This window comes from Ammospiza caudacuta, chromosome 29 (assembly GCF_027887145.1).
Source record: "Ammospiza caudacuta isolate bAmmCau1 chromosome 29, bAmmCau1.pri, whole genome shotgun sequence".
NCBI classification, from domain to species: Eukaryota; Metazoa; Chordata; class Aves; order Passeriformes; family Passerellidae; genus Ammospiza; species Ammospiza caudacuta.
In genome coordinates, this window is record NC_080621.1 from 1,694,646 (window position 1) to 1,977,488 (window position 282,843).

A 282,843-nucleotide genomic window follows, 5' to 3' on the forward strand; every position below is an offset into this window, starting at 1 on the left:
TTATACTGGTCCGTACTGGTTTATACTGGTCCGTACCGGTCCGTACTGGTTTATACCGGTCTGTACTGGTTTATACTGGTCCGTACTGGTTTATACTGGTCTGCACTGGTTTATACTGGTTTATACTGGTCCATACTGGTTTATACTGGTCCGTACTGGTCCGTACTGGTTTATACTGGTCCGTACTGGTTTATACCAGTCCGTACTGGTTTATACCGGTCCGTACTGGTTTATACTGGTCCGTACTGGTTTATACCGGTCCGTACTGGTTTATACCGGTCCGTACTGGTTTATACTGGTCCGTACTGGTCGTTGCAGTGCAGCAGGATCAGACCCGGCTCCATTTCGGGATCCGGCAGCACCAACTGGAGCAGCAGGATCTGGCAGGTAATGAGAGCACCCCAAAAATTCCCAAAATTCCCTCCAAAAAATCCCCAAAATTCCCCAAAATCCCCCCAAAAATTCCCCCAAAAACTCCTCCAAAATTCCCCAAAAAATCTCCCAAAATTTCCAAGAAATCCCCAAAAAATTCCCCAAAATCCCCCCAAAAATTCCCAAAAAATTCCCCCCAAATCCCCCCAAAAATTCCCAAAAATCCCCCAAAATTCCCAAAAAATCCCAAAAAAATCTCCAAAATCCCCCCAAAAATTCCCAAAAAATTCCCCCTAAATTCCCAAAATCTCCCACCAAAAATTCCCCAAAATTTCCCCCCGAAATTCCCCCCATAAAATTCCCCCAAAATTCCCAAAATCTCCCACCAAAAATTCCCAAAAATTCCCCAAAATCCCCCTCAAAAATTCCCCCAAATCCCCCCCAAAATTCCCAAAAAATTCCCCCCAAATAAAAAAAAAAATGCTCAAAAATTTCCCGATAATTTGCCCCCAAAAATTCCCCCTAAAATCCCCCCAAAAATTTCCCCCAAAATTCCTCAAAAATTCCCAAAAAATTCTCCCAAAATTCCCAAAAAATCCCAAAAAAATCTCCAAAATCCCCCAAAAATTCCCAAAAATTCCCCCTAAATTCCCAAAATCTCCCACCAGAAATTCCCAAAAATTCCCCAAAATTTCCCCCGAAATTCCCCCCATAAAATTCCCCCAAAATTCCCCAAAATCTCCCACCAAAAATTCCCCAAAATCCCCGCCAAAATTCCCAAAAAATTCCCCCCAAATTAAAAAAAAATGCTCAAAATTTGCCCCATAATTTGCCCTCAAAAATTCCCCCCCAAAATTCCAAAAGTTCCCCAAAATTTCCCAACAATCCCCCCTAAAATTTGAAAAGCCCAAAAAAGGGGAAAAAAAATTCCCTCAAAAAATTCCCAGAAAAATTCGAAAAATTCACAAAAAGACATCCCAAAAAATCCCCAATTCAAAAATCACCCAAAATAATAAAAAAAAATTTTTAACCCCCCAAAATAATTTTAAAATCCCAAAAATACCCAATAACAACAACAACAGATTGCCCAAAATAACAAAAAAAAATTTAAAAATCGCACAAAAATAATCTAAAAATCCCCAAAAATCTCCCAAAAATAAATTTTAAAAATCCCCCAAAAATTCTAAAAAATTCCCCAGGATTTTTCCTTGGGGTTTTCCCATTTCCTGGTGATTTCTGGGATCATTTCCCACAAGAAAATTCCCATTTTTAGCTGTTTTCCCCCAGAATTGCTGTGTAATTTCCCGGAATTTTCTGGGATCATTTCCCTGATTTTTCCTGGAGAATTTCCTGACGTTTTTCTGGATAATTTCCTGTACAATTTTCCATATTTCCCATAATAAATTTCCCATTTTTGGCTGCTTTCCCCCAGAATTGCTGTGTAATTTCCCGGAATTTCCTGGGATCATTTCCCTGATTTTTCCTGGAGAATTTCCTGGAGAATTTCCTGGATAATTTCCCAGATATTCCAGGATATTTCCCACAATAAATTTCCCATTTTTGGCTCTTTTTCCCCCAGAATTGCTGTGTAATTTCCCTGGATTTTCTGGGATCATTTCCCTGATTTTTCCTGGAGAATTTCCTGGAGAATTTCCCAGATATTCCCAGATATTTCCCACAATAAATTTCCCCCAGAATTGCTGTGTAATTTCCCGGAATTCTCTGGGATAATTTCCCTGATTTTTCCTGGAGAATTTCCTGACGTTTTTCTGGATAATTTCCTGTACAATTTTCCATATTTCCCATAATAAATTTCCCATTTTTGGCTGCTTTCCCCCAGAATTGCTGTGTAATTTCCCTGGATTTCCTGGGATCATTTCCCTGATTTTTCCTGGAGAATTTCCTGGAGAATTTTCCGGATATTCCCGGATATTTCCCACAATAAATTTCCCATTTTTGGCTGTTTTTCCCCCAGAATTCCTGTGCCCTGCCCTGGGCAGCTCCCCACAGGTTTCCCATTTCCTGGAGAATTTCCTGGATAATTTCCTGATGTTTTTCTGGGTATTTTCCTGGAGAATTTCCTGATGTTTTTCTGGATATTTTCCAGGATATTTTCCTGGATAATTTCCCATTTTTGGCTGTTTTTCCCCCAGAGTTGCTGTGCCCTGCCCTGGGCAGCTCATGGCATTGTTGGGGGTTATAAATTCCTGGATAAATTCCTGTATCAATCCCTGTATAAATTCCTGTATAAATCCCTGTATAAATCCCTGTATAAATCCCTGCATAAATTCCTGTATCAATCCCTGTATTAATCCCTGTATAAATTCCTGTATAAATCCCTGTATAAATCCCTGTATAAATCCCTGTATAAATTCCCAGATTTCCCTGGATAAATCCCTGTATAAATTCCTGTATAAATCCCTGTATTAATTCCTGTGTAAATCCCTGTATAAATTCCTGTATAAATTCCTGTATAAATTCCCAGATTTGCCTGTATAAATCCCTGTATCAATCCCTGTATTAATCCCTGTATAAATTCCTGTATAAATCCCTGTATTAATCCCTGTATAAATCCCTGTATAAATTCCTGTATAAATCCCTGTATAAATTCCTGTATAAACCCCTGGATAAATTCCTGTATAAATTCCTGTATAAGTCCCTGGATAAATCCCTGGATAAATCCCTGTATCAATCCCTGTATAAATCCCTGGATAAATCCCTGTATAAATTCCCAGATTTGCCTGTATAAATCCCTGTATAAATCCCTGTATCAATCCCTGTATAAATCCCTGTATTAATTCCTGTATAAATCCCTGTATAAATCCCTGTATAAATCCCTGTATAAATCCCTGTATAAATTCCTGTATAAATTCCTGTATAAATTCCTGTATAAATTCCCAGATTTGCCTGTATAAATCCCTGTATAAATCCCTGTATAAATCCCTGTATAAATTCCCAGATTTCCCTGGATAAATGCCTGTATAAATCCCTGTATCAATCCCTGTATAAATCCCTGTATTAATTCCTGTATAAATCCCTGTATAAATTCCTGTATAAATCCCTGTATAAATTCCTGTATAAGTCCCTGTATAAATTCCTGTATAAGTCCCTGTATAAATCCCTGTATCAATCCCTGTATAAATCCCTGGATAAATTCCTGTATAAATCCCTGGATAAATCCCTGTATAAATTCCCAGACTTGCCTGTATAAATCCCTGTATAAATCCCTGTATCAATCCCTGTATTAATTCCTGTATAAATCCCTGTATCAATCCCTGTATTAATCCCTGTATAAATCCCTGTATTAATCCCTGTATAAATCCTTGTATAAATCCCTGTATAAATTCCCAGATTTCCCGGATATTTTAGCATATTTCCATGGATAATTTCCCATTTTTGTGTATTTTTTCCCCAGCCCAGCTGTGCCGGGCCCTGGGCACTCCTGGCCCTGCAGCCCGGGCTGGCTCTGCACCGCTCCTGCTCTTCCCTGGATAAATCCCTGCATAAATCCCTGAATAAATCCCTGTATAAATCCCTGTATAAATTCCTGTATAAATCCCTGTATAAATTCCTGAATAAATCCCTGTTTAAATCCCTGTATAAATCCCTGTATAAATCCCTGGATAAATCCCTGTATAAATCCCTGTATAAATTCCTGGATAAATCCCTTTATAAATCCCTGTATAAATCCCTGGATAAATCCCTGTATAAATCCCTGTATAAATCCCTGGATAAATTCCTGTATAAATCCCTGTATAAATTCCCAGATTTCCCTGTATAAATTCCTGTATAAATCCCTGGATAAATCCCTGGATAAATTCCTGTATAAATCCCTGTATAAATCCCTGTATAAATTCCCAGATTTCCCTGGATAAATCCCTGTATAAATCCCTGTATAAATCGATGTATAAATCCCTGTATAAATCCCTGTATAAATCGATGTATAAATCCCTGTATAAATCCCTGTATAAATTCCTGTATAAATCCCTGTATAAATTCCCAGACTTGCCTGTATAAATCCCTGTATAAATTCCTGCATAAATTCCTGTATCAATCCCTGTATTAATCCCTGTATAAATTCCTGGATAAATCCCTGTATAAATCCCTGTATAAATTCCCAGATTTCCCTGGATAAATCCCTGTATAAATTCCTGTATAAATCCCTGTATTAATTCCTGTGTAAATCCCTGTATAAATCCCTGTATCAATCCCTGTATTAATCCCTGTATAAATCCCTGTATTAATCCCTGTATAAATCCCTGTATTAATCCCTGTATAAATTCCCAGATTTCCCGGATATTTTAGCATATTTCCATGGATAATTTCCCATTTTTGGGTATTTTTTCCCCAGCCCAGCTGTGCCGGGCCCTGGGCACTCCTGGCCCTGCAGCCCGGGCTGGCTCTGCACCGCTCCTGCTCTTCCCTGGATAAATCCCTGCATAAATCCCTGTATAAATCCCTGTATAAATTCCCGGATATTTTAGCATATTTCCATGGGTAATTCCCCATTTTTGTGTATTTTTTCCCCAGCCCAGCTGTGCTGGGCCCTGGGCACTCCCGGCCCTGCAGCCCGGGCTGGCTCTGCACCGCTCCCGCTGTTCCCTGGATAATTTCCTGGATAATTTCCTGTATAAATTCCCATATTTCCATGGATAATTTCCCATTTTGGGGTATTTTTTCCCCAGCCCAGCTGTGCCGGGCCCTGGGCAGCTCGCGGCCCTGCAGCCCGGGCTGGCTCTGCACCGCTCCCGCTGTTCCCTGGATAATTTCCTGGATAATTTCCTGTATAAATTCCCATATTTCCATGGATAATTTCCCATTTTGGGGTATTTTTTCCCCAGCCCAGCTGTGCCGGGCCCTGGGCACTCCCGGCCCTGCAGCCCGGGCTGGCTCTGCACCGCTCCCGCTGTTCCCTGGATAATTTCCAGGATAATTTCCTGTATAAATTCCCATATTTCCATGGATAATTTCCCTTTTTGGGTATTTTTTCCCCAGCCCAGCTGTGCCGGGCCCTGGGCAGCTCGCGGCCCTGCAGCCCGGGCTGGCTCCCGCACCGTTCCCGCTGTTTCTCCTTCTCGCGGGACGCTCTGAGCTGGGGCCGTGCCCACAACGCCTGCGCCGACCTGGGCGCGCACCTGGCCGTGGTCAGCGACGAGGACGAGCAGGTCTGGGGGGACGGGGGTCCCACGTCGCAGATCCTGCTCCCAAATAGATCCCAAATCCCGAATCCCAGATGCCCGATCCCAATTCCCAAATCGATCCTGGATCCCGAATCCCTGATCCCAAACCCCAAATCAATCCCCGACCCCAAATCTCCGATCCCAAATTCCAAATCCCGAATCAATCACCAATCCCAAATCCCTGATCCCCAATCCCAAATCCTGAATCTCAAATTGATCCCCAATTCCCAAATCGATCCTGGATCCCAAACCCCGAATCCCGAATCCCTGATCCCAAACCCCAAATCAATCCCCGACCCCAAATCTCCGATCCCAAATTCCAAATCCCGAATCAATCACCAATCCCAAATCCCTGATCCCCAATCCCAAATCCTGAATCTCAAATTGATCCCCAATCCCAAATCCCAGGTCCCCAATCCCAAAAGAATCCCAAATGGCAAATCAATCCCCAGTCCCAAATCCCTGATCAGAAATCACAGATCCCAAATCCCTGATCCCCAATCCCAAATCAATCCCCAATCCCAAAGCCCTGATCCCAAACTGATCCCCAGTCCCAGATCCCTGATCCCCAATCCCAAACTGATCCCCAATCCCAAATCAATCCCCAATCCCAAAGCCCTGATCCCCAATCCAATCCCCAATTCCCAATCCCTGATCCCCAATCCCAGATCCCCGATCCCCAATCCCAAAGCAATCCCCAATCCCCAATCCCTGATCCCCAATCCCAAACCCCTGACCCCAAACTGATCCCCAATCCCAAATCCCCGATCCCCAATCCCAAAGCCCCGATCCCAAACTGATCCCCAGTCCCAGATCCCTGATCCCCAATCCCAAAGCAATCCCCAATCCCAAACCCTGAATCCCAAATTAATCGCAAATCCCAAAATCCAAATCAATCCCCAATCCCAAATCCCAGATCTGAAATCACAAATCCATCCCCAAATCCCACATCAATCCCAAATCCCAGATCTGAAATCACAAATCCTCAATTGATCCCAAATCCTGAATCTCAAATCAATCCCCAATCCCAAACCCCTGATCCCAAATCACAAATCCTCCCCCAATCCCAAATCCCAAAACCCCAATCACAAATCCTGAATCTCAAATCAATCCCAAATCACAAATCCCAGATCCCTGATCCCAAATCCCAAATCAACCCTGGATCCCAAATCCCTGATCCCAAATCAATACCCAGTCCCCAATCCCAAATCCCCAATCCCAAATCCCTGATCCCAAATCGATCCTGAATCCCAAATCCCTGATCCCAAATCAACCCTGGATCCAAATCCCTGATCCCAAATCACAAATCAATCCCAAATCCCAAATCGATCCCCAATCCCATATCCCTGAGCCCAAATCACAAATCCCCGATCCCAAATCCATCCGGAATCCCAAATCCCTGATCCCCCATGCCAAAATCTCGGATCCCAAATCCTGAATCCCAAATCTATCCCAGATCCCCAGTCCCAAATCACAAATTTATCCCAAATCCTGAATCCCAAATCCATCCCAAATTCCTGAATCCCAAATCCATCCCCAATCCCTGATCCCAAATCCTGAATCCCAAATCCCTGATCCCAAATCAATGCCCAGTCCCCAATCCCAAATCCCCAATCCCAAATCCCCAATCCCAAATCCCCAATCCCAAATCCCTGATCCCAAATCGATCCTGAATCCCAAATCCATTCCACAATCCATCTCCAGCTGATCCCCAATCCCAAACCCTGAATCCCAAATCAACCCCAAATCCCAAATTGATCTCAAACCACAAACCCATCCCCAATCCCAAATTCCTGATCCCCAATCCCAAATTCCTGATCCCAAATCCCAGATCCCCAATCCCAAATTTATCCCAAATCCTGACTCCCAAATCAATCCTGGATCCCAAATCCCAAATCGATCCCCAATCCCAAATTCCTGATGCCAAATCCTGAACCCCAAATCAATGCCAAATCCCAAATCCCAAATCCATCTCCAGTTGTTCCCCAATCCCAAATCCTGAACCCCAAATCAATCCCAAATCCCCAATCCCAAATCTCAAATCAATCCCCAATTCCAAACTGATCCCAAATCCCAGCTGCCAAATCAACCCTCGATCGCAAATCCGCAATCCCAAACTGATCCCAAGTCACAAATCCCAAATGAATCCCAAATCCCCAATCTCAAATCCCAAATCCCCAATCCCAAATCCTGAATCCCAGATCCCAACTCCATCCCAAATCCCAAATCCATTCCCAATCCCAAATCCATCCCCAATCCCAGATCCCTGATCCCAAAACCCACATCCCAAATCAATCCCCAATCCCAGATCCCTGAGCCCAAATCACAAATTTATCCCAAACCCTGAATCACACATCCATCCCCAATCCCAAATCCATCCCCAATCCCAGATCCCTGATCCCAAATCCTGAATCCCAAATCCATCCCCAATCCCAAATCCCTGATCCCGAATCACAAATTTATCCCAAACCCTGAATCACGCATCCATCCCCAATCCCAAATCCCAAATCCTGAATCCCATTTCTCAATCCCAAATCCCAAATCCTGAATCCCATTTCTCAATCCCAAATCCCAAATCCTGAATCCCATTTCTCAGTCCCAAATCCCAAATCCTGAATCCCAGATCCCCAATCTCCAATCCCAAATCCCTGATCCCAAATCAATCCCTAATCCCAAACTGACCCCAAATCCCAAATCAATCCCCAATCCCCAATCCTGAATCTCAAATCAACCCCAAGTCCCAAATTGATCCCAAATCCCAAATCCATCCCCGATCCCAAATCCCTGATCCCCAATCCCAAATTGATCCCCAATCCCAAATCAATTCCAAATCCCAAATCGATCCTGAATCCCAAATCCGTCCCAAATCCATCTCCAGTTATTCCCCAATCCCAAATCCTGAATCCTGAACCCCAAATCAATCCCTAATCCCAAATTCCAAATCCCAGATCCCAAATCCATCCCCAATCCCAAATCTCAAATTCCAAATTTGTCCCAAATCCTGAATCTCAAATCAATCCCAAATCCCAAACTGATCCCAAATCCCAAATCCCAAATCCATCCCCAATCCCAAATTGATTCCAAATCCTGAATCCCAATTCTCAATCTCAAAAGAATCCCCGATCCCAAATCCCAAATCCCAACTCCATCCCAAATCCCAAATCCATCCCCGATCCCAAATCCCAAATCCATCCACTCCCCGATCCCAAATCCCAAATCAATCCCAATCCCCGATCCCAAATCCCAAATCAATCCCAAATCCCAAATCCATCCCCAATCCCAAATCCTAAATCCCAGATCCCAACTCCATCCCAAATCCCCAATCCCAAATCCCAAATCCCAACTGCCAAATCCCAAATCAATCCCCAATCCCCAATCCCAAATCCATCCCCGATCTCAAATCCCCAATCCATCCCCAATCCCAAATCCCAAATCCCAAATCCCAACTCCATCCCCAATCCCAACTCCATCCCCGATCCCAAATCCCAAATCCATCCAATCCCCGATCCCAAATCCCAAATCAATCCCAATCCCTGATCCCAAATCCATCCCAATCCCAAATCCCAGATCCATCCCCAATCCCGAATCCCAAATCCCAAATCCATCCCCAATCCCAAATCCTAAATCCCAGATCCCAACTGCCAAATCCCAAATCAATCCCCAATCCCCAATCCCCGATCCCAAACCCAAATCAATCCCAAATCCCCAATCCCCAATCCCCGATCCCAAATCCCAAATCCATCCCAATCCCAAATCCCAAATCCCAAATCCCAACTCCCAAATCCATCCCCAATCCCAAATCCCAAATCCCAACTCCCTCCCAAATCCCAAATCCATCCCCAATCCCAAATCCCAAATCCCAAATCCCAACTCCCTCCCAAATCCCAAATCCATCCCCAATCCCAAATCCCAAATCCCAAATCCATCCCAATCCCAAATCCCAAATCCCAAATCCCAAATCCCAACTCCATCCCAAATCCCAAATCCATCCCAATCCCAAATCCCAAATCCCAAATCCCAAATCCATCCCCGATCCCAAATCCCAAATCCCAAATCCCAACTCCATCCCAAATCCCAAATCCATCCAATCCCCGATCCCAAATCCCAAATCAATCCCAATCCCCGATCCCAAATCAGAAATCAATCCCAAATCCCAAATCCCAAATCCATCCCAATCCCCGATCCCAAATCCCAAATCCCCGATCCCAAATCCCAAATCCCAAATCCATCCCAATCCCAAATCCATCCCAAATCCCAAATCCCAAATCCCCGATCCCAAATCCCAAATCCCAAATCCATCCCAATCCCAAATCCATCCCAAATCCCAAATCCATCCCAAATCCCAAATCCCAAATCCCCAATCCCAAATCCCAAATCCCCGATCCCAAATTGGGGATTTTTGGGGGATTTTCTTTAAATTTTGGGGGATTTTCGGGGAGGAGTTTTGGGAGATTTTCTTTAATTTTTGGGGAATTTTTGGAGCAATTTTCTTTAGCTTTTGGGGAATTTTGGGGGGTTTTTCTTTAATTTTTGGGGATTTTGGGGGGATTTTCTTGAAATTTTGGGGGGATTTTTTGGAGGGGTTTTCTTTAAATTTTGGGGGATTTTTTTCATGGGATTTTTGGGGGATTTTCTTTAAATTTGGGGGATTTTCGGGGAGGATTTTTGGGCAGATTTTCTTAATTTTTTTGGGGACTTTTGTGGGGATTTTCTTTATCTTTTGGGGGATTTTGGGGGGATTTTCTTTAAATTTGGGGGATTTTGGGGGGATTTTCTTTAAATTTTGGGGGATTTTTGGGAGGATTTTTGGGAGAATTTTCTTGGATTTTGGGGGATTTTTGGGCAATTTTCTTTAACTTTTGGGGGATTTTGGGGGGATTTTCTTTAAATTTTGGGGGGATTTTTTGGAGGGGTTTTCTTTAAATTTTGGGGGATTTTTTTCACGGGATTTTTGGGGGATTTTCTTTCAATTTTGGGGGATTTTCGGGGAGGATTTTTGGGAGATTTTCTTTAATTTTTGGGGGATTTTTTGTGGGGATTTTCTTTAAATTTTGGGGGATTTTGGGGGGATTTTCTTTAAATTTGGGGGATTTTGGGGGGATTTTCTTTCAATTTCTGGGGATTTTTTGGAGGGGTTTTCTTTAAATTTTGGGGGATTTTTTTCACGGGATTTTTGGGGGATTTTCTTTAAATTTTGGGGGATTTTCGGGGAGGATTTTTGGGAGATTTTCTTTAATTTTTGGGGGATTTTCTTTAAATTTTCTTTAGCTTTTGGGGAATTTTTGGGGATTTTTCTTTAATTTTTGGGGATTTTGGGGGGATTTTCTTTAAATTTTGGGGGGATTTTTTGGAGGGGTTTTCTTTAAATTTTGGGGGATTTTTTTCATGGGATTTTGGGGGGATTTTCTTTAAATTTGGGGGATTTTCGGGGAGGATTTTTGGAGCAATTTTCTTTATCTTTTGGGGAATTTTGGGGGGATTTTCTTTAATTTTGGGGGGGATTTTCTTTAAATTTGGGGGGATATTTTAGAGGGTTTTTCTTTAAATTTCTGGGGATTTTTGGGGAGTTATTTTGGGGATTTTCTTTCAATTTCTGGGGATTTTTTGAGGGATTTTCTTTAAAATTTGGGGATTTTTTTCATGGGATTTTTGGGGAGGATTTTTGGGAGATTTTCTTTGATTTTTTGGGGATTTTGGGGGATTTTCTTTAAATTTTGGGGGGATTTTTTGGAGGGGTTTTCTTTAAATTTGGGGGATTTTCTGGGGAGTTATTTTGGGGATTTTCTTTCAATTTCTGGGGATTTTTTGGAGGCATTTTCCTTAAATTTTGGGGGATTTTTTTTCACGGGATTTTTGGGGGATTTTCTTTAAATTTTGGGGGATTTTCGGGGAGGATTTTTGGGAGATTTTCTTTGATTTTGGGGGATTTTTGGAGCAATTTTCTTTAGCTTTTGGGGAATTTTTGGGGGTTTTTCTTTAATTTTTTTGGGCTTTGGGGAGGGATTTTCTTGAAATTTTGTGGGATTGTTTGGAGGGGTTTTCTTTAAATTTCTGGGGATTTTTTTCACGGGTTTTTTGGGGGATTTTCTTTAAATTTTGGGGATTTTCGGGGAGGATTTTTGGGAGATTTTCTTTAATTTTTTGGGGATTTTGGGGGGATTTTCTTTAAATTTTGGGGGGATTTTTTGAAGGGATTTTCTTTAAAATTTGGGGATTTTTTTTCCCAGGGATTTTTGGGGGATTTTCTTTAAATTTGGGGGATTTTCGGGGAGGAGTTTTGGGAGATTCTCTTTGATTTTTTGGGGATTTTTTGGGGATTTTTGGGGGGATCTTTGGGGGAATATCTTTAATTTTGGGGGGATTTTCTGAGGGGTTTTCTTTAAGTTTTCAGAATTTTTTTCAGGTATTTTCTTTAAAATCTGGGAATTTTAATTAAATTTTGTGGATTTTTTGGGGGGCATTTTCTTTAAAATTTGCGGATTTTGGCGGTGTTTTCTTTAAATTTTTGGGGATTTTCTTTAAAATTGGAGAATTTTTGGGGGATTTTCTTTAAATTTTGGGGATTTTTGGAGGGCTTTTCTTTCAATTTCTGTGGCTTTTTAAATGGGTTTTCTCTTTACATTTTTGGGATTTTTGGGGGGAATTCTCTTTCAATTTCTGGGGATTTTTTGGAGGCATTTTCTTTAAATTTTTGGGGATTTTTTTCACGGGATTTTGGGGGATTTTCTTTCAATTTTGGGGATTTTCGGGGAGGAGTTTTGGGAGATTTTCTTTGATTTTTTGGGGGATTTTGGGTGATTATTTTGGTGATTTTTTGGGAATTTTTTGGGGTTTTTTGGGGGATTTTTTGGGGGTATTTTCTTGAATTTTGGGGGGATTTTCTGGTGGATTTTCTTGAATTTTTGGTCACTTTTGCAGCTTTTCCTGCTGGAGCACAGCAACCGCAGCAGCTCCTACTGGCTGGGGCTGACGGACACCGAGCAGACGGGGAACTGGCGCTGGGTCACCGGCGAGGAGCCCAAGTTCATGTAAAAATCCAAATTTTGGGGGGAAAAAATCCCAATTTTGGTTCAAAAATCTGAATTTAGGGGAAAAATCTGATTTTTGGGAAAAAACCCCCACCATTTTTGGCCAAAAAACCCAAATTTTGGGCAAAAAAATCTGATTTTTCAGGAAAAAAATCTTGATTTTTCAGAAAAAACATCCTGATTTTTCCTGATTTTTTTTTAGGGGGGGAAAAAAATTCCTGATTTTCGTTTAAAAAATGAAATTTGGAGTAAAAAATCCTGGCTTCTGATAAAAAATCTGAGTTTAGGAAAAAATCCCAATTTTGGGAGGGAAAAATCTGATTTTCTGGGGCAAAAAATTCACAATTTTTACTAAAAAAATTATCAGATTTTTTTTTTTGTAAAAATCCCAACTTCCAGTCAAAATTTCTCATTTTTAGGGTAAAAAATCCCAATTTTGGGGAAAAAAATCCCAATTCTGGTTAAAATTCCAATTATTGGGAAAAATCCCAACAATTTGGCAAAACCCCCCCAATTTTTGGCCAAAAAATCCCAATTTTGGGAGAAAAAAAAATCAGATTTTCGGGCAAAAAAAAATTTTGATTTTTTCAGTAAAAAAATTCTGATTTTTCCTGATTTTTGGGGGGAAAACGATCCTGATTTTCTTAAAAAAAAAATCAGATTTTGAGTAAAAAAATCCTGATTTCCACTAAAAATCCTGATATTTGGAGGAAAAAAATCCCAATTTTGGGGGAAAAAATTAGATTTTTGGGCAAAAAAGTTTGATTTTTTCGGCAAAAAAATTCTGATTTTTCCTGATTTTTGGGGGAAAAAAATCCAGATTTTCTTTAAAAAATCAAATTTTAGAAAAAAGTCCTGATTTCCAGTGAAAATCCAGGTATTTGATTGAAATTCCTGGTTTTTGGGGGAAAAAAATCCCAATTTTGGGGGAAAAAATCTGATTTTAGGGCAAAAAATTTCGATTTTTTCAGTAAAAAAATTCCTGATTTTTTCCGATTTTTGGGGGAAAAAAGATCCAGATTTTCTTAAAAAAAATCAGATTTTGAGTAAAAAAATCCTGATAGTTGATTAAAATTCCTGATTTTTGGGGGGAAAAAAATTCCCAATTTTGGGGGAAAAAATCAGATTTTCTGGGGCTAAAAATTCACAATTTTTACTAAAAAAATCCGATTTTTTTTTTTTTGTAAAAATCCCAATTTCCAGTCCAAATTCCAGTCCAAATTCTGCATTTTTAGGGGAAAAAATCCCAATTTTGGGGGAAAAAATCTGATTTTCGGGCAAAAAAATTCGATTTTTTCAGTAAAAAAAAATCCTGATTTTTTTGCGATTTTTGGGGGAAAAAAAGATCCAGATTTTCGTTTAAAAAAAATCAGATTTTGATTTAAAAAATCCTGATTTTTTTTTTGTAAAAATCCCAATTTCCAGTCCAAATTCCAGTCCAAATTCTGCATTTTTAGGGGAAAAAAATCCCAATTTTGGGGGGAAAAAATCTGATTTTCTGGGGTGAAAAATTCACAATTTTTAGTAAAAAAATCTGATTTTTTTTTTTGTAAAAATCCCAATTTCCAGTCCAAATTCTGCATTTTTAGGGGAAAAAAATCCCAATTTTGGGGGAAAAAATAAAAAAATTTTCTTCCGTTTCCCTCCCCTAAAAGTTCTTTTTTTTTGGGATTTTAATTCTTTATTTTGGTTTTTTCCATTCCCCAAATGCAGGAATTGCAAAGTGGAAGGAATAAACGGAAATCCAGCAAGAAAATCAATTAAAATGAGATCGAAAATCAATTAAATGGGTTGGAAATTAATAAAAAATTAATAAAAATCAATTTCAAATCAATACAAATGGATTGAAAATTAATAAAAATTAATAAAAATCAATTTCAAATCGATACAAATGGATTGAAAATTACCAAAAGCCAAAAGGAAATCAATCAAATTTAATAAAAAATTAATAAAAATCAATTAAAAATCAATACAAATGGAGTGAAAATTAATCAAAAATTAATAAAAACCAATTTCAAATCAATACAAATGGATTGAAAATTACTAAAAGCCAAAAGGAAATCAATCAAATTTAATAAAATATTAATAAAAATCGAATGATAATTACTAAAAGCCAAAAGGAAATCAATCCAAATTAATAAAAAATTAATAAAAATCAATTTCAAATCAATACAAATGGTTTGAAAATTAATAAAAAATTAATGAAAATCAATTTCAAATCGATACAAATGGATTGAAAATTATGAAAAGGCAAAAGAAAATCAATCCAAATTAATAAAAAATTAATAAGAATCAATTGAAAATTATGAAAAGCCAAAAGAAAAGCAATCAAAATTAATAAAATATTAATAAAAATCAATTGAAAATCAACACAAATGGATTGAAAATTACAAAAAGCAAAAGGAAATCAATCCAAATTAATAAAATATTAATAAAAATCAATTGAAAATCAATAAAAATGGATTGAAAATTAATAAAAAATTGATAAAAATCAATTTCAAATCAATAGAAATGGATCAATCCAATTTTTATTCCAATTAAATGTTTAAAAATAATAAAAACCATTACCATGAATAGAAACCACATAAATCCAATTTTTATTCCAATTAAATTCCAAAAATAATAAAAATCATTACAATTAATAGAAACCTCATCAATCCAATTTTTATTCCAATTAAATGACTAAAAATAATAAAAACCATTACAATTAATAAAAACCCCATCAATCCAATTTTTATTCCAATTAAATTCCTAAAATTAATAAAAATCATTACAACTAATAAAAACCCTATAAATCCAATTTTTATTCCAATTAAATGATTAAAAATAATAAAAATCATTACCATTAATAAAACCCCATCAATCCAATTTTTATTCCAATTAAATGATAAAAAATAATAAAAATCATTACAGTTAATAAAAACCCCATCAATCCAATTTTTATTCCAATTAAATGATTAAAAAAAATAAAAATCATTACAATTAATAGAAACCCCATTAATCCAATTTTTATTCCATTCTTACCTGGAAAAAATCCAAAATCCAATTTTTATTCCAATTAAATTCCAAAAATAATAAAAATCATTACAGTTAATAAAAACCCCATCAATCCAATTTTTATTCCAATTAAATGATTAAAAATAATAAAAACCATTACAGTTAATAAAAACCCCATCAATCCAATTTTTATTCCAATTAAATTCCTAAAATTAATAAAAATCATTACAACTAATAAAAACCCTATAAATCCAATTTTTATTCCAATTAAATGATTAAAAATAATAAAAATCATTACAACTTTCATTCCATTTTTACCTAGAAAAAAATCCAAAATCCAAAAATTTCCATTCCATTTTTACCTGAAAAAAACCCAAAATCCAAAAATTTCCATTCCATTTTTACCTGGAAAAAAAACCAAAATCCAAAACTTTTCATTCCATTTTTACCTGGAAAAAATCCAATTTTCATTCCATTTTCCCCTTGGAAAAAATCCAAAAATTTTCATTCCATTTTTACCTGGAAAAAAATCCCAAAATTTTCATTCCATTTTTACCTGAAAACCCCCAAAATCCAAAAATTTTCATTCCATTTTCCCCTTGGAAAAAATCCAAAATCCAATTTTCATTCCATTTTCCCCTCAGAAAAAATACAATTTTCATTCCATTTTTACCTGGAAAAAAAAATCCAAAATCCAATTTTCATTCCATTTTCCCCTTGGAAAAAACCCCAAAATCCAAAAATTTTCATTCCATTTTTACCTGGAAAAAAAAAAATCCAAAATCCAAAAATTTTCATTCCATTTTTACCTGAAAAACCCCAAAATTTTCATTCCATTTTTACCTGGAAAAAATCCAATTTTCATTCCATTTTCCCCTTGGAAAAAATCCAAAAATTTTCATTCCATTTTTACCTGGAAAAAAAAATCCAAAATCCAAAAATTTTCATTCCATTTTTCCTAGAAAAAAATCCCAAATCCAATTTTCATTCCCACTAAATTCCTAAAACCAATAGAAATCATTACAATGAATAAAAACCCCAAAATCCACAAATTTCCATTCCATTTTTATCTGAAAAAAAAAAAACCCAAATCCAAAAATTTTCATCCCACTTTTACCTGAAAAACCCCAAAATCCAAAAATTTTCATTCCATTTTTACCTGAAAAAAAACCACAAAATCCAATTTTCCTTCCATTTTCCCCTTGGAAAAAATCCAAAATCCAAAAATTTTCATTCCATTTTTACCTGGAAAAAAAAACCCCAAAATCCAAAAATTTTCATTCCATTTTTACCTGAAAAAAAATCCGAAATCCATTTTTCATTCCATTTTCCCCTTGGAAAAAATCCAAAATCCAATTTTCCTTCCATTTTCACCTGAAAAAACCCCAAAATTTCCATTCCATTTTTACCTGAAAACCCCAAAATTTCCATTCCATTTTCACCTGAAAAACCCAAATTTCCATTCCATTTTTACCTGAAAACCCCAAAATTTCCATTCCATTTTTACCTGAAAAACCCAAATTTCCATTCCATTTTTACCTGAAAAAACCCCAAAATTTCCATTCCATTTTTACCTGAAAAAACTCCAAAATTTCCATTCCATTTTTACCTGAAAACCCCAAAATTTCCATTCCATTTTTACCTGAAAAACCCCAAAATTTCCATTCCATTTTTACCTGAACAAACCCAAAATTTCCATTCCATTTTTACCTGAAAACCCCAAAATTTCCATTCCATTTTTACCTGAAAAAACTCCAAAATTTCCATTCCATTTTTACCTGAACAACCCCAAAATTTCCATTCCATTTTTACCTGAAAAAACTCCAAATTCCCATTCCATTTTTACCTGAAAAAAACCCCAAAATTTCCATTCCATTTTTACCTGAAAAAACTCCAAAATTTCCATTCCATTTTTACCTGAAAAAACTCCAAAATTTCCATTCCATTTTTACCTGAACACCCCAAAATTTCCATTCCATTTTTACCTGAAAAAAACCCAAAATTTCCTTTCCATTTTTACCTGTAAAAACTCCAAATTCCCATTCCATTTTTACCTGAAAACCCCAAAATTTCCATTCCATTTTTACCTGAAAAACTCCAAAATTTCCATTCCATTTTTACCTGAAAAAACTCCAAAATTTCCATTCCATTTTTACCTGAAAAACCCCAAAATTTCCATTCCATTTTTACCTGAACAACCCCAAAATTCCCATTCCATTTTTACCTGAAAAAACCCAAAATTTCCATTCCATTTTTACCTGAAAAAACTCCAAAATTTCCATTCCATTTTTACCTGAAAACCCCAAAATTTCCATTCCATTTTTACCTGAAAAACCCCAAAATTTCCATTCCATTTTTACCTGAAAAAACCCCAAAATTTCCATTCCATTTTTACCTGATCAACCCCAAAATTTCCATTCCATTTTTACCTGAAAAACCCCAAAATTTCCATTCCATTTTTACCTGAACAAACCCAAAATTTCCATTCCATTTTTACCTGAAAACCCCAAAATTTCCATTCCATTTTTACCTGAAAAACTCCAAAATTTCCATTCCATTTTTACCTGAAAAACCCCAAAATTTCCATTCCATTTTTACCTGAAAACCCCAAAATTTCCATTCCATTTTCACCTGAAAAAACCCAAAATTTCCATTCCATTTTTACCTGAAAAAACCAAAAATTTCCATTCCATTTTTACCTGAACAACCCCAAAATTTCCATTCCATTTTCACCTGAAAACCCCAAAATTTCCATTCCATTTTTACCTGAAAAAACTCCAAAATTCCCATTCCATTTTTACCTGAACAACCCCAAAATTTCCATTCCATTTTTACCTGAACAAACCCAAAATTTCCATTCCATTTTTACCTGAAAACCCCAAAATTTCCATTCCATTTTTACCTGAAAAAAACCCAAAATTTCCATTCCATTTTTACCTGTAAAAACTCCAAATTCCCATTCCATTTTTACCTGAAAACCCCAAAATTTCCATTCCATTTTTACCTGAAAAACCCCAAAATTTCCATTCCATTTTTACCTGAAAAAACTCCAAAATTTCCATTCCATTTTTACCTCAACAACCCCAAAATTTCCATTCCATTTTTACCTGTAAAAACCCCAAAATTTCCATTCCATTTTTACCTGAAAAAACCAAAAATTTCCAATGCATTTTTACCTGAAAAAAACCCAAAATTTCCATTCCATTTTTACCTGAAAAACCCCAAAATTTCCATTCCATTTTTACCTGAACAACCCCAAAATTTCCATTCCATTTTTACCTGAAAACCCCAAAATTTCCATTCCATTTTTACCTGAAAACCCCAAAATTTCCATTCCATTTTTACCTGAAAAACCCCAAAATTTCCATTCCATTTTTACCTGAAAAACCCCAAAATTTTCATTCCATTTTTACCTGAAAAAACTCCAAAATTTCCATTCCATTTTTACCTGAAAACCCCAAAATTTCCATTCCATTTTTACCTGAAAAAACCCCAAAATTTCCATTCCATTTTTACCTGAAAACCCCAAAATTTCCATTCCATTTTTACCTGAACAACCCCAAAATTTCCATTCCATTTTCACCTGAAAACCCCAAAATTTCCATTCCATTTTCACCTGAAAAAACCCAAAATTTCCATTCCATTTTTACCTGAAAAAACTCCAAAATTTCCATTCCATTTTTACCTGAAAACCCCAAAATTTCCATTCCATTTTTACCTGAACAACCCCAAAATTTCCATTCCATTTTTACCTGAAAACCCCAAAATTTCCATTCCATTTTTACCTGAAAACCCCAAAATTTCCATTCCATTTTTACCTGAAAACCCCAAAATTTCCATTCCATTTTCACCTGAAAACCCCAAAATTTCCATTCCATTTTCACCTGAAAACCCCAAAATTTCCATTCCATTTTTACCTGAACAACCCCAAAATTTCCATTCCATTTTTACCTGATCAACCCCAAAATTTCCATTCCATTTTTACCTGAAAAAACCCAAAATTTCCATTCCATTTTTACCTGAAAAACCCCAAAATCCAAAAATTTCCATCCCATTTTTACCTGAAAAACCCCAAATCCGCTTTTCCTTCCATTTTCCCTTTGGACAGATCCCATTTCTGCCTCGTTTTGTTCTTTGGGCCGATTCCCCCGGGCTCTTTCCGTTCCCTGCTTTTCCTTCTGTCCTTTCGGGGCCGTTCGGACGCTGAAATTTGAATTTTTTGGGGTTTTTTTGCAGCTTTTGGGACGCGTGGCTGCGGGAGGGCGCTGAAATTTGAATTTTTTTGGGTTTTTTTGCAGCTTTTGGGACGCGTGGCTGCGGGAGGGCGCTGAAATTTGAATTTTTTGGGGTTTTTTTTTGCAGCTTTTGGGACGCGTGGCTGCGGGAGGGCGCTGAAATTTGAATTTTTTGGGGTTTTTTGCAGCTTTTGGGACGCGTGGCTGCGGGAGGGCGCTGAAATTTGAATTTTTTGGGGTTTTTTTGCAGCTTTTGGGACGCGTGGCTGCGGGAGGGCGCTGAAATTTGAATTTTTTGGGGTTTTTTTTTTGCAGCTTTTGGGACGCGTGGCTGCGGGAGGAGCAGCGGGGCCGCGGCGGCTGCGGCGCTCTGGGCCCTCAGGGGCGCTGGGTGAGCGCGGCGTGCGCGGAGCCGCGGGGCTGGATCTGCCAGAGGGCAAATTGGTGTTAATTACAATTAAATTCCATTTAAATTACATTAAATTCCATTTCAATTCCATTTTACCGCGGGGCTGGATCTGCCAGAGGGCAAATTGGTGTTAATTACAATTAAATTCCATTTAAATTACATTAAATTCCATTTCAATTCCATTTTACCGCGGGGCTGGATCTGCCAGAGGGCAAATTGGTGTTAATTACAATTAAATTCCATTTAAATTACATTAAATTCCATTTCAATTCCATTTTACCGCGGGGCTGGATCTGCCAGAGGGCAAATTGGTGTTAATTACAATTAAATTCCATTTAAATTACATTAAATTCCATTTCAATTCCATTTTACCGCGGGGCTGGATCTGCCAGAGGGCAAATTGGTGTTAATTACAATTAAATTCCATTTAAATTACATTAAATTCCATTTCAATTCCATTTTACCGCGGGGCTGGATCTGCCAGAGGGCAAATTGGTGTTAATTACAATTAAATTCCATTTAAATTACATTAAATTCCATTTCAATTCCATTTTACCGCGGGGCTGGATCTGCCAGAGGGCAAATTGGTGTTAATTACAATTAAATTCCATTTAAATTACATTAAATTCCATTTCAATTCCATTTTACCGCGGGGCTGGATCTGCCAGAGGGCAAATTGGTGTTAATTACAATTAAATTCCATTTAAATTACATTAAATTCCATTTAAATTCCATTTTACCGCGGGGCTGGATCTGCCAGAGGGCAAATTGGTGTTAATTACAATTAAATTCCATTTAAATTACATTAAATTCCATTTCAATTCCATTTTACCGCGGGGCTGGATCTGCCAGAGGGCAAACTGGTGTTAGATTAAATTTAAATTTAATTTAAATTACATTTAATTCCATTTAATTCCATTTATTCCATTTTACCGCGGGGCTGGATCTGCCAGAGGGCAAATTGGTGTTAATTACAATTAAATTCCATTTAAATTACATTAAATTCCATTTCAATTCCATTTTACCGTGGGGCTGGATCTGCCAGAGGGCAAACTGGTGTTAGATTAAATTTAAATTTAATTTAAATTACATTTAATTCCATTTAATTCCATTTATTCCATTTTACCGCGGGGCTGGATCTGCCAGAGGGCAAATTGGTGTTAAATTACATTGAAATTTAATTTAAATTACATTTAATGACATTTAATTCCATTTTACCACGGGCCTGGATCTGCCAGCGGCAAAACTGGTGTTAGATTAAATTTAAATTACATTGAAATTCAATTTAATTCCATTTAATTCCATTTTACTGTGGGCCTGGATCTGCCAGCGGCAAAACCGGTGTTAAATTACATTTAAATTACATTGAAATTCAATTTAATTCCATTTAATTCCATTTTACCACGGGCCTGGATCTGCCAGAGACACAACCGCTGTTAAATTACATTTAAATTCAATTTAAATTACATTTAATTCCATTTAATTCCATTTTACCGCGGGCCTGGATCTGCCAGCGGCAAAACCGGTGTTAAATTCAATTTAGATTCCATTGAAATTCAATTTAAATTCCATTGAAATTCCATTTTACCGCGGGCCTGGATCTGCCAGCGGCAAAACTGGTGTTAAATTACATTTAAATTTAATTTAAATTCCATTTAATTCCATTTTACCGCGGGCCTGGATCTGCCAGAGGCACAACCGCTGTTAAATTCCACTGAAATTCAATTTAAATTCCATTGAAATTCAATTGAAATTCCATTTTACCGCGGGCCTGGATCTGCCAGCGGCAAAACTGGTGTTAAAGTCAATTTAAATTCAATTTAAATTACATTTAATTCCGTTTAATTCCATTTTACTGCGGGCCTGGATCTGCCAGCGGCAAAACTGGTGTTAAATTACATTTAAATTCCATTGAAATTCAATTTAAATTCCATTTTACCGCGGGCCTGGATCTGCCAGAGGCACAACCGCTGTTAAATTCAATTTACATTCAATTTAAATTCCATTTTACTGCAGGCCTGGATCTGCCAGAGGCACAACCACTGTTAAATTCAATTTACATTCCATTGAAATTCAATTTAAATTCAATTTAAATTCCATTTTACCGTGGGCCTGGATCTGCCAGAGGCACAACCGCTGTTAAATTCAATTTAGATTCCCTTGAAATTCCATTGAAATTCATTTTACCGTGGCCGTGGATCTGCCAGAGACACAACCGGTGTTAAATTCAATTTACATTCCATTGAAATTCCATTGAAATTCCATTTAGATTCCATTAAAATTCAATTTAAATTCCATTTTACCGCGGGCCTGGATCTGCCAGAGGCACAACCGGTGTTGAATTCAATTTAAATTCAATTTAAATTCCATTGAAATTCCATTGAAATTCAATTGAAATTCCATTTTACCGCGGGCCTGGATCTGCCAGAGGCACAACCGCTGTTGAATTCCACTGAAATTCAATTTAAATTCAATTTAAATTCCATTGAAATTCCATTTTACCGCGGGCCTGGATCTGCCAGAGACACAACCGCTGTTAAATTCAATTTAGATTCCATTGAAATTCCATTGAAATTCAATTGAAATTCCATTTTACTGCGGCCGTGGATCTGCCAGAGGCACAACCGCTGTTAAATTCCATGAAATTCAAATTTAAATTCCACTGAAATTCAATTTAAATTCAATTTTACCGCGGGCCTGGATCTGCCAGAGGCACAACCGCTGTTAAATTCAATTTACATTCAACTTAAATTTAATTTAAATTCAATTTAAATTCCATTGAAATTCAATTTAAATTCCATTTTACCGCGGGCCTGGATCTGCCAGAGACACAACCGCTGTTAAATTCAATTTACATTCAACTTAAATTTAATTTAAATTCAATTTAAATTCCATTGAAATTCAATTTAAATTCCATTTTACCGCGGGCCTGGATCTGCCAGAGACACAACCGCTGTTAAATTCAATTTAAATTCAATTTAAATTCAATTTTACCGCGGCTCTGGATCTGCCAGAGACACAACCGCTGCTAAAATTCCATTTTTATGGGGGTTCGGGGCGAAAAATCCTGCAAAAATCACAGGTTTGCTAAGGGATTGGTGCCAAAAATCCCCCCAAAAATCCCACAAAAAATCCCCATTTTTTTAAGGTATCTGTGAAGAAAATCGCGCAAAAAATCGCGATTTTTTAAGAGGGGATTTGTGGAAAAAAAAGTGATTTTTTTAATGAGATTTGTCACCAAAATTCTGATTTTTTTTAAAGGGATTTGTGCAAAATATCCAGCAAAAAATCCCCATTTCTTTAATGGATTTGTGCAAAAAAGTCCCAATTTTTTAAGGGATTTGCACCAAAAATTCCACCAAAAAATCCCCTTTTTATAGGGATTTGTGCCTAAAAAAGCCTGCAAAAAAAAATCCCATTTTTTAAAAGGGATTTGTGTCAAAAATTCCAATTTTTTAAAGGGATTTGTGCCAAAAAATCCTGATTTTTTAAGGGATTTGTGAGAGACACCTGCTCACCTGGAAAATGCTCAAAGGTGAATGAAACCTTAACAAAATGACAGCAAAAGGACGAACTCAGGAAATCAGGGGAGGGGATTGTGGGGAGAACTAATGACATGTAAATGACAAGAACATAATTATATATCAATACAATTTGTCTTAATATTCACTTTTTCGTCACTTAATTGCGAGAGTCATTATTTCATTAGCAATCGATAAAAAACGTGAGGGGAAAAGGTGAGAAACGTGAGGGGGAAAGGGCAGGAAACGTGAAGGGGAAAAGGTGGGAAATGTGAGGGGGAAAAGGTGGGAAATGTGAGGGGAAAAAGGGAAATATTAGGAGGGGAAAATTTGGAAAATGTGAGGGGGAAAAGGGGGGGAAACATGAAGCGGAAAAGTTGGGAAAGGTGAGGGGGAAAAAGGGAAAGATGAGGGGGAAAAGGGGGGCAAATGTGAGGTGAAAAAGTTGGGAAAAGGGGGAAAAGGTGAGAAAATTGAGGGGGAAAAGGGTGGGAAATGTGAGGTGAAAAAGTTGGGACATGTGAGGGGAAAAGGGGAAATGTGAGGGGGAAAAGGTGAGAAACATGAGGGGGAAAAGGCAGGAAATGTGAGAGGGAAAAGTTGGGAAAGGTGATGAGAAAAAAGGTGGGAAACATGAGGGGGAAAGGAGTGGAAAACATGAGGGGAAAAGTGTGGGAAATGTGAGGGGAAAATGGTGGGAAAGGCGAGGGGAAAAGAGCGGGAAATGTGAGGGGGAAAGGGCTGGAAACATGAAAAGGGGGGCAAATGTGAGGTGAAAAAGTTGGGAAAAGGGGGAAAAGGTGAGAAAATTGAGGGGAAAAAGGGTGGGAAATGTGAGGGGGAAAAGGGTGGGAAATGTGAGGGGGAAAAGGGTGGGAGACATGAGGGGGAAAGGGTGGAGAAATGTGAGATGAAAAAGTTGGGATATGTGAGGGGAAAAAGGGAAAGATGAGGGGGAAAAGGGGGGCAAATGTGAGGTGAAAAAGTTGGGAAAAGGGGGAAAAGGTGAGAAAATTGAGGGGGAAAAGAGTGGGAAATGTGAGGTGAAAAAGTTGGGATATGTGAGGGGAAAAGGGGAAATGTGAGGTGAAAAAGTTGGGATATGTGAGGGGAAAAGGGGAAATGTGACGGGGAAAAGTGTGGGAAATGTGAGAGGGAAAAGTTGGGAAAGGTGATGAGAAAAAGGGTGGGAAACATGAGGGGCAAAGGAGTGGAAAACATGAGGGGAAAAGTGTGGGAAAGGTGAGGGGAAAATGGTGGGAAAGGCGAGGGGAAAAGAGCGGGAAATATGAGGGGAAAAGGGTGGAAAATGTGAGGGGGAAAGGGCTGGAAAGGTGAGGGGGAAAGGGTGGGAAAGGTGAGGGGGAAAAAGGGAAAGATGAGGGGGAAAAGGGGGGCAAATGTGAGGGGAAAAAGTTGGCAAAAGGGGGAAAAGGTGAGAAAATTGAGGGGGAAAAGGGTGGGAAATGTGAGGGGGAAAAGGGTGGGAGACATGAGGGGGAAAGGGTGGAGAAATGTGAGATGAAAAAGTTGGGATATGTGAGGGGAAAAGGGGAAATGTGAGGGGGAAAAGGCAGGAAATGTGAGAGGGAAAAGTTGGGAAAGGTGATGAGAAAAAGGGTGGGAAACATGAGGGGGAAAGGAGTGGAAAACATGAGGGGAAAAGTGTGGGAAATGTGAGGGGAAAATGGTGGGAAAGGCGAGGGGAAAAGAGCGGGAAATGTGAGGGGGAAAGGGCTGGAGACATGAAAAGGGGGGCAAATGTGAGGGGGAAAAGTTGGCAAAAGGGGGAAAAGGTGAGAAAATTGAGGGGGAAAAGGGTGGGAAATGTGAGGTGAAAAAGGGTGGGAGACATGAGGGGGAAAGGGTGGAGAAATGTGAGGTGAAAAAGTTGGGACATGTGAGGGGAAAAAGGGAAATATGAGGGGGAAAGGGCAGGAAATGTGAGGGGAAAGGGCAGGAAATGTGAGGGAAAATGGTGGGAAACATGAGGGGAAAAAAGACAGAAAATGGGAGGGGGAAAGACAGGGAAACGTGAGGGGGAAAGGGTGGGAAATGTGAGGGGAAATTGTAGGAAACGTGAAGGGGAAATGGTGGGAGACATGCGAGGAAAAAGGGCAGAAAACTTCAGGGGAAATGAGAGGGAAAGCTGAGAGGAAAAGGGTGGGAAAGGTGAGGTGAAAAAGTTGGGAAATATGAAGGGGAAAAGGGCAGGAAATGTGAGGGGGAAAAAGGGAAATATGAAGGGGAAAGGGCAGGAAATGTGAGGGGGAAAAAGGGAAATATGAAGGGGAAAAGGGCAGGAAATGTGAGGGGGAAAGGGTGGGAAATGTGAGGGGGAAAAAGGCAGAAAACGTGAGGGGGGAAAAGGGTTGGAAATGTGAGGTTAAAAAGTTGGGGAAAAGGGGGGAAAGGTGAGAAATGTGAGGGGAAAAAGGAAAATATGAGTGGGAAAAGGGCGGGAAATGTGAGGGGGAAATGGTGGAAATGTGAGGGGAAAGGGCAGGAAATGTGAGGGAAAATGAGTGGGAAAGCTGAGGGGAAAAGGGTGGGAAAGGTGAGGTGAAAAAGTTGGGAAATGTGAGGGGAAAAAGTGAGGGAAATGTAAGGGGAAAATGGTAGGAAATGTGAAGGAAAAGGGTGGGAAATGTGAGGGGGAAAATGTGAGAAACGTGAGGGGGAAAAGGGAAATATGAGAGGGGAAAGTACAGGGAACGTGAGGGGGAAAAGGGAATTTTCCAGTGCCAGGGTAGATTTTAAGCACCAACCCAGAGCCCATGGAGGAGGATTTTGAACTTTTTTTGGGAAAAAAAGGGGGCTGGAGGAGTAAAAAGCTGATTTTGAAGGGTAATTCAACCAAAAAATCCTAAATTTTGAAATTTTTGGGAGTACTTTATCCCAAAAATGAGGCACTTAGGCGACTTCCAGTGGTCATCCTTGTGCTTGACCGGAAAATCCAGTGCACCAGGATGTGGTTTGGCAGGAATTTCTGGAAATTTCTGGAAAGAAAGCAAAATAAAGAAGAATCAGGAGATGAAGGGAATGGAGCCGGGAAAAGAGAATCAGTTGGGAAGAGCTGGGATGTGCCACGTGTGAGACAGAAAAGAGAAGTTTTCCTGTTAAGAACAAGGACAGGTGGTGAAATTCCTGATATTTGGAGGAAAATTCCCATTCTGTGTGAACAGGGATCCCCAAACCCCATTCCTGGGCGTTCCCAGATCCCTGAGGGAATGAGGGATCCCCTCATGCCATTCCTGATCTCTGAGGGAATGAGGGATCCCCTCAGCCCATTCCTGATCTCTGAGGGATTGAGGGATCCCCTCAGCCCATTCCTGATCCCTGAGGGAATGAGGGATCCCCTCAGCGCATTCCTGGTCATTCCCATATCCAGATCCATGAGGGAACGAGGGATCTCCTCACCCCAGATCCCTGAGGGAATGGGGGATCCCCTCACCCCATCCCGGGGCATTCTCATATCCAGATCCCTGAGGGAATGAGGGATCCCCTCACGCCAGATCCCGGAGGGAATGGGGGATCCCCTCACCCCATCCCTGGGCATTCTCATATCCACATCCCTGAGGGAATGAGGGATCCCCTCACGCCAGATCCCGGAGGGAATGAGGGATCCCCTCAACTCATTCCAGATCCCCTGAGGGAAGGAGCGATCCTCACTCCATCCCCGACTGATCCCTATCCCCGCTCTCCCCCATCCCTGAGGTCTCCAATGGCGCCGCTCCCCCTCCACACACAGCTCCTCGACGCCCCATTGGAACAGACGCCTGTCAATCATTGCTATTGGCCAATAGAAGCTTCGACTCTCCCTAGGAGGGCGAGGCCAGCGCCAGGAGCTGGAGGGCGGAACTCCGCCTCGTACCCGCGCTTCCATTGGCTGTCTCAGCAGTTTTTGCCCTACAATTGGCTGAGACTCATGTCAATCACACCCAAGCTTTCAGGTGCAGCGGCGGGGCTTATTGTCCTGTCCTGTCAGCCAGGTGCCACTGCAAGCCAGACGCGGCAGTTGATTGGCTGTTTTACCCATCAATCATCCGCACCTGAGCCTCGGTTCTCACACCGCTTCCCAGCGCTCCGCACCTGAGCCTTCCATTCGCCGCTCCCACACCTCTTCCCACCGCTTCTCACGGGGGTGTGGGCCCCGAGCCCCTCCTTGGCTTTCATTGGATAACCGCCCTGCCCATCAACACAAATGCGTAATTCCATTGGTTAGAGGAGCGGCAGGCGGGGCTTGTCATTGCAGCTCCTTATCGTGATTGGCGAAGACGCTGCAGGTGGGCGGTCCCAGACGCGGAACTCGAGCGCTGATTGGACGCGCTGCTTGCCCCCTGTCAGTGAGTGCCGGCCGGGGCGGCGGCGGCGGCTCCGCGATGGCGGCGGGCGCGGGGCTCCCGGTGAGGGGGGAGCGGCGCGGAGCCCCCCCGGGAGGGCGGCCGGGGGTCGCCATGGCCACGGACCGCAGGTACGAGGAGCCGGGGGGGCCGTGCGGGAGCTGTCATTGAACAATGGAGGGTTCCCCCCTCAGGGATGAGGGCGGTGGGGGGCGGGGCATCGCCCCCCTGAGGGGAAAATGGAGGCGACCCCCCAATGGGGTGAGGGGGTTCCCGCCTTTTTTGTGTGAGGGGGGGAACAGCTCTGAGGGGGGTTTGGGATCGCCCCTCTTTGTGAGGGGTTTGGGATCACCCCCCTTTGTGAGGGGGTTTGGGGTCACCCCCCTTTGAGGGGTTTTGGGGTGACCCCCCTTTGAGGGGTTTTGGTGTCACCCCATTTTTTGGGGGGGGCGTTGGGGTCGCTCCCAGTTTTGGGGTTTTGGGGTCACCCCCCTTTGAGAGGATTTGGATTGACTCCGTTTTAAGGGGGGGTTTGAGGGCACCCCAGTTTTGAGGGTTTGGGGTCACCTCCGTTTTAGGGGGTTTGGGATCACCCCATTCTTGAGGGGTTTTTGAATGATCCCCCCCTTTGTGGGGAGGTTTGGGGTCCCCCCATTTTAGGGGATTTGGGGTGACCCCTCTTTGTGAGGGGCTTTGGGGTCACACCAATTTGGGGGGATTTGAGGTCCCCCCCTTTGTGAGGGGTTTTGGGGTCACCCCCATTTTTGGGGTGTTGGGGTCACCCCATTTTTTAGGGGATTAAAGGTCACCCCGTTTTGTGAGGAGGTTTGGGGTCCCCCCATTTTTAGGGAGGAATTGGGGTCCCCCCATTTTTGAGGGGGCTTGGGGTCACCTCATTTTAGGGGGATTGGAGTCACCCCCATTTTAGGGGTTTTGGGGTCACCCCTCTTTGTGAGGGGGTTTGGGGTCATCCCATTTTTGGGGGGGTCGGAGATCACCCCCATTTTTTGAGATATTTTGGCCTGACCCCCCTATTTTTGGGGTTACCCGATTTTGGAGGGGTTTTTGAATGACCCCCCCCATTTTAGGGGGTTTGGGGTCACTCATTTTAGGAGGTTTGGGGTCACCCCATTTTTAAGGGGTCACCCCCATTTTAGGGGGTTTGGGGTCACCCCATTTTTAAGGGGTCACTCATTTTAGGGGGTTTGGGTCACCCCATTTTTAAGGGGTCACCCCCATTTTAGGGGGTTTGGGTCACCCCATTTTTAGGGGGTCACCCCCATTTTAGGGGGTTTGGGTCACCCCATTTTTAGGGGGTCACCCCCATTTAGGGGGTTTGGGGTCACCCCCATTATAGGGGGTTTGGGCTCACCCCATTTTTAAGGGGTCACCCCCATTTAGGGGGTTTGGGCTCACCCCCATTTTAGGGGGTTTGGGCTCACCCCATTTTTAAGGGGTCACCCCCATTTTAGGGAGTTTGGGGTCACCCCATTTTTAGGGGGTTTGGGTCACCCCATTTTTAAGGGGTCACCCCCCTTTTAGGGGGTTTGGGGTCACCCCATTTTTAAGGGGTCACCCCCCTTTTAGGGGGTTTGGGGTCACCCCCATTTTAGGGGGTTTGGGCTCACCCCATTTTTAAGGGGTCACTCATTTTAGGGGGTTTGGGTCACCCCATTTTTAAGGGGTCACCCCCCTTTTAGGGGGTTTGGGCTCACCCCATTTTTAAGGGGTCACCCCCATTTAGGGGGTTTGGGGTCACCCCCATTTTAGGGGGTTTGGGCTCACCCCATTTTAAGGGGTCACCCCCATTTTAGGGGGTTTGGGGTCACCCCATTTTAAGGGGTCACCCCCATTTTAGGGGGTTTGGGGTCACCCCATTTTTAAGGGGTCACCCCCATTTTAGGAGGTTTGGGGTCACCCCCATTTTGAGGGTTTGGGGTCACCCCATTTTTGAGAGGTCACCCCCATTTTAGGGGGTTTGGGATCACTCATTTGAGGGAATTTGGGGTCACCCCATTTTTGAGAGGTCACCCCCATTTTGAGGGTTTGGGGTCACCCCATTTTTGAGAGGTCACCCCCATTTTATGGGGTTTGGGGTCACCCCATTTTTGGGGTTTTTTGGCCTGACCCCCCTTTGTGGGGTTTTTAGGGTCACTCCATTTTAGGGGTTTTGGGTCACCCCCATTTTAGGGGGTTTGGATTGATCCCCCTCTGTTGGGGGATTTGGGGTCATCCCATTTTGGGGGGGGTCTTGCTCTGACCCCCCATTTTTGGGGTTTTTTGGGGGGTTTTTTTTGGATTTTTTGGGGTCAAACTCCCCTTTATGGTTTTTTTTAAGGGTTTTTTTAGGGGTTTGGGGTTTTTGGGGGTTTTGGGGTTGCAATGGGGGAATTGGAGGCCAAAAAGTCCAATTTGGGGTTGAATTGGGGGATTTTGGGGAAAAAAAAATCAAATTTTGGGGGCAGAAAAATCAAATTTTGGGAATGAAATGGGGGATTTTGGGGCAAAAAAAAATCAAATTTTGGGGGCAAAAAAAAAATCAAATTTTGGGATGAAATGGGGGATTTTGGGGCTGAAATGTGAAATAATGTTGGATTTTCCTGCTGAAATGTGAATTTTTGAGGTGATTTTGGGGCTGAAATGTGAAATAATGTTGGATTTTTGTGCTGAAATTTGAATTTTGAGGTGATTTTGGGCTGAAATGTGAAATAATGTTGGATTTTCCTGCTGAAATGTGAATTTTTGCTGCTGAAATTTGAATTTCTGATACTGAACGTGAATTTTTGCTGCTGAAATTTGAATTTTTGCTTCCGAAATCGGAATTTCTGATACCAAAATGGGAATTTCTGATACTGAATGGGAATTTCTGACACCAAAATGGGAATTTGTGATACCAAAATTGGAATTTCTGATACCAAAATTGGAATTTTCGGTGCCACAGTAGGAAGTTTTGCTCTGAAATGTCAATTTTTGATGCCAAAATGGGAATTTTTGGCACCGAAATGGGAATTTTCTGAAGGCTGCAATGGGAATTTTTGCAGCCAAAATTGGAATTTTTGCTTCCGAAATCTGAATTTCTGATACTGAATGGGAATTTCTGATACCAAAATGGGAATTTTGTACCAAAATGTGAATTTCCAGTGCCACAATGTGAATTTCTGATACCTAAATGTGAAATGCCTAAATGTGAATTTTGGTACCAAAATGTGAATTTCTGTTCCTAAATGTGAATTTTGGTACCAAAATGGGAATTTCTGATACCAAAATGTGAATTTTTGTACCAAAATGTGAATTTTGTTCCTAAATGTGAATTTTGGTACCAAAATGTGAATTTCGGATACCCAATGTGAATTTTGATCCCAAACTGTGCCTTTTGTCCCTGACTGTGCGTTATTCCCTGACTGTGTGTTATTCCCTGACTGTGCCTTTTGTCCCTGACTGTGCGTTATTCCCTGACGGTGCGTTATTCCCTGACTGTGCGTTATTCGCTGACTGTGCATTATTCCCTGACTGTGCGTTATTCGCTGACCGTGTGTTATTCCCTGACTGTGCGTTATTCGCTGACCGTGCGTTATTTGCTGACTGTGCGTTATTCCCTGACTGTGTGTTATTCCCTGACTGTGCCTTTTGTCCCTGACTGTGCGTTATTCCCTGACCGTGCGTCATTCCCTGCCCGTGCGTTACTCTCTGACAGTGCGTTACTCCCTGACGGTGCGTTATTCCCTGCCCGTGCGTCATTCCCTGACCGTGCATTATTCCCTGACCGTGCGTTATTCGCTGACCGTGCGTTATTTGCTGACTGTGCGTTATTCCCTGATGGTGTGTTATTCACTGACTGTGCGTTATTCGCTGACCGTGCGTTATTGCCTGACCGTGCGTTATTCCCTGACCGTGCGTTACTCGCTAACCGTGCGTCATTCCCTGACCGTGCGTTATTCCCTGACCGTGCGTCATTCCCTGACCGTGCGTTATTCCCTGACCGTGCGTTACTCGCTGACCGTGCGTTACTCGCTGACCGTGCGTCATTCCCTGACCGTGCGTCATTCCCTGCCCGTGCGTTACTCGCTGACCGTGCGTTACTCGCTGACCGTGCGTCATTCCCTGACCGTGCGTCATTCCCTGCCCGTGCGTTATTCCCTGCCCGTGCGTCATTCCCTGACCGTGCGTCATTCCCTGCCCGTGCGTTATTCCCTGACTGTGCGTTATTCCCTGACCTTGTGTTATTCCCTGCCCGTGCGTTACTCCCTGACCGTGCGTCATTCCCTGCCCGTGCGTTACTCCCTGACGGTGCGTTATTCCCTGCCCGTGCGTTATTCCCTGACCGTGCATTATTCCCTGACGGTGCGTTACTCCCTGACGGTGCGTTATTCCCTGACGGTGCGGTACTCCCTGACGGTGCGTTATTCCCTGACCGTGCGTTATTCCCTGCCCGTGCGTCAGTCCCTGACGGTGCGTTATTGGCTGACGGTGCGTTATTGCAGGTAGGGCCATGGCGCGCCCCGAGGGCGGGGCGGGGTCCCCGCGGGCGGAGCCGCCGGCGCTGAGCCCGGACGAGCGGGAGCTGCTGGCCAAGCTGGAGGAGCAGAACCGGTGAGGGACAGCGAGAGTTCCCCATTTCGCTTTTCTGGGAGAGCGCGCTGGGATCCGCTGGGGAGGGTCGGTTCTGGGGAAGAAAAAACTCCTCTGTTGGGGCCTTTGGGGAAATATTTCAGTTTGGGGTCATTTCGGGCGGAATATTTCCGGTTTTGGAGTGGTTTGGGGACAATATTTCCATTTTTAGAGTGGTTTTAGAGGGAATCTTTCTATTTTTGGAGTGGTTTTTAGGTAATATTTTGATTTTTGGAGTGGTTTTGGGGAAAAATATTTCCATTTTTGGAGGGGTTTTGTGGACAATATTTCCATTTTTGGAGTGGTTTTGGGGTAATATTTCCATTTTTGGAGTGGTTTTGTGGACAATATTTCCATTTTTGGAGTGGTTTTGGGGAAAAATATTTCCATTTTTGGAGTGGTTTTGTGGACAATATTTCCATTTTTGGATTGGTTTTAGGGACAATATCTCCATTTTTGGAGTGGTTTGGGGACAATATTTCCATTTTTGGAGTGGTTTTGGGGTAATATTTCCATTTTTTGAGTGATTTTGTGGACAATATTTCCATTTTTTAAGTGGTTTTTAGGTAATATTTCCATTTCTGGAGTGGTTTGGGGACAATATTTCCATTTCTGGAGTGGTTTTTAGGTGATATTTCCATTTCTGGAGTGGTTTGGGGACAATATTTCCATTTTTGGAGCGGTTTTGGGGACAATATTTCCATTTTTGGAGTGGTATTTAGATAATATTTCCATTTTTGGAGTGGTTTGGGGACAATATTTCCATTTTTGGAGTGGTTTGGGGACAATATCTCCATTTTTGGAGTGGTTTTGGGGACAATATTTCCATTTTTGGAGTGGTTTTGGGAAAAAATATTTCCATTTTTGGAGTGGTTTTGTGGACAATATTTCCATTTTTGGATTGGTTTTAGGGACAATATCTCCATTTTTGGAGTGGTTTGGGGACAATATTTCCATTTTTGGAGTGGTATTTAGATAATATTTCCATTTTTGGAGTGGTTTTGGGGTAATATTTCCATTTTTGGAGTGATTTTGTGGACAATTTTTCCATTTTTTAAGTGGTTTTTAGGTAATATTTCCATTTCTGGAGTGGTTTTTAGGTGATATTTCCATTTCTGGAGTGGTTTGGGGACAATATTTCCATTTTTGGAGCAGTTTTGGGGACAATATTTCCATTTTTGGAGTGGTTTTTAGGTAATATCTCCATTTTTGGAGTGGTTTGGGGACAATATTTCCATTTTTGGAGTGGTTTTGGAGAAAAATATTTCCATTTTTGCATTGGTTTTGGGGTAATATTTCCATTTTTTGAAAGGTTTTGGGGTAATATTTCCATTTTTTGAGTGGTTTTAGGTAATATTTCCATTTTTGGAGTGGTATTTAGATAATATTTCCATTTTTGGAGTGGTTTTGGGGACAATATTTCCATTTTTGGAGTGGTTTTGGGGTAATATTTCCATTTTTGGAGTGGTATTTAGATAATATTTCCATTTTTGGAGTGGTTTGGGGACAATATTTCCATTTTTGGAGTGGTTTTGGGGTAATATTTCCATTTTTGGAGTGGTTTTGGGGTCATATTTCCATTTTTGGAGTGGTTTCGGGGTAATATTTCCATTTTTGGAGTGGTTTTTAGGTAATATTTCCATTTTTGGAGTGGTTTTGGGGTTATTATTTCCATTTTTGAGTGGAATATTTCCATTATTGGGGTGAATATTTCCATTTTTGTGTGGAATATTTCCATTTTTGAGTGGAATATTTCCATTTTTGGGTGGAATATTTCCATTTTTGGGTGGAATATCTCCCTTTTTGGGTGGAATATTTCTATTTATAGGGGGAATATTTCCATTTTTGGCTGGAATATCTCCATTTTTGAGTGGAATATCTCCATTTTTGGGTCACTCCCATCTCCTTTGGAAACATTTTGGGTCACTCCCACCTGCCCTGGGCACATTTTGGATCATTTTGGGTCATTTTGGGCACATTTTGGGCACATTTTGGGCACATTTTGGGTCACTCCCACCTGCCCTGGGCACATTTTGGGTCATTTTGGGCACATTTTGGGCACATTTTGGGTCACTCCCACCTGCCCTGGGGCACATTTTGGGCACATTTTGGGTCACTCCCACCTGCCCTGGGCACATTTTGGGTCATTTTGGGCACATTTTGGGCACATTTTGGGTCACTCCCACCTGCCTGGGCACATTTTGGGCACATTTTGGGCACATTTTGGGTCACTCTCTCCACGTCGGGTTTGGGCCAATTCCACCCTCTCTGGGCACATTTTAGATCATCTGTTGGTCAGTTTTGTGTCCCTCCCACCTGCTCTGTGCCCATTTTGTGCCCATTTTGGGTGAGTTTTGGGTCCCTCTCTCCAGGTCAGGTTTGGGTCACTCCCACCTCCTCTGGGCACATTTTGGGTCAGTTCTGGGTCACTTTTGGGTCATTTTTGGGTCAGTTTTGGTTCTGTTTTGGGCCCCTCTCTCCAGGTCAGTTTTGTGTCACTCCCACCTGCTCTGTGCCCATTCTGTGCCATTTTGTGCCCATTCTGTGCCCAGTTTTGGGCAACTCTCTCCAGGTCAGGTTTGGGTCACTCCCACCTCCTCTGGGCACATTTTGGGTCAGTTCTGGGTCATTTTTGGGTCAGTTTTTTGTCCCTCTCTCCAGGTCAGTTTTGTGTCACTCCCACCTCCTCTGTGCCCATTCTGTGCCCATTCTGTGCCCATTTTGTGCCCATTTTGGGTGAGTTTTGGGTCCCTCTCTCCAGGTCAGGTTTGGGTCACTCCCACCTCCTCTGGGCACATTTTGGGTCAGTTCTGGGTCACTTTTGGGCCATTTTTGGGTCAGTTTTGGTTCTGTTTTGGGCCCCTCTCTCCAGGTCAGTTTTGTGTCCCTGCCACCTGCTCTGTGCCCATTCTGTGCCCATTTTGTGCCCATTTTGGGTGATTTCTGCCCGGTTTCTCCCTCCCCAGGCTGCTGGAGGCCGACTCGAAGTCGCTGCGCTCGGTGAACGGCTCTGGGCGCAGCAGCGGCTCCTCGCTCCTTGTGCCCCTGCCAGCTGCTCTGTGCCCATTCTGTGTCCCTCCCACCTGCTCTGTGCCCATTTTGTGCCCATTCTGTGCCCAGTTTGTGTCCCTCCCACCTCCTCTGTGCCCATTCTGTGCCCATTTTGTGCCCATTTTGGGTGAGTTTTGGGTCCCTCTCTCCAGGTCAGGTTTGGGTCACTCCCACCTCCTCTGGGCACATTTTGGGTCAGTTCTGGGTCACTTTTGGGCCATTTTTGGGTCAGTTTTGGTTCTGTTTTGGGTCCCTCTCTCCAGGTCAGTTTTGTGTCCCTGCCACCTGCTCTGTGCCCATTCTGTGCCATTTTGTGCCCATTCTGTGCCCAGTTTTGGGCAACTCTCTCCAGGTCAGGTTTGGGTCACTCCCACCTCCTCTGGGCACATTTTGGGTCAGTTCTGGGTCATTTTTGGGTCAGTTTTTTGTCCCTCTCTCCAGGTCAGTTTTGTGTCACTCCCACCTCCTCTGTGCCCATTCTGTGCCCATTCTGTGCCCATTTTGTGCCCATTTTGGGTGAGTTTTGGGTCCCTCTCTCCAGGTCAGGTTTGGGTCACTCCCACCTCCTCTGGGCACATTTTGGGTCAGTTCTGGGTCACTTTTGGGCCATTTTTGGATCAGTTTTGGTTCTGTTTTGGGCCCCTCTCTCCAGGTCAGTTTTGTGTCCCTGCCACCTGCTCTGTGCCCATTTTGTGCCCATTCTGTGCCATTTTGTGCCCAGTTTGTGCCCAGTTTTGGGTCCCTCTCTCCAGGTCAGGTTTGGGTCACTCCCACCTCCTCTGGGCGCATTTTGGGTCAGTTCTGAGTCAGTTTTGGGTCAGTTTTGGGTCCCTCTCTCCAGGTCAGTTTTGTGTCACTCCCACCTGCTCTGTGCCCATTCTGTGCCCATTTTGTGCCCATTTTGGGTGATTTCTGCCCGGTTTCTCCCTCCCCAGGCTGCTGGAGGCCGACTCCAAGTCGCTGCGCTCGGTGAACGGCTCGCGGCGCAGCAGCGGCTCCTCGCTGGTCTCCAGCTCGTCGGCCTCGTCCAACCTGAGCCACCTGGAGGAGGACACCTGGATCCTCTGGGGCCGCATCGTCAACGAGTGGGACGAGTGGAGGAAGAAGAAGGAGAAGCTGCTCAAGGTGGGGGTTGGGCTGGAATCCGCCGGTTCTTGGGCGTTTTGGGGTGGGTTCGTCCAACGCGAGGAGTTTTGGGGCGGAATTGTCCAATTCCTTGGATTTTGAGGTGAGTTTGTCCCATTCCTTGGATTTCGGGGTGGGTTTGTCCACTTTGTTGGGTTTTGGGGTGAGTTTGTCCAGTTTATTGGGTTTTGCGGTGGATTTGTCCACTGGGATGAGTTTTGGAATAGATTTGTCCAGTTTGTTGGGGTTTTGGGGTGGGTTTGTCCAATTTGTTGGGTGTTGGGGTGGGTTTGTCCAATTTGTTGGGTTTTGGGGTGGGTTTGTCCAATTTGTTGGGTTTTGGGGTGGGTTTGTCCAGTGGGATGAGTTTTGGAATAGATTTGTCCAATATGTTGGGTTTTAGGATGGGTTTGCTCAGTTTGTTCGATTTTGGGGTGGAATTGCCCAATTTGTTCAGTTTTGGGATGGGTTTCTCCAATTTGTTCAGTTTTGGGATGGGTTTCTCCAATTTGTTCCATTTTGGTATGGAATTGTCCAGTTTGTTCAGTTTTGGGATGGGTTTGCTCAGTTTGTTCAGTTTTGGGATGGATTTGCCCAATTTGTTCAGTTTTGGGATGGATTTGCCCAATTTGTTCAGTTTTGGGATGGATTTGCCCAATTTGTTTAGTTTTGGGATGGGTTTCTCCAATTTGTTTAGTTTTGGGATGGGTTTCTCCAATTTGTTCAGTTTTGGGATGGGTTTGCTCAGTTTGTTCAGTTTTGGGATGGATTTGCCCAATTTGTTCAGTTTTGGGATGGGTTTCTCCAATTTGTTTAGTTTTGGGATGGGTTTCTCCAATTTGTTTAGTTTTGGGATGGGTTTCTCCAATTTGTTCAGTTTTGGGATGGGTTTGCTCAGTTTGTTCCATTTTGGGATGGGTTTCTCCAATTTGTTCAGTTTTGGGATGGATTTCTCCAATTTGTTCCATTTTGGGGTGGAATTGCCCAATTTTTTCCATTTTGGGATGGGTTTCTCCAATTTGTTCAGTTTTGGGATGGGTTTGCTCAGTTTGTTCAGTTTTGGGATGGATTTGCCCAATTTGTTCAGTTTTGGGATGGGTTTCTCCAGCAGGAGGACACAGCTTGGATCCTGCTTTGACCACCCCATGTTCTGACCACGTTTGGGGTCACCCTGACCCCACTGTCCCCACTGTCCCCACTGTCCCCACTGTCCCCATTGTCCCCACTGACCCCACTGTCCCCACTGTCCCCACTGTCCCCATTGTCCCCACTGACCCCACTGTCCCCAGTGTCCCACTGTCCCCACTGTCCCCACTGTCCCCATTGTCCCCAGTGTCCCACTGTCCCCACTGTCCCCACTGACCCCACTGACCCCACTGTCCCCACTGTCCCCACTGTCCCCATTGTCCCCACTGTCCCCATTGTCCCCACTGTCCCATTGTCCCATTGTCCCCACTGTCCCCACTGTCCCCAGTGTCCCCACTTACCCCATTGTCCCCACTGTCCCCATTGTCCCCACTTACCCCACTGTCCCCACTGTCCCCATTGTCCCCATTGTCCCCACTGTCGCCACTGACCTCATTGTCCCCACTGTCCCCAGTGTCCCACTGTCCCCACTGTCCCCATTGTCCCCAGTGTCCCCACTGACCCCACTGACCCCACTGACCTCATTGTCCCCACTGTCCCCACTGTCCCCAGTGTCCCCATTGTCCCCATTGTCCCCACTGTCCCCACTGTCCCCACTGTCCCCACTGTCCCCATTGTCCCCACTGTCCCCATTGTCCCCACTGTCCCCAGGAGCTGATCCGGAAGGGGACCCCGCACCTCTTCTGGGCCATCGTGTGAGGCAGCAGATGTGGGGACAATGGCTTTGGGGACACTGAGACTCAGATCATGTTTGGGGTCAATGGGGTGACTTTGGGGTCACATTTAGGGTCAGATTTAGGGTTTGGTGTCACATTTAGGATCATATTTGGGGTTTGATATCACATTTAGGGTCACATTTAGGGTTTGATATCACATTTAGGGTCACATGTAGGGTGTGATATCACATTTAGGGTCACATTTAGGGTTTTATATCACATTTAGGGTCGCATTTAGGGTCACATTTAGGGTTTGATATCACATTTAGGGTCACATCTAGGGTGTGATATCACATTTAGGGTCACATTTAGGGTTTGATATCACATTTAGGGTCCCATTTAGGGTTTGGTATCACATTTAGGATCACATTTGGGGTGTGATATCACATTTAGGGTCACATTTAGGGTTTGATATCACATTTAGGGTCACATGTAGGGTGTGATATCACATTTAGGGTCCCATTTAGGGTTTGGTATCACATTTAGGGTCCCATTTAGGGTTTGGTATCACATTTAGGATCACATTTAAGGTTTTATATCACATTTAGGGTCGCATTTAGGGTCACATTTAGGGTTTGATATCACATTTAGGGTCACATTTAGGGTTTGATATCACATTTAGGGTCACATTTAGGGTTTGATATCACATTTAGGATCCCATTTAGGGTTTGCTATCACATTTAGGATCACATTTAGGGTTTGGTATCACATTTAGGATCACATTTAGGGTTTGGTATCACATTTAGGATCACATTTGGGGTTTGATATCACATTTCGGGTCACATTTAGGGTTTGATATCACATTTAGGGTCACATTTGGGGTGTGATATCACATTTAGGGTCACATTTAGGGTGTGATATCACATTTAGGGTCACATTTAGGGTGTGATATCACATTTAGGGTCACATTTAGGGTTTCTCTCCCTCAGGAGCTGATCCGGAAGGGGATCCCGCACCATTTCCTCACCATCGTGTGGCAGCTGCTGTGCCCTGAGCAGGGACAGGGGGTTTGGTGTCCCATTTAGGATCATGTTTAGTGTTTGGTGTCCCATTTAGGATCATGTTTAGTGTTTGGTGTCACATTTAGGATCATGTTTAGTGTTTGGTGTCCCATTTAGGATCATGTTTAGGGTTTGGTGTCCCATTTAGGATCATGTTTAGTGTTTGGTGTCCCATTTAGGATCATGTTTAGGGTTTGGTGTCACATTTAGGATCATGTTTAGTGTTTGGTGTCACATTTAGGATCATGTTTAGGGTTTGGTGTCCCATTTAGGATCATGTTTAGTGTTTGGTGTCACATTTAGGATCATGTTTAGTGTTTGGTGTCACATTTAGGATCATGTTTAGGGTTTGGTGTCCCATTTAGGATCATGTTTAGGGTTTGGTGTCACATTTAGGATCATGTTTAGGGTTTGGTGTCACATTTAGGATCATGTTTAGGGTTTGATGTCACATTTAGGATCATGTTTAGGGTTTGGTGTCCCATTTAGGATCATGTTTAGGGTTTGATGTCCCATTTAGGATCATGTTTAGGGTTTGGTGTCACATTTAGGATCATGTTTAGGGTTTGATGTCCCATTTAGGATCATGTTTAGGGTTTGGTGTCACATTTAGGATCATGTTTAGGATTTGGTGTCACATTTAGGATCATGTTTAGGTTTTTGGGGTCACATTTGGGGTTTTGTGTCCCATTTAGGAGCTGATCCTGAAGGGGATCCTGCACCACTTCCGCGCCATCGTGTGGCAGCTGCTGTGCCCTGAGCAGCAGATCTGGGGTCAATGGGATGAGTTTGGGGTCACATTTAGGGTGTGATATCACATTTAGGGTCACATTTGGGGTGTGATATCACATTTAGGGTCACATTTGGGGTGTGATATCACATTTAGGGTCACATTTGGGGTGTGATATCACATTTAGGGTGTGATATCACATTTAGGGTCACATTTAGGGTGTGATATCACATTTAGGGTCACATTTGGGGTGTGATATCACATTTAGGGTCACATTTAGGGTGTGATATCACATTTAGGGTCACATTTGGGGTGTGATATCACATTTAGGGTCACATGTAGGGTGTGATATCACATTTAGGGTCACATTTAGGGTTTGATATCACATTTAGGATCACATTTAGGGTTTGATATCACATTTAGGGTCACATGTCGGGTTTCTCTCCCTCAGGAGCTGATCCGGAAGGGGATCCCGCAGCACTTCCGCGCCATCGTGTGGCAGCTGCTGTGCCCTGAGCAGCAGATCTGGGGTCAATGGGATGAGTTTGGGGACAATGGATGACTTTGGGGTCACATTTAGGTTTTTGGGGTGACATGTCGGGTTTCTCTCCCTCAGGAGCTGATCCGCAAGGGGATCCCGCAGCACTTCCGCGCCATCGTGTGGCAGCTGCTGTGCAGCGCGGCGTCGCTGCCGCTCAAGGCTCAGTACTCGGAGCTGCTCCGCATGAGCTCCCCCTGCGAGCGCCTCATCCGCCGCGACATCGCCCGCACCTACCCCGAGCACGAGTTCTTCAGGGGGCAGGACAGCCTGGGCCAGGAGGTGCTCTTCAACGTCATGAAGGTGACACGGGGACACCTGGGGACACCTGGGGACACCTGGGGACACCTGGGGACATGGATCTGGGGTGGGACAGGGCCAGGAGGTGCTCTTCAACGTCATGAAGGTGACACGGGGACACCTGGGGACACCTGGGGACACCTGGGGACATGGATCTGGGGTGGGACAGGGCCAGGAGGTGCTCTTCAACGTCATGAAGGTGACACTGGGGACACCTGGGGACACCTGGGGACATGGATCTGGGGTGGGACAGGGACAGGAGGTGCTCTTCAACGTCATGAAGGTGACACGGGGACACCTGGGGACACCTGGGGACACGGGGACACCTGGGGACATGGATCTGGGGTGGGACAGGGACAGGAGGTGCTCTTCAACGTCATGAAGGTGACACTGGGGACACCTGGGGACACCTGGGGACATGGATCCGGGGTGGGACAGGGACAGGAGGTGCTCTTCAACGTCATGAAGGTGACACTGGGGACACCTGGGGACACCTGGGGACATGGATCTGGGGTGGGACAGGGACAGGAGGTGCTCTTCAATGTCATGAAGGTGACACGGGGACACCTGGGGACACCTGGGGACACCTGGGGACATGGATCTGGGGTGGGACAGGGCCAGGAGGTGCTCTTCAACGTCATGAAGGTGACACGGGGACACCTGGGGACACCTGGGGACACGGGGACATCTGGGGACACCTGGGGACACCTGGGGACACCTGGGGACACCTGGGGACATGGATCTGGGGTGGGACAGGGCCAGGAGGTGCTCTTCAACGTCATGAAGGTGACACGGGGACACCTGGGGACACCTGGGGACATGGATCCGGGATGGGACAGGACACCTGGGGTGGCACTGGGACAGGGATCTCAGGTGGGCCAGGAGGTGCTCTTCAACGTCATGAAGGTGACACTGGGGACACCTGGGGACACCTGGGGACACCTGGGGACACCTGGGGACATGGATCCGGGGTGGGACAGGGACAGGGACAGCCTGGGCCAGGAGGTGCTCTTCAACATCATGAAGGTGACACTGGGGACACCTGGGGACACCTGGGGACACCTGGGGACACCTGGGGACATGGATCAGGGTGGCACTGGGACAGGAGGTGCTCTTCAACATCATGAAGATGACACGGGGACACCTGGGGACACCTGGGGACACCTGGGGACATGGATCTGGAGTGGGACAGGGACAGCCTGGGCCAGGAGGTGCTCTTCAATGTCATGACGGTGACACTGGGGACACCTGGGGACACGGGGACAGCTGGGGACACCTGGGGACATGGATCTGGGGTGGGACAGGGCCAGGAGGTGCTCTTCAACGTCATGAAGGTGACACGGGGACACCTGGGGACACCTGGGGACACCTGGGGACACCTGGGGACATGGATCCGGGGTGGGACAGGGCCAGGAGGTGCTCTTCAACGTCATGAAGGTGACACGGGGACACCTGGGGACACGGGGACACCTGGGGACACCTGGGGACATGGATCCGGGGTGGGACAGGGCCAGGGACAGCCTGGGCCAGGAGGTGCTCTTCAACATCATGAAGGTGACACTGGGGACACCTGGGGACACCTGGGGACACCTGGGGACATGGATCTGGGGTGGGACAGGGACAGGAGGTGCTCTTCAACGTCATGAAGGTGACACTGGGACACCTGGGGACACCTGGGGACACCTGGGGACACGGGGACATGGATCTGGAGTGGGACAGGGACAGCCTGGGACAGGAGGTGCTCTTCAACGTCATGACGGTGACACTGGGGACACCTGGGGACACGGGGACAGCTGGGGACACCTGGGGACACCTGGGGTGGCACTGGGACAGGGATCTCAGGTGGGCCAGGAGGTGCTCTTCAATGTCATGAAGGTGACGCTGGGGACACCTGGGGACACCTGGGGACACGGGGACACCTGGGGACATGGATCCGGGGTGGGACAGGGCCAGGAGGTGCTCTTCAACGTCATGAAGGTGACACGGGGACACCTGGGGACACCTGGGGACACCTGGGGACACGGGGACACCTCGGGACACGGGGACATGGATCTGGGGTGGGACAGGGACAGGAAGTGCTCTTCAACTCATGAAGGTGACACGGGGACACCTGGGGACACCTGGGGACACCTGGGGACACCTGGGGACATGGATCAGGGTGGCACTGGGGCAGGAGGTGCTCTTCAACGTCATGAAGGTGACACGGGGACACCTGGGGACACCTGGGGACACGGGGACAGCTGGGGACACCTGGGGACACCTGGGGTGGCACTGGGACAGGGATCTCAGGTGGGCCAGGAGGTGCTCTTCAATGTCATGAAGGTGACGCTGGGGACACCTGGGGACACCTGGGGACACGGGGACACCTGGGGACATGGATCAGGGTGGCACTGGGGCAGGAGGTGCTCTTCAACGTCATGAAGGTGACACGGGGACACCTGGGGACACCGCCAGGGCTTGGGGACGTGGGGACATGGATCTGGGGTGGCACTGGGACATGGACAGGGCCACGAGGTGCTCTTCAACGTCATGAAGGTGACACTGGGGACACGGGGGTGGCACACAGGTGACACTGGTGACACGGGTGATACAGGGATGACACAGGGGTGGCACGGGTGGCACAGGTGACACACAGGTGACACACAGGTGACACTGGTGACGTGGGTGACACAGGGATGACACAGGGGTGGCACACAGGTGGCACAGGGGTGGCACAGAGGTGGCACGGGTGACACACAGGTGACACAGAGGTGACACACAGGTGACACTGGGGTGACACACAGGTGGCACACGGGTGACACACAGGGGTGGCCCAGAGGTGACACAGGGGTGGCACAGGTGGCACAGGTGACACACAGGTGGCACCCAGGTGACACAGGGGTGGCACACAGGTGACACAGAGATGACACAGGGGTGGCACAGGTGACACAGGGGTGGCACAGAGGTGACACTGGGGTGGCACAGGTGACACAGGGGTGGCACAAGTGACACACAGGTGGCACAGAGGTGACACAGGGGTGGCACAGGTGACACACAGCTGGCACAGGGGTGGCACACAGGTGACACAGAGGTGACACAGGGGTGGCACAGGTGACACACAGCTGGCACAGGGGTGGCACACAGGTCACACAGAGGTGACACAGGGGTGGCACAGGTGACACAGGGGTGGCACAGAGGTGACACTGGGGTGGCACAGGTGACACAGGGGTGGCACAAGTGACACACAGGTGGCACACAGGTGACACAGGTGGCACAGGGGTGGCACAGGTGACACAGGTGGCACAGGGGTGGCACAGAGGTGACACAGGGGTGGCACAGGGGTGACATGGGTGGCACAGGTGACACACGGGGGTGGCGCAGAGGTGACACGGGTGCCCGTTCCAGGCCTACTCCCTGGTGGATCGGGAGGTCGGGTACTGCCAGGGCAGCGCCTTCATCGTGGGCCTGCTGCTCATGCAGGTGGGCACGGCGGGGCGGGCACGGGGGGTTCTGGGCATTCTGGGGGGTTCTGGGCATGGGGGGTTCTGGGCATTCTGGGGGGTTCTGGGCATGGGGGGTTTTGGGCATTCTGGGGGTTCTGGGCATTCTGGGGGGTTCTGGGCATTCTGGGGGTTCTGGGCATTCTGGGGGTTCTGGGCATGGGGGGTTCTGGGCATTCTGGGGGTTCCTGGGCATTCTGGGGGTTCTGGGCACGGGGGGTTCTGGGCACGGGGGGTTCTGGGCATTCTGGGGGTTCTGGGCATGGGGGGTTCTGGGCATGGGGGGTTCTGGGCATTCTGGGGGGTTCTGGGCATGGGGGGTTCTGGGCATTCTGGGGGTTCTGGGCATTCTGGGGGTTCTGGGCATTCTGGGGGTTCTTGGCATGGGGGGTTCTGGGCATTCTGGGGGTTCTGGGCATGGGGGGTTCTGGGCATGGGGGGTTCTGGGCATTCTGGGGGGTTCTGGGCATTCTGGGGGTTCTGGGCATTCTGGGGGGTTCTGGGCATTCTGGGGGTTCTGGGCATGGGGGTTTCTGGGCATTCTGGGGGGTTCTGGGCATTCTGGGGGTTCTGGGCATTCTGGGGGTTCTGGGCACGGGGGGTTCTGGGCATTCTGGGGGGTTTTGGGCATTCTGGGGGGTTCTGGGCATTCTGGGGGTTCCTGGGCATTCTGGGGGTTCTGGGCACGGGGGGTTCTGGGCATTCTGGGGGGTTCTGGGCATGGGGGGTTTTGGGCATTCTGGGGGGTTCTGGGCATTCTGGGGGTTCTGGGCACGGGGGGTTCTGGGCGTGGGGGGTTCTGGGCATTCTGGGGGGTTCTGGGCATTCTGGGGGTTCCTGGGCATCCTGGGGGTTCTGGGCATTCTGGGGGTTCTGGGCATTCTGGGGGGTTCTGGGCATTCTGGGGGTTCTGGGCATTCTGGGGGGTTCTGGGCATTCTGGGGGTTCCTGGGCATTCTGGGGGTTCTGGGCATTCTGGGGGTTCTGGGCATTCTGGGGGGTTCTGGGCATTCTGGGGGTTCTGGGCATGGGGGGTTCTGGGCATTCTGGGGGTTCTGGGCATTCTGGGGGGTTCTGGGCATTCTGGGGGGTTCTGGGCATTCTGGGGGTTCTGGGCATTCTGGGGGGTTCTGGGCATGGGGGGTTCTGGGCATTCTGGGGGGTTCTGGGCATGGGGGGTTCTGGGCATTCTGGGGGTTCTGGGCATGGGGGGTTCTGGGCATTCTGGGGGGTTCTGGGCATTCTGGGGGTTCCTGGGCATTCTGGGGGTTCTGGGCATGGGGGGTTCTGGGCATTCTGGGGGTTCTGGGCATTCTGGGGGGTTCTGGGCACGGGGGGTTCTGGGCATTCTGGGGGTTCTGGGCATTCTGGGGGGTTCTGGGCATTCTGGGGGTTCTGGGCATTCTGGGGGGTTCTGGGCATGGGGGGTTCTGGGCATTCTGGGGGTTCTGGGCATTCTGGGGGGTTCTGGGCATGGGGGGTTCTGGGCATTCTGGGGGTTCTGGGCATGGGGGGTTCTGGGCATTCTGGGGGTTCTGGGCATTCTGGGGGGTTCTGGGCATTCTGGGGGTTCCTGGGCATTCTGGGGGGTTCTGGGCACGGGGGGTTCTGGGCATTCTGGGGGTTCTGGGCATTCTGGGGGGTTCTGGGCATTCTGGGGGTTCTGGGCATTCTGGGGGTTCTGGGCATTCTGGGGGGTTCTGGGCATGGGGGGTTCTGGGCATTCTGGGGGGTTCTGGGCATTCTGGGGGTTCTGGGCATTCTGGGGGGTTCTGGGCATTCTGGGGGTTCTGGGCATGGGGGGTTCTGGGCACGGGGGGTTCTGGGCATTCTGGGGGGTTCCTGGGCATTCTGGGGGTTCTGGGCATGGGGGGTTCTGGGCATTCTGGGGGTTCTGGGCATTCTGGGGGTTCCTGGGCATTCTGGGGGGTTCTGGGCACGGGGGGTTCTGGGCACGGGGGGTTCTGGGCATTCTGGGGGGTTCTGGGCATTCTGGGGGTTCCTGGGCATCCTGGGGGTTCTGGGCATTCTGGGGGGTTCTGGGCATTCTGGGGGTTTTTGGGAATTCCGGGGTTTTGGGAATTCTGGGGCTTTTTTTCTTGGAATTTCTGGGGTTTTCTGTGTTTTTTTTTCCTGGGAATTTCTGGGGGTTTTCTGGGAATTCTGGGGGGTTTTTTTCTGGGAATTTCTGGGGTTTTTGGGAATTCCGGGGTTACCTGGGAATTTCTGGGTTTTTTTCCTGGGAATTTCTGGGGTTTTTGGGAATTCTGGGGGGTTCTGGGCATGGAGGGTTCTGGGCATTCTGGGGGTTTTGTGGGAATTTCTGGGGGTTTTGTGGGAATTCTGGGGGATTTGTGGGAATTCTGGGGTTTTTCTGGGAATTCTGGGGTTTTTTCCCTGGGAATTTCTGGGGGTTTCTGGGAATTCTGGGGTTTTTTTTGGGAATTCTGGCGGGTTTTTTTCGGGGAATTCCGGGGTTCTTGTGGGAATTCTGGGGTTTTCTGGGAATTCTGGGGATTTTTCCTGGGAATGTCTGGGGGTTTTCTGGGAATTCTGGGGGTTTTATGGGAATTCTGGAGTTTTCTGGGATTTCTGAGGGTTCTGCAGATTCTGGGGGTTCTGGGAATTCTGGGTTTTTTCTGGGAATTCTGGGATTTTTTTCCTTGGAATTTCTGGGGTCTTGTGGGAATTCTGGGGGTTTTTTTTTGGGAATTCTGGGTTTTTTTGGGGGGAATTCTGGCGGGTTTTTTCGGGGAATTCCGGGGTTCTGGGAATTGTGAGGCTTTTTGGGAATTCTGGGCTTTCTGGGAATTCTGGGGTTTTTTTTTCTGGGAATTTCTGGGTTTTTTTCCTGGGAATTTCTGGGGTTACCTGGGAATTTCTGGGTTTTTTTCCTGGGAATTTCTGGGGTTTTGTGGGAATTCTGGGGTTTTTTTTCCTGGGAATTGTGGGGTTTTTGTGGGAATTCTGTTTTTTTTCTGGGAATTCTGGGGTTTTTTCCTGGGAATTCTGGTTTTTTTTCTGGGAATTCTGGGGTTTTTTTGTTTGTTTGTTTTCCTGGGAATTTCTGGGTTTTTTTGGGAATTCGTTTTTTTTTTCCTGGGAATTTCTGGGGTTTTGTGGGAATTCTGGGGGTTTTGGGAATTTCTAGGGGTTGTTTGGGAATTCTGGGGGTTTTTTTGGGAATTTCTGGGGGTATTTTTGGAATTTCTGGGGGTTTCTGGGAATTTCCATTTTTTTGGGGGAATCCCGTGCTTTTCCCACAAAAGATGCCGGAGGAGGAGGCGTTCAGGGTTTAGTGGGAATTCTGAGGTTTTTATGGGAATTCCGGGGTTTTTGCTGGGAATTCCGGGGATTTTTCTGGGAATTCCAGGGATTCTGATGGGAATTCCCGGGTGTTTTTGGGAATGTCCCCCCAGATGCCGGAGGAGGAGGCGTTCAGCGTTTGGTGGGAATTGTTGGGTTCTGCTGGGAATTCTGTGCGTTTTGATGGGAATTTCGGGGATTTCTCTGGGAATTCCAGGGATTCTGCTGGGGATTCCCGGGTGTTTTTGGGACTCTCCCCCCAGATGCCGGAGGAGGAGGCGTTCAGCGTGTTCGTGCGCCTGATGCAGGAGTACCGGCTGCGAGAGCTCTTCAAGCCCAGCATGGCCGAGCTGGGGCTCTGCATCTACCAGTTCGAGTTCCTGCTGCAGGTGCCACAGCGGGGGGACAGGGAGGGGACAGCGGGGACACGGATGGGGACAGGGACAGAGGGGACGGGATGGGGACAGAGGGGACAGCGAGGGGGACGGGGACAGAGGGGACGGGATGGGGACAGAGGGGACAGAGGGGACAGCGAGGGGGACAGGGACGGGGACAGAGGGGACAGCGAGGGGGACAGGGGTGGGGACGGGGACAGAGGGGACGGGATGGGGACAGAGGGGACAGGGATGGGGACAGGGATGGGGACAGAGGGGACAGCGAGGGGGACAGGGATGGGGAACAGAGGGGACAGGGAGGGGGACAGGGACGGGGAACAGAGGGGACCGGGATGGGGACAGAGGGGACAGGGAGGGGGACAGGGACAGGGACGGGGACAGAGGGGACAGGGACGGGGACAGAGGGGACAGGGATGGGGACAGGGATGGGGACAGAGGGGACAGGGATGGGGACAGGGATGGGGACAGAGGGGACAGGGAGGGGGACAGGGACGGGGAACAGAGGGGACCGGGATGGGGACAGGGACGGGGACAGGGATGGGGACAGCAAGGGGACAGAGGGGATGGGATGGGGACAGAGGGGACAGGGACAGCAAGGGGACAGAGGGGACGGGGATGGGGACAGGGACAGGGATGGGGACAGAGGGAACAGGGACAGAGGGGACAGGGATGGGGACAGAGGGGATGGGGATGGGAACAGGGACAGCAAGGGGACAGGACGGGGACAGAGGGGATGGGACAGGGACAGGGATGGGGATGGGGACAGAGGGGACAGGATGGGAACAGGGACAGCAAGGGGACGGGGACGGGGACGGGGACAGGGATGGGGATGGGGACAGAGGGGACAGGGATGGGGACAGGGACGGGGACAGGGACAGACCCCAAATTCCCACTTTTGTCCCCATGTCCAGATCCCAAATTCCCATTTTTGTCCAACCATGAATTCCCATTTTCCTCTGACCCCAAAACCCTGTTGTTCTCTGACCCCAAATCCCCGTTTTTCTTCCCAAATCCCCATTTTTGTCTGACCCCAAATCCCTGTTTTTCTCTCACCCCAAACCCCCGTTTCTCTCTCCAATTCCCATTTTTCTCTCACCCCAAACCCCCGTTTCTCTCTCCGATTCCCGTTTTTATCTGAGCCCAAATTCCTGTTTTTCTCCAACCCCAAATCCCCATTTTTCTCCCCAAATTCCCCATTTTTCTCCCCAAATCCCCATTGCTGTCTGACCCCAAATCCCCGTTTTTCTCCCCAAATTCCCATTTTTCTCTGACTCCAAACTCCTGCTTTTTTCCCCAAATCCCCATTGCTGTCTGACCCCAAAATTCCATTTTTGTCTGAGCCCAAATCCCCATTTTTCCCCCCAAACCGTATTTTTCACCCAAACCCCCATTTTTCTCCCCCAATTCCCATTTATCTCTGACCCCAAATCTCCGTTTTTCTCCCCAAATCCCCATGGCTGTCTGACCCCAAAATCCCATTTTTGTCTGAACCCAAATCCCCATTTTTCCCCCCAAACCCCGTTGTTCTCTGACCCCAAACCAACCCCCGTTTTTCTCCCCAAATCCCCATTTTTCTCTGACCTCAAATTCCCATTTTTCTCACCAAATCCTTCCCAAAATTCCCATTTTTGTCTGACCCCAAACCTCCGTTTTTCTCTGACCCCAAATTCCCATTTTTCTCCCCAAACCCCATTTTTCCCCAAAACCCCATTTTTCTCTGACCCAAAATCCCCATTTTTCCCCCGAACCCCGCTGTTCCCTGACCCCAAATCCCCGTTTTTCCCCCCAAATCCCCATTTTCCCCCAAATCCCCGTTTTTCCCCCCGAACCCCGCTGTTCCCTGACCCCAATCCCCGTTTTTCCCCCCAAACCCTGTTGTTCTCTAACCCCAAAATCCCCATTTTCCCCCCCAAATCCCCATTTTCCCCCCAAACCCCGCTGTTCCCTGACCCCAAACCCCGTTTTTCTCCCCAAATCCCCATTTTTCTCTGACCCAAAATCCCCATTTTTCCCCCAAACCCTGTTTTTCCCCCAAATCCCCGTTTTTCCCTGACCCCGAACCCCGCTGTTCCCTGACCCCAAATCCCCATTTTTCTCCCCAAATCCCCATTTTCCCCCCAAATCCCCATTTTCCCCCCAAATCCCCATTTTCCCCCAAATCCCCGTTTTTCCCCCCAAACCCCGCTGTTCCCTGACCCCAAACCCCGTTTTTCCCCCCAAACCCTGTTTTTCTCTGACCCCAAATCCCCGTTTTTCTCCCCTAATCCCCATTTTCCCCCCAAATCCCCGTTTTTCCCCCCAAAACCCCATTTTCCCCCCAAATACCCATTTTTCCTTGACCCCAAATCCCCATTTTCCCCCCAAATCCCCGTTTTTCCCCCCAAATCCCCGTTTTTCCCCCCAAATCCCCGTTTTTCCCCCAAAATACCCATTTTTCCCCCAATCCCCGCTGTTCCCTGACCCCAAAATCCCTGTTTTTCTCTGACCCCAAACCCCCATTTTTCCCTGACCCCAAACCCTGCTGTTCCCTGACCCCAAATCCCCATTTTTCTCCCCAAACCCTGTTTTTCCCCAAATCCCCGTTTTTCCCCCAATCCCCATTTCCCCCCAATCCCCGCTGTTCCCTGACCCCAAATCCCCGTTTTTCCCCCCAAATCCCCATTTTCTCTGACCCCAAATTCCCCATTTTTCCCCCCAAATCCCCATTTTCCCCCCAAATCCCCAATTTCCCCCCAAATCCCCGTTTTCCCCCCAAATCCCCGTTTTCCCCGAAATCCCCATTTTCCCCCCAATCCCCGCTGTTCCCTGACCCCAAACCCCCGTTTTTCTCTGACCCCAAATCCCATTTTCCCCCCAAATCCCATTTTCCCCCCAAATCCCATTTTCCCCCCAAACCCCCATTTTTCCTTGACCCCAAATCCCCATTTTTCCCCCCAAATCCCCATTTTTTCCTTGACCCCAAATCCCCATTTTCCCCCCAAATCCCCATTTTCCCCCCAAATCCCCGTTTTCCCCCCAAATCCCCATTTCCCCCCAATCCCCGCTGTTCCCTGACCCCTAATCCCCGTTTTTCCCCGAAACCCCCATTTTCCCCCCAAATCCCCGTTTTCCCCCCCAAATCCCTGTTTTTCCCCCCAAATCCCATTTTCCCCCCAAACCCCCATTTTTCCTTGACCCCAAATCCCCATTTTTCCTTGACCCCAAACCCCCATTTTTCCCCCCAAACCCCCATTTTTCCCTTGACCCCAAATCCCCGTTTTCCCCCCCAAATCCCTGTTTTTCCCCCCAAATCCCATTTTCCCCCCAAACCCCCATTTTTCCTTGACCCCAAACCCCCATTTTTCCTTGACCCCAAACCCCCATTTTTCCCCCCAAACCCCCATTTTTTCCTTGACCCCCAAATCCCCATTTATCCCCCCAAATCCCCGTTTTTCCCCCAATCCCCGCTGCTGTCGGTCCGCAGGAGCAGCTGCCGGAGCTGAACGTGCATTTCCGCTCGCAGAGCTTCCTCACCTCCATGTACGCCTCGTCCTGGTTCCTCACGCTCTTCCTCACCACCTTCCCCCTGCCCGTGGCCACGCGCGTCTTCGACATCTTCATGTACGAGGTAGCCCCAAATCCACCCCTTCTGACCCAAAACTGGGCCTGGGGGGCAAAAACCCCAAAAAAATGGGTTTGGGGTTTGAGTAAATCCCTCAAGAATGGATTTGGTTTGGTGATGTCCCTCAAAAATGGGTTTGGGGTGGGTCAAACTCCTCAAAAATGGGTTTGGGTTTGACCAAATCCTTCCAAAATGGGTTTGGGTTGATCAAATCCTTCAAAAATGGGTTTGGGTTTGGGTTTGAGTAAATACCTCAAAAACGGGTTTGGGGTGGATCAAATTCCTCAAGAACGAGTTTGAGGTGGATCAAACTCTTCAAAAATGGGTTGGGTTTGGCCAAACCCCTCAGAATCTGGGGTGGAACCAAACCCCTCAGGATCTGGGCTGGTTCCTCACGCTGGTCCTCACCACCTTCCCCTGCCCGTGGCCACGCGCGTCTGCGACATCTTCATGTACGAGGTGGCCCCAAATCCACCCCAAAACTGGGCCTGGGGGGGAAAAAACCCCAAAAAAATGGGTTTGGGGTTTGAGTAAATCCCTCAAGAATGGATTTGGTTTGGTGATGTCCCTCCAGAATGGGTTTGGGGTGGGTCAAACTCCTCAAAAATGGGTTTGGGTTTGACCAAATCCCTCAAAAATGGGTTTGGGTTTGGGTTTGAGTAAATACCTCAAAAACGGGTTTGGGGTGGATCAAATTCCTCAAGAACGAGTTTGAGGTGGATCAAACTCTTCAAAAATGGGTTTGGGGTGGAACAAATCCTTCAAAACAAAGTTTGGGTTTGAGTAAATCCCTCAAGAATGGGTTTGGTGTGATGAAGTCCCTCAAAAACGAGTTTGGGGTGGAACAAACTCCTCACAAATGGGTTGGGTTTGGCCAAACCCCTCAGAATCTGGGGTGGAACCAAACCCCTCAGGATCTGGGCTGGTTCCTCACGCTCTTCCTCACCACCTTCCCCCTGCCCGTGGCCACGCGCGTCTGCGACATCTTCATGTACGAGGTGGCCCCAAATCCACCCCTTCTGACCCAAAACTGGGGACCCGGGGCAAAAAATCCCCCAAAAAAATGGGTTTGGGTGGGATTGAAGTCCAGAAAAATTTGATTTGGTTTGACCAAATCGTTCAAAAGTGGGTTTGGGTTTGACCGAGTCCCTCAAGAACGGGTTGGGTTTGATGATGTCCCTCAAGAATGGGTTTGGGGTGCATCAAACCCCTCAAAAATGGGTTTGGGTTTGACCAAATCCTTCCAAAATGGGTTTGGGTTGATCAAATCACTCAAAAATTATTTTGGGTTTGACCAAATCCCTCAAGAATGAGTTTGGGGTGGATCAAATCCCTGAAAAATGGGTTTGGGTTTGAGCAAATCGCTAAAAAGTGGGTTTGGGTTTGACCAAGTCCCTCAAGAACGGGTTGGGTTTGATGATGTCCCTCAAGAACGAGTTTGAGGTGGATCAAACTCCTCAAAAATTGGGTTTGGGGTGGATCAAAGTCCAGAAAAGTGGGTTTGGGTTTGATCAAATCCTTCAAAAATGGGTTTGGGTTTGATGATGTCCCTCAAGAATGGGTTTGGGTTTGATCAAATCCCTCAAAAATGGGTTTGGGGTGGATCAAAGTCCAGAAAAGTGGGTTTAGTTTGACCAAATCCCTCAAAAATCAGTTTGGGTTTGATCAAATCACTGAAAAATTGGAGGTGGAACCAAATCCCTCAGAAATGGTTTTGGGGTGGAACCAAGTCCCTCAAAAACGGGTTTGGGTTTGACCAAATCCTTCCAAAATGGGTTTGGGGTGGATCAAACTCCTCAAAAATGGATTTGGGTTTGATCAAATCACTCAAAAATGGGTTTGGGGTGGATCAAATGCTTCAAATCTGGGTTTGGGGTAGATCAAAGTCCAGAAAAATGGGTTTGGGTTTGACCAAATCCCTCAAAAATGGATTTGGTTTGATGAGGTCCCTCAAGAATGGGTTTGAGGTGGATCAAACTCTTCAAAAATGGGTTTGGGTTTGACCAAACTCCTCAAAAATGGGTTTGGGGTGGATCAAACTCCTCAAAAATGGATTTGGGTTTGATCAAATCACTCAAAAATGGGTTTGGTTTGATGAAGTCCCTCAAAAATGAGTTTGGGACGGATCAAATTCTTCAAAAACGAGTTTGGTTTGACCAAATCCCTCAAGAATGAGTTTGGGGTGGATCAAAGTCCAGAAAAATGGGTTTGGGTTTGACCAAATCCCTCAGAAATGGGTTTGGGGTGGATCAAATCCCCCAAAAACGGGCTCTGGGTGACCCAGACATGACCCAGGGTGGCCCCGAGGTCTCCATGGTGGCCCTGAGGTGACCGTGGTGGCCCCGAGGTGTCCATGGTGGCCCTGAGGTGACCGTGGTGGCCCCGAGGTGTCCATGGTGGCCCCAAGGTGACCATGGTGGCCCTGAGGTGTCCATGGTGGCCCCGAGGTGTCCATGGTGGCCCCAAGGTGACCATGGTGGCCCTGAGGTGACCGTGGTGGCCCCAAGGTGTCCATGGTGGCCCTGAGGTGTCCATGGTGGCCCCGAGGTGTCCATGGTGGCCCCGAGGTGTCCGTGGTGGCCCTGAGGTGTCCATGGTGGCCCTGAGGTGTCCGTGGTGGCCCTGAGGTGTCCGTGGTGGCCCTGAGGTGTCCGTGGTGGCCACGCTGACCAGGTGTGGTGGTGGCAGGGGTGGGGTGGCCCCGAGGTGTCCGTGGTGGCCCCGAGGTGTCCATGGTGGCCCCGAGGTGACCGTGGTGGCCCTGAGGTGTCCATGGTGGCCCCGAGGTGTCCGTGGTGGCCCTGAGGTGACCGTGGTGGCCCTGAGGTGTCCGTGGTGGCCCTGAGGTGTCCGTGGTGGCCACGCTGACCAGGTGTGGTGGTGGCAGGGGTGGGGTGGCCCCGAGGTGACCATGGTGGCCCCGAGGTGTCCATGGTGGCCCCGAGGTGACCGTGGTGGCCCTGAGGTGTCCATGGTGGCCCCGAGGTGACCGTGGTGGCCCTGAGGTGACCATGGTGGCCCCGAGGTGACCGTGGTGGCCCTGAGGTGTCCATGGTGGCCCTGAGGTGTCCATGGTGGCCACGCTGACCAGGTGTGGTGGTGGCAGGGGTGGGGTGGCCCCAATGACCCAGGGTGGCCTCGGGGTGGCCATGGTGACCCTGTGGTGGCCGTGGTGATCTGGCATGACCCAAGGTGGCTCTGAGGTGGCCCCAATGCCCCGTGGTGGCCCCGTGGTGGCCACGCTGACTGAACGGGTGATGGATGGCAGGGGTGGGATGGTCCTGATGACCATGGTGGCCCCGTGGTGGCCCTGATGGCCACGCTGACCAGGTGTGGTGGTGGCAGGGATGGGGTGGCCGTGGTGGCCCCGAGGTGACCATGGTGGCCCTGAGGTGACCATGGTGGCCCCATGGTGTCCCCAGTGGCCACGCTGACCAGGTGTGGTGGTGGCAGGGATGGGGTGGCCGTGGTGGCCCCAAGGTGACCATGGTGGCCCTGAGGTGACCGTGGTGGCCCCGTGCTGTCCATGATGGCCACGCTGACCAGGTGTGGTGGTGGCAGGGATGGGGTGGCCGTGGTGGCCCCAAGGTGACCATGGTGGCCCCAAGGTGACCGTGGTGGCCCCATGGTGACCATGGTGGCCCTGAGGTGACCGTGGTGGCCCCGTGCTGTCCATGATGGCCACGCTGACCAGGTGTGGTGGTGGCAGGGATGGGGTGGCCATGGTGGCCCCGTGGTGACCATGGTGGCCCCGAGGTGACCGTGGTGGCCCCGAGGTGTCTGTGGTGGCCCCATGGTGACCATGGTGGCCCCGAGGTGACCGTGGTGGCCCCGTGGTGACCATGGTGGCCACGCTGACCATCTGGCCGTGGTGGTGGCAGGGTCTGGAGATCGTGTTCCGCGTGGGGGTGGCGCTGCTGCAGTTCAACCAGGCCGAGCTGGTGCAGCTGGACATGGAGGGCATGTCCCAGGTACCCGCCCCACCCAGGGCTGGCCTCGGGGGCTGGGCTGGGGTGGGGGTGGTCACTGGGGTGGCCTTGGGGTGACCTTGGGGTGGGGTTGGGGTGGGGTTGGGCAATGGGGTGGCCTTGGGGTGGCCTTGGGGTGGCCTGGGGCAATGGGGTGGCCTTGGGGTGGGGTTGGTCAATGGGGTGGGGTTGGGCAATGGGGTGGGGTTGGGGTGGGGTTGGTCACTGGGGTGGGGTTGGGTGGCCTTGGGGTGGGGTTGGGGCAATGGGGTGGGGTTGGTCAGTGGGTTTGGGTTTGGTCAGTGGGGTGGGGTTGGTCAGTGGGGTGGGGTTGGTCAATGGGGTGGGGTTGGTCAGTGGGGTTGGGGTGTGTTTGGGGTGTGTTTGGGGTGGGGTTGGTCAATGGGGTGGGGTTGGTCAGTGGGGTGGGGTTGGGGTGGGGCTGGGGTGGGGTTGGTCAATGGGGTGGGGTTGGTCAATGGGGTGGGGTTGGGGTGGGGCTGGGGTGGGGTTGGTCAATGGGGTGGGGTTGGGGTGTGTTTGGGGTGTGTTTGGGGTGGGGTTGGTCAGTGGGGTGGGGTTGGTCAGTGGGGTGGGGTTGGGGTGGGGTTGGGGTGGGGTTGGTCAATGGGGTGGCGTTGGTCAGTGGGGTTGGGGTGTGTTTGGGGTGTGTTTGGGGTGGGGTTGGTCAGTGGGGTGGGGTTGGGGTGGGGCTGGGGTGGGGTTGGTCAATGGGGTGGGGTTGGGGTGTGTTTGGGGTGTGTTTGGGGTGGGGTTGGTCAATGGTATGGGGTTGGTCAGTGGGGTGGGGCTGGGGTGGGGTTGGTCAATGGGGTGGGGTTGGGGTGGGATGGGTTTGGGATAGGGTTGGTCAATAGGTTGGGGTTGGTCAGTAGGGTGGGGTTGGGGTGGGCTTGGGGTGGGGTTGGGGTGGCCTTGGTCAGTGGGGTGGGGTTGGTCAGTGGGGTGGGGTTGGTCAATGGGATGGGGTTGGTCAGTGGGGTGGGGTTGGTCAGTGGGGTGGCCTTGGGGTGGGTTTGGGGTGGGGTTGTGGCAATGGGGTCAGGTTGGGGTGGGGTTGGTCAGTGGGGTGGGGTTGGTCAATGGGGTGGGGTTGGGGTGGGATGGGTTTGGGATAGGGTTGGTCAATAGGTTGGGGTTGGTCAGTAGGGTGGGGTTGGGGTGGGCTTGGGGTGGGGTTGGGGTGGGGTTGGTCAGTGGGGTGGGGTTGGTCAATGGGATGGGGTTGGTCAGTGGGGTGGGGTTGGTCAGTGGGGTGGCCTTGGGGTGGGTTTGGGGTGGGGTTGTGGCAATGGGGTCAGGTTGGGGTGGGGTTGGTCAGTGGGGTGGGGTTGGTCAATGGGGTGGGCTTGGGGTGGGGTTGGTCAATGGTATGGGGTTGGTCAGTGGGGTGGGGTTGGTCAGTGGGGTTGGGGTGAGGTGGGTTTGGGATGGGGTTGGTCAATGGGGTGGGTTTGGTCAGTGGGGTGGGGTTGGTCAATGGGGTGGGTTTGGGATGGGGTTGGTCAATGGGGTGGGTTTGGTCAGTGGGGTGGGTTTGGTCAGTGGGGTGGGTTTGATCAGTGGGGTGGGTTTGGTCAGGGGGTGACCTTGGTCAGTGGGATGGGATTTAGGGTGGGTTTGGGGTGGGTTTGTTCAGTGGGGTGACCGTGGGGTGGGCGTGGTCAGTGGGGTGGGGTTGGTCAGTGGGCTTGGGGTGGGTTTGGGGTGGGGTTGGTCAGTGGGGTGAGGTTGGTCAGGGGGTGGCTTTGGTCCATGGGGTGGGCTTGGGGTGAGGTGGATTTGGGGTGGGGTTGGTCAGTGGGGTGGGGTTGGTCAGTGGGGTGGGGTTGGTCAGTGGGTTTGGGGTGGGGTTGGTCAATAGGTTGGGTTTGGTCAGTAGGGTGGGGTTGGTCAATGGGGTGAGGTTGGTCAGGGGGTGGGTTTGGTCAGTGGGGTGGGGTTGGGGTGGGTTTGGGGTAGGGTTGGTCAATGGGGTGGGATTTGGGGTGGATTTGGGGTGGATTTGGTCAATGGGATGGGTTTGGTCAATGGATGGAATTTGGGGTGGGTTTGGTCAATGGGGTGGGATTTGGGGATGGGTTTGGGGTGGGTTTGGGGTGGGTTTGGTCAATGGGATGGGATTTGGGGTGGGATTTGGGGTAGGTTTGGTCAATGGGGTGGGATTTGGGGTGGGTTTGGGGTAGGTTTGGTCAGTGGGGTGGGATTTGGGGTGGGTTTGGAGTGGGTTTGGTCAATGGGATGGGATTTGGGGTGGGTTTGGGGTGGGTTTGGTCAATGGGGTGGGATTTGGGGTGGGTTTGGGGTGGGTTTGGTCAATGGGATGGGATTTGGGGTGGGTTTGGTCAATGGATGGGATTTGGGGTGGATTTGGGGTGGGTTTGGGGTAGGTTTGGTCAATGGGGTGGGATTTGGGGTGGGTTTGGAGTGGGTTTGGTCGGTGGGGTGGGATTTGGGGTGGGTTTGGCCAACAGGATGGGTCCATCCCCATTTTGCCCCGGTTTTCTCTGTTTTGTGCCATTTTCCCCCATTTTTGGTCTGAATTGTCTCCAATTTGTTCTGAACTCCCCATTTTGGGGTGAATTGTCCCCATTTTGGGGTGAACTCCCCATTTGGTCAGAATTGTCCCCATTTTGGGGTGAATTGTCCCCATTTTGGGGTGAACTCCCCATTTGGTCAGAATTGTCCCCATTTTGGGGTGAATTGTCCCCATTTTGGGGTGAATTGTCCCCGATTTGTTCTGAGCTCCCCATTTTGGGGTGAATTGTCCCCGATTTGTCTGAATTCCCCATTTTGGGGTGAATTGTCCCCGATTTGTGTGAATTGCCCATTTTGGGGTGAATAATCCCCGATTTGTGTGAATTGCCCTGATTTTGGGGTGAATAATCCCCGATCTGTGTGAATTGCCCTGATTTTGGGGTGAATTGTCCCCGATCTGTGTGAATTGCCCTGATTTTGGGGTTCACTCCCCGATGTTGGGGTGGCCCCGCTCCCGCCCGCAGTACTTCCAGAAGGTGATCCCTCACCAGTTCGACTCGTGCCCCGACCAGCTGATCCTGCGCGCCTGCCAGGTCAAGTACAACCCCCGCAAGATGAAGAGGTCAGGGCACCTCTGTCCCCGTGTCCCTCTGTCCCTCTGTCCCCTCTGTCCTTCTGTCCCTCTGTCCCTCTGTCCCTCTGTCCCTGTGTCCTTCTGTCCCTGTGTCCCTCTGTCCCTGTGTCCCTGTGTCCCCCTGTCCCTGTGTCCCTCTGTCCTTCTGTCGCCCTGTCCCTGTGTCCCTCTGTCCCTCTGTCCCTCTGTCCTGTCCCTCTGTCCCTGTGTCCCTCTGTCCCTCTGTCCCTCTGTCCCTGTGTCCCTCTGTCCCTGTCCTTCTGTCCCTGTGTCCCTGTGTCCTTCTGTCCCCTCTGTCCTTATCCCTGTGTCCCCTGTCCCTGTCCTTCTGTCCCCTCTGCCCTTGTGTCTCCCCTCTGTCCTTGTCCCTCTGTCCCTGTGTCCCTGTGTCCGTGTCCCTGTCCTTGTGTCCCCGTGTCCCCCCCGAGTCCCCTCTGTCCCATTCTCTGTCCCATTCCCTGTCCCCCCTGTCCCTGTGTCCCTGTCCCTGTCCCTGTCCCCTGTTCTTATCCCCGTCCCTGTCCTTGTGTCCCTTTCCCATCCCTGTCCCCTCTGTCCCTGTCCCCTTTGTCCTCTCTGTCCCTGTGTCCCCATCCCTGTCCCTGTTCCTGTCCCCTCTGTCCCTTTCCCATCCGTGTCCTTGTCCCCACTCTGTTCCCATCCCTGTCCTTGTCCCCATCCCTGTCCTCAGCTGTCCCTGTCCCCATCCCTGTCCCCTGTCCCTCTGTCCCTGTCCCCATCCCTGTCCCCTGTCCCTCTGTCCCTGTCCCTTTCCCATCCCCATCCTTGTCCTTGTCCCCATCCTTGTCCCTGTTCCCATGTCCCTGTCCCATCCCTGTCGCTGTCCCCTCTCTGTCCCTGTCCCTGTCCCTGTCCCTGTCCCCTCCCCCTGGTCCCTTTGTCCCTTTCCTGTCCTTGTTCCTGTCTCTGTCCTTGTCCTCTCCATCCCTGTCCCTGTCCCCACCCTGTCCCTGTCCCGTCCCTGTCCCTGTCCCAGTCCCTGTCCCTGTCCCTGTCCCCACCCTGTCCCTGTCCCTGTCCCTGTCCCTGTCCCTGTCCCCACCCTGTCCCTTTTCCCAACCTCTCGCTGTCCCCACCCTGTCCCTGTCCCTGTCCCTGTGTCCCTGTCCATGTCCCCAACCTGTCCCTGTGCCTGTCCCTGCTGTCCCCGCCCTGTCCCCATGTTGTCCCCTCTGCCCCTGTGTCCCCTCGTCCCTGTCCCCGTCCCCATCGCTGTCCCCTGTCCCTGTCCCTGCCCCCCTGTCCCCGTCCCTGTCCCCATCGCTGTCCCCGTGTCCGTGTCTCTGTCCGTCTGTCCCTGTCCCCAGCTGTCCGTGTGTCCCCAGGCTGGAGAAGGAATACGCCGCCCTCAAGAGCAAAGAGATGGAGGAGCAGATCGAGATCAAGGTGACACAGCTGGGGACACTGCAGGGACACCTGGGGACACCTGGGACACCTGGGGACACCTGGGGACACTGCAGGGACACCTGAGCACACCTGGGGACACTGCAGGGACACCTGAGCACACCTGGGGACACTGCAGGGACACCTGGGGACACCTGGGGACACTGCAGGGACACCTGAGCACACCTGGGGACACTACAGGGACACTGCAGGGTCACCTGAGGGACCCCTGGGGACATCCCTGGGGACACTGCAGGGACACCTGGGGACACCTGGGGACAATCCTGGGGACAATCCTGGGGACAGCTGGGGGACATCCTTGGGGACATCTGGGGTCACCTGGGGACAGCTGGGGGACACCTGGGGATGCCTGGGGACATCCCTGGGGATACACAGGGGCACCTGGGGACATGTGGGGTCACCTGGGGACAGCTGGGGGACATGGGGACATCTGGATCACCACCCATTGTCCCCTCCGTGTCCCCTCCGTGTCCCCTCCGTGTCCCCTCCGTGTCCCCTCAGCGGCTCCGCTCTGAGAATCGCCTGCTCAAGCAGCGCATCGAGACCCTGGAGAAGGTGAGGACCCCAAAAATCCTCCCCAAAACCCCCAAAAATGCCCCAACAAACCCCTAAAACACCACATGGAACCCCAAAAAACCCTAAAACACCACATGGAACCCCAAAAAACCCTAAAACACCACATGGAACCCCAAAAAACCCTAAAACACCACATGGAACCCCAAAAACCCTAAAACACCACATGGAACCCCAAAAAACCCTAAAACACCACATGGAACCCCAAAAAACCCTAAAACACCACAGAGAACCCCAAAAAACCCTAAAACACCACAGAGAACCCCAAAAAACCCTAAAACGCCACATGGAACCCCAAAAAACCCTAAAACACTGCAGAGGACCCAAAAAACCCTAAAACACCTCATGGACCCCCAAAAAACCCTAAAACACCACATGGAACCCCAAAAAACCCTAAAACACTGCAGAGAACCCAAAAAACCCTAAAACACCACAGAGAACCCCAAAAAACCCTAAAACGCCACATGGAACCCCAAAAAACCCTAAAACACCACAAGGAACCTCAAAAAACCCTAAAACACCTCATGGAACCCCAAAAAACCCTAAAACACTGCAGAGGACCCAAAAAACCCTAAAACACCTCATGGACCCCCAAAAAACCCTAAAACACCACATGGAACCCCAAAAAACCCTAAAACACTGCAGAGAACCCAAAAAACCCTAAAACACCACATGGAACCCAAAAAACCCTAAAACATCGCAGAGAACCCAAAAAACCCTAAAACACCACATGGAACCCCAAAAAACCCTAAAACACCACAGAGAACCCCAAAAAACCCTAAAACACCGCAGAGAACGCAAAAAACCCTAAAACACAACATGGACCCCCAAAAAACCCTAAAACACTGCAGAGAACCCAAAAAACCCTAAAACACCACAAGGAACCCCAAAAAACCCTAAAACACCACATGGAACCCCAAAAAACCCTAAAACACTGCAGAGAACCCAAAAAACCCTAAAACACCACATGGAACCCAAAAAACCCTAAAACACCACAGAGAACCCCAAAAAACCCTAAAACACAACATGGAACCCCAAAAAACCCAAAACCAAACCCAAACCACTGCATGGAACCCCAAAAAAAAAAAACCCTAAAACACCACATGGAACCCCAAAAACCCTAAAACACCGCAGAGAACCCAAAAAACCCTAAAACACCACAAGGAACCCCAAAAAACCCTAAAACACTGCAGAGAACCCAAAAAACCCTAAAACACCACAGAGAACCCCAAAAAACCCTAAAACACCACATGGAACCCCAAAAAACCCTAAAACACCACATGGAACCCCAAAAAACCCTAAAATACCACATGGAACCCCAAAAAACCCAAAACACTGCAGAGAACCCAAAAAACCCTAAAACACCTCATGGACCCCCAAAAAACCCTAAAACACTGCAGAGAACCCAAAAAACCCTAAAACACCACATGGAACCCCAAAAAACCCTAAAATACCACATGGAACCCCAAAAAACCCAAAACCAAACCCAAACCACTGCATGGAACCCAAAAAAAAAAACCCCTAAAACGCCACATGGAACCCCAAAAACCCTAAAACACCGCAGAGAACGCAAAAAACCCTAAAACACCACAAGGAACCCCAAAAAACCCTAAAACACTGCAGAGAACCCAAAAAACCCTAAAACACCACAGAGAACCCCAAAAAACCCTAAAACACCACATGGAACCCCAAAAAACCCTAAAACACCGCAGAGAACCCAAAAAAACCCCTGAAAAAACTCCCCCAAAAAACCTAAAACACCGCATGGAACACCAGAAAAACCCCCAAAAAACCTAAAACAATGAATGGAACCCAAAAAAACTCCTGAAAAAACCTAAAACACTGCATGGAAACCAAAAAAAACACTGAAAAAAAAACCCAAAAAACCTAAAACACGGCATGGAACCCCAAAAAACCCCCAAAAAAACTTAAAACACCACATGGAAACCCAAAGAAAACCCCACAAAACCTATAACACCGCATGGAACACCAGGAAAACCCCCAAAAAACCTAAAACAATGAATGGAACCCCCAAAAAAAACCCCAAAAAACCTGAAACACCGCATGGAACCCCAAAAAACTCCCCCAAAACACCCCAAAAACCCTAAAAAAAAACTCCCAATAACCTCAAACACTGCATGGAAACCCAAAGAAAACCCCAAAAAACATAAAACACCGCATGGAACCCAAAAAACTCCCCCCAAAAAACCTAAAATACCACATGGAACCCCAAAAAACCCCCAAAAAATCCTAAAACACCGCATGGAACCCCACAAACAAACGAAAAATTCCCCAAAACAGCCCCAAAACCCTGCATGGAACCCAAATACCCCCCAGAAATCCAAAATACTCCAAAAAAAACCCCAAAAACACCCCAAAAAAAACCCCTAAAACACTGCATGGAACCCCAAAAACTCCCCCAAAACACCCCAAAAATCCTAAAAAAAACTCCCAAAAAAACCTCAAACACCTCATGGAACCCCCAAAAAACCCAAAAAAATGTAAAACACCGCATGGAAACCAAAAAACCCAAAAAAACCTCAAACACCGCATGGAACCCCAAAAACAAACCAAAAACCCCCCAAAACAGCCCCAAAACACTGCATGGAACCCAAATACCCCCCAGAAATCCAAAATACTCCAAAAAAAACCCCAAAAACCAACCCAAAACCCTGCACGGAACCCAAATACCCCAAAGCACCGCATGGAACCCCAAAAAACCCAAAAAACACCCCAAAAAAAAACCCCTCCCCACAAACCCCAAACTCTGCATGGAACAAAAACTAAAAAAAACCAAAATGCCCCAAAGGCAAAGGCAAAGCACAGCAGGGAACCCCCAGAAAAGTCTGAAACAGCGCCCGGAACCCCAAAAAAACCCAGAACCACTGCAGGAACCCAAACAAATAAACCCCAAAACACCCAAAAAACATCAAATCGCTGCTTGGAACACAAAAAAACCCCAAAAACCTAAAACATTGCATGGAACCCAAAAAAAACCCCAAAAAAAGCCTAAAACACCGCATGGAAACCCAAAAACAAACCCCAAAAAATCCTAAAATACTGCACGGAACCCAAAAAAAAAAACCTAAAACACCACATGGAACCACAAAAAACCCCCAAAAAAAACTAAAACAAAGAATGGAATCCCAAAAAACACCCCCAAACAAACCTAAAACACCGCACGGAACCCCAAAAAAACCCAGAACCACTGCAGGAACCCAAGCAAATAAACCCCAAAACACCCAAAAAACATCAAATCTCTGCATGGAACCCAAAAAACCCCAAAAACCTAAAACATTGCATGGAACACCAAAAAAAACCCAAAAAAGCCTAAAACACCACATGGAACCCAAAAAAACCCCAAAAAAACCTAAAACACCGCATGGAACCCCAAAAAGACACCCCCAAAAAAACCTCAAACACCGCATGGAAACGCAAAAGAACCTAAAACACCACATGGAATCCAAAAAAACCCTGAAAAAACCCCCCAAAAAACCTCAAACACTGCAGGGAACCCCAAAGAAAACCCCAACAAATGTAAAACAGCGCATGGAACCCCAAAAAAAGCCCCCCAAAACACCTCAAACACCACATGGAACCCAAAAAATTCCCCCCAAAAATCCTAAAACACCGCATGGAAACTCAGAAAACCCCAACAAACCTCAAACACCGCATGGAACCCCAAAGAAAACCCTAAAAAAAACCTAAAACACCACATGGAACCCCAAAAAAGCCCCCAAAAAGTCCTAAAACAAAGAATGGAACACCAAAAACTCCCCCAAAAAACCTCAAACACCGCATAGAACCCCAAAAACAAACCAAAAACCCCCAAAACAGCCCCAAAACCCTGCATGGAACCCAAATACCCCCCAGAAATCCAAAATACTCCAAAAAAAAACCCCAAAAACCAACCCAAAACCCTGCATGGAACCCAAATACCCCCCAGAAATCCAAAATACTCCAAAAAAACCCGCCCAAAACACCCCAAAAAAACCTCAAACACCGCATGGAACCCCAAAATAACCCCTGAAAAACCCTAAAACACCGCATGGAACACCAGAAAAACCCCCAAAAAACCTCAAACACCACATGGAAACCCAAAGAAAACCTTAAAAAAAAACTAAAACACCACATGGAACCCAAAAAAACTCCCAAAAAACCTCAAACACCGCATGGAACCCCAAAAACAAACCAAAAACCCCCAAAACAGCCCCAAAACCCTGCATGGAACCCAGATTAGCCCCCAGAAATCCAAAATACTCCAAAAAAAACCCCCAAAACACCCCAAAAAAAACCCCTAAAACACCGCATGGAACCCCAAAAACTCCCCCAAAACACCCCAAAAATCCTAAAAAAAACTCCCAAAAAAACCTCAAACACCTCATGGAACCCCCAAAAAAACCCAAAAAAATGTAAAACACCGCATGGAAACCAAAAAACCCAAAAAAACCTCAAACACCGCATGGAACCCCACAAACAAACCAAAAACCCCCAAAACAGCCCCAAAACCCTGCATGGAACCCAAATACCCCCCAGAAATCCAAAATACTCCAAAAAAAACCCCCAAAACACCCCAAAAAAAACACTCAAACACCGCATGGAACCCCAAAACCTCCCCCAAAACACCCAAAAAAACCTAAAAAAAACACCCAAAAAACCTAAAACACCTCATGGAACCCCAAAAAAAACCCCCAAAAAACCTCAAACACTGCATGGAACCCCAAAAACACCCTAAAAAACCCTCAAACACCGCATGGAAACCCAAAAAAAAACCCCCAAAAAACCTAAAACAAAGAATGGAACCCCAAAAAACTCCCCCAAAAATACTAATACAGTGAATGGAACCCAAAAAAAAAACCCCAAAAAAACCTCAAACACCGCATGGAACCCCAAAATAACCCCTGAAAAACCCTTAAACACCGCATGGAACACCAGAAAACTCCCCCAAAAAACCTCAAACACCGCATGGAACCCCAGAAAACTCCCCCAAAACACCCGTAACAACCTAAAAAAAGCTGCCAGAAAAACCTCAAACACCACATGGAACCCTGAATAACACCCCAAAAAAACCTAAAACACGGCATGGAACCCCAAAAAAAAACCCCTGAAAAACTCCCCCAAACAAACTAAAACACCGCATGGAACCCAGAAAACTCCCAAAAAAACTTCAAACACCGCATGGAACCCCAAAAACAAACCAAAACCCCCCCAAAAACACTGCATGGAACCCATAGAACCCCCCAGAAATCCAAAATACTCCAAAAAAACCCACCCAAAACACCCCAAAAAAAGCAAAAACACCGCATGGAACCCCAACAAACTCCCCAAAAACCCCAAAAAAACGACAAAATCCTCCCAAACCCCTCAAACCCCGCACGGAACCCAAAAACCCAAACCTTCCCCCATTGTGGGTCCAACCCCCCCCAGTGAGACACAAAATAAAAAATTGTGATTGTCACCCGAAAGGGCCCAAAGGCCGGGATGGGGAGTGGGGGATGGGGAGAGCTGGGGGGGCTGGGGCTGACGGCTCTGGGGCTGTCACTGTCACTGTCACTGTCACTGTGTCACTGTCACTGTGTCATTGTGTCACTGTCACTGTCACTGTGTCACTGTCACTGTGTCACTGTCACTGTCACTGTCACTGTGTCACTGTCACTGTGTCACTGTCACTCTGTCACTGTCACTGTCACTGTGTCACTGTCACTGTGTCACTGTCACTGTGTCACTGTGTCACTGTCACTGTCACTGTGTCACTGTCACTGTCACTGTGTCACTGTGTCACTGTGTCACTGTCACTGTCACTGTGTCACTGTCACTGTGTCACTGTCACTGTCACTGTGTCACTGTGTCACTGTGTCACTGTCACTGTCACTGTGTCACTGTGTCACTGTCACTGTCACTCTGTCACTGTCACTGTCACTGTGTCACTGTCACTGTGTCACTGTCACTGTCACTGTCACTGTCACTCTGTCACTGTCACTGTGTCACTGTGTCACTGTCACTCTGTCACTGTCACTGTCACTGTCACTGTGTCATTGTGTCACTGTCACTGTGTCACTGTCACTGTGTCACTGTCACTGTCACTGTGTCATTGTGTCACTGTCACTGTGTCATTGTGTCATTGTCACTGTGTCACTGTGTCACTGTCACTGTCACTGTCACTGTGTCACTGTCACTGTGTCATTGTGTCACTGTCACTGTGTCATTGTGTCATTGTCACTGTGTCACTGTCACTGTGTCACTGTCACTGTGTCACTGTCACTGTCACTGTCACTGTGTCACTGTGTCACTGTCACTGTCACTGTGTCACTGTCACTGTCACTGTCACTGTCACTGTGTCACTGTGTCACTGTCACTGTGTCATTGTGTCACTGTCACTGTGTCACTGTCACTGTGTCACTGTGTCACTGTCACTGTCACTGTCACTGTGTCACTGTGTCACTGTCACTGTGTCTGTGTCACTGTCACTGTGTCATTGTCACTGTGTCACTGTGTCACTGTCACTGTCACTGTGTCATTGTGTCACTGTCACTGTGTCATTGTGTCATTGTCACTGTGTCACTGTGTCACTGTCACTGTGTCATTGTGTCACTGTCACTGTGTCACTGTGTCACTGTCACTGTCACTGTCACTGTGTCACTGTCACTGTCACTGTGTCATTGTGTCACTGTCACTGTGTCACTGTCACTGTGTCACTGTGTCACTGTCACTGTCACTGTCACTGTGTCATTGTGTCACTGTCACTGTGTCACTGTCACTGTCACTGTGTCATTGTCACTGTGTCACTGTGTCTGTGTCACTGTCACTGTCACTGTCACTGTGTCACTGTCACTGTCCCTGTCCCTGTCACTGTCCCTGACCCCTCTCTCTCTGTCCCTCTCCCTGTCCCTGAGCTGTCTGTCTGTCCCTGTCCCTGTCCCTGTCCCTGTGTCCCCGTCCCTGAGCTGTCTGTCTGTCCCTGTCGCTGTCGCTGAGCTGTCTGTCTGTCCCTGTCCCTGTGTCCCCATCCCTGTCCCTGAGCTGTCTGTGTGTCCCTGTCGCTGTCGCTGAGCTGTCTGTGTGTCCCTGTCCCTGAGCTGTCTGTGTGTCCCCGTCCCTGAGCTGTCTGTGTGTCCCTGTCCCTGAGCTGTCTGTGTGTCCCCGTCCCTGAGCTGTCTGTGTGTCCCCGTCCCTGAGCTGTCTGTGTGTCCCTGTCCCTGAGCTGTCTGTGTGTCCCTGTCCCTGAGCTGTCTGTGTGTCCCTGTCGCTGTCGCTGAGCTGTCTGTGTGTCCCTGTCCCTGAGCTGTCTGTGTGTCCCTGTCGCTGTCGCTGAGCTGTCTGTGTGTCCCTGTCCCTGAGCTGTCTGTCTGTCCCCGTCCCTGAGCTGTCTGTGTGTCCCCGTCCCTGAGCTGTCTGTGTGTCCGTCCCCAGGAGAGCGCGGCTCTGGCCGATCGCCTCATCCAGGTACAGCCCCGGCGCGAGGCCCCCGACGTTGCCGCGGATTTTCCTGTGCGGTTCCGCGTTGGTTCCCTGATTGTCCCCATCGATTGTCCCAATCCTTGCCTGATTTATTTTCCTGATTTATTGTCCCAATTTTCCTGATTTATTGTCCCAATTTTCCTGATTTATTGTCCCAATTTTCCTGATTTATTTCCCCAATTTTCCTGATTGTCCCAATTTTCCTGATTTATTTCCCCAATTTTCCTGATTTATTTCCCCAATTTTCCTGATTTATTGTCCCAATTTTCCTGATTTATTTCCCCAATTTTCCTGATTTATTTTCCCAATTTTCCTGATTTTTCCCCCAATTTTCCTGATTTATTTCCCCAATTTTCCTGATTTATTTTCCCAATTTTCCTGATTTATTTCCCCCAATTTTCCTGATTTTTCCCCCAATTTTCCTGATTTATTTCCCCAATTTTCCTGATTTATTTTCCCAATTTTCCTGATTTATTCTCCCAATTTCCCTGATTTATTTTCCCAATTTTCCTGATTTATTTCCCCAATTTCCCTGATTTATTTTCCCAATTTTCCTGATTTATTTTCCCAATTTTCCTGATTTTTCCCCCAATTTTCCTGATTTATTTTCCCAATTTTCCTGATTTATTTCCCCAATTTTCCTGATTTATTGTCCCAATTTTCCTGATTTATTTCCCCAATTTTCCTGATTTATTTCCCCAATTTTCCTGATTTTTCCCCCAATTTTCCTGATTTATTTTCCCAATTTTCCTGATTTATTTCCCCAATTTTCCTGATTTATTGTCCCAATTTTCCTGATTTATTTCCCCAATTTTCCTGATTTATTGTCCCAATTTTCCTGATTTATTGTCCCAATTTTCCTGATTTATTGTCCCAATTTTCCTGATTTATTTCCCCAATTTTCCTGATTTATTTCCCCAATTTTCCTGATTTATTTTCCCAATTTTCCTGATTTATTTTCCCAATTTTCCTGATTTATTTCCCCAATTTTCCTGATTTATTTTCCCAATTTTCCTGATTTATTTCCCCAATTTTCCTGATTTTTCCCCCAATTTTCCTGATTTATTTCCCCAATTTTCCTGATTTATTTTCCCAATTTTCCTGATTACCTTTCCCAATACTTTCCCAATATTTTCCCAATTGATTTTCCCGATTTTTTTCCCCAATACTTTCCTGATTTATTTCCCCAATATTTTCCCGGTAATCCAGATATTTTCCCAATTTTCCTGATTTTTGCCCTGATTTTCACAATTTTCCTGTTTTTTCCCTGATCTCCCTGATTGATTTTCCTCAATTTTCCCATTTTTATTTTTCCCAATATTTTTCTGATTTTCCCGATATTTTCCAGATTTTCCCAGTATTTTCCTGATATTTCCCCAATTTTCTTCCTTGATTTTCCCAATTGATTTTCCCAATATTTTCCCAGTTTATTTCCCCAATTTTCCTGATTGATTTTCATTATATTTTCCTCAACATTTTCCTGATTTTCCTCCCCAATTTTCCTGATTTATTTTCCTGATTTTTCCCCCAATTTCCCTGATTTTTCCTAATTTTTCCCCAATTTTTCCAAGATTTTCCCTATTTCTTTTCCCTATTTATTTTGCATATTTATTTTCCCAATTTTCCTGATCTTTTCCCCCAATTTTCCCCAATTTATTTTCCCGAATTTCTGATTTTTTCCCTGATTTTCCCAATTGATTTTCCCAATATTCCCAGTTTATTTCCCTGATTTTCCTGATTGATTTTCCCAATATTTTCCCTGATATTTTCCTGATTTTCCTCCCCAATTGTCCTGATTTTTTTTCCCCAATTTCCCTGATTTTCCCAATTTATTTCCCTGATTTTCCTGAGATTTTCCTGAGATTTTCCCCAAGATTTTCCACATTTTCCTAATTTATTTTCCTGATTTATTTTCCTGATCTTGTCCCCAATTAATTTTCCCAAATTTCTGAATTTTCCCCCTGATTTTACTGATTTATTTTCCCAATTTTCTTCCCCAATTTTCCCAGTTTATTTTCCAGTTTTATTTTCCCAATTTTCCTCTCTGATTTTCCTGATTTATTTTCCCCATTTATTCTCTCAATTTCCTGATTTTCCCATTTTTCCCCCCAATTTTCCCGATTTCCCTGATTGATTTTCCCCAATTTTCCCCAATTTTCCCATTTTTTCCTCCCTCCCCTCCCCCAGCCCCACTTTTGGGGGGATTTTCCTTTTTCTGCCTTTTTTTCACCTTTTTTTCTGCTTCTCTGGAGGCTCCTGCGGATCCTGGGGGGAATTTGGGGGAAATTTGGGGAATTTGGGGGAATTCAGGGAGATTTTGATAAATTTTGGAGAATTTTGAGGGAATTTTGGAGAATTTTGAGGGAATTTTGGGGGGATTTCGATGGAATTTTGGGGGAAATTTTGGGGAATTTTGGGGAGATTCTGGTAAATTCCGGGGGGAATTTCAAATTTTGGGGTATTTGGGGCAACTTTGATGGAATTTTAGGAAAATTTGGGGAATTTGGAGAATTTTGGAGAATTTTGAGAAAATTTTGGGGGGATTTTGGGGGAATTTGGGAGGATTTTGAGTGTTGGGGAATTTGGGGGGAATTTTTGGGGATTTGGGGGGAATGTTGGGGATTTCGATGGAATTTTGGGGGGAATTTTGGGGAGATTCTGGTAAATTCCGGGGGGAATTTCAGATTTTGGGGTATTTGGGGCAACTTTGATGGAATTTGAGGAAAATTTGGGGAATTTGGAGAATTTTGGAGAATTTTGAGAGATTCTTTTGAATTTTAGGGTAATTTGTGGAAATTTGGGGGAATTTTGGGGGAATTCGGGGGAAATTTTGGGGGATTGAGGGATTTGGGGGGAATTTGGAATTTTGGGGAAATTTTGAGGCAGTTTTGGGGGGGAATTTGGGATTTTTGGGATTTGGGGTGGAAAGCAGCGATTGGAGGAGTTTGGGTGGAATTTGGGGTGGGGGAGGGGACAAACAGCCTTGGAGGTGACACTGTCCCCAATGTCCCCAACGTCCCCATTGTCCCCAGGGCCAGGTGGCACTGTCCCCAATGTCCCCAACGTCCCCAATGTCCCCATTGTCCCCAGGGCCAGGTGACACCGTCCCCAATGTCCCCACTGTCCCCACTGTCCCCAATGTCCCCACTGTCCCCAGGGCCAGGTGACACCGTCCCCAATGTCCCCAATGTCCCCACTGTCCCCAATGTCCCCACTGTCCCCAGGGCCAGGTGACACCGTCCCCAATGTCCCCAATGTCCCCACTGTCCCCAATGTCCCCAGGGCCAGGTGACACCGTCCCCAATGTCCCCAATGTCCCCACTGTCCCCAGGGCCAGGTGACACTGTCCCCAATGTCCCCAATGTCCCCACTGTCCCCAGGGCCAGGTGACACTGTCCCCAATGTCCCCAATGTCCCCACTGTCCCCAATGTCCCCAGGGCCAGGTGACACTGTCCCCAATGTCCCCAAGATGTCCCCAATGTCCCCACTGTCCCCAATGCCCCCATGGTCCCCAGGGCCAGGTGACACTGTCCCTGCTGTCTCCAAGGTGTCCCCATTGTCCCCACTATCCCCAGTGTCCCCATGGTGTCCCCATTGTTCCCAGGACCAGGTGACACTGTCCCCATTGTCCCAAATGTCCCCAAGGTCCCCACTGTCCCCAATGTCCCCAAGATGTCCCCAATGTCCTCAATGTCCCCAGGGCCAGGTGACACTGTCCCCACTGTCCGCAATGTCCCCACTGTCCCCAGGGCCAGGTGACACCGTCCCCAATGTCCCCAGTGTCCCCACTGTCCTCACTGTCCCCAGGGCCAGGTGACACTGTCCCCAATGTCCCCACTGTCCCCAGGGCCAGGTGACACTGTCCCCAATGTCCCCACTGTCCCCAATGTCCCCAGTGTCCCCACTGTCCCCGCTGTCCCCAGGGCCAGGTGACGCGGGCGCAGGAGGCCGAGGAGAACGACGTCATCCGGCGGGAGCTGGCGCTGGTGAGGCAGCGCTGGAGCTCGGCCACCGAGAGCCTCAGGCGGGCACAGAGCACCATCCGGGAGCTGCAGGTGTGTCACTGTGTGTCACCTGTGTGTGTCATTGTCACCTGTGTGTCACTGTGTGTGTCACTGTGTGTCACTGTGTGTCACTGTCACTGTGTGTCACTGTGTGTGTCACTGTGTGTGTCACTGTGTCACTGTGTCACTGCCCGGTGCCAGCGCTGGAGCTCGGCCACCGAGAGCCTCAGGCGGGCACAGAGCACCATCCGGGAGCTGCAGGTGTGTCACTGTGTGTCACCTGTGTGTCACTGTGTGTGTCACTGTCACCTGTGTGTAACCTCTGTGTCACCTGTGTGGCACTGTGTCACTGTCACCTGTGTGTCATTGTGTCATTGTCACCTGTGTGTCACTGTCACCTGTGCGTCACCTCTGTGTCACCTGTGTGGCACTGTGTCACTGTCACCTGTGTGTCATTGTGTCATTGTCACCTGTGTGTCACTGTCACCTGTGCGTCACCTGTGTGTCACCTGTGTGTGGCACTGTGTCACTGTCACCTGTGTGTCATTGTGTCATTGTCACCTGTGTCACCTGTGTGTCACTGTCACCTGTGTGTCACCTGTGTGTCACCTGTGTGTGGCACTGTGTCACTGTCACCTGTGTGTCATTGTGTCATTGTCACCTGTGTCACCTGTGTGTCACTGTCACCTGTGCGTCACCTGTGTGTCACCTGTGTGGCACTGTGTCACTGTCACCTGTGTGTCATTGTGTCATTGTCACCTGTGTCACCTGTGTGTCACTGTCACCTGTGTGTCACCTCTGTGTCACCTGTGTGTGGCACTGTGTCACTGTCACCTGTGTGTCATTGTGTCATTGTCACCTGTGTGTCACTGTCACCTGTGCGTCACCTGTGTGTCACCTGTGTGTGGCACTGTGTCACTGTCACCTGTGTGTCATTGTGTCATTGTCACCTGTGTGACACTGTCACCTGTGCGTCACCTGTGTGTCACCTGTGTGTGGCACTGTGTCACTGTCACCTGTGTGTCATTGTGTCATTGTCACCTGTGTGACACTGTCACCTGTGCGGCACCTCTGTGTCACCTGTGTGTGGCACTGTGTCACTGTCACCTGTGTGTCATTGTCACCTGTGTCACCTGTGTGTCACTGTCACCTGTGTGTCACCTGTGTGTCACCTGTGTGTGGCACTGTGTCACTGTCACCTGTGTGTCATTGTGTCATTGTCACCTGTGTCACCTGTGTGTCACTGTCACCTGTGTGTCATTGTCACCTGTGTCACCTGTGTGTCACTGTCACCTGTGCGTCACCTGTGTGTCACCTGTGTGTGGCACTGTGTCACTGTCACCTGTGTGTCATTGTGTCATTGTCACCTGTGTCACCTGTGTGTCACTGTCACCTGTGCGTCACCTGTGTGTCACCTGTGTGTGGCACTGTGTCACTGTCACCTGTGTGTCATTGTGTCATTGTCACCTGTGTCACCTGTGTGTCACTGTCACCTGTGTGTCACCTCTGTGTCACCTGTGTGGCACTGTGTCACTGTCACCTGTGTGTCATTGTGTCATTGTCACCTGTGTGTCACTGTCACCTGTGCGTCACCTGTGTGTCACCTGTGTGTGGCACTGTGTCACTGTCACCTGTGTGTCATTGTGTCATTGTCACCTGTGTGACACTGTCACCTGTGCGTCACCTGTGTGTCACCTGTGTGTGGCACTGTGTCACTGTCACCTGTGTGTCATTGTGTCATTGTCACCTGTGTGACACTGTCACCTGTGCGTCACCTCTGTGTCACCTGTGTGTGGCACTGTGTCACTGTCACCTGTGTGTCATTGTGTCATTGTCACCTGTGTGTCACTGTCACCTGTGTGTCACCTGTGTGTCACCTGTGTGTGGCACTGTGTCACTGTCACCTGTGTGTCATTGTGTCATTGTCACCTGTGTCACCTGTGTGTCACTGTCACCTGTGCGTCACCTCTGTGTCACCTGTGTGTGGCACTGTGTCACTGTCACCTGTGTGTCATTGTGTCATTGTCACCTGTGTGTCACTGTCACCTGTGCGTCACCTCTGTGTCACCTGTGTGTGGCACTGTGTCACTGTCACCTGTGTGTCATTGTGTCATTGTCACCTGTGTGTCACTGTCACCTGTGTGTCACCTGTGTGTCACCTGTGTGTGGCACTGTGTCACTGTCACCTGTGTGTCATTGTGTCATTGTCACCTGTGTCACCTGTGTGTCACTGTCACCTGTGCGTCACCTCTGTGTCACCTGTGTGTGGCACTGTGTCACTGTCACCTGTGTGTCATTGTCACCTGTGTCACCTGTGTGTCACTGTCACCTGTGCGTCACCTGTGTGTCACCTGTGTGTGGCACTGTGTCACTGTCACCTGTGTGTCATTGTGTCATTGTCACCTGTGTCACCTGTGTGTCACTGTCACCTGTGTGTCACCTCTGTGTCACCTGTGTGTGGCACTGTGTCACTGTCACCTGTGTGTCATTGTGTCATTGTCACCTGTGTCACCTGTGTGTCACCTCTGTGTGTCGCTGCCCCAGTGACAGCACTGCAGGTGACATTGGGTGACATTTGGTGGCATTTGGTGGCACAGGTAACTCCTGCATGAGCGAGGATTTCGTGGCAGGTGGGAGGTGACACTTGGTGACATTGGGGACATTTGGGGACAGGGTAACCCCCATCTCTCTGAGCAGCTCATGGCAGGTGGGAGGTGACCTTTGGTTGCCTTTGGTGACATTTGGGGACGTTGGGTGACATTTGGGGACATTGGTGACAGGGTAACCCCCGCCTGAGCAAGGAGTCTGTGGTGGACATTGGGGAGGTGACACTGGTGACATTTGGGGACATTGGTGACACAGGGTAACCCCCGGCTGAGCGAGGAGTCTGTGGCAGGTTGGGGACACTGGGAAGGTGACATTGGTGACATTGGGGACATTTGGGGACATTGGTGACACAGGGTAACCCCCGCCTGAGCAAGGAGTCTGTGGCAGGTTGGGGACACTGGGAAGGTGACATTGGTGACATTGGGGACATTTGGGGACATTGGTGACACAGGGTAACCCCCGGCTGAGCGAGGAGTCTGTGGTGGACATTGGGGAGGTGACACTGGTGACATTTGGTGACATTGGTGACATTGGTGACACAGGGTAACCCCCGGCTGAGCGAGGAGTTCGTGGCTGAGAGGGGACATTGGGGAGGTGACATTGGTGACATTTGGGGACATTGGTGACAGGGTAACCCCTGCCTGAGCAAGGAGTCTGTGGTGGACATTGGGGAGGTGACACTGGGGACATTTGGGGACATTGGTGACAGGGTAACCCCCGCCTGAGTGAGGAGTTCATGGTGGACATTGGGGAGGTGACACTGGGGACATTTGGGGACATTGGTGACACAGGGTAACCCCCGGCTGAGCAAGGAGTTCGTGGCAGGCTGGGGACACTGGGGAGGTGACACTGGTGACATTTGGGGACATCTGGGGACATCGGTGCCACAGGGTAACCCCCGGCTGAGCGAGGAGTCTGTGGTGGACACTGGGGAGGTGACATTGGTGACATTTGGTGACATTTGGTGACGTTGGTGACAGGGTAACCCCCGCCTGAGCAAGGAGTCTGTGGTGGACATTGGGGAGGTGACACTGGTGACATTTGGTGACATTTGGGGACATTGGTGACAGGGTAACCCCCGGCTGAGCGAGGAGTTCGTGGCAGGTTGGGGACACTGGGGAGGTGACGTTGGGGACATTGGTGACATGTGGGGACATTTGGTGACACAGGGTAACCCCCGCCTGAGCAAGGAGTTTGTGGCAGGTTGGGGACACTGGGGAGGTGACATTGGTGACGTTTGGTGACATTGGTGACATTGGTGACAGGGTAACCCCCGCCTGAGCAAGGAGTTCGTGGCTGAGAGGGGACACTGGGGAGGTGACATTGGTGACATTTGGGGACATTTGGGGACATTGGTGACACAGGGTAACCCCCGCCTGAGCGAGGAGCTCGTGGCAGGTTGGGGACACTGGGGAGGTGACACTGGTGACATTTGGGGACATTTGGGGACATTGGTGACAGGGTAACCCCCGGCTGAGCGAGGAGTTCGTGGCGCACCTGGAGACGGAGCTGGAGCGGTCGCGGCTGCGCGAGAGCGAAACCCTGGGAGCCCTCAAGGAGATGCAGGACAAGGTCCTGGACATGGAGAAGGTGACACCGGGGGGACAGCGGGGTGGCCTTGGGGACAGCGAGGGGACAGGGAGGGTGCTGTGGGTCGCCCTGGGGACAGGAGCTGTCACAGGTGGCCTGTGAAGGTCCCTCTGTCTGTCTGTCCCCACTGCTGTGCTCATGTGTCCCCACTGATGTCCCCATGCCCTGCCAATGTCCCTGTGTCCCCTGCTGTCCCTCCTGATGTCCCTGTCCTGTGTCTCCTGCTGTCCCTGATGTCCCCTGTGTTCCCCCTGATGCCCTTGTCCTTGTCCCCTGTGTCCCTGCTGTGTCCCCTGTGTCCCTGTCCCTGCTGTCCCTCTGTCCCTGCTGTCCCTGTGTCCCTGTCCCTGTCCCCTGTGTCCCCCCTGCTGTCCCTGCTGTCCCCTCTGTCCCTGATGTCCCCGATGTCCTCTGTCCCTGTCCCTGCTGTCCTCTGTCCCTGTTCCTCTGTCCCCTCTGTCCCTGCTGTCCCTGTCCCTCTGTCCCTGCTGTCCCTGTCCCCTCTGTCCCTGATGTCCCCTCTGTCCCTGTCCCTGTCCCTCTGTCCCTGATGTCCCTGTCCCCTCTGTCCCCTCTGTCCCTGTGTCCCTGTCCCCTCTGTCCCTGTGTCCCTGTCCCCTCTGTCCCTCTGTCCCTGTCCCTGTCCCTGTCCCTGCTGTCCCCTCTGTCCCTGTCCCTCTGTCCCTGATGTCTCTGTCCCCTCTGTCCCTGTCCCTGCTGTCCCCTCTGTCCCTCTGTCCCTCTGTCCCTGTCCCTCTGTCCCTGATGTCCCTGTCCCTCTGTCCCTGATGTCCCTGTCCCTGTCCCTGTCCCTGCTGTCCCTGTCCCCCTGTCCCTGTCCCCCTGTCCCTGTCCCTCTGTCCCTGTCCCTGTCCCTGTCCCTGCTGTCCCCTCTGTCCCTGTCCCTCTGTCCCTGTCCCTCTGTCCCTCTGTCCCTGTCCCCCTGTCCCTGTCCCTCTGTCCCTGTCCCTGTCCCTGATGTCCGTGTCCCCTCTGTCCCCAGCGGCAGCCGCTGCTCCCGGACGACTCCAGCGTGGTTCGGCTGCAGGAGGAGCTGCAGGAGCTGGCGCTGAGGGACATCGGGGACATCGGGGACATCGGGGACACCTGGCAGGTGAGACAGGGACACGGGGGACATCGGGGACATCGGGGACATCGGGGACACCTGGCAGGTGAGACAGGGACACGGGGGAGATTGGGGACATCGGGGACATCGGGGACACCTGGCAGGTGAGACAGGGACACGGGGGACATTGGGGACATCGGGGACATCGGGGACACCTGGCAGGTGAGACAGGGACACGGGGGGACACCTGAGGGACACTGGGGACACTGGGGACACCTGGCAGGTGAGACACTGGGACATCAGGGACATCTGAGGGACATCGGGGACATTGGGGATATCGGGGACATCGGGGACATCAGGGACACCTGGCAGGTGAGACAGGGACAGCAGGGACATCGGGGACAGAGGGGACATTGGGAACATTGGGTACACCTGGCAGGTGAGACACTGGGACACCTGAGTGACACTGGGGACATTGGGGATGTCAGGGACATCGGGGACACCTGAGTGACACTGGGGACATCGAGGACACCTGGCAGGTGAGACACGGGGACATTAGGGACACGTGGCAGGTGTCCCAGCTGTCCCTGTCGGTCCCCAGGTGAGTCCCCAGGTGCCTCCATACCTGACCAGGTGTCCCCAGGTGTCCCCAGAGCTGACCAGGTGTCCCCGTGCCCCCAGGTGTGCGGGGGCCGCTGGCAGGAGCCGCGGGCGCTGCACGAGGCCTGGCCAGGTGTCCCAGGGTGTCCCCAGGTGTCCCCAGGTGTCCCCACACCTGACCAGGTGTGTCCCAGGGTGTCCCCCAGGTGTCCCCAGGTGTCCCCACACCTGACCAGGTGTGTCCCAGGTGTGTCCCCAGGTGTCCCCAGAGCTGACCAGGTGTGTCCCCAGGTGTCCCCAGAGCTGACCAGGTGTCCCCGTGCCCCCAGGTGTGCGGGGGCCGCTGGCAGGAGCCGCGGGCGCTGCACGAGGCCGTGCTGGGGGTGCAGCTCCGCGAGAGCCAGGCCCAGGCGGAGCTGAGGGCGCTGAGACAGCGCGTGCTGCACCTGGAGACACAGGTGAGACACAGGTACCAAACTGGGACGGACTGGGACAAACTGGGAGGGACTGGGAATGGAGCTGAGGGCGCTGAGACAGCGCGTGCTGCACCTGGAGACACAGGTGAGACACAGGTACCAAACTGGGACGGACTGGGACAAACTGGGAGGGACTGGGAATGGAGCTGAGGGCGCTGAGACAGCGCGTGCTGCACCTGGAGACACAGGTGAGGGACTGGGACAAACTGGGAGGGACTGGGACGGACTGGGACAGCGCGTGCTGCACCTGGAGACACAGGTGAGGGACTGGGACAAACTGGGAGGGACTGGGACGGACTGGGAGGGACTGGGACAAACTGGGAGGGACTGGGAATGGAGCTGAGGGCGCTGGGACAGCGCGTGCTGCACCTGGAGACACAGGTGAGACACAGGTACCAAACTGGGAGGGACTGGGAGGGACTGGGACAGCGCGTGCTGCACCTGGAGACACAGGTGAGGGACTGGGACAAACTGGGACGGACTGGGACAAACTGGAACAGACTGGGAGGGACTGGGAAGGACTGGGACAGCGGGTGCTGCACCTGGAGACACAGGTGAGACACAGGTACCAAAGTGGGAGCACTGGGAGGGACTGGGATGGACTGGGAGGGACTGGGGTGGACTGGGAGGGACTGGGATGGACTGGGACAAACTGGGAATGGAGCTGAGGGCGCTGGGACAGCGGGTGCTGCACCTGGAGGCGCAGGTGAGACACAGGTACCAAAGTGGGAGCACTGGGATGGAATGGGAGGGACTGGGATGGACTGGGGTGGACTGGGATGGACTGGGAGGGACTGGGGTGGACTGGGATGGACTGGGAGGGACTGGGACAAACTGGGACAAACTGGGAATGGAGCTGAGGGCGCTGGGACAGCGCGTGCTGCACCTGGAGGCGCAGGTGAGACACAGGTACCAAAGTGGGAGCACTGGGGATACTGGGAACTGAACTGGGAGCCCTGGGAGAGCAGGGACCAGGGTTTGTCCCGGGTTTATCCCAGGTTAATCCCAGATTAACTTTGTGTTTATCCCAGGATTTTGATGGATTCATCCCAGGTTTATCTGGTTTAATCCCGGGTTTATCCTGGTTAATCCCAAATTAATCCTGGGTCTATCCCAGGTCTATCCCAGGTTTATCCCGGTTTAGGGTTGGATCCAGCGGTCGGTGCTGGGCCGTGCCGAGCAGGGCTGGGTTGGTGCCGGGTCTATCCCGGATCAATCCCGGGTCTATCCCAGGTTAATCTCAGATCAATCCCAGGTTTATCCCGGGTTATTCTCGGTTCCAGGGCCGGATCCAGCGGTCGGTGCTGGGCCGTGCCGAGCAGGGCCGTGCCGGGCTGCGGGAGCAGGGCTGGCTTGGTGCCGGGTCTATCCCAGGATCAATCCCGGGTTAATCTCAGATCAATCCCAGGTTTATCCCGGGTTATTCTCGGTTCCAGGGCCGGATCCAGCGGTCGGTGCTGGGCCGTGCCGAGCAGGCCTGTGCCGGGCTGCGGGAGCAGCTCCGCGCCGCGGCCGCCCAGAGCCAGGGGCTGCAGGCGCAGCTGAGCGAGAGCCACCGGAAACACGCGGAGGCACAGTGCAAGGTGGGGACAGCACTGGGGACACTGGGGACACCGGGGACAGCAATGGGGACACTGGGGACACCGGGGACAGCAATGGGGACAATGGGGACAGCAATGGGGACAATGGGGACACTGGGGACAGCAATGGGGACAATGGGGACACTGGGGACACTGGGGACACTGGGGACAGCAATGGGGACACTGGGGACAGCAATGGGGACAATGGGGACACTGGGGACACTGGGGACACCGGGGACAGCAATGGGGACACTGGGGACAGCAATGGGGACAATGGGGACACTGGGGACACTGGGGACACTGGGGACACTGGGGACAGCAATGGGGACACTGGGGACAGCAATGGGGACAATGGGGACACTGGGGACAGCAATGGGGACACTGGGGACACCGGGGACAGCAATGGGGACAATGGGGACAGCAATGGGGACAATGGGGACACTGGGGACAGCAATGGGGACAATGGGGACACTGGGGACACTGGGGACACTGGGGACAGCAATGGGGACACTGGGGACCCTGGGAACAGCAATGGGGACACTGGGGACACTGGGGACAGCAATGGGGACAATGGGGACACCGGGGACAGCAATGGGGACAATGGGGACACCGGGGACACCGGGGACACTGGGGACAGCAATGGGGACACTGGGGACCCTGGGGACAGCAATGGGGACACCGGGGACACTGGGGACAGCAATGGGGACAATGGGGACACTGGGGACACCGGGGACAGCACTGGGGACACTGGGGACACCGGGGACAGCAATGGGGACAATGGGGACACCGGGGACACTGGGGACACTGGGGACAGCAATGGGGACACTGGGGACCCCGGGGACAGCAATGGGGACAATGGGGACAGCAATGGGGACACCGGGGACACCGGGGACAGCAATGGGGACAATGGGGACAATGGGGACACCGGGGACAGCAATGGGGACACTGGGGACACCGGGGACAGCAATGGGGACAATGGGGACACTGGGGACAGTAATGGGGACACCGGAAACACGCAGAGGCGCAGTGCAAGGTGGGGACAGCAATGGGGACAGCACTGGGGACACTGGGGACAGCAATGGGGACACTGGGGACACTGGGGACATCACTGGGGACACTGGGGACAGCAATGGGGACACCGGAAACACGCGGAGGCACAGTGCAAGGTGGGGACAGCACTGGGGACATCATTGGGGACAGTGGGGACATTGGGGACAGCAGTGGGGACACTGGGGACACTGGGGACACCAGAAGCATGCCGAGGCGCAGTGCAAGGTGGGGACAATGATTGGGGACAGCAATGGGGACATTGGGGACACCGCAAACACGCCAAGGCGCAGTGCAAGGTGGGGACACTGGGGACATTGGGGACACTGGGGACATCATTGGGGACATTGGGGACACCGCAAACACGCCGAGGCACAGTGCAAGGTGGGGACATTGAGAGCATTGGGGACACTGGGGACATTTGGGACATTGAGCGTATTGGGGACATTGAGGGCATTGGGGACATTGGGGGTATTGGGACATCAGGGACACTTGGGGACATTGGGGGATATTCAGGACATTGGGAACATCATCGGGGACATCGGGGCTGTTGGGGACACTGGGGACAGCAGGGACACCGGGGACATCAGGCATATTGGGGACATTGGGGGTGTTTGGGACATTGGGGACACTTGGGGACCTTTGGGATGCACACGGGGATGTCCCCGAATGTCCCTGGGGTGTCCCTGGGTGTCCTTGTGGTGTCCCGAGTGGTGGCAGGGCTGTCCCTGGGGTGTCCCTGCAGTGTCCCCGGTGACAGAGCTGTCCGGGGATGTCCTGGATGTGTCCCCACGGTGTCCCCGTGGTGTCCCCGCGGTGGCAGGGCTGTCCCTGGGTGTCCCCACGGTGTCCCCGTGGTGTCCCCGCGGTGGCAGGGCTGTCCCAGGGCTGTCCCTGGGTGTCCCCACGGTGTCCCCGTGGTGTCCCCGCGGTGGCAGGGCTGTCCCAGGGCTGTCCCTGAGTGTCCCCGCAATGTCCCTGGGGTGTCCCTGCGGTGTCCCCGTGGTGTCCCCGTGGTGTCCCCGCGGTGGCAGGGCTGTCTCAGGGCTGTCCCTGGGTGTCCCCACGGTGTCCCTGGATGTGTCCCCACGGTGGCAGAGCTGTCCCAGGGCTGTCCCTGAGTGTCCCCGCAATGTCCCCGGGGTGTCCCCGCAATGTCCCTGCGGGTGGCAGGGCTGTCCTGTGGGTGTCCCCGGTGGCAGGGCTGTCCCCAGCTGTCCCCACGATGTTCCCACGATGTCCCCGGTGGCAGGGCTGTCCCCACGGTGTCCCTGGGGGTGTCTCTGGGTGTCCCTGGGGGTGGCAGGGCTGTCCCTGTGGTGACAGCGCTGTCCCCAGAGCAAGGAGGAGGTGATGGCCTCCCCACGGTGGCAGGGCCGTCCCCGGGTGTCCCTGTGGGTGTCCCCATGGTGTCCCCACGCTGTCCCCAGAGCAAGGAGGAGGTGATGGCCTCCCCACGGTGTCCCTGTGGGTGTCCCCATGGTGTCCCCACGCTGTCCCCAGAGCAAGGAGGAGGTGATGGCCTCCCCACGGTGGCAGGGCTGTCCCCGGGTGTCCCTGTGGGTGTCCCCATGGTGTCCCCACGCTGTCCCCAGAGCAAGGAGGAGGTGATGGCCTCCCCACGGTGGCAGGGCTGTCCCCGGGTGTCCCGGGGGGTGTCCCCATGGTGTCCCCACGCTGTCCCCAGAGCAAGGAGGAGGTGATGGCCTCCCCACGGTGGCAGGGCTGTCCCCGGGTGTCCCGGGGGGTGTCCCCATGGTGTCCCCACGCTGTCCCCAGAGCAAGGAGGAGGTGATGGCCGTGCGGCTGCGCGAGGCCGACAGCATGGCCGCCCTGGCCGAGATGAGGCAGCGCGTGGCCGAGCTGGAGATCCAGGTACGGGGACACCGAGGGGACATCGGGGGGACGCTGGGGACACTGGAGACAATGGGGACATGGGGGGATGTGGGGACACGAGGACATTGGGGGATGTGAGGGACATGGGGACATTGGAGACGCTGGGGGGACATGGGAACATCAGGGGACATTGGGGACAGCGGGGACAATGCAGACATTGGGACGCTGGGGACATTGGGGACAGCGGGGACACTGGGGACACTGGGGACATAAGGGACATTGGGGACAGTGGGGATATGGAGGAGACATGGGGGCATGAGGGACACGGGGGTATGGGGACATCAGGGACAGTGGGGACAGTGGGGACACTGGGGACATCAGGGACAGTGGGGACATTGGGGACAGCGGGGACACTGGGGACATCAGGGACATTGGGGACAGTGGGGACATTGGGGACAGTGGGGACACTGGGGACATCAGGGACATTGGGGACATCGGGGACATTGGGGACATCAGGGACATTGGGGACAGTGGGGATATGGAGGAGACATGGGGGCATGAGGGACACGGGGGTATGGGGACATCAGGGACAGTGGGGACATCAGAGACATGAAGGGGATGGGGGATACTGGGGACATTGGGACATGGGGGACATCAGGGACATCAGGTGGACGTGGGGGACGTTGGGGACATGGAGGGGATTGTGGGTGACGTCAGGCGGACATGGGGACATCGGGGACACTGGGGACATGGAGGACATGGAGTGGAGGAAGGACATGGGGACATGGAGGGGATATGGGGGGGACATGGGGACATGGAGGGGATGGGGAACCTTGGGGACACTGGGGACATCAGGGACATGGGGACACGAGTGGGACATGGGGACATGAGGGACATGGAGGGGATAGGGGACACAGGGATGTGCGGACATGGGGGGACATGGAGGGGACATGGAGGGGACAGGGAGGGGTTGGGGGACACGGGGACATGGTGGACATGAAGGACATGGGGACATGGAGGGGACACAGGGACATGGGGGGCCTGGAGGGGATGGGGGCTACAGGGATGTGGAGGGGACAGGGGGACATGGGTGGGACATGGGGACATGGGGACACAGAGGAATGTGGGGACATGGGGATGGTGGGGTCATGGAGGGGACATGGGTGGGACATGGGGGACGTGGAGGGGACGTGGAGGAGTTGGGGGACACGGGGACGGGGTGGACATGAAGGACGTGGGGATATGGAGGGGACATGGGGGACGCAGGAGGGGCCAGGTGGCCGCAGTGTCCCCTCAGTGTCCCCTCGGTGTCCCCTCGGTGTCCCTTTGCTGTCCCCAGCGTGAGGAGGGGCGGCTGCAGGGCCAGCTGGAGCACACGGACACGGCGCAGTACATCCGGCACCTGCAGGGCCACATCCGGCAGCTCAAGGCCGAGGTGGGACACTGGGGACACCTGGGGACATTGGGGACATCACTGGGGACATCTGGGATGTTGGGGACACTGGGGACATTGGGGACACGGGGGGCGCAGTACATCCGGCACCTGCAGGGCCACATCCGGCAGCTCAAGGCCGAGGTGGGACACTGGGGACATCTGGGGACATCTGGGGACATTGGGGACATCACTGGGGACATCTGGGATGTTGGGGACACTGGGGACATTGGGGACACGGGGGGCGCAGTACATCCGGCACCTGCAGGGCCACATCCGGCAGCTCAAGGCCGAGGTGGGACACTGGGGACATCTGGGGTGTTGGGGAGGTTGGGGACATCACTGGGGACACTGGGGGCCAGGGACATGGGGGGACACCCATGTGGCACCCCGGGGGGCTGGGGGAGGTGACAGGGGTTGGGGACACCCAGGTGGCGCCCACAGATCCTGGGGGACCCCTCCAGTCTGGCCCCAGTGCCACTGGTGACATCTCCAGGTGCCACCAGACGTGTCCCCTCAGTGCCACTGGTGGCTTTGCCAGTGCCACTAGCGATGTCCCCTCAGTGCCACCAGCCGTGTCCCTCAGTGCCACACGGCCCGGGGACAGCTGGTGACTGCGTGTTCCCCCTGTGTCCTCCCTCCTGCCCTTCTCTGTTGGCCTTTGTCCCCTCCTGTCCCTTCCTGTCACCTCTCCCCTCCTGTCCCTGTCCCCATCCCCATTCCCGTCCTTGTCCCCTCGCTGTCCGCTCCCTGTCCCTTGTCCCCTCCCCTCTCTGTCCCCTCTCTATCCCCTGTCCCTGCTGTCCCCTCCCTGTCGCTGCTGTCCTCTGTTGTCCCCACTGTCCCCCCTCTGTCCCCACTGTCCCCTGCTGTCCCCTCTCTGTCTCCCCTGCTGATCCTTGTCCCCACTGTCCCCTGTCTCCTCACTGTCCCCTGTCCCTGTCCCCTCTCTATCCCTTGTCCCTGCTGTCCCCTCCCTGTCCCTCACTGTCCCCTCTTGTCCCTCACTGTCCCCTGTCCTTTCCCATGCCTGTCCCTGTCCCCGCTGTCCCCTGTCCCCTCTCTGTCCCTGTCCCTGTCCCAGATCCGGCTGCTGCGGGGGCCGCTGTCCTTTGGCGCGGTGGCCCTGGGGACACCCCTGGGGGACGAGGACTCGCTGGGCTCCTCGGACGAGGAGCTGCCACCGCCGCCCTTCGCCCTGACCCCGGGGGACACCGGGGACACCGGGGACACCGGGGACAGCAGTGACAGCGAGCCCGAGGTGGCACCGACGGCACCGTGACACCCAGGGGACACCGGGGACACCGGGGACAGCAGTGACAGCGAGACCGAGGTGGCACTGACGGCACCGTGACACCCAGGGGACACCAGGGACAGCAGTGACAGTGAGACCGAGGTGGCACCGACGGCACCGTGACACCCGGGGACACCGGGGACACCGGGGACAGCAGTGACAGCGAGACCAAGGTGGCACCGACGGCACAGTGACACCCAGGGGACGTCTGGGACATTGGGGACACCGGGGACAGCAGTGACAGCGAGCCCGAGGTGGCACCGACGGCACCGTGACACCCAGGGGACACCGGGGACACCGGGGACAGCAGTGACAGCGAGCCCGAGGGGGCACCGACGGCACCGTGACACCCAGGGGACATTGGGGACACCGGGGACAGCAGTGACAGCGAGCCCGAGGTGGCACCGACGGCACCGTGACACCCAGGGGACAGCCTAAGGTGACACCCAGGGACCCACAGGGACACTGGGGACGGGCCAGGGGACAATGGGACACCTGCAGGTCCTGTGGCACCTGGGGGACATCTCGGGTCCCTGTGGCACTTTGGGGACACCAGGGGACACTGAGGGACACCAAGGACACTGAGGGGACACCTGTGACAAGGAGGGGACACTGAGGGACAAGTGTGACACCTAAGGGACAGCCAGGGACACCCGAGGGACATTCAGGGGACACTGAGGGACACCTGTGACACCCAGGGGACACCAAGGGACAGCCCTGGCCAGGCTGATCCCACACATGGAGAGATCCCAGGACAGGGACAGAGGGGACAGGGACAGGGACAGGGACAGGGATGGATCCCAGGATGGGGACAGGGACCAGGGATGGGGACACACCTGGCACAGGGACAGGGACACACCTGGGACAGGGACAGGGATAGGGATGGATCCCAGGATGGGGACAGGGACAAGGATGGGGACACACCTGGCACAGGGATGGGGACACTCCTGGGATGGGGACAGGGACAAGGATGGAGACACATCTGGCACAGGGATGGGGACACATCTGGGACAGGAAGAAGGGACAAGGATGGGGACACACCTGGCACAGGGACAATCCCAGGGCACAGCTGGATCTGGGACACCGTTGGATCCCGGGCTGGGGTCACACCTGGGACAGGAGTGGGGACAGGGACAGGGACACACCTGGGACAGGGGCACACCTGGGACAGGGACACACCTGGGACAGGGACGGGGACAGGGACACACCTGGGACAGGAGTGGGGACAGGGACAGAGACACACCCGGGACAGGGACACACCTGGGACAGGGGCACACCTGGGACAGGGACACACCTGGGACAGGGACACACCTGGGACAGGGACGGGGACAGGGACACACCTGGGACAGGAGTGGGGACAGGGACAGAGACACACCCGGGACAGGGACACACCTGGGACAGGAGTGGGGACAGGGACAGAGACACACCCGGGACAGGGACACACCTGGGACAGGGACAGGAACAGGGACACACCCGGGGCAGGGACACACCTGGGACAGGGACAGGGACAGAGACACACCCGGGACAGGGACACACCTGGGACAGGGACAGGAACAGGGACACACCCGGGGCAGGGACACACCTGGGACAGGGACAGGAACAGGGACACACCTGGGGCAGGGACACACCTGGGACAGGGACAGGAACAGGGACACACCCGGGGCAGGGACACACCTGGGACAGGGACAGGAACAGGGACACACCTGGGGCAGGGACACACCTGGGACAGGGACAGGAACAGGGACACACCCGGGGCAGGGACACACCTGGGACAGGGACAGGAACAGGGACACACCTGGGGCAGGGAAAAGGACAGGGACAGTGCAGGGATACAGCCAGGATGGTGCTGGGACAGGGACCTGGACAGGGACAGTGCTGGGACACTGCTGGACACTGGACACAGCCAGACCCTGAGACAGGGACAATTCCGGGACAGGGACAGGGACACTGCTGGACACAACAGCCACATCCCAGAGCAGGGACAGGGACACGGCCGGACACCGGACAGGGACAGGGACACTGGACATGGCCCGGACAGGGACAGGGATGGGGACACAGCTGGACACTGGACACGGGACACAGCTGGACACTGGACACAGCCGGGACAGGGACACAGCTGGACACTGGACACTGGACACGGGACACAGCTGGACACTGGACACAGCCGGGACAGGGACACAGCTGGACACTGGACACGGGACAGGGACACAGCTGGACACTGGACACAGCTGGGACAGGGACACTGCTGGACACTGGACACAGCCGGGACAGGTACACAGCTGGACACGGGACAGGGACACAGCTGGACACTGGACACAGCCGGGACAGGTACACAGCTGGACACGGGACAGGGACACAGCTGGACACTGGACACGGCCGGGACAGGGACACTGCTGGACATGACAGCCAGATCCCAGGACAGGGACAGGGACAGGGACAGTCCTGGGACACGGCCGGACCCTGGGACACATCCTGGAACAGGGACACAGCCGGACACTGGACACAGCCAGCCCCTGGCACAGGGACATTGCCACAACAGGGACAGAGCCCAGAGCAGGGACAGGGACACGGCCGGACACTGGACACATCCAGAGCCCAGAACACAACCAGGACACTGCTGGACACAACACGGCTGGACATGGCCGGGACAGGGACAGGGACACAGCTGGACACTGGACAGGGACAGGGACACGGCCGGACACCGGACACGGCCAAATCCTGGGACATGGCCGGATCCCAGGACAGTGCTGGACATGGCCAGGACAGGGACAGGGACACAGCGGGACAGGGACAGGGACAGGGACACAGCCAGATCCCAGGACACGGCCGGACAATGGGACAGGGACAATTCCAGGACAGGGACAGATCCAGGACAGGGACAGATCCAGGACAGGGACACTCCCAGGACACGGCTGGACAATGGGACAGGGACAATTCCAGGACAGGGACAGATCCAGGACACGGCTGGACAATGGGACAGGGACAGATCCCAGGACAGGGACACTCCCAGGACACGGCCGGACAATGGGACAGGGACAGATCCCAGGCCAACCCTAGACACTGAACATGGCCAGATCCCAGGACACGGCCGGACAATGGGACAGGGACAGATCCAGGACAGGGACAGATCCAGGACAGGGACACTCCCAGGACACGGCCGGACAATGGGACAGGGACAGATCCCAGGACAGGGACAGATCCCAGGACACGGCCGGACAATGGGACAGGGACAGATCCCAGGACAGGGACAGATCCCAGGACACGGCCGGACAATGGGACAGGGACAGATCCCAGGCCAGCCCTGGACACTGGACACGGCCGGATCCCGGCTGTGGATCCCAGGCCCGATTCCCTCCTGGATGCCGTGGGACCAACAAGGGCGTGACCGGATCCCCCTGGACACCCCGAATGGATCCCAGATTGCCCTGAATGGATCCCAGATCCCCCTGGATAGACCCTGGACTCCCCAAATGGATCCCGGGCGCCCCAAATGCATCCTGGACTCTTCAAATGGATTCTGGAGCCCCCTGGACTCACCGGGTGGATCCTAGATCTCTCTGGACCCACCAAATGGATCCGAGATCCCTCTGGGCCTTCTGGATGGGTCCCAGATCCCCCTGGACCCCCCCCCAAATGGATCCTGGGCTCTCTGGATGGATCCCAGACCCCTCTGGACTCCCTGGGTGGATCCCAGATCCCCCAGATGGATCCCAGACTCTTCAAATGGACCCTGGACCCCTCTGGACTCGCAGGATGGGCCCCAGATCCCTCTGGACTCCTCCCAAGTGGATCCTGGACCTCTCTGGATGGATCTCAGATCCCCAAGTGGATCCCGGACTCTGAACCCCTCCTGGATGGATCCCAGAGCCCCCCAGATTGATTCCAGAGCTCTCTGGATTCCCTGAGTGGATCCCGGATCCCCCTGGGCCCCTCGGAGGGATCCCAGAGCCCCCGAGTGGATCCCAAAGCTCCAGATGGATCCTGGATCCCAAATGGATCCCCCGGACGGGTTCTGGATCCCCTGGATGGATTCTGGACCCCCTTGGACGGATCCCGGACCCCAAATGGGTGCCAGACTCCCCTGGACCCCCGGATGGATCCCGGTTCCCAAGTGGATCCCCCGGACAGATCCCGGACCCCAAACGGACCCCCTGGATGGATCCCGGATGCCCCTGGATCCCCTGGATGGATTCCAGACCCCAAATGAGTCTGGACCACTTGAATGGATCCCAGATCTCAAACGGAGCCCCCCGAACAAATCCTGGACCCCCAGCTTGATCCTGGACCCCACACGGATCCCCTGCACAGGTCTCGGACCCCTCTGGGCCCCCAGACAGATCATGGATCCCCTGGGTGGATCCTGGACCCCAAATGGATCCCCTGGGTGGATTCTGGACCCTCTGGACTGATCCTGGATCCCCCTGGACCCCTGGACAGATTTTGGACCCCAAATGGATCCCCTGGACGGATCCCAGACCCCCCTGGAGCACCGGATGTATCCTGGACCTCAAATGGATTCCCTGAGTGGATCCCGGATTCCAAATGGATCCCATGGACGGGTTCTGGAGTCCCCAAATGGATCCCAGACCCCTCTGGACTCCCTGGGTGGATCCCAGACCCCAAATGGATCCCCTGGACGGATCCCAGACCCCTCAGACTGATCCTGGATCCCCTGGGTGGATCCTGGACCCCAAATGGATCATGGACCCCAAATGGATCCCCTGGATGGATCATGGACCCCAAATGGATCCCAGACCCCTCTGGACTCCCTGAGTGGATCCCAGACCCCTCAGACTGATCCTGGATCCCCTGGGTGGATCCCGGACCCCAAATGGATCATGGACCCCAAATGGATCCCCTGGACAGATCCTGGAGTCCCCAAATGGATCCCCTGGACAGATCCTGGATCCCCTGGATGGATCATGGACCCCAAATGGATCCCAGACCCCTCTGGAACCCTGGACAGATCCCGGACCCCACATGGTTCCCCTGGATGGATCCTGGATCCCAAATGGATCCCCTGGACAGGTCCCGGATCCCCCTGGAGCCCTGAGTGGATCCCAGATCCCAGATGGGTCCCCTGGACAGATTCCGGAGTCCCCAAATGGATCACGGGCCTCAAATGGATCCTCCAGACGGATCCCAGGCCCCAAATGGATCCTCTGGATGGATCCTGGATCTCCATGGACCCATGAACACGTCCTGGACCCCAAATGGATCCCCTGGACAGATTCCAGAGTCCCCAAATGGATCCCAGATCCCAAATGGACCCCCTGGACACATCCTGGACCCCCAAATGGATCCCAGATCCCAAATGGACCCCCTGGACACGTCCTGGACCCCCAAATGGATCCCAGATCCCAAATGGATCCCCTGGACACGTCCTGGACCCCAAAATTGATCCCAGATCCCAAATGGGTCCCCTGGACACGTCCTGGACCCCCAAATGGATCCCAGATCCCAAATGGATCCCCTGGACACGTCCTGGACCCCAAAATTGATCCCAGATCCCAAATGGGTCCCCTGGACACGTCCTGGACCCCCAAATGGATCCCAGATCCCAAATGGATCCCCTGGACACGTCCTGGACCCCCAAATGGATCCCAGATCCCAAATGGATCCCCTGGACACGTCCTGGACCCCCAAATGGATCCCAGATCCCAAATGGATCCCCTGGACACGTCCTGGACCCCCAAATGGATCCCAGATCCCAAATGGATCCCCTGGACACGTCCTGGACCCCCAAATGGATCCCCTGGATGGATCCCAGACAGATCCTGGATCTCCCTGGGTCCCCTGGACAGATTCTGGGTCCCAAATGGATCCCCCGGACCCCAAATGGATCCCCTGGACCCCAAATGGATCCCCCGGACGGATCCCAGACCGGGACAATTGTGGGGACCCCCCCCCCACCCCGCGCCCCTGCCCCGCTGTACAGAAATACAGGATCCCGAAAAGCCTCGAGTCGACCCCAAAATTCCTTGGATTGACCCCAGAAACCCCGGCCGGGACCCCCAGATCCCCCCCGAGCGATCCCAAAGCCCTCGGGAATTCGTCCCAAAAATCCTCGGGAATTCACCCCAAAAATTCTCTGGGATTCACCTCAAAATCCTCAGGGATTCACCCCAAAATCCTCCGGAATTTGCCCCCAAAATACTCTGGGATTCACTCCAAAATCTTTAGGAATTTGCTCCAGAAATCCTCTGGAATTGGCCGCAAAAATCCTCTGAAATTCACTCCAAAAATTCTCTGGAATTCACTCCAAAATCCTTTGGGATTCACCCCAAAATCTTCTGGGATTGGCCTCAAAATCTTTGGGAATTTGACCCAAAATCTTTGGGAATTCACCCCAAAAATCCTCTGGGATTTGCCCCAAAATCTTTGGGAATTTGCCCCAGAAATCCTCTGGAATTGGCCCCAAAAATCCTGGGGAATTCACCCCAAAAATTCTGTGGAATTCACCCCCAAATTTCTGTGACCCTCAAATCTCCAGGATCGGCCCCAAAACCTTCGGGACTGACCCCAAAACGGCCCCGGGGCACCCCAGGGAGCACAGGGGGCTCTGCAGGTGTGTGACAGGTGTGCACAGGTGTGTAACGGGTGTGTACAGGTGTGTAACGGGTGTGCACAGGTGTCTAACAGGTGTGTACAGGTGTGTGACAGGTGTGCACAGGTGTGTGACAGGTGTGTAATGGGTGTGTACAGGTGTGTGACAGGTGTGCACAGGTGTGTGACAGGTGTGCACAGGTGTGTAATGGGTGTGTACAGGTGTGTGACAGGTGTGCACAGGTGTGTAATAGGTGAGTACAGGTGTGTAACAGGTGTGCACAGGTGTGTGACAGGTGTGCACAGGTGTGTAATAGGTGTGTACAGGTGTGTAACAGGTGTGCACAGGTGTGTAACGGGTGTGCATAGGTGTGTAACAGGTGTGCACAGGTGTGTAATGGGTGTGTACAGGTGAGTAATGGGTGTGTACAGGTGTGTAATGGGTGTGTACAGGTGTGTACAGGTGTGTAAAGGGTGTGTACAGGTGTGTAAGGGCTGTGTCCCAGCTGTGCACAGGTGTGCACAGGTGTGCAAAGGTGTGTAACAGGTGTGTAAGGGCTGTGTCGCAGGTGTGCACAGCTGTGAGCAGGTGTGCAACAGGTGTGTAATGGGTGTGCACAGGTGTGTAACAGCTGTGCAAGCGCTGTGTCCCAGGTGTGCACAGGTGTGTAATGGGTGTGTAAGGGCTGTATAACAGACTCCAGGTGTGTACAGGTGTGCACAGGTGTGTAAGGGCGATATTTCAGCTACCAGTGTGCACAGGTATGAACAGGTGTGTAACAGGTGTGTAATCAGTGTGCAATCAGTGTGTAACAGGTGTGTAAGGGCTGTGTAACAGATACCAGGTGTGTACAGGTGTCTAGCAGGTGTGTAAAGGTGTGCAAGGACTGTATAACCGATACCAGGTGTGCACAGGTGTGCACAGGTGTGTAGGGGCTGTGTAACAGGTGTGCACAGGTGTGTAATAGCTGCATCCAGGTATGTCCCAGGTGTGCACAGGTGTGTAACAGGGGTGTCCCAGGTGTGCACAGGTGTGCAATGCGCGTGTGTCCGGGCGTGTACAGATGCGCAAGTGCTATGTAACAGCAGTGTGCAGGTGTGCACAGGTGTGCACAGGTGTTCACAGGTGTGCACAGGCGTGTAACAGGTGTGTGATGGGTGTGCAGAGGTGTGTAAAGGTGTGTCCGGGTGTGTACAGATGTGTATGTGCTGTATAACAGCAGTGCGCAGGTGTGCGCAGGTGTGTAACATGTAACAGGTGTGCACAGGTGTGTAAGGTGTGTCTCCCAGGTGTGCAATGGGTGTGTCCCAGGTGTGCGCAGGTGTGTAACATGTAGCAGGTGTGCGCAGGTGTGTAAGGTGTGTCTCCCAGGTGTGCAATGGGTGTCTCCCAGGTGTGCGCAGGTGTGCGCAGGTGTGTAACATGTAGCAGGTGTGCACAGGTATGTAAGGTGTGTCTCCCAGGTGTGCAATGGGTGTGTCCCAGGTGTGCGCAGGTGTGTAACATGTAGCAGGTGTGCACAGGTGTGTAAGGTGTGTCTCCCAGGTGTGCAATGGGTGTCTCCCAGGTGTGCGCAGGTGTGCACAGGTGTGTAAGGTGTGTCTCCCAGGTGTGCAATGGGTGTGTCCCAGGTGTGCGCAGGTGTGCGCAGGTGTGTAATGGGCGTGTCCCATCTGTGCCCAGCTGTGTGACCCCTCCCTCAATCCCCTCCCTGGCTCCGTTCCCACCCCGCCCACTTTGGGGCCTTAGCCCCGCCCCTTTGGGGCCTGCCCCGCCCCTTTGGGCTCTGAGCCCCGCCCCCTTGGGCCCTGCCCTGCCCCTTTGGGCTCTGCCCCGCCCCCTTTGGGCTCTTAGCCCCGCCCCTTTGGGCTCTTAGCCCCGCCCCTTTGGGCTCTGCCCCGCCCCCATTGGGGTCTGAGCCCCGCCCCTTTGGGGTTTGCCACGCCCCGTTTGGAGTCTGAACCCCGCCCCTTTGCGTTCTAGCCCGCCTCCTTTGGGATCTGAGCCCCGCCCATTTTCACCACGCCCCTCTTAGCCCCTCCCCCTCGAGGCCCCGCCCTCACAACGCTCCGCGCTGTCTCCTGATTGGCTGCGAGCTCGGGCGCTCCCATTGCCGGCGGCGCTGGGGGGGTAGGGGAGGGAGCAGCCACGCCCTTTCCTGCCTCCCCGCCTCCCATTGGTCCTAGCTGGGCGGGGCGGCCGCGCTGATTGGTCCGCGCAGGGCAGGGCGGTGGCGCTGATTGGCGCGGGCGGGGCTTGGCCACGCCCTCCCGGAAGTGCCGCTCCGGCAGCAGCGCCCGGCCGGTGAGGGGGGAACCGGGACCGGGACCGAAACCGGAACCGGAAACGGAACCGGGACCGGGACCGAGCCCGGGGGGGCCGGGACCGCGTGCGGGAGGGGGCGGGGGCGGGGCCCGGCGGGAACCGGAACCGGGGCCGGGCCGGGGGGACCGGGGGGGGAAACCGGGCCCGGGGAACGGGAGGGACCGGGGGGAAACGGGGAGGGAACCGGGGGGGGGGAACCGGGGCTCGGGGACCCCCGCCCCCCCCGCCCTCTGCCTCAGTTTCCCGTCTCGCCTTTCAGCCCCCAGCGGAGCAGAGCGGGGACCGCCCCGAAATACCGGGGAGGGGGCAGCGAGAGAGCCCCGGGAGCCCCAAAGACCCCCCGGGAACACCGGGAGCCCCCCAGAACCGCCCGGCTACACCGGGACCCCCCCGGGCAACACCGAGCCCCCCCGGAAACCCCTCCGGCTGCACCGGGACCCCCCCGGAAACCCCCCGGACCAACTGAACCCCCCCAGAAAGCCCCGAACGGCCCCAAAAGCCCCCAAAGATCCCCCCAGAGCCCCCCAAAGTCCCCCAGTTACCCCCAAACCACCCGGGACCCCACAATCGTCCCCAGAGCCCCTTCTAGACCCCCCCAAACCTCCCCCGAGACCCCCCAAAACCCGTCAGACCCCCCCAAAACCCCCTCAGAGCCCCGAGACCCCCCCAAAACCCTTCTACACCCCCCAAACCTCCCCTAGACCCCCCAAAACCTCCCCAAATCCCCTCCTAGACCCCCCCAAATCCCCCCAAACCCCCCCCAAATCCCCCCAAACTCCCCCCCAATCCCTCCTAGACCCCCCAAATCCCCCCAAACTGCCCCCAAACCCACTCCTAGACCCCCCAAACCCCCTCCTAGACCCCCCAAATCCCCTCCTAGATCCTCTCAGACCCCCCAAACGCCCCCAAATCCCCTCCTAGACCCCCCAAATCCCTCCTAGACCCCCCAATCCCCTCCTAGAACCCCCAAATCCCCCCAACCTCCCCCCAAACCCCCTCCTAGACCCCCCAAATCCCCTCCTAGACCCCCCAAACCCACTTCTAGACCCCCCCAAACCCCCTCCTAGACCCCCCAAATCCCCCCAAACTCCCCCCAAACCCACTCCTAGACCCCCCAAATCCCTCCTAGACCCCTCAGACCCCCCAAACTCCCCCCAAATCCCCTCCTAGACCCCCCCAAATCCCCTCCTAGACCCCCCCAATCCCTCCTAGACCCCCCCAAATCCCCCCAATCTCCCCCCAAATCCCCTCCTAGACCCCCCAAATTCCCCTAAAACCCCCCAAATCCCCTCCTAGACCCCCCAAATCCCCCCAAACTCCCCCCAAATCCCCTCCTAGACCTCCCCAAATCCCTCCTAGACCCCTCAGACCCCCCAAACCCCCCCCAAATCCCCTCCTAAACCCCTCCAATCCCTCCTAGACCCCCCAAATCCCCCCAAACTCCCCCCAAACCCACTCCTAGACCCCCCCAAATCCCCTCCTAGACTCCCCAATCCCTCCTAGATCCCCCAAATCCCCTCCTAGAACCCCCCAATCCCCCCAAACTCCCCCCAAATCCCCTCCTAGACCCCTCAGACCCCCCCAAAACCCCCCAAATCCCCCCAAACTCCCCCCAAGCCCCCTCCTAGACCCCCCCAAACCCGCCCTAGACCCCGCAGTCTCCCCCAGATCCCCCTGCCCTAAGTGCCCCGGGATGCCGCTGGGGCTGGGCCGCCGCAAGAAGCCGCCGCCGCTGGTGGAGAACGAGGAGGGCGCCGGGGGGCGCGGGGGGGCCCCGGGGGAGCCCGGGGGGGCCCCGGGGGGGGTCCCGGGGGCGGCGCCCCCCCCCCACCCGCTGCGGCCCCGCCTGGTGTTCCACACGCAGCTGGCGCACGGCAGCGCCACCGGGCGCGTGGAGGGGTTCGGCAACGTGCGGGAGCTGTACGGGAAAATCGGGGAGGCCTTCGGGATCCCCCCCAGCGAGGTGAGACTGGGATGTACTGGGTTATACTGGGATGTACTGGGAATGCATTGGGTTATACTGGGTTATACTGGGATGTACTGGGTTATACTGGGAGGGGTTCGGCAACGTGCGGGAGCTGTACGGGAAAATCGGGGAGGCCTTCGGGATCCCCCCCAGCGAGGTGAGACATACTGGGATGTACTGGGATGTACTGGGATGTACTGGGAATGCATTGGGTTATACTGGGTTATACTGGGATGTACTGGGAATGCATTGGGTTATACTGGGTTATACTGGGAGGGGTTCGGCAACGTGCGGGAGCTGTACGGGAAAATCGGGGAGGCCTTCGGGATCCCCCCCAGCGAGGTGAGACTGGGATATACTGGGATGTACTGGGATGTACTGGGAATGCATTGGGTTATACTGGGATATACTGGGTTATACTGGGATGTACTGGGTTATACTGGGTTATACTGGGTTATACTGGGATGTACTGGTTTATACTGGGAGGGGTTCGGCAACGTGCGGGAGCTGTACGGGAAAATCGGGGAGGCCTTCGGGATCCCCCCCAGCGAGGTGAGACTGGGATGTACTGGGATGTACTGGGATGTACTGGGTTATACTGGGATGTACTGGGATGTACTGGGATGTACTGGGTTATACTGGGAATGCATTGGGTTATACTGGGATGTACTGGGATATACTGGGATGTACTGGGTTATACTGGGTTATACTGGGATGTACTGGGATGTACTGGGTTATACTGGGTTATACTGGGAATGCATTGGGTTATACTGGGTTATACTGGGAGGGGTTCGGCAACGTGCGGGAGCTGTACGGGAAAATCGGGGAGGCCTTCGGGATCCCCCCCAGCGAGGTGAGACTGGTTATACTGGGATGTACTGGGATGTACTGGGAATGCATTGGGTTATACTGGGATGTACTGGGTTATACTGGGTTATACTGGGAGCGGTTCAGGAACGTGCGGGAGCTGTACGGGAAAATCGGGATCCCCCCCAGCAAGGTGAGACTGGTTATACTGGGATGTACTGGGATATACTGGGAATGTACTGGGATGTACTGGGAGGGGTTTGGGACAGGCTGGGTTGTACTGGGTTATACTGGGGTGGCCTGAAATTGGGCTGGGTTATACTGGGATGGACTGGGAGGGACTGGGACATACTGGGATGCCACAGTGAACACACCAGCGTGCCCCCGGGTGCTGTTCTGCACGCTGAACACGCCGATGTCCCCATGTCCCCTGTCCCCAGTGTCCCCAGGTGATGTCCCCTGCCCCAGGTGATGTCCCCATGTTCTGTCCTGTGTCCCCAGTGTCCCCACCTGTCCCCAGGTGCTGTTCTGCCCCCTGAACACCCCTCAGGAGGACATGGAGAAGCTCCTGGGAGGGCAGATCGGGCTGGGGCATTTGTCCCCAGTGTCCCCAGTGCTGCCCCAGGTGCTGCCCCGGGTGCTGTTCTGTGTCCCCAGTGTCCCCACCTGTCCCCACCTGTCCCCAGGTGCTGTCCTGTTCCCAGTGTCCCCACCTGTCCCCAGGTGCTGTTCTGCCCCCTGAACACCCCTCAGGTGGACATGGAGAAGCTCCTGGGGGTGCAGATCGGGCTGGGGCATTTGTCCCCAGTGTCCCCAGGTGCTGCCCCGGGTGTTGTCCCCTGCCCCAGCTGCTGCCCCCGGTGCTGCCCTGTGTCCCCACCTGTCCCCCCAGGTGCTGTCCTGTTCCCAGTGTCCCCACCTGTCCCCAGGTGCTGTTCTGCCCCCTGAACACCCCTCAGGTGGACATGGAGAAGCTCCTGAGGGGGGCAGATCGGGCTGGGGGATTTGTCCCCAGTGTCCCCAGGTGTTGTGCCCTGCCCCAGTTGATGTCCCCAGTGTACCCTGTGTCCCCACCTGTCCCCCCAGGTGCTGTTCTGTGTCCCCAGTGTCCCCAGTGCTGCCCCAGGTGCTGCCCCGGGTGCTGTTCTGTGTCCCCAGTGTCCCCACCTGTGCCCACCTGTCCCCAGGTGCTGTCCTGTCCCCTGAACACCCCTCAGGTGGACATGGAGAAGCTCCTGCGGGGGCAGATCGGGCTGGGGCATTTGTCCCCAGTGTCCCCAGGTGCTGCCCCGGGTGCTGTTCTGTGTCCCCAGTGTCCCCACGTGTCCCCACCTGTCCCCAGGTGCTGTTCTGCACGCTGAACACGCCCCAGGTGGACATGGAGAAGCTGCTGGGCGGGCAGATCGGCCTCGAGGATTTCATCTTCGCGCACACGCGCGGGCGCCAGAAGGACGTGCAGGTGCTCAAATCCGAGGAGGCGCTGGGGCTCACCATCACCGACAACGGGGCCGGATACGCCTTCATCAAGGTGAGACACACCTGGGGACAGGTGAGACACACCTGGGGACACACCTGGGACAGGTGAGACACACCTGGGGACACACCTGGGACAGGTGAGACACACCTGGGGACAGTGCAGGAGCTGAAATCCGAGGGGGCGCTGGGGCTCACCATCACTGATAACTGAGCAGGATACACCTTCATCAAGGTGAGACACACCTGGGACAGGTGAGACACACCTGGGGACACACCTGGGACAGGTGAGACACACCTGGGGACACACCTGGGGACACCTGGGACAGCTGGGTACAGCTAGGGACACATAGGGACAGAGCTGGGGCTCACCATCACCGACAGCAGAATGGGCTACACCTTCGTCAAGGTGAGACACACCTGGGACAGGTGAGACACACCTGGGGACGACACACCTGGGACAGGTGAGACACACCTGGGGACACCCCTGGGTAGGTGAGACACACCTGGGACAGGTGAGACACACCTGGCTGGGGGCAGTGAGGCTCACTGTCAGCAACAGTGGAGCAGGCTGCACCTTCATCAAGGTGAGACACGCCTGGGACAGGTGAGACACACCTGGGGCTCACCATCACCAACAACAGGCGACCCCAGATGACCTCAGGTGTGACCCAGCTGTCCCCAGGTGTCCCCAGGTGTGTCCCAGGTGTGTCTGTGTCCCCAGCGTATCCATGAGGGGTCAGTGATGGGGCACACGCCCCAGGTGTGACCCAGGTTACCCAGACCCCCAGGTGTTACCCAGCTGTTACCCAGGTGTAACTCAGGTGTAATCCAGGTGCATCTTTCCCCCCCAGCGGATCCGCGAGGGCTCGGTGATGGCGCGCACGCCCCAGGTGTGACCCGGGTTACCCAGGTGTTACACAGGTGTGTCACAGGTATCTCAGGTGTAACTCAGGTGTGACCCAGGTGTGTTTCCCCCCAGCGGATCCGCGAGGGCTCGGTGATGGCGCGCACGCTCCAGGTTACCCGGGTTAGCTGGGTCACACAGGTTGTACAGGAGTGCCCAGGTGTGCCCAGGTGTGACCCAGGTTACCCAGGTTAGCTGGGTTACCCAGGTTACCCAGGTGTTACACGGGTGTGTCACAGGTGTGTCACAGGTATCTCAGGTGTAACTCAGGTGTGTTTCCCCCCACATAGAGGATCCGCGAGGGCTCGGTGATGGCGCGCACGCCCCAGGTTACCCGGGTTAGCTGGGTTACACAGGTCACACAGGTTACACAGGTGTGCTCAGGTGTGTCACAGGTGTGCCCAGGTGTGACCCAGGTTACCCGGGTTAGCTGGGTCACACAGGTCACACAGGTTACACAGGTGTGCTCAGGTGTGTCACAGGTGTGCCCAGGTGTGACCCAGGTTACCCGGGTTAGCTGGGTCACACAGGTCACACAGGTTACACAGGTGTGCTCAGGTGTGTCACAGGTGTGCCCAGGTGTGACCCAGGTTACCCGGGTTAGCTGGGTTACACAGGTCACACAGGTTACACAGGTGTGCCCAGGTGTGTCACAGGTGTGCCCAGGTGTGACCCAGGTTACCCAGGTTAGCTGGGTTACACAGGTTACCCAGGTGTGTCACAGGTGTGTCCCAGGTATCTCAGGTGTAACTCAGGTGTGACCCAGGTGTGTTTCCCCCCACATAGAGGATCTGCAAGGGCTCGGTGATGGCGCGCGCGCCCCAGGTTACCCAGGTTAGCTGGGTCACACAGGTTACCCAGGTTACACAGGTGTGCTCAGGTGTGTCACAGGTGTGCCCAGGTGTGACCCAGGTTACCCAGGTTAGCTGGGTTACACAGGTCACACAGGTTGTACAGGTGTGCCCAGGTGTGTCACAGGTGTGCCCAGGTGTGACCCAGGTTACCCGGGTTAGCTGGGTTACACAGGTTACCCAGGTTACACAGGTGTGCCCAGGTGTGTCACAGGTGTGACCCAGGTGTGTTTCCCCCACGCAGAGGATCCGCGAGGGCTCGGTGATGGCGCGCACGCCCCAGGTGTGACCCGGGTTAGCTGGGTCACACAGGTCACACAGGTGTGCCCAGGTGTGTCACAGGTGTGCCCAGGTGTGACCCAGGTGTGTTTTCCCCCACGCAGAGGATCCGCGAGGGCTCGGTGATGGCGCGCACGCCCCAGGTGGGCGTCGGGGACGTGCTGGAGGCGCTGGACGGGCGCAGCCTGGTGGGCACGCGGCACTTCGAGGTGGCGCGGCTGCTGCAGGAGCTGCCCCGCGGGCACCGGTTCAGACTCAGGCTGACCGAGCCCAGGAGGGCCTGGGGTGGGTACTGGGAGCACTGGGATGGACTGGGAGGGACTGGGAATGAACTGGGATTGAACTGGGATTGAACTGGGATGGACTGGGAATGAACTGGGATTGAACTGGGATTGAACTGGGATCGATGGAGCTGGAGCTGCCCCGCGGGCACCAGTTCAGACTCAGGCTGACGGAGCCACGGAGAGCCTGGGGTGGGTACTGGGAGGGACTGGGATTGACTGGGAATGAATGGGATTGGACTGGGAATGAATGGGATTGAACTGGGAGGGACTGGGATTGACTGGGATGGACTGGGAATCAATGGGATTGAACTGGGATTGAACTGGGAGGGACTGGGATTGACTGGGATGGACTGGGAGGGACTGGGAATGAATGGGATTGAACTGGGATTGAACTGGGATGGACTGGGATGGACTGGGAATGAGTGGGATTGAACTGGGATTGAACTGGGATGGACTGGGATGGACTGGGAATCAATGGGATTGAACTGGGATGGACTGGGAATGAATGGGATTGAACTGGGATTGACTGGGAATGAATGGGATCGATGGAGCTGGAGCTGCCCCGCGGGCACCAGTTCAGACTCAGGCTGACGGAGCCACGGAGAGCCTGGGGTGGGTACTGGGAGGGACTGGGATTGACTGGGATGGACTGGGAATGAATGGGATTGAACTGGGAGGGACTGGGATTGACTGGGATTGAACTGGAAGGGACTGGGAGGGACTGGAATTGAACTGGGATCGATGGAGCTGGAGCTGCCCCACGGGCACCAGTTCAGGCTGAGGCTGACGGAGCCACGGAGAGCCTGGGGTGGGTACTGGGAGCACTGGGAGGGACTGGGATGGACTGGGAATGAACTGGGATGGACTGAGAGGGACTGGGATGGACTGGGATGGACTGGGAACGAATGGGATTGAACTGGGATTGACTGGGAATGAATGGGATCGATGGAGCTGGAGCTGCCCCGCGGGCACCAGTTCAGGCTGAGGCTGACGGAGCCACGGAGAGCCTGGGTTGGGTACTGGGAGGGACTGGGATTGACTGGGATGGACTGGGAATGAATGGGATTGGACTGGGAGGGACTGGGATTGAACTGGGATTGAACTGGGATGGGCTAGGAACCAATGGGATTGAACTGGGATGGACTGGGAGGGACTGGGATTGACTGGGAATGAATGGGAGTGATTGGGGTTGAACTGGGAATGAATGGGATTAACTGGGAGTGAATGGGATCGATGGAGCTGGAGCTGCCCCGCGGGCACCAGTTCAGGCTGAGGCTGACGGAGCCACGGAGGGCGTGGGTGGGTACTGGGAGGGACTGGGAATCAATGGGATTGAACTGGGATGGGCTGGGATGGACTGGGATGGGCTGGGAGGGACTGGGAATGAACGGGAGTGAATGGGATTGAAGTGCGGTCAATGGAGCAGGAGCTGCCCCGGGGGCACCACTTCAGGCTGAGGCTGACCGAGCCCAGGAGGGCCTCTGGTGTCCCCCTTGTCCCCTCTGTCCCCCGCTGACCCCTCTCTGACCTCCCCATCCCCTCTGCCCCTGTGTCCCCTCCCTGTCCCCTGTGTCCCCTCCCTGTCCCCTGTGTCCCCTCTGTCCCCTGTGTCCCCTCTGTCCCCTGCTGACCTGTCTCTCACCCCCCCATCCCCTCTGTCCCCTCCCTGTCCCTCTGTGTCCCCTCCCTGTCCCTCTGTCCCCCTGTGTCCCCTCTGTCCCCTCTCTGATCTCTCTGTCCCTTGTGTCCCCTGTGTGTCCCCTCTGTACCCTCTGTGTGTCCCCTCCCTGTCCCTCTGTGTCCCCTCCCTGTGCCCCCCATCCCCTCTGTCCCCTGTCCCCCCTGTGTCCCCTGTGTGTCCCCTGTGTCCCGTTTGTCCCCTGTGCCCCCTCCCCGTCCCTCTGTGTCCCCTTGGTGTCCCCTCTGTGTCCCCTCTCTGACCCCTCTGTCCCCCCTGTGTGTCCCCTGTGTGTCCCCCCGTCCCCCCCATGTGACTCCTCTGTGTCCTCTCTGTCCCCTCTGTCCCCTGTGTGACCCTCTGTGTCCCCCTTGCGTGACCTCTCTCTGTCCCCTCTGTGTCCCCTGTGTCCCCTCCCTGTCCCCTGTGACCCCTGTGTGTCCCCTCTGACCCCTCTGACCCCTCTGTCCCCCCCATGTGACCCCTGTGTGACACCCCCATCCCTTCTGTCCCATCTGTCCCGTGTGACCCCTCTGTGACCCCTGTGTGACCCCTGTGTGACCCCTGTGTGACCCCTGTGTGTCCCCTGTGTGACCCCTGTGTGACCCCTGTGTGACCCCTCTGTGACCCCTCTGTGACCCCTGTGTGACCCCTGTGTGTCCCCTGTGTGACCCCTGTGTGACCCCTGTGTGACCCCTCTGTGACCCCTGTGTGACCCCTGTGTGACCCCTGTGTGACCCCTGTGTGTCCCCTCTGTGACCCCTCTGTGACCCCTCTGTGTCCCCTGTGTGACCCCTGTGTGACCCCTGTGTGACCCCTGTGTGACCCCTCTGTGTCCCCTGTGTGACCCCTGTGTGACCCCTCTGTGACCCCTCTGTGACCCCTGTGTGACCCCTCTGTGACCCCTGTGTGACCCCTCTGTGACCCCTCTGTGACCCCTGTGTGACCCCTGTGTGACCCCTGTGTGACCCCTGTGTGTCCCCTGTGTGACCCCTCTGTGACCCCTGTGTGACCCCTGTGTGACCCCTGTGTGACCCCTCTGTGTCCCCTGTGTGACCCCTCTGTGTCCCCTGTGTGACCCCTGTGTGACCCCTGTGTGACCCCTCTGTGACCCCTGTGTGACCCCTGTGTGACCCCTGTGTGACCCCTCTGTGACCCCTGTGTGACCCCTGTGTGACCCCTGTGTGTCCCCTGTGTGACCCCTGTGTGACCCCTCTGTGACCCCTGTGTGACCCCTCTGTGACCCCTGTGTGACCCCTGTGTGACCCCTGTGTGTCCCCTCTGTGACCCCTGTGTGACCCCTGTGTGACCCCTCTGTGACCCCTGTGTGACCCCTGTGTGTCCCCAGACGGGATCGGGCCCCGTTCCGGGGGGGTCTCGGCTCGGGGGGGGCCCCCCCAGGTGCTCTCGGGCCGGGGGACGCTGAGGCTGCGCTCGAGGGGCCCGGCCACGCTGCAGGAGCAGGTACGGACCCAAACGGGCACCAAATCACCCCAAAATCAGCCCAAAAACACCCCAAAAACACCCCCAGAACAGGCCACGCTGCAGGAACAGGTACAGACCCAAAATCACCCCAAAATCACCCCAAAAACACCCTAAAAATACCCCCAGAACAGGCCACGCTGCAGGAGCAGGTACGGACCCAAAACGGCACAAAATCACCCCAAAAACACCCCAAAAGCACCCTAAAAACATCCCCTAGAGACCCCAAAACAGGCCACGCTTCAGGAACAGGTACGGACCCAAAACAGCACAAAATCACCCCAAAAACACCCTAAAAACATCCCCTAGAGACCCCAAAACAGGCCACGCTTCAGGAACAGGTACGGACCCAAACGGGCACAAAATCACCCCAAAATCAGCCCAAAAACACCCCAAAAACACCCCCAGAACAGGCCACGCTGCAGGAGTAGGTACAGACCCAAAACGGCACAAAATCACCCCAAAATCAGCCCCAAAACACCCCAAAGCATCCCCAAAAGAGGCCACGCTGCAGGAGCAGGTACGGACCCAAAAGGGAGCCAAAATCACCCCAAAAAGACCCTAAAAATACCCCCAGAACAGGCCACGCTGCAGTAACAGGTACGGACCCAAAACAGCACAAAATCACCCCAAAAACACCCCAAAAACACCCTAAAAACATCCCCTAGAGACCCCAAAACAGGCCATGCTTCAGGAACAGGTACGGACCCAAAACAGCACAAAATCAGCCCAAAAACACCCCAAAAACACCCCCAGAACAGGCCACGCTGCAGGAACAGGTACAGACCCAAAACAGCACAAAATCACCCCAAAAACACCCCCAGAACAGGCCACGCTGCAGGAGCAGGTACGGACCCAAAAGGGCACAAAATCACCCCAAAAGCACCCTAAAATCACCCCAAAAACATCCCCTAGAGACCCCAGAACAGGCCACGCTGCAGGAACAGGTACGGACCCAAAACAGCACAAAATCACCCCAAAAACACCCCAAAAACACCCCCAGAACAGGCCACGCTGCAGGAGCAGGTACGGACCCAAAACGGCACAAAATCACCCCAAAAGCACCCTGGAAACATCCCCTAGAGACCCCAAAACCAGCCTGCGACCCCCCAAAATATCCACTGGGGACCCCCCAAAATATCCCATGCAATCCCAAAATGTCCTGGGGACCCCAAAATCCCCTTGGGACCCCCCAAAAATCACCCCAGGGCCCCCCAAAATCCCCTTGGGACCCCCCAAAAATCACCCCAGGGCCCCCCAAAATCCCCTTGGGACCCTCGGGGACCCCCCCAGAATCCCTTTGGGACCCCCAGAATCTCTTTGGGATCCCCAAAATCCCCGTGGGAGCCCCCAAAATGCCCCAAATCCCCGCAGCCGTCGGCGTTCGAGGAGCGCGCGGTGGCCAAGGTGGACGATCTGCTGGAGAGCTACATGGGCATCCGGGACAGCGAGCTGGGTGAGCACCCCGAAACCCTGGGGGGACCCCAAAATCCTGGGGGAACCCCAAAATCCTGGGGGAACACCAAAATACAGAGGGGACCCCCAAAAAACCCCACAGAGATCACCCCAAAAAACTCCCTGGGATCACCCCAAACCCCCCGGGCTCTGCTGGGGAGCTCCATGGGCATCCGGGACAGCGAGCTGGGGGAGCACCCCAAAATCTGGGAACCCCAAAATCCAGGACCCCAAAATCCAGGGGAACACCAAAATCCAGGGGAACCCCAAAATCCCAGGGATTACCCCAAAAAAAAACTCCCTGGGATCACCCCAAACCCCCCTGGCTCTGCCAGAGACCTCCATGGGCATCCGGGACAGCGAGCTGGGGGAGCACCCCAAAACCCACAGGGACCCCAAAATCCTGGGGAACCCCAAAATCCTGGGGGAACCCCAAAATCCAGGGGAAACCCAAAAAACCCCACAGAGATCACCCCAAAAATACCCCTGGGATCACCCCAAACCCCCCGGGCTCTGCCGGAGACCTCCATGGGCATCCGGGACAGCGAGCTGGGGGAGCACCCCAGAATCCACAGGGACCCCAAAATCTGGGAGCCCAAAATTCTGGGGGAACCCCAAAATCCTGGGGAACCCCAAAATCCCAGGGATTACCCCAAAAAAACTCCCTGGGATCACCCCAAACCCCCCTGGCTCTGCTGCAGAGCTCCATGGGGATCCGGGACAGCGAGCTGGGGGAGCACCCCAAAACCCACAGGGACCCCAAAATCCTGGGGGAACACCAAAATCCTGGGGAACCCCAAAAAACCCCACAGAGATCACTCCAAAAAAACTCCCTGGGATCACCCCAAACCCCCCGGGCTCTGCTGCAGAGCTCCATGGGCATCCGGGACAGCGAGCTGGGGGAGCACCCCAAAACCCACAGGGACCCCAAAATCTGGGAGCCCAAAATCCAGGACCCCAAAATCTGAAACCCCAAAATCCAGGACCCCAAAATCCCCGGGGAGCCCCCAAAAAACCCCACAGAGATCACCCCAAAAAAAACCCTCAGGAATTACCCCAAGGAAACCCCCCGGGCTCTGCTGGGGAGCTCCATGGGCATCCGGGACAGCGAGCTGGGGGAGCACCCCAAAATCCGGGGACCCCAAAATCCTGGGGACCCCCCAAAAATCCTGGGGGACCCCAAAAAACACCCAGGGATCACCCCGAAACTGCCCCGATCACCCCAAACCCCCCGGGCTCTTCTGGAGAGCTCCATGGGGATCCGGGACAGCGAGCTGGGGGAGCACCCCGAAATCCCCGGGGACCCCAAAAATCTGAAACCCCAAAATCCTGAGGGACCCCCAGAAAACTCCAGGGATCACCCCAAAAAACCTCCCAGGATCGTCCCAAACTGCCCCGATCACCCCAAACCCCCCGAGTTCTGCTGGGGAGCTCCGTCCACGACAGTGAGCTGGGGGAGCCCCCCGAAATCTGGGACCCCAAAATCCTGAGGGACCCCAAAAAACACCCTGGGGACCCCAAAAATCCCAGGGAACCCCTAAAAACCCCCTGGGATCACCCCAAACCCCGTAACATCCTGGACAGTGAGCTGGGGGAACCCCAGAATCCTGGGGGACCCCTGCACTGTCCCCAATGTCCCCAGTCCCTGAACGCTGTCCCCAATGTCCCCAATGTCCCCAATGTCCCCAGTGTCCCCAGTGACCCCAATGTCCCCAATGTCCCCAATGTCCCCAGTGACCCCAATGTCCCCAGTGTCCCCAGTGTCCCCAATGTCCCCAATGTCCCCAATGTCCCCAGTGTCCCCAATGTCCCCAGTGACCCCAATGTCCCCAGTGTCCCCAATGTCCCCAATGTCCCCAGTGTCCCCAATGTCCCCAGTGACCCCAATGTCCCCAGTGTCCCCAATGTGTCCCCGATGTCCCCGAGGTCCCCAATGTGTCCCCAATGTCCCCAATGTCCCTGCAGCCGCCACCATGGTGGAGCTGGGCCGTGACACCCGTGACCCCAATGTCCCCAACGTGTCCCCAATGTGTTCCCAATGTCCCCAATGTCCCCAATGTGTCCCCAATGTGTCTGCGATGTCCCCGCAGCCGCCACCATGGTGGAGCTGGACCATGACGCCCGCGACCCCAATGTCCCCAATGCCCTCAGTGTCCCCAATATGTCCCCAATATGTCCCCAATGTGTCCCCAATGTCCCCGCAGCTGCCACCATGGTGGAGCTGGGCCGTGACGCCCATGACCCCAATGTCCCCAATGTCCCCAATGTCCCCAACGTGTCCCCAATGTCCCCGATGTCCCCGCAGCCGCCACCATGGTGGAGCTGGGCCGTGACGCCCATGACCCCAATGTCCCCAATGTCCCCAATGTGTCCCCAATATGTCCCCAATGTGTCCCCAATGTCCCCGCAGCCGCCACCATGGTGGAGCTGGGCCGTGACGCCCGCGACCCCAATGTCCCCAATGTCCCCAACGTGTCCCCAGTGTCCCCGATGTCCCCGCAGCCGCCACCATGGTGGAGCTGGGCCGCGACGCCCGTGACCCCAATGTCCCCAATGCCCTCAGTGTCCCCAATATGTCCCCAGTGTGTCCCCAATGTCCCCAATGTCCCCGCAGCTGCCACCATGGTGGAGCTGGGCCGCGACGCCCGCGACCCCAGTGTCCCCAATGTCCCCAATGTGTCCCCAATATGTCCCCAATGTCCCCAATGTGTCCCCAATGTCCCCGATGTCCCCGCAGCCGCCACCATGGTGGAGCTGGGCCGCGACGCCCGCGACCCCGACGCGCTGGCCGAGGCTCTGGACGCTCAGCTCGGCGACTTCGCCTTCCCCGACGAGTTCGTGTTCGACGTCTGGGGCGCCATCGGCGACGCCAAGGCCGGGCGGTGCTGAGAGCCCCGAGAATGGGGGCCCCCCGAAACTGGGACCCCAAAAACCGCCTGGGTGGGACCCCCCCCAAAACCGCCTGGGTGGGACTCCAAAACCTGGGACCCCAAAACCCCAAGACGCCCCCAAATGGGGACCCCGAAACACCGGGACCCCAAAACCGCTGGGACCCCAAAACGCGGGGCCCCAAAATCCTGGAACCCCAAAACCCAGGACCCCAAAAACCACTGGGACCCCAAAACCTGGGACCACAAAAGCACTGGGACCCCAGAAACCTGGGATCCCCAAAAATCACCGGGACCCCAAAACCCCGGGACCCCAAAACCACTGGGACCCCCAAAATCCCAGGACACTCCCTGATGGGGACCCCAAAACCCCAAAAACCTCAGGATCCCAAAACCACTGGATCCCCAAAAACCACTGGACCCCAAAACTGCTGGGACCCCAAAACCCCCAGACACCCCAAAACCACTGTGACCCCAAACCCCAGGACCCCAAAACCCTGGGACACCTCCTGATGGGCACCCCAAAAACCCCGGGACCCCAAAAACCGCGAGACGCTACAAAACTCCCTGGGACACCCCAAAAACGCAGGACATGCCATGATGGGGACCCCAAAACCTCTGGGACCCCAAAACCACTGGGACCCCAAAACCCTGGGACACCCCCAAATGGGGATCTCAAAGCCCAGGGACCCCCTAAAACCACTGGGACCCCAAAACCCCGAGACCCCCAGGACACTGCAAAAGTCCCTGGGACCCCAAAAACCACTGGGACCCCAAAACTCTGGGAGACCTCCTGATGGGGACCCCAAAACTCCCTGGGACCCCCAAAACCCTGGGACACCCCCTTGAAGGGGGACCCCAAAACCCACTGGGATTCGGAACCCCAAAACCCCGGGACACCCCCAAAACTCCCTGGGGTCCCCCCAAATCTGGACCCTCAAAAGTACTGGGACCCCAAAAACCTTGGGACCCTCCTGAATGGGGACCCCAAAATCCCCTGGGATTGGGAACCCCAAAACCCCGGGACACCCCCAAAACTCCCTGGGACCCCCAAAACCCTGGGACACCCCCCTGAAGGGGGACCCCAAAACCCCCTGGGATTGGGAACCCCAAAACCCCGGGACACCCCCAAAACTCCCTGGGGTCCCCCCAAATCAGGAGCCCCAAAACCCCCCAGGACACTACAAAACCCCGGGACGCCCCAAAAACCGCTGGGACGCCCCAAAAATCCCGGGACCCTTCCAAATGGGAACCCCAAAATCCCCCAGGATTGGGGACCCCAAAACTCTGGGACACCCCAAAAACCACTGGGACCCCAACTTGATGGGGACCCCGAAATCCCAGGACACCCCGAAATCCCAGGAAACCCCAAAAACTATCTGGGACCCCAGAAACCCCTGGGTTCCCCCCAAATTGAGACCCCAAAACCCCTCAGAATTGGGGACCCCAAAACTCTGGGACACCCCCGGGACCCCCACAAACCACTGGGACCCCAAAAATCCCAGGACACCCCAAAACCCCCCCCAGGGCCTGTGGGATTGAGGACTCCCCAAAAACGTCCCGGGACCCCCCAAGGGATTGGGGACCCCCCGTTATTGGGGGGAGCCCCCCCAAAAGCTGGAACCCCCCCACCCCCCCCCCTAAAATCTGCTGGACCCCCAAAGTGCCCTGAGCGCCCCCTGGGGAGCCCCCCAAAAATTCCCCGTGCCCCACTCCCCCCCCCCTTTGAACCTGGGGACCCCCAAATTCCAAACCCCGAAATTCCCCGTGCCCCCCCCCCCCCTTTGAACCTGGGGACCCCCAAATTCCTTTGTGTCCCCTCCCCCCCTCATCTGGGCACCCCCCGGTGCCATCTGAGCCTGTCACTGTCACAAACTGTCACAAACTGTCACTGTCACCTGCTGGTGTCACCTGTCACTGTCACAAACTGTCACTGTGACAAACTGTCACCTGCTGGTGTCACCTGTCACTGTCACAAACTGTCACTGTCACTGTGACAAACTGTCACTGTCACCTGCTGGTGTCACCTGTCACTGTCACTGTGACAAACTGTCACCTGCTGGTGTCACCTGTCACTGTCTCAAACTGTCACTGTCACTGTCACCTGCTGGTGTCACCTGTCACTGTCTCAAACTGTCACTGTCACTGTTACCTGCTGGTGTCACCTGTCACTGTCACTGTCACCTGCTGGTGTCACTGTCACTGTCACTGTGACAAACTGTCACCTGCTGGTGTCACCTGTCACTGTCACTGTCACTGTCACTGTCACCTGCTGGCCCCTCCCTCCCCTCCCCTCCCCTCCCCCCCCCCCCCGGGATATTTTTGTATTTTCGTGGGAAAAAAAATTTGGAGATTTAAAAAAAAAAAAGAAAAAAAAAAAACCACAGAGAAACGGGAACGGCTGTGGGGGAGGGGAGGGACACACCTGGGGACAGGTGGGACACGCATGGGGACAGCTGGGAATACCTGGGACACACCTGGGACACACCTGGGCACACCTGGGACACACCTGGGGACAGCTGGGCACACCTGGGTACACCTGGGACATCTCAGACACACCTGGGGACAGCTGGAGCACACCTGGGGGCACCTGGACACACCTGGGACATCTTGGACACACTTGGGGCACACCTGGGAATATCTGGGATACACCTGGGGCACACCTGAGACATCTCGGACACACCTGGGGACACCTGGGACATCTCATTACACACCTGAGCGCACTTAGGGCACACCTGGGCACACCTGGGGTACAACTGAGCACACCTGAGATACACCTGGGCACACCCATTACATACCCGGGGGCACCTGGGGACACCTGGACACACCTGGGGCACACCTGACACAGACCAGGGGTACACCTGGGACATCTCAGACACACTTGAGCACACCTAGGGTACACCTGGGAACATCTGGGATACACCTGGGCACACCTGGGTACACCTGGCGTACACCCGGCCACACCCATTACACACCTGGCGACACCTGAGACACACCTGGGGTACATCTCAGACACACCTGGGACACACGTGGGGGCACCTGGATATACCTGGGCACACCTGGAACATCTGGGACACACCTGGGTACACCTGGGTACACCTGGGATACAACTGGGTGCACCTGGGATACACCTGGGCACACCCATTACACACCTGGACACCTGGGACACACCCATTACAAACCTGGACATACCTGACACACACCTGGGCACACCTGAGACAGACCAGGGGTACACCTGGGACATCTTGGGCACACCTGAATCCAGCTGGACACCTGGGACACACCTAGGACACACCTGAGCACACCTGGGCACATGTGGGACACACCTGGGCACACCTGGGGCACACCTGGGACAGACCCATTACATACCTGCAACACCCCAGGGCACACCTGGGTACACCTGGGCTATCTCAGACACACCTGGGCACGCCTGGGGGCACTTGGGGCACACCTGGGGGCACCTGGACACAGCTGGGACATCTTGGGCACACCTGGTCACACCTGAGCCTACCCATTACAAACCTGGACACACCTGACACACACCTGGGCACACCTGGGACACACCTGGGATATCTCATTACACACCTGGGCACCCCTGGGGGCACTTGGAGCACACCTAGGGGTATCTCAGACACACCTGGAACATCTGGGATACACCTGGGCACACCTGGGTACACCTGGGGTGCACCTGGCCACACCCATTACACACCTGGGGACACCTGAGACACACCTGGGCACACCTGGAACATCTGGGACACCCCTGGGCGTATCTTGGACACACCTGGGCACACCTGGAACATCTTGGACACACTTGGGGTACACCTGGGAATATCTGGGATACACCTGGGGTGCACCTGGATACACCTGGGGACACACCTGGGACATCTCATTACACACCTGAGCACACTTGGGGCACACCTGGGGGCACCTGGACACACCTGGGACATCTGGGACACCCCTGGGCATACCTGGGGGCACCTGGACACACCCATTACAAACCTGGGCACACCTGACACACACCTGGGCACACCTGGGACATCTCGGGCACATCTGGGGTACACCTGGATACAGCTACACACCTGGGACACACCTGAGCACACCTGGGCACACCTGGGTACATGCGGGACACACCTGGGGCACACCTGGGCACACCTGGATACATGTGGGACACACCTGGGGCACACCTGAGGAGTACCTGGGACACACCAGGGCACACCTGGGTACACCTGTGACATCTCAGACACACCTGGGACACACATGGGCACACCTGGGCACACCTGGGTACATGCGGGACACACCTGGGGCACACCTGGGTACACCAGTGACATATCAGACACACCTGGGACACACATGGGCACACCCATTACACACCTGGGGTACACCTGGGCACACCTGGGTACATGTGGGACACACCTGGGGCACACCTGGGTACACCTGTGACATCTTAGACACACCTGGGACACACCTGAGCACACCTGGGCACACCTGGGTACATGTGGGACACACCTGGGCACACCTGGGTACATGTGGGACACACCTGGGGCACACCTGGGTACACCTGTGACATCTCAGACACACCTGGGACACACCTGAGCACACCTGGGCACACCTGGGTACATGTGGGACACACCTGGGGCACACCTGGGTACACCTGTGACATCTCAGACACACCTGGGACACACATGGGCACACCCATTACACACCTGGGGTACACCTGGGCACACCTGGCACATCTTGGACACACTTTGGGCACACCTGGGCGCACTCGGGGACGTCTGAGACACACCTGGGGCATACCTGGGCACACCTGGGCACACCCATTACACACCTGGTCACACCTGGGGCACACCTGGACACACCTGTGTCGCTCCTGCGCCAAGGTGGAGGCCGGAGCAGGTGAGGGCAGGAGCGTAGAATTGCCCCAGAGACCCCCCAGAATTGCCCCAGGTGTGGGGCTTGGGGTGCAAAGTTTGGGGTGAGAAATTCGGGGTGCGGGGTTTGGGGTGTGAAATGTGGGGTGGGAAATGTGGGGTGCAAAATTTGGGGTGTGAAATTTGGGGTGCAGAAATGTGGGGTGCAAAATTTGGGGTGCGGGGTTTGGGGTGCAGGGATTGGGGTGTGAAATTTGGGGTGGGAAATGTGGGGTGGGAAATGTGGGGTGCAGAATTGTGGGGTGGAGAATTTGGGGCGCAGGGTTTGGGGTGTGAAATGTGGGGTGGGAAATGTGGGGTGCAAAATTTGGGGTGCGGGGATTGGGGTGTGAAATGTGGGGTGCAGAAATGTGGGGTGCAGAATTTGGGGTGCCAAGTATCGGGTGCAGGGTTTGGGGTGCAAAATCTGGGGTGACAAATGTGGGGTGCGGGGTTCAGGGTGGGAAATGTGGGGTGCAGAGTTCGGGGTGCAAAATTTGGGGTGCCCAGTTTAGTGTGGGGTTTGGAGGTGCAGAGTTTGGGGTGCCGAGTGTGGGGTGCAGAATTTGGGGTGCAGAACTTGGGGTGTGAAATGTGGGGTGTGAAATGTGGGGTGCAGGGTTTGGGGTGGGAAATGTGGGGTGCAGGGTTTGGGGTGGGAAATTTGGGGTGCAGGGTTTGGGTGTGGGGTTTGGCATGCAGAGTTTGGGGTCCTTGACTGGTATGGTGTCCCCGTGCCCCCTCTGATGTCCCCATGTCCCATCTGATGTCCCCATGTCCCCTCTGGTGTCCCCATGTCCTCTCTGGTGTCCCCATGCCCCCTCTGATGTCCCCATGTCCTCTCTGGTGTCCCCATGTCCTCTCTGGTGTCCCCATGCCCCCTCTGATGTCCCCATGTCCTCTCTGGTGTCCCCATGACCCCTCTGGTGTCCCCATGTCCCCTCTGGTTGTCCCCGTGCCCCCTCTGATGTCCCCATGTCCTCTCTGGTGTCCCCATGTCCCCTCTGGTGTCCCCATGACCCCGGTCGTGTCCCTATGTCCCCTGTGGTGTCCCCTTGTCTCCTACCGGGTCCCCATGACTCCTCTGATGTCCCCATGTCCCTTACCATGTCCCCTTGATGTCCCCTTGATGTCCCCTTGATGTCCCCACTCCCCCCACATGTCCCTCCCTTCAAGGACACCAAAGCCAATTGCTCAGAAATGACTTTTTTAACCAAAAAAACCCAAAAAAAACCGCGAGGAGGGGACAAAAAGCGACAGGAGAAGAGCGGTGACACCCCAGGACCGGGTGCCACCCCGGGTTGGTGACACCTCGGGTTGGTGCCACCCAAGGGTGGTGGCACCTCGGGGACTCGGCTGGGACTTGGTGCCAGCTGAGGGGGGTTGGTGACACTCCAGAATTGGGTGCCACCAGCGGGTTGGTGACACCTCGAGGTGGTGGCACCTTGGGGTGGTGGCATCCCAGGGCGGTGGCACCTTGGGGTGGTGGCACCCCAGGGTGGTGGCACCCCGGGGTGGTGGCACCTCGGGGACTCAGGTGGGACAGCCGAAGAACGCCATGTTCTCGGAGAACTCGACGAAGTCCTGGCAGCGGCGCTGGAGCGACGCGTCCTGGCACGCGGCCTCCGAGGGCCACTCCTCCAGCCAGGTGTCCTTGCCCATCAGGTACCGGTACCTGGGGACACGGGGGACAGCTGGGGACACGGGGACAGCTGGGGGATATGGGGACACAGGGACAGACACAGGGACATGGGGACTGAGGGGACAATGGGGACAGTGGGGATACAGTGACCCTTGGAGGCCACTCCTCCAGCCAGGTGTCCTTGCCCATCAGGTACCGGTACCTGGGGACACGGGGAACAGCTGGGGACACGGGGACAGCTGGGGACACGGGGACAGATGGAGACAGCCATTGGAACAGCCATGGGGACATGGGGACAATGGGGACAGTGGGGATACAGTGACCCTTGGAGGCCACTCCTCCAGCCAGGTGTCCTTGCCCATCAGGTACCGGTACCTGGGGACACGGGGGACAGCTGGGGACACGGGGGACAGCTGGGGACACAGGGACAGCTGGGGACACGGGGACAGCTGGGGACACCGGGACAGACAGGGGGACATGGAGACAGACAGGGGGTCAACCGTGGGGACAATGGGGACATCAGGAATTTAGGGGACAATGGGACAATGGAATATGGGACAGTGGAGGCAATGGGGACAATGGGGATAGAGGCGTTAGGGGACACAGGGGACAATGGGGACAGTGGGGAAAACAGGGCAATGGGGACATTGGGAATTCAGAGGACAATGGGGACAGTGGGGAAAACAGGGCAATGGGGACAGTGGGGACAATGGAGATATAGGGGCAATAGGGACAATGGGGACACAGGGGACAGTTGGGGACATGGGGACAAACATGGGGACAGCCATGGGGACACGGGGACATGGGAACAGATGTGGGGACATGGGGACAGTGGGGACAGTGGAGGCAGTGGGGATAAAGGGGATATAGGGGACAGTGGGGATATAGGGGACAGTGGTGACAGTTGGGACACTGGGGACAAGGGAACACAGGGGACAGTAGGGACAATGGGGGCAGTGGGGATAAAGGGGACAGTTGGGACACTGGGGACACAGGGGACAATGGGGCAATGGGGACAGTGGGGACAGTGGGGACAGCTGGGGACATGGGGACAAACATGGGGACATGGGGACAGCATGGGGACATTGGGGACACTAGGGACAGATGTGGGGACAGTGGGGACAGTGAGGACAGTGGAGGCAGTGGGGATAAAGGGGATATAGGGGACTGTGGTGACAGTTGGGACACTGGGGACACAGGACAATGGGGCAAAGGGGACAATGGGGACACAGGGGACAACAGGGATAATGGGGCAATGGGAACAGGGGACATTGGGGATATAGGGGACAATGGGGACAATGGGGACACTGGGGATATAGGGCCAATAGTGACAGTGGGGACAGTTGGGACACAGGGGACAATGGGGACAATGGGGATATAAAGGACAAATGGGGAGAAAGGGGACATGGGGCAATGGGGACAGGGGACATTGGGGTAGAGGGACAATGGAGACAGTGGGGACAATGGGGACCCTGAGGACACAGGGGACAATGGGGTCAATGGGGACACTGAGGACAATGGGGACAGTGGGGATAGAGGGGCAATGGGGACATAGGGAATTCAGGGGACATGGCAACAATGGGGACAATGGGGACAGGGGTCATTGGGGATATAGGGGACACTGGGGACACAGGGGACAATGGGGACACTGGGGACATTGGGGACAATGGGGGACATGGGGACAGTGGGAATTCAGGGGACAGTGGGGGCAATGGGGACAATGGGGACACTGGGGATATGGAGGACAAGGGACATGGGAGAGTGGGGACACTGGGAACACAGGGGACACTGGGGACAGTGGGGACATTGGGGACGTTGGGGACAATGGGGATATATAGGACAAATGGGGAGAAAGGGGACATGCGGCAATGGGGACATTGCGGTATAGGGGACAATGGGGACACAGGGGACAATGGGGACCCAGGGGACATTGGGGACATTGGGGCCGGTGTCCTACTGTCTGCCGCTGGCCCAGAGGTCGCTGGCCTGTCCCCAGAGCAGGTAGTCCTGTCCCCTCTGCAGCCTCAGGGCGTCCCTGCACTGCTGGTGGCTCACGAAGGTCCTGTTGCTGCCCGCCGGGTTCTCGTCCGTGCCTGTCCCCGTGTCACCGTGTCACCATGGCAACGTGGCACCATGGCACCACGTCACCATGGCACCGTGTCACCATGCCACCATGATGGCACCGTGTCCACCGTGTCACCGTGTCACCGTGTCACCATGGTACCATGTCACCATGTCACCGTGGCACCGTGCCACGGTGTCACCATGTCACCGTGGCACCAACCCCAATTGGGTGACACTGACCCCAGCTTGGTGACATTGACTCATCTGGGTGTCACCAACCCCACTTGGGTGACACTGACCCCAACTGGGTGACACCAAACGCAGTTAGGTGACACCAACTCCAATTGGGTGACACCAACCCCACCCAGGTGACACCACCCCACCTGGCTGTCCCCAACCAACGCACTTGAGTGTCCCCATCTGCAGGTGACCCCCACCATGTCCCTTCCCATGGTGACCGTCTCCTCCCTTGTGGTGGCCTTGTCCCCCTGAGGTGGCCATGTCACCTTCTTGAGGTTGACCTTGTCCTCCTTCCATGTCCCCCCATGATGGCCATGTTCCCCCATGGTGGCCTTGTCCCCAGCCCATGGTGGCCTTGTCCCCCCCGTGGTGGCCTTGTCCCCAGCCCATGGTGGCCGTACCCATCTTGATGACCGACAGCACCTCCATGACGTAATTGTCGTAGGTCGGGGTCTCCTCCTGTGCCACCACCCTCACCTTGTACACTGCCAGGGGACAATGGGGACATTGGGGACACATTGGGGACAATGGGGACAGTCACCCCTGTGCCACCACCCTCACCTTGTACACTGCCAGGGGACAATGGGGACATTGGGGACACATTGGGGACAATGGGGACAGTCACCCCTGTGCCACCACCCTCACCTTGTACACTGCCAGGGGACAATGGGGACACATTGGGGACATTGGGGACAGTCCCCCCCACCAGGGTGGCCCTTCCACGTCCCCTGTCCCCACTGTGTCCCTCCCTGGTCCTGCCATGTCCCCGATGTCCCCAAGCCACCCGCCATGACCCCTTATCACCCCATGTCCCCAATGTCCCTGATGTCCCCAATGCTCCCAATGTCCCTGATGTCCCCAATGTCCGGATTGTCCCCCAGTGTCCCCATTGCCCCCATTGCCCCCATTGTCCCCCAATTCCCCCAAGATCCCCAATGTCCCCAATGTCACAGATGTCCCCAATGTCCCCATTGTCTCCATTGTCCCCAATGTTCCCAATTCCCCCAGTGTCCCCATTGTCCCCACTGTCCCCAATGTCCCCCAATGTCCTCAATGTCCCAAATGTCCCCAGTGTCCCAAATGCCCCAATATCTCCATTGCCCCCTTTGTCCCCAGTGTCCCCACTGTCCCCAATGTCCCCATTGCCCCCATTGTCCCCATTGTCCCCCATTATCCCCAATGTCCCCAGTGTCCCCACTGTCCCCATGTCTCACCGAAGTCCACCCCAGGCTCGCAGGCCTTCTCGATGCGTTGGTTGACCGTGATGTCCACGGGCTCCTCCTGGCGCTTGAAGCAGCTCTCTGTGGGGACATCACAGGGACATTGTGGGGACATCATGGGGACATCACAGGGACATTGTGGGGACATGATGGGGACATGATGGGGACATCACATGGACATTGTGGGGACATGATGGGGACATCACGGGGACACAGTCATGACAAGGTCAACTGTGGCAGGGACGTGTCCCCATCACAGTCATGACGTGTGACATCTCATCGATGACGTGTCCCAACCAGGTTCATGACCTGTCCCACCATGGCAGAGACATGTCCCCATTGTGGTGGTAACCTGTGACAGTTCCTCAGTGGTGTGTCCCACCATGGCCATGACGTGTCCCACCACAGCAGGGACATGTCCCCATCATGGCTCTGAAGTGTCCCATCATGGCAGGGTATGTCCCCACCATGGTGACATGTGACATCTCATCATTGATGTGTCCCACCATGGCCATGACGTGTCCCCACCATGACCAGGACATGTCCCCACCATGACCAGGACATGTCCCCATCATGGCAGGGACACGTCCCCATCATGTCCATAACATGTCCTATCACATTAATGCATCTCACCATGACCATGACACGTCCCAATCATGACCAGGACATGTCTCCATCATAGCCATGACACGTCCCCATCATGGTGACATGTGACATCTCATCACTGATGTGTCCCACCATAGCCATGAAGTGTCCCATCACATCAACGTGTCCCACCATGACCGTGACATGTCCCCACCATGGCCATGACGTGTCCCATCACATCAACGTGTCTCACCATGACCATGACGTGTCCCACCATGAACATGACGTGTCCCCATCATGGCAGGGACATGTCCCCATCATGACCGTGACACGTCCCCATCATGGTGACATGTGACATCTCATCATTCAGGTGTCCCACCATGACCATGACATGTCCCCACCATGACCATGACGAGTCCCACCATGACCGTGACATGTCCCCACCATGGCCATGAAGTGTCCCATCACATCAACGTGTCCCACCATGACCATGACGTGTCCCACCACGCCATGAAGCATCACATCAACGTGTCCCACCATGAACCCTGACTGTCCCCACCATGACCGTGACATGTCCCATCACATCAACATGTCCCCACCATGACTGTGACATGTCCCCACCATGACCATGACACATCCCCATCATGGTGACAGGTCACATCTCATCATTGACATGTCCCCACCATGACCATGACCAGTGTCCCCCCCTGCCCACCCTGTCCCCGTGTCCCCGTGTCACCTTCGGCGCAGCGACAAACGTCCCCCTGGCAGATCTTGTTCAGTTTCCCTCCCTCCTTGTCCGGGTGGTAGAACCGCGTGCAGCGATCGTCTGCGGGGACACGGGGACATGAGGGGACAGCTGGGGACAGCTGGGACAGGGACAGGGACAGGGTGGGGACAGGGACAGGGACAGGGACAGAGGGGACAGAAGGGGCAGAAGGGATGGGGACAGGGACAAGGACAGGGACAGGAACAGGAACAGGGAGAGAACAGGGACAGGGATGGGGACAGGGACAGGAACAGTGACAGTGACAATGACAGTGACAGTCACACACCAATGCTCTAGTAGCTGTAGACAGGGACAGTGACAGAGGTGGCAGTGACAATGACAATGACAATGACACACCGATGCTGTAGTAGCTGTAGACACTGACAATGACAGTGACAGTGACAGTGACACAGAGACAGTGACAATGACAGTCACACACCGATGCTGTAGTAGCTGTAGACAGTGACAACGACAATGACAGTGACAACGACAATGACACAGTGACAGTGACAATGACAGTCACACACCGATGCTGTAGTAGCTGTAGACAGTGACAATGACAGTGACAGTGACAACGACAATGACACAGTGACAGTGACAGTCACACACTGATGCTGTAGTAGCTGTAGACAGTGACAGTGACAGTGACAGTGACAATGACAATGACACAATGACACAGTGACAGTGACAATGACAGTCACACACCGATGCTGTAGTAGCTGTAGACGCTGACGGCCGCCGGCTGGATCAGCCCCACCTGGAACCTCTGGTGGGCCTTGAAGGCGAAACACTCCTGGGCCCTGTGTGACACCTGGGGACAGCGCGGGGACAGGGACAGGGGCAGGGACAGCATGGGGACAGGGGACAGGGATGGGGACAGGGACAGGGACAGGGGCAGGGACAGCATGGGGACAGGGGACGGGGATGGGGACAGGGGACAGGGACAGGGGACAGGGACAGGGAACAGGGACAGGGATGGGGACAGGGATGGGGACAGGGACAAGGGACAACAACAGGGGATAGGGATGGGGACAACACGGGGACAGGGATGGGGACAGGGGACAGGGACAGGTGACAGCATGGGGACAGGGACAGGGGACAGGGATGGGGACAGGGGAAAGCCATAGGGAGAGCCACAGGGACAGGGACAGGGGACAGCACAGGGACAGGGGCAGGGACGGGAACAGCATGGGGACAGGGACAGGGGGTAGGGGAGAGGGACAATGACAGGGACAGGGGACAAGGGACAGGGACAGGGGACATGGGACATGGTAGAGGGACGCGGGACAACAACAGGGACAGGGATGGGGACCGGGGACAGGGACAGGGGACAGGGACAGGGGGACACCAGGACAGGGAGAGGGGACATGGGGGTGGCACTCAGGCTGCGAGCCACCTCCACAACGCACCTGTTCCTGTCCCCAGCCAGGTCCCCATGCTGTCCCCACCCATCCCTGTCCTTGTCACCACCTTGGGACTGTTGCTGTCACCACCCCTGTCCCAGCTGTGTCCCTGTCACAGCCCTGTCCCCTTCCTGTCCCTGCCCATGTCCCCAACTCTGTCCTGACCCCTGTCCCCATCCCTGTCCTCTCACATTCCTGTCCCATCTTGTCCCTGTCCCCATGTCCCTCCTGTCCCCAGTGTCCCCCGTGTCCCCACCTTTGTCATCACGCTTGTCACCCTCCTGTCCCTCCTCATGTCCCCACTTCCATCTTGGGTCCTGTGACATCTTGTCCCCATCCCTGTCCCATCCATGTCCCTGTCCCCATCCCTGTCCCTGTCCCCACCCTGTCCTATCCCTGTCCCACCTTGTCCCTGCCACCACCCCAGTTCTGTCCCCATCCTTGTGTCCCCCGTGTCCCCCGTGTCCCCAGTGTCCCCAGTGTCCCCAATGTCCCCAGTGTCCCCAGTGACCCCAGTGTCCCCAATGTCCCCAATGTCCCCAGTGTCCCCCGTGTCCCCAGTGTCCCCACCTTGTCCAGGTAAATGACGACGTTGCTCCGCTCTTTGTCCTGGTCCAGCTCGAACTTGGAGATGTACCTGTCCACGCCCTCGGACAGCTGGGGACAGTGGGGACAGAGGGACAGTGTGACATTGGGGACAGAGTGACATTTGGGACAGCAGGGACAGAGTGCCACCAGGGACAGCAGGGACAGCGTGACATTGGGGACAGTGTGACACTGGGGACAGGGGACACATGGGGACAACAAGGATGTGGGGACACAAGGACGCACATGTGGGAACGAGGGGACATGGTGGCACATGATGGCACAAAGACTTGGGGTCTCCTGTCTTTGTCCCCATGTCCCCACAGTGTCCCCGTGTCCCCGTGGTGCCCCCTGGTGTCCCCATGTCCCCACACTGACCCTCCTGAGGTCCTGCATGTCTGGTGTGAATCCCGTGAGCATGGACACATCCAGGATGGACACGGTGGCATCCATGGTGTCCCCTTGGTGTCCCCATGTCCCCCTCAGTGTCCCCATGTCCCCTCAGTGTCCCCATGTCCCCACACTGACCCTCCTGAGGTCCTGCACATCTGGTGTGAATCCCATCAGCATGGACACGTCCAGGATGGACATGGTGGCATCCACGGTGTCCCCTTGGTGTCCCCATGTCCCCCTCAGTGTCCCCATGTCCCCTCAGTGTCCCCATGTCCCTGATGGTGTCCCCATGTCCCCACACTGACCCTTCTGAGGTCCTGCACGTCCGGTGTGAATCCCGTCAGCATGGACACATCCAGGATGGACATGGTGGCATCCACGGTGTCCAGGTACCTGTGGGGACACAGCTGAGGCCACCCTGCTTGTCCCCACGCCCCCTGTCCCTCCCCGATGTCCCCAATGTCCCCATAGGACAAGGACCCACCCTTTTTGTCCCCAATCTCACCATCCTTGTCCCCAGTGTCCCCAATGTCACCAGTGTCCCTTCATCCCATTCCCCACCCTGTCCCCACTGTCCCCAATGTCCCCAAGATCCCCTCCTTGTCCCTGTTGTCCCCAATGTCCCCAAAGTCCTCAGTGTCCCCAGTGTCCCCATCCTTCCCCTGATGTTCCTGTCCCCAACACCCCCTCTCTGTCCCTGCTGTCCCCAGTGTCCCCAATGTCCCTGCTGTCCCTCCAGCCCATTCCTCATCCTGTCCCCAATGTCCCCACCCTGTCCCCAATGTCCCCATCCTTTCCCTGATGTCCCTGTCCCCAACACCTCCTCTCTGTCCCCAATGTCTCCAGCGTGCCTCCAGCCCATTCCCCACCTTGTCCCCAATGTCCCCAAGATCCCCAATGGCCCCAATGTCCCCAAGATCCCCTCCTTGTCCCTGATGTCCCCAATGTCCCTCCATCCCATTCCCCACCCTGTCCCCAATGTCCCCAATGTCCTCACCCTGTCCTCAATGTCCCTGTCCCCAACATCCCTTCCCTGTCCCCAATGTCCCCAATGTCCCCACCCTGTCCCCAATGTCCCCACCCTGTCCCCAATGTCCCCATCCTCTCCCTGATGTCCCTGTCAACAACACCTCCTCTCTATCTCTGTTGTCCCCAGTGTCCCCAATGTCTCCATGTCCCCAATGTCCTCAATGTCCCCAATGTCCCCACCCTGTCCCCAATGTCCCCAGTGTCCCCAATGTCCCTCCATCCCATTCCCCACCCTGTCCCCAATGTCCCCATCCTTTCCCTGCTGTCCCTGTCCCCAATGTTCCCAATGTCCCCAATGTCTCCATGTCCCCAGTGTCCCCAATGTCCCCAATATCCCCAGTGTCCGCCAATGTCCTCAGTGTCCCCAAAGTCCCCAGTGTTCCTCCATCCCATTCCACACCTTGTCTCCAATGTCCCCAATGACCCCATTTTCCTCCCTGTCCCCAATGTCCCTCGTGTCCCAATGTCCCCAATGTCCCCATCCTCTCCCTGCTGTCCCTGTCCAGTGTCCCCATTTTCCTCCCTGTCCCCAGTGTCCCCAATGTCCTCATCCTGTGCCTGATGTCCCCAATGTCCCCATTTTTCTCCCTGTCCCCAATATCCCCCAATGTCCCCAATGTCCTCAGTGTCCTCAGTGTCCCCAGTGTCCCCAATGTCCCCAACGTCCTCAGCATCTTCAATGACCCCAATGTCCCCACTGTCCCCACTGTCCCCAGTGTCCCCATTTTCCTCCCTGTCCACAATGTCCCTCCGTCCTCTTCTCCTCCCTGTCCCCAGTGTCCCCACTGTCCCTGCTGTCCCCATCCTTTCACCGATGTCCCTGTCCCCAATATCCCCCCTCTCCCCAATTCCCCACTGTCCCCAATGTCCCCAGTGTCCCAAATATCTCCAAAGTCCCCAATGTCCCCAATGTCCCCAATTCCCCAGTGTCCCCAATGTCCCCTATGTCCCCAATGTCCCCAGTGCCCCCAATGTCCCCAATGTCCCCAAGGTCCCCCCTGTCCCCAATTCCCCACTGTCCCCACTGTCCCCAGTGGTCCCAATGTCCCCAATATCCCCACTGTCCCCAATGTCCCCAATGTCCCCAGTGTCCTCAATGTCCCCAATGTCCCCACTGTCCCCACCTGGTGCAGATGTTGATCTTGACCGTCCTGATGATGTCCTGCTCTTCCCTGCCTGGGTGGGGACAATGAGGTGACATCAAAGGTGACACGAGGCACTCACAGAGGGGACACGGGGAGGGGCTGGCGGTGACACCGCCAGGACAGGGAGGGGACACTTGGGGACCCACCGTGGTCGACGTCCTGCACATCCACGCTCAGCTGGAACTTGTCACACTTGTCCTCCCTCTCGGGGACCTTGGCGTGGTACACGGTGACCACTGTCATTGTCCCCTTGCCCACGCCCTCGGCCTTGACCGTGAACTCCTCGTTGTGCTTGGTCTGAGGGGACATCGGGGACATCGGGGACATTGGGGACATTGGGGACATTGGGGACATTGGGGACACTGGGGATATTGGGGACATTGGGGACATTGGGAACATTGGGGACATTGGGGATATTGGGGACATTGGGGACACTGGGGGACATTGGGGATATTGAGGACATTGGGGACATCGGGGATATTGGGGACATTGGGGACATTGGGAACATTGGGGACATTGGGGGCACTGGGGATATTGGGGACAGTGGGGGACATTGGGGACATTGGGGACATTGGGGACATTGGGGACATCAGGGATATTGGGGACATTGGGGACATTGGGGACATTGGGGATATTGGGGATATTGGGGACATTGGGGACACTGGGGACATTGGGGATATTGAGGACATTGGGGACATCGGGGATATTGGGGACATTGGGGACATTGGGAACATTGGGGACATTGGGGACACTGGGGATATTGGGGACAGTGGGGGACATTGGGGACATTGGGGACATTGGGGACATTGGGGACATCAGGGATATTGGGGACATTGGGGACATTGGGGATATTGGGGACATTGGGGACACTGGGGACATTGGGGACATCGGGGACATTGGGGACATTGGGGACATTGGGGACATTGGAGACATTGGGGACATCAGGGACATTGGGGACATCGGGGATATTGGGGACACTGGGGACACTGGGGACATTGGGGACATTGAGGACATTGGGAGGGGGCAGGGGACATCCCCAGGAGGGACAGGGGACATTGAGAGGGGACATTGGGAGGGGACACTGGGGACATTGGGGACATTGGGGATATTGGGGATATTGGTGACACTGGGGACATTGGGCACATTGGGGACATTGGGGACACTGGGGACATTGGGGACATCAGGGACATTGGTAGGGGACACTGGGAGAGGACAGGGGATATTGGGAGGGGACAGGTGACATCCCCAGGAGGGACAGGGGACGTTGGTGACATCGGGAGGGGGCATTGGGGACATCAGGAGGGGACAGGAGACATCCCCAAGAGGGACAGGGGACATTGAGGACATCGGGAGGGGACAGGGGACATTGGGACAGGACAGGGGACATCGGGAGGGGACAGGTGCCAGTGCCAGGGGACAGGGACAGGTGACAATGCCAGGTGACAGGTGACAAGTGCCAATGCCAGGTGACAGGGACAGGTGACAAGGACAGGTGCCAGGTGCCAGGGACAATTCCAGGTGCCAGCAGCCAGGTGCCAGGTATAGGTGACCAGGACAGGTGACAAAGACAGGTGCCAAGGACAAGTGACAATGCCAGGGACAGGTGCCAGGTAACAGGGACAGGGACAGGTGACAATGCCAGGCGACAATGCCAAGTGACAGGTGACAGGTGCCAATGCCAGGTGACAGGGACAGGTGCCAAGGACAGGGACAGGTGACAGGGACAGAGACAGGGACAGGTGCCAAGGACAGGTGACAATGCCAGGGACAAGGACAGGTGACAATGCCAGGGACAAGGACAGGTGACATTGCCAGGGACAGGGACAATTCCAGGTGCCAGGTGGCAGGTACAGGTGCCAGGTGACAAGGACAGGGACAGGTGCCAGGGACAGGTGCCAATGCCAGGTGACAGGGACAGGTGACAAGGACAGGTAACAGGCGCCAGGGACAGGTGACAAGTGACAGGGACAGGTGACCGGGACAGGGACAGGAACAGGTGACAAGGACAGGTGACAAGGACAGTAACAGGTTACAAGGACAGATGACAAGGACAGGGACAGGTGACAGGTGACAAGGGCAGGGACAGGTGGCAAGACAGTTCCAGGTGTCAGGTGCCAGGGACAGGTGCCAGGGACAGGTGCCAGGTGACAAGGACAGGTGACAAGGACATGGACAGGTGACAAGGACAAGTGACAATGCCAGGGACAGATGAGAGGTGACAAGGACAGGTGCCAGGTGACAATGCCAGAGGACAGGTAACAGTGACAGGTGACAGGAGGACAGGTGACAGGTGACAATGCCAGAAGACAGGTAACAGTGACAGGGACAGGTACCAAGGACAGGTGCCAAGGACAGGTGACAGTGCCAGGGACAGGGACAATTCCAGGTGCCAGGTACATGTGCCAGGTGCCAGGTTCCAAGGACAGGTGCCAAGGACAAGTGACAATGCCAGGAACAGGTGCCAGGTAACAGGGACAGGTGACAAGTGACAGGTGCCAATGCCAGGGACAGGGACAGGTGACAACGGCAGGGACAGGGACAGGGACAGGTGCCAAGGACAGGTGAGAATGTCAGGGAGAGGTGACAAGGACAGGGACAGATGCCAAGGACAGGTGACAAGGACGGGTGACAGGTGACAATGCCAGGGGACAGGTGACAGAGACAGGGACAGGTGCCAGTGCCAGGTGCCAATGCCAGGTGACAATGCCAGGGAACAGGTGACAGGTGACAATGCCAGGGGACAGGTGACAGTGACAATGCCAGGTGACAGGTGACAATGCCAGGGGACAGGTGACAGAGACAGGGACAGGTGACAATGCCAGGGACAAGGACAGGGACAATTCCAGGTGCCAGGGACAGGTGTCAGGGACAGGTGCCAGGTGCCGATGCCAGGGACAGGTGTCAGGGACAGGTGCCAGGTGCCGGTGCCAGGGACAGGTGCCAGAGACAGGGACAGGTGCCAGGTGCCGGTGCCAGGGACAGGTGTCAGGGACAGGTGCCAGGTGCCGGTGCCAGGGACAGGTGCCAGGGACAGGGACAGGTGCCAGGGACAGGTGTCAGGGACAGGTGCCAGGGACAGGTGCCAGGGACAGGTGCCAGGTGCCGGTGCCAGGGACAGGTGTCAGGTGCCGATGCCAGGGACAGGTGCCAGGGACAGGTGTCAGGGACAGGTGCCAGAGACAGGGACAGGTGCCAGGTGCCGGTGCCAGGGACAGGTGTCAGGGACAGGGACAGGTGCCAGGTGCCGATGCCAGGGACAGGTGTCAGGGACAGGTGCCAGGTGCCGATGCCAGGCGCCGTTACCTCGGCGGAGCGCGCCACCAGCGCGTTGCGGTTCTCGATGCGATATTTGACGGGGCTGGCGCGGCGCGGCAGCAGCACCGACACGTCCAGCTCCAGCTGCTCCTGGGCCTGCGCGGCCACCTGGTACCGGGCCAGCGCTTGGAACACCAGGATGGTGGCCTGAGGGGACACCGCGGTCACCAGGGCTTGGGGACACCAGGATGGTGGCCTGAGGGGACACCGCGGTCACCAGGGCTTGGGGACACCAGGATGGTGGCCTGAGGGGACACCGCGGTCACCAGGGCTTGGGGACACCAGGATGGTGGCCTGAGGGGACACCGCGGTCACCAGGGCTTGGGGACACCACCTGGTACCGGGCCAGCGCTTGGAACACCAGGATGGTGGCCTGAGGGGACACCAGGGTCACCAGGGCTTGGGGACACCAGGATGGTGGCCTGAGGAGACACCAGGGTCACCAGGGCTTGGGGACATTGATGGAGAACCCACAAGAACTTTTGGGTGGACACCAGGGACACCAGGGCCTGAGGGGACACTGGGTGGAGAACCCACAAGATCTTCTGAGTGGCCTTGAGGGGACATCAGGGTCACCAGGGCTTGGGGACACCACCTGTGTGTGCTGGGACAGTGCTTGGAACACCAGGATGGTGGCCTGAGGGGACACCGGGGTCACCAGGGCTTGGGGACAATGATGGAGAACCCACAAGTTCTCCTGGGTGGCCTGAGGTGACATTGGGGTCACCAGGGTTTGGGAACACCAGGATGGTGGCCTGAGGGGACACCGCGGTCACCAGGGCTTGGGGACATTGATGGAGAACCCACAAGAACTTCTGGGTGGACACCAGGGTCACCAGGGCTTGGGGACATTGATGGAGAACCCACGAGATCTTCTGGGTGGACACCAGGGTCACCATGGCTTGGGGACACCACCTGTGTGTCCTGGGCCAGCGCTTGGAACAGCAGGATGGTGGCCTGAGGGGACACCAGGGTCACCAGGGCTTGGGGACACCAGGATGGTGGCCTGAGGGGACACTGGGGTGACCATGGCTTGGAGACACTGGATGGAGAACCCACCAGATCTTCTGAGTAACCTTGAGGTGACATTGGCCCCACCAGGCGTTGGTGACATCACCTGGACCACCCCAACCTCTTCTGAGTAACCTTGAGGTGACATTGGTGCCACCAGAGCTTGGTGACACTGGGTGGAGAACCCACAAGTTCTCCTGGGTGGCCTGAGGGGACATCAGAGTCACCATGGCTTGGTGGCACTGGTGGAGAACCCACCAGATCTTCTGAGTGGCCTCAAGGTCACATTGGTGCCACCAGGCCTTGGTGACACCACCTGGACCACCCCAACCTCATCTGCCTGACCTTCATCTCCTGTGCCACCCAAGCTGTCCCCAAAACCACAACGCCCACCCCTGTCACCCCAGCGCCACCAGGGATGTCCCCAGGGTGGCCAAGTGTCCCACCTGGGTGGATCCATAACCTCCTCCGTAGTAGTTCTGCTGGGCCAACCACCGCACCACCGGCCCGGCCAGCTCGGACTTCTTCATCTCCACCAGGGCCAGCAGCGCGTAGGACGTGCCCTCGATGTTGAAGGTGCGGGCGTTGCGCTCCTCCCAGCTGGCCCCACCTGCGGGGACATCGGGGACGTCCCTTGGCTCACCAGGGACCTCCGTGGCCGCCTCAGCCCCACCACAAGGTACAGCCCCGGGTGAGGTGGTATCTCAGGAGGGTTCTAAATCACTGCTGGAGAAGGTCGGGAGGGCCCGGAACCACGTCCCCTGACCCCAAATTCCAGGCCTGGGTGAGGAGCAGGTCTGGAGAACCTCAGGAGAACCCAAAACCATCTCTCCTGAGCCCAGTTTCGTCTCATTTAACCGCAAGGTGAGGTAGGAGAACCCCAGGAGAACCCAAAACCTGATTTGGAGAACCTCAGGAGAACCTCAGGAGGACCCAAAGCCACCTCCCCTGACCCCAGTTTCATCCATTTAACTCCAAGGTGAGGTTGGAGAACCTCAGGAGAACCCAAAAGCTGATTTGGAAAACCTCAGGAGAACCCAAAATCTGATTTGGAGAAGTTCAGGAAGACCCAAAATCTGATTTGGAGAACCTCAGGAGAACCCAGAATGTGATTTGGAGAACCTCAGGAGAACCCAAAATCTGATTTGAAGAATGTCAAGAGGACCCAAAACCACCTCCCCTGACCCCAAATTCCAACCCTGGGTGAGAAATCAGTTCTGGAGAACCTCAGGAGAACCCAAAACCAGCTTTGGAGAAACTTCTGAGAGCCCAAAACCACATCACTTCACCCCAGTTCCATCCCTTTTAACCCCAAGGTGAGGTGTCACCTTCAAGAATCTCAGGAGGACCCAAACCCACCTCCCTTCACCCCCAGTTTTGACCCTTCTTGAGATGTCACCTTTGGAGAACCTTTGGAGAACCCAAACCCACCTCCTTTCACCCCAATTTTGACCAATTTCCACCCCAGGTTTGGTCTCACCTTTGGAGAACTTCTTGAAGATCCAAACCCACATTTCCTGACCTCATTTTTGACCCCTGTTGAGACCTCACCTTTGGAGAACCTTTGGAGAACCCAAATCCACCTCCTTTCACCTCGACTTGACCCCTCTTGAGATGTCACCTTTGGAGAACCTCATGTGGACCCAAACCCACCTCCTTTTACCCCAACTTTGACCCCTGTTGAGATGTCACCTTTGGAGAACCTTGTGAGAACCCAAACCCACCTCCTTTCACCCCAATTTTGACCAATTTCCACCCCAGTTTTGGTGTCACCTTTGGAGAACCTTTTGAGAACCTTTGGAGAACCCAAAACCACCTCCTTTCACCTCGATTTGACCCCTCTTGAGGTCTCACCTTTGGAGAACCTCATGAGGACCCAAACCAACCTCCTTTCACCCCAATTTTGACCAATTTCCACCCCAGTTTTGGTGTCACCTTTGGAGAACCTTCAGAGAACCCAAATCTACATTCTTTTGCCTCAATTTGACCCCTGTTGAGGTCTCACCTTTGGAGAACTTCGTGAGGACCCAAACCCACCTCCTTTCACCTCGATTTGACCCCTCTTGAGATGTCACCTTTGGAGAACCTCATGAGGACCCAAACCCACCTCCTTTCACCCTAATTTTGACCAATTTCCACCCCAGTTTTGGCGTCACCTTTGGAGAACCTTTTGAGAACCTTCGGAGAACCCAAATCTACATTCTTTTGCCCCAGTTTGACCCCTGTTGAGGTCTCACCTTTGGAGAACTTCGTGAGGATCCTCTCACTCTTGAGCTTCCCGGCCAGGGCCAGCGCGTAGGACGCCAGGGCCACCGTGTAGGGCCGGGCCAGGCCCTCGTAGCGCCGCGCCAGGAACCCGGCGGCCTTGTTGATGCTCTCCTCCAAGCTCTGGAGAACCAAGGACGGAGAATTTGGTATCTCAGGTGGCTTCCGTGACGGTGTGGAACCTCAGGAGCGTCACCTGTGGGGTCACTCACGTTGACGTGGTCCTTGCAGATGTCCCGTGCCTCCTCGAGGGCGATGAGGACGAAGGAGGTGAGGGACACCTCGGGCTCGGCGCCGACGTAGCCGCCCTGGGGGAGGAAAATGAGGGAAAAAACCTCGGGATTGGGGTTCTCCAAGAGATCGGTGGTCCACCAGGAGGTCATTGCAGAGATCTGTCCTTGGTCGGTCTGAGGGACAGCCAAGGGACACCCAAGGGACATCCAAAGGTATCTGACCTTCATATGACCTTCAGGTGAGGAAAAACCAAGGGACATTCAAAGGTTATCTGACTTTCACCTGACCTTCATCTGACCTTCAGGTGAGGAACACCCAAGGAACATCCAAAGAGCACCCAAAGAACACCCAAGGAAGACCCAAGGGAGACCCAAAGAACACCCAAAGAACATCTGACCTTCACCTGACCTTCAGGTGAGGAGCACTCAAAGGACACCCAAGGGACACCTCAGCAGTGTTTGACCTTCGCCTGACCTTCACACAAGGAACATCCAAGGGACACTCAAGGGACACCAAATGGACCCCCAAACTTCACCCAAGGGACATCCAAAGGGTATGTGACCTTCATCTGACCTTCAGGTGAGGAACACCCAAGGGACAATCAAGGGACACCCAAAGAACACCCAAAAGACACCTAAAGAACATCTGACCTTCACCTGACCTTCACAGGAGGAACACCCAAGGGACACCCAAGGGACACCCAAAACCCACCCAAACTTCAACCAAGGAACACTCAACAAATTCCTGAGGTTCACCTGACCTTCACCCAAGGAACACCTGACCTTCACCCAAGGAATGCCCAAGGAACACCCAAAAAACACCCAAGAAACACTCGAAACCCACCCAAACTTCTTCAACCAAGGATCACTCAAAGAATTCCTGATGTTCACCTGACCTTCAGCCAAGGAATGCCCAAGGAACACCCGAAGTTCACCAGACCTTCACCCAAAACCCACCCAAACTCCAACCAAGGAACACTCAACGAATTCCTGAGGCTCACCTGACCTTCAGCCAAGGAACGTCCAAGGAACACCCAAAAAGCACCCAAGGAACACATGGCCCTCACCCAAAGAACATCCAAGGAACACCCAAGGGACACCTGACCTTCACCCAAGGAACGCCCAAAACCCACCTGAACTTCAACCAAGGAACATTCAAAGAATCCCTGAGGTCCACCTGACCTTCACCCAAGGAACGTCCAAGGAACACCCAAAAACCACCCAAGGAACACCCAAGGAACACCCAAGGAACACCTGATCTTCACCCAAGGAACACTCAACGAATTCCTGAAGTTCATCTGACCTTCACCCAAGGAACACCCAAAGTTCCCCAGACCTTCATCCAAACCCCACACAAAACCTCCCACCCTCCACCCGAGGTCCCTCAAGCTTCGGCCACCACCAGTGACAGTTTGAGGTGTCCTCCTACCACCATCTCCTTATGGATGACGGGCGCGTCCTCCTGGAAGACCCCGTCCGGCTTCTGCTTGTTGAGGATGAGCCACTTGATGGGGCCGCAGATCTCGCCGTGCTCGATGTCCGTCAGCTTCCTGGCCATGGCGAACACCTTCACCACGTAGGCGGTCAGCCTGGAGATGGGGACACCTGAGTGGCCGTGTCACCTGGGCTGGGTGGTGGTGGTGGTGGTGGTGGCGGCAGCAGGTTCCTCACCAGGTGCTGGAGGGGCGATTGATGAAGGCGGCGTAGGAGCTGTCGGGCTTGCGGAAGGCCAACTGCTGGGTGTAACCTGCGAGGAGATGGCCCTTGGTCAACGCGAGGGGTGGCCTGGGTGGGCTTCAGGCCACCAATGCTCTCCAACTGTTGGTCAACATGAGGGGTGGCCTCAGGCCACAAATGTTCTCCAATCATTGGTCAACATGATGTGGCTTCAGGCCACCAATGTCCTCCAGCCGTTGGTCAATGTGAGCGGTGGCCAGTGGTGGCTTCAGGTCACCAATGTCCTCCAGCCATTGGTCAATGTGAGCAGTGGCCAGTGGTAGCTTCAGGCCACCAACATCTTCCAACTGTTGGTCAACATGAGGGGTGGCCTCCGGCCACCAATGTTCTCCAACCGTTCGTCAATGTGAGGGGTGGCAAGCGGTGGCTTCAGGCCACCAATGTTCTCCAACTGTTGGTCAACATGAGGGGTGGCCTCAGGCCACAAATGTTCTCCAACCGTTGGTCAACATGAGGTGGCTTCAGGTCACCAATGGCCTCCAACAGTTGGCCAAAATGAGGGGTGGCAGGTGGTGGCTTCAGGCCACCAATGTCTTCCAGCCATTGGTCAATGTGAGCGGTGGCCAGTGGTGGCTTCAGGTCACCAATGTCCTCCAGCCATTGGCCACCACAAAGAGCACCCACCAAGCTGAGGAACCCTCAGGCCACCAATGTCCTCCAACTGTTGACCAACATGAGGGGTGGCCTGGGTGGGCTTCAGGCCACCAATGCTCTCCAACCACTGGTCAGTGTGAGGGGTGGCCTCAGGCTACCAACGTTCTCCAACCATTGGTCAATGCAATGACGAATTTGAGGACATTCCCGCCATTTTGAGGACATTCCACCACTTTTGAGGACTTTCCCACCCCTTTTGTTGCTATTCCCACCATTCTGAGGACTTTCCCACCATTCTGAGGACATTCCCACCACTTTCATTGCCATTCCCACCATTTTGAGGACTTTCCCACCATTTTGAGGACATTCCCACCACTTTCATTGCCATCCCCACCATTTTGTTGCCATTCCCACCATTTTGAGGACATCCCCACCATTCTGAGGACATTCCCACCACTTTGAGGACATTCCCACCACTTTCATTGCCATCCCCACCATTTTGTTGCCGTTCCCACCATTCTGAGGACATTCCCACCATTTTGAGGACTTTCCCACCATTTTGAGGACATTCCCACCACTTTCATTGCCATCCCCACCATTTTGTTGCCATTCCCACCATTTTGAGGACATCCCCACCATTCTGAGGACATTCCCACCATTTTGAGGACATTCCCACCACTTTCATTGCCATCCCCACCATTTTGTTGCCGTTCCCACCATTTTGAGGACATCCCCACCATTTTGAGGACATCCCCACCATTTTGAGGACATTCCCACCACTTTCATTGCCATCCCCACCATTTTGTTGCCGTTCCCACCATTTTGAGGACATCCCCACCATTCTGAGGACATTCCCACCGCTTTGAGGACATTCCCACCACTTTCATTGCCATCCCCACCATTTTGTTGCCGTTCCCACCATTCTGAGGACATTCCCACCATTTTGAGGACATTCCCACCACTTTCATTGCCATCCCCACCATTTTGTTGCCGTTCCCACCATTCTGAGGACATCCCCACCATTCTGAGGACATTCCCACCATTTTGAGGACATTCCCACCACTTTCATTGCAATCCCCACCATTTTGTTACCGTTCCCACCATTCTGAGGACATCCCCACCATTCTGAGGACATTCCCACCATTTTGAGGACATTCCCACCACTTTCATTGCCATCCCCACCATTTTGTTGCCGTTCCCACCATTTTGAGGACATCCCCACCATTCTGAGGACATCCCCACCATTTTGAGGACATTCCCACCACTTTCATTGCCATCCCCACCATTTTGTTGCCGTTCCCACCATTCTGAGGACATCCCCACCATCCTGGAACCGTTCCCACCTTTCTTGATCAGCTCGATGGCGCCGGCGCGGCGGTCGATGCCGAAGTTCTCCCACTGCATGGTGCTGTCCAGGTAGTGGACGGCGATGACCGTGGGCGTCATGGCGATCATGTTCTGCTCCCCGCAGCCCGCCGGCGTCACGATCAGGTGCTTCAGCTTGGCCCCGTCGATGGCCTTCTCCACGATGATGGACACGGGGTTGCCTGGGCCAGGGGAGGGCGCGTCACGCTCGAGGTGTCCCACCCCACCACCAGGTTGTCCCCATGTGTCTTCTCCGTGGTGCTCACCCTGGATGCTGACTTTGGTCTCCGACTCGGTGTTGGGGACGATGTCCGAGAGGTCCGCGGCCTTCACCCGCTCCTCCTGCACCCCGTCTGTGGGGTGGGGTGGATGTGGTGACCCCAAATCCTCTCCTGAGGTGACCCAGCCCCGCCCCACATCAGGGTGTCCCTTGTCCCTTGAGATGTCCCAGTTCCGTGGTGGGATGTCCCTTGTCCTCCAAGTTGTCCCAAACCTGAGCTTGGAGGTTCCTCCTTGATCCCTCCAGATGTCCCAGATCCACGGTGGGACCTCCATGGTCGCCAAAGATGTCCCAAAGCCACCACAGGACCTCCCTGGTCCCCAAAGATGACCCAAAGCCACCATGGGACCTCTTTAATCCCCAAAGATGTCCCAAACCCACAGTGAGATCTCCATGGTCCCCAAAGATGTCCCAAAGCCACCGTGGGACCTCCTTGATCCCCAGAGATGTCCCAAAGCCACCGTGGGAGCTTCTTGATCTCCAAAGATGCCCCAAACCCACTGTGGGACCTCCATGGACCTCAAAAATGTCCCAAACCCACTGTGGGTCCTCCATGGACCCCAATGACACCCCAAAGCCACCATGGGACTTCCATGGACCTCGAAGATGTCCCAAACCCACTGTGACACCTCCATGGACCCCAGAGATGTCCCAAAGCCTCCGTGGGACCTCCTTTATCCTCCCAAATCCACCACGGGACCTCCATGGACCTCAAAGATGTCCCAAACCCACTGTGACACCTCCATGGACCCCAAAGATGTCCCAAAGCCACCATGGGACCTCCCCAGAGATGTCACTCACTGACTCCCTTCTTCTGCGGGTCCAGCTCCACGATCTTCACCGTCTTCTCCAGCCGCATCCCCTCGGGCTGTCCAGGGCAGAGTCCAGAGCTGAAGGTGGGTTTGGGTCTGGGTTCCTCCCCGTCCCAACCCCTCTGAACCACCAGGAGAGGCCTCCCAGTATAAACCAGTACCCCCAGTGACACACGGGGACAACCCCAGGAGGCCACACCGGGTCACACAGGTGGCTGAGGTCCTGGAGACACCAAGGTCACTCTGGTGTCTTGGTCAACTTCATTGTGCGGCCACCATGGTCAGCCTGAGCTTGGGGACCCCATGGAGATCATCAATGAAGATATTGATTGAAAATATCAAATCAATGAGGGCATCAAGTCCCATGGTCAGCCTGATCCCATCCAGGTGATCAATGAAGATATTGATTGAAAACACCAAATCAATGAGGACATCAAGTCCCATGAACTTGGTGACACCATTGAGATCATCAATGAAGATATTGATTAAAAATATCAAATCAATGAGGGCATCAAATCCCATGGTCAGCCTGATCCCATCCAGGTGATCAATGAAGATATTGATTGAAAATATCAAATCAATGAGGACATCAAGTCCCATGGCCAGCCTGATCCCATCCAGGTGATCAATAAAGATATTGATTGAAAATAACAAATCAATGAGGACATCAAGTCCCAAGGTCAGCCTGATCCCATCAAGATCATCAATGAAGATATTGATTAAGAACATCAAGTCCCATGGTCAGCCTGATCCTATCCCGATCATCAATGAAGATATTGATTAAAAACACCAAATCAATGAGGGTATCAAGTCCCATGGTCATCCTGGCCTTGGTGACCCCATCGAGGTGATCAATGAAGATATTGATTGAAAACATCAAACCAATGAGGACATCAAGTCCCATGAACTTGGTGACACCATTGAGATCATCAATGAAGATATTGATTAAAAATATCAAATCAATGAGGGCATCAAATCCCATGGCCAGCCTGATCCCATCCAGGTGATCAATGAAGATATTGATTGAAAATATCAAATCAATAAGGACATCAAGTCCCATGGTAAACCTGAGCCCATCCGGGTGATCAATGAAGCTATTGATTGAAAACACCAAATCAATGAGGACATCAAGTCCCATGGTCATCCTGGCCTTGGTGACCCCATTGAGATCATCAATGAAGATATTGATTGAAAATATCAAATCAATGAGGGCATCAAGTCTCATGGTCAGCCTGATCCCATCCAGGTGATCAATAAAGATATTGATTGAAAATACCAAATCAATGAGGGCATCAAGTCCCATGGTCATCACGACCCCATCAACATCAATGAGGATATTGATTAAAAACTTCCAATCAAAAAGGACATCAAGTCCCATGGTCAGCCTGATCCGATCCAGGTGATCAATGAAGATATTGATTGAAAATATCAAATCAATGAGGGCATCAAGTCCCATGGTCATCCCGGTCTTGGTGATCTTATCAATAAAGATATTGATTGAAAACATCAAGTCCCATGGTCAGCCTGATCCCATCCAGGTGATCAATGAAGATATTGATTGAAACCACCAAATCAATAATGCCATCAAACCAACCTGGCCACTCACACCGACCCCTTGGTGCCACCACGGCAGACTGGATGTGCCACCACCTCCCACCCCCTTCTGCTGTGGTGGACCTGGCCCACCCACCCATGGTGACCACCCAAAACCACTGAAGGAGAACACCATGGGTGCCACCATGCTGGGAACATCTCAAGAACATCGATGCCACCATGCTGGGATGCCACCACGGATGCCACCATGCTGGGAACATCTCAAGAACATCGATGCCACCATGCTGGGATGCCACCACGGATGCCACCATGCTGGGAACATCTCAAGAACATAGATGCCACCATGCTGGGATGCCACCATTGATGCCACCATGCTGGGAACATCTCAAGAACATAGATGCCACCATGCTGAGATGCCACCATTGGTGCCACCATGCTGGGAACATCTCAAGAACATCGATGCCACCATGCTGAGATGCCACCATTGGTGCCACCATGCTGGGAACATCTCAAGAACATCGATGCCACCATACTGAGATGCCACCATTGATGCCACCATGGATGCCACTATGCTGGGATGTCACCATGGATGCCACCATGCTGGGAACATCTCAAGAACATCGATGCCACCATGCTGGGATGCCACCATTGATGCCACCATGCTGGGAACATCTCAAGAACATAGATGCCACCATGCTGAGATGCCACCATGGGTGCCACCATGCTGGGAACATCTCAAGAACATCGATGCCACCATGCTGAGATGCCACCATTGGTGCCACCATGCTGGGAACATCTCAAGAACATCGATGCCACCATACTGAGATGCCACCATTGATGCCACCATGGATGCCACTATGCTGGGATGTCACCATGGATGCCACCATGCTGGGAACATCTCAAGAACATCGATGCCACCATGCTGAGATGCCACCATTGATGCCACCATGCTGGGAACATCTCAAGAACATCGATGCCACCATACTGAGATGCCACCATGGATGCCACCATGCTGGGAACATCTCAAGAACATCGATGCCACCATGCTGAGATGCCACCATGGATGCCACCATGCTGGGAACATCTCAAGAACATCGATGCCACCATACTGAGATGCCACCATTGATGCCACCATGGATGCCACTATGCTGGGATGTCACCATGGATGCCACCATGCTGGGAACATCTCAAGAACATCGATGCCACCATGCTGAGATGCCACCATTGATGCCACCATGCTGGGAACATCTCAAGAACATCGATGCCACCATACTGAGATGCCACCATGGATGCCACCATGCTGGGAACATCTCAAGAACATCGATGCCACCATGCTGGGATTCCACCATTGATGCCACCATGCTGAGATGCCACCATTGATGCCACCATGCTGGGAACATCTCAAGAACATAGATGCCACCATACAGGGATGCCACCATGGGTGCCACCATGCTGGGATGCCACCATGGGTGCCACCATGTTGGGAACATCTCAAGAACATCGAAGCCACCACCGATGACCACTCACCACCACCCGGAGCTTCTTCTTGACCCCGTCACCCATGTATCGGTCGCGGACGGACGCCTTGACCTCGACGTCCAGCTGGCCGAGCTTGAGGGGGACGATGACGAAGGGGACGGCGCGCGAGGACTGGGCCTTGACCTTCAGGATCTGCTGGAACCTCCGCTTGGCCGTGGAGGGGCTGCACAGGTCGGGGTTGTGGACCAGCTCCACGCGCACCTGGACGGTGACGAGGAGGTCACACCCGAAGGTCTGGAGAAGGTGATGGTTGGTGTCCCCCCAAAAAGACGTCCCCCGACTGACCGTGATGTCCTGCGGCATGTAGTTGTAGAGGATGGCGCGGATCTCCACCTGCTCGTTCCTCACCACCGAGTAGGGCAGGCGGAGGTCCATGAAGAACTGCTTCATCACCGTGATCTCGTACGGGGTGGCCACGCAAAGTCCTGGGGGTGGGGACACGTCAGGGGTTGGGGTCGGGGACATCTCGTGTCCTCAAGGCAGCCCCGAGGTCTTCAGAGGTGCCTGGAAGGGCAGGGAGTCCTCACAAGGTTTGGGAGATCCATCAAAACCCACAGAGCCCTCACAAGGTTTAGGAGATCCACCAAGAACTGTGGGATCATCCCAAGGTTTAGGAGATCCATCAAAACCCACAGAGTCCTCCCAACATTTAGGAGATCCATCAAGGTTTAGGAGATCCATCAAGACCCAAAGAGTCCTCCCAAGGTTTGGGAGGTCCATCAAAACCAGCAGAGTCCTCACAAGGAGATCCATCAAAACCCAGAGTTCTCCCACGGTTTGGGAGATCCATCAAGACCCACAGAACCCTCCCGAGGTTTAGGAGATCCATCAAGAACTGTGGGATCCTCCGAAGGTTTAGGAGATCCATCAAGACCTACAGAGTCTTCCCAAGGTTTGGGAGATCCATCAAGGACTGTGGGACCCTCTCAAGGTTTGGGAGATCCATCAAAACCCAGAGTCCTCACAAGGTTTAGGAGATCCATCAAGACCCACAGATCCTTCACAAGGTTTGCGAGACCCATCAAGGACTGTGGGACCCTCTCAAGGTTTAGCAGATCCATCAAGACCCACAGAGTCCTCCCAAGGTTTAGGAGGTCCACCAAGAACTGTGAGATCTGCTCAAGGTTTAGGAGACCCCTTGAATCCCAAAGTTTGGGAGATCCCTCAAGATCCACGGGGTCTTCCCAAGGTTTGGGAGATCCATCAAGACCCACAGAGTTCTCACAAGGTTTGGGAGATCCATCAAGAACTGTGAGATCCTCCCAAGCTTTAGGAGATCCATCAAGAACTGTGGGATCCTCCCAAGGTTTAGGAGAGCCCTTGAATCCCAAAGTTTGGGAGGTTCCTCAAGTTCCATGGAGTCCACCCAAGGTTTGGAAGATCCCTTGAATCTCAAAGAGTCCTCACAAGGTTTGGGAGGTCCATCAAGAACTGTGGGATCCTCCCAAGGTTCAGAAGATCCATCAAGACCCACAGAGTCCTCCCAAGGGTCAGGAGACCCCTTGAATCCCAAAGTTCAGGACATCCCTCAAGTTCCAAGGAGATCCCTCACATCTCCAGCATGGCCACCAGGCTTTGGGGCATCTCCACCCCCTCAGATTTTGGAGATCCCCCAAATCCTGGTGAACCCCTCCAGGCTTCAGGGGACCCTTCAGGTCTCTTGGACCTCCTACAAGGTTTGGGAGATCCATCAAGACCCACAGAGTCCTCACAAAGTTTGGGAGATCCATCAAGAACTGTGGGATCCTCCCAAGGTTGGGGAGATCCATCAAGACCCACAGAGCCCTCACAAAGTTCAGGAGATCCATCAAGAACTGTGGGATCTGCTCAAGGTTTAGGAGACCCCTTGAATTCCAAGCTTTAGGAGATCCATCAAAACCCAGAGTCCTCACAGGGTTTGGGAGATCCATCAAGAACTGTGGGATCCTCCCAAGGTTTAGCAGATCCATCAAGACCCACAGAGTCCTCCCAAGGTTTAGGAGGTCCATCAAGAACTGTGAGATCTGCTCAAGGTTTAGGAGACCCCTTGAATCCCAAAGTTTGGGAGATCCATCAAGACCCACAGAGCTCTCCCAAGGTTTGGGAGATCCATCAAGAACTGTGGGATCTGCTCAAGGTTTAGGAGACCCCTTGAATCCCAAAGTTCAGGAGATCCCTCAAGTTCCAAGGAGATCCCTCACATCTCCAGCATGGCCACCAGGCTTTGGGGCATCTCCACCCCCTCAGATTTTGGAGATCCCTCAAATCCTGGTGAACCCCTCCAGGCTTCAGGGGACCCTTCAGGTCTCTTGGACCTCCTACAAATTTTGGGGACCTTCTGCTGCCCCCAGGAACCCCCTGGTCCTCCATGCCCACGTACCTTTGGTGGGGGACAGGCTGACGGCCAGGACCTCCCAGGTGGTGATGGAGTCCTGCAGGTACACGGGCACGGTCTTGGCCGAGATCCTGGAGAAGACAGGAGAGACCAAGATGGTCAGGGGGTGTCACCATGGGACTTCTCTGGTCCCTAAAGATGTCCCAGACCCTCAGCTGGACCTTCCTGGTCTCCAAAGATGTCCCAAACCCACAGTGGAACCTTCCTGGTCTCCAAAGATGTCCCAAACCCACAGCTGGACTTTGCTGATCTCCAAAGATGTCCCAAACCCACAGTGGAACCTTCCTGATCTCCAAAGATGTCCCAAACCCACAGCTGGACCTTCCTGGTCTCCAAAGATGTCCCAAACCCACAGTGGAACCTTCCTGATCTCCAAAGATGTCCCAAACCCACAGTTGGACCTCCCTGGTCCCCAAAGATGTCCCAAAGCCACCATGGGACTTTCCTGGTCCCCAGAGATGTCCCAAAGCCACAGTGGAACCTTCTTGGTTCCAAAGATGTCCCAAACCCACAGCTGGACTCTCCTGGTCTCCAAACATGTCCCAAACCCTCAGTAGAACCTTCCTGGTCCCCAAAGATGTCCCAGCCCCACAGCTGGAGTTTGCTGGTCCCCAAAGATGTCCCAAAGCCACCATGGGTCTTCCCTGGTCTCCAGAGATGTCCCAAAGCCACAGCGGGACCTCCTGGTCTCCAGAGATGTCCAAGCTGGATGAGGACAGGGTGACCATGCCCAGGCTGGTCCGTGGGGTGGTGGGACAGGCAGTGGGACAGGAGGTGGCACAGGAGGTGGCACAGGAGGTGGCACAGGAGGAGGTGACACAGGAGGTGGCACAGGCGGTGGCACAGGAGGTGGCACAGGAGGTGGCACAGGAGGTGGCACAGGAGGAGGTGACACAGGAGGAGGTGACACAGGAGGTGGCACAGGAGGTGGCACAGGAGGTGACACAGGAGGTGGCACAGGAGGTGGCACAGGCAGTGGCACAGGAGGTGGGACAGGAGGTGGCACAGGCGGTGGCACAGGAGGTGGCACAGGAGGTGGGACAGGAGGTGGGACAGGAGGAGGTGACACAGGAGGTGACACAGGAGGTGGCACAGGCGGTGGCACAGGAGGTGGGACAGGAGGTGGCACAGGAGGAGGTGACACAGGAGGTGACACAGGAGGTGGCACAGGCGGTGGCACAGGAGGTGGCACAGGCGGTGGCACAGGCGGTGGCACAGGAGGTGACACAGGAGGTGGCACAGGCGGTGGCACAGGAGGTGGGACAGGAGGTGGCACAGGAGGTGGCACAGGAGGTGACACAGGAGGTGGCACAGGCGGTGGCACAGGAGGTGGCACAGGCGGTGGCACAGGAGGTGGCACAGGCGGTGGCACAGGCGGTGGCACAGGCGGTGGCACAGGAGGAGGTGGCACAGGTTGTGGCACAGGCGGTGGCACAGGAGGTGGCACAGGTTGTGGCACAGGCGGTGGCACAGGAGGTGGCACAGGCGGTCCAGGCTCACCCCAGCTCGCTGGGCGGCTCCGTCAGCTGCTCCACCTGCCAGAGCCAGCTCTCGGGGAACAGCGTCCTCACCACGATCTCGTCGTCCTCCAGGAAGGGATCCTCGTCCTCCTGGCCTGGGGGTGGTGGCACGGGACCTCTCGAACGTGGCCTCAGGGCTGAGACCCCTGAGCGGAGCCGGTGTCACCCCAGTGCCACCCAGTGCCACCCAGTGCCACCCAGTGTCACCCCAGTGCCACCCAGTGCCACCCAGTGCCACCCCAGTGCCACCCAGTGTCACCCCAGTGCCACCCCAGTGCCACCCCAGTGCCACCCAGTGTCACCCCAGTGCCACCCAGTGTCACCCAGTGTCACCCAGTGCCACCCAGTGTCACCCCAGTGTCACCCCAGTGCCACCCAGTGTCACCCAGTGCCACCCAGTGCCACCCCAGTGCCACCCAGTGTCACCCAGTGTCACCCCAGTGCCACCCAGTGCCACCCAGTGTCACCCAGTGTCACCCAGTGTCACCCCAGTGTCACCCCAGTGCCACCCCAGTGTCACCCAGTGTCACCCCAGTGTCACCCCAGTGCCACCCCAGTGTCACCCAGTGTCACCCCAGTGCCACCCAGTGCCACCCAGTGTCACCCAGTGCCACCCAGTGCCACCCAGTGCCACCCAGTGTCACCCCAGTGCCACCCAGTGTCACCCAGTGTCACCCAGTGTCACCCCAGTGTCACCCACTGTCACCCAGTGTCACCCAGTGTCACCCCAGTGCCACCCCAGTGCCACCCAGTGTCACCCAGTGTCACCCAGTGTCACCCCAGTGTCACCCACTGTCACCCAGTGTCACCCAGTGTCACCCCAGTGCCACCCCAGTGCCACCCAGTGTCACCCAGTGTCACCCAGTGCCACCCAGTGTCACCCCAGTGCCACCCAGTGCCACCCAGTGCCACCCAGTGTCACCCCAGTGTCACCCCAGTGCCACCCAGTGCCACCCAGTGCCACCCAGTGCCACCCCAGTGTCACCCACTGTCACCCAGTGCCACCCAGTGCCACCCAGTGCCACCCAGTGTCACCCAGTGTCACCCCAGTGTCACCCACTGTCACCCAGTGTCACCCCAGTGCCACCCCAGTGCCACCCAGTGCCACCCAGTGTCACCCCAGTGTCACCCAGTGTCACCCCAGTGCCACCCCAGTGCCACCCAGTGCCACCCAGTGTCACCCAGTGTCACCCCAGTGCCACCCCAGTGCCACCCAGTGTCACCCAGTGTCACCCAGTGCCACCCAGTGTCACCCCAGTGCCACCCAGTGCCACCCAGTGTCACCCAGTGTCACCCCAGTGTCACCCAGTGTCACCCCAGTGTCACCCCCGTGCCACCCAGTGTCACCCAGTGTCACCCAGTGTCACCCCAGTGCCACCCAGTGTCACCCAGTGCCACCCAGTGTCACCCCAGTGCCACCCAGTGTCACCCAGTGCCACCCCAGTGCCACCCCAGTGTCACCCAGTGTCACCCAGTGCCACCCAGTGCCACCCAGTGCCACCCAGTGTCACCCCTTGTCTTGCCCAAGGTCACCCAAGGGCTGCCCGATGGGTTGTCCAAGGATGTCATAAGGAACCTCTGAGGGACACTGGAGCTTCAGGCAAGGAATGGCCCAAACCCACCCAAGACCCTCCCAAGCTCCACCTGAAGAGCACCCAAGGAGTGCCTGAGGTTCACCTGAGCTTCCACCAGGGAAAGTCTAAGGAACACCCAAGGAACACCCAAGGAACACCCAAGGAACACCCAAGGTTCTCCTGACCTTCACTAAAGAACATCTAAGGAACACCCAAGGAACATCCACGAAACATCCCAATGTTCACCTGACCTTCATCCAAAGAACACCCAAGGAACACCCAAGGTTCTCCTGACCTTCACTAAAGAACATCCAAGAAACACCCAAAGAACACCCAAAGAACATCCAAAGAACACGCAAGGAACACCAAAGGAACATCCAAGGAACACGCAAGGGACACCCAAGGTTCTCCTGACCTTCACCAGGGAACACCCAAGGAACATCCAAAGAACATCCAAGGAACATCCAAGGAACACCAAAAGAACATGCAAAGAACATCCAGGGAACATCCAAAGAACATCCAAGGTTCACCTGACCTTCCACCAGGGAAAGTCCAAGGAACACCCAAGGAACATCCAAGGAACACCCAAGGAACACTCAAGGAGGACCCATGGAACATCCACAGAATGCCCAAGGAACACGCAAGGAACATCCAAGGAACATCCAAGGTTCACCTGACCTTCACCAAAGAACATCCAAAGAACATCCTAGGAACCCCCAAGGAACACCCAAGGAACACCCAAGGAACACCCAAGGAACATCCAAGGAGCACCCAAGGAACATCCAAAGAACATCCTAGGAACCCCCAAGGAACATCCAAGGAGCACTCAAGGAACATCCAAAGAACATCCAAGGAACACCCAAGGTCCACCTGACCTTCACCAAAGAACACCCAACCTCCACCCAACTATTCTCAAGCTCACCTTCACCTGGGATCCACCAAGAAACCCCCAAAACCTACTTGAGACCCTCCACCAACGAGGTTCCTCCAACCTCCCCGACCTTCTCCCACCCTCCGTGACCCAACACTTGCTTCTGGCCAGGCCGGTGCTGGGCGAGAGGTTCTGCTGGTCCCTCTTGGCCTTGATGTATCTGCAGCAGTCGAGGAAGGCGCGGACGCAGGAGGTCCCCTCCAGGATGTACTCGCTCCTCTGCTCGCAGCCGTGTCCCATCGGGTTGTCCTTCATGCCGTCCTCGCAGCACCTCCTCTCCAGCTTGTCCGAGTACTCGGCCGCTGGTGGACACCAGGACAGGGATGGGACATGTCCTGGTGGCCCTCAGGGACATGGGAGACTCTGGAGATCTTTGGGACATGGGACATTCTGGTGGCTCTTTAGGACATGGGGTCCTTGAATGTGGGACACTCTGGAGGCCCTCAGGGACACAGGAAACTGTGGTGGCCTTCAGGGGTGTGGGACATTCTGGTGGCTCTTTAGGACATGGAGACCTTGGGCTTGTGGGACGTTCTGGTGGCCTTCAGGGACATGGGACACTGGTGGTCCTCAAGGACATGGGAAACTTTGGAGATCCTTGGGACATGGGACATTCTGGTGGCTCTTTAGGACATGGAGACCTTGGGGTTTGTTACGTTCTGGTCACCCTCAGGGACATGGGGACCTCCAGGGTTTGGGACATTCTGGTGGCCCTCGGGGACATGGGACACTGGTGGCTCTCAGGGATGTGGGACATTCTGGTGGCCCTCAGGGATGTGGGGACCTCAGGGTGCGGGACATTCTGGTGGTTCTTTAGGACATGGGACACTCTGGTGGCTCTGAGGGACATGGGACCCCCTGGTGGCATCTGGTCCCATCGGGTTGTCCTTCATGCCGTCCTCGCAGCACCTCCTCTGCAGCTTGTCCAAGAACTCGGCCACGGGTGGACACCAGGACAGGGATGGGACCTCGGGGTGTGGGACATTCTGGTGGCCCTCAGGGACATGGGAGACTCTGGAGATCTTTGGGACATGGGACATTCTGGTGGCTCTTTAGGACATGGGGTCCTTGAATGTGGGACACTCTGGAGGCCCTCAGGGACACAGGAAACTGTGGTGGCCCTCAGGGGTGTGGGACATTCTGGTGGCCCTTAAGGACATGGGGATCTCAGGGCTGTGGGACGTTCTGGTGGCCCTCAGGGACATGGGACACTGGTGGCCTTCAGGGGTGTGGGACACCCTGGTGGCTCTTTAGGACATGGAGACCTCTGGGGTGTGGGACACTCTGGTGGCTCTTTGGGACATGGGACACTGGTGGCCTCTGGGACATGGGAAACTGTGGTGGCCCTCAGGGTTGTGGGACATTCTGGTGGCTCTTTAGAACATGGGACACTCTGGTGGCCCTCAGGGACATGGGACACTCTGGAGATCTTCGGGACATGGGAGACTGGTGGCCTTTGGGACATGGGAAACCATAGGTGGTGGCCCTTTAGGACATGGGACACCCTGGTGGTTTGTTAGGACATGGGACACTCTGGTGGCCCTTTAGGACATGGGACACTTTGGTGGTTCGTTAGGACATGGGACACTCTGGTGGCCCTCAGGGACGTGGGACACTCTGGTGGCCCTCAGGGACATGGGGCACTGGTGCTCTAGGGGTGTGGACACTCTGGTGGCCTTTGGGACATGGGACACTCTGGTGGCCCTCAGGAACGTGGGACACTGGTGTCCCTCAAGGTCTGGGACACTTTGGCAGCCTCCGGGACATGGGACACTCTGGTGACCTTGGGGACACCCTGGTGACCTTGGGGACAAGGGACACTCAGGTGACCCCCAGGGACACACTGGTGACCTTGGGGACAAGGGACATCCTGGTGACCTTGGGGACACCCTGGTGACCTTGGGGACAAGGAACACTCTGGTGACCTTGGGGACAAGGGACACTCAGATGACCTTGGGGACAGAGGGGACAACCTGGTGACCTTGGGGACACGGGACACCCTGGTGACCTTGGGGACAAGGAACACTCTGGTGACCTTGGGGACAAGGGACACTCAGATGACCTTGGGGACAGAGGGGACAACCTGGTGACCTTGGGGACACGGGACACCCTGGTGACCTTGGGGACATTGGGGACAAGGGACACCCTCATGACCCTGGGGACATGGGACACCCTGGTGACCTTGGGGACACACTGGTGACCCTGGGGACACCCTGGTGACCTTGGGGACACTGGGGACAAGGGACACCCTGGTGACCTTGGGGACAGTGCCACCTACCCTTGGTGCCCTTGTACTCGGCGAGTGCCAGCGAGCGCCGCTTGCGTTTGGCCGGCTGGGGACACCGGAGCTCTGGGGACAGAGGGGACACCGGTCAGGACCCCAAGGTGTCCCAGGTGTCACATCCCAAAGTTCAGGGTCACGTCCTCCATCCCTGAGATGTCACCTCCACCATCCCTGAGATGTCACCTCCACCATCCCCAAGGTGTCACCTCTCCCATCCCCAAGGTGTCACCTCCTCCATCCCTGAGATGTCACCTCCACCATCCCCAAGGTGTCACCATCCCCATCCCTGAGGTGTCACCTCTCCCATCCTCAAGATGTCACCTCCACCATCCCCGAGCTGCCACCACCTCCACCACCCCGAAATGTCACCTTCCCCATCCCCAAGGTGCCACCTCCACCATGCCCGAGATGTCACCATCCCCGTCCCTGAGGTGTCACCTGCTCCACCCCTGAGATGTCACCATTCCCATCCCCAAGGTGTCACCTCTCTGGTCCCTGAGATGCCACATCCTTGGAGTGCCACCTCCACCATCCCTGAGCTGTCACCTGCTCCATCCTCAAGGTGTCACCTCCACCATCCCTGAGCTGTCACCTCCACCATCCCCAAGGTGCCACCTCCACCATCATCCCCTGTCACCTGCTCCATCCCCAAGGTGCCACCTCCACCATCCCTGAGATGTCACCTCCTCCATTCCCAAGGTGCCACCTATTCCACCATCCCCATCCCCTGCTCCATCCCCAAGGTGCCACCTCTGTCAGATGCCACCTCCCTGAGGTGTCACCTGCTCCATCCCCAAGGTGTCACCTCCCTGGTCCCTGAGGTGCCACATCCTTGAAGTGTCACCTCCCCCATCCCCAAGGTGCCACCCCTGTCAGATGCCACCTCCCCGAGGTGCCACCCCCTGTCCCCGAGGTGCCACCCATGTCAGATGCCACCCCCCCGAGGTGCCACCCCCTGTCCCCGAGGTGCCACCTCTGTCAGATGCCACCTCCCCGAGGTCCCACCCCTTGTCCCCGAGGTGCCACCCATGTCAGATGCCACCTCCCCGAGGTCCCACCCCTTGTCCCCGAGGTGCCACCCATGTCAGATGCCACCTCCCCGAGGTCCCACCCCTTGTCCCCGAGGTGCCACCTCCCCCATCCCTGAGATGTCACCTCCTCCATCCCCAAGGTGCCACCCCTTTCAGATGCCACCTCCCTGAGGTGCCACCCCCTGTCCCCGAGGTGCCACCTCCACCATCCCCAAGGTGCCACCTCTTTCAGATGCCACCTCCCCGCGGTCCCACCCGCTGTCCCCGAGGTGCCACCGCCGCTGTCCCTACCTGAGCGCTGGGGCGTGGTCACCTGGACGTTGGTGGCCAGGCTCAGGCCGGCGTCCGCGAAGACGCCGACGTTGTCCCGGCCGCTGCCGGCCGTGCAGCCGATGTCACCGCGCTCCACCGTGTCCCACACCTGCCACCACAGGGACAGCTGTGACACTGTGACACTGTGACACTGCCACCAGCCTGGGGTGACACCACAGCTGTGACACTGTGACACTGCCACCACAGGGACAGCTGTGACACCATGACACTGCCACCAGCCTGGGGTGACACCACAGCTGTGACACTGTGACACTGCCACCACAGGGACAGCTGTGACACTGTGACACTGCCACCAGCCTGGGGTGACACCACAGCTGTGACACTGTGACACTGCCACCACAGGGACAGCTGTGACACTGTGACACTGCCACCAGCCTGGGGTGACACCACAGCTGTGACACTGTGACACTGCCACCACAGGGACAGCTGTGACACTGTGACACTGCCACCAGCCTGGGGTGACACCACGGCTGTGACACTGTGACACTGCCACCACAGGGACAGCTGTGACACTGTGACACTGTGACACTGCCACCACAGCCGATGTCACTGCGCTCCACCGTGTCCCACACCTGCCACCACAGGGGACAACTGTGACACTGCCACCAGCCAGGGGTGACACCACGGCTGTGACACTGTGACACTGCCACCACAGGGACAGCTGTGACACTGTGACACCGCCACCAGCCAGGGGTGACACCACAGCTGTGACACTGCCACCACAGCCGATGTCACCGCGCTCCACCGTGTCCCACACCTGCCACCACAGGGGACAGTCGTGATGGCCACCAACATCCAGAGGTGACACCACAGCTGTGACACCACCCAGGGGTGACACCACAGCTGAGATGGCCACAGCCACCGTCCTAGGACAATGGGGACAGCCGTGATGGCCACCACCACTGCCACCACCCAGAGATGACAGGACCGCCGTGATGGCCACCACCACCCGGGGACAATGGGGACAGGGACAACCATGATGGCCACCACCATGGGACAGCAGGCCCAAGGAAACCATGGTGGCCACCACCACCAGGGGATCATGGAGACATGGACAACCATGATGGCCACCACCACCAGGGGACATCAGGGACAACCATGATGGCCACCACCATGGCACAATGGAGACAGTGACAACCATGGTGGCCACCACGTGGGGACATCGAGGCCAGGGCCACCCACCTTGCTCTGGGTGATCTTGTTCTTGTTGAGCACGTAGACACCCTTGTCCACGGCCACCAGCCCCACGTGGGCCTTGTGGTCGCCCTCGATGCGCAGCTCGATCCGCGCCCCCGGCTCCTGGACTCGGTTGTCACCTTCTGAGGCCGCCTTCACCACCAGCTGCCACGGACACGGGAGGTGACGTCCCCAAGGTGTCCCCAAAGGACACTTCTGTCCCACCCCCACCACGGGAGACACCAAGTTTGGACCTCCAGGAGAAGTTGGTGGCCATGGGCTTCATGGCTGGGTCACCAGGGCCACCAGGGCCACCCAGGAGATGTCCAAGCTCCTCATGGAGTGTCCAAAACCCCACAAGTGACACCAAGTCCCCACCAGGGACCACTCAGGTCCCTCAAGAACCTCCCAAACCCCTCAAGAACCTCCCAAACCTCTCAAGGACATCAAGGACCGCTCCAACCACCACCAAACCCCATCCAACATCTCCAAACCCCCCCCTTTGACCACCCTGGGGCCACCAGGAGGTCACTCACGGATCCCATGCAGGTGTCCTTGACGTCCACCCAGATGGAGTCGGCCACGATCTCGCCGGGCAGGACGGAGTAGAAGGCCACCACGCGGAAGGACGGGATGAGCTCGGGCGTCACCGGCAGGGTCATGGTCACCAAGCTCTGGCCGGGCTCGTGCCGCTGCCGGCCGGCGCGCAGGATGCGGCCCTTGGTCATGATCTGCCAGGAACCAAAGCCTGGTGAGCACCTGGGTGTCCACCAGTGTCCTCTCAAGGACCTCCCAAAACCCTCAAGGATCTCTCGGTTCCCTCAAGGACCTTCCAAATTCCTCAAGGACCTCCCAAACCCCTCAGGAACCTTCCAAACTCCTCAGGGACCTCCCAGAGCCATCAAGGACCTCTCAGTTCCCTCAAGAACCTTCCAAATCCTTCAAGGACATCCCAAAAAGCTCAAGGACCTCTCAGTTCCTTCAGGAACCTTCCAAATTCCTCAAGGACCTCCCAAACTCCTTAAGGACCTCTCAAGGACCTCAAAGACCTCTCAGTTCCCTCAAGGACCTCCCAAACTCCTTAAGGACCTCTCAAGGACCTCAAAGACCTCTCAGTTCCCTCAAGAACCTTCCAAACCCCTTAAAAACCTCTCAGTCCTCTCAAGGACCTCCCAGGTCCCTCAAGGACCTTCCAGGTCCCTCAAGAACCTCCCAGATCCCTCAAGGACCTCTCAGCTCCTTCAAGAAACTTCCAAACACCTCCAAGGCCTCCAGGACCCCTCAAGGGCCACCTCAAGGACGTCAAGGCCACCCAAGCCCCTCAAGAACTTCCCAAACCCCTCAAGAACCTTCCAAACCCCTCAAGGACCTCCCAAACACCTCAAGGACCTCCCGAACCCCTCAAGGATCTCTCAGTTCCCTCAAGAACCTCCCAGACCCCTCAAGAACCTCTCAGTCCTCTCAAGGACCTCCCAGGTCCCTCAAGAACTTCCCAAACCCCTCAAGGATCTCCCAGGTCCCCCCAAGCTCATTCAAATGTCCTCCAGGTCGCTCAAGGCCACCCAAGTCCCTCAAGGACCTCTCTGATCCCTCAAAGATCTCCCAAATCCCTCAAGGACCACCCAGATCCCTCAAGAACCTCCCAGACCCCTCAAGGATCTCTCAGTTCCTTCAGGAACCTTCCAAACCCCTCAAGGACATCCCAAACCCCTCAATGACCTCCCAAACCCCTCAAGAACCTCTCAGGTCCCTCAAGGGCCTCCTGGTGCTCAAGGTGGAGGCACCACCGACGAACCACGGGTACCCACCAGGTAGGTGAAGAACGGGACGGAGTTGCGGACGTTGTTGTTGCTGGTCTTGAGGTGGAAGTTGACGGCCAGGTTGTCCCCGGGCTGGAGCTCGGTGGCGGCCACGGCCAGGTGCAGGAAGTTGCCCGAGCCGGCCTGGCTGCGATAGGCCTGGGCCGTCATCTGCCGCGAGGCCTGGCGCTCCGGGGGCAGCCCCGCCTGCGCCGTCCGCACCTGGCACGGGGACACGGTGGCACTCGGTCAGCACAGAGGGACACGGTGGCACTCGGTCACTCGGTCAACGGGGAGGGACACGGTGGCACTCGGTCACTCGGTCAGCAAGCAGGGACACGGTGGCACTCGGTCAGCACAGAGGGACACGATGGCACTCGGTCAGCGGGGAGGGACACGGTGGCACTCGGTCAGCACAGAGGGACACGGTGGCACTCGGTCAGCGGGGAGGGACACGGTGGCACTCGGTCAGCGGGGAGGGACACGGTGGCACTCGGTCAGCATGCAGGGACACGGTGGCACTCGGTCAGCACAGAGGGACACGGTGGCACTCGGTCAGCGGGGAGGGACACGGTGGCACTTGGTCAGCATGCAGGGACACGGTGGCACTCGGTCAGCGCAGAGGGACATGGTGGCACTCGGTCAGCGGGGAGGGACACGGTGGCACTCGGTCAGCACAGAGGGACACGGTGGCACTCGGTCAGCGGGGAGGGACACGGTGGCACTCGGTCAGCATGCAGGGACACGGTGGCACTCGGTCAGCGCAGAGGGACACGGTGGCACTCGGTCAGCACAGAGGGACATGGTGGCACTCGGTCAGCGGGGAGGGACATGGTGGCACTTGGTCAGCACAGAGGGACACGGTGGCACTCGGTCAGCAAGCAGGGACACGGTGGCACTCGGTCAGCGGGGAGGGACACGGTGGCACTCGGTCAGCACAGAGGGACATGGTGGCACTCGTTCAGCACAGAGGGACACGGTGGCACTTGGTCAGCATGCAGGGACACGGTGACACTCGGTCAGCATGGAGGGCTTGGCCACCAGAGAGGTTGCATAAAGGTCTTGGCCACCATAGGGGTTCCACAGAGGAAGCATCATGGAGGGCTTGGCCACCAGAGGGGCTCCATAGAGGCCTTGGCCACCATAGAGGTCCCATAGAAGTCTTAGCCACCATAAAGGTCTTGGCCACCATAAAGGTCTTGGCCATCATGAAGGTCTTGGCCATCATGGAGGACTTGGCCATCTTGAAGGACTTGGCCACCATATAGGTTCCATAGAGGTCTTGGCCACCACAAAGGTCTTGGCCATCATAGAGGGCTTGGCCATCATGGGGGGCTTGGGCACCATAGAGGGCTTGGCCATCATGGAGGGCTTGGCCACCATAGGCGTTCCATAGAGGGCTTGGCCACCACAGAGGTTCCATAGAGGTCTTGGCCATCATGGTGGCACTTGGTCACCATAAAGGTCTTGGCCATCATGGAAGTCTTGGCCATCATGGTGGTCTTAGCCATCATGGAGGGCTTGGCCACCACAGAGGTTTCATAGAGGTCTTGGCCACCATGGAGGTCTTGACCACCACAAAGTTCTTGGCCATCGTGGCGGTCTTGGCCACCACAGATGTCTTGACCTCAGCCACCTCAACCTTGGTCACTCCGGCCACCTCACCCACCCCAACCCGCGGTCACCTCCCCATCAGTGCCACCCCGGCGAGGTGACAGCGGTGTCCCCACTCACGGTGATGGGGACGCTGTCCTTGGTGGCCGGCATGTTGAGGACCAGCCTGGCCGTGCCATCGCCCCGGGTGGACACCTGGCCCTGGAAGCCATCGGCCTGCACGGTGACACGTGGCGCCGGGGACCCGTCGGGGTTGGTGACATAAACCTGGGGGGACATCAGGTGACATAAACCTGGTGGTGACATTGACACAAACCTGGAGGGGGTACCGGGGATGGTGACATAAACCTGGAGGTGACATTGACACAAATCTGGAGGGGACACTGAGGGTGACATAAACCTAAAGGGGACCCCAGGTGTTGGTGACATAAACCTGGAGGTGACAGAGGACACCGGGAATGGTGTCATAAATCTGGAGGGACAGGGGACACCAGGGGTGGTGACATAAACCTGGAGGGGACACTGAGAGTGACGTAAACCTGGAGGGGACACCAGGGGTGGTGACATAAACCTGGAGGGGACACTGGAGGTTGGGGACATAAACCTGGAGGGGACACCGGGGGTTGGTGACATAAACCTGGAGGGGACACTGGGGTTGGTGACATAAACCTGGAGGGACATCAGGGGTGGTGACATAAACCTGGAGGGGACACCAGGGATGGTGACACAAACCTGGTGGTGACATTGACATAAACCAGGGGTGGTGACATAAAGCTGGGGGCACAGGGGACACCGAGAATGGTGACATAAACCTGCAGGGGACACTGGGGGTGGTGACATAAACCTGGAGGGGACATCAGGAAGGGGTGGTGGCACTGGGGACAATGATACTGGGAATGGGTGGTGGCACCAGGAAGGGGTGGTGGCACTGGGAAGGAACACTGGCAAGGGGACACTGGGAAGGGGTGGTGGCACTGGGAGGGGACATTGGGAAGGCGTGGTGCCACCAGGAAGGGACACTGAGAATGGGTGGTGGCACTGGGGACAATGACACTGGGAATGGGTGGTGACACCAGGAAGGGGTGGTGGCACTGGGAAGGGACAATGATACTGGGAAGGGGTGGTGACACGGGAAGGGCACTGGGAATGGGTGGTGGCACTGGGAGGGGATGGTGACACTGGGAACGGGTGGTGGCAGCAGGAAGGGGTGGTGGCACTGGGAAGGGACACTGATACTGGGAGGGGACACTGATACTGGGAAGGGGTGGTGGCACTGGAAATGGGTGGTGGCACTGTTAAGGGGACACTGGGAAGGGGTGATGGCACCGCGAAGGGGTGGTGACACTGGGAAGGGAACACCGGGAATGGGTGGTGGCACTGGGGACCATGACCGTGGGAAGGGGTGGTGGCACTGGTAAGGGACACTGGAAATGGGTGGTGGCACCGGGAAAGGGTGGTGGCACTGAGAGGGGACACTGGGAAGGGCTGGTGGCCCTGGTAAGGGACACTGGGAATGGATGGTGTCACCAGGAAGGGGTGGTGGCACAGGGAGATGACACTGATAAGGGATGGTGGCACTGGGAATGGGTGGTGGCGCTGGGCAGGGACACCAGGAAGGGGTAGTGGCACTGAGAAGGGGTGGTGGCACTGGTAAGGGACACTGGAAATGGGTGGTGGCACCAGGAAAGGGTGGTGGCACTGGGAAGGGACACTGAGAAGGGGTGGTGGCACTGGGAGGGGACACTGGGGAAGGATGATGGCACTTGGAGGAGACACTGATACTGGGAAGGGGTGGTGGCACTGGGAAGGGACACTGGGAATGGGTGGTGACACTGGGAGGGGACATTGGGAAGGGGTGATGGAACTGGGGACAATGACACTGGAAAGGGTGGTGGCACCAGGAAGGGGTGGTGGCACTGGAGACAATGACACTGGGAAGGGGTGGTGGCACTGAGAGGGGACACTGGGAATGGGTGGTGGCACTGGGAAGGGACATTGGGAAGGGGTGGTGGCACTGGGAAGGGGTGGTGGCACTGGGGACAATGACACTGGAAAGGGGTGGTGACACCAGTAAGGGGTGGTGGCACTGGGAAGGGACACTGGGAACGGGTGGTGGCACTGGGAGGGGACACTGATACTAGGAAGGGGTGGTGGCACTGGGAAGGGACACCGACACCAGGAAGGGACACTGGGAAGTGGTGGTGGCACCCGGAAGGGATGGTGACACCAGAAAGGGGTGGTGGCACTGCAAAGGGACACCGGCACCAGGCAGCGCCACCCCAGTGACACAGCGGGGACATCCCACGGTCCCCAGCCCCTCTCAGGTGACACAGGGACACCACCCAGGGTCCGACTCCTCCTCCAGCCCCAGCTGTGCCCTGTCCCCACCCCAGGACACCCCGTGGGTCCCCGTGCCACCACCCCGGGCCACCGCTGTCCCCAAGGTGTCACCAACCATGAGGTCAAAGGGCATCCCCGGCTTGAAGTACTTGGGCGTGCGGGTGAAGTGGATGCTGTAGGGGGACGTGACGATCCTGATGTCACCGAGCTGGGCCTCCACCATGTCACTGCCTGTGGGGACACCGCGGTGGCCGTGTCACCTGTCCCTGTCCCAGGTGTCCCCCCATCCTCATTGTCCCCGTGCCACCCTCCATGTCACTGCCTGTGGGGACACCGCGGTGGCCGTGTCACCTGTCCCTGTCCCAGGTGTCCCCCCATGGTCGCTGTCCCTGTCCCTTCTATGTCCCTGTGCCACCCTCCTGTGGGGACACTGCGGTGGCCGTGTCACCTGAGGTTCCTGTCCCCTCTAGGTCCCCCTGCCACCACCCTGGATGTCCACCACGTCACTGCCTGTGGGGACACCGCGGTGGCCGTGTCACCTCCGGTCCCCATCCCAGATGTCCCCCCATCCGCCCTGTCCCTGTCCCTCCATGTCACTGCCTGAGGGGACACCATGGTGGCCGTGTCACCTCCAGTCCCTGTCCCCACCTCAGGTGTCCCCCCATCCTCGCTTTCCCTGTCCCCTCACTGTCCCCCTGCCACTGTCCTGTGGGGACACCATGGTGGCTGTGTCACCTGGGTCCCTGTCCCCATCCTCACCATCCTTGTCCCTTCTATGTCCCCATGCCATCCTCCATGTCACTGCCTGTGGGGACACCGCGGTGGTCGTGTCACCTCCCTGTCCCAGGTGCCCCCCCATCCTTGCTGTCCCTGTCCCCTCACTGTCCCCGTGCCACCCTCCATGTCACTGCCTGTGGGGACACCGCAGTGGCCTTATCACCTGAGGTCCATGTCCCCATCTTAGGTGTCCCCTCGTCCTCGCTGTCCCTGTCCCTCCATGTCACTGCCTGTGGGGACACTGCGGTGGCCGTGTCCCCCCGGTCCCTGTCCCCATCTCAGGTGTCCTCCTCATCCTTGCTGTCCCTGTCCCCTCATTGTCCCCCCATGTCCTCCCGTGTCCCCTTGCTGTCCATGTCCCCTGTGTCCTCCCACTGTCGCTGTCCCCCATGTCCCCCCATGTCCCCCTGATGTCCCTGTCCCCCCATGTCCCCCTGTGTCCCCACATGTCCCCCCGTGTCCCCAGTGTCCCCCCGTGTCCCCACACAGACCTGACTCGGTGATGATGGTGACAGTGACATAGAGGGAGTGTCCCACCATGTCCCCCCATGTCCCCAATGTCCCCAATGTCCCCCCGTGTCCCCACACAGACCTGACTCGGTGATGATGGTGACAGTGACATAGAGGGAGTGTCCCACCATGTCCCCCCATGTCCCCAATGTCCCTCACGTCCCCCCATGTCCCCCATGTCCCCCAATCTCTCCAATGTCCCCCAATGTCCCCACACAGACCTGAGTCGGTGATGACGGTGACAGTGACATAGAGAGAGTGTCCCACCATGTCCCCCCATGTCCCCCCATGTCCCCAGTGTCCCCAGTGTCCCCAGCAGACCTGAGTCGGTGATGACGGTGACAGTGACATAGAGCGAGTGTCCCACCAGCTCCTGGGGCTTGGGGAAGCGCTCGCGCAGGTGAGCCATGGACAGCAGGACATCGGCGTCACCATCCTGCACCTGGGGACACATTGGGGACATTGGGGACACATTGGGGACAGCAGGACATCGGCGTCACCATCCTGCACCTGGGGACACATTGGGGACATTGGGGACACATTGGGGACAGCAGGACATCGGCATCACCGTCCTGCACCTGGGGACACATTGGGGACATTGGGGACACATTGGGGACAGCAAGACATCGGCATCACCGTCCTGCACCTGGGGACACAATGGGGACATTGGGGACACATTGGGGACAGCAGGACATCGGCGTCACCGTCCTGCACCTGGGGACACATTGGGGACATTGGGGACACATTGGGGACAGCAGGACATCGGTGTCACCGTCCTGCACCTGGGGACACATTGGGGACATTGGGGACACATTGGGGACAGCAGGACATTGGTGTCACTGTCCTGCACCTGGGGACACAATGGGGACATTGGGGACAGGGTTAGGGACACATTGGGGACAGCAGGACATCGGCATCACCGTCCTGCACCTGGGGACACATTGGGGACATTGGGGACACGTTGGGGACAGCAGGACATCGGTGCCACTGTCCTGCACCTGGGGACACAATGGGGACATTGGGGACACATTGGGGACAGCAGGACATCGGCGTCACCGTCCTGCACCTGGGGACACATTGGGGACACAATGGGGACACATTGGGGACAGGGTTGGGGACAGGGTTGGGGACAGCAGGGGGACAGCAGGGCGTTGGTGTCACCAGCCTGAACCTGGGGACATGGGGACACGGTTGGGGACAGGGTTGGGGACAGGGTTGGGGACAGCATTGGGAACAGGGACAGGGACAGTGCCAGGGTTGGGGACAGCGTTGGGGACAATGACAATGCCATCTCACCGGGACGCGCCGCAGGGACTGGGGGATGCTCTTCCTCTCGTCGTCCACCATCACCCCAAAGAGCACAAAGGCCATGCCCTCCACCTTCCTGCCGTACAGGTACCTGGGGACAGCCACCGTGCCACCGTGTCACCCTGTCACCCTGTCACCGTGTCACTGTGTCACTGTGTCACCGTGTCACCGTGTCACCCTGTCACCGTGTCACTGTGTCACTGTGTCACCGTGTCACTGTGTCCCCTGCACATCCCGTCCACCTTCCTGCCATACAGGTACCTGGGGACAGCCACCGTGCCACCGTGCCACCGTGTCACCCTGTCACCCTGTCACCGTGTCACTGCATCACCCTGTCACCATGTCACCGTGCCACCTGTCACTGTGTCACCGTGTCACTGTGTCCCCTGCACATCCCGTCCACCTTCCTGCCGTACAGGTACCTGGGGACGGCCACCGTGTCACCCTGTCACCGTGTCACTGTGTCACTGTGTCACCCTGTCACTGTGTCACTGTGTCACCCTGTCACCGTGTCACTGTGTCACTGTGTCACCCTGTCACTGTGTCACTGTGTCACCATGTCACCGTGTCACTGTGCCACCATGTCACCCTGTCACCCTGTCACTGTGTCACCATGTCACCCTGTCACCCTGTCACTCTGTCACTGTGCCAGCCTGTCCCCATGTCCCCATCCTGCCACCCTGTCTCTGTCATCCCATCCGTGCCACCATTGTCCCCATGTCCCCATGCTGCCACCCCTCTGCCATCCCATCCCTGCCACCATCAATGTCCCCATTTTCCCCATGTCCCCATCCCTGCCACCACCAATGCCACCATTGTCACCATGCCCACATCCTGCCACCCCTGTCCCTGTCACCACCATTGTCCCCATGTCCCCATGCTGCCACCCCATCTCTGTCATCCCACCCCTGCCACCACCAATGTCCCCATGTCCCCACCCTGTCCCTGCCATCCCATCCCTGCCACCACCAATGTCACCCCAATGTCCCCATGTCCCCATCCTGCCACTCCCGTCCCTGCCACCACCAATGTCCTCATGTCCCCATGCTGCCACCACCACCATTGTCCCCATGTCCCCATGCTGCCACCCCTCTGTCATCCCATCCCTGCCACCACCACCGATGTCCCCATGCCACCCCATGTCCCCTCCACCCTGTCCCCTGTGCCACCCCCAGTGCCACCACCCCGGCCCACCTGTCCCCCTGTCCCTCCACACATCTGTGACCTCGGAGGGGACACTTTTGTCCCCAAAAAGGGACATTTTGGTGTCACCTGGCGTGGATGGACACCTTGAAGTCCTCCTGGCTGTCGATGTAGAGGAACTTCTTCTCAGGAACCAGGGACACCTCGAAGCTGGGCAGCACTGCGGGGTGACACCACCGGTGACATCATCAGTGACGTCATCGGTGACGCCGCCACCCCGATGTCCCCAAGGCCACCCTCACTGTCACCCACCGTATTCCTTGACCTCGAATTTGGTGCTGAATTCCTGATCCGGAGAATCCTCGAATTTGGCCGAAATCGTCCACGTGCCCAAGCTGGGGAGGTGACACGGAGGTGACACAGAGGTGACACGGAGGTGACAACCCAGGGGTGTCCCCAGGCCACCACGGGGGACGGTGCCACCCACCTGATGACCTCGGGCAGGTTGTGGGTGAAGGACAGGATCCCGTTCTTGGTCGGAGATGACACCAGGACTTGTTTGATGATGACGTTGTCGGGCGTCTGAGGGGACACGCGGGTGGCACCGTGTCACCTCTGTGTGTGCCACCTGTGTGTGTCACCTGTGTGTGTCACCCACCTGTGTCACCCCAGGGCACTCACCTTGACCTCCACGGTGACCGTCTTGGCCACCGGCTGCATGAGGTGGTTCACGGTGAAGAGGCGGCAGAGCACTGCAGGGGACACAGGGGACAGTGAGGGGACACTTGGGGACAAGGTGAGGGGACACAGGGGACAAGGTGAGGGGGGACAAGGGACTGAGGGGGGGACAGGGGACAATGTGAGGGGACAAGGACAGGGTGGGGACACAAGGGACAGGGTGAGAGGACACAGGGGACAAGGTGAGGGGACAAGGTGACAGGACAGCTGGGGACAGGCCAGCACTGGGAGGGGACACAGGGGACTGAGAGGGGACAAGGTGAGAGGGGACAAGGACAGGGTGGGGACACAGAGGACACAGGGGACAAGGTGAGGGGACACAGGGGACACTTGGGGACAACCAGCACTGGGAGGGGACACAGGGGACAAGGGGGACAAGGTCAGGGGACACAGGGGACACAGGGGACACTTGGGGACACTTGGGGACAGCCAGCACTGGGAGGAGACACAGGGGACATGTGGGACAAGGTGAGGGGATACAGGGGACACAGGGGACACTTGGGGACAGCCAGCACTGGGAGGGGACACAGGGGACAAGGGGGACAAGGTGAGGGGGGACAGGGGACAAAGTGAGGGGGGACAGGGGACAAGGTGAGGGGACACAAGGGACAGGGTGAGAAGGGACACAGGGGACACAGGGGACAAGGACAGGCTGAGGACACAGGGGACAAGGTGAGGGGACACAGGGGACACGTGGGGACAGCCAGCACTGGAGGGGACACAGGGGACAGTGAGGGGACACAGGGGACAAGGTGAGGGGACACAGGGGACACAGGAGACGGTGAGGGGACAAGGTGAGGGGACACAGGGGACAAGAACAGGGTGGGGACACAAGGGACAGGGTGAGAGGGGACACAGGTGAGGGGACACAAGGGACTGAGAGGGGACACAGGGGCAAGGTGAGCAGACACGGGGGACACGGCGAGGGGACAACGTGAGAGGACAGAGGGGACAAGGTGAGCGGACACGGGGGACACGGCGAGGGGACAACGTGAGAGGACAGAGGGGACAAGGTGAGCGGACACGGGGGACACGGCGAGGGGACAAGGTGAGAGGGGACATGTGGGGACAAGGTCAGGGGACACAGGGGACACTTGGGGACATCCAGCACTGGGACGAGACACAGGGGACAGTGAGGGGACACAGGGGACAAGGTGAGAGGGGACAATGTCACGGTACACAAGGGACAAGGTGAGAGGACACGTGGGGACAGCCAGCACTGAGAGGGGACACAGGGACAAACTGAGGGGACACAGGGGACAAAGTGAGGGGGGACAGGGGACAAGGAAGGGTTGGGACACAGGGGACATGTGGGACAAGGTGAGGGGACACAGGGGACAGGTGGGGACAGCCAGCACTGGGAGGGGACACAGGGGACAATGTGAGGGGAAAAGGTGACAGGGGACAAGGACAGGGTGGGGACACAGGGGACAAGGTGAGGGGACACAGGGGACAGCCAGCACTGGGAGGGGACACATGGGACTGGGAGGGGACACAGGGAACTGAGAGTGTCCCCCGCTGTCCCCAGGGTGTCCCTGCAGTGTCCCCAGCTGTCCCCAGCTGTCCCCAGGGTCACTCACTGTTGCTCCCAGAGGTGTCTCCAAGCCCCCAAGGTGTCCCCATCCCCTCAATGTCCCCACAGTGTCCCCATGCCCTCGGTGTCCCCATCCCCTCCAATGTCCCCAGCTGTCCCCAGCTGTCCCTGCAGTGTCCCCAGCTGTCCCTGTATTGTCCCCATCCCCTCCAATGTCCCCAGCTGTCCCCAGGGTGTCCCCAGCTGTCCCCAGCTGTCCCTGCAGTGTCCCCAGGTGTCCCCACTCATCCATCAGTGGCCCTGGCAGTGTCCTCAGCCCTCTGAGGTGTCCCCACACCTGTGATGTCCCCACAGTGTCCCCATCCCTTCGGTGTCCCCATCCCCTCCAATGTCCCCAGCTGTCCCTGTATTGTCCCCATCCCCTCCAATGTCCCTGCAGTGTCCCCAGGTGTCCCCAGGTGTCCTCAGGGTCACTCACGGGTGCTGCCCAAGGCGTCCCCATCCCCTGGGTGTCCCCATCCCCTCCAATGTCCCCAGCTGTCCCTGCAGTGTCCCCAGCTGTCTTTGCAGTGTCCCCAGCTGTCCCTGCAGTGTCCCCAGCTGTCCCCAGCTGTCCCCAGGGTCACTCACCAGAGCTCCCAGAGGTGTCTCCAAGTCCCCAAGGTGTCCCCATCCCCTCAATGTCCCCACAGTGTCCCCATGCCCTCGGTGTCCCCATCCCCTCCAATGTCCCCAGCTGTCGCCAGGGTGTCCCCAGGTGTCCCTGCAGTGTCCCCAGGTGTCCCCAGTGTCCCCTCACCGGTGCTGCCCGGCGTGTAGATGGGTTTGTCGGTCTGCACGAAGATGTGGCCGCTCTGCAGGGCCACCAGCAGCACCTTCTCCAGTGTCACCGCGGCCACCCGCGCTGTCACCGCCACAAACTGCTTCCCCGGCGCCTGCGGCAGCGCCTTGGCTGGCACCTGGGGACACGGGGACATCCATGGGGACACTGGGGACAGCGGGGGGATTGGGGACATTGGGGGGGTTGGGGACATTGGGGACATTGGGGACATTGAGGGGATTGGGGACATTGGGGGGATTGGGGACATTGGGGACATTGAGGGGATTGGGGACATTGGGGGGATTGGGGGACATTGGGGACATCCATGGGGATTGGGGGACATTGGGGACATTGGGGACATTGGGGACATTGGGGACATTGGGGACAGGGGACATCCATGGGGACAGGGGACATTGGGGACAGTGGGGACATTGGGGATAGGGGACATTGGGGACATCCAGAGGGGCAAGGGACATTGAGGACATTTGGGACATTGGGGACATCCACAGAGACATCGGGGACACTGGGGACAGTGGGGACATCCGCAGGGACAGGGGACATTTGGGACATTGGGGCAGGGACATTGGGGACACTGGGGACAGTGGGGACATTGGGAACGTTGGGGACATTGAGGACATCTGTGGGGACACCTGAAGGTGACCATTCCCATGGACACCAGGAATGACCACTGTCACCAGAGTGACCACTGTCCCCAGCACTGACCACTGTCCCCAGGACTGACCACTGTCCCCAGAGTGACCACCCCACTGTCCCCAGCACTGACCACTGTCCCCAACAGTGACCACCCCACTGTCCCCAGAGTGACCGCTGTCCCCACCCCGCTGTCCCCACCCCGCTGTCCCCACCCCGCTGTCCCCACCCCGCTGTCCCCCTCCGGCCACTCCCCACCCCCGCTCAGGGTCAGTTCCCATTTCCCGTCCCGGGCAGTGACCGTGGGGACAGTGACCCGTGATGGTCACCAGGGGAGCGGTGACACTGACCAGGGGGAGGTGGCAGTTACCAGAAGGGGATGGTGACACTGACCAGGGGGTGGTGACAGTGACCAGAAGGGGGTGGTGACACCATACTTAGATGGTGACACTGACCAGAAGGAGGAGGTGACAGTGGCCAGGGGGTGGTGGCAGTTACCAGAAGGGGATGGTGACACTGACCAGAAGGGGATGGTGACACCACCCAGGGTGACAAGGTGACCCCGTACCTTGATGGTGGCCGTGGCCAGGAGATGGTGACACTGACCAGAAGGGGGAGGTGACAGTGGCCAGGGGGTGGTGGCAGTTACCAGAAGGGGACGGTGACACTGACCAGAAGGGGATGGTGACACTGACCAGGGTGACAGAGTGACCCCGTACCTTGATGGTGGCCATGACCAGGGCGGGGGAGGTGACACTGACCAGAAGGGGGAGGTGGCAGTTACCAGAAGGGGATGGTGACACTGACCAGGGGGAGGTGACACTGACCAGAAGAAGGTGACCCCATACCTTGATGGTGGCAGTGGCCAGGAGATGGTGACATTGACCAGAAGGGGAGGTGACAGTGACCAGAGGGGGGTGGTGGCAGTTACCAGAAGGGGACAGTGACACTGACCAGGGTGACAAGATGACACCATAACTTATGGCGGCCGTGGCCAGAGGGGGTTGGTGACAGTGACAAGGGGGAGGTGACACTGATTGGATGGGGATGGTGACACTAACCAGAGGGAGGTGACACTGACCAGGATGACAAGGTGACACCATATCTTGATGGTGACACTGACCAGAGGGAGGTGACACTGACCAGGGGGAGGTGACAGTGACAAGGGAGTGGTGGCAGTTACCAGAAGAGGATGGCGACACTGACCAGGGGGTGGTGACACTGACCAGGGGGGTGGCACTGACCAGAAGGGGGAGGTGACACTGACCAGGGGGTGGTGACAGTGACAAGGGGGAGGTGACACTGACCAGGGGGGTGGTGGCAGTGACTGGAAGGGGGAGGTGACTCCATACCTTGATGGTGGCAGTGACCAGGGGGGGAGGTGACACTGACCAGAAGGGGGAGGTGGCAGTTACCAGAAGGGGATGGTGACACTGACCAGGGGGAGGTGACACTGACCAGAAAGGGGGTGGCGGCACTGACCAGGGAGTGGTGACACTAACCAGAAGGGGAGGTGACACCGCCCAGGGTGACAAGGTGACTCCGTACCTTGATGGTGGCCGTGGCCAGAGGGGGTCAGTGACACTGACCAGAGGGAGGAGGTGACACCGCCCAGGGTGACAAGGTGACTCCGTACCTTGATGGTGGCCGTGGCCAGGGGGAGGTGACACTGACCAGAGGGAGGAGGTGACCCCGTACCTTGATGGTGGCCGTGGCCAGGGGGAGGTGACACCGCCCAGGGTGACGAGGTGACCCCGTACCTTGATGGTGGCCGTGGCCATCATGCCCTGCGCGGGGCTCAGCTCCACGTTGGTCCGGAACAGGACCTGGCGCTTCTGGGGGAAGTCGTGCACCAGCAGCAGGGCCTGGGTGGCCGCGCTCAGCCCGGGCGCCTCCAGCAGCACCAGCTCGTCCGTGTCCAGCCGCAGCACGGCCGGGGCCACCATGGTCACCCTGGGGACAGACACGGGACGGGGTCACCATGGTCACCCTGCGGACACCAATGGTGGGGCCACCACGGTCACCCTGGGGACAGACATGGGGTGGGGCCACCATGGTCACCCTGGGGACAGATATGGGGTGGGGCCACCATGGTCACCCTGGGGACAGACACGGGATGGGGCCACCATGGTCACCCTGGGGACACCAATGGTGGGGCCACCATGGTCACCCTGGGGACAGCAATGGGATGGCACAAGGCTCAGAAACCCCAAAAACCCCAAAATCTGCCCCAAAAATCTGCCCCACAAAAACCAGCTTGGGTAACTCAGAAACCCCAAAATCTGATGCAAAAACCCCAAAATCTGTCCCCAAAACCATCTTGGGAACCTCAGAAACGCAGAAATCCCAAAATCTGCCCCAAAAAACCCAAAATATGTCCCAGAATCACCTTGGGAACCTCAGAAACACAGAAATCCCAAAATCTGCCCCAAAACCCCCAAAAATCTGTCCCAAAAACAACTTGGGAACTCAGAAACCCTGAAATCTGTGCCAAAAACACCTTGGGGACCTTAGAGAACCCAGAAACCCTAAAATCTGTCCCAAAAAACCCAAAATCTGCCCCAAAAACATCTTGGGGACGGCAATGGCCGGGGGTCACCATGGTCACCCTGGGGACGGCAGTGGGATGGCACGGGGCGCAGAAACCCCAAAATCTGCCCCAAAAACCCCAAAATCTGCCCAAAAAACACCCTGGGGAACTCACAAAACCTTGGAAACCTCACAGGACTTCAGAAACCTCAAAATCTGCACCAAAACCCCCAAAATCTGCCCCAAAACCCCCAAAATCTGCCCCAAAAACCCCAAAATCTGTCCCAAAAACACCTTGAGAACCTCAGAAACACAGAAACCCCAAAATCTGCCCCAAAAACCCCAAAATCTGCCCCAAAAACACCTTAGGGACCTCACAGGACCCAGAAACCCCAAAAATCTGCACCAAAAACCCCCCAAAATCTGTCCTAAAAAACCCAAAATCTGTCCCAAAAGCAGCCTGGGGAACTCACAAAACCTTAGGGGACCTCAGAGCAACCAGAAACCCCAAAATCTGTCCCAAAAACACCTTGGGAACCTCAGAAACACAGAAACCCCAAAATCTGCCCCAAAACCACCAAAATCTGCCCCAAAAACACCCTGGGAACCCAGAAAGCCCAAAATCTGCCCCAAAGGCCCCAAAATCTGCCCCAAAACACCTTGAGAACCTAGAAACCCCAAAATCTGCCCCAAAAAACACCTTGGGGACCCCGAAATCTGCCCCAGAAACACCTTGGGCACCTCAGAAACCCCAAAATCTGCCCCGAGAACCCCAAAATCTGCCCCAAAAACAGCTCGGGAACCCAGAAACCCCAAAATGTGTCCCGAAATTCCCTTGGGGGTGGGTTTGGGTGGGGGTCCCATGGGTGGGGTTTGGGGGGTCCCATGGGGGTGGGTTTGGGTGGGGGTCCCATGGGTGGGGATGGGATTTGGGGTGGGGGTCCCATGGGTGGGGTTTGGGGGGTCCCATGGGTGGGTCTTGGTTGGGGTGGGGGTCCCATGGGTGGGGTTTGGGTGGGGGTCCCATGGGTGGGATTGGGTCGGGGGTCCCATGGGTGGGGTTGGGGGTCCCATTGGGGTGGATTTGGGGTGGGGGTCCCCACTACCTCACAGCTGAGCGTGGGCGGGGGTCCCGTGGGGTGGGGTTTGGGGGCTCCCATGGATGTGCTGGGGTTTGGGTGGGGGTCCCGTGGGTGGGATTTGGGGTGGGGGTCCCATGGGTGGGGTTGGGTTGGGGTGGGGGTCCCATGGTTCAGTTTAAGGGTGGGGGTCCCATAGATAGGGGTGGGATTTGGGGTGGGGGTCCCATGGGGGTGGGATTTAGGGCGGGGGTCCCATGGGGGTGGGATTTAGGGTGGGGGTCCCATGGGTGGGATTTGGGGTGGGGGTCCCCTGGGGGTGGGATTTAGGGTGGGGGTCCCATGGTTGGGTTGATTTTGGGGCGGGGGTCCCATGGGTGGGTTGGGCGGGGGTCCCATGGTTGGGTTGATTTTGGGGCGGGGGTCCCATGGGTGGGTTGGGCGGGGGTCCCATGGGTGGGTTGATTTTGGGGCGGGGGTCCCATGGTTGGGTTGATTTTGGGGCGGGGGTCCCATGGGTGGGTTGATTTTGGGGGGGGGTCCCCACTGTCTCACAGCTGAGCGCGGGCGGGGGTCCCGAGCAGCGCCAGGGATCCGAGCAGGAGCAGGAGGAGCCGACGATGAGGAGGAGGAGGAGGATGAAGATGAGGAGGGGGCGGCAGCGCCGGAGCCCCCATGGCCGCGGCGACAGCGGCGACAGCGGCGGCGACAGCGACAACGATGGTGACAACGATGGTGACAACAGCGACAACGATGGTGACAACGGCGGCGACAACGGCGGCGACAGCGGCGACAACAGCGACAACGGCGGCGACAACGGCGGCGACAACAGCGGCGACAACAGCGACAGGGACAAGGACAAGGACAGGGACAGCGACAGGGACAGGGACAGCAGGGACAGGGACAGTGACACGGGGGGGGGGATGTCCCGCGTCCCTTATGGGGCCGGCACCGAGGGGGTTAATGGGTAACCCGAGCCCCGCCCCCACCCGTGGGAGGGGTCAAGGTGGGGGTCAGGGTGGGGGAGGGGCGCTCCGGCCACTTTTGGTCGCTTTCGGTCACTTTTGGTCACTTTTGGTCGCTTTTGGTCGCTTTTCGTCACTTTTGGCCACTTTTGGCCACTTTTGGTCACTTTTGGTCGCTTTTGGTCGCTTTTGGTCACTTTTGGTCACTTTTGGCCACTTTTGGTCGCTTTTGGTCACTTTTGGTCGCTTTTGGTCGCTTTTGGTCACTTTTGGCCGCTTTTGGTCGCTTTTGGCCACTTTTGGTCACTTTTGGCCACCTCCAACCACTGCGGCCACCTTTGGTCACTTTTGGCCACCTTTGGTCACTTCCTGTCACCCCCGGCCACCTTTGGTCACCTGTGGTCACCCCCGGCCACTTTCTGTCACCCTCGGCCACCTCCGGCCACTCTTGGTCACTTTTGGCCACCCGTGACCACCTCCGGCCACTGCGGCCACTGCGGCCACCTTGGGGTCACCTTCGGCCACTCTCTGTCACCCGCGGTCACCTGTGCGGGTCTGGGGGTGGCACCTTGGGGACCCTGGTGACAAAGGGGGGGGGGGGGGGCTCCGGCCACCTTCGGCCACCCTCGGCCACCTGTGACCGCTTTTGGTCACTTTTGGTCACCCCTGGCCGCCTTTGGTCACTTTTGGTCGCCCTTGATCACTTTTGGTCACTTTTGGCCGCTTTTGGTCACTTTTGGCCGCCTTTGGTCACCCGCGGTCACCTGTGCGGGTCTGGGGGTGGCACCTTGGGGACCCTGGTGACAAAGGGGGGGGGGGGTGGCACCGGTCGGGGTGGGGGCGGGGCGGGGTTTGCGCTCCTCATTTCGGGGAAGGAGCGGGCGCGGGGCCAGCGCGGGGATTGCGACAGCGCGGGGACAGCGAGGGGACACCGGGGGACAGCGGGGACGGGGAGGGGACAGCGGGGGACAAAGGGGGACACCGGGGGACAGCGGGGGACACCGGGGGACAGCGGGGGACAGCGGGGACGGGGAGGGGACAGCGGGGGACAAAGGGGGACACCGGGGGACAGCGGGGGACAGCGGGGGACAGCGGGGACGGGGAGGGGACAGCGGGGGACAGCGGGGGACAAAGGGGGACAGCGAGGGGGGAGGGGACAGCGGGGACGGGGAGGGGACAGCGAGGGGGGAGGGGACAGCGGGGACAGGAGGGGACAGAGGGGGACAGCGGGGGACAGCGGGGGACAGCGAGGGGGGGAGGGACGCCAGGGGACAGCAGGGACAGGAGGGGACAGAGGGGGACAAAGGGGGACAGGAGGGGACAGAGGGGGACAGCCAGGGGGACACTGGGCACATCAGGGACAGCCAGGGGACATTGGGGACATTGGGGACAGTGGGGGGACAGAGGGGACATCAGGGAACACCAAGGGACAGCGGCGGACAGAGGGGACATTGGGGACATTGGGGACATTGAGATGGCACTGGGGGACACTGGGGCACACTGAGGGGACACTGGGGACATTGGGGACTTGGGGGACACTGGGGACACTGGGGACATTGGGGACACTGAGATGGCAGTGGGGGACCCTGGGGACACTGAGAGGACACCGGGATGGCACTGAGGGGACACTGGGGGCATCAGGGGACAGGAGGGGACAAAGGGGGACATTGGGGACATCTGTGGGGACATTAGGGCACACTGAGGGGACACTGGGGACAGGGGGGACAGCAGGGGACGTTGAGGGGACACTGGGGACATTGGGGACATTGAGGGGACACTTGGGGATATTGGGGACATTGGGTACGTGGAGACCTTGGAGTCCATCCACCAGCTGAGGACACTGGGGACACTTGGGGACATTGAGGACATTGGGGACATTGGGGACATTGGGGACATTGGGGACACTGGGGGACATTGGGGACATTGGGGACATTGGGGACACTGGGGGACATTGGGGACACTTGGGGACACTGAGGGACACTGGGAGACATTGAGGGGACACTGGGGACAGTGGGGGCAGCAGGGACAGAGGGGACAGTGAGGGACATCAGGGAAGGACCTGGGTCACGTTCTGGACCCCTGGTGGGACTCAGACACCTGGGTGACCCCTGGAATGTCCAGGTCATCACCTGGACCTTTGGTGGGACCTGGACCTTGGGGTCCACCTCGACCTGGACACCTGGGTCCATCCTGAGAGCCCTCAAATGTCCAAGTGATGTTCTGGAGCTTTGGTGGGACCTGGACACCTGGTGACACCTGAAAGGACCTGGGTCATCTCCTGGACCTTTGGTGGGACCTGGACATTGGGGTCCACCTGGATCTGGGTCCATCCTGAGACCCCTGATGGGTCCTGGGTGACCTCCTGGACCTTTGGTGGGACCTGGACACCTGGGTGACACCTGGAACGTCCAGGTGATGTTCTGGAGCTTTGGTAGGACCTGGGGGGGAGTCAGACCCCATTGGGGAGGGGTCCCAAACCTGATTCAGGGTCCCAAACCCCATTTGGGGAGGGGTCTCCATGCCCCCATTCAGGGTCCCAAACCCCATTTGGGGAGGGGTCTCCATGCCCCCATTTTTTGGAGGTTTTCAGCCCTCATTTGAGGAGGGATCCCAGACCTGATTTAGGGTCGCAAACCCCATTTGGGGAGGGGTCCCAGACCTGATTTTGGTTCCCAAACCCCATTTGAGGAGGGGTCTCCATGCCCCCATTTAGGGTCCCAAATCCCATTTGAGGAGGGGTCTCAGACTCGATTTAGGGTTCCACACCCCGTTTGGGGTCACAGACCCGATTTGGGGAGGGGTCCCAAACCCGGTTTAGGGTCCCAAATCCCATTCAGGGTCCTAAATCCCATTTGGGGAGGGGTCCCAAACCCCATTTAGGGTCTCAAACCCCATTTGGCTTCACAGACCCCATTTGGGGAGGGAGTGGGGACAGACCCCAAAGGGGGTACAGGCCCTATTTGGGGAGGGGTCCCAAACCCCATTCAGGGTCCCAAACCCCATTTGAGGAGGGGTCACAAATCCCATTTAGGGAGGGGTCCCGACCCGATTTGGGGTCCCAAACCCAATTTGGGGAGGGGTCCCAAACCCGATTTAAGGTCCCAAACCCCATTTGGCATCACAGACTCGATTTGGGGTCCCAAACCCCATTTGGGGAGGGGTCCCAAACCCCATTCAGGGTCCCAAACCCCATTTGAGGAGGGGTCTCCATGCCCCCATTCAGGGTCCCAAACCCCATTTGGGGAGGGGTCCCAGACCTGATTTTGGTTCCCAAACCTCATTTGAGGAGGGGTCTCCATGCCCCCATTTAGGGTTCCAAATCCCATTTGAGGAGGGGTCCCAGACCCGATTTAGGGTCCCAAACCCCATTTGGGGTCACAGACCCGATTTGGGGAGGGGTCCCAAACCCCATTCAGGGTCCCAAACCCCATTTGAGGAGGGGTCTCCATGCCCCCATTCAGGGTCCCAAACCCCATTTGAGGAGGGGTCTCCATGCCCCCATTTAGGGTCCCAAATCCCATTTGAGGAGGGGTCCCAGACCCGATTTAGGGTCCCAAACCCCATTTGGGGTCACAGACCCGATTTGGGGAGGGGTCCCAAACCCCATTCAGGGTCCCAAACCCCATTTGGGGAGGGGTCCCAGACCCCATTTAGGGTCCCAAAACCCATTCAGGGTCCCAAATCCCATTTGAGGAGGGGTCCCAGACCCGATTTAGGGTCCCAAATCCCATTTGGGGAGGGGTCTCCATGCCCTCATTTAGGGTCCCAAACGCAATTTGGGAAGGGGTCCCAAATCCCATTTGAGGAGGGGTCTCAGACTCCATTTAGCGTCCCAAACCCCATTTAGGGTCCCAAAGCCAATTTGGGGAGGGGTCCCAAACCCCATTTGGGGAGGGGTCCCACACCCAATTTGGGGAGTGGTCCCAAACCCCATTTAGGGACCCTAAATGAGGTTTGGAACCCAAACCCCATTTGGGGAGGGGTCTCGGACCCCATTTTGGTTCCCAAACCCCATTTGGGGAGGGGTCTCCATGCCCCCATTTTTGGGGGGGGGGGGGTTATCAGCCCCTATTTGAGGGTTCACAAAAAACGGGGAGGGGTCCCTGAGTGATTTTGGGGGGGGTCCCAAACCCTCTGTGCCCCCCCCCACCCCAATTCCCCCCCCCCCCCTCCGACGCCCCCTCCCCAAATAAACCAGACCCCCGTTGGGTTTTTTAGGGTTTTTTAATCTCGGCCCCTTTTCCGGGCGGTTTCACCCCAAAAACCGCGAGGGCCCCTCCCCCTCCCCCCCCCCCGAGCCGCCCGCGGCCCCCCCACCCCCCCCGGGGGGTCCCCCCTGGTTTGGGACCCCCCCCCAAATGAAGGGACCCCAAAAAGGGGGGGAGGGGATGGGGGGACCCCTCCCCTAAATACAGCACTGAAGGGGGGGGGGGGGTCCCAAAATGGAGGGGGGGGCGTGGGGACCCCCAAATTGGGGGGGTCAAGGACACCTGGGGGCCCCCAAAATTGGGGGGAACAAGGACACCCCAAGACCCCCGAAATTGGGGGGTGAAAGACACCTGGGGACCCCCAAATTTGGGGGGAGAAGCACCTGGGGACCTCCAAAATGGGGAGGGGTCTTCAGATGTTCTTGACCCTCAAAATGGGGGGGACAAGGGCACTCGGGGACCCCCCAAATTGGGGGGAGAAGGACACCCGGGGACCCCCAAAATTGGGGGAGAAGGACACCCGGGGACCCCCAAAATTGGGGGGAAAGAGGCACCCGGGGACCCCCAAAATGGGGAGGGGTCAAGGACACCCCAAGACCCTCGAAACTGGGGGGAGAAGGACACACGGGGACCCCCAAATTGGGGGTGAAAGAGGCACCCAGAGACCCCCAAAATGGGGGGGACAAGAACACCTGGGGACCCCCAAAATGGGGGACAAGAACACCCGGAGACCCCCAAAATGGGGGGGACAAGAACACCTGGGGACCCCCAAAATGGGGGACAAGAACACCTGGGGACCCCCAAAATTTGGGGGGAGAATTGACACCCGGAGACCCCCAAAATGGGGGACAAGGACACCTGGGGACCCCCAAAATTTGGGGGGAGAATTGACACCCGGAGACCCCCAAAATGGGGGACAAGGACACCCAAGAACAGAGGTGGGGCAACAGGGACACCCCAAAACCCCCCTGAGACAGCGGGGTGACCCCAAAACCCCCCCGAGATTGGGGCGTGATCCCAAAACCCCCCTGAGATGGGAGACAAGGGGGACAAGGACACCCCAAAACCCCCCGAGACAGCGGGGTGACCCCAAAACCCCCCTGAGATCAAGGACAGGGGACAAGGACACCCCAAAACCCCCCAGGACATTGAGGTGACCCCAAAACCCCTCAGAGCTTCAGGACTGGGGACAAGGACACCCCAAAACCTCCTGAGACCTTGTCCCTGGTGAACCCCAAACCAGGTGACCCCAAAAGCCCCCGGGACAGCGGGGTGACCCCAAAACCCCTCCGAGCTCAGGGACTGGAGACAAGAGCACCCCAAAACCCCCCTGAGATCGGGCACAGGGACACCCCAAAACCCCCCTGAGACAGTGGTGTGACCCCAAAACCCCCCGGGACAGCGGGGTGACCCCAAAACCCTTCTGAGATGTCCCTGGTGACCCCAAACCAGGTGACCCCAAAACCCCCCTGAGATCAGGGACAAGGACACCCCAAAACCCCTCTGAGACAGTGGCGTGACCCCAAAACCCCTCTGAGCTCTGAGGCTGGGGACAAGAGCACCCCAAAACCCCCAACACAGCAGGGTGACCCCAAAACCCTCCTGAGATCAGGGACAAGAACACCCCAAAGCCCCCGGGACTGCAGGGTGACCCCAAAACCCCTCTGAGATGTCCCTGGTGACCCCAAACCAGGTGACCCCAAAGCCCCTCTGAGGTTGGGGACAGGGACACCCCAAAACCCCCAGGACAGTGTGGTGACCCCAAAACCCCTCTGAGATCAGGGACAGGGACACCCCAAAACCCCCTGAGATATGGGGTGACCCCAAAACCCCTCTGAGATGTCCCGGGTGACCCCAAACCAGGTGACCCCAAAACCCCGCTGAGCTCGGGGACTGGAGACAAGAGCACCCCAAAACCCCCCTGAGATTGGGGACAGGGACACCCCAAAACCCCCTGAGACAGTGGGGTGACCCCAAACCCCCCAGGACAGTGGGGTGACCCCAAAACCTCTTGGAGCTCTGAGAATGGGGACAAGGACACCCCAAAACCCCCAGGGCAGTGGGGTGACCCCAAAACCCCCCTGGGATCGTGGACAAGGACACCCCAAAACCCCCCGAGACAGTGGGGTGACCCCAAAACCCCCCTGAAATGGGAGACAAGGGGGACAGGGACACCCCAAAACCCCCGAGACAGTGAGGTGACCCCAAAACCCCTCAGAGCTCTGAGATTGGGGATAGGGACACCCCAAAACCCCCTGAGACAGTGGGGTGACCCCAAAACCCCTCTGAGATCAAGGACAGGGGTCAAGGACACCCCAAAACCCCCCAGGACCTCGAGGTGACCCCAAAATCACTTGGAGCTCTGAGACTGGAGACAAGGACACCCCAAAACCTTCTGAGATTGGGGACAGGGGACAAGGACACCCCAAAACCCCCTGAGACATCAGGGAAAAGGTCCCTGGTGACCCCAAACCAGGTGACCCCCAAACCCCCCTGAGGTCAGGGACAAGGACACCCCAAAACCCCCCAGGACAGTGGGGTGACCCCAAAACCCCTCAGAGCTCTGAGATTGGGGACAAGGACACCCCAAAACCTCCTGAGACGTCAGGGACAGGGTTCCTGGTGACCCCAAACCAGGTGACCCCAAAACCCCCTGGGACAGCGGGGTGACCCCAAAATTCCCTGAGATCAGGAACAGGGGACAAGGACACCCCAAAACCCCCTGAGACAGTGGGGTGACCCCAAAACCCCTCAGATGTCTGAGACTGGAGACAAGAGCACCCCAAAACCCCCCTGAGATTGGGGATAGGGACACCCCAAAATTCCCTGTGGGACAGTGGAGTGACCCCAAAACCCCTCTGAGCTCTGAGACTGGGGACAGGGACACCCCAAAACCTTCTGAGATTGGGGACAGGGGACAAGGACACCCCAAAACCCCCTGAGACAGTGGGGTGACCCCAAAACCCATCTCAGATCGGGGACAAGGACAACCCAAAACCCCCTGAGACAGTGGGGTGACCCCAAAACCCCTCAGATGTCTGAGACTGGAGACAAGAGCACCCCAAAACCCCCCTGAGATTGGGGATAGGGACACCCCAAAACCTTCAGAGATCGGGGACAGGGGACAAGGACACCCCAAAACCCCCTGAGACATCAGGGTGACCCCAAAACCCATCTCAGATCGGGGACAAGGACACCCCAAAACCCCCCGGGACAGTGGGGTGACCCCAAAACCCCTCAGACGTCTGAGACTGGAGACAAGAGTACCCCAAAACCCTCTGAGATTGGGGACAAGGACACCCCAAAACCCCCTGAGACATCAGGGAAAAGGTCCCTGGTGACCCCAAACCAGGTGACCCCAAAACCCCCCTGAGATCAGGGACAAGGACACCCCAAAACCCCCCAGGACAGTGGGGTGACCCCAAACCCCCCTGAGATCGGGAACAAGGACACCCCAAAACCCCCGGAGACATTGGGGTGACCCCAAAACCGCCGGGGACAGTGGGGTGACCCCAAAACCCCCTGGGATCGGGAACAAGGACACCCCAAAACCCCCCAGGACAGTGGGGTGACCCCAAAACCCATCTCAGATCGGGGACAAGGACACCCCAAAACCCCCTGAGACAGTGGGGTGACCCCAAAACCCCTCAGAGCTCAGGGACTGGAGACAAGAGCACCCCAAAACCCCCCTGAGATTGGGGACAGGGGACAAGGACACCCCCAAACCCCCCGAGGATGAGGATGAGGCCGAGGATGAGGATGAGCCCAGCGAGCCCCCCCAGCTCCGGGGCTGTTTTGGGGGGTCCCCCCGAGTCCGCACCCCCCGGGGGGGTTTTGGGGGTCCCTATGGGGGCAGGATCTGCTCCAGGAGGGGTTTGTGGGCGGGCGGGATCCGCTCGGGGAACTTGACCTCGAACTCGATGACGAGGTCCCCGCGCAGCTCCGGCGAGCGCGGCAGCGGCAGCCCCTCGCCCGGAACGCGGCGCCGGACCCCCGGCTTGAGCACGTCCTGGAACACCATGGGCATGGAGCGGCCGTCGAGCGTGGGGACGGTCACCGTGCAGCCACACAGAGCCTGGGGACACATTGGGGACATGGGGACACGTCAGGGATGTGGGGACATGGGGGACACAGGGGACCCCCGGCTTGAGCACGTCCTGGAACACCATGGGCATGGAGTGGCCGTCGAGCGTGGGGACGGTCACCGTGCAGCCACACAGAGCCTGGGGACACATTGGGGACATGGGGACACGTCAGGGATGTGGGGACATGGGGGACACAGGGGACCCCCGGCTTGAGCACGTCCTGGAACACCATGGGCATGGAGTGGCCGTCGAGCGTGGGGACGGTCACCGTGCAACCACACAGAGCCTGGGGACACATTGGGGACATTGGGGGGGACACGTTAGGGACATGGGGACATTCCACGTCCTGGAACGCCATGGGCATGGAGCAGCCATTGAGGGTGGGGACGGTCACCGTGCAGCCACACAGAGCCTGGGGACACATTGGGGACATGGGGACACGTCAGTGACACGTCAGGGACAGAGGGACATGGGGGACACAGGGCTGTGCCACGTCCTGGAACGCCATGGGCATGGAGCAGCCATTGAGGGTGGGGACGGTCATCGTGCAGCCACACAGAGCCTGGGGACACATTGGGGACATTGGGGGGGACATGTTAAGGACAGAGGGACAGATCAGTGACATGGGGACATGGGGGTGTTCCATGTCCTGGAACGCCATGGGCATGGAGCAGCCATCGAGCGTGGGGACGGTCACTGTGCAGCCACACAGAGCCTGGGGACACATTGGGGACATTGGGGGGGACACGTTAGGGACATGGGGACATTCCACGTCCTGGAACACCATGGGCATGGAGCAGCCATTGAGGGTGGGGACGGTCATCGTGCAGCCACACAGGGCCTGGGGACACATTGGGGACATGGGGACACGTCAGTGACACGTCAGGGATGTGGGGACATGGGGGACACAGGGGACCCCCGGCTTGAGCACGTCCTGGAACGCCATGGGCATGGAGCGGCCGTCGAGCGTGGGGACGGTCACCGTGCAACCACACAGGGCCTGGGGGGACACTGGGGACACATCAGGGACACAGGGACAGGTTGGGGACACAGGGACACGAGGACAAGGGACACGATGGACAGGTCAAGGAGAGGTCGGTGTTAGGGGACACAGGGACAGGTCAGGGACAGGGGACACGGGGACACAGGGGACAGGTCACCGACAGGGGACAGGGTGGACCTGTCAGTGCTGGGCCAAGGGACACCCCCAGCATGGCCCCAGAGTGACCCACAGTGACCCACAGTGACCCAGAGTGACCTCCTATCATGTCCTGCCACTACTCAGAGTGACCTCTGGAGTGACCTCCCCCAGGGTGACCCCAGAGTGACCCCCTGGCCATCCATTGTGTCCTGCCACTGCCCCGAGTGACCGCCCATCGTGTCCCCCCACCCAAGCTGACCCACCTGCGATGTCCCCACCTGGTGTCCCCACCAAGACCAGCCCACCCCAGTGTCCCCAGGGCCACCAACCCAACCCCGATGTCCCCATGGCCACCAACACAACCCTGACGTCCCCACTGCCACCCAGAGCAGCCCTGATGTCCCCACCAGCACCAAGGACAACCCCCCAGCGTCCCCACTGTCACCAACCCAACCCCAATGTCCCCACCGCGACCACCCCAGCCCCAAGGTCTCCACCACCACCAAGACCAACCAACCTCCAACGTCTCCACCACCAGCCCAACCCCAATGTCCCCAACACTACCCAGACCAGCCCTGATGTCCCCACGGTCACCAACCCAAGCCCAATGTCCCCACCTGACATCCCCACCACCACCCCATGTTCCCACTGCCATCTACCCCCTGATGTCCCCACTGTCACCCATACCAACGTCCCCACCAAGACCAACCCACCCTCAGTGTCCCCACCACCACCACCCACCCCTGATGTCCCCAAGCCCACCCCACCTCCAACATTCTCACCAAGATCAACCCATCTCCAACATTCCCACCAACACCAACACCTTGATGTCCCGAAGCCCACCCCACCTCCAATGTCCCGCCCAAGATGAACCTATCTCCAATGTCCCCACCACAGCCAACCTCTCACGTCCCCACCAAGACCAACCCCTGATGTCCTAAACAAGACCAAGCCATCCTCAATGTCCCCACTGTCACCCATCTCCAACATCCCCACCAAGCCCAGCCACCCCCTGATGTCCCCAACAAGACCAACCCATCTCCAATGTCCTCACCATCACCCACTCCTTGATGTCTCCAAGCCCACCCACACCTTAACATCCCCACCAAGCCCAACCACCAAGCCCTGATGTCCCCACCAAGCCCATCCACCCCTTAACATTCCCATCAACACCAACCCCTGATGTTCTCACCAAGCCCACCCACCCCTTAACCTCCCCACCAAGCCCATCCCATCTCCAATGTCCCCACCAATCCCACCCACCCACCTCCTGATGTCCCCCACCAAGCCCACTCACCCTCATGTCCTCACCAAGACCAACCCATCCTCAATCACCCCACCGCCACCAACCACCCCATGTCCTCACCACCACCCATCCCTTGATGTTCCCACCAAGCCCACCCATCCCTTGATGTCCCCAAGCCCACCCCATCTCCAACATCCCCACCAAGCCCACCAACCCCTTGACATTCCCCCCAAGCCCACCCAGCCCTGATGTCCCCACCAAGCCCACCTCATCTCCAACATTCCCATCAACACCAGCCCCTGATGTTCCCACCAAGCCCACCCACCCTTGATGTCCCTAAGCCCACCCACCCCTGAGTCTCCCCAAGCTCTGACATCCTCACCAAGCCCACCCACCCCCTGATGTCCCCACCAAGACCAAATCATCTCCAATGTCCCCACCAAGACCAACCACCCCATGTCTCCACCGCCGTCCACCCCTTGATGTCCCCAAGCCCACCCCATCTCCAACATCCTCACCAAGCCCACCCCATCTCCAAGGTCCCCCCAAGACCAACCCACCCCTGTTGTCCCCATCAAGATCAACCCCTAATGTCCCCACCAAGACCAACCCATCCTCAATGTTCCCATCAAGATCAACCCCTGATGTCCCCACCAAGGCCATCCACCTCTTGATGTCCCCATCAAGCCCACCCTCAATGTCCCCACCAAGGCCACCCCACCTCCAATGTCCCCACTGCAACCATCCTCAATGTCCCCCCTGATGTCCTCACCAAGCCCACCCAGCCTTAATGTCCCCACCAAGATCAACCCATCTCCAACATTCCCATCAACACCAACCTCTTGATGTCCTCACCAAGCCCACCCACCCTTGATGTCCCCACCAAGCCCACCCCATCTCCAACATCCCCACCAAGACCACTCCATCTCCAACGTCCCCACCAAGACCAACCCCTGACGTCCCCACAAAGACCAACCCCTGACATCCCCACCAAGACCACCCCATCTCCAACATCCCCACCAAGACCACCCCATCTCCAATGTCCCCACCAAGACCACCCCATCTCCAACATCCCCACCAAGACCACTCCATCTCCAACGTCCCCACCAAGACCAACCCCTGACGTCCCCACAAAGACCAACCCCTGACATCCCCACAAAGACCACCCCATCTCCAACATCCCCACCAAGACCACCCCATCTCCAATGTCCCCACCAAGACCACCCCATCTCCAACATCCCCACCAAGACCACCCCATCTCCAATGTCCCCACCAAGACCACCCAGCCCTGATGTCCCCACTGCCACCCCATCTCCAACGTTCACACCAAGCCTATCTAGCCTTGATGTCCCCAAGCCCACCCACCCCCTGATGTCCCCAGTGCCACCCCGATGTCCCCAACGCCACCGGGCCGTCCCCGCCGACCTCGCGCAGGCTGATCCTGGCCGGGTAGACGATGTCGGAGCCGTCGCGCCGGAACACGTCGTGCGGCTTGTCCTTGAGCACGAACACCACGTCGGCCGGGATGTTGTTGGGCGTCTGGTCGCCCTCCTTGGGGAAGGTGATCTTGGTGCCCTCCTTCCACCCCTTCTTCACCTCGATGGTCAGGATCTTGTCCTCGTTCCTCACCGTCTTCCCGTCGGGGCCCAGCCGCTTGTGGGAGATCTTCATCTTCTTGGTGCAGCCGCTGTAGATCTCCTCCAGCGACACGCGCAGCTCGTGCAGCACGGGCGGGTCCTGCTTGCGGCCCTCGCCCGCCCGGCCCCGCGGGAAGCTGACGCTGCCGAAGCCCCCCACGTGGAAGGTGTTGAAGCCTTCGTCGCCGTCCTCATCGTCGCCGTTGCGCTGCACGAAGAAGGTGTCGAAGGGGTTGCGCCCGTCGAAGAACTCGGCGAACATGGCGTGCGGGTCGCCGCGGAACGTGTAGGTGAAGGTGGGCCCGTTGGAGCCCCCCGGCCCGGGCGTGGGGGCTCCCCCTTTCAGCCCTGGCGGATTTTTGGGGGGGTTTGCGGGAGGAAGGCGCCCATCGGCCCCTCCCCGGCCGTGGGGAGAGCCGCGGGCAGGGCAGGGCGTGGGGCGCGGGGAACCGCGGCGGAACCGGTTCTGCCCGTGGCGCCGACGCCGCTGACGGTCCCGGACGGGCCCCAACAGGCCCAGCCGGCTCCAGCGGGCACCCCCGGCACCGCCCCGGCGCCCTCGCGGCCTCCCCCGGGCGCTGCCGGACACGCGGGGTGCCCGGCGTGGAGCCCCCCACCCGTGTGTGCCCCTCTGGCGCCACCGGAGCCCTGAGCCCGCCCTGCTGTGCCCACCTCGACCCCCACTCCTGGCACTGGCACCTGGCCCTGGCACCTGGCCCTGGCACATGTCCTCACTCCCTGTCCCCTCATCTGTCCTCACTCCCCTGTCCCCCTCATCTGGCCCTGTCACCCTGTCCCTGTCACCTGTCCCAGTCACCTGTCCCCTCACCTGCCCTCCTCCCCTGTCCTCATCCCCCTCATCTGTCCCTGTCACCTGGCCCTGTCACCTGGCCCTGTCACCTGGCCCTGGCCCTCTCACCTGTCCTCACCCCCTGGCCCCCTCACCTGTCCCTGTCACCTGCCCCCCTTGCCTGTCCCCTCACCTGTCCTCACCCGCTGGCCCTGTCACCTGTCCCCCTCACTTGTCCCTGTCACCTGTCCCCCTCACCTGTCCCTGTCCCTGTCCCCACCCCCTCACCCCCTCACCTGCCTGGCTGTCACCCCCAAGCCCCCCACCCCTCACTCTCATCCCCAATGTCCCCCCCACCCTCACCCCCTCATTGCCCCTCCTGTGCCCCCCAGACCCCCTCCCCACCTACCCCCTCACCCCTTCCTTGCCCCCCAAACCCCCTCCTCACCTACCCCCAGACCCTGTGACCTCCTCATTCCCCCTCCAGTGCCCCCCGGGCCCCCTCCCCACCTGCCCCTAACCCCTTCCCCACCTAACCCTGGACCCCCTGACCCCCTCACTGCCCCTCTTGTACCTCCCAGACCCCCTCCCCACCTACCCCCGACCCCTTCCCGTGCCCCCCAGGCCCCCTCCCCACCTACCCCCGACCCTCTGACCCCCTCACTTCCCCTCCTGTGCCCCCCAGACCCCCTCCCCACCTACCCCTGGACCCCCAACCCCTGTCCCCACCTACCCCCTCACCCTCCCGCGCCCCCCAACCCCCCCGCCCCTGCCCGTGCCCCCGGTGCCGCCGCTCACCCTCCTCCCCGTACTTGTCGAAGATCTCCCGTTTTTTGGGGTCGCTGAGCACGTCGTAGGCCTCGGCCACCTCCTTGAAGCGCTGCTCGGCGCCCGGTGACCGGTCCTTGTCCGGGTGGCAGCGCAGCGCCTGGCGCCGGTACGCGCGGCGGATGTCGGCGGCCGAGGCGCCCCGCGACAGCCCCAGCGTGCGGTAATAGTCCTTGCCCATGGCCGCCCCCGCTGCTCTGGCACCGGGCACCGGCGGGGATCCGCGGGACGGGCACGGGGAGGGAGCCCCGAGGGGCGGGGAGGGGGGACGGGAATGGGGAGGGACCGGGAATGGGGGAGGGAGGGATGGGGAGGGACCGGGAGAGACCGGGATGGGGAGGGAGGGACCGGGGATGGATGGGGAAGAATGGGGAGGGACCGGAGAGGGACCGGGATGGGGAGAGGGAGGGATGGGGAGGGATCGGGAGAGACCGGGATGGGGAGGGAGGGATGGGGAGGGACCGGGATGGGGAGGGAGGGATGGGGAGGGACCGGGAGGGATGGGGAAGGACCGGGAGGGATGGGGATGGAGCGGGGAGGGACCGAGAATGGATGGGGAGGAATGGGGAGGGACCGGAGAGGGACTGGGATCGGGAGGGAGGGACCGGGAGGGATGGGGAGGGAGGGATGGGAATCGATGGGGATCGATGGGGAGGGAATGGGATGGGGAGGGAAGGACGGGGGAGGGACCGGAGAGGGACGGGGATGGAGCAGGAGGGATGGGGAGGGACCGGGAGGGATGGGGATCGATGGGGAGAGACCGGGATGGGGAGGGAGGGAGGGATGGGGGAGGGACCAGGGAGGGACCGGGAGGGACGGGAGAGGGACTGGGATGGGGAGGGATGGAGAGGGATGAGGATGGAGCGGGGAGGGACCGAGGAATCGATGGGGAAGGAGCGGGGAGGGACTGGGGATGGATGGGGATACCCCGGGGAGGGACCGAGGGAGGGACCAGGGAAAGACCAGGGATGGATGGGGATGGAGAGGGGATGGAGCGGGGAGGGAGCGGGGATGGATGGGGAGAGGGATGGACTGGGGATAGACCGGGGAGGGACCGGGGATGGAGAAGGGACGGACCGGAGAGGGACCGGGGATGGAGCGGGATAAAGTGGTGAGATGAATGGACCGGGGAAGGACCGGGGAGGGAGCGGGGAATGGATGGGGAGAGGGATGGGGATAGAGCGAGGAGGGACCGGGGAGGGACCGGAGAGGGACCGGAGAGGGACTGGGATGGGGAGGGAGAGACCGGGGATGGAGCGGAGAGGGATGGGGAGGGATGGGGAGGGACCGGGAGGGATGGGGAGGGATGGGGATGGGGAGAGGACTGGACCGGGGAGGGACCGGGGAGGGTCGGGGATGGAGCGGAGACTGGGGATAGAGCGGGGATGGACCGGAGGAGGGACCGGGGAAGGAGCAGGGAAGGATCGGGGATGGATAAGGAGAGGGAACGACCGGGGAGGGACCGGGGATGGATGGCGATGGAGCGGGGAGGGACCGGGGAGGAAACGGGGGAGAGACCGGACATAGACCGAGGGATGGAGGGGGAGAGGGCTGGACCGGGGAGCGACCGGGGATGGAGCGGGATTGGATTGGGATGGAGCGGGAAGGGACCGGGGATAGACCGGGGAGGGACCGGGGATGGGTCGAGAAGGGGCTGGACCGGAGGAGGAACCGGGAAAGGAGCGGGCAGGGGACGAGGAGGGGTCGGGAAAGGGCCGGGAGAGGGAGCCGGGACAGATGGGAGGAGGAAGTGGGAGAGGAACGGGGCAGGAGCCGGGAGGGATCGGGAAGGAGCGAGGGAGAGGGGACGGGGAGGGACCGGGGGAGAACGGGGAAGAACGGGGATGGGAACGGGATGGGAACGGGATGGGGACGGGATGGGGACGGGATGGGAACGGGATGGGAACGGGGATGGGAACGGGATGGGGACGGGATGGGAACGGGATGGGAACGGGATGGGAACGGGGATGGGAACGGGGATGGGAACGGGATGGGGACGGGATGGGGACGGGATGGGAATGGGATGGGAACGGGATGGGGACGGGATGGGAACGGGATGGGGACGGGATGGGAACGGGATGGGGACGGGATGGGGACGGGATGGGGACGGGGATGGGAACGGGGATGGGGACGGGATGGGAACGGGGATGGGAACGGGATGGGAACGGGGATGGGAACGGGATGGGAACGGGATGGGGACGGGATGGGGACGGGGATGGGGCGGGGAAGCACCAGGGATGGACCGGGATGGGAACGGGGAGGAACCGGGAAAGTAACGGGGACGGAGCGGGGCAAGGAGGGGCCCGAGGCTCACCGGGGCTGTCGCTGTCACCTCAGTGACACCCAGCCCTGTCACTGCACGGTGACACCGCGGGGACACCTCAGTGACACCTCAGTGACACCCAGCCCTGTCACTGCACGGTGACACCATGGGGACACCTCAGTGACACCTCAGTGACACCTGGCCCTGTCACTGCAGGGTGACACCGCGGGGACACCTCAGTGACACCTCAGGGACACCCGGCCCTGTCACTGCACGGTGACACCATGGGGACACCGCGGGGACACCTCAGTGACACCTGGCCCTGTCACTGCAGGGTGACACCATGGGGACACCTCAGTGACACCTCAGGGACACCCGGCCCTGTCACTGCACGGTGACACCATGGGGACACCTCAGTGACACCTCAGTGACACCTCAGTGACACCTCAGTGACACCCAGCCCTGTCACTGCACGGTGACACCTCAGTGACACCTCAGTGACACCTCAGTGACACCCAGCCCTGTCACTGCAGGGTGTCAATGCAGTGACACCTCAGTGACACCTCAGTGACACCCAGCCCTGTCACTGCACGGTGACACCGCGGGGACACCTCAGTGACACCTCAGGGACACCTCAGTGACACCCGGCCCTGTCACTGCACGGTGACACCTCAGTGACACCCGGCCCTGTCACTGCAGGGTGACAATGCGGTGACACCTCAGTGACACCTCAGTGACACCCGGGCCTGTCACTGCACGGTGACACCGCGGGGACACCACCAGAGCCTCTGGCCACCCCCAGGCGTGTCCCTGTGTGTGACACCAGGGCAGCAGCATGGGGACACGGGACATGGGGACACTGGGGGACACAACATGGGGACAGGAGGACGTGGGGACATGAGGACACCGGGACATGGGGACACGGGAAATGGGGGGACATGGAGGGACATGGGGACATGGGGACACAGGGGCACGGGGACAGGTGGCCAAGGTGACGCAGTGAAACAGGACACGGGGACATGGGGACACGGGGACATGGGGGGACACGGGGATATGGGACATGGGGACATGAGGGGACACGGGGGGACATGGGGACACAGGACATGGGGACATTGAGGACAGAGGGGACATGGGCACACAGGACATGGGGACACAGGGACAGGGAGGACAAGGAGACACAGGACATGGGGACATGGACATGGGGACACAGGGGCAGGGAGGGACGTAGGGACATGGGGACACGGGACACAGGGACAAAAGACAGAGGGGACACGGGGACACGGCTATTGGAGACCTGGGGACAGGCGGCCAAGGGGACAGGGAGGACAGGACATGGGGACGTGGGGGACATGGGGACACAGGACATGGGACATGGGGGGGCAGGACATGGGGACAGGCAGGACATGGGGACATGGAGGGACACGGGGACAGGGAGGGACATGGGGACATGGGGACATGGGGACATGTGGGGACAGGACATGGGGACATGGGGACATGGGACATGGGAGAGGGAGGACATGGGGACACAGGACACAGGGACACAGGGACAGGGAGGGACATGGGGACAAAAGAGACAGGGGATATGGGACACGGCTATTGGACACCTGGGGACAGGTGGCCATGGGGACATGGGGACATGGGGACACAGGACATGGGGACGTGGGGACAGGGAGGACAAGAGGACACAGGGACACGGGACATGGGGACACAAGACATGGGGACATGGGGACACAGGGGCACATGGGGACATGGGGACACACGACATGGGGACAGGGAGGACACGGGGACATGGGGACACGGGGGGACACGGGGACAGGGCTATTGGACACCTGGGGACAGGTGGCCAAGGGGACGTGGGGACACAGAGAGGGACAGGCCCCCCCACCCCATTGTCCCCATGGCCCCACAGTGTCCCTGTGTCCCAAAGTGTCTCCAAAGTGTCCCCATGGCCCCACAGACCCTGTGTCCCAATGTCCCCTGTGTCCCTAAGTGTTCCCAAGTGTCCCAGAGTGTCCCCATGGCACCTCACTCTGTGTCCCAATGTCCCCCTGTGTCCCTAAGTGTCCCCAAGTGTCCCCATGGCCCCACAGTCCCAATGTCCCAAAGTGCCCCACGGTGTTCCCACGGTGTCCCCACGGTGTCCCCAGGACCCCCCAGTCTGCCATGACACCCCCAGCCCCCCCTCACCCCCAAGCCCCCCAAACCCCCCATGACCCCTTTGACCCCCCTTTGACCCCCCAAAGCCCCCATGACCCCTCAGACCCCCCCATGACCCGCCAAACCCCCCAGCCTCCCTTTGACCCCTCCCACCCCCAGACCCCTTTAGACCCGCCCAGGGCCCACGCGGTGCTTGGCCCGCCCCTACCGCGAGCCCATTGGCTGATCTGACCATCACTCCACCCTCCGCCCCGCCCCCGCCGCGCTCCCATTGGCCGCCCTGCCCGTCACTCCGCGCCCCGCCCCCGCATCCCATTGGCGGATTCCCCCTCGGGCGTTCGCGTTGCCCCGGCAACCAGCGCGGCGGGAAAGGGGCGAGCGCGCGGGCGGGGCCGCCGCTTTCCGATTGGCCGCGCCTAGCCACGCGCGCGGCGCCGATTGGCCGAGCCGCAAGCCCCGCCCCCCGGCGGGCCTGAGGGGGCGGGTCACGTGGGGGCGGCGGGGGCGGCGGGAGCGGCGGAGCGGAGCGGCCATGAAGCACTACGAGGTGAGGCGGCCGCGCTGCCCGCGGCCCGGGCCGGACACCGGCATCGGGGCGGCCCCGAGCCTCCGGCCCCGCCGGTCCCGCACGGCGCCATCGCGGCGGCCCCGCGGAACCCGCGCGTTCCGCCCCGGGGCAACCGGGACGCGCTGTGCGCATGCGCGGTGGGTTTGCGGTATGCGCGTGCGCGTCAGGGAGCGACATGTGTGGGTGGTGGGGCGGAGCTTAGGGCGATGAAGGGGCGTGGCTTCGTAAAGGGGCGTGGTCTCGTGGAAAGGGGCGGGGCTTGGGGTCCCGGTGCGCTCGGTGGTCCCGGAGGGTCCCGGAAGGTCCCGGGGGGTCCCGGGAGGGCCCCGCGGTCGCAGCAGGGCCCTGAGGGACCGCAGTGAGCCCGGGAGGGCCCCGGTGTCACCCCCAGAGCGCCATTGTCGCTGTCACCGTCACTGTCACCGTCACTGTCACTGTCACCGTCACCGTGCCCCGGGTGGCTCCAAGGCACGGCCCCGGTGGCCCACGGAGCTGTCACTGTCACCTCCCCCTCCGTGGCAGTGTCATCACCCCAGTGTCACCCCCCCATGGCAGTGTCACCCTCCCCAGTGTCACCTCCCTGCCATGGCGGTGTCACTTCCCCAGAGCCACCTCCAGGCCACCACGGGGTCACCTTGAGGGCCACCTCCAAATCCACCCCAGGGCCACCACGTGGCCACCAGAGAGCCACCAGGTGCCACCACGAGGCCACCTCCAGGGCCACCATGGAGCCACCTCTAGGGCCACCATGGAGCCACCTCCACGGCCACCCCTGTCCACTCCAGAGCCACCTTCAGGGCCACCAGGTGCCACCTCCAGATCCACCTCTTGGGCCACCTCCAGGGCCACCTCTGTCCACTCCCAGGCCACATCCAGGGCCACCTCCAGGGCCACGCCTGTGCCACCCCTGGGCCACCATGAGACCACCATGGGGCCACCTCCAGGGCCACCCCTGAGCCACCCCCACAGCCACCAGGTGCCACCTCTAGGGCCACATCCAGGGCCACCTCTGTTCCCCCCAGTCACCTCCAGAGCCACCCCTGGGCCACCTCCAGGGCCACTTCCAAGGCCACCACAGGGTCATCCTGGGGCCACCTCCGGAGCCACCACAGGGCCACCACAGGGCCACCGCAGGGCCACCTCCAGGCCATTACACTGCCACCCCAGGGCCACCTCCAAGGCCACCCCCAGGACCACCAGATGCCACTTCCAGGGCCACCTCCAGGGCCACGCCTGGGCCACCATGAGGCCACCATGGGGCCACCTCCAGGGCCACCCCTGAGCCATCTCCAGGGCCACCATGGGGCCACCCCAGAGCCACCTCTTGGGCCACCTCCAGGGCCACCCCTGAGGCCCCTCCACGGCCACCAGGGGCCACCTCCAGGGCCACCATGGGGCCACCTCCAGGGCCACCCCTGAGCCACCTCCAGGGCCACCATGGGGCCACCTCCAGGGCCACCATGGAGCCACCTCTAGGGCCACCCCTGTCCACTCCAGAGCCACCTCCAGGTGCCACCATGAGGCCACCTCCAGGGTCACCCCCGAGGGCCACCAGGGGCCACCAAATGCCACCAAGGGGGGGTTGGGTGCGTTTATATTTAGCGCCGCGCGGGGCCGGTCGGTGTCGCGTTTCGGTGGCCATGGAGGCGGCGGTGTCGCCCCGCGGGGGTGGCCCGGGGGTGGCCCCGGTCCCGGGGGTGGCCGCGGGGGTGGCCCCGGGGGTGGCACCGGGGGTGGCCGGGCTGTGGCCCCCGGTGGCCCCTCCCGGGAGGCGGCCCCGGAAAGCGGCGCTGCTCTTCTTCGAGGTGGAGATCCTGGACGCCAGGACCAGGGACAAGCTGTGCTTCCTGGACAAGGTAGGGGACATGGGGACAGCTGGGGACATGGGGGGACATGGGGACAGCTGGGGACATGGGGGGACATGGGGACAGCTGGGGACATGGGGGACATGGGGACATGGGGGACATGGGGACATGGGGGGACATGGGGACCAGGGACAAGCTGTGCTTCCTGGACAAGGTAGGGGACACGGGGGACAGCTGGGGACATGGGGGGACGCAGGGGGACATGGAGGGACAAGGGGACATGAGGACATGGGGGGACATGAGGACATGGAGGGACAGGGGGACATGAGGGGACATGGGACCAAGGGACAAACTGTGCTTCCTGGACAAGGTATGGGGACAGCTGGGGACATGGGAGGGATAGGGGGACATGGGGGGACATGGAGACACATGGGGACATGGGGGGGACATGGGGACATGGGAGGACAGGGGGACAAGGGACAAGCTGTGCTTCCTCGACAAGGTAGGGGACACGGGGACATTGGGGACAGCTGGGGACGGGGGGACATGATGGGGATAGAGGGACATGGGGGGACAGGGGGACATGGGGGGACAGGGGGACATGGAGGGACATGGGGACAGGGGACAAACTGTGCTTCCTGGACAAGGTATGGGGACAGGGGACATGGGGACACAGGGGGAGATGGGGCTACATGGAGACACAGGGACATGGAGGGGACAGGGGGACATGGGGGGATAGGGGGACATGGGGACATGGAGACACATGGGGACGTGGAGGGACAGGGGGACATGGGGGGACATGGGGGGATAGGGGGACATGGGGACATGGAGACACATGGGGACGTGGAGGGACAGGGGGACGTGGGGGGACATAGGGACATGGGGGGGATAGGGGGACGCAAGGGGACATGGGGACAAGGGACAAATTGTGCTTGCTGGACAAGGTATGGGGACAGCTGGGGACATGGGGGGGACATGGAGACACATGAGGACACGGGGGGACATGGGGACAGCATGGTGGGATACCGGGACATGGGGGGACTAAGGGACACGAGGGGACAGGGAAACACCGGGACATGGGGGGGATAGAGGGACATGGGGGGACATGGGGACAAGGGACAAATTGTGCTTCCTGGACAAGGTACACAGGGGACGGGGGACATGGGGACATGGAGGGACAGGGGGACAAGAGGGGACATGGAGACACATGGGGACATGGGGGGACAGGGGGACATGAGGACATGGAGGGACATGGGGACAGCATGGGGGGACAGGGAGACATAAGGGGAACATGGGGACTGTGTCATGAGGGGACATGGGGACAGCATGGGGGGACAGGGGGACATGGGCAGTCATGGGGACTAAGGGACATGGGGGGGACACAGGGGGACATGGGGACAAGAGGGGGATGGGGGGACATGGGGACATGGAGGGACATGGGGACACGGGGGGGACATGGTGGGACACAGGGACACGGGGCCATGGGGACAGGAGGGCCACGGAGGGACATGGGGACATAGGGGAGCATGGGGGCATGGGGACAGGGGGGACATGAGGGGACACGGGGACAGCAGGGGGGACATGAGGACATGGGGGGACAGGGGGACATGGGGGGACAGGGGGACACAGGGGATGGGAGGGCAATGGGGGCCCCGGGGACACAGGGGGACATGGGGAAATGGAGACTAAGGGACATGGGGGGGATAGGGGGACATGGGGACACGGTGGGACACGGGGACATGGAGACACAGGAGGACAGGGGGGGACAGAGGGGGACAGCAGAGGACATGGGCATAGGGGGGGACATGAGGGTACAGGGGGATATGAAGGGACATGGGGACACGGGGGGACACGGAGACACGGGGGGACATGGGGACACGGGGGGACACGGAGACACGGGGGGACACAGAGACACGGGGGGACACGGGGACACGGGGGGACACGGGGACACGGGGGGACACGGAGACACAGGGGGACATGGCGGGTGGAGGGGCCAGGGGGACACATGGGGACACGGGGGGACAGGAGGACATGGGGGGGCTAAGGGACAGCATGGAGGGACATGGGGGACACGGGGACAAGAGGACACGGGGACATGGGGAGACATGGACAGCAAAAGGGGACAAGGGGACATAAGGACATGAGGGGACATGGGGACAGCATGGCGAGACACGGGGACCGGGGGGACAGCAGGAGGACATGAGGACATGGAGGGACAGGGGGACATGGAGGGGAGAGGGGGACATGGAGGGACAGGGGGACATGGAGGGGACAGGGGGACATGGAGGGGACAGGGGGACATCAGGGGTGACGGGGGGGGATATGGGGACATGGAGGAACACAGGGACAAGAGGGGACATGGGGACTCGGGGCACATGGGAGGACATGGACATGGAGGGACAGGGGGACATGGGGGGACATGGGGGGACAGGGGGACAGGGGGACAGGGGGCCATGGTGGGGACTGAGGGACATGGGGAAAGGAGGGGACGGGGACACACAGGGACATGGGGGGACAGGCGGACATGGGGGGACAGGGGGACATATGGGGGGGACAGGGGGACACAGGATGGGAGGGCAACGTGGGGACACAGGGACACGGGGTGACATGGGGAACTGGGGACATGGTGGGGACATGGGGACAGGGGGGCACATGGGGGGACATGGGGACACAGGGTGACATGGGGACAGCAGTGGGGACAGGGGGACACGAGGGCCTGGGGGGACTAAGGGACAGTGTGGAGGGACATGGGGGGACACAGGGACATGGGGACACGGGGACATGGGGACACGGGGACATGGGGAGACATGGGGACGCAGGGACAGCATGGGGGACATGGGGGGACATGGGGACACAGGGGGACAGGAGGGGACAGAGGGACACGGGGGGACACAGGGACACAGGGGGCCATGGGAGAGACATGGGACACGGGGTGACATGGGGACAGCACACAGGGGGACACAGGGACAGCCTGGGAGGGGACAGGGGTGGCCTGGGAGGGGACAGGGGTGGCCCTGTACTGTCCCCATGTCCCCTGAGTGCCATCTGTCCCCAGGTGGAGCCTCAGGCCACGGTGGCCGACATCAAAAACCTGTTCAGCAAGAGCCGTGAGTGGGGACAGGGACAGGGGACAGGGATGGGGACGGGGACAGGGGGACAGAGGGGACAGGGACGGGGGGACAGGGACGGGGGGATGGGGAGGGGACAGGGTGGACATGGGGACAGAGAGGACAGGGAGGGGACAGGGATGGGGACATGGGGACAGGGAAGGGACAGGGATGGGGACATGGGGAGAGGGACAGGGGAGGGGACAGGGATGGAGAGGGGACAGGGGACAGGGAAGTGACAGGGAGGGAACATGGGGACAGGGACAGGGAAGGGACAGGGAGAGGGGACAGGGACAGGGACGTGGGGACCCTCAGTGTGCCTGGCACAGGTCACTGAGCCATGGGGACATGTCACCAGGCCGTGTCACCGTGTCACCGGGCCCGGGGGGCCTCCTTGTCCCTGTCCCCATGGGGGCTGTGTCCCCACAGTGCCACCCCCACTGTCCCCACAGTGCCACCGTCACTGTCCCTACAGTGCCACCCCCACTGTCCCCATGGGGGCTGTGTCCCTGCGGTGCCACCGGCACTGTCCCCTGGGTGTCATCCCCGCTGTCCCCACAGTGCCACCCCCACTGTCCCCACAGTGCCGCGATCCCTGTCCCCTCTGTGGCCATGTCCCCCCAGTGCCACTGTCCCTGTCCCACAGTGCCACCCCCACTGTCCCCTGGGTGCCACCCCCACTGTCCCCACAGTGCCACCACCGCTGTCCCCACAGTGCCACTGTCACTGTCCCCACAGTGCCACCCGCTGTCCCCTGGTGCCACTGTCCCTGTCCCCTGGTGCCACCATCCCTGTCCCCTTGATGGCCATGTCCCCATGGTGCCGCCGTCCCTGTCCCCTGGTGCCACCGTCCCTGTCCCCACGGTGCCACCCCCGCTGTCCCCTGGTGCCACCCCTGCTGTCCCCTGGTGCCACTGTCCCTGTCCCCTGGTGCCACCATCCCTGTCCCCTTGATGGCCATGTCCCCACGGTGCCACCCCCGCTATCCCCTGGTGCCACTGTCACTGTCCCCTGGTGCCACCCTGTGTCCCTGTGTCCCGCAGATCCCCAGTGGTACCCAGCGAGGCAGTCCCTGCGCCTGGACCCCAGTGAGTGACACCAGTGTCCCCAGTGTCCCCAGTGTCCCCAGGGGTGTCCCCAGGGGTGTCCCCAGGGGTGTCCCCGGGTGTCCCAGGTGTCCCCAATGTCCCCGGGTGTCCCAGGTGTCCCCAGGGGTGGCCCAGGTGTCCCCAGCTGTCCCCAGGTGTCCCCAAGGTGTCCCCAGCTGTCCCCAGGGCTCTCCCCAGTTACGCCCCCAGGTGTCCCCAAGGTGTCCCTCAATGTCCCCAGGTGTCACCAAGTGTCCCTCAGGGATGTCCCCAAGGTGTCCCCAGGCATCCCCTGCTGTCCCTAGCTGTCCCTAGCTGTCCTCAGCTGTCCCCTGGGGTGTCCCCGAGTGTCCCAGGTGTCCCCCAGATGTCCCCAGGTGTCCCCAGGTGTCCTCAGGGATGTCCCCAGGTGTGCCAGGTGTCCCAACGTGTCCCCCAGGTGTCCCCAGGTACCCCCCAGGTGTGCCCCAGATATGCCCCAGGTGTGTGCCAGGTGTGTGCCAGGTGTGTGCCAGGAGTGCTGGGTCTGTGCCAGGTGTGTGCCAGGTGTCCCCAGGTACGCCTCAGGGATGTCCCAGGTGTGCCAGGCATGCCCAGGTGTGTCCCCTTGTGTGCTCAGGTGTGCCCAGGTGTGTGAAAGGTGTCTCCAGGTGTGTGCCCACGTATGCCTAAGGGTGTGCCAGGGGTGTGCCCAGGTGTGCCAGGTGTGTCCCCAGGTGTGTGCCAGGTGTGCCAGGGGTGTGCTCAGGTGTGCCCAGGTGTGTGCCCAGGCATGCCCAGGCATGCCCAGGTGCCCCAGGTGTGTGCCCAGGTGTGCCCAGGTATGCCCCAAGTGTGCCCAAGTGTGTCCCCAGGTATGCCCAGGTACCCCCCAGGTGTGCCCAGGTGTGCCAGGTGTCCCTAGGGCTGTCCCCAGGGAGGTCCCCAGGTGCTCCAGGTGTCCCCAGGCATGCCCAGGCGTGTGCCCAGGCGTGTGCCCAGGTGTGTGCCCAGGTGTGCCCAGGTGTGCCCAGGTGTGCTCTCCGCAGAGGGGCGCTCTCTCAAGGACGAGGATGTGCTGCAGTCGCTGCCCGTGGGCACCACGGCCACGCTCTACTTCCGGGACCTGGGCGCGCAGATCAGCTGGGTCACGGTCAGTGTGACACCTGTGTCACCTGTGTGTCACCTGTGTGTCACCTGTGTGTCACCTGTGTCACCTCTGTGTCACCTCTGTCACCTCTGTCACCTCTGTGTCACCTGTGTGTCACCTGTGTCACACCTGTGTCACCTCTGTGTCACCTGTGTGTCACCTGTGTCACCTGTGTCACCTGTGTCACCTCTGTGTCACCTGTGTCACACCTGTGTGTCACCTGTGTCACCTGCGTCACCTGTGTCACCTGTGTGCCACCTCTGTGTGTCACCTGTGTCACACCTGTCACCTGTGTCACACCTGTGTGTCACCTGTGTGTCACCTGTGTCACCTGCGTCACCTGTGTGCCACCTCTGTGTGTCACCTGTGTCACACCTGTCACCTGTGTCACACCTGTGTGTCACCTGTGTGTCACCTGTGTCACCTGCGTCACCTGTGTCACCTGTGTGCCACCTCTGTGCGTCACCTGTGTCACACCTGTCACCTGTGTCACGCCTGTGTGTCACCTGTGTCACACCTGTGTCACCTGTGTGTCACACCTGTCTGTCACCTGTGTCACCTGTGTGTCACACCTGGGTGACCTGTCACCTGTGTCATCCCCTGTCACCCACTGTGTCACCTGTGTCACCTTCCGGGACCTGGGGGCGCAGATCAGCTGGGTCACGGTGAGTGTGACACACCTGTCACCTGTGTGTCACCTGTGTCACACCTGTGTCACCTGTGTCACCTCCCTGTGTCACCTGTGTCACACCTGTGTCCCCATGTCCATCTGTCCCTGCTCCTCGGTGTTCCATGTCCCTTGTGTTCACCTGTCCCAGGTGTCCCTCACCTGTCCCCTCTCACCTGTCCCTCACCTGTCCCAGGTGTCCCTGACTGTCCCCTCTCACCTGTGCAGGTTTCCCCTTACCTGTCCCTTACCTGTCCCCAGGTTTCCCTGACTGTCCCTGACTGTCCCAGGTGTCCCTGACGGAGTACGTGGGCCCCCTGCTCATTTACCTGTCCCCTCACCTGTCCCCTCTCACCTGTCCCAGGTGTCTCTGACTGTCCCCTCTCACCTGTCCCCTCTCACCTGTCCCAGGTGTCTCTGACTGTCCCCTCTCACCTGTCCCCTCTCACCTGTCCCAGGTGTCTCTGACTGTCCCCTCTCACCTGTCCCCTCTCACCTGTCCCACGTGTCCCTGACTGTCCCTCACTGTCCCAGGTGTCCCTGACTGTCCCTGCCTGTCCCCTCCCCCCCTGTGTGTCACCTGTGCAGGTGTCCCTGAGTGTCCCCTTCCGTGTGTCACCTGTGCAGGTGTTCCTGACTGTCCCTGACTGTCCCTGCCTGTCCCCTCACTGTCCCACGTGTCCCTGACTGTCCCTGCGTGTCCCCTCCCCCCCGTGTGTCACCTGTGCAGGTGTCCCTGACTGTCCCTGCGTGTCCCCTCCCCCGTGTGTCACCTGTGCAGGTGTCCCTGACTGTCCCTGCCTGTCCCAGGTGTCCCCTCACTGTCCCAGGTGTCCCTGACTGTCCCTGCGTGTCCCCTCCCGTGTGTCACCTGTGCAGGTGTTCCTGACTGTCCCTGCCTGTCCCTGACTGTCCCTGCGTGTCCCCTCCCCCGTGTGTCACCTGTGCAGGTGTCCCTGAGTGTCCCTGCCTGTCCCAGGTGTCCCCTCACTGTCCCAGGTGTCCCCTCCCCCGTGTGTCACCTGTGCAGGTGTCCCTGACTGTCCCTGCCTGTCCCTGACTGTCCCTGCGTGTCCCCTCCCCCGTGTGTCACCTGTGCAGGTGTTCCTGACGGAGTACGCCGGCCCCCTGCTCATTTACCTGCTCTTCTATTTCCGGGTGCCGTTCCTGTACGGGCCCCGCTACGACTTCACGGCCAGCCGGCACCGCGTGGTGCAGTGAGTGACACCCTGGGGACACTGGGGACACCTTGGGGACATTGGGGACATTGGGGACATCAGGGACAGTCACGGCCAGCCGGCACCGCGTGGTGCAGTGAGTGACACCCTGGGGACACTGGGGACACCTTGGGGACATTGGGGACACCTTGGGGACATTGGGGACACCTTGGGGACAGTCACCTCCAGCCGGCACCGCGTGGTGCAGTGAGTGACACCGGGGGGACACTGGGGACACTGGGGACACCTTGGGGACAGTGGGGACACCTTGGGGACAGTGGGGACACCTTGGGGACACCTTGGGGACAGTGGGGACATTGGGGACACCTTGGGGACATCGGGGACACCTTGGGGACATCAGGGACAGTCACCTCCAGCCGGCACCGTGTGGTGCAGTGAGTGACACCGGGGGGACACCTTGGGGACACTGGGGACATTGGGGACACCTTTGGGACATTGGGGACAGTCACCTCCAGCCAGCACCGCGTGCAGTGAGTGACACTGGGGGGACATTGGGGACACTGGGGACACCTTGGGAACAATGGAGACATTGGGGACATCAGGGACATTGGAAGCATTGGGGACACTGGGGACAGTCACCACCAGCCAGCACCACATGGTCCAGTGAGGGACATTGGGGACACCTTGAGGACATCTTGGGGACACTGGGGGCATTGGGGACACCTTGGGGACATTGGGGACACCTTGGGGACACTGGGGACATTGGGAGGACATTGGGGACAATGGGGACATTAGGGACAATTAGGGGGACACTGGGGACAATGGGGGGTTGGGAACATTGGGGGGTTTGGGGACACTGCGGGGACATTGGGGACACTGGGGACATCAGGGACAATGGGCATGGTGGGGAGACATTGAGGATGTTGGGGACATCAGGGACACTGGGGACACCGGGGGGGGGACACATTTGGGACATTGGGGGATTATGGGGGGACGTGGTGACATCGGGGAGACACTGGGGACACCTTGGGGACACTGTGGGGGACATTGGGGACAATGGGGACATTGGGGACACTGGGGCTTGCAGGGCCCATTGTGGGGACACTGGCCAGGTGGTGGGGACAGGGGGAGGTGTCCCACGTGTGTCCCAGGTGTGTCCCCAATGTCCCCAATGATGTCCCCGACGTCCCCAGCCTGGCGTGCTGCTGTCACTCGTTCCACTACGTCAAGCGGCTGCTGGAGACGCTGTTCGTGCACCGCTTCTCGCACGGCACCATGCCCCTGCGCAACATCTTCAAGGTGGGACACCTGGGACACCTGTGTGACACCTGTGTGACACCACCCCGTCGCCTGTGTGACACCTGTGTGACACCTGTGTGACACCACCCCGTCGCCTGTGTGACACCTGTGTGACACCTGTGTGTCACCTGTGTCACTGCCCTGGGCATTGTCCTGTCCCCTCCCTGTCCCCTTCTCGCACGGCACCGTGCCCCTGCGCAACATCTTCAAGGTGGGACACCTGGGACACCTGAATGTCACCTGTGTGACACCACCCTGTCACCTGTGACACCTGTGTGACACGTGTGTGACACGTGTGTGACACGTGTGCCACACTCCCAGCACTGCTGTCACTGCCCCGTCCCCTCCCTGTCCTTGTCCTTGTCCCTGTCCCCACCAGTTCTGGCGCGGTGGCACCGACCCTGTGCCACACCTCTGAGGTGTCACTGTCACCTGGGTCACCTGGCTGTCCCCCTGGGTCACCTCTGTGTCACCTCTGCCACCCCCTGTCCCTGCCCAGCCCTGGCCCCGTGTGACACCATCCTGGTGTCACTGTCACCTGGGTCACCTGTCTGTCCCCCTTGGGTCACCTCCCTGTCCCCTCCATGGCAGCCCTGCACACCTGGCTGTCCCCAGGTGTCCCCTGCCCGCCACTGCCACATCCCCAAAGTGTCCCCAAGGTGTCCCCAAAGTGTCCCCAATGTCCCCAACCTGTCCTCAATGTCCCCAGAACTGCACCTACTACTGGGGCTTCGCTGCCTGGATGGCGTACTACATCAACCACCCGCTGTACACGCCGCCAGGTGAGTGTCACCTGTGTCACCTGTGTGTCACTGTCACTGTCCCCATCCCCACTACATCAACCACCCGCTGTACACGCCGCCAGGTGAGTGTCACCTGTGTCACCTGTGTGTCACTGTCACTGTCCCCATCCCCACTACATCAACCACCCGCTGTACACGCCGCCAGGTGAGTGTCACCTGTGTCACCTGTGTGTCACCTGTGTGTCACTGTCACTGTCACCTGTGTGTCACTGTCACTGTCCCCATTACATCAACCACCCGCTGTACACCCCGCCAGGTGAGTGACACTGTCACTGTCACCTGTGTGTCACCTGTATGTCACTGTCACTGTCACCTGTGTGTCACTGTCACTGTCATTGTCACCTGTGTGTCACCTGTGTGTCACTGTCACTGTCACTGTCACTGTCACCTGTGTGTCACTGTCACTGTCCCCACTACATCAACCACCCGCTGTACACCCCGCCAGGTGAGTGTCACCTGTCCTTGTGTGTCCGGTCACCTGTCACTGTCGCCTGTCACTGTCCCTGTCCCCATCCCCGTGTCCCCTTGTCCCCCTGTGTCACCAGGACACACACGGGGGGTGTGGCTGTCCCTGTCCCTGCCACGCCCGTGTCCCCTGCAGGAGGGGACCCTGTGGGTGTCCCTGTCCCTGTGTCCCTGTGTCCTTCTGTCCCTGTCTGTCTGTCCCCATGCTGACCCCCTTGTGTCCCTGTCCCTGTGTCCCTGTGTCCCTCTGTCCCCATCCCTGTCTCTGTCCCCTCAGTCCCTGTGTCCCCCCGTCCCTCTGTCCCCCCTTTGTCCCCATCCCTGTCCCTGTCTCCCTGTCCCTGTGTCCCTCTGTCCCCCTGTCCTTGTGCTGACCTCTCCATGTCTCTGTCCCTCTGTCCCTCTGTCCCTGTGTCCGTCTGTCCCCATCCCTGTCCCCGTGTCCCTGTCCCCGTGTCCCTGTCCCTGTGTCCCTGTGTCCGTCTGTCCCCATCCCTGTCCCCGTGTCCCTGTCCCCGTGTCCCTGTCCCTGTGTCCCTGTCCCTGCTCTGACCCCCCCATGTCCGTCTGTCCCTGTGTCCCTGTCCCCGTGTCCCTGTCCCCATCCCTGTCCCCGTGTCCGTCTGTCCTGCTCTGACCCCCCCATGTCCATCTGTCCCCGTGTCCCTGTCCCCATCCCTGCCCCCATCCCTGTCCCTGTGTCCCTGTCCCCGTGTCCGTCTGTCCCGCTCTGACCCCGTCTGTCCCCCCAGCGTACGGTGACGATCAGGTGAAGCTGGCGCTGGCCGTGTTCCTGGTGGGTACGGGGGGACACTGGGGGGGCACTGGGGGGACACTGGGGGGGCATTGGGGGCTGGGAATGGGGGCTTTGGGGGGTTTGGGGGGGCCAGGATGGGGATTTGGGGGGTCGTGGCAGAGCTGGGGGGTCCCAGTGGGGGTTTGGGGGGCTGGGAGGGGGGATTTGGGGGTTTGGGGGGCTGTGGGGGGCTGGGAGGGGGGATTTGGGGGGTTTGGGGGGCCCATGGGGGGTTTGGGGGGGTCCCGGGGGGTTTGGGGGGGTCCCAGTGGGTTTGGGGGGGGTCCCGGGGGGTTTGGGGGGGCCCATGGGGGGTTTGGGGGGGGGTCCCGGAGGGTTTGGGGGGGGCCCATGGGGGGTTTGGGGGGGGTCCCGGGGGGTTTGGGGGGGCCCATGGGGGGTTTGGGGGGGGGGTCCCGGGGGGTTTGGGGGGTTTGGGGGGCCCCATGGGGGGTTTGGGGTCCATGGGGGGTTTGGGGGGCTCCATGGGGAGTTTGGGGGGGGTCCCGGGGGGTTTGGGGGGGGCCCATGGGGGGTTTGGGGGGGGTCCCGGGGGGTTTGGGGGGGGCTGGTCTGGCCTGGGCTGTTTTGGGGGGGGTTGGGATGAGGGGTCTGGGGGTTCCATTGAGGGTTTGGGGGGTCCCAGTGGGTTTGGGGGGGCTGGGATGGGGGATTTGGGGAGGGGTCTGGGGGGCCATGGGGGGTCTGGGCAGATCTTGGGGGGCCATGGGGGGCTGGGGGGGTTTGGGGGGGTCCCAGTGGGGTCTGGGGGGCCATGGGGGGCTCTGGGCAGATTTTGGGGGGCTGGGGCTGTTTTGGGGGGTCCCAATGGGGCCATGGGGACATTGGGGGGGTCCCTGGGGGGGTCCTGGTGCCACCTCCCACCTGTGACCCCCCCGTGACCCCCCCAGTTCTGCCAGCTCGGGAACTTCTCCATCCACGTGGCCCTGAGGAACCTGCGGCCGGCGGGTGAGGGGACAGCGGTGACATTGAGGGGACATTGGGGACATTGGGGGGACACTGGGGACAGCGGGGACAGCGGGGACAGCGGGGACATTGAGGGGACATTGGGGACAGCGGGGACATTGAGGACACTGGGGACATTGGGGACACTGGGGACAGCGGGGACATTGGGGACATTGGGGACACTGGGGACAATGAGGACAGCGGGGACATTGGGGACACTGGGGACAATGGGGACACTGGGGACAGCGGGGACATTGGGGACATTGGGGACACTGGGGACAGCGGGGACAGCGGGGACATTGGGGACACTGGGGACAATGAGGACAGCGGGGACAGCGGGGACAATGGGGGTGTTGGGGACATCAGGGACATTGAGGGCACAGCCAGGGGACATTGGGGACAGTGGGAGCATTGGGGGACACAGAGGGACATTGGGGACAGCGGGGACAGCCAGGGGACAGTGGGCGGACATGGGGACATCAGGGACACTGGGGACATTGAGGGGTCAGTGGGGACAGCCAGGGGACATTGGGGACAGTGGGGGACACAGAGGGGACATGGAGGGTGGCACCTGTCTGGGGGGTGGCCTGGGGGGTGACACGTGTCCTGGGGGTGTCACCAGTGTGTGACCCGTGTCCTACGGGATGTCACCGGTGTGTCCCCATGTGTCCCTGTGTCCCCTCGTGTGTCCCTGTGTCCCCATGTCACAGTGCGTGTCCCTGTGTCCCCATGTGTCCCCCCGTGTGTCCCCATGTCACAGTGCATGTCCCGTGTCCCCGTGTGTCACCGGTGTCCCCCCATGTGTCCCCACGTCCGGGGGTGTCACCGGTGTTTCCCTGCGTGTCCCATGTCCCCGTGGTGCTCTGTGTCACCGGTGTCCCCCTGTGTCCCCCCATGTCACCGTGTATCCCCGTGTCCCCCTGGGTCCCCCTGTGTCCCCGTGTGTTCTGATGTCCCCATGTGTCACCGGTGTCCCCTGGTGTCCCCTGCAGGCTCTGAGACGCGCAAGACCCCTCCCTGTGTCCCCATGTGTCCCCATGTGTCACTGTGTCACTGTCCCCATGTGTCCCTGTGTGCCACTGTGTGTCACTGTGTGTGTCCCCATGTGTCACTGTGTGTCACTGTCACTGTGTGTCCCCATGTGTCACTGTGTGTCACTGTGTCACTGTCCCCATGTGTCACTGTGTGTCACTGTGTGTCCCCGTGTGTCCCCATGTGTCACTGTGTGTCACTGTCCCCATGTGTCACTGTGTGTCACTGTGTGTCACTGTGTGTGTCCCCGTGTGTCACTGTGTGTCACTGTGTGTGTCCCCGTGTGTCACTGTGTGTCACTGTCGCTGTGTGTCCCCATGTGTCACTGTGTGTCACTGTGTTCCCATGGCCAGGAGTGTCCCTCATGTGTCCCCATGTGTCACTGTCACTGTGTGTCCCCGTGTGTCCCCGTTGTGTCCCTGTGTGTCCCCGTGTGTCCCTGTGTGTCACTGTGTCACTGTCCCCATGTGTCACTGTGTGTCACTGTGTGTCCCCGTGTGTCCCCGTTGTGTCCCCGTTGTGTCCCTGTGTGTCACTGTGTGTCCCCGTGTGTCACTGTCACCGTGTGTCACTATGTCCCTGTGTGTCCCCGTGTGTCCCTGTGTGTCACTGTGTGTCCCTGTGTCACCGATGTCCCCGTGTGTCCCCATGTGTCACTGATGTCACTGATGTCCCCATGTGTCCCCGTGTGTCACCGATGTCCCCGTGTGTCCCCATGTGTCCCCGTGTGTCACTGATGTCACCGATGTCCCCATGTGTCCCCGTGTGTCACCGATGTCCCCGTGTGTCCCCATGTGTCCCCGTGTGTCCCCGTGTGTCCCCATGTGTCACTGATGTCCCTGTGTGTCCCCGTGTGTCACTGATGTCACCGATGTCCCCGTGTGTCCCCATGTGTCACTGATGTCCCCGTGTGTCACTGATGTCACCGATGTCCCCGTGTGTCCCCATGTGTCACTGATGTCCCCATGTGTCCCCATGTGTCACCGATGTCCCCGTGTGTCCCCGTGTGTCACCGATGTCCCCGTGTGTCCCCGCAGGCTCCAAGACGCGCAAGATCCCGTACCCGACGCGGAACCCGTTCACGTGGCTGTTCCTGCTCGTGTCCTGCCCCAACTACACCTACGAGGTCAGGGACACCTGGGGACACCTGGGGACACCTGGGGACAGTGGGGACACCTGGGAACAGTGGGGACAGTGGGGACAATGGGGACACCTGGGGACAGTGGGGACACCTGGGGACAGTGGGGACACCTGGGGGGTGTGACACTCTTGGGAGGGGACGCGGCCGTGGGGACATCGCTGTGCTGGGGGTGTCACTGGAGGATGGGGACACTGCCCAAAGGTGACATCCCCGTAAGTGACACCCACAGGTGACACCCACAGGTGACAGTCCCCAATTTGTCCCCCCAGGTCGGTTCCTGGATCGGTTTCACCATCATGACCCAGTGCCTGCCCGGTGAGGGGACACCAGGGGACACCAGGGGACATGGGGGGACATGAGGGGACATGAGGGGACACAGAGGGGACGGGGGGGGACATGGGGGGGAGACAAGGGGACAAGGAGGGGACACATGGGGGGACATGAAGGGGACATGGAGGGGACACAAAAGGGCCATGGGGGGACATGGAGGGGACACAATGGGGGACATGGGGGGACACAGAGGGGACACAGGGGGGACACAGAGGGGACATGAGAGGGACAAAGGGGGACACGGGGGAGACATGGAGGGGACAATGAGGGGACATGGAGGGGACACATGGGGGGACATGGAGGGGACAATGAGGGGACATGAGGGGGACACGGCAGGGACATGAGGGGACATGGGGGAGACATGGAGGGGACACATGGGGGGCCATGAGGGGACATCAGGGGGACACGGGGACAATGAAGGGACATGGAGGGGACATGGGAGGGACATCACGGGACACGGGGGGACATGAGGGGACATGGGGGGGACATGAGGGGGACAAAGGGGGACACGGCAGGGACATGAGGGGACATGGGGGGACATGGAGGGGACATGGGGGGACATGAGGGGACACAGAGGGGGACAAAGGGGGACAAGGAGGGGACACAGGGTGGGACGTGGAGGGGACATGAGGGGACATGAGGGGGACACAGAGGGGACCAGGAGGGGACATGGGGGGGGCATGGAGGGGACATGAGGGGACACAAGGGGACACGGGACGGGGGGTGACGCCTCAGAGACCCCGGTCCCGTGTCCCCTCTGTCCGTGTCCCCTGGGCCACTCCTGGGTCCCCAGGGATTCTGGGGGGATTCAGGGTGGACTTGGATGGATTTGGGGGCGATTTGGGGGAATTTGGGGTGATTTGGGGTGGTTTAGGTGGATTTTGGGGTGGATTTGGGTGGATTTGGGGGCGATTTGGGGGAATTTGGGGTGATTTGGGGTGGTTTAGGTGGATTTTGGGGTGGATTTGGGTGGTTTTTGGGGTGATTTGGGGTGGATTTGAGGGGGATTTGGGGGGGATTCAGGTGGATTTGGGGGTGGTTTAGGTGGATTTTGGGGTGATTTGGGGTGGATTTAGGAGGGATTTTGGGGGGATATGAGGTGGATTCAGGGTGGATTTGGGGGAATTTGGGGTGGATTTGGGAATGATTTTGGGGGGGGATTTGGGGTGGTTTAAATGGATTAGGGGTGATTTGGGGTGGAATTGGGGGGCATTTGTGTGGATTTTGGGGGGATCTGGGAGGATGTGGGGTGGATTTTAGGGTGCATTTTGGGGAATGGGTTGGATTTGGGGGTTTTGGGGTGGATTTGGGGGTTTTGGGGTGGATATGGGTTGAATTTAGGGGTGATTTGGGATCTGGGAGGATTTGGGTTGGATTTGGGGTGACTTGGGGTGAGTTTTGGGGGGATTTGAGGTGGTTTGGGGTGATTTGGGGTGGAATTGTGTTGGATTTGGGGGATTTTGGGGTGGATTTTGGGGTGGACTTAGGAGGGACTCAGGGTGGATTTTGACAGGATTTGGGGTGGATTTTGGGGTGGATTTAGGAGGGATTTGGGGAGGATTTTAGGGTGATTCAGGTGGATTTTGGGGGTGATTTGGGGCGGATTTTGGGTGGATTTGGTGGTTATTGGTTCGATTTTGGGGTGATTGGATGGATTTTGGGGAGATTTGGGGTGGTTTAGATGGATTTGGGTTGGATTTGGGTGGAATTAGGGTGATTTGAGGTGGATTTAGGTGGATTAGGGGTGATTTGGGATGGATTTGGGATGGATTTAGGGGTCATTGTTTAGATTTTGGGGGCATTTGAGGTGGATTTAGGGGTGGATTTCGGGGTGACTTGGGGGGAATTTTGGGGCATTTGGGTTGGATTTGGGGTGGATTTTGTGAGGAGATTTGGGTGAATTTTGAGTGGATTTGAGTGGATTTTGGGGTGGATTTGTGATGGATTGGGGTGGATTTGGGGTAGATTTTGGGGGGATTTGGGGTGGTTTAGATGGATTTGAGTTGGATTTGGGTGGATTTAGTGGTGATTTGGGGTTGATTTTGGGGAATGTGTTAGATTGGGGTGGATTTAGGAGCAATTCTGAGTGGATTTTGAGGGGAATTCAGTGGATTTTGGGGTGGATTTGTGTTGGATTGGGGTGGATTTGGGGTAGATTTTGGGGGGATTTGGGGTGGTTTGGGGTGGATTTTGTGTGGATTTGGGGTGGATTTTGGGGAATGCGTTGGATTTAGGGGTGGATTTAGGAGCGAATCTGGGTGGATTTTGAGGGGAATTGAGTGGATTTTGGGGGAATTTGGGGTGGATTTAGGGGTGGATTTTGTGAGGAGATTTGGGTGGATTTTGGGGTGGATTTGGGTGGATTTTGGGGTGGATTTGTGTTGAATTGGCGTGGATTTAGGGGGATTTTGCGTGGATTTAGGGGGATTTTGCGTGGATTTGGGGTGGATTTTGGGGTGATTCAGGGTGGATTTAGGAGTGGATTTGGGGTGGATTTGGGGGATTTGTGTTGGATTTAGGTGGATTTGGGGTGGATATGGATGGATTTAGGTGGATTTTGTGGGGAATTGAGTGGATTTTGGGGTGGATTTGGGGTGGATTTCAGGGTGACTTGGGGGTGATTTTGGGGTGGATTTGTGTTGGATTTAGGGGGATTTTGAAGGGATTTGGGTTGGATTTGGAGTGGATTGTGAGGGGAATTGAGTGGATTTTGGGGTGGATTTGTGTTGGATTGGGGTGGATTTAGGGGGATTTTGCGTGGATTTTGGGGGCATTTGTGGTGTCCCTGCGGTGCCAGCCGTGTCCTGGCCGTGTCCCCGTGGCGTCCCCGCGGTGCCAGCCGTGTCCCTGTCCCCGCAGTGGCGCTGTTCTCGCTGGTGGGGTTCGTGCAGATGGCGATCTGGGCTCAGGGCAAGCACCGCAGTTACCTGCGCGAGTTCCGCGATTACCCGCCCCTGCGCTCGCCCATCGTGCCCTTCCTGCTGTGACACCGGGGGGACACCGAGGGGACATCACCCAGTGTCCCCTTCCTGCTGTGACACTGGGGGGGCACCCAGGGGACAGCCCCCAGTGTCCCCATCCTGCTGTGACACCGGGGGGGCACCGAGGGGACATCACCCAGTGTCCCCGTCCTGCTGTGACACCCAGGGGGGCACCGAGGGGACAGCCCCCAGTGTCCCCGTCCTGCTGTGACACCGCGAGGATGTCCCTCAGTGTCCCCTTCCTTCTGTGACACTGAGGGGACATTGAGGGGACAGCCCCCATCATCCCCTTTCTGCTGTGACAGCAAGGGGACACCACAGGGACAGCCCCCAGTGTCCCCGTCCTGCTGTGACACCGCCCTGGGGACACCACGGGGATTGTCCCTTTCCTGCTGTTACACCATGGGGACATCCCCAGGACAGCCCTGGGGACAGCCCCCAGTGTCCCCTTCCTGCTGTGACACCCGGGGGACACCAAGGGGACATCACCCAGTGTCCCCTTCCTGCTGTGGGGACACTGCAGGGACAGCCCCAGAACATCCCCCGTTGTCCCCTCCCCACTGTGACATCCTGGGGACACCTTGGGGACACCGTGCTCTCTGCTGTCCCCTCCCTGCTGTGACACTTTGGGGACACCGTGATGTGTCCCCACCAGTCCTGCCCTGAGCCTTGGGGACAGAGAGGGGACAGGGGACATGAGCCCCTTGTCACCCTGGTGTCACAGCAGGACACGGCACTGTGGCCACACCGTCCCTTGTCACCTCCAGGGTGCCAGCCCCGGTGGCAGTGTCACCTCCATGGTGGCACTGTCCCCTCCCTGGTGGCAGTGTCACCTCCAGATGCCATCCCTGGTGGCAGTGTCACCTCCATGGTGGCAGTGTCCCCTTCTCGGTAGCAGTGTCACATCCAGGGTCCCATCCCCAGTGTCACCTCCATGATGGCAGTGTCCCCTCCACGGTGGCTGTGTCACCTCCACGGTGGCAATGTCACATCCAGGTTGGCAGTGTCACCTCCAGATGCCATGGCTGGTGTCCCCTCCATGGTGGCAGTGTCCCCTCTGTGGTGGCAGTGTCACCTTCAGGGTGGTAGTGTCACCTCCAGGGTGGCAGTGTCCCCTCCCTGGTGCCATCCCCAGTGGCACTGTCCTCTCCACGGTGGCAGTGTCACCTCCACGGTGGCAGTGTCACCTCCATGGTGGCAGTGTCATCTTCAGGGTCCCATCTCCAGTGTCCCCTCCCCAGTGGCAGCGTCACATTCAGGGTGGCACTGTCACCTCCCTGTTGGCAGGGTCACCTCTGTGGTGGCACTGTCGCATCCAGGCTCCCATCCCCGGTGTCCCCTCCCCAGTGGCACTGTCACCTCCAGGGTGCCATCCGTGGTGTCCCCTCCCTGGTGGCACTGTCCCCCTCCATGGTGGCAGTGGCACATCCAGGGTCCCATCTCCAGTGTCACCTCCATGGTGGCAGTGTCACATTCAGGGTGGCACTGTCCCCTCTTTGGTGGCAGTGTCACCCCCATGGTGGCACTGTCCCCAGCAGCACTGTCCCCGTCACCCGAAGCCACCCCTGGTGACACCGCGGTGTCACCCCCCGTGTCCCCTGCCCAGTGCCACCCCCTGTCCCCATCCCCGTCCCCGCAGGTGACAATAAATGCCATCTCCCCCCCCAGCCGTGTGTGGCTGTCATTGTGTCACTGTCCCCTCCCTGGGGACACCCTTGGGGACAATCCCAGGCTGGGGGGGGGTGGTGGCTTTGCGATGTCCCCAAGCACAGTGACACAGTGACACAGAGCCAGCGCCATGTGTGACAGCTTTATTGGGGGGTGGCCTCGCGTCACCGTCACCGGGGTGTCACTCGGGTGTCACCAGGTGTCATTCAGTGTCACTCAGTGTCACTCGGTGCCCCAGATGTCACTCAGTGTCACCAGGTGTCACTCGGTTCCTCGGGTGTCACTCGGTGTCACCAGGTGTCACTCGCGTGTCACTCGGAGTCCCAGATGTCACTCAGTGTCACTTGGTGTCACTCAGGGGTCACTCGGTGTCATCGGGTGTCACTGCGGTGTCACCTGACAGCTTTATTGGGGGGTGGCCTCGTGTCACCATCACTGGGGTGTCATCCTGTGTCACTCGGTGATGTTTCCAGTGTCCCTCAGTGTCACCAGGTGTCACTTGGTGTCGCTCAGTGTCACCAGGTGTCACTCGGTTCCTCAGGTGTCACTCAGAATCCCACATGTCACTTGGTCTCACCACGGTGTCCCTGGTGTCACTATCACTTGGTGTCACTCGGCGTCATCGGGTGTCACTCAGGTGTCACTGTGTGTCACTCGGTGTCACTGGGGTGTCATTTGACAGCCTTATTGTGTGAGGTGGCCTCGTGTCACCGTCACCAGGGTGTCACTTGGTGTCACTCAGGTGTTGCCAGTGTCACTTGCTGTTACCGTGGTGTCCCAGATGTCACTTTGATGTCCCTGGGTGTCACTCGGGTGCCACTCGGTGTCCCAGACATCACTCGGTGTTGCCAGCGTCACTTGGTGTCACCGTGGTGTCCCCAGTGTCACTCGGGTGTCACTCGGTGTCCCAAATGTCACTCAGGTGTCACTCAGGTGTCACTCAGGTGTCACTCAGTGTCGCCACTGTCACTCACCTCAGTGTCCCTGGTGTCACTCACTATCCCCGGTGTCACTTGGGTGTCACTGAGTGTCCCCAGTGTCACTCAGGTGTCCCCAGTGACACTCAGTGTCACTACTTGGAGTCCTAGCTGTCACTCGTCGTCACTCGTCTCCACTGTCCCGTGTGTCCCTCGCTGCCCCCAATGTCACTCGCTGTCCCCGTGGTGTCACTGTTTGTCACTGGCTGTCCCTGGTGTCCCCGCAGTGTCCCCACAGTGTCACTCGCTGTCCCCATGGTGTCACTCGCTGTCCCCGCTGTCCCCGTGGTGTCCCCGCAGTGTCCCCGTGGTGTCACTCGCTGTCCCCGTGGTGTCCCCGCAGTGTCCCCGTGGTGTCACTCGCTGTCCCCATGGTGTCACTCGCTGTCCCCGCTGTCCCCGTGGTGTCCCCGCAGTGTCCCCGTGGTGTCACTCGCTGTCCCCGCTGTCCCCGTGTCGCTTCCTCAGCCGTTGCTGCCGCAGCCGCAGGCGCCGCTCGCGCTCAAACTCCTTCATGCGCATCACATAGCTGGGACAGGGACAGGGACAGGGACAGTGTCACCAACGTGTGTCACTGTGTGTCACTGTGTGTCACCGTGTGTCATCACATAGCTGGGACAGGGACAGGGACAGGGACAGTGTCACCAACGTGTGTCACTGTGTGTCACTGTGTGTCACCGTGTGTCATCACATAGCTGGGACAGGGACAGGGACAGTGTCACCGTGTGTCACCATGTGTCATCACGTAGCTGGGACAGGGACACTGTCACCAACGTGTCACCAACGTGTGTCATCATGTCACCCCTGTGTCACTGTGTGTGTCATCACATAGCTGGGACAGGGACACTGTGTCACCGTGTGTCACCGTGTGTCACCACTGTGTCACCACGTCACTGTGTGTCACCACAGTGGCACCGTGTGTCACCGTGTGTCACCGTGTGTCACTGTGTGTCGCCACGGCCACCAACATGTGGGTGCGGGTGGCACCGTGGTGGCCCCGTGTCCCCAAATACCCTCCCATGTCCCCGTCACCCCCCAGACACGTCCCTGCTGTCCCTGTGTCCCCATGTCCTGTTCCTGCTGCTGGCAGCTGTGTCCCCATGATGTCCCCGTGATGTCCCCATGTCCCTCACTCCTTGTGCTGGCAGCTGTCCCAGCCATGTCCCCCTCAATGTCCCCATGTCCCCCCCAATGTCCCCATGTCCCCCTCAATGTCCCCATGTCCCTGTCCCTTACTCCCGGTGCTGGCAGCTGTTCCAGATGTGGTGCACCCATGTCCCCCCGATGTCCCCATGTCCCCCCGTCCCCACAATGTCCCCATGTCCCCAAATGTCCCCTCAATGTCCCCATGTCCCCACAATGTCCCCAAATGTCCCCCCAATGTCCCCATGTCCCCCCAATGTCCCCAAATGTCCCCCCGTCCCCACAATGTCCCCATGTCCCCCCAATGTCCCCATGTCCCCAATGTCCCCAGTGTCCCCATGTCCCCACAATGTCCCCATGTCCCCCCAATGTCCCCAGTGTCCCCGTGTCACTCACTCCATGTGCTGGCAGCTGTCCCAGGCGTGGCGCAGCGTGTGCCACCCCCATGTCCCCAGTGTCCCCATGTCCCCCAATGTCCCCAATGTCCCCATGTCCCCCCAAATGTCCCCAGTGTCCCCAGTGTCCCCGTGTCACTCACTCCTCGTGCTGGCAGCTGTCCCAGGCTTGGTGCAGCGCGTGCCACCCCCATGTCCCCAATGTCCCCACAATGTCCCCAATGTCCCCACTGTCCCCAATGTCCCCAGTGTCCCCAGTGTCCCCATGTCCCCAGTGTCCCCGTGTCACTCACTCCTCGTGCTGGCAGCTGTCCCAGGCGTGGCGCAGCGCGTGGCACCCCCAGGGCACAGGGAAGTTGTCCCGCTGGCACCGCAGCAGCCGCACCAGGTGGTGCCCGCAGAAATCCCTCTGCTCCAGGGGCACGCGGGCATCCGAGAGCTGCGACGCCGAGGCCACCATCACTGTCACCAGAGAGGGGACAGGGACAGTCAGGGACACCCAGGGACACCCAGGGACAGCTGGGGCGCCGAGGCCACCATCACTGTCACCAGAGAGGGGACAATGACAGCCAGGGACAGCTGCGACGCCAAGGCCACCATCACTGTCACACACAGGGGACAGGGACAGTCAGGGACACCCAGGGACAGCTGGGACGCCGAGGCCACCATCACTGTCACCAGAGAGGGGACAGGGACAGTCAGGGACACCCAGGGACACCCAGGGGCACGCGGGTGTCTGAGAGCTGCGACGCCGAGGCCACCATCACTGTCACCAGAGAGGGGACAATGACAGCCAGGGACAGCCAGGGACAGCACACGGGCATCGGACAGCTGGGACGCTGAGGCCACCATCACTGTCACACACAGGGGACAGAGGGGACAGGGACAGTTAGGGACAGCCAGGGACAGCCAGGGACAGCCAGGGGCACTTGGGCATCAGAGAGCTGTGATGCTGAGGCCACCATCACTGTCACCAGAGGGAGGGGACAATGGCAGTGACACCCAGGGACACCCAGGGACACGCGGGCATCCACGAGCTGCAACGCCAAGGCCACCATCACTGTCACCAGAAAGGAGACAGGGACAGTCAGGGACAGATGAGCTGCTGAGGCCACCATCACTGTCACACAGAGAGGGGACAGAGGGGACAATGACAGGGACACAGGGAGCACACAGGCATCCAACAGCTGGGCTGCTGAGGCCACCAGGGCTGGGACAAAGAGGGGACAGAGGGGACAACATCAGTCACGGACACCCAGGGACATCTGCGCTGCCGAGGCCACCATCACTGTCCCCAGAGGGGACAAGGACACTCAGGGACAGAGGGGACATTCAGGGACACAGGTGACACTCAAGGACACTCAACGACACTCAGCACCCACCCGGGAATGGGGACAAACAGGGGACACGGGTGACAGACACTCAGGGACATTCAGGGACACGCAGCCCTGGGCCAGCTGCGCCACCGAGGCCACCATGGCTGTCACAGAGAGGGGACAGAGGGGACACTCAGGGACACTCGGGGACACTCGGGGCCCACCCGGGAATGGGGACAAACAGGGGACAGGGTGTGACAGAGCGGGGACACGGGGTGGCAATGCAGGGACAGCGACACCCGCGTGGCACCAGGGTGGGGACAGGGTGGGTGGCACCGGGAATCACAGACGGGGGGGACGCACGGGAGGTCACCGGGGTCACCCCAAGGCCACCGCGCCCCCCTCGTGTCCCCGCGTCCCCTCGCGGTGTCCCGCACTGACCGCGCGGCTGGCGGGCCGGCATGCCCAGCTGGGCGGGGAAGGACGGCATGTGCAGCGGGTCGGGCTCGGCCTCGGCGTCCCACAGGTAGCGCCGGCTCAGGTGCCCACCCATGGCGGCGGCGGCGGCTCCGGGCCCGGCCTGGCGGAGAAAATGGCGGCGGAAGCGGAAGTGAAGGGAGCCGGAAGCGGAAGTGAAGGGAGCCGGAAGCGGAAGTGGTGGAAGGGCGGGGAAAGGGAGGCGGCTCCGGGCCCGGCCTGGCGGAGAAAATGGCGGCGGAAGCGGAAGTGAAGGGAGCCGGAAGCGGAAGTGGCGGAAGGGCGGGGAAGGGGAGGCGGCACCGGGGCGCCCCCTGGCGGAGGGGAGGAGCGGAAAGCGCCACTGAGAGCCCCCAAAAACACCAAAAAACCAAAAAAAAAAACAACAGAAAATGCTCCAAAAATCCCCCCAAAAGACCCAACCCCCACAAAACAGACCAAAAAACCCACAGAAAAAACAAAAAACCCACAGAACCCCAAAAAAGACCCAAAAACACAAAAACAAATCACCTGAAGAACCCACCCCACCAAAAAAACCCAAAACCTTAAAACATTCCCCCAGAAATCCCTAATTAAACCTTTAAAAACAAACAAACAAAAAGAAAACCCAAAAAACCCCTCCAAAAAACTCCCCCAAGAAAACTCCACCCCTTCAGAACAAACTAAAAAAAAACACAAAAAAAAAGAAAAACCCTCCCTAAAAAAAAACCCAAAACCCCCACAAAACCCTAAAAAAGTCCCAGAAACATAAAACAAAACAAAAAAAAACAGCAAAAAACCCCAAAAACCCAAAAGAACCCACCCCCTCAAAATCTCCCAGAGACCCTAAAAAATCCCCCAGAAACCCCTAAATAAACCTTTAGGACCAAAAACAAAATCCAAAAAATCAAAAAGAAAATTAAAAAAAAAAAAAAAAAAAACAACAAAAAATTGCCCCAAAACCAGTAAAAAACCTTTAAAAACCACCATAAAAAAAAAAAAAAAAAACTAAAAGAAAAAAAAAAGAAAAAAAACACAAAAAACCAAACACCCAAAAATAAAAAAATAAAAAAAAAACTAAAAAATTCCTCCAAATCCCCCAAAAACCCCAAACCCCCACCCCAAAGTCCTTCAAAGCCCAAATGTCCGATGTCCCCAAGGCCACCAGAATGTCCCCAAGGGGGTGGCAGGTGTCCTTCTGTCCCCAAGGAGGTGGCAGATGTCCCCAAGGGTTCCGAGGGACACGCTGGGGACACGAAGCCACCCCAAAATGTCCCCAGGCAAAGAAGAGACGAGGCCACGGGAGTGACAGAGGCGGTTTATGGTGACACCAGTGTCCCCAAGGGCCACCTCGGGGACAGGAACACGGCTGGGGGACACAAAGGAGCTCCGATGTCCCCAAGGGCCACCATGGGGACACAAACACAGGTGAGGGACACAGAGCAGCTCCAATGTCCCCAAGGGCCACCATCCCTTAAGGAACGATGAGTGACACGGCCGCGCTGTCCCCGTCCCACAATGTCCCTGTCCCCAATGTCCCATCTCAAATGTCCCCATCTCAAAATGTCCCTGTCCCCAATGTCCCCATCTCAAATGTCCCCATCCCAAAATGTCCCCAGTCTCAAATGTCCCCATCCCAAAATGTCCCTGTCCCCAATGTCCCCATCCCAAATGTCCCTGTCCCTCTCCAGGCGCGTTACCCCTGCAGGCCTTGTCCCCATGGCACTGTGTGACAAGGCCACGGTGTCCCCATCCCTGTCCTGTCACTGCCCTGTCCCTGTGTCCCCATCCCCATGTCCCTGTCCCTCTCCAGGCCACCCCCGTCCCTCACTGCCATGTCCCCTGTGTCCCTGTCCCTCTCCAGGCTGTCCCCGTCCCTCACAGCCCTGTCCCCATGACACTGTGTGACAAGGCCACGGTGTCCCTGTCCCTCACAACCCTGTCCCTGTGACACTGTGTGACAAGGCCACGGTGTCCCCGTCCCTCACAGCCCTGTCCCTGTGACTGTGTGACAAGGCCACGGTGTCCCCGTCCCTCACTGCCATGTCCTTGTGTCCCCATGGCCACGGTGTCCCTGTCCCTCTCCAGGCTGTCCCCATCCCTCTCCAGGATGTCCCTGTGACACCGTGTGACAAGGCCATGGTGTCCCCACCCCTCTCCAGGCTGTCCCCTTGGTTCAAAGCCCTGTCCCACAGTGTCCCCACCCCTCCCACCCCATGTCCCCATGTCCCAGCACCTCTCCAGGCCATCCCTGTCCCTCCCACACCCATGTCACTCATGTCCCCATCCCTCACAGCCCCATGTCCCCCATGTCCCCGAGTCCCTCCAGGCTGTCCCCACCCCTCACAGCCCTGTTCCACAGTGTCCCCATCCCTCCGAGCCCCATGTCCCCGTGTCCCCACCCCTCTTCAGGTTGTCCCCATCCCTCCCACCTCCAAGTCCTGGTGTCCCTCTCATCTCAGTGTCCCTCCAGGCCATCCCCATCCCTCCCACCTCGACATTCCCCGTGTCCCCACCCCTCTTCAGGTTGTCCCCATCCCTCCCAACCCCATGTCCCCATGTCCTTCCCATGTCTCAGTGTCCCTCCAGGCTGTCCCCATCCCTCACAGCCCTGTTCCACAGTGTCCCCATCCCTCCCATCCCATGTCCCCATGTCCCAGCACCTCTCCAGGCTGTCCCCATCCCTCATAGCCCTGTTCCACAGTGTCCCCATCCCTCCCATCCCATGTTCCCCATGTCCCCCCTGTGTCTCAGCACCTCTCCAGGTTGTCTCCATCCCTCCGACCCCCAAGTTCTGGTGTCCCCCCGTGTCTCAGTGTCTCTTCAGACCATGCCTATCCCTCCAAGCCCCGTGTCCCCATCCCTCTCCAGGTTGTCTCCATCTCTCCCACCCCATGTCCCCGTGTCCCCCTGTGTCTCAGCACCTCTCCAGGCTGTCCCCATCCCTCATAGCCCTGTCCCTGTGACACTGTGTGACAAAGCCACGATGTCTCCATCCCTCTCCAGGTTGTCTCCATCTCTCCCACCCCCATGTCCTGCTGTCCCCCCATGTCTCAGTGTCCCTTCAGGCTGTCCCCAACCCTCATAGCCCTGTTCCACAGTGTCACCATCCCTCCCATCCCATGTTCCCCACGTCCCCCCGTGTCTCAGTGTCCCTCCAGGCTGTCCCCACCCCATGTCCCCACGTCCCCCCGTGTCTCAGCGTCCCTCCAGGCTGTCCCAGTCCCTCCCACCTCCACATTCCCCATGTCCCCATCCCTCTCCAGGCTGTCCCCATCCCTCCCAACCCCATGTCCCCACGTCCCTCTGTGTCGCAGCACCTCTCCAGGTTGTCCCCATCCCTCTCCAGGCCGTCCCCACCCCACGTCCCCAGGCTGTCCCCTCTCATCTCAGCGTCCCTCCAGGCTCTTGTCCCGCGCGATCACGGCCTCGTCGAACTTGATCATGAGCGTGGTGCCCTTGTGCCAGTGGGCGCTGACGCGGGCGGGGAAGCCGGCGGCGCCCAGCACGGCCTCCAGCAGCCCGGCGGCGAAGGCGGCGCAGTTCAGCGAGCTGTTCTCGCGCGGCACCGACACGAACGTGTTCACCACGGGCTCCCTCTCGATCACGTAGAACGTGCGCTCGTCGTCGTTGGCCTGCTCCAGCTTGTCGGCCTCGCGCCCGAACAGCGCCCGCCACAGCGGCCCCTTAACGAACAGCAGCACCCCCAGCACCTTGGTCTCGCGCCTGCCGGGCCTCTCGCGGGCCACCAGCGCGTCCAGGGCTCTCAGGCCCACGTGGTGGCCCAGCTGGGCCAGGCGGGCCTGGAGCTCGGCCACCGAGGCCACGCGGCGCTGGCAGTACTGCACCAGCTCCGAGAAGAGCAGCGCGAAGGCGGCCAGCGAGAGCTCGGAGCGGGGCCGGCCCAGCGCGCGCTCCAGCACCGGCGACTTGCCACGCGTGAAACGGGCGTCCATGGTGGCCTGGGGGGGAAAAAAGGGGGTCAGGGGGACATAGGGGGACACAGGGGACACGTGGGACATGTGGGATTTTGGCCAGCGAGAGCTCGGAGCGGGGCCGGCCCAGCGCGCGCTCCAGCACCGGGGACTTGCCACGCGTGAAACGGGCGTCCACGGTGGCCTGGGGGGGAGAAACGGGGGTCAGGGGGGTGCTGGAGAGGGGTTTGAGGGGGTTTAGGGGGAGGCTGAGGACGTTTAGGAAGGGTCTGAGGGCGTTTAGGAAGGGTCTGGGGGGCTTTGGGGAGGGTCTGAGGGCGTTTAGGAAGGGTCTGGGGGGCTTTGGGGAGGGTCTGAGTGGGTTTGGGGAGGGTCTGAGTGGGTTTGGGGAGGGTCTGGGGGGCTTTGGGGAGGGTCTGGGGGGCTTTGGGGAGGGTCTGAGTGGGTTTGGGGAGGGTCTGAGGGGGTTTAGGATCAGTCTGAGGAGGTTTAGGGAGAGTCTGGGGAGATTTCAGGAGGCTCTGAGGCACTTTGGGAGGTTTCAGGGGGTTTGGGGGGGAATCTGAATGGTTTGGGGAGGGTCTGAGGGGGTTTAGGAAGGGTCTGGGGGGGTTTGGGGAGGGTCTCAGGGGGATTTGAGGGGTACAGGGGGTCAGGGGGACACAGGGGACACGTGGCACATGTGGGATTTTGGCCAGGGACAGCTCGGAGCGGGGCCAGCCCAGGGCGCGCTCCAGCACCGGGGACTTGCCAGGGGTGAAAGGGGAGTGCAGGGTGGGCTGGGGGGGAGAAATGGGGTCAGGGGGGCGCTGGAGGGGGGTTTGAGAGGGTTTGGGGAGGGTCTGAGGGGGTTTAGGGTCGGTCTGAGGGGGTTTAGGGAGAGTCTAGGGAGATTTAGGGGGGATCTGAGGGAGTTTCGGGAGGCTCTGAGGCACTTTGGGAGGTTTCAGGGGGTTTGGGGGGAATCTGTATGGTTTAGGGAGGGTCTGAGGGGGTTTAGGAAGGGTCTGGGGGGGTTTTGGGAGGGTCTGAGGGGGTTTAGGGGAGCTCTGAGGGGGTTTAGGGGAATTTGAGGGGGTTTAGGGGGCTCTGAGAGGGTTTAGGGAGGGTCTGAGGGGATTTAGGGGGATCTGAGGGGGTTTGGAGAGGGTCTGAGGGGGTTTGAGAGGGTTTAGGGAGGGTCACAGGGAGTTTTGGGGAAGCCTGAGAGATTTTGGGGAGCGTCTGACAGGGTTTAGGGGGATCTGAGGAGGTTTAGGGGGATCTGAGGAGGTTTAGGGGGATCTGAGGAGGTTTAGGGGGGGGGTCTCAGGGGGATTTGAGGGGTACAGGGGGTCAGCGGGACACAGGGGACAAACTGCTGGATTTCTCCAAAACTAAAGCTGCCTAAACAAGGACCCTGCAAGTCCTTAGAGCCCCCAAAACCACCTTTAATCTGATCCCCACACCCTGGGGAAATGATTTCTTTTTCCCATGGAAAATGCTCTCTGATTTCTGCCACTCGACATGGTTGACAGGGTGGTGCCAAGCTAGAAATTTGCAAACTTTGCTGAATTTCTTCAAAATTAAAGTGCCAACAACCAGGACCCTGCAAGTCCTGAGAATCCCCAAAACCACCTTTAATCTGATACCCAAAGCCTGGAGAAATTCTTTCTTTAACCATTGAAAATGGTCTCTGTTTGCTGCCATTTCCCCTGGCCGACAGGGTAGTGCCAAGAAAGAAATTGTAAATTTTACTTCTCCAAAATCATTAGAAAAAGTTATTATAAAAATTATCATTAAAATATTTTATAATTATATATTCATATGTTTATATAAATTATAATTAATTATTATAAGAACATAATTAATTATAATTATATCTAATTATATTATTACATTATATTATATATAAATATAAAATCTATCAATTATAATAAAAGATTTTATTATTTTGTTATTATAGCATTCTATTTTATAATTTTGTTATTATAGTATTCTATTACTATATTTTATATATAGTATTATATATTACAGTTTATATATTTTGTATAATTTATCTCTATGTATATATTTTATTTTATGTATAAATATATACAAATAAATATATAATAAAGATACATTATTATATCATTATTTTATTATTACATTATTATATTTTAGTGTTATATTATATTTAATATTATGTACAATATAATATATATTACATAAATATTATATATAAATATGTATAAATAAAATATAAATATAAATATAAATATAAATATAAATATAAATATAAATATATATATATATATATATATATATATATATATATATAAAATAAAAAGAAAAAGAAAAATTTAAAAAGCTACACTCTGCCAGCTGCAAAATACTCAGCATCCTTTCAGAACTGAACAATTCTGACCAGCAAAGGCAAATAGGGTCTGAGGGGGTTTAGGATCAGTCTGAGGGGTTTAGGGAGGCTCTGAGTGGGTTTAGGGAGGCTCTGAGGGGTTTAGGATCAGTCTGAGGGGGTTTTGGGGGTCTGAGGGGTTTAGGATCAGTCCGAGGGGGTTTTGGGGGTCTGAGGGGTTTAGGATCAGTCTGAGGGGTTTAGGATCAGTCCGAGGGGGTTTTGGGGGTCTGAGGGGGTTTAGGATCAGTCTGAGGGGGTTTAGGGAGGCTCTGAGGGATTTAGGAAGGGTCTGAGGGGTTTAGGATCAGTCTGAGGGGTTTAGGGAGGGTCTGAGGGGTTTAGGTCGATCTCAGGGGGGTTGGGGAGGGTCTGAGGGGGTCAGAGGGGGATTGAAGGCATTGGGGGGGAGCTAGGGAGGGTTAGAGGGGCTCTGAGGGGTTTGGGAGGCTCTGAGGGGCTTTAGGATCACACTGAGGGCGTTTAGGACGGTCTTAGGGCGTTTAGGGAGATTCTGAGGGGGTTTAAGGTGTTAAGGAGGATCTGGGGGGTTTAGGACGGGTCTGAGGCGCTCTGAGGGTCGGACGGTGCTGAGGGGGGGTCCCGAGCTGTCGTTCGGGGGTCTCTGAGGGGATCTGGAAGGTTCGGGGGTCTCGGAGGGGACTTGGGGGGCTTTGAGAGGGTCTCGAAGGCTCGGGAGCCTCTGAGGGGTCCTGAGAGGTCGGTCTGGGAGCTCTGAGGGGTCGGACGGTGCTGGGGGGGGGTCCCGAGGTGTCGGTCGGGGGTCTCTGAGGGGATCCGGAGATCCCTAAGAGGGTCTCGAAGGTTCGGGGGTCTCTGAGGGGATCCGGGGGTCTCTGAGGGGGTCTCGAAGGTTCGGGGGTCTCTGAGGGGTCCCGGTCCCGCCGCAGCGCTCGGGGGGATGCCGGACGGCGGCACCGCCCACGGGGGGAACGGGAGGCACCGGGTGGGGTTGGGGGCGCGGCCGGGGCGCTCCTTGGATGAACGGAGGGACCTCCAAAACCCCCCCAAGACCCCTGGAACCCCCCAGAACCCCCCGGTACCGACCTGACAGCGATCCCAGTGCCCGCGGGTGGAGGGACGGACCCCCGAAACCCGCCGGGACCCCCAGAACCCCCCGGTACCGACCTGAGGCGATGCCGGTGCTCCGCGCGACACCGCCGCGATGCGGCCGTAAAGCGACACCGCTCCGGCACCGCCGTAAAGCGCGATAGGGGCGGGGCCTGAGCGGAGGGCGGGGCTCTGACAGTGAGGCCACGCCCCTCTCGGTGAAGCCACGCCTCCCTCAGTGAAGCCACGCCCCCAGGGGATGCGGCGGGGACATTGGGGACATTGGGGACAGCTGGTGGCACCGCCCCGCCCCCCCCGGAACACCTGGGCCGCCAGCTGGGCTGGGGGAGGGGCGGGGATCCGCAATGACGTCATTGCGGGGGGAAGGAGGGGGGGAGGGGCGCGGGGTGACCCCCCCCTCAAGGGGACACCTGGGACAGGGGAGGGGGGGCACCCCTGGGTCACTTGGTGCCACCTCGGTGTCCCCAATGTCCCCCCAAAGTCCCCCAGTGTCCCCTCATTGTCCCCAGTGTCCCCCCAGTGTCCCCTCAGTGTCCTCCCAGCATCACTTGGTGTCACCCCGGTGTCCCCAGTGTCCCCTCAGTGTCCCCTAGTGTCCCCCCACTGCCACCAGTGTCCCCCCGATGTCCCCCAATGTCACCCTGGTGTCCTGCAATAACCCTAGTGCCACCCCCACCGTCCCCAGTGCCACCACAATTGTCCCCCCAATTCCCCCAGTGTCCCCAGTGCCACCCTAATGTCCCCTCACTGTTCCTATTGTCCCCTCAATGTCCCCAGTGTCCCCTCATTGTCCCCAGTGTCCCCTCAATGTCCCCAGTGCCCCCTCTGTGTCCCTCCTTTGTCCCCAATGTCCCCCCAGTGTCCCCTATGTCCCTCTGTGTCCCTGTGTCCCCTCAATGTCCCCAATGTCCCTCACTGTCCTCTCTGTGTCCCCTACCCATTAGCTCAGTGTCCCCTCAGCGTCCGTTCTGTGTCCCCTCTCTGTCCCCTGTCCCTCATTGTCCCCTATGCCCCTCTGTGTCCCCGTGTCCCCTCTGTGTCCCCTCTCCATCGCCTCTGTACCCCTCAGGGTCCCCAATGTCCCTCTGTGTCCCCTCAGTGTCCCTGTGTCCCCTCAGTGTCTCCTCTTTATGTCACCTGTGTCCCATTGGAGGGTCCCTGGGGACACTGAGGGGACACTGAGGGGACACTGAGGACACTGAGGGGACATTGGGGAGACACTGGGGACACTGAAGGGACACTGAGAACACTGAAGGGACATTGGGGACACTGAGGGGACATTGGGACCCTGGAGACACTGGGGACACTTGAGGGGACATTGGGGACACACAGGGGACACTGAAGGGATGTCGGGACACTGAGGGGACATGGGGACACTGGCGAGCTGGGGACACTGGGGGGACATTGGGGACACTGAGGGACGTTGGGGACATGGGGACATTGGGGACACTGGGGGATGTTGGGGACATGGGGACATTGGGGACTGTGGGGACATTGGGGACATTGGGGACACTGAGGGGACGTTGGGGACATGGGGACATTGGGGACTGTGGGGAGTTGGGGGCACTGGGGACTTTGGGGACACTGAAGGGACACGGAGGGACATTGGGGACATGGGGAAGGGGGGGTGACACTTCAGGAGTGACACAGGGGACATTGAGGACACTGGGGACACTGTGGGATATTGGGGACATTGGGGACACTGGGAACACTCGCTGGGGCAGTGACACGGGCACAGGGTGACCTCGTGTCCCCCAATGTCCCCCCAATGTCCCCAGGCGTCCCTGATGTCCCTGATGTCCCCAATGTCCCCTCAATGTCCCCTCAATGTCCCCAATGTCCCCTCAATGTCCTCTCAATGTCCCCAATGTCCCCAAAGTCCCCTCAATGTCCCAATGTCCCCAATGTCCCCTCAATGTCCCCAAAGTCCCCTCAATGTCCCCTCAATGTCCCCCCGCGGGAAGGGGGGGGTGGTGATTGGGTGTAATTAATTAACCGCCATTGTTGATGGGTGTAATTAATTAACCGCCATTTTGGACAGGTGTAATTAATTATGAGCAATTTTCGATGGGTGTAATTAATAAAGAATAATTTTTGATAGGTGTAATTAATGAAAAAACATTTTTCGATGGGTGTAATTCATTAAGAACCATTTTTGATGGGTGTAATTAATTAAACGCCTTTTTTAATGGGTGTAATTCATTAAGAGCCATTTTTTATGATGTAATTAATGAAGCGCCATTATTGATGGGTGTAATTAATTAAACACCATTTTTTATGGGTGTAATTCATTAATAGCCATTTTAATGGGTGTAATTCATTAAACGCCATTTTCGATGGGTGTAATTAATTAAGTGCCATTTTTGATAGCTGTAATTAATTAAGTGCCGTTTTTGATGGGCGTAATTAATTAGGAGCCATTTTTAATGTCCGTAATTCATTAAGAGCCATTTTTAATGCCTGTAATTCATTAAGCGCCATTTTTAATGTCCGTAATTCATTAAGCGCCATTTCGTTAATTGCTCGCGGCTGCCAGGGGGGGATTGGGGACACGCGGGGGCGGGGGAGGGGACACGGGGGGAGGGGACACGGGGGGAGGGGACATTGGGGGGGACATTGGGGGGGGGCATTGGGGGGGGGCACGGTGACAACCGGGACCGCACGGGGACCCCACAGCACCCATGGGACCCCATGAACCCACAGCACCCATGGGAAACCCACAGCACCCATGGGAAACCCACAGCACCCATGGGAACCCATGGACCCCAGAGCACCCATGGGAAACCCACAGCACCCATGGGAACCCAGGGGAACCCACAGCACCCATGGGACCCCAGAGCACCCATGGGACCCCATGGAACCCACAGCACCCAGGGGACCCCAGAGCACCCATGGGACCCCAGAGCACCCATGGGACCCCATAGCACCCATGGGAACCCATGGAACCCACAGCACCCATGGGAAGCCCACAGCACCCATGGGAAACCCACAGCACCCATGGGACCCCAGAGCACCCATGGGACCCCATGGAACCCCACAGCACCCATGAGAAACTCACAGCACCCAGGGGAACCCCACAGCACCCATGGGAAACTCACAGCACCCAGGGGAACCCCGCAGCACCCAGGGGTCCCCATGGAACCCCACAGCACCCATGGGAAACTCACAGCACCCATGGGACCCCACAGCACCCATGGGACCCCATAGCACCCATGGAGACCCCACAGTGATCCCACAGCACCCTTCAACCACACAGCACCCACGGGAACCCATGGAGACCCCCAGAGCACCCAGAGCACTCAAGGGATCCCACAGCACCCACAGGGACCCCACAGCACCCATGGGACCCCGGAGCACCCATGGGAATCTCATGGAGACCCCACAGCACCCATGGGGACCCCATAGTGACCCCACAGCACCCTTGGGAACCCATGGAGACCCCAGAGCACCCATGAGAATCCCACAGCACCCATGGGAACCCCACAGCACCCATGGGAACCCCACAGCGCCCACGGGGACCCCAGAACACCCACAGGGACACCGCAGCACCCATGGGACCCCAGAGCAGCCACGGGGAACCCACAGGGACCCCAAAGCACCCACAGAGTCCCCGTGGAGACCCCACAGCACCCATGGGAACCCCACAGCACCCATGGGAACCCACTGCACCCACAGCGCCCATGGGAACCCCACGGGGACCCCACAGCACCCACGGGACCCCCACAGCACCCATAGGACCCCACGGGGACCCCACAGCGCCCATGGGAACCCCACAGAACCCACGGGGACCCCACAGCACCCACGGGACCCCCACAGCACCCATGGGAGCCCCTTGGAGACCACAGGGCACCCACAGGGACACCGCAGCACCCATAGGACCCCATGGGGACCCCACAGCACCCACGGGGACCTCATGGAGACCCCACAGCACCCAGAGCCCCACAGGAATCTCACAGCACCCATGGGAACCCCGTGGGGATCCCACAGCACCCAGAGCACCCATGGGAACCCACAGCACCCATGGGAACCCCATGGGGACCCCACAGCACCCACGGGAACCCCAAAGCACCCATAGTGACCCCACAGCACCCACGGGAACCCCGCTATACCCACAGGGAGCCCATGGGGACCCCAGGGCACCCACGGGGACCCCGCAGAACCCACGGGGACCTCACGGGGACCAAGAGCACCCAGAGCCCCACGGGGATCTCCCAGCACCCATGTGAGCCCCCCAGCCCCCGCAGCTGCTGTGCGCACACGCAGCACCCACGGGTGCTCCCCCCATCCCGGGCACCCACGGGTGCTCCCCCCGCGCTCCCATCCCCCCCGTGTCCCCCCCGTGTCCCCCCCGTGTCCCCTCCCCAATGTCCCCCCCCCCGTCCCCCAGCGTCCCCTCGCCGTGTCCGTGTTCCCGCTGTCGCCTTGTCCCCTCCGATGTCCCCCAATGTCCTCCCCCGCCTCCGTGTCCCCCGGTGTCCCCCCCCATCCCCGTGTCCCCCCCCTGTCCCCCAATGTCCCCTCACCGCTGTCCCCCCCGTGTCCCCTCCCGCCCCCCCAATGTCCCCTCACCGCTGTCCCCCTCCTGCCCCGTGTCCCTGCTGTCCTGCTGTCCCCCCCGTGTCCCCACGGGTCCCCCCCCCGTCCCCGTGTCCCCCACCCGTGTCCCTGCTGTCCCCATGTCCCCCCCGTGTCCCCACTGTCCCCCACCCGTGTCCCTGCTGCCCCCTGTCTCCCACTGTCCCCCCCCCGTCCCCGTGTCCCCCCCATCTCCCCTGTCCCCTCCTGTCGCCGCGTCCCCCCTGTCTCCCACTGTCCCTGCCCATCCCAGTGTCCCCCTCCTGTCCCCCCCGTGTCCCTGCTGTCCCTCCCAATGTCCCCCCCCCGTCCCAATGTCCCCCTCCCCTGTCCCCCCCGTCCCCCTGTCCCCGAGTCCCCCCCCATCTCCCCTGTCCCCTCCCCATCCCAGTGTCCCCCTTCTGTCAACCCCTGTCCCCGTGTCCCTGCTGTCCCCCCCCGTCCCCATGTCCCCGCGTCCCCCACCCCCGTCCCCCCCTGTCCCCTGCTGTCCCCCCCATCCCAATGTCCCCCCCAATGTTCCCCTGCTGTCCCCCGCCGTCCCCATGTCCCCTTCTGTCCCCCCCGTCCCCGCCTGTCCCCGTGTCCCTGCTGTCCCCCCCATCTCCCCTGTCCCCGCGTCCCCCACCCCCGTCCCCCCCGTCCCCTGCTGTCCCCCCCATCCCAATGTCCCCCCCCAATGTTCCCCTCCTGTCCCCCTGTCCCCCCCGTCCCCTCCTGTCCCCCTGTCCCCCCCCGTCCCCGTGTCCCTGTGTCCCCCTGTCCCCCCCTGTCCCCCCTATCCCAATGTCCCCCCCTGTCCCCAATGTCCCCCCATGTCCCCCCCTGTCCCCCCCGTCCCCAATGTCCCCCCCCGTCCCCCCCTGTCCCCCCCTGTCCCCAATGTCCCCCCCTGTCCCCAATGTCCCCCCCTGTCCCCCCCTGTCCCCAATGTCCCCCCCTGTCCCCAATGTCCCCCCCTGTCCCCCCTGTCCCCAATGTCCCCCCCTGTCCCCAATGTCCCCCCCTGTCCCCCCTGTCCCCAATGTCCCCCCCCGTCCCCCCCTGTCCCCCCCTGTCCCCAATGTCCCCCCCTGTCCCCCCCTGTCCATAAGAGGCCCCTCGGGGCCGCTCCCCCCACCCGCCATGGCGGCCCCGGGGGGCTCCGAGCCCGAGCGCGGCGCGGTGAGCGGGGAACGGGGGGCACAGGGGGCCTGGGGGGACCCCCGGGGGGCACAGGGGGGTCTGGGGGTGCACAGGGGGGTCTGGGGGTACCCCTGGGGGGGTTTGGGGGGACCCCCGGGGGGCTCCGAGCCCGAGCTCGGCGCGGTGAGCGGGGAGCGGGGGGCGATGGGGGCCTGGGGGGACCCCTGAGGGGTTTGGGGGGGGCACAGGGGGGGTTTGGGGGTACCCTGGGGGGGTTTGGGATATCCCCGGGGGGGGTTTGGGGGTAACCCTGGGGAGTTTGGGGTGTGGGGATACCCCTGGGTGGGGTTTGGGGGGTCTGAGGGTGACCCTGGGTGGGGTTTGGGGGGTCTGGGGGGGTTGGGGGAGCACAGGGGGGGTCTGGGGGGACCCCAGGGTGGGGAGGGTTTTGGGTCTCGGGGGGCACAGGGGCCAACCCTGCAGGGAGTTTGGGGGTTCGGGGTTATTCTTGGGGGGTTCGGGGCTCCGGGAGCCCCCCTGGGTGGGTTTTGTGGGTCTGGGGGTGCCCCTGGAGGGGGGATTTGGGGGGTGCCCCTGAGGAGGGGTTGGGGTATCCCCGGGGGGATTTTGGGGGTTCGGGGTTATTCTTGGGGGGGTTGCGGTATCCCCAGGGGGGTTTTGGGGTCTCGGGGTGACCCCTGGGAGGGGTTTTGGGGGTCTCAGGGGGGGTTTGGGGATTCAGAGGTGCCCCTGGATGGGGTTCGGGGGGACCCCTGGGGGGATTTTGGGGTCTCGGGGGAATCCCCAGGGGGGTTTGGGGTCTGGGGCGATCCCTGGTGGGGTTTTGGGGTCTCGGGGGGATCCCCGGGGGGTTTGGGGGTCTGGGGGTGCCCCTGAGGGGGTTTGGGGTCTCAAAGGGGCACAGGGGACACCCCACGGGTCGGTTTTGGGGTTCGGGGTATCCCTGGGGGATTTTGGGGTACCCCGGGGGGTTTTGGGGTATCCCGGGGGGTTTGGGGTACCCCGGGCAATCACTGAGGGCTCCCCCCACATTTGGGGGTCACCGGGGGGGTTTGGGGCGGTGCAAGGGGGCGGGGCTGCCCTTGAGGGGGGGTCTCCAGAGCGGGGGGGGCCGGGACAGGAGGGGGTCCCTGTTTATTTTGGGGTTCCCTGTTTGTTTTGGGGGGGGGCTGTTTGTTTTGGGGTTCCCTGTTTATTTTGGGGTTCCCTGTTTGTTTTGGGGTTCCCTGTTTATTTTGGGGGGTCCCTGTTTATTTTGGGGGGGTCCCTGTTTGTTTTGGGGGGTCCCTGTTTATTTTGGGGGGGTCCCTGTTTGTTTTGGGGGGTCCCTGTTTATTTTGGGGGGGTCCCTGTTTATTTTGGGGGTTCCCTGTTTGCTTTGGGGGGGTCCCTGTTTGTTTTGGGGTTCCCTGTTTATTTTGGGGGTTCCCTGCTTGTTTTGGGGGGGTCCCTGTTTGTTTTGGGGTTCCCTGTTTATTTTGGGGGGTCCCTGTTTGTTTTGGGGGGGTCTCTGTTTATTTTGGGGTTCCCTGTTTGCTTTGGGGGTTCCCGGTTTGTTTTGGGGTTCCCTGTTTGGAGGGGGGGTCCCTGACACGTTTTCCCCACAGGGGGGGTCCCCGGCACAGAAGGGGTCCCCAGAAGGGGGGTCCCCAGAACAGGAGGGGTTCCCTGTTTGGGGGGGTCCCTGTTTTGGGGTTCCCTGTTTGTTTTGGGGGGGTCCCTGAAACGTTTTCCCCACAGGGGGGGTCCCCAGAACAGGAGGGGGTCCCTGTTTGTTTTGGGGGGTCCCTATTTGGGGTTCCCTGTTTTCGGGGGGGGGTCCCTGACTCTCTGTGCCCACAGGGGGGGTCCCCACAAGGGGGGTCCCCGGAGGGGGGCTCCCCAGAACAGGAGGGGTTCCCTGTTTTTGGGGGGTTCCCTGTTTGGGGGGGGTCCCTGTTTTAGGGGGCTCCCTGTTTGGGGGGGGTTCCCTGTTTTTGGGGGGTCCCTGACACGTTTATCCCCACAGGGGGGTTCCCTGTTTGGGGGGTTCCCTGGTTTTGGGGGGTTCCCTGTTTGGGGGGGGTCCCTGTTTTGGGGGGTTCCCTGTTTTTGGGGGGGTTCCCTGTTTTGGGGGGTTCCCTGTTTTGGAGGGTTCCCTGTTTTTGGGGGATTCCCTGTTTTGGGGGGTTCCCTGTTTGGGGGGGTTCCCTGTTTTGGGGGGTTCCCTGTTTTTGGGGGATTCCCTGTTTTGGGGGGTTCCCTGGTTTTGGGGGATTCCCTGTTTTGGGGGGTTCCCTGGTTTTGGGGGGTTCCCTGTTTTTGGAGGGTTCCCTGTTTTAGGGGGCTCCCTGTTTTTGGGGGATTCCCTGTTTTGGGGGGTTCCCTGTTTGGGGGGGTTCCCTGTTTTGGGGGGTTCCCTGTTTTTGGGGGATTCCCTGTTTTGGGGGGTTCCCTGGTTTTGGGGGATTCCCTGTTTTGGGGGGTTCCCTGGTTTTGGGGGGTTCCCTGTTTTTGGAGGGTTCCCTGTTTTAGGGGGCTCCCTGTTTTGGGGGGGTTCCCTGTTTTGGGGGGCTCCCTGTTTTGGGGGGTTCCCTGTTTTGGGGGGTTCCCTGTTTTTGGGGGTTTCCCTGTTTTGGGGGGTTCCCTGTTTTTGGGGGGTTCCCTGGTTTTGGGGGGTTCCCTGTTTTTGGGGGATTTCCTGTTTTGGGGGGTTCCCTGGTTTTTGGGGGGCTCCCTGACTCTCTGTGCCCACAGGGGGGGTCCCCACAAGGGGGGTCCCCGCAGGGGGGCTCCCCAGAACAGGAGGGGTTCTTCTCGCTGCTGAGCTCCGTGCAGGGAGCGCGGATGGACGAACAGCGCTGCAGCCTGGGGGGGGGCACCGGTGAGAGACGGACGGACGGACGGACAGGGGGACAGACACGGGACAGAGGGGACGGAGGGACAGGGAGGGGACAGAGGGACAGGGAGGGGACAGAGGGACAGGGGTACAGAGGGGATGGAGGGGACAGATGGACAGGGGGACGGGGGGACAGGGAGGGGACAGAGGGACAGAGGGACAGGGGGACAGGGAGGGGACAGAGGGACAGAGGGACAGGGAGGGGACAGAGGCGACAACGTGGGGGACACGCGGGTGAGGGGACACGGGGGGGAAATGCGGGTACGGGGGGACAGAGGGGACACAGGGACAGACGGACACAGGGACAGACGGACAGAGGGGGTGGCACGGCCGGGTGGACACCGGCGGGCGGGTCAGGGGACACCAGGGATGGGCACGATGGGGACACCGGGGTGGGCACGGGGGGCGGGCACGGGGGGCGGGTCCCCGAGATGCCCACGGTGACCCGAGGGTCCCCAAGGTGCCCGTGGGTGCCCGGGGGGTCTGTGGGTGACCCGAGGTGCCCCTGGGGTGCCCCCTGGGAGTCTGTGGGACATCCGAGGGTCCCCAGGGGTGCCCCTGGTGCCCCATGGATGTCCCTGGTGCCCCCTGGGTGCCCCATGTGGCCCGGGGTGCCCATGCGTGCCCCTGGCGACTCAAGGGTGCCCCCTGGGTGCCCCTGGTACCCCCTGGGTGCCCCTGGTGACGCGGGTGTGCCCATGGGTGCCCCGTGAGGTGGCCCCGGGTGACCCGAGGTGCCCCCTGTGACCCTGGGTGCTCCCTGGGTACCCCCTGGTGACCGTGCCCGCCCTGGGTACCCCCTGTGTGCCCCTGGGTACCCCCTGGGTGCCCATGGGGTGCCCCCCGTGACCGCGCCCCCTCCCCTGGCACAGGAGGGGCATCGCAGCCGCCCCCCCCCGAGCTGGCATCGCTGCTGGACATGGTGGCGAGCACGCAGGGCCGCAGGATGGACGAGCAGCGCCTGCCCGTGCCCAGGCTGCCCGGCTTTGGCACGGGGGGCACGCAGGTGGGCATGGAGAGGGTACCTGGGGGGGCACAGGCTGAACAGACGCTGCCCGTGCCCAGGCTGCCCGGCTTCGGCACGGGGGGCACGCAGGTGGGCATGGAGAGGGTACCTGGGGGGGCACAGGCTGAACAGACGCTGCCCGTGCCCAGGCTGCCAGGCTTCGGCACGGGGGGCACGCAGGTGGGCACGGGGGGTATCTGAGGGGGTACAGACACTGCCGGTGCCCAGGCTGCTGGGCGTTGGCACTGGGGGGGCACAGGAGGGGTACCTGGGGGGCTTTGGCCAAAGGGGGCACAGGTGGGCACGGGGGGGGTCTTAAAGTCGGGGGGCACGCAGGCGGGCACGGAGAGCACCAGGGGGTGCCTGGGGGCACAGGGGCATGGGGGGGGGTCGCAGGTGGGCACGGGGAGGGCACGGGGCGGTACCTGGGGGGGCCTTGGCACTGGGGACAGTTGGGGGCACCTGTGAGGGTCTGGGGGTTCTTGGGGACACCCGGGGGGGGGCACTGGGGACATTTGGGGGCACCCATGGGGGTCTGGGGACATTTGGGGGCACCCAGGGCGGGCATTTGGGGCTGGGGGCATTCGGGGGCACCCCCTGAGTGCCCGTCCCGCTGTGCCCGCAGGACTGAGCGCCCCGGACACCCCCAGGACCCCCCAGGACCCCCCTGAAACGCCCCCAGGACCCCCCAGGACCCCCCCGAGCCCCCCAGGACCCCCCGAGCCCCCCGAGCCCCCGGCCCCGCTGAGCCCCCAATAAAGCCCCGAGCACCAGGGTGGCACCGAGCGGGCACAATGGGGACAGGGGAGCATTGAGGTGGCACCAGGGTGGCACCGAGCGGGGACAATGCAGGGGACATTGGGTGGCATTGATGGGGGCATTGGGGCCAGGGTGGCACCAGGGCTGGCACTGAGCGGGGATATGGAGACAATGGGGGGGCACTGAGGGTGGCACCGAGTGGGCACAGGGGGTGGCACCAGGGGTGGCACCGAGCGGGCACAGTGGGGGGACATTGGGTGGCACTGGGGGCTGGCACCGAGCGGGGACACTGGGTGGCACTAGGGGTGAGTGACACCCACAGGGACCTTGGGGACAGGGGGTGGCACCGGGGGTGGCACCGAGCCAGGACAGTGGGGACAAGGGGGGGGGCACAGAGCGGGCACACTGTGACAGGGGTGGCACCGGAGGTGACACTCATGGGGACCTTGGGGACACGGGGGTGACACCGGGGGTGGCCCTGAGGGGGGACATTGGGGACAGGGGGTGGCACTGAGGGTGGCACCAACACCTCTGGGGGTGGCACTGGGGATGGCACAGAGCGGAGACACCGGGGGTGACACTGAGGGTGGCACCAGCGGTGGCACAGAGCAGGGACATGGGGACAGGGGGTGGCACTGAGGTGAATGACACCCATGGGGACATTGGGGACAGAGGGTGGCACCAGGGGTCGCACCAACACCTCTGGGGGTGGCACCGAGCGGGGACACCGAAGGGGGACATTGGGGACAGGGGGTGGCATTGATGGGGGCATTGGGGACAGGGTGGCACCGGGGGTGGCACCGAGCGGGGACAGTGGGGACACAGGGTGGCACCGGGGGGGGCATCGGGAGTGAGTGACACCCACGGGGACATTGGGGACACGGGGGTGGCACCGGGGGTGACACTGGGCAGTGGTTGGCACTGGGGCTGGCACCGGGGGTGGCACCCATGGGGACCCTGGGGACATGGGGGTGGCACCGGGGGTGGCAATGGGGGGATGGCACTGGGGGTGGCACTGACACCTCTGGGGGTGGCACTGGGGGTGGCATCGAGGGTGGCACCGGGCAGGGAGGTGGCACCAAGGAACACCCACAGCACTCCGGTGACATTGAGGGACACAGGACGCCCGCGGGGGTGGCACCAGGGGACACCGAGGGGCACAGGGGACACTAAGGGACGGCAGTGCCACCCTGGGGACACCCTGGTGCCACCCTGCGGGCAGTGCCAGCGCCGTTTATTGGGGTGGGGACAGCGGGGGGGTGGCACGCGTCCCCAAACGTGTCCCTGATGTGTCACACACACGTTGTTGCAGCTGTCACGCGTGTCACACACGTGTCACACACACGTTGTCACATGTGCCACACACGTGTCACACACACGTTGTCACACGTCACACGCGTGTCACAGACACGTTGTCACATGTGTCACACACGTGTCCCCAGCAGCACAGGGACACGGGGGTGGCCACGTGGCCGCGGTGGCATCAGGAGAGGAGGACACGTGTCCCCTGTGCCACCCACACGGGCACAGCCCCGGCCACGGGTGGCATCAGCGGGGACAGCGAGGGACAGTGGATGCTGGCATTGTCACCTTTGTCACCAACACTGGCACCAACACGGACACAGCGAGTGACAGCGGGTGCTGCCAGCGTCACCTTTGTCACCAACACTGGCACCAACACAGTCAGTGCGTGACACGGCTGTTGTCACTGTCCCCTTTGTCACCGACGCAGTCACCGTGATGCCATCAACTGGTGTCACTGTCTCTTGTCACCAACACGGTGACAGCGAGTGACAGCAGCTGCTGTCCCCTCTGTCGCCAACATTGCCATCAACAGTGTCACCAACACGGCCACAGTGAGTGACACCAGCTGCTGTCACTGTCCCCTTTGTCACCAACACACTCACGGTGTGTGACACCAGCTGCTGTCACTGTCCCCTTTGTCACCAACACACTCACAGTGTGTGACACCGGCTGTTGTCCCTTCTGTCACCAACATCACGGTGACATCGACTGCTGCCACTGTCCCCTTTGTCACCAACACAGTCACAGCGAGTGACACTGGCTGCTGTCACTGTCACCAACACGGTCACACTGTGTGACACTGGCTGCTGTCACCGTCCCCTGACACCAACGTTGTCACCAATACTGTCACCAATACACTCACAGCGAGCGACAGCGGGTACTGCCATTGTCACCTGTCATCAACACGGCCACAGCAGGTGACAGCTGGTGCTGTTGTCATTGTCACCAACAGGCCACAGCATGCGACACTGTCTGCTGTCACTGTCACCTCTGTCACCCACGTTGTCACCAACACACAGTGCGTGACACCGGCTGTTGTCCCTTCTGTCACCAACACCACAGTGACACCAGCTGTTTTCACTGTCACCAACGGGGTCACAGCGTGTGACACCAACCGTTGTCCCCTGTGTCACCAACACAGCCACAGTGACGCCATTGGGTGCTGTCACTGTCCCCTGTCCCCAGCACGGTCACAGCGATGGCACCAGGACACTGCCACTGTCCCCTGCCACCAACATGGTCACAGCGATGCCATCAGGCATTGTCACTGTCCCCTCTATGATCAACACTGTCACAGCAATGCCATCGATGCCATCAGCTGCTGTCACTGTCCCCTTTGTCACCAACACTGCCACAGTGAGCGACACCGGCTGCTGTCATTGTCCCCTTTGTCACCAACACTGTCACCCACACAGCCACAGGGTGTGACACTGGCTGCTGTCACTGTCACCAACACGGTCACACTGTGTGACACCGGCTGCCCTCCCCTGTCACCAACGCTGTCACAGCAATGCCGTCGATGCCACCAGCTGTTGTCGCTGTCCCCTTTGTCACCAATGCTGCCATGGTGATGGCACCAGGACACTGCCACTGTCCCCTGCCACCAACAGGGTCACAGCAATGCCATCGACTGCTGGCACTGCCGTGTACCACAATGGCCGTGTGTCCCTTCTGTCCCCTCACGCCTCGGTCCCACGGTGGCCGCGTCCCTTGGTGTCACTGCCGTGTCCCCACGGTGGCCACGTGTCCCCGCTGTCCCCTCAGGCCCGGGTCCCCACGGTGGCCGTGTCCCTGGTGTCACTGCAGTGTCCCCACGGTGTCACTGCTGTGTCCCCGCTGTCCCCTCAGGCCTGGGTCCCCTTCCGCTCCCGCAGCCGCTGCTTCAGCTCAGCCATGGCCTGGCGCTGAGGGGACACTGACAGTGAGGGGACAGCGACACAGGGACAGGGACACAGGGACAGGGACAGTGAGGGGACAGTGACACACGGACAGGGACACAGGGACAGTGACACAGGGACACAGGGACACAGGGACACAGGGACAGGGACAGTGAGGGGACAGGCACACAAGGACAGGGACACAGGGACACAGGGACAGAGGGACAAGGACACAGGAATAGTGACAGGGACAGTGACACAGGGACAGGGACACAGGAACACAGGGACACAGAGACAGGGACACAGGCACAGTGAGGGGACAGGAACAGTGACACAGGGACAGGGACAGTAATAGTGACACAGGGATAGGGACACAGGGACAGTGAGAGTGACACAGCGACAGTGACACAGGGATACAGGGACACAGCGACAGTGACACAGTGAGGGGATAGGGACACAGGGACAGTGACAGTAACACAGAGACAGGGACAGGGGACAGGGACACAGGGACAAAGGACAGTGACAGGGACACTGAGGGGACAGGGACACAGAAACAGGGACAGAGTGAGAGGACAGGGACAGAGATGGGGACAAGGACAGGGATGGGGACAGGGTCAGAGCACAGCAGGGACACAAGGACACGTTGGGGACACGTTGGGGACATTGGGGACATTGGGGTCTCACCCGTTCCGGGGTGTCCGGCGGGAAAAGCTCCCTCTGCAAAGAGAGCGAGTCAGGGAGGGGACAGCGGGGACACCGAGGGGGCCACGTGTCCCCAAGGGTCCCCACGTGTCCCCAAGGGTCCCCAGGTGTCCCAGGGGTGTCCCCACGTGTCCCCAGGGTGTCCCAGCTGTCCCCAGGTGTTCCAGGTGTCCTCCAGGTGTCCCAGGTGTGTCCCTAGGCTGTCCCCAGGGGTGTCTCCAGATGTCCCAGGGGTGTCCCCCACGTGTCCCCAGCCATCCCAGCTGTCCCCAGGGTATCCCAGGTATCCCCAGCCATCCCAGGTGTCCCCAAGGTGTCCCAGGTGTCCCCAGCTGTCCCCAAGGTGCCCCTAGCTGTCCCCAGGTGTCCCAGGCGTGTACCCAGTTGTCCCCAGGTCTCCCCAAGTGTCCCCAGGGGTGTTCCTGCAGAATCCCCAGGTGTCCCAGGGGTGTCCCCAGGTGTCCCCCACGTGTCCCCAGCCATCCCAGCTGTCCCCAGGGTGTCCCAGGTGTCCCCAGCCACCCCCAGGTGTCCTCAGATGTCCCAGGTGTCACCAGGGGTGTCCCAGGTATCCTCAGGCATCCCGAGGTGTTTCCCCAGGTGTCCCCAGGTGTGTCCCTGCAGTGTGCCCAGGGTGTCCCAGGTGTGTCCCTGCAGTGTCCCCCGCCATCCCAGGTGTCCCCAGCCATCCCCAGGTGTCCCCAGGTGTGTCCTAGGGTGTCCCCAGGTGTCCCAGGTGTGTCCCTGCAGTGTCCCAGGTGTGTCCTAGGGTGTCCCCAGGTGTCCCAGGTGTCCCTGCAGTGTCCCAGGTGTGTCCCTGCAGTGTCCCCAGGGTGTCCCAGGTGTCCCCAGGTGTCCCCGCCCACCTTGCGGTCGATCACGTGACGCTGGAAGAGCTCGGCCTGGTTGGAGACCCAGAACATGGCAATGGGGAAGGACAGGTACAGGAACATCTGGGACAGGGACACCTGTGTCACCTGTGTGACCCCTGTCACACCTGAGTGTCACCTGTGTCACCTGTGTCACCTGTGTGATCCCTGTCACACCTGAGTGTCACCTGTGTGTCACCTGTGTGACCCCTGTCACACCTGAGTGTCACCTGTGTCACCTGTGTCACCTGTGTGATCCCTGTCACACCTGAGTGTCACCTGTGTGTCACCTGTGTGACCCCTGTCACACCTGAGTGTCACCTGTGTCACCTGTGTCACCTGTGTGATCCCTGTCACACCTGAGTGTCACCTGTGTGTCACCTGTGTGACCCCTGTCACACCTGAGTGTCACCTGTGTGTCACCTGTGTGACCCCTGTCACACCTGAGTGTCACCTGTGTCACCTGTGTCACCTGTGTGATCCCTGTCACACCTGAGTGTCACCTGTGTGTCACCTGTGTGATCCCTGTCACACCTGAGTGTCACCTGTGTCACCTGTGTGATCCCTGTCACACCTGTGTGTCACCTGTGTGACCCCTGTCACACCTGAGTGTCACCTGTGTGTCACCTGTGTCACCTGTGTGATCCCTGTCACACCTGAGTGTCACCTGTGTGTCACCTGTGTGATCCCTGTCACACCTGAGTGTCACCTGTGTCACCTGTGTGACCCCTGTCACACCTGAGTGTCACCTGTGTGTCACCTGTGTGACCCCTGTCACACCTGAGTGTCACCTGTGTGTCACCTGTGTCACCTGTGTGATCCCTGTCACACCTGAGTGTCACCTGTGTGTCACCTGTGTCACCTGTGTGATCCCTGTCACACCTGTGTGTCACCTGTGTGACCCCTGTCACACCTGAGTGTCACCTGTGTCACCTGTGTCACCTGTGTGACCCCTGTCACACCTGAGTGTCACCTGTGTCACCTGTGTCACCTGTGTGATCCCTGTCACACCTGAGTGTCACCTGTGTGTCACCTGTGTGATCCCTGTCACACCTGAGTGTCACCTGTGTCACCTGTGTGATCCCTGTCACACCTGTGTGTCACCTGTGTGACCCCTGTCACACCTGAGTGTCACCTGTGTGTCACCTGTGTCACCTGTGTGATCCCTGTCACACCTGAGTGTCACCTGTGTCACCTGTGTGATCCCTGTCACACCTGAGTGTCACCTGTGTGTCACCTGTGTCACCTGTGTGATCCCTGTCACACCTGTGTGTCACCTGTGTGACCCCTGTCACACCTGAGTGTCACCTGTGTCACCTGTGTCACCTGTGTGACCCCTGTCACACCTGAGTGTCACCTGTGTCACCTGTGTCACCTGTGTGATCCCTGTCACACCTGAGTGTCACCTGTGTGTCACCTGTGTGATCCCTGTCACACCTGAGTGTCACCTGTGTCACCTGTGTGATCCCTGTCACACCTGAGTGTCACCTGTGTCACCTGTGTGACCCCTGTCACACCTGAGTGTCACCTGTGTCACCCCCCCAGACCCAGAACGCGGCCACGGGGAAGGACAGGTACAGGAACATCTGACAATGACACCTGTGTCACCTGTGTCACCCACCCTGTCACCTGAGTGTCACCTGTGTGTCGCCTGTGTGTCACCTGCGTCACCCCCCAGACCCAGAATATGGTCACAGGTACAGGAACATCTGACAATGACACCTGAGTGTCACCTGAGTGTCACCTGTGTGATCCCTGTCACCCCCCAGACCCAGAACACGGCCAGGGGGAAGGACAGGTACAGGAACATCTGGGACAGGGACACCTGTGTCACCTGTGTGACCCCTGTCACACCTGAGTGTCACCTGTGTCACCTGTGTGACCCCTGTCACACCTGTGTGTCACCTGTGTGATCCCTGTCACACCTGAGTGTCACCTATGTCACCTGTGTGACCCCTGTCACACCTGTGTGTCACCTGTGTGATCCCTGTCACACCTGAGTGTCACCTGTGTGACCCCTGTCACACCTGTGTGTCACCTGTGTGATCCCTGTCACACCTGAGTGTCACCTATGTCACCTGTGTGATCCCTGTCACACCTGTGTGTCACCTGTGTGATCCCTGTCACACCTGTGTGTCACCTGTGTGATCCCTGTCACACCTGAGTGTCACCTATGTCACCTGTGTGATCCCTGTCACACCTGTGTGTCACCTGTGTGATCCCTGTCACACCTGAGTGTCACCTATGTCACCTGTGTGACCCCTGTCACACCTGTGTGTCACCTGTGTGATCCCTGTCACACCTGTGTGTCACCTGTGTGATCCCTGTCACACCTGAGTGTCACCTGTGTCACCCCCCAGACCCGGAACACGGCCACGGGGAGGGACAGGTACAGGAACATCTGGGACAGGGACACCTGTGCCACGCAGCCTGTCACCTGGGAGTCACCTGTGTCACAGTTGTGTCTCCTGTATCGCCTGTGTGTCACCCACCCTGTCACCTGTGCCACCCCCCAGACCCAGGACACGGCCACGGGGAAAAACAGACGGACACATCTGGGACAGGGGCATCAGTGTCACCTGTGTCACCTGAGCGCCATCAGCGTGTCACCTCCTGTGTCACCAATGAATGTCCCCCGTTCCTGCCCCGCCCACTGCTCTTACCCCCCCACCCCCATTCGCGTCCCCCATCCCCCATCCCCACTCCCATCCCCCATCCCCATTCCCGACCCCATCCCCACTCCCATCCCCCATCCCCATTCCCGACCCCATCCCCATTTCCCATCCCCCATCCCCATTTCCATTTCCCATCCCCCATCCCCCATTCCCATCCCCATTCCCATCCCCATCCCCATTTCCCATCCCCATTCCCGTCCCCCATCCCCATTTCCCATTTCCCATTTCCATCCCCATCCCCCATTCCCACCCCCATCCCCACCCCATCCCCATTTCCCATTCCCCCATTCCCATTCCCATTCCCACCCCCATTCCCATCCCCCATCCCCCATCCCCATCCCCATCCCCATTGCCGTTATCCCGTTCCAGTTCCCGTTCTCCCGTTCCCGCCCCTCGCACCCTCAGGATCTCCAGCTTCACCCCCATGGCTCCTCCAAGCCCCTCACGCTTCCGCCTCCACCAACCCCGCAACACCGCCAATCCCCATTGGCCGCACCGCCAGCACCGCCGCACTCTATTGGCTGAGCGCGCCGCTGAGGGGGCGGAGCGAAAGAGCGATTGACCAATGAGAAGCGAGCGCGGGAAGGACGGAAGTGGAAGCGCCGGAAGTGCGTGCGGCGCGCCGGAAGTGAGGGAGCAGCGCGGGGAAATGGCGGCGGCTGAGGCGGCGATGGCGGCGCGGGAGGAGCCGCCGGGAGCGGGAGCGGGAGCGGGAGCGGTGCCGGGCCCGGAGCAGCAGCCGGGAGCCGTGGAGGAAGCGGGAGCCGTGGAGGAACCGGCAGCGATGGAGGGAGCGGCAGCCATGGAGGGAGCGGGGCCGGCGGGGGAAGCGGGGCCCGCAGCGGCGGCGGATCCCGGAGCGGGGCCGGGCCCGGAGCGGCCCGAGCTGTGCTTTGTGAGTGCGGGGCTGGGCCTGGTGTCACCTCCTGTCACCTCCTGTCCCCACTGTCAGCTCATTCCTGTCACCCCCTGTCCCCTCCTGTCACATTGTGTCACCTCCTGTCCCCTCCTGTCCATTCCTGTCCCCTCTTGTCACTCCCTGTCACCTCGTGTCACCTCCTGATCCCTTTTGTCACCCCCTGTACCCCCCATCACCTCCTGTCCCCCGTTGTCACCTCTTGTCCATTCCTGTCCTTTCCTGTCACATTTTGTCACCCTCTGTCCCCTTCTGTCCCCTCCTGTCCAGCTCTGTCACCTCGTGTCACCCCTTTTCCCTTCCTGCCACCCCCTGTCCTCTCCTGTCACCTCTTGTCACCCCCTGTTCCCTCCTGTCCCCTCCTGTCACTTTTTGTCACTTCCTGTCCCCATCCCTGCCCCATCCTCGTCCCCTCTGGTGTCCCTGTCCCCAACCCCTCCCCCAAGCACATTTCTGTGTCCCTGTCCCCTCTCATGTCCCCATGTCCCTGTCCTCATGTCCCCATGTCCCTGTCCCTTCCTGTCCCCTCCTGTCCCCATGTCCCTGTCCCTTTGTTCCTGGCCCTTGTCCCCCTGTCCCCATCGCTGTCCCCTTTATGTCCCTGTCCCCTCTGTGTCCCTGTCCCCATCCCTGTCCCCATCCCTGTCCCTGTCCCCTCTCCCTCTGTCCCTGTCACCGCTGGTTTCTGTCCCATCCCCTCCCCCCATCCTGGTCCCTTTGTCCCCCTCTGTGTCCCCTGTGTCCCCTCTGCTGTCCCTGCTGTCCCCTGTGTCCCCTGAGCCCAGGAGGAAGTGCCCTGTGCTGTGTGTCCCTTGTCACCTCCTGTCCCCTGTCCCTGTCCCCTGTTCCCTCTGTCCCTTGTCCCCTGTCCATGTCCTTGTGTCCCCTGTCCCTGTGTCCCTCCAGGAGGATGAGGAGGAGCTGTCCCTGTCCCCAGAGTGTCCCCAGAGTGTCCCCATGTCCCCTCAGGAGAGGAAGGAGGACGTGTGCCCTCAGTGTCCCCTCAGTGTCCCCTCAGTGTCCCCTCAGGAGGAAGAGGAGGTGTGGCACGAGGAGGAGCTGTCCCCGTGTGTGTCCCTGATGTCGTTCAGTGTCCCCAGTGTCCCCAGTGTCCCCTCAGTGTCCCCTCAGTGTCCCCAGCTGTCCCCTCAGGAGAAAGAGGAGGTGGAAGAGCTGTCCCTGTGTGTGTCCCCTGACTGTCCCCTGTCCCCTCAACGTCCCCAGTTGTCTCAAATGCAGGAGGAAGAGGAGGTCCAACCTGAGGAAGAGCTGTCCCCTCAATGTCACTCAATGTCCCCAGTGGAGGAGGAAGAGCAGGTCCAGCACGAGGAGGAGCCTCAGGAATTGCTCAGTGACCCCAATGTCCCCTCAGTGTCCCCGTTTGTCCCCTCCGGAGGAAGAGGAGGTGCAGCACGAGGACGAGCTCCTCGGGATCCTCTCAATGACCCCAATGTCCCCCCGTTGTCCCCAATGTCCCCCCAGGAGGAAGAGGAGGTGCAGCACAAGGGGGAGCTGTCCCTGTGTGTGTCCCCTGTCCCTGACTGTCCCCAATGTCCCCAATTGTCCCCCCAGGAGGAAGAGGAGGTCCCACACAAGGAGGAGCTGTCCCTGTGTGTGTCCCCTGTCCCTGAGTGTCCCCAATGTCCCCAGTGCAGGAGGAGGAGGAGGTGCAGCACGAGGAGGAGCTGTCCCTGTGTGTGTCCCCAGTGTCCCCAATGTCCCTGAGTGTCCCCTGTGTCCCCCATGCAGGAGGAAGAGGAGGTGCAGCACGAGGAGGAGCTGTCCCTGTGTGTCCCCAATGTCCCTGTGTGTCCCCTGTCTCAGTGTCCCCTGTGTCCCCATGCAGGAGGAGGAGGAGGTGCAGCACGGGGAGGAGCTGTCCCTGTGTGTGTCCCCTGTGTCCCTGAGTGTCCTCAGTGTCCCCTGAGTGTCCCCTGTCTCTCAGTGTCCCGTGTCCCCGTGCAGGAGGAGGAGGAGGTGCAGCACGAGGGGGAGCTGTCCCTGTGTGTGTCCCCAGTGTCCCCAATGTCCCCCTGCAGGAGGAAGAGGAGGTGCAGCACGAGGAGGAGCTGTCCCTGTGTGTGTCCCCAGTGTCCCCTGTCTCTCAGTGTCCCCAATGTCCCCCCAGGAGGAGGAGGAGGTGCAGCACGAGGGGGAGCTGTCCCTGTGTGTGTCCCCAATGTCCCCAATGTCCCTGACTGTCCCCAATGTCCCCCCAGGAGGAGGAGGAGGTGCAGCACGAGGAGGAGCTGCTCAGGAACCCGTTCTCGGTGCGGGGGTGGCTCCGTTACGCGCAGGCCCGGCAGCGCGGGCCCCGCCCCCGCCTCAACCAGATCTACGAGAGAGCCCTGAGGGAGCTGCCCGGCAGGTACGGGCACACCTGGGGCACCTGGGCACACCTGGGGCACCTGGGCACACCTGGGGCACCTGGGCACACCTGGGGGGGCATGGGCACACCTGGGGGGGCATGGGACGCACCTGGGCACACGTGAGAGCCCTGAGGGAGCTGCCCGGCAGGTACGGGGGCACCTGGGGCACCTGGGCACACCTGGGGGGGCATGGGCACACCTGGGCACACTTGGGGGGCATGGGCACACCTGAGAGCCCTGAGGGAGTTGCCCGGCAGGTACGGGCACACCTGGGGGGGCATGGGCACACCTGGGCACACTTGGGGGGCATGGGCACACGTGGGGGGGCATGGGCACACCTGAGAGCCCTGAGGGAGTTGCCCGGCAGGTACGGGCACACCTGGGGGGGCATGGGCACACCTGGGGGGGCATGGGCACACCTGGGCACACTTGGGGGGCATGGGCACACCTGGGGGGGCATGAGACACACCTGGGCACACCTGAGAGCCCTGAGGGAGCTGCCCGGCAGGTACGGGCACACCTGGGGCACCTGGGCACACCTGGGGGGGCATGGGCACACCTGGGCACACCTGGGGCACCTGGGCACACCTGGGGGGGCATGGGACACACCTGGGGCACCTGGGGGCACCTGGGCACACCTGAGAGCCCTGAGGGAGCTGCCCGGCAGGTACGGGCACACCTGGGGCACCTGGGCACACCTGGGGGGGCATGGGCACACCTGGGGGGGCATGGGACGCACCTGGGCACACCTGAGAGCCCTGAGGGAGTTGCCCGGCATGTACGGGGGCACCTGGGGCACCTGGGCACACCTGGGGGGGCATGGGCACACCTGGGCACACTTGGGGGGCATGGGCACACCTGGGGGGGCATGGGACACACCTGGGGCACCTGGGGGCACCTGGGCACACTTGAGAGCCCTGAGGGAGCTGCCCGGCAGGTACGGGCACACCTGGGGCACCTGGGCACACCTGGGGGGGCATGGGACACACCTGGGGGCACCTGGGCACACCTGGGGGAGCATGGGCACACCTGAGAGCCCTGAGGGAGTTGCCCGGCAGGTACGGGCACACCTGGGGCACCTGGGGGGGGCATGGGCACACCTGGGGGGGCATGAGACACACCTGGGCACACTTGGGGGGCATGGGCACACCTGGGGGGGCATGGGCACACCTGGGCACACTTGGGGGGCATGGGCACACCTGGGGGGGCATGAGACACACCTGGGCACACCTGAGAGCCCAGAGGGAGCTGCCCGGCAGGTACGGGCACACCTGGGGCACCTGGGCACACCTGGGGGGGCATGGGACACACCTGGGGGCACCTGGGCACACCTGGGGGAGCATGGGCACACCTGAGAGCCCTGAAGGAGCTGCCTGGCAGGTATGGGCACACCTGGGGCACCTGGGGGGGCATGGGCACCTGGGGGGCACCTGAGGGGGCATGGGCACACCTGGGATAGACCTGAGGACACTTGGGATACACCTGAGGGTACCTGGGCACCCCTGGAGAGAGCTGAGGCCACCTGGGCACACCTGGAGGGAGCTGGGCACACCTGGGATACACCTGAGGGTACCTGGGCACACCTGGAGACCTGGAGGGAGCTGGGGCCACCTGGGGGCACCTGGGGTACACCTGAGAGCCCTGAGGGAGCTGCCCAGCAGGTACAGGGGCACCTGGGCACACCTGGGGGGGCATGGGCACACCTGAGATACACCTGAGGGTACCTGGCAGCACTGGAAATACACCAGGGGCACCTGGAATCCACGCGGGCACACCTGGGATACACCTGGCATGGGGCACACCTGTGGGGGCATGGGCACACCTGAGATACACCTGAACACTCCCGGAGGCATCTGGGCACACTTGGGAGCAGCTGGGGCACACCTGGGATACACCTGAACACACCTGGGGGCATCTGGGCACACCTGGGGGCACCTGGGGGCACCTGGAATCCACCGGGGCCATTTGGGAGCACCTGTGGGAACACTTGGGGCAGGTGTGACTGAGGCAACAGGGGTGCCAGGTGACGCTGGTGACACTGGTGACAGGTGTGACAGGTGTGTCACCTGTGTCCCCATTCCAGTTACAAGCTGTGGTACCAGTACCTGCAGCAGGGGTGTCAGGTGTGTCAGTGACACTGGTGACAGGTGTGACAGGTGTGACAGGTGTGTCACCTGTGTCCCCATTCCAGTTACAAGCTGTGGTACCAGTACCTGTGGCAGGTGTGTCAGGTGTGTCAGTGACACTGGTGACAGGTGACAGGTGTGACGGGTTACAGGTGTGTCCCCTCTGTCCGCAGTTTCAAGCTGTGGTACCAGTACCTGTGGCAGGTGTGGCAGGTGTGTCAGTGACACTGGTGACAGGTGCGACAGGTGACAGGTGTGTCCCCTCTGTCCGCAGTTTCAAGCTGTGGTACCAGTACCTGCAGCAGGTGTGTCAGGTGTGTCAGTGACACTGGTGACAGGTGACAGGTGCGACAGGTGACAGGTGTGTCCCCTCTGTCCCCAGTTACAAGCTGTGGTACCAGGACCTGTGGCAGGTGTGTCAGGTGTGTCAGTGACACTGGTGACAGGTGTGACAGGTGTGTCACCTGTGTCCCCAGTTACAAGCTGTGGTACCAGTACCTGCAGCAGGTGTGTCAGGTGTGTCAGTGACACTGGTGACAGGTGACAGGTGTGACGGGTTACAGGTGTGTCCCCTGTGTCCCCAGTTACAAGCTGTGGTACCAGTACCTGCAGCAGGGGTGTCAGGAGTGGCGGGTGACACTGGTGACAGGTGTCACACCTGTCACACCTGCGTCACGCCTGTGTCCCCATTCCAGTTACAAGCTGTGGTACCAGTACCTGTGATAGGTGTGTTAGGGGTGTCAGGGGTGTTGGGTGACAGGTGTGTCAGTGACACTGGTGACAGGTGACAGGTGTGTCGCCTCTGTCCCCAGTTACAAGCTGTGGTACCAGTACCTGCAGCAGGGGTGTCAGTGACGTGGGTGACATGTGTGACAGGTGTGAGGTGTGACATGTGTGTCACCTGTGTCACACCTGTGTGCCCAGGTACAAGCTGTGGTACCAGTACCTGTGTCAGGGATGTCAGTGACAGGTGTGACAGGTGTGTCCCCATTCCCGTTACAAGCTGTGGTACCAGTACCTGCAGCAGGTGTGACAAGGGTGTCAGTGACGCTGATGACAGGTGTCACACCTGTGTCACACCTGTGTCACACCTGTCACACCTGTCCCACCTGTGTCCCCAGTTACAAGCTGTGGTACCAGTACCTGTTTCAGGGATGTCGGGGCTGTCGGGAGTGACAGTGACACTGATGACAGGTGTCACACCTGTCACACCTGTGTCACACCTGTCCCACCTGTGTCACACCTGTGTCACACCTGTCACACCTGTGTCACACCTCTGTCCCCAGTTACAAGCTGTGGTACCAGTACCTGTCTCAGGGATGTCGGGGCTGTCGGGTGCCAGTGACGCTGATGACAGGTGTCACACCTGTCCCACCTGTGTCACGCCTGTGTCACACCTGTCACACCTGTGTCACACCTGTGTCCCCAGTTACAAGCTGTGGTACCAGTACCTGCGGCAGCGCCGGGCCCAGGTCAAAGGTCGCTGTCCCTCTGACCCCGCCTTCGAGGAGGCCAACGCCGTGCACGAGAGAGCGCTGGTGTTCATGCACAAGGTGAGACACCTGGGGACACCTGGGGACACCTGGGGGGACATGGGGACACCTGGGGGTGTGAGGGGACAATGCCGTGCACGACAGAGCGCTGGTGAGACACACCTGGGGACATGGGGACACCTGGGGGGACATGGGATAGCTGGGGGGACACCTGGGGACGTGGGGACACCTGGTGGGACACCTGGGGACATGGAGACACAGGACACAGGTGATGGGGACACAGAGGGAACATGGGGACACGAGTAGGACATGGGGACACGGGGCAGGGAGGTGACAGGGACATAGAGGGGACGTGGGGGACAGGAATGGGACGTGGGGACACAGAGGGGACATGGGGACAAAGGACACAAAGGGGACGTGGGGACACGAGAGGGACACAGGGCAGGGAGGTGATGGGGACACAGCAGGGGACATGAGGACACGAGTGGGACATGGGGACATGGGGGACACAGAGGGGACATGGGTGGGGCAGTGGGGACACAGGGCACGGGGACAAGGGACCAGGTGATGGGGACACAGAGGGGACGTGGGGACACGAGTGGGACATAGGGACATGAGGGACACAGGTGATGGGGACACAGAGGGGACATGGGGACGTGGGTGGGGCAGTGGGGACACAGGACATGGGGACATGGGACCAGGTGATGGGGACGTAGAGGGGACACAGGGGACATGAGGGGGACGTGGTGGGGACAAGCACAGAGGGGGCACAGGGCACAGGTGACATGGGGCACAGGTGACACAGGGTTAGGGGACATGGGGCACAGGGGACACGGGGTTAGGGGACATGGGGCACAGGTGACACAGAGTTTGGGGACATGGGGCACAGGGGACACGGGGAGGGCACTGCCACCCTGGCGTGGCTCCACCCCCTCCTGGACACCGGATCACAGCTGGGCAGGGTCACTGCGGTCCACGGTGTCCCCAATGTCCCCATTGCTGTCCCCATGTCCCCAGTGTCCCCTGGCTGTCCCTAGTGTCCCCATTAATGTCCCCAATGTCCCCATTGGTGTCCCCAGACGCCGTGGCTCTGGCTGGATTACTGCCAGTTCCTGTCCCCAATGTCCCCATGTCCCCGGTGTCTGTGATGTCCCCAATATCCCTGATGTCCCCAGTGTCCCCACGAATGTCCCCATGAATGTCCCCAATGTCCCCATTGGTGTCCCCAGATGCCGCGGATCTGGCTGGATTACTGCCAGTTCCTGTCCCCAATGTCCCCGTGTCCCCAGTGTCTGTGATGTCCCCAATATCCCTGATATCCCCAGTGTCCCCATGAATGTCCCCATGAATGTCCCCATTAATGTCCCCATTAATGTCCCCATTGGTGTCCCCAGATGCCGCGGATCTGGCTGGATTACTGCCAGTTCCTGGCCGAGCAGGGCCGGGTCACTGTGTCCCCAGTGTCCCCAATGTCCCCAATGTCCCCATTAATGTCCCCAATGTCCCCTGTGTCCCCAGACGCCACGGATCTGGCTGGATTACTGCCAGCTCCTGTCCCCAATGTCCCCCAGTATTCCCAATGTCTCCGGTGTCCCTGATGTCCCCAATGCCCCTCACTGTCCCCAATGTCCCCAGTGTCCCCATGAATGTCCCCATGAATGTCCCCATGAATGTCCCCATGAATGTCCCCTGTGTCCCCAGATGCTGCGGATCTGGCTGGATTACTGCCAGTTCCTGTCCCCATGTCCCCATGTCCCCAGTGTCTGTGATGTCCCCAATATCCCTGATATCCCCAGTGTCCCCACGAATGTCCCCATGAATGTCCCCGTGAATGTCCCCATTGGTGTCCCCAGACGCCGCGGCTCTGGCTGGATTACTGCCAGCTTCTGTCCCCAATGTCCCCGTGTCCCCAGTATCTGTGATATCCCCAATGTCCCTGATGTCCCCAGTGTCCCCATTAATGTCCCCAGTGTCCCCATTAATGTCCCCATGAGTGTCCCCATTGGTGTCCCCAGATGCCGTGGCTCTGGCTGGATTACTGCCAGTTCCTGTCCCCAATGTCCCCAGTGTCTGTGATGTCCCCAATATCCCTGATATCCCCAGTGTCCCCATTAATGTCCCCATGAGTGTCCCCATTGGTGTCCCCAGATGCCGCGGATCTGGCTGGATTACTGCCAGTTCCTGGCCGAGCAGGGCCGGATCACGCGGACGCGCCGCACGTTTGACCGGGCGCTGCGGGCACTGCCCATCACGCAGCACCGGCGCCTCTGGCCGCCCTACCTGAGCTTCGTGCGGCGCCACCCGCTGCCCGAGACCGCCGTGCGCGTCTTCAGGAGGTTCCTCAAGGTATGGCACACCTGGGCACAGCTGGGCACTCACCTGGGCACACACACCTGGGCACACCTGGGTACAGCTGGGCACACACACGCACACACCCCCGCTGCCTGAGACTGCCGTGCACGTCTTCAGGAGGTTCCTCAAGGTATGGCACACCTGGGCACACCTGGGTACAGCTGGGCACACACCTGGGCACACCTGGGTACAGCTGGGCACACACACACACACACACACCCGCTGCCCGAGACCGCCGTGTGCATCTTCAGGAGGTTCCTCAAGGTATGGCACACCTGGGCACACACCTGGGCACAGCTGGGCACTCACCTGGGCACACACGCCTGGGCACAGCTGGGCACTCACCTGGGCACGCACACACACCTGGACACACACACACCCCCCCTGCGCAAGACCGCTGTGCGCGTCTTCAGGAGGTTCCTCAAGGTGTGGCACACCTGGGCACACACACCTGGGCACCCCTGGGTACAGCTGGGCACACACCTGGGCACTCACCTGGGTACAGCTGGGCACACACACACACACACACACCCACTGCCCGAGACCGCCGTGCGCATCTTCAGGAGGTTCCTCAAGGTATGGCACACCTGGGCGCACACCTGGGCACACCTGGGTACAGCTGGGCACACACACACACACACACACACACACCCGCTGCCTGAGACTGCCGTGCACGTCTTCAGGAGGTTCCTCAAGGTATGGCACACCTGGGCACTCACCTGGGGGCACTGGGTACACACCTGGGGGCACCTGGGTACACACACACACACCTGGGCACTCACCTGGGCACACACACACACACCCGCTGCGGAAGACCGCTGTGCGCGTCTTCAGGAGGTTCCTCAAGGTGTGGCACACCTGGGCACACCTGGGGGCACGGGCACTCACCTGGGCACACACACACACGCCCCCGCTGCCCGAGACCACCGCGAGCATCTTCAGATGGCCCCTCAAGGTACCTGGGCACACCTGGGGGCACCTGGGAGCATGGGGACACACCTGGTGACAGACATGGGGACACCTGGGCACAGGGACACAAGCGGCAGTGTCCCCTTGGCACGATGGCTGGACACCTGGGTGTGCAGGTAACACCGAGAGGTTCAGGTGACGCTCAGGTGACACTGCTGTCCCCAGCTGTGTCCCGAGGAGGCAGAGCAGTAATTGGGGGCTCAGGTGACACAGGTGACACTCAGGTGACACTCAGGTGACACAGATGGGGTTCAGGTGACACAGGTGACTCAGGTTGGGTTCAGGTGACACACAGGTGTCCCCATTGTCCCCAGCTGTGTCCCGAGGAGGCAGAGCAGTACGTGTCCTACCTGCGCTCTGTGGCGGCTCAGGTGACCCACAGGTGACTCAGATGGGGTTCAGGTGACACACAGGTGACACACAGGTGTCCCCATTGTCCCCAGCTGTGTCCCGAGGAGGCAGAGCAGTACGTGTCCTACCTGCGCTCCGTGGCGGCTCAGGTGACACACAGGTGACACACAGGTGACACAGTTGGCACACAGGTGGGGTTCAGGTGACACACAGGTGACATTGAGGTGGCTCTGTCCCCAGCTGTGTCCCGAGGAGGCAGAGCAGTACGTGTCCTACCTGCGCTCCGTGGCGGCTCAGATGGGGTTCAGGTGACACAGGTGACACACAGGTGACACAGGTGACTCAGGTGGGGTTCAGGTGGCACACAGGTGACACACAGGTGACATTGAGGTGGCTCTGTCCCCAGCTGTGTCCCGAGGAGGCAGAGCAGTACGTGTCCTACCTGCGCTCCGTGGGGGCTCAGATGGGGTTCAGGTGACACACAGGTGACACACAGGTGACACAGGTGACTCAGGTGGGGTTCAGGTGGCACACAGGTGACACAGGTGACACACAGGTGACATTGAGGTGGCTCTGTCCCCAGCTGTGTCCCGAGGAGGCAGAGCAGTACGTGTCCTACCTGCGCTCCGTGGGCCGCCTGGACGAGGCCGCGCAGGTTCTGGCCCGGCTGGTGAACGACGAGCGCTTCGTGTCCCGCCAGGGCAAGTCCAACTACCAGGTGGGCACCTGGGGGGCACCTGGGGGGCGCCTGGGGGTACCTTGTGTACAGCTGAGGGGCACCTGGGGTACCTGGGATACCTGGGAGGGCACCTGGGGACACTGGAGGACAGCTCGGGGGTACCTGGGGGTACCTGGGGGGCACCTGGGAGCATCTGGGAGTACCTGGGCACACCTGGGAGGGGCACCTGGGTACACGGGCACACATGGGGGTACCTGGGGGGGGCACCTGGGGTACCTGGGAACAGCTGGGGGTACCTGGGGGAGCACCCTGGGTGGGGGGCACATGGGGGACAGCTGTGGGGATACCTGGGCACACCTGGGGGACACCTGGGGGTACCTGGGGTACAGCTGGGGGGCATCTGGGGTACCTGGGGGGGCACCTAGGGGACTGCTGGGGGGGCACAGGGCACCTGGTGGGTACCTTGGCACACCTGGGGAGGGCACAGGGCACTGAGGACAGGTGGGGGCACCTGGGAACAGCTGGGGAGCACCTGGGGTACAGCTGGGGGGGGTCACAGGGCACCTGGAGGCAGTGGGGGGCACCTGGGCACACCTGAGGATACCTGGGGACAGCTGGGGGGCACCTGGGCACACCTGGGGGGGCACCTGGGGAGGGCACAGGGCACCTGGGAACAGCTGGGGGTCACCTGGGGGGCATCTGGAGGTACCTGGGCACACCTGGGGGTACCTGGGGGAGCACCTGGGAGTACCTGGGGGGGCATCTGGGGAGGCATGGGGGTACCTGGGCACACCTGGGGAGGGTACCTGGAGACAGCTGGGGGTACCTGGGCACACCTGGGAGGCTCCTGGGGGTACCTGGGCACACTTGGACGTACATGGGGGGGGGCACAGGGCACCTGGGGGTACCTGGGCACACCTGGGAGGCACCTGGGGGTACCTGGGCACACCTGGGGACATCTCGGGGGCACCTGGGCACACCTGGGAGGCTCCTGGGGGTACCTGGGCTACCTGGGGCATCTCTAACCCCATTTTCTCTCAGCTCTGGCAGGAACTCTGCCAGCTGCTGTCGCAGCACCCCGGGCTGCATTTGGGGCAGTTTTGGGGCAGTTTTGGGGTTTCTCACACCTGTTTCTCTCCCAGCTCTGGCAGGAGCTGTGCGAGCTCCTCTCGCAGCACCCCAGGGCAGTTTTGGGGCAGTTTTGGGGCAGTTTTGGGGCAGTTTTGGGGCAGTTTTGGGGTTTCTCACACCCACGTTCCGTCAGCTCTGGCAGGAACTCTGCGGGCTGCTCTCCCGCTGGATTTGGGGTGGATTTGGGGCAGTTTTAAGATGGATTTGGAATGGATTTGGGGTTTTAAACCCCATTTTCTCTCAGCTCTGGCAGGAACTCTGCGGGCTGCTCTCCCAGCACCCCGGGCTGGATTTGGGGCAGTTTTGGGGTGGATTTAGGATGGATTTGGGGCAGTTTTAGGATGGATTTAGGATGGATTTGGGGCAGTTTTAGGATGGATTTAGGATCAATTTGGGGCAGTTTTAGGGTGGATTTAGGATCAGTAACCCTGTTTTTTCCCAGCTCTGGCAGGAGCTGTACGAGCTCCTCTCCCAGCACCCCGGGCTGGATTTGGGGTGTATTTAGGGCAGTTTTGGGGCTCCTAACCCCCATTTTCTCTCAGCTCTGGCAGGAGCTGTGCGAGCTGCTGTCACAGCACCTTGGGCTGGATTTGGGGCAGTTTTTGGATGGATTTGGGGCAGTTTTGGGATTTCTAACCCCATTTTCTCTCAGTTACGGCAGGAACTCTGTGAGCTGCTGTTGCAGCACCCTGGGCTGGATTTGGGGCAGTTTTGGGGCAGTTTTGGGGTTCCTAACCCCCATTTTCTCTCAGCTCTGGCAGGAACTCTGCGAGCTGCTCTCCCAGCACCCCGGGCTGGATTTGGGGCAGTTTTAGCGTAGATTTAGGATGGATTTGGGGCAGTTTTAGGATGGATTTAGGATCGATTTGGGGCAGTTTTAGGATGGATTTAGGATGGATTTGGGGCAGTTTTAGGGTAGATTTAGGATCAGTAACCCTGTTTTTTCTCAGTTCTGGCAGGAGCTGTACGAGCTCCTCTCCCAGCACCCCGGGCTGGATTTGGGGTGTATTTAGGGCAGTTTTGGGGCTCCTAACCCCCATTTTCTCTCAGCTCTGGCAGGAGCTGTGCGAGCTGGATTTGGGCTGTATTTAGGATGGATTTGGGGCAGTTTTGGGGTTTCTCACACCCGTTTCTCTCCCAGCTGTGGCAGGAGCTGTGCGAGCTGCTGTCCCAGCACCCCGGGCTGGATTTGGGGCAGTTTTTGGGTGCATTTGGGGCAGTTTTGGTGTTTCTCACACCCCGGGCTGGATTTGGGGCAGTTTTTGGGTGGGTTTAGGGTGGATTTAGGATCCCTAACCCCGTTTCTCTCCCAGCTGTGGCAGGAGCTGTGCGAGCTGCTGTCCCAGCACCCCGGGCTGGATTTGGGGCAGTTTTTGGATGGATTTGGGGTTTCTCACATGGGGTTTTCTCAGCTCTGGCAGGAGCTGTGCGAGCTGCTGTCCCAGCACCCCGACCGCGTGCGCTCGCTGGACGCCGGGGGCATCATCCGGGGGGGGCTCACGCGCTTCACCGACCAGCGGGGCCGGCTCTGGGGGGCCCTGGCCGACTGCTACGTGCGCTGCGGGCACCTGGAGAAGGTGAGGGACACACCTGGGGACACCTGGGACACCTGGGGGGGGACACACCTGGGACAGACTGACACACCTGAGGGGCCCTGGCCGACTGCTACGTGCGCTGCGGGCACCTGGAGAAGGTGAGGGACACACCTGGGGGGGAGTGACACACCTGGGGACACCTGGGACACCTGGGGGGGGACACACCTGGGACAGACTGACACACCTGGGACAGACTGACACACCTGAGGGGCCCTGGCCGACTGCTACGTGCGCTGCGGGCACCTGGAGAAGGTGAGGGACACACCTGGGGACACCTGGGGGGGACAGACTGACACACCTGGGGGAGACACACCTGGACAGACTGACACGCCTGGACAGACTGACACACCTAGGATGGAGTGACAGCCATTGAACAGACTGACACACCTGGGACAGGCTGACACACCTGGGGGGCGCTGACCGACTGCTACGTGAGCTGCGGGCACCTGGAGAAGGTGAGGGACACACCTGGGGACGCCTGGGACACCTGGGGACACTGGGGGGGACACAACTGGGACAGACTGACACACCTGGGATGGACTGACAGCCGTTGAACAGACTGACACACCTGGACAGACTGACACACCTGGAGAAGATGACAGTGCTGGGGACACCTGGGGGGGACGCCTGGGTGGGGGTGACATCACCTGGGAGAGGCTGGCACACCTGGGACAGACTGACACACCTGGGAGGGAGTGACAGACATGGGATGGGCTGGCACACCTGGGACAAACTGGCAGCCTGACACACCTGGGACAGACTGACACGCCTGGGACAGACTGACACACCTGGACAGACTGACACACCTGGACAGACTGACACACCTGGGACAGACTGACACACCTGGGACAGACTGATACACCTGGACAGACTGACACACCTGGGACAGACTGACACACCTGGACAGACTGACACACCTGGGACAGACTGACACACCTGGGACAGACTGACACGCCTGGGACAGACTGACACACCTGGACAGACTGACACACCTGGGACAGACTGACACGCCTGGGACAGACTGACACACCTGGACAGACTGACACACCTGGGACAGACTGACACACCTGGGACAGACTGATACACCTGGACAGACTGACAGCCATAGGACAGACTGACATACCTGGACAGACTGACACACCTGGGTGTAACACACCTGGACAGACTGACACACCTGGGACAGACTGACACACCCGGGTGTGACACACCTGGACAGACTGACACCCCTGGGACAGACTGACACACCTGGACAGACTGACACACCTGTCCCTGACTGCCACTCCCTGTCCCCAGCTGCCATCCCAGTCCCTGTCCCCACCCAGCGCCACCACTGTCCCCATCCCCTGTCCCCGGTTTATCCCAGTTTATCCCAGTTTATCCCGGCTTATCCGAGTTTATCCCAGTTGATCCCGGTTTATGCCAGTTTATCCCGGTTTATCCCGGTTTATCCCAGTTTATCCCGGTTTATCCCAGCTTATCCCAGTTTATCCCGGTTTATCCCGGTTTATCCCAGTTTATCCCGATTTATCCCAGTTTATCCCAGCTTATCCCGGTTTATCCCAGTTTATCCCGATTTATCCCGATTTATCCTGGTTTATCCCAGTTTATCCCGGTTTATGCCAGTTTATCCCAGTTTATCCCGGTTTATGCCAGTTTATCCCGGTTTATCCCAGTTTATCCCAGTTTATCCCGGTTTATCCCGGTTTATCCCGGTTTATCCCGGTTTATGCCAGTTTATCCCAGTTTATCCCAGTTTATCCTGGTTTATCCCATTCCAGGCCCGGGACATCTGCGATGAGGCCGTGCAGACCCCAATCCCAACCCCACTGACCCCATTTATCCCGGTTTTTCCCGTTCCAGACCCGGGATGTCCATGAGGAAGCAGTGCTGACAGCGATGACCCCAGTCCCAACGTTCATCCCAATGTTTATCCCGTTTTTATCCCGTTCCAGGCCCGGGATGTCTACCAGGAAGGAGTTCAGGCTAGGATGACCCCGTTAACCCTTTAACCCCATTGCTATCCCGTTTTTATCCCGTTCCAGGCCCGGGATGTGTACGAGGAGGCCGTGCAGACGGTGGTGACCCCGTTAACCCTTTTAACCCCGGTATTTATCCCGTTCCAGGCCCGGGACGTGTACGAGGAGGCCGTGCAGACGGTGATGACGGTGCGGGATTTCACGCAGGTGTTCGACAGCTACGCGCGCTTCGAGGAGAGCGTGATCGCCGCGCTGCTGGACACGCAGGCGCAGCTGGGGCAGGGCCAGGACGGTGAGAGGGACCCCAAAAACGGGGAAAGCGCCCCAAAAACGGGCAGGGACAGCTGGGGCAGGGCCAGGACGGTGAGAAACACCCCAAAAACGGGGAAAGCGCCCCAAAAACGGGCAGGGACAGCTGGGGCAGGGGCAGGACGGCGAGAGACACCCCAAAAATGTGCAGGGAAAGCCAAAAACGGGGAAAGCACCCCGAAAATGGGGGAGGAGCCCCAAAAACGGGCAGGGACAGCTGGGGCAGGGGCAGGACGGTGAGAGACACCCCAAAAATGGGGAAAGCACCCCAAAAACGGGCAGGGACAGCTGGGACAGGGGCAGGACGGTGAGAGACACCCCAAAAACGGGGAAAGCACCCCAAAAACGGGCAGGGACAGCTGGGGCAGGGCCAGGACGGTGAGAAACACCCCAAAAATGGGGAAAGCGCCCCAAAAACGGGCAGGGACAGCTGGGGCAGGGGCAGGACGGCGAGAGACACCCCAAAAATGTGCAGGGAAAGCCAAAAATGGGGAAAGCACCCCGAAAATGGGGGAGGAGCCCCAAAAACGGGCATGGACAGCTGGGACAGGGCCAGGACGGTGAGAAACACCCCAAAAACGGGGAAGCACCCCAAAAACGGGCAGGGAACCCCAAAAATGAGTAGGGAACCCCAAAAACGGGGGAGAAACCCCAAAAGCGGGCAGGGGCATCTGGGGCAGGGCCAGGATGGCGAGAGACACCCCAAAAATGTGCAGGGAAACCCAAAAACGGGGAAAGCACCCCAAAAATGGGGGAGGAGCCCCAAAAATGGGCAGGGACAGCTGGGGCAGGGGCAGGACGGTGAGAAACACCCCAAAAATGGGGCAGAAACCCCAAAAACGGGCAGGGAGAGCTGGGGCAGGGCCAGGACGGTGAGAAACACCCCAAAAATGGGGAAAGCACCCCAAAAACGGGCAGGGACAGCTGGGACAGGGGCAGGACGGTGAGAGACACCCCAAAAACGGGGAAAGCGCCCCAAAAACGGGCAGGGAACCCCCAAAAAAACAAGCAGAGCACCCCAAAAATGAGTAGGGAACCCCAAAAACGGGGGAGAAACCCCAAAAGCGGGCAGGGGCATCTGGGGCAGGGCCAGGACGGCGAGAGACACCCCAAAAATGTGCAGGGAAAGCCAAAAACGGGGAAAGCACCCCGAAAATGGGGGAGGAGCCCCAAAAACGGGCAGGGACAGCTGGGGCAGGGGCAGGACGGTGAGAAACACCCCAAAAACGGGGAAAGCACCCCAAAAACGGGCAGGGAACCCCCAAAAAAAACGAGCAGAGCACCCCAAAAATGAGTAGGGAACCCCAAAAAATGGGAGGGAACCCCAAAAACGGGGGAGAAACCCCAAAAACGGGCAGGGGCATCTGGGGCAGGGCCAGGACGGTGAGAGGGACCCCAAAAACGGGGAAAGCGCCCCAAAAATGGAGGAGAAACCCCAAAAATGGGGGAGAAACCCCAAAACTGGGCAGGCACAGCTGGGACAGGGGCAGGACGGGGAGAAAGGGACCCCAAAAATGGGGCAGAAACCCCAAAAATGGGGAAAGCACCCCAAAACGGGCAGGGACAACCGGGACAGGGCGAGGACGGTGAGAAACGCCCCAAAAATGGGGAGGAACCCCAAAAACGGGCAGGGAAACCTGAAAAATGGGGCAGGGAACCCCAAAAACGGGGAAAGCACCCCAAAAACGGGCAGGCACAGCTGGGACAGGGCCAGGGTGGTGAGGGGGACCCCAAAAACGGGGAGGGAACCCCGAAAACGGGCAGGGGACCCCAAAAACAAGGGGGACCCCAAAACTGGGCAGGGCACCCTAAACCATGGGCAGGACGGTGCATGTGGGGCACCCCGAAAATGGGGGGGAGCCCAGAATTGCAGGGGGTACCCCAAAAGTGGACAGGGTACCCCAAAACTCAGGGAGGCACCCCAAACCTGGGCAGGGCATCCCAGACCACGGCCAACTGGTGGGTCCAGGGCACCCCAAAAACAGGGGGGACCCCAAAACTTCAGGGGGGACCCAAAAACTTCAGGGGGGATCCCAAAACTGGGCAGGGCACCCCAAAACTGGGCAGGGCACCCCAAAAACGGGCAGGGCACCCCAATACTGCAAGGGGCACCCCTGTGCCCAGGGTGTCCCCGTGTCCTTGTCACGCCTGTCACCATGTGTCCCCGTGTCCCCTGGCCCTGTGTGACCCCTGTGTGACCCCTGTGACCTTGTGTGACCCTGTGTCACCCTTTGTCACCCCCGTGACCCTGTGTCACTCTGTGTGACTCCTGTGTGACCCCTGTGACCTTGTGTGACCCTGTGTCACTCTGTGTCGCCTCTCTGACCCCGTGTCCCCTGACCCTGTGTCACCCTGTGTCACTCCGTGTCACTGTGTCACCCTGTGTGACCCCGTGTCCGCTGACCCTGTGTCACCCTGTGTCACCCTGTGTCACTCTGTGTCACTGTCACCTCTCTGACCCCGTGTCCCCTGACCCTGTGTCACCCTGTGTCACTCCGTGTCACTGTGTCACCTCTCTGACCCCGTGTCCCCTGACCCTGTGTCACCCTGTGTCACCCTGTGTCACTCTGTGTCACTGTGTCACCTCTCTGACCCCGTGTCCCCTGACCCTGTGTCACCCTGTGTCACCCTGTGTCACCCTGTGTCACTGTGTCACCTCTCTGACCCCGTGTCCCCTGACCCTGTGTCACCCTGTGTCACCCTGTGTCACTCTGTGTCACTGTGTCACCTCTCTGACCCCGTGTGTCCCCGTGTCCCCGCAGAGGAGGTGGAGCTGGAGCTGCGCCTGGCCCGCTTCGAGCGCCTGATGGCACTGTCCCTGTGTCCCCTGGCCCTGTGTCCCTCTGTATGACCCTGTGTGACCCCGTGTGACCCCGTGTGACCCTGTGTGACCCCGTGTGACCCCGTGTGACCCCGTGTCCCCGCAGAGGAGGTGGAGCTGGAGCTGCGCCTGGCCCGCTTCGAGCGCCTGATGTCGCGGCGGCCGCTGCTGCTGAACAGCGTGCTGCTGCGCCAGAACCCGCACAACGTGCACGAGTGGCACAAGAGGGTGGCCCTGCACCAGGGACAGCCCGACAAGGTCAGGGGACACCGGGGGACATCGCGGGGGGACACTGGGGGGGACACCTGGGGGGTTTTGGGGCGCGTGGTTTGGGGGGTCGGGTGGTGGCGTTACGGCGACCGTGCTGCGCTTGGCTGTCCCTGTGTCCCCCCATGTCCACCATATCCCCAGTGACCCCCATGTCCCCAGTGTCCCGCCATCCCCAATGTCCCCTGCTGTCCTCACTGTCCCCTGGTGTCCCTGATGTCCCCTGACTCTCCCCAATGTCCCCTGACTGTCCCCACTGTCCCCTGGTGTCCCTGATGTCCCCAACATTCCCGTGCCCCCACTGTCTCCTGGCTGTCCCCCATGTCTCTCTGTGTCCCCAGTGTCCCCATGTCCCCATTGTCCCCTGGCTGTCCCCACTGTCCTCTGGTGTCCCTGATGTCCCCAACATTCCCATGCCCCCACTGTCCCCTGGCTGTCCCCTATCTCTTCCTGTGTCCCCATGTCCCCTGACTATCCCCTGCTGTCCCCATTGTCCCCCGGTGTCCCTGATGTCCCCAACATTCCCATGTCCCCAATGTCCCCTGGCTGTCCCCATGTCCCCAGTGTCCCCAGTATCCCTTGGCTGTCCCCAGTGTCCCCAGTGTCCCCTGGCTGTCCCCTGATGTCCCCAGTGTCCCCTGATGTCCCTCTGTCCATCCCAGATCATCCAGATGTTCACGGAGGCCGTGCGCACCGTGGATCCCCAGCGCGCCCCTGGCTGTCCCCATGTCCCTGCTGTCCCCGTGTCCCTTTGTCCCCAGTGTCCCTTGGCTATCCCCCATGTCCCCAATGTCCCCTGGCTGTCCCCAGTGTCCGTGTGTCCATCCCAGATCATCCAGACGTTCATGGAGGCCGTGGGCACCGTGGCTCCCCAGCGCCCCTGACTGTCCCCATGTCCCCAGTGTCCCTTTGTCCCCTGACTATCCCCAGTGTCCCCAATGTCCCCTGGCTGTCCCCAGTGTCCCCAATGTCCCCTGGCTGTCCCCAGTGTCCCCCTGTCCCAGATCATCCAGACGTTCATGGAGGCCGTGCGCACCGTGGATCCCCAGTGCCCCTGACTGTCCCCATGTCCTTTTGTCCCTTTGTCCCCTGACTGTCCCCTGGCTGTCCCCATGTCCATGCTATCCTCAATGTCCCCAGTGTCCCCAATGTCCCCTGGCTGTCCCCATGTCCCCAATGTCCCCAGTGTCCCCTGTCCCAGATCATCCAGACGTTCACGGAGGCCGTGCGTACCGTGGATCCCCAGCGCGCCCCCTGGCTATCCCCTTGCTGTCCCCAGTGTCCCCTGGCTGTCCCCATGTCCATGCTATCCTCAATGTCCCCAGTGTCCCCAATGTCCCCCTGTCCCTCTGTCCCAGATCATCCAGACGTTCACGGAGGCCGTGCGCACCGTGGATCCCCAGCGCGCCCCTGGCTGTCCCCGTGTCCCTTTGTCCCCTGGCTGTCCCCTGGCTGTCCCCACTGTCCCCCTGTCCCCTGACTGTCCCCAGTGTCCCCTGACTGTCCGTTTGTCCCTCTGTCTGTCCCAGATCATCCAGACGTTCACGGAGGCCGTGCGCACCGTGGATCCCCAGCGCGCCACCGGCCGCCCCCACGAGCTCTGGGTGGCGTTCGCGCGGTTCTACGAGGACAACGGGCAGCTGGACGACGTGAGCTGGGGGACCCCAAAATCCTGATGGGCACCCCAAAACCTGCCTGAGGGGCACCCCAAACCCACCTGGGACACCCCAAACCCTGCATGGGATCCCTGAACCCCGAGGGACACCCCCAAACACACCTGGGACACCCCAAATCCTGCATGGGATCCCTGAACCCCCAGGGACACCCCCAAACACACCTGGGACACCCCAAACCTGGGGGACACCAAAATCCTGACGGACACCCCCAAACCCACCTGGGACACCCCCAAATCTGGGGACACCCCCAAACACACCTGGGACACCTCCAAATCCTGGGACACCCCCAGGCCTACCTGGGACACCCCAAACCTGGGGACACCCCCAAACCCACCTGGGACACCCCAAACCCCCAAACCCGAGTGATACCCCCAGATCCGCCTGGGATCCCCAGAGCTGCCCCCTCCTGTCCCCAATGTCCCCCTGTCCCCTGAGTCCCCATGCCCCTGTCCCCAGTGTCCCCAGTGTCCCCAGGCCAGGTCCATCCTGTCCCGCGCCACCCAGGTGCAGTTCCTGTCCCTGTCCCAGTGTCCCCAATGTCCCTGTGATGTCCCCAATGTCCCTGTCACTGTCCCCAGGCCAGGTCCATCCTGTCCCGTGCCACCCGGGTGCGGTTCCTATTGATGTCCCCATTGTCCCCAATGTCCCAATGATGTCCCCAATGTCCCAATGATGTCCCCAATGTCCCTGTCACTGTCCCCAGGCCAGGTCCATCCTGTCCCACGCCACCTGGGTCCGGTTCCGTCAGGTCGAGGACCTCAGTTCCTGTCCCTGTCCCATGTCCCCAATGTCCCAACGATGTCCCCAATGTGTCCCCAGGCCAGGTCCATCCTGTCCCGTGCCACCCGGGTGTGGTTCCTATTGATGTCCCCAATGTCCCCAATGTGTCCCCAGGCCAGGTCCATCCTGTCCCCAATGATGTCCCCAATGTGTCCCCAGGCCAGGTCCATCCTGTCCCGTACCACCCGGGTGCGTTTCCTATTGATGTCCCCACTGTCCCCAATGTCCCAACGATGTCCCCAATGTGTCCCCAGGCCAGGTCCATCCTATCCTGTGCCACCCGGGTGCGTTTCTTATTGATGTCCCCATTGTCCCCAATGTCCCAATGATGTCCCCAATGTCCCAATGATGTCCCCAATGTCCCCACTGTCCCCAGGCCAGGTCCATCCTGTCCCGTGCCACCCGGGTGCGTTTCCTATTGATGTCCCCGTTGTCCCCAATGTCCCAATGATGTCCCCAACGTGTCCCCAGGCCAGGTCCATCCTGTCCCCAATGATGTCCCCAACATCCCCAGGCCAGGTCCATCCTGTCCCGTGCCACCCGGGTGCGTTTCCTATTGATGTCCCCGTTGTCCCCAATGTCCCAATGATGTCCCCAACGTGTCCCCAGGCCAGGTCCATCCTGTCCCGTGCCACCCGGGTGCGTTTCTTATTGATGTCCCCATTGTCCCCAATGTCCCAATGATGTCCCCAATGTCCCCACTGTCCCCAGGCCAGGTCCATCCTATCCTGTGCCACCCGGGTGCGTTTCCTATTGATGTCCCCATTGGTGTCCCCAATGTCCCAACGATGTCCCCAACGTGTCCCCAGGCCAGGTCCATCCTGTCCCCAACGATGTCCCCAATGTGTCCCCAGGCCAGGTCCATCCTGTCCCGTGCCACCCGGGTGCGGTTCCGTCGGGTCGAGGACCTCGCCGCCGTCTGGTGCGAGTTCGGGGAGCTGGAGCTGCGGCACCAGCGGCACCAGGAGGCGCTCGCCGTGCTCAGGGTGAGGGGCGCCCCAAAAATGGGGAACCCTGAAAATGGGGGGACCCCAAAAATGGGGAACCCAAAAAATGGGGGGGACCCCAAAAACAGGGGAACTCAGAAAATGGGGAACCCAAAAATGGGCATCCCGAAAACAGGGGGACCCCAAAAATAGAGAACCCAGAAAATGGGGAACCCACGAAACGGGAACCCTAAAAATGGGAGAGCCTGAAAACGGGAACCCCAAAAATGGGGGGGAACCACAGAAACAGGGAGCCCCAAAAATGGGGAGCCCACAAAATGGGAACCCCAAAAAATGGGGAATCCCGCAAATGGGAGGACTCTTAAAACAGGGCACCACAAATGGGCACCCCAAAAACGGAGGGGCCCCAAAAATGGGGCACCCCAAAACCGAGGGCACCAAAAACACAGAACCCTGAAAATGGGGGCACTAAAATGGGAAGACCACAGAAATAGGGCACCCCAAAAATGGGGCACCCTGAAAATGGGCACCCCAAAAACGGAGGGACCCTAAAAACAGGGCACCCTGAAAATGGGCGCCCTAAAAATGGGGAACCCCAAAAATGGGCATCTCAAACACAGGCACCCCGAAACAGGGGCACCAAAAATGTGCATCCCAAAAATGGGGAGACTGCAGAAATAGGAAACCCCAAAAACAGGGGCACCAAAAACAGGCACCCCGAAAACGGGGGAACCCCGAAAACAGGGCACCCAAAAAATGGGGAACCCCAAAAACGGGCACCAAACACGGGGAACCCAGAAAATGGGGAACCCAAAAATTGGGCACCCCGAAAATGGGGAACCCAAAATCCGGGCACCCCAAAAATGGGCAACCCAAAAAATGGGGAACCCAAAACCGGGCACCCCAAAATTGGGAACCCAAAAAAAACCGGGCACTCTGAAAATGGGGAACCCAAAAATAGGACACCCCAAAAATGGGGCACCCCAAAAATAGGGTACCCCAAATAGCAGGAAACCCCAAAAACGGGGGGACCCCAAAAAAACGAGCACCCCGAAAATGGGGAACCCCAAAAAAGGGGAACCCCAAAAACCGGGCACCCCGGAAATTGGGGACCCCAAAAATGGGGGGACCCAAATAATGGGCACCCCAAAAATAGAGCACCTTGAAAATGGCACCTTGGAAACAGGGGTACCAAAAATGGGCACCCCAAAAATGGGGCACCCCAAATGGCAGGAGAGCCCTTTTCCCTGCCCTTTTTTCCTCTCTTTTTCACTGCTTTTTCTCCTTTTTTCCTCAATTTCCCCCCCTTCTCCCCACCATTTTCCCCACCTTTTCCCCCCTTTTTCCCTGCTTTTCCTCTGTTTTTCCCCCTTCTTCCTCATTTTTTCCCATTTCCCCCCATTTTCCCCATCTTCACAGTTTCCCCAATTCCCCAAATTTTCCCCATTCCCCCATTTTCATCATTCCTCCCATTTTCCCCCATTTCCCTCCCTTACCCCTTATTCCCCTTTTCCCCCTTTTTTCTGCTTTTTTTTTTCTCTCTTTTTAACTGTTTTTCTCCTTTTTTCCTCAAATTTCCCCCTTCTCCCCCCCATTTCCCGATTTCCCCTATTTTCCCCCCATTTCACCCAATTTTCCCCCTGTCCCCCCATTTTTCACCCATTTCCCAATTTTCCTCTTTCCCCCCTTATTCCCCCATTTTCCCCCATTTCCCTCCTTCCCCCCTTATTCCCCTTTTCCCCCTTTTTTCTGCTCCTTTTTTCTCTCTTTTTTACTGTTTTTCTCCTTTTTTCCTCAATTCCCCCCCTTCTTCCCCCCAATTTCTCCAATTTCCCATTTTTTCCCCATTTTCTCTCTTCCCCCCCTTTTCTCCTGTTTTTTCCTGTTTTTCCCCCTTTTTTCCTCAATTTTTCCCCGTTTCCTCCCATCTTCCCCATTTCCCCATTTTTCCCCATTCCCCCAATTTTCCCCATTTTTCCTGATTTTCACAATTTTCCCCCCTTTTCCCCCTTTTTCCCCCTTTTTCCCCCTGTTTCCCCCATTTCCCCCCCATTTTCTCCATTTTTCTCTTCTGTTTTTTCCCCTTTTTTCCTCAATTTCCCCCCCATTTTCTCCATTTTTCTCTTCTGTTTTTTCCCCTTTTTTCCTCAATTTCCCCCCCATTTTCTCCATTTTTCTCTTCTGTTTTTTCCCCTTTTTTCCTCAATTTCCCCCCCGTTTTCTCCATTTTTCTCTTCTGTTTTTTCCCCTTTTTTCCTCAATTTCCCCCCCGTTTTCTCCATTTTTCTCTTCTGTTTTTTCCCCTTTTTTCCTCAATTTCCTCCCCATTTTCTCCATTTTTCTCTTCTGTTTTTTCCCCTTTTTTCCTCAATTTCCCCCCCTTTTTCCCCTTCTTCCCCCTTTCCCCCCCATTTTCTCGCTTCCCCCCACCTTTTCCCCTGTTTTTTTCCCTCTGTTTTTCCCCTTTTTTCCTCAATTTTCCCCCATTTCCTCCCATTTTTTCCATTTCCCCCCATTTTCCCCATTCCCCCATTTTCATAATTTCCCCATTTTTCCCCATTTTTACCATTTTCCCCCGTTTCTGCCCCAGAAAGCCACGGCCCTCCCCTCCCGCCGCGCCGAGTACTTCGACAGCTCGGAGCCGGTGCAGAACCGGCTCTACAAAAACCTGAGGGTGTGGGCGATGCTGGCAGACCTGGAGGAGAGCCTGGGCACCTTCCAGGTGGGCACTCACCTGGGCACACACCTGGGCACACCTGGGGATACACCTGAGGACAGCTGGGGATGGGTGTGGGCGATGCTGGCAGACCTGGAGGAGAGCCTGGGCACCTGGGGCACCTCGACACACCTGGGCACACACCTGGGCACACACCTGGGCACACACCTGGGTACACACCTGGGCACACACCTGGGTACACCTGGGGACATGGGGACACACCTGGGCACACACCTGGGCACACACCTGGGTACACCTGGGGACATGGGGACACACCTGGGCACACACCTGGGTACACACCTGGGCACACACCTGGGTACACCTGGGAACATGGGGACACACCTGGGCACACACCTGGGTACACACCTGGGCACACACCTGGGTACATGGGGATACAGCTGGGGACACACAGGGATGGGTGTGGGCGATGCTGGCAGACCTGGAGAAGAGCCTGGGCACCTTCCCAGTGGGCACACACCTGGGGACACACCTGGGGACACACCTGGGCACACACCTGGGGACATGGGGACACGCCTGGGGACAGCTGGGGACATTGGGATGGGCTTGGGGGACACCTGAGGGCACCTGGGAAGAGCTGGGACACACCTGGGTTGATGTGGGGGGCACCTGGGGGTCACCTGGGGACACAGAGGTGGGCATGGGTGACACCTGGGTGGCCTCAGGGGACACCTGGGGACGCTGCTGGGCATGGGGCACACCTGGGGTGTGGGGTTGGCGTGGGGACGTGGTGTGCCCATCCCCCCACTGTGGGCGTGGCTGTGACCCTGCTGTCCCCTCTGTCCATGTCCCTGTGTCCCCCTGTCCCTCTCTCTGTCCCCATCCATGTCCTGTGTCCTCATGTTCCCTGTCCCATGTCCCCTCTCTCCCCATCCCTGTCCCCCCTGTCCCTGTCCCTGTCCCCATGTCCCCCTGGTGTTCCCCTGCTGTGCCCTGGTGTCCCTCTGTCCCCATGTCCCCATCCCTGTCTCCCTGTCCCCATGTCCCCCTGGTGTCCCCCTGTCCCCTGGTGTCCCTGTCCCCTCCTGTCCCTGTTCCCATATCCTCCTGCTCTCCCCTGGTGTCCTTGTGTCCCTTTCCCTGTCCCCTGGTGTCCCTGTCCCTTGGTGTCCCCTGCTGTCCCCTCTGTCCTTGTTCCCATATCCTCCTGCTGTCCCTTGGTGTCCCCCTGTCCCCTGCTGTCCCCTGGTGTCCTCGTGTCCCTTTCCCTGTCCCCTGGTGTCCCTGTCCTGTCCCTGTCCCCTCCTGTCCCTGTTCCCTGGTGTCCCCTGCTGTCTCCCTGTCCCCTGGTGGCCCCCATGTCCTCCTGGTGTCCTTGTCTCTGTCCCCTCTGTCCCTGTCCCCTCGTGTCCCCATGTCCTTGTCCCCTGGTGTCCCTGTCTCTGTCCCTGTCCCCTCCTGTCCCTATCCCCATGTCCCCCTGGTGTCCCTCTGTCCCCATGTCCCTGTCTCCTCGGTCCCCATGTCCCCGTGGTGTCCCCCGTGTCCTCCGGGTGTCCCTCTGTCCCTATGTCCCTGTCCCCTCCTGTCCCTGTCCCCGTGTCCCCCTGGTGTCCCTGTCTCTGTCCCTGTCCCCTGCTGTCCCCTGGTGTCCCCGTGTCCCCCTGGTGTCCCTGTCTCTGTCCCTGTCCCCTGCTGTCCCCTGGTGTCCCCGTGTCCCCCTGGTGTCCCTGTCCCTGTCCCCAGTCCACCCGCAGTGTGTACGAGCGCATCCTGGACCTGCGCATCGCCACCCCCCAGATCGTCATCAACTACGCGCTGCTGCTGGAGGAGCACGGGCGCTTCGAGGACAGCTTCAAGGTGACAATGGGGACACTGTGGGGACACTGGGGACACTGCAGGGACAGCCGGGGACAGCCGGGACACTGCAGGGACAGCTGGGGACAGATAGAGACAGCTGGGACAATGGGGGAGCTGGAGGAGCACGGACGCTTGGAGGACAGCTTCAAGGTGACACGGGGACATTGGGGACACTGCAGGGACAGCCAGGGACAGACGGGGACAGATAGAGACAGCTGGGGACAGCCAGGGACAATGGAGGAGCTGGGACAGCTGGAGGAGCACGGGCCCTTTGAGGACAGCTTCAAGGTGACACGGGGACATTGGGGACATTGCAGAGACAGACAGGGACAGCTGGGGACAGACAGAGACAGCTGGGACAACGGCGGGAGCTGGGGGAGCACGGCTGCTTCGAGGACAGCTTCAAGGTGACACGGGGACATTGGGGACACTGGGGACATTGCAGGGACAGCCAGGGACAGCTGGGACACTGCAGAGACAGCTGGGGACACCTGGGGACAGCTGGCAGCAATGGGACAGCCAGGGACGCTGGGGGAGCTGGGGGAGCACGGCTGCTTTGAGGACAGCTTCAAGGTGACACTGAGGACACTGAGGACAATGGGGACAGCCAGGGACACTGGGGACACTGAAGGGGCAACAAGGGACAGCCAGGGACAATGGGGACAGCTGGGACAGCTGGAGGAGCACGGCCACTTCAAGGACAGCTTCAAGGTGACATGGGGACACTGCAGGGACAGCTGGGGGGAGCTGGGGACAGCCAGGGGACACTGCAGGGACACCTGGGGACAGATAAGAGACAGCTGGGACAATGGGGGAGCTGGGGGAGCACGGCCACTTGGAGGACAGCTTCAAGGTGATGCTGGGGACACTGCAGGGACAGCGGGGACACCTGGGGACACTGCAGGGACAGCCCAGCACAGCAGGGGGATGGGGACACCCAGAGGGGTTGGTGGGGACACCCAGGGGAGTGGCTGGGGACACCCAGAGGGGTTGGGGAGACACCCCAGGAATGTGCTGGGGACACCCCAGGAGGGAGTTGGGGACACCGCAGTGACCCTGTGCCTCACGAGGGTGTCCCCATGGGCACACGGGTGGGGCATTGCACCGTGTGGTGGTGGCACCGTGTCCCCAATGTCCCCATGTCCCCAGTGTCCCCATGTCACCACAGATGTACGAGCGTGGCGTCGTGCTGTTCCGGTGGCAGCACCATATCCCTGTGTCCCCATGCTGAGGTCCCCAATGTCCCCGCAGGCCTACGAGCGTGGCATCGCTGGTGACACCATGTCACCATGCTGATGTCCCCAGTGTCCCCAATGTCCCCTCAGGCCTATGAGCACAGCATTGCGCTGTTCCACTGGTGTCACCGTGTCTCCAATGTCCCCACGCTGATGTCCCCAATGTCCCTGCACGCGTACGAGCGCGATATCGAGCTGTTCCACTGGTGACACCATGTCACTGTGCTGATGTCCCCAATGTCCCCATGCTGATGTCCCCAATGTCCCTAGTGTCCCCTCAGGTGTAGGAGCGCGGCATCGCGCTGTTCCACTGGTGACACCGTGTCCCCAATGTCCCCCTGCTAATGTCCCCAATGTCCCCATGTCCCCGCAGGCGTACGAGCGCGGCATCATGCTGTTCTGCTGGTGTCACTCTATCCCCAGTGTCCCCATGTCCCCTCAGGCCTACGAGCACGGCATCACACTGTTCCGCTGATGTCACTGATGTCCCCAATGTCCCCATGCTGATGTCCCCATGTCCCCCCAGGCCTATGAGTGCAGCATCGCACTGTTCCGCTGGTGACACCGTGTCCCCATGCTGATGTCCCCAATGTCCCCGCAGGCCTATGAGTGTGGCATCGTGCTGTTCCGCTGGTGTCACCACGTCCCCAATGTCCCCAATGTCCCCGCAGGCGTATGAGCGCAGCATCGCGCTGTTCTGCTGATGTCCCCAATGTCCCCATGTCCCCCCAGGCCTATGAGCGCGGCATCGCGCTGTTCCGCTGGCCGCACGTCGGGGACCTGTGGCTCACGTACCTGTCCCCAATGTCCCCAACGTCCCCATGTCCCCTCAGGCCTATGAGCGTGGCGTCGCGCTGTTCCACTGGCCGCACATTGGGGACCTGTGGCACTGCCATGTCACTGTCCCCAATGTCCCCATGTCCCCTCAGGCCTATGAACGCGGCATTGCGCTGTTCCGCTGGCCACACGTCGGGGACCTGTGGCTCACGTACCTGTCCCCAATGTCCCCACACTGATGTCCCCATGTCCCCCCAGGCCTATGAGCGCGGCATCGCGCTGTTCCGCTGGCCGCACGTCGGGGACCTGTGGCTCACGTACCTGTCCAAGTTCGTGGCCCGGTACGGCGGCCGCAAGCTGGAGCGCGCCCGGGACCTCTTCGAGCAGGCGCTGGACGGGTGCCCCCCTCAGCACGCCAAGAGTAGGGACCTGGGGACAAGGGGACATGGGGGGGGGGGCACTGGGGACATGGGGGGCAGTGGGGACGTTGGGGGATATGGGGACATGGGGGGCAGTAGGGGGCATTGGGGATGGGGGACATGGGGGTTGTTGGGGGCAGTGGGGACAGGGGAGGGCACTGGGGACAATGGGGGGATATGGGGACATCAGGGGGCAGTGGGGACATGGGGGGCAGTGGGGGATGGGGAGCAGTGGGGACATTGGGGCCAGTGGGGGCATCAGGGACATGGGGGGCAGTGGGGACATTAGGGACATTGGGGATACTGGGGGCATTGGGGTCAGGGGAAGACATTGGGGACATCGGGGACATGGGGGGCATCGGGGCCATTGGGGACTTGAGGGGGCATTGGTGACATGGGTGGCATTGGGGATGGGGGACATTGGGGTTGTTGGGGACACTGGGGACATGGAGGGGAGTGGGGACATTGGGGTTGTTGGGGACACTGGGGACATGGGGGGGAGTGGGGATATGGCAGGTGTCCCTGTCCCTGTCCCCGCCCTGTCCCCTCCCTGTCTCTGTCTCTTCACTGTCCCTCGTCCCTGTTCCTCTCCTTTGCTCCGTCCCCTCACCCTGTCCCTGTCTCTGTCCCTGGCTGTCCTCTCACTGTCCCTCCCTATCTTTCCTTGTCACTGTCCCTTCCCTGTCCCCTCTCTGTCCCCATGTACCTGTTCTGTCCCTGTCCTCAGTCTGTCCCTGTCTGTCCCTGTCTGTCCCCTTCTGTCTCCCTGTCTGTCCCTGTGTGTCCCCCTGTCCCCTGTCTGTCCCCTGTCTTTGTCCCCATACCTGTCCCTTCACCCTGTCCCTGTCCTCTGTCTGTCCCTGTGTCTCTATGTCCCTGTCCCTGTCCCCTCACTGTCCCTGGCTGTCCCCTGTCCCTGTCCCCTGCCTGTTCTCATGTCCCTGTCCCTGTCCCTCCTTGTCCCTGTCCTCTGTCTGTCCCTGTGTCTCCATGTCCCTGTCCCTGTCCCCTCACTGTCCCTGGCTGTCCCCTGTCCCTGTCCCCTGCCTGTTCTCATGTCCCTGTCCCTCCCTGTTCCTATCCCTCCTTGTCCCTGTCCGACCCTGTGTCCCCCTGTCCCTGTCCCCTCCTGTCCTGTGTGTCCCCATGTCCCTGTCCCGTCTGTCCCTGTCCTTGTCCCCTGTCCCTGTCCCCTCCTTCCCTGTCCCCATCCCTGTCCCTCTGTCCCTGTCCCCTCCTGTCTGTCTGTCCGTGTGTCCCTGTCCCTGTCTATCCCCTCCCTGTCCCCATGTCCCTGTCCCCTCACTGTCCCTGTGTCCCCATGTCCTTGTCCCCATTTGTCCGTCTGTCCCCTGACCTTGTCTGTCCGTCTGTCCGTGCCCCCAGCCATCTACCTGCTGTACGCCCGCCTGGAGGAGCAGTTTGGGCTGGCGCGGCGCGCCATGGCCGTGTACGAGCGGGGCACGCGGGCGGTGCCACCCGAGCAGCAGCGCGACATGTTCCACATCTACATCCGGCGGGCAGCCGAGCTCTTCGGGGTCACCCACACGCGCCCCATCTACCAGAGAGCCATTGAGGTGGGCACCTGGGCACACCTGGGTACAACTGGGCACACACCTGGCACACCTGGGCACACCTGGGTACACCTGGGCACACCTGGGGATGGGGGCACTGAGCTCTTCAGGGTCACCCACACGCGCCCCATGTACCAGAGAGCCATCGAGGTGGGCACCTGGGCACACACCTGGCACATCTGGGTACACCTGGGCACACACCTGGCACACCTGGGCACACCTGGGGCACCTGGGTACACCTGGGCACACACCTGGCACGCCTGGGTACACCTGGGGCACCTGGGCACACCTGGGGATGGGGGCACTGAGCTCTTCGGGGTCACCCACACGCGCCCCATCTATCAGAGAGCCATCGAGGTGGGCACCTGGGCACACCTGGGTACAACTGGGCACACACCTGGCACACCTGGGCACACCTGGGTACACCTGGGCACGCCTGGGGATGGGGGCACTGAGCTCTTCAGGGTCACCCACACGCACCCCATCTACCAGAGAGCCATCGAGGTGGGCACCTGGGCACACCTGGCACACCTGGGTACACCTGGGCACACACCTGGGCACACACCTGGCACACCTGGGCACACCTGGGGCACCTGGGGATGGGGGCACTGAGCTCTTCAGGGTCACCCACATGCACCCCATCTACCAGAGAGCCATCGAGGTGGGCACACAGGCACACCTGGCACACCTGGGTACACCTGGGCACACACCTGGCACACCTGGGCACACCTGGGGCACCTGGGGCTGGGGGCACTGAGCTCTTCGGGGTCATCCACACGCGCCCCATCTACCAGAGAGCCATCGAGGTGGGCACCTGGGCACACCTGGGTACACCTGGGGCACCTGGGCACACCTGGGCACGCCTGGGCTCACCCACAGCTGTGGGGACAGGTGGACACGGGTGGGCACAGATGGAATGGGTGGGCACAGGGGGCGCAGGTGGGTAGAAAGGGACACAGCTGGGCACAGGTGGGTACGCGGGCACACAGGTAGGCACAGCTGGGCACAGGAGGGTACAGATGGACACAGGTGGGCACAGTTGGTCCCAAGTGGTACAGGTGGACACAGATGTGCACAGCTTGGTACAGGTGGGCACAGGTGGTGCCAGGTGTCACAGGTGGGCACCGGGAGGCACAGGTGGTCCCAGCAGGGTACAGGGTGGCACAGGTGGCACAGGAGGGTACAGGTGGCACAGCTGGTCCCGGTGTCTCAGGGGGGCACTGGGGTCCCAGCTGGTGCCAGGTGGGCACATGTGGTGCCTGGTGGTCCCAGGTGTCCCAGGTGGGCACTGGGGGGCAGAGGTGGACACAGGTGTGTACAGCTGGTCCCAGGTGGCGCTGGGGACGCAGGTGGGCACTGGGAGGCACAGCTGGTGCCAGGTGTCCCAGGTGTCCCAGTGGCACCATCCCTGTCCCCAGGTGCGGGGTGGCACAGGTGGGCACTGGAGTCCCAGGTGGTCCCAGGTGTCTCAGGTGGGACTGGGTTCCCAGCTGCTGCTAGGTGGCACTGGGGACACTGGGAGGCACAGGTGGGCACAGATGTCACCATCTCTGTCCCGGGTGCTGGGTGGCGCGGGTGGGCACTGGGTGTCCCAGGTGGGCACTGGGAGGCACAGCTGGTGCCAGGTGTGCCAGGTGTCCCAGTGCCCCCATCCCTGTCGCAGGTTCTCGGTGACGATGCCGCGCGGGAGCTGTGCCTGCGCTTCGCCGACATGGAGTGCAAACTGGGCGAGGTGGATCGGGCACGCGCCATCTACACCTACTGCTCCCAGATCTGCGACCCACGGGTGAGACTGGGGGCACTGGGAGGGACTGGGAGGGACTGGGGATACTGGGAGAGACTGGGATGGACTGGGCGAGGTGGATCGGGCACGCGCCATCTACGCCTACTGCTCCCAGATCTGTGACCCACGGGTGAGACTGGGGGCACTGGGAGGGACTGGGGATACTGGGAGAGACTGGGAGGGATTGGGAGGGACTGGGAGGGACTGGGATGGACTGGGAGGGACTGGGAGGGACTGGGTATACTGGGAGGGACTGGGATATACTGGGATATACTGGGATGGGCTGGGCCAGGTGGATCGGGCACGCGCCATCTACACCCACTGCTCCCAGATCTGTGATCCCAGGGTGAGACTGGGGGCACTGGGATGGACTGGGAGGGACTGGGGACACTGGGGACACCTACTGCTCCCAGATCTGCGACCCACGGGTGAGACTAGGGGGACTGGGAGGGACTGGGGATACTGGGAGGGACTGGGATGGACTGGGAGGGACTGGGCGAGGTGGATCGGGCACGCGCCATCTACACCCACTGCTCACAGATCTGCGACCCACGGGTGAGACTGGGGGCACTGGGATATACTGGGAGGGACTGGGATGGACTGGGGATACTGGGAGGGACTGGGTTATACTGGGATATACTGGGATGGGCTGGGCCAGGTGGATCGGGCACGCGCCATCTACCCCCACTGCTCCCAGATCTGCGACCCACGGGTGGGAGTGGGGATACTGGGGATACTGGGATATACTGGGATGGACTGGGATGGTCTGGGGATATACTGGGATGGACTGGGATATACTGGGGACACTGGGGACACCCACTGCTCACAGATATGTGACCCACGGGTGAGAGTGGGGGGACTGGGGATACTGGGATATACTGGCAGGGACTGGGATGGACTTGGATATACTGGGATATACTGGGATGGGCTGGGCGAGGTGGATCGGGCACGCGCCATCTACACCCACTGCTCGCAGATCTGCGACCCCAGGGTGAGACTGGGGGGACTGGGGATACTGGGAGGGGATGGGGACACCGGGGACACCGGGGACACTCACTGCTCCCAGATCTGTGACCCTTGGCTGAGGTGGCTCCTGGCCAGGAGTGTCCCCATGTCTGTCTGTCCGTCTGTCCCAGATCAGGGGCAGTTTCTGGCAGGAGATGCTGACCCTGTCTGTCTGTCTGTCTGTCCATCCCCAGGTCATGGGCAGTTTCTGTCAGCAGTTTGAGATGTGACCATGTCTGTCTGTCTGTCTGTCCATCTATCTGTCTGTCAAATCGGGCAGTTTCTGGCAGGAAACAATGACCCTGTCTGTCTGTCTGTCCATCTGTCCCCAGATCACGGGCAGTTTCTGGTAGACCTGGAAGGGGTTTGAGATGCTGACCGTGTCTGTGTGTCCGTCTGTCTGTCTGTCTGTCTGTCAGGTCACGGGCAGTTTCTGGCAGACGTTGAAGGAGTTTGAGATGCTGATGATGTCTGTCCATCTGTCTGTCTGTCTGTGTGTCTGTCCATGTCAGATCACGGGCAGTTTCTGGCAGACGTGGAAGGAGTTTGAGATGCTGATGGTGTCTTTCTGTCTGTCTGTCTGTCTGTGTGTCTGTCTGTCCCAGATCACGGGCAGTTTCTGGCAGCAGTTTGAGATGCTGATGGTGTCTGTCTGTGTGTCTGTGTGTCTGTCTGTCCCAGATCACGGGCAGTTTCTGGCAGACGTGGAAGGAGTTTGAGATCCGCCACGGGAACGAGGACACCATCCGGGAGATGCTGCGGATCAAGCGCAGCGTCCAGGCCACCTACAACACCCAGGTGAACTTCATGGCCTCGCAGATGCTCAAGGTGTCAGGCAGCGCCACGGGCACAGGTACGGGAATGCCAGGGGGCACGGGGGCACAGGTGCGGGAATGCCAGGGTATGGGGGGGTCTCAGAGGGGTCCGGAGGTCCATGGGGGGTCCTGGGGAAGCAACGGGGGGGAATCCATGTGGGGGTCCCGGGGGTCCATGGGGGTTTCCCTGGGGGGATCCCAGGGGTCCCGAGCCCCCCTGACCCCCCGTTCCCGCAGTGTCAGACCTGGCCCCGGGGCAGAGCGGCCTGGACGAGATGAAGCTGCTGGAGCAGCGCGCGGAGGCGCTGGCGGCCGAGGCACAGCGGGACACGCCCCGCCCCGCCCAGCAGGTGCTGTTCGTCAGGTGAGACACGCCCACCTAATCCTGACACGCCCACTGACACACCCAGCTAACCCTGACACACCCGCCCTGCCCAGCAGGTGCTGTTCGTCAGGTGAGACACACCCACCTAATCCTGACACGCCCACTGACACTCCCAGCTAACCCTGACACACCCAGCTAACCCGGACACACCCAGCCCCGCCCAGCCCAGCAGGTGCTGTTCGTCAGGTGAGACACGCCCACTGACACATCCGCTGACACACCCACCCTGCCATGACACACCCACTGATACACCCACCTAACCCTGACACACCCACCCTGCCCCGCCCCACCCAGCAGGTGCTGTTTGTCAGGTGAGACACACCCACTGCCATGGACACACCCACTGACACACCCACCCTGCCCAGCAGGTGCTGTTCATCAGGTGAGACTGTGCTGACACACCCTCTGACACACCCAGCTAACCCTGATACACCCATTGACACACCCACCCCGCCCTGTCCCACCCAGCAGGTGCTGTTCGTCAGGTGAGACACGCCCTGTACTGGCACGCCCACTGACACACCCACTGCCATGGCCACACCCACTGACACACCCACTGACACACCAACACACCCACCTAACCCTGACACACCCAGTGACACACTCTGCCCAGCCCCGGCCTGCCCCACCCAGCAGGTGCTGTTCGTCAGGTGAGACACACCCATTGACACACCCACCTAGCCCTGACACACCCACTGACACACCCAGCTAACCCTGACACACCCACATAACTCTGACACACCCACCTAACCCTGACACATTACTGACACACCCAGCTAACCCTGGCACACCCACTGACACACCCATCCACATAGCCACACCCACTGCCACACCCATCTGCCCTACCACGCCCATTTAACACAGCCACGCCCCCCTCCGAGTTCACTGTGTGCTGATTTGGGGTCCCTGGTGCTCATTGGGGTTCCTGCCCCTGATTTTGGGGTGTCTGTCTCTGTTTTTGGGGTTCCTGTCCCTGATTTCGGGGTGTCTGTCTGTGTTTTTGGGGTTCCTGTCCCTGATTTTGGGGTGTCTGTCTGTGTTTTGGGGTTCCTGTCCCTGATTTTGGGGTGTCTGTCTGTGTTTTGGGGTTCCTGTGGCTGATTTCGGGGTGTCTGTCTGTGTTTTGGGGTTCCTGTCCCTGATTTTGGGGTGTCTGTCTGTGTTTTTGGGTTCCTGTCCCTGATTTCGGGGTGTCTGTCTGTGTTTTTGGGGTTCCAGTCCCTGATTTTGGGGTGTCTGTCTGTGTTTTGGGGTTCCTGTCCCTGATTTTGGGGTGTCTGTCTGTGTTTTGGGGTTCCTGTCCCTGATTTCGGTGTGTCTGTCTGTGTTTTTGGGGTTCCTGTCCCTGATTTCGGGGTGTCTGTCTGTGTTTTGGGGTTCCTGTCCCTGATTTCGGGGTGTCTGTCTGTGTTTTTGGGGTTCCTGTCCCTGATTTCGGGGTGTCTGTCTGTGTTTTGGGGTTCCTGTCCCTGATTTCGGTGTGTCTGTCTGTGTTTTTGGGGTTCCTGTCCCTGATTTTGGGGTGTCTGTCTGTGTTTTGGGGTTCAGGGCCGAGGGTGCCGGGGGCTCGGAGCCGCCGCTGTCGCTGCAGGGGAACCCCGAGGAGATCGACCTGGACGAGGAGGGGGAGGAGCCCGACGGTACCGGGGGCGGGGCTAGGGGAGGGGGAGGGGCCCGACAGTACCGGGGGCGGGGCTAATGATGGGGAGGGCCAGGCAGAACCGGGGGGCGGGGCTAAGGTAGAGGGAGGGGCCCGATGGTACCCGGGGGGGCGGGGCCTGACAGGACCAGTGGGAGGGTCCCGACAGTACTAGGAGGCGGAGCTAAGGGAGGGGAGGGGCAAAGGGAGAGGGCGGGGCTAAGGAAGGGGGAGGGGCCTGACAACCGGGGGCAGGGCATGGAGGAGGGGGAGGAGCCTGACGGTACCAGGGGCGGTGCTAAGGGAGGGGGTGGGGCAAAGGGAGGGGGAGGAGCCCGAGGGACCCGGGGGGCGGGGCTAATGATGGGGGAGAGGCCTGAGGGTACGGGGGAAGGGCCTTTTGGGAGGGGGAGGGGCTGAGAGAGGGGGAGGGGCCCAGTGGTGGGGGGAGGGGCACGGGGAAATGGACACAAAGGGGGAGGAGCCTGACAGCACCAAGGGGGGGAGGGGCACTGGGATTGGGAACACTGGGATTGGGGGGAGGGGCTGAAAATGGGGGAGTCCCTGGTGGTCCCAGGTGGGGGAGGGGTCCCTGACCCCCCCGTTTCTCTCTGTGCCCCCCAGAGGTGCAGCTGGAGCAGAGGAAGGTCCCGGCCTCGGTGTTTGGGGGGCTCAAGGACGACTGAGACCCCCCCCGGGGGGGGCGCCCCTCCCCCACCCCCTGCCCCTCTCCCGCCCACCCCCAATAAAAACAAAAAACCTTTTTGGACACCGCTCGGATGCCCCTCTGGTTCTGGGGGGTCCCCTCCCCCCTCCCCGTTTGGTTTTGGGGTCCCCCCCGCTCCAGTTTTGGGGTCTCCTTCCCCTTTGGTTTGGGGGGTCCCCTCCCCCACCCTCCAATATTGGGGGCCCCTCCCCCCATGGCCCCGATTTTGGGGTCCCGTGCCCCCTCCAATATTGGGGGGACACCTCCCCTCCCTTCCCCCCCCCCCCCCACAGTTTAGGGGTCTCCTCCCCCACTCTGATTTTGGGGTCCCCTTTTCCCTCCCCCTTTGGTTTTGGGGTCTCCTTTCCCCCTCCAGTATTGCGGGCCCTTCCCCTGCTTTGGGGGTCTCCACCCCTCCCCCGCTCTGACTTTGGGGGCCCCTTTGGTTTTGGGGGTTCCTTCCCCTCCCCACCATGCCCCGGTTTTGGGGTCCCCTCCCCCCTTCCCCCCCCCCAGTTCCGGTGACACCCCCTCAGTGTGGGGGAGGGGCGGGGGTGCCCCCATTTCCGCCTTTATTGCCCCGGGGGGGTCGCGGGGGGGCCCGGGGGGGTCCTGAGGGTCTCCAGGAGGCGCTGGGCAAAGGCCTGTTCCAGCTGGGGAGGGAACGGGGGGTGAGACCCCCAAAATGGCCCCAAAATACGCATGAGAGCCCCCCCAAAAATCCCCCCAAAATACCTATGAGAGCCCCCCAAAAATACCCCCAAAACACCCCTGAGAGCCCCCCAAAAATACCCCCAAATACCCCTGAGACCCCCCAAATCCCCCCTGAGACCCCCTTTGAGAGCCCCCCAAAAATACCCCCAAAATACCCCCGAGATCACCCCTGAGATGCCCCAAAATCCCCCATGAGACCCCCCTGAAAGTCCCCCAAAAAACCCCAGAGACCCCCCCAAATCCCCCTCCCTTCCCCCAGAGCGCCCCCAGACCCAAAATCCTCCCAAACACCCCCCAGGGATCCCCGAAATCCATTAAGGATCCCCCAAGACCCCCCAAATCCCCTAGAAACCCCCCGGGACCCCCAAAAACCCTTTAGAGACACCCCAGGAACCCCCAAAATCCCCCCCGGACCCCCCAAACCCCCCAGGACGCTTTAGGGACCCCCCCAAGAGCCTCCCCAGACCTCCCAATATCTCCCACGACCCTCGAGGGACCCCCAGGACCCCCAAAATCCCTCAGAGACCCCCCAGGACCCCCCAAAACCTTTTAGGGACCCCCAAAGACCCCCCAAGTGCCCCCAGGATCCCCCAAAGCCCTCAGGACCCCCCCAAAACCTCCCTGAGGACCCGCCCCTCCCCCACCTCCAGCAGCAGCCCCTCCCCCTCCTCGGGGGGGCGGAGCTCCAGGGTCACGTGGTGCGGGGGGAGGGGCCCGAGCCCGGCCCGGTGCAGCTCCAGCTCTGGGGGGAGGGGCGGGGTCAGCGGGGGGGAGGGGCAAAATGGGGGGAGGATTTGGGGCCTGGCCCCTCCCCCTCCACGGCCCCTCCCCCGGTGGTTTGGTCCTGGCCTCTCCCACCCCCCGGAATTTTGGTCTCGCCCTCCCGGAAGTTGCTGTCCCACCACCGGAAGTTGATCTTTGCAACCCGGAAGTTCTTTTTTCCACTCCCGGCAGGCGCTCTTCTCTCCCGGAAGTTGCTTTCCCTTCCCACCGGAAATTGCTTTCCCTCCCCCAGAAGTTGCTCTCCCACCACCGGAAGTTGCTCTCTGCAAACCGAATGTCGCCGTCCCTCCCCCGGAAGTTGCTCTCCCCACCGGAAGTTGGTCTCTTTCCCGGAAGTTGCACACTCCCCACCGGAAGTTGATCTCCCAGCCCCGGAAGTCTCTCTCCCGGAAGTTGCTCTCACCCTCCTAGAAGTTACTTTTTACCCCCTGGAACCCGGAAGTTGCTGTCTCCCTACCGGAAGTTCCTCTCCCTCCCCCTAAAGTCACTCTACCCCTCCCCGGAAGTTGCTCTTCCCCCGGAATTTGCTTTTTCCCCAGCGACAATTGCTCTCCCACCACCGGAAGTTTCTCTCCCCTGACCCAGAAATTGCTCTCCCTCTCCGGAAGTCATGCTCTGTCCCCGGAAGTTAATGTCCCTGCCCCGGAAGTTGGTCTCTCCCACCACTGGAAGTTCTTCCCCCCGGAAGTTGCTTCACCTGTCCTGGAAGTTGTTCTCCTTCCCCGGAAGTTGCTGTCTCCCCACCGGAAGTCGATCTCCCAGCCCCCTCCCGGAAGTTGCTTTTTACCCTCCCCGGAAATTGCTCTTCCGCCACCGGAAGTTGCTTCCCCTCTCCCAGAACTGATTTCCCTGTCCCGGAAATTGCTCCAACACCACCGGAAGTTCCTCTCCTCCCCCGGAAGTCACTCTACCCACCCCAGAAATTGCTGCCCTTCCCGCGGAAGTCGCTCTCACCCTCCTGGAAGCCTCTGCACACCCTCCGGAAGTTGCTCTTCCCCTCAAAAGTTGCTCTGCCCCACCGGAAGTCTTTCTAGACTCCCAAAGTTGTTTCCCCTAGCCTGGAAGTCTCTCTTTCCCCCCGGAAGTTGCTGTCACTCCCCAAAAGTTCCTTCCCCTCCCCAGAAATTGCTCTCCCACCACCAGAAGTTCCTCTGCACCCTGGAAATTGCTCTCCCTTCCCAGAAGTTCCTCTCCCCCACCGGAAGTTGATTCCCTTTCCCCAGAACTGATCTCTCTTCCCCGGAAATTACTCTAACACAACCGGAAGTTTCTCCCCTCCAATGGAAGTTGCCCCTCCCCTCCCCTCCCCACCGGAAGTTCCTCCCCCCTCCCACCGTCAGTGTCTCTCTCACCCTCCCGGAAGCGCTGGCTGTCGAACGGCTGCAGCAGCGCCCCCGGCTGGAGGGGCCCGTGGGGGGCGTGGGGGCCCCTGATCACGGCGGGGGCGGGGGCGGGGCCGTCCCCGGGGCGCAGGCGCAGGAAGAGCCCCCGGGGGGCGCTGCTGAGCAGCAGCCCCGGCCCCGCCCCCAGCGGCAGCACCAATCGCGGCAGCGGCGGCGGCGGCGCCCCCTGGCGGCCGGGAGGACTCAGCAGGTACTCGCCCGCAGGCACCGCCCCCTGCCAGGCCTGGGCGGGGCCTCGGCGCAGCCGCAGCAGCAGCGCGGCGTCTCCTGCGGGAAAGGGGCGGGGTCAACGCGGGGGGCGGGGCTAAAGGTGGGGAATGGACGTGGCTAAAGGGTGGGGTATAAATGAAAAGGGTGAGGTCACAGTGAGGGGGCGGGGCTAAACCTGGGGAGTGGGCATGGCTAAAAGTTGATTAGGTATGAAAGGGGTGGGGTCACTGTGATGGGTGGGGCTAAAGGTGGGGAGTGGGCGGGGCTAAAGGAGGTGGAGTGGAAATGAAAGGGGTGAGGTCAGGGCAAGGGGCGTGGCTAAAAGGGGTATAAATGAAAGGGGCGGGGTCACCACGAGGGGCAGGACTAAAGGGTGGGGTATGATGAAAGGGGCGGGGCTAAAGGTGAAGAGTGGGGCATGGCTAAAGGGGGGTGGGAATGAAAGGGGCGGGGCCACAGAGGGTGGGGCTGGAGCCAAAGCTCTGTAGGTCCCCAGGTTTGGGGAAGAGCCAATACTGTGTCAGTGTTGGGGGCGTGGTAAGATTTAGCTCCTCCCCTTTTGGGGTGTGGCTTACCATCCGCAGCGGGGAGGGGCTCTGCGCTCTCCACCTCGATGCGCAGGGGCAGCACTTCCAGGGGCGGAGCCTCTGCTAAAAGGGCGTGGTCAGGCAGAGGCCACGCCCTGTAGCTCTACCCCCAGGGCCACCCCAGCCCCAGGATTGGCCCAGAACCGCCCCCATCCCCCCATCTCACCGGGATTTTCCTCATCCGTGGTTCCATCCTGGCTCTCGGGTGGTGGGGTCGGTGGGAGGGGCTCCGTAGGGCTCAGCACCGCCTCCTTCTGGCTCTGCCGGCCCTTGGGGGGCTTTGGCTCTGTTGGGAGGTGGCACTGAGAGGGTTAACAGGGCTCTGACCCCCTCCTCCCCTCCCCCTGCCTGTCCAGTGCCCTGTTTGGCCCCACCCCCAGTGCTCCTCTGGTTTGGTTCCCCCATCTCGGGGCACCCCCAGCCCTAACGGCCTCCCCCACTTGGGACCCGTCCTGATTTGGGGGCTCCCCACATCCAGTCCTGTTCCCTCATTTCCAGTGTTCCTCCATATTGAGTCCCCATTTCCTTTGTCCCCCCCCTTTTCTGGTGTGTCTCCCAATATTCGGTCCCCATTTCCTGTGTGTCCCCCCATATTCAGTCCCCTTATTCCATTTCTCTTTTGTCCTTCCATATTCAGTTCCCATCTCCAGTGTATCCCCCCATATTCAGTCCCTCCTCTCCATTTCCAGTGTGTCTCCCCATAATGAGTTCCCATTTCCGCTGTGTCCCCCCATATTCAGTCCCCTCACCCTTTTTCCAGTGTCCCCTCTATATTCAGTCCCCTCATTAAATTTCCCTTGTGCCCCTCCATATTCAACGCCCATTTCCTGTGTGTCCCCATATTCAGATCCCTCATCCATTTTCGGTGTGTCCCCCCATATTCCATCCCCATTTCCGGTGTGTCCCCCAAAATGAGTCCCCATTTCCGGTGTTCTCTCCATATTCAGTTCCCTCATTCCATTTTCAATGTGTCCTCTCATATTCCATCCCCATTTCCGGTGTGTCCTCCCATATTTCGTCCTCTCACACCATATCCCGTGTCCCCTCCTATATTCAGTCCCTCGATCCCATTTCCTTTGTGTCCCCATATATTCAGTCCTCACTCTCCATTTCCCATTTCCCCCCCCATATTCAGTCCCCTTTTCACGTGTGTTCCTCCATATTCAGCCCCCACTCCCCATTTCCTGTGTGTCCCCCCAAAATGAGTCCCCATTTCTGGTGTGTTCCTCCATATTCAGTCCCCACTCTCCATTTCCCTTGTGTCTCCCCATATTCCATCCCCATTTCCGGTGTGTCCCCCTATATTCAGCCCCCATTTCTGGTGTGCCCCCAAATACGCAGTCCCCATTTCTGGTGTGTCCCTCCATATTCCATAACCACTTCCGGTGTCCCCTCCATATTCAGTCCCCATTTCTGGTGTGTCCCCCCATATTGAGTCCCCCCACCCCATTCCCTGTGTCCCCCCAAACTCCATCCCCCATTTGATGTCCCCATTTCCCGTTCCCCCCTATTCCATCCCCATTCCCGTTCCCGTTCCCATCCCCGTTCCCGGTTCTCACCGCGGGCGGGCAGCACCCGGTACACGCGGTACGGGCAGGGCCCGTCGGAGCGGCCCCGCCCCGGCAGCTGCCGGAACTCGGGGCTCCGGGCCAGGGCGCAGCGCAGCCGCGTCTTCCACCCGGCGGGGTCGGGGGGGTCCCCGGGCCGCAGCCGGCCCTTGTACTCCGCCCACGCCTGCCGAGAGCGGCGACGTCAGGCCACGCCCACCGCCACGCCCAGATCATTTGCATATCGCGGGCCCCGCCCCAATCTCGCACTTTGCCTGGCTCCGCCCAATGCTCAAAGCCCCGCCCCGCTGTGTCCAGGCCCCGCCCCCACCATGTTCCTTCAGCAGAGGGAGCGTGGATCAAGCCCCGCCTCCTCCCATGGCTTTGCTTAGCGTGGGCCTGCCCATAGCCCCGCCCTCTTCTTAGCTCCTCCCTCTTTCACAGCCTCTAAGCCCCGCCTCTCAGCCAGGACCCACCCATCACCTTACAGAGTTCTGCCCCTCACTTTTGCAAAGCCCCGCCCATTGTTAAGCCCCGCCCCACTGTGCAGAGCTACGCCCTTGGCAACACCCCTAACATTACAGAGCGTTGTTATTAGCCCCGCCCCCACCGTGCCGGGCCCCGCCCCCTCTCTGAATAGACCCGCCCCTGACCCTGCAGGCTGTGCCCCTCACTACATAGCCCCGCCCCTCTGTATAGCCCCGCCCCTCTGTGTAGCCCTGCCCCTGACACTGCAGGCTCCGCCCCTCACTACATAGCCCCGCCCCTTTATGCAAAACCATGTGTGGTGCACAGCCCCGCCCCCAGCCCCGCTCCTACTCTATACAGCCCCGCCCCTCGGTCGCTATAGCCCCGCCCACATCCTGCAGAGCACCTCCCCAGCTCCGCCCCTCATTCTGCAGAGCCCCGCCCCTCAGTCGGCATAGCCCCACCCATCACTCTGCCTAGCACCACCCCTACTTTGCATAGCCCCGCCCCACTGTGCAGCCCCCTATGCTGCATAGCCCCGCCCCTACCCTGCAGAGTGCAATCCCTGCCCCATCGCGAGCTCCGCCCCTCACTGTGCATAGCCCCGCCCCTTGCTCGCTGCAGCTCCGCCCCTCGGTGCTATAGCTCCACCTCACACAGCGCCGTCCTCACCCTGTATAGCCTACTTTGCATAGTGTGGCCCTGGCCCCTCGGTCACAGTAGCCCCGCCCCTACTTTGCATAGCCCCGCCCCTGCCCCACAAGCCCCGCTTCTACGCAGCAGGCCCCGCCCCTTCTTTGCAGAACACCGCCCCACCCCATCACTGTCCACTCCCCTCACTGTGCATAGCCCCGCCCCTCGGTCGCTGTGGCCCCGCCCCTACCCTGCAGAGCCCCGCCCCTACTGTGCATCGTGCTGTCCCCGCCTTGTCGCTGGCCACTCCCCTCACTGTGCATAGCCCCGCCCCTCGGTGCTATAGCGTTGCCCCCACCCAGCAAAGCCCCGCCCTCAGCCCCGCCTCTACTTTGCATAGCGCCGCCCCCGCCCGTCGCTGCCCACTCCCCTCACTGTGCACAGCCCCGTCCCTACTTTGCATAGCCCCGCCCCATCCCCGCCCCTACTCTGCATAGCGCCGCCCCCGCCCCGTCGCGGGCCCCGCTCCTCCCGCCGTGCGCCCACGGGATCCGCAGCGCCGTCCGGGCCGCGTCGTCCCACTGCAAACCGGGGAAGCGCCCGCTCTGCAGCTGGGCCAGCAACCACGGGCGGAGCCGCCGCGGGCCGCCCTCCGCCATCCCGGGCACCGGGAGAGACCCGACAGCGGCGGGGAAAGCGGGGGGAGAGAGGGGAGGGAAGAGACAGCGGCGGGGACAGAGGGACAGAGGGACAGGAGGCAGAGACGGGACAGAGGGGACGGAGGGGAGAGAAGGGAGAGAGGGGACAGAAGGGAGAGAGGGGACAGAGGGACACGCGAGGGACAGGGGGAAAGAGGGATAGAGGGACAGAGGGGGGAGAGACGGGACAGCGGGGACAGAAGGGGACAGATGGACAAAGGGACACTCGAGGGACAGGGGGAAAGAGAGAGAGATGGGGGACAGATGGGACAGCGAGGACAGAGGGGAGAGAAGGGACAGCGGGGACAGGGGGAGATAAGGACAGAGAGAAAGAGGGAAAGGGGGCACAGAGGGACAGAGGGGCAAGCGGAGGGACCCGGGTTCGATCCCGGTGCTGGGTGAAGGAGCCGGTGCAATCCCGGGTTCGATCCCGGGTCTCGGGGGAGCTCAGCGCTCCCGGACTCGCCGAGCGGCGCCCGC

At 57.8% G+C, this 282,843-nt stretch overlaps 12 protein-coding genes across 17 annotated transcripts in view; 6 read left to right on the plus strand and 6 right to left on the minus strand.

Annotated features, from left to right (window-relative positions):
- LOC131569154 (C-type lectin domain family 4 member G-like) overlaps nt 1–20,263 on the plus strand; it is a 44,146-nt gene extending 23,883 nt beyond the window's left edge. Inside the window, exons 5-8 of the mRNA XM_058821378.1 lie at nt 319–387; nt 5,368–5,537; nt 12,471–12,580; nt 20,128–20,263. Of these exons, the coding sequence (XP_058677361.1) occupies nt 319–387; nt 5,368–5,537; nt 12,471–12,580; nt 20,128–20,263 (485 nt within the window). The remainder of the gene's footprint in view (nt 1–318; nt 388–5,367; nt 5,538–12,470; nt 12,581–20,127) is intronic.
- A 7,925-nt stretch (nt 20,264–28,188) lies between these two features.
- EVI5L (ecotropic viral integration site 5 like) lies at nt 28,189–95,509 on the plus strand. The gene is made up of 24 exons (XM_058821379.1): nt 28,189–28,216; nt 32,567–32,675; nt 36,680–36,869; nt 41,079–41,303; nt 44,685–44,759; nt 48,349–48,474; nt 51,944–52,087; nt 55,963–56,052; nt 59,073–59,170; nt 60,529–60,589; nt 61,109–61,162; nt 68,591–68,623; nt 72,563–72,694; nt 76,712–76,840; nt 77,844–77,954; nt 78,266–78,274; nt 78,836–78,964; nt 80,419–80,565; nt 83,389–83,484; nt 84,785–84,880; nt 85,962–86,155; nt 93,098–93,128; nt 93,916–93,919; nt 95,028–95,509. The coding sequence occupies exons 2-24, from the start codon at nt 32,575–32,577 to the stop codon at nt 95,507–95,509; spliced, it is 2,757 nt and encodes a 918-aa protein (XP_058677362.1). The 5' UTR covers nt 28,189–28,216; nt 32,567–32,574.
- Nucleotides 95,510–96,728: 1,219 nt separating this feature from the next.
- On the plus strand, nt 96,729–110,830 carry GIPC1 (GIPC PDZ domain containing family member 1). Its single transcript, XM_058821435.1, has 6 exons — nt 96,729–97,006; nt 99,159–99,344; nt 101,431–101,611; nt 104,637–104,752; nt 106,145–106,226; nt 108,963–110,830. Exons 1-6 carry the CDS (start codon nt 96,737–96,739, stop codon nt 109,112–109,114), a joined length of 987 nt encoding a protein of 328 aa, XP_058677418.1. The 5' UTR covers nt 96,729–96,736; the 3' UTR covers nt 109,115–110,830.
- A 4,383-nt stretch (nt 110,831–115,213) lies between these two features.
- Nucleotides 115,214–168,737, minus strand: LOC131569206 (venom factor-like). Of its 2 annotated transcripts, none has more exons than XM_058821406.1 (40): nt 168,424–168,737; nt 166,021–166,213; nt 163,589–163,748; nt 161,199–161,269; nt 161,005–161,099; nt 160,830–160,912; nt 160,647–160,737; nt 159,363–159,465; nt 158,388–158,508; nt 156,895–157,010; nt 154,560–154,706; nt 152,835–153,047; nt 151,563–151,757; nt 151,033–151,191; nt 149,809–149,938; nt 148,481–148,552; nt 146,304–146,504; nt 143,678–143,792; nt 142,163–142,248; nt 140,089–140,228; nt 139,792–140,004; nt 136,700–136,766; nt 135,885–135,971; nt 135,597–135,800; nt 133,594–133,669; nt 133,352–133,511; nt 131,902–131,997; nt 131,662–131,812; nt 129,871–130,034; nt 128,402–128,560; nt 125,245–125,395; nt 125,078–125,129; nt 123,230–123,317; nt 122,517–122,603; nt 121,249–121,354; nt 120,514–120,603; nt 119,184–119,270; nt 118,371–118,454; nt 117,623–117,758; nt 115,214–115,698 (listed from the first exon to the last, which is right to left on the minus strand). In XM_058821406.1, exons 1-40 carry the CDS (start codon nt 168,543–168,545, stop codon nt 115,557–115,559), a joined length of 5,013 nt encoding a protein of 1,670 aa, XP_058677389.1. In that variant the 5' UTR covers nt 168,546–168,737; the 3' UTR covers nt 115,214–115,556. The 2 variants fall into 2 exon arrangements, with proteins under 2 accessions (XP_058677389.1, XP_058677388.1); XM_058821405.1 differs by having other exon boundaries at nt 143,678–143,843.
- Nucleotides 168,738–176,885: 8,148 nt separating this feature from the next.
- DNAJB1 (DnaJ heat shock protein family (Hsp40) member B1) lies at nt 176,886–182,955 on the minus strand. The gene is made up of 3 exons (XM_058821443.1): nt 182,739–182,955; nt 180,939–181,498; nt 176,886–177,116 (listed from the first exon to the last, which is right to left on the minus strand). Exons 1-3 carry the CDS (start codon nt 182,947–182,949, stop codon nt 176,886–176,888), a joined length of 1,002 nt encoding a protein of 333 aa, XP_058677426.1. The 5' UTR covers nt 182,950–182,955.
- Nucleotides 182,956–187,683: 4,728 nt separating this feature from the next.
- On the plus strand, nt 187,684–208,201 carry TECR (trans-2,3-enoyl-CoA reductase). 2 transcript variants are annotated; one of them, XM_058821403.1, is made up of 13 exons: nt 187,684–187,735; nt 189,562–189,612; nt 192,617–192,668; nt 193,712–193,756; nt 194,785–194,888; nt 196,654–196,769; nt 197,924–198,029; nt 198,739–198,811; nt 200,050–200,093; nt 201,005–201,062; nt 203,129–203,217; nt 203,502–203,547; nt 206,422–208,201. In XM_058821403.1, the coding sequence occupies exons 1-13, from the start codon at nt 187,721–187,723 to the stop codon at nt 206,547–206,549; spliced, it is 927 nt and encodes a 308-aa protein (XP_058677386.1). In that variant the 5' UTR covers nt 187,684–187,720; the 3' UTR covers nt 206,550–208,201. The 2 variants fall into 2 exon arrangements, with proteins under 2 accessions (XP_058677386.1, XP_058677385.1); XM_058821402.1 differs by lacking the exon at nt 187,684–187,735 and having other exon boundaries at nt 189,397–189,612.
- Nucleotides 208,202–208,339: 138 nt separating this feature from the next.
- Nucleotides 208,340–212,660, minus strand: NDUFB7 (NADH:ubiquinone oxidoreductase subunit B7). 3 transcript variants are annotated; one of them, XM_058821411.1, is made up of 4 exons: nt 212,484–212,660; nt 211,020–211,188; nt 209,605–209,717; nt 208,340–209,552 (listed from the first exon to the last, which is right to left on the minus strand). In XM_058821411.1, exons 1-3 carry the CDS (start codon nt 212,593–212,595, stop codon nt 209,618–209,620), a joined length of 381 nt encoding a protein of 126 aa, XP_058677394.1. In that variant the 5' UTR covers nt 212,596–212,660; the 3' UTR covers nt 208,340–209,552; nt 209,605–209,617. The 3 variants fall into 3 exon arrangements, with proteins under 3 accessions (XP_058677394.1, XP_058677393.1, XP_058677392.1); XM_058821410.1 differs by lacking the exon at nt 212,484–212,660 and adding an exon at nt 211,455–211,597 and having other exon boundaries at nt 208,340–209,509; nt 211,020–211,245; XM_058821409.1 differs by lacking the exon at nt 212,484–212,660 and adding an exon at nt 211,455–211,593 and having other exon boundaries at nt 211,020–211,245.
- Nucleotides 212,661–215,871: 3,211 nt separating this feature from the next.
- On the minus strand, nt 215,872–219,969 carry TRAPPC5 (trafficking protein particle complex subunit 5). The gene is made up of 2 exons (XM_058821337.1): nt 219,957–219,969; nt 215,872–216,460 (listed from the first exon to the last, which is right to left on the minus strand). Exon 2 carries the CDS (start codon nt 216,452–216,454, stop codon nt 215,888–215,890), a length of 567 nt encoding a protein of 188 aa, XP_058677320.1. The 5' UTR covers nt 216,455–216,460; nt 219,957–219,969; the 3' UTR covers nt 215,872–215,887.
- A 5,630-nt stretch (nt 219,970–225,599) lies between these two features.
- On the plus strand, nt 225,600–230,135 carry PCP2 (Purkinje cell protein 2). Its single transcript, XM_058821381.1, has 5 exons — nt 225,600–225,638; nt 227,228–227,258; nt 228,382–228,483; nt 229,371–229,684; nt 230,130–230,135. The coding sequence occupies exons 1-5, from the start codon at nt 225,600–225,602 to the stop codon at nt 230,133–230,135; spliced, it is 492 nt and encodes a 163-aa protein (XP_058677364.1).
- A 1,246-nt stretch (nt 230,136–231,381) lies between these two features.
- Nucleotides 231,382–238,145, minus strand: LOC131569115 (protein PET100 homolog, mitochondrial). 2 transcript variants are annotated; one of them, XR_009275768.1, is made up of 5 exons: nt 238,091–238,145; nt 235,014–235,100; nt 234,130–234,162; nt 233,019–233,472; nt 231,382–232,387 (listed from the first exon to the last, which is right to left on the minus strand). XR_009275768.1 is itself a non-coding variant. In XM_058821338.1 (4 exons), the coding sequence occupies exons 1-4, from the start codon at nt 238,115–238,117 to the stop codon at nt 233,413–233,415; spliced, it is 207 nt and encodes a 68-aa protein (XP_058677321.1). In that variant the 5' UTR covers nt 238,118–238,145; the 3' UTR covers nt 231,382–233,412. The 2 variants fall into 2 exon arrangements, 1 of the variants encoding a protein (XP_058677321.1); XM_058821338.1 differs by having other exon boundaries at nt 231,382–233,472.
- A 195-nt stretch (nt 238,146–238,340) lies between these two features.
- On the plus strand, nt 238,341–275,377 carry XAB2 (XPA binding protein 2). The gene is made up of 19 exons (XM_058821336.1): nt 238,341–238,586; nt 240,827–240,975; nt 244,532–244,655; nt 246,744–246,941; nt 248,851–248,985; nt 251,490–251,654; nt 253,796–253,940; nt 256,885–257,036; nt 258,575–258,694; nt 260,356–260,487; nt 263,039–263,170; nt 264,869–264,982; nt 267,253–267,415; nt 268,800–268,990; nt 270,651–270,773; nt 272,457–272,628; nt 272,828–272,954; nt 274,524–274,615; nt 275,239–275,377. The coding sequence occupies exons 1-19, from the start codon at nt 238,341–238,343 to the stop codon at nt 275,298–275,300; spliced, it is 2,742 nt and encodes a 913-aa protein (XP_058677319.1). The 3' UTR covers nt 275,301–275,377.
- A 482-nt stretch (nt 275,378–275,859) lies between these two features.
- Nucleotides 275,860–282,706, minus strand: LOC131569271 (interferon regulatory factor 9-like). The gene is made up of 7 exons (XM_058821477.1): nt 282,154–282,706; nt 280,577–280,751; nt 279,184–279,303; nt 279,006–279,080; nt 278,170–278,487; nt 276,679–276,776; nt 275,860–275,973 (listed from the first exon to the last, which is right to left on the minus strand). The coding sequence occupies exons 1-7, from the start codon at nt 282,322–282,324 to the stop codon at nt 275,893–275,895; spliced, it is 1,038 nt and encodes a 345-aa protein (XP_058677460.1). The 5' UTR covers nt 282,325–282,706; the 3' UTR covers nt 275,860–275,892.
- Nucleotides 282,707–282,843: the final 137 nt, after the last annotated feature.

What these genes read in the sequence shown, in the direction of transcription:
- EVI5L (XM_058821379.1), top strand. Translation starts at nt 32,575, where the DNA reads ATGGCGCGCCCCGAGGGCGGGGCGGGGTCCCCGCGGGCGGAGCCGCCG. An exon ending in ACATGGAGGGCATGTCCCAG is followed by an intron (nt 56,053 to 59,072) that starts GTACCCGCCCCA and finishes TCCCGCCCGCAG; the next exon opens with TACTTCCAGAAGGTGATCCC. An exon ending in AGGTCCTGGACATGGAGAAG is followed by an intron (nt 76,841 to 77,843) that starts GTGACACCGGGG and finishes CTCTGTCCCCAG; the next exon opens with CGGCAGCCGCTGCTCCCGGA.
- TRAPPC5 (XM_058821337.1), bottom strand. Translation starts at nt 216,454, where the DNA reads ATGGACGCCCGTTTCACGCGTGGCAAGTCGCCGGTGCTGGAGCGCGCG.
- DNAJB1 (XM_058821443.1), bottom strand. Translation starts at nt 182,949, where the DNA reads ATGGGCAAGGACTATTACCGCACGCTGGGGCTGTCGCGGGGCGCCTCG. An exon ending in CGACAAGTACGGGGAGGAGG is followed by an intron (nt 181,499 to 182,738) that starts GTGAGCGGCGGC and finishes AAAATCCGCCAG; the next exon opens with GGCTGAAAGGGGGAGCCCCC. An exon ending in CCAGGATCAGCCTGCGCGAG is followed by an intron (nt 177,117 to 180,938) that starts GTCGGCGGGGAC and finishes ATGTGTCCCCAG; the next exon opens with GCTCTGTGTGGCTGCACGGT.
- LOC131569115 (XM_058821338.1), bottom strand. Translation starts at nt 238,117, where the DNA reads ATGGGGGTGAAGCTGGAGATCCTGAGG. An exon ending in GTCACGTGATCGACCGCAAG is followed by an intron (nt 234,163 to 235,013) that starts GTGGGCGGGGAC and finishes CTCTCTTTGCAG; the next exon opens with AGGGAGCTTTTCCCGCCGGA. An exon ending in CGCCGGACACCCCGGAACGG is followed by an intron (nt 233,473 to 234,129) that starts GTGAGACCCCAA and finishes GTGTCCCCTCAG; the next exon opens with CGCCAGGCCATGGCTGAGCT.
- NDUFB7 (XM_058821410.1), bottom strand. Translation starts at nt 211,578, where the DNA reads ATGGTGGCCTCAGCGTCCCAGCTGTCCGATGCCCGTGTGCTGTCCCTG. An exon ending in CGCAGCTCTCAGACACCCGC is followed by an intron (nt 211,246 to 211,454) that starts GTGCCCCTGGGT and finishes TCGGCGCCCCAG; the next exon opens with CTGTCCCTGGGTGTCCCTGG. An exon ending in GACAGCTGCCAGCACGAGGA is followed by an intron (nt 209,718 to 211,019) that starts GTGAGTGACACG and finishes TCCCTGTCCCAG; the next exon opens with CTATGTGATGCGCATGAAGG.
- XAB2 (XM_058821336.1), top strand. Translation starts at nt 238,341, where the DNA reads ATGGCGGCGGCTGAGGCGGCGATGGCGGCGCGGGAGGAGCCGCCGGGA. An exon ending in AGGCAGCGCCACGGGCACAG is followed by an intron (nt 272,629 to 272,827) that starts GTACGGGAATGC and finishes CCGTTCCCGCAG; the next exon opens with TGTCAGACCTGGCCCCGGGG. An exon ending in CAGCAGGTGCTGTTCGTCAG is followed by an intron (nt 272,955 to 274,523) that starts GTGAGACACGCC and finishes TTTGGGGTTCAG; the next exon opens with GGCCGAGGGTGCCGGGGGCT.
- GIPC1 (XM_058821435.1), top strand. Translation starts at nt 96,737, where the DNA reads ATGCCGCTGGGGCTGGGCCGCCGCAAGAAGCCGCCGCCGCTGGTGGAG. An exon ending in CGAGCCCAGGAGGGCCTGGG is followed by an intron (nt 101,612 to 104,636) that starts GTGGGTACTGGG and finishes GTGTGTCCCCAG; the next exon opens with ACGGGATCGGGCCCCGTTCC. An exon ending in CATCCGGGACAGCGAGCTGG is followed by an intron (nt 106,227 to 108,962) that starts GTGAGCACCCCG and finishes ATGTCCCCGCAG; the next exon opens with CCGCCACCATGGTGGAGCTG.
- TECR (XM_058821402.1), top strand. Translation starts at nt 189,397, where the DNA reads ATGGAGGCGGCGGTGTCGCCCCGCGGGGGTGGCCCGGGGGTGGCCCCG. An exon ending in CGCAGATCAGCTGGGTCACG is followed by an intron (nt 194,889 to 196,653) that starts GTCAGTGTGACA and finishes TCACCTGTGCAG; the next exon opens with GTGTTCCTGACGGAGTACGC. An exon ending in GAGGAACCTGCGGCCGGCGG is followed by an intron (nt 201,063 to 203,128) that starts GTGAGGGGACAG and finishes GTGTCCCCGCAG; the next exon opens with GCTCCAAGACGCGCAAGATC.
- LOC131569206 (XM_058821405.1), bottom strand. Translation starts at nt 168,545, where the DNA reads ATGGGGGCTCCGGCGCTGCCGCCCCCTCCTCATCTTCATCCTCCTCCT. An exon ending in AGTCCCTGCGGCGCGTCCCG is followed by an intron (nt 158,509 to 159,362) that starts GTGAGATGGCAT and finishes ATGTGTCCCCAG; the next exon opens with GTGCAGGATGGTGACGCCGA. An exon ending in GAGCCGCCCAGCGAGCTGGG is followed by an intron (nt 142,249 to 143,677) that starts GTGAGCCTGGAC and finishes TGTCTTCTCCAG; the next exon opens with GATCTCGGCCAAGACCGTGC.
- LOC131569271 (XM_058821477.1), bottom strand. Translation starts at nt 282,324, where the DNA reads ATGGCGGAGGGCGGCCCGCGGCGGCTCCGCCCGTGGTTGCTGGCCCAG. An exon ending in CCGGGTGCTGCCCGCCCGCG is followed by an intron (nt 279,304 to 280,576) that starts GTGAGAACCGGG and finishes ACCTCCCAACAG; the next exon opens with AGCCAAAGCCCCCCAAGGGC. An exon ending in GGGAGGGGCTGCTGCTGGAG is followed by an intron (nt 275,974 to 276,678) that starts GTGGGGGAGGGG and finishes TTCCCTCCCCAG; the next exon opens with CTGGAACAGGCCTTTGCCCA.
- PCP2 (XM_058821381.1), top strand. Translation starts at nt 225,600, where the DNA reads ATGGCGGCCCCGGGGGGCTCCGAGCCCGAGCGCGGCGCG. An exon ending in GGCACAGAAGGGGTCCCCAG is followed by an intron (nt 227,259 to 228,381) that starts AAGGGGGGTCCC and finishes AAGGGGGGTCCC; the next exon opens with CGCAGGGGGGCTCCCCAGAA. An exon ending in CAGCCTGGGGGGGGGCACCG is followed by an intron (nt 228,484 to 229,370) that starts GTGAGAGACGGA and finishes CCCCTGGCACAG; the next exon opens with GAGGGGCATCGCAGCCGCCC.